Source organism: Sylvia atricapilla, chromosome 4 (genome assembly GCF_009819655.1).
Source record: "Sylvia atricapilla isolate bSylAtr1 chromosome 4, bSylAtr1.pri, whole genome shotgun sequence".
Taxonomy (NCBI): Eukaryota; Metazoa; Chordata; class Aves; order Passeriformes; family Sylviidae; genus Sylvia; species Sylvia atricapilla.
Genome location: NC_089143.1, coordinates 59,533,966 through 59,822,323, shown reverse-complemented (window position 1 = coordinate 59,822,323; position 288,358 = coordinate 59,533,966).

Below are 288,358 nucleotides of genomic sequence, written 5' to 3'. Positions count from 1 at the left end.
CTAGAGGGAAAAAAGGAGGAGGGCCAGGCTCAAGTGCTACCCACATTTATTGTTCTTATTTAGGTCAGTAAGGCAATCCCGATGCACGTTCCCTACTGCTGAAGCCGTGTAATGGCAAAATGATTTCTGTTTGACTGTTGATGGAGAACACCACAATAACTTATTTATCTGCTCTGCACACAAGTGGGAACCAAAGCGTTGCTATCTGAGGCCATAAAGGGTTCTCAGACTTGAGCAAATTTGGCACTCGGTGACGGTGCTTCAGTGGCTCTTGCTGCTCAATAGCTGCACAAATAGCCCCAGTGCAAACACGTTACCTAATCAGGTATCTGTGTACTCAGAGATAGCACAGCCTACAAATATATGCTTTGATAAAGGAGAGTTCATGGTCCAGATATTCATTCCTATAGAAATGGATTACATAAAGCTGAAAATCAGGAAATAAGCACGTGACCGTGCAGCGCGTCAGCAGATTGCCGCAAACACACGTGGCCTTGAATATACAAAGATGTGCGGACATGCATTTCTTTCTGAACAAATTTCTGTCCACGCTTTAAAAGAGGAACAGCCAAAAAAAGACAAGAAAGAGATCTTCAGGGACACACAAATGTGTTTTTATGCCACCAAAATGTTTGTAGTGATGTAGAAACACTGTGGAAATGGTGGGGCCATGTATATTCTGGAGGGAAAACCCCAAAAAATAGAAAGTATACTGCATAGGAGTGAATGGAAATTTTACTGGAGATCTGGTACTGAGAACCACAGAGCAACTTCTGCTGTTTTACAAAGCTCTGTTTATGACACTTTCTGGTAAATTAGTGGCAAGTCTGTCTTTATTAATCTTTTGCTCTCTTCAGCAGAAATTTAAACAAAAATGGAGGCCTGTATAATACTGCCTTTCCAATAAATAGACAATTATAGTATCAGAAAGGCACATTTTCAGCACCTACTTTTGAATGACAAAATAGGCATCATGAATTTCCCTCCATCCTTAGGTATCAATATTATTCACATCAGATTATTAAAGTGCTCCCTATGCATAAGCAGATTTAGAGTATTAAAAATGTGGAAGTTAAATGCAAACATAAATAAAGAGAATGGTTGCATACAAGCACTCATTTCAAAGGTGAATTTTCTTAGAAGTGGGGATCATGGGCATTTTATTGTTTTTCAAGAAACACAGAGATTGTAAGAGGAACAGAGAAGCTACTTGGATTGCATCTATTAGCACATGCAACACTGCAGCTGAAACCAGGATTTGGGCAGTTTGTTGGTTCCGGAATAACATGGCCATGATGCAGTCAGCTTTACCCAAATACTGCATGTCAGAAGATGACCACTGACAAAGTAACCTGAAAGAACTGTTTCTCCAGCACCAGCCTGTAGCTGAAGCAGTTTCAGTTCCACTGCTCCAGTTTCCTTTTCTTTAAGACACAGAAATCTGTATGGCTATTTCTTTCCCAGACTGGCATATTTGACAACATAAAGTAAGAATGAACAATATGTTTTTTTCCTTTTGCACTTTCAAAAAAATCCTTTCCCAGTTCATTGTAAGTCATATTTCTTCTCTCTTAAAGAGCAGTGAGCTGAAGGGACCAAGACAGTATACTTTTTTCCTCGTTTCTGCCTGGCTTTTCTTTGGACCCTCTAAATCCATTTAATCCTTTTCTGGGCTCAAAGGCTTCTTTGGCTTTTTTTATCTGGACTTCTGACTCCAAGACAATTTGCCTCAGGGCCCCGGGAGGAGGATTTTCCACATTGCATGACCCTTTGCAACCAGCAGCGCCGTGAATTCAGGGGAGAGATGCCAGTTCAGAGCCTCACCCCACCTGGCACAAATTTTGAGCCACCTCCCACCTGGAGCTGTCCCCAGGACCGTGGGATGGCAGGAGCTGCCAGCAGGAAAGCCAGTGAGCATCCCAGATAACGTGGCAGCTCTGGGCCCAGGGATTTGGCCGGTGCACATCCATCCTCTTGCCCTGCTGGGTGCAGGTCTCCTCTCTCCCAAGGAGAACACTGCAGAGTGGAGCAGGGACTTGCAGCAGTTCGGGGCCTTGGCCAGTCTTTCCTGGGCTGCTGACACAGGAGTTATTCCAAGGACCTGATTGGAATCATGTGTCTGGACATGCACCCGCCCTGTGGATGCAGCTCATGGCAGGGCACCATGATCCCCTTGAAAGGCTCCATGGATAAAAGGCATGGCTGATGCCCTGCCCTGCTTTTCTGCTGCTTCTGAAGTCCTTGGTGCCAGTGAAGAAAAAGTCATCTGATCCTACTGCTGGTGCTCTTCTGGCTTTTTTCTTTCAGTTTTCAGGCTACTTCTCTCTTTTGAAATGAGGGGTTAAATGTTGACTGGAAGATCAAAAGCATTTTATTTACATTTAATTTCCAAATGTTACAATTTTAGAAGTTAGTACCCTGAGGATAAATTAGCTAATTGCAGACTTTGTTGATGTAGATGCAGGCTGATATAGTCAGCCTATGTCACTAGATGAGTTGTAATGAAAAGAAAAAAATCAATGCTGAATAGGTTCTACACTTGTCTAAATATTTATTTTTCAAAAATTATTTGTAATTCTACTGGGAAATTTTTAGATATGGGAGATTAAATATACTGAAGGCTTACAAACTCTGTTAAAGCACAAATTAAGGGCTTGATCCTGAAAGTCTTGCTAGCTTCAGTGGGGATTCTTTCTGTGAATAAGTAGTCCATGAGAGCAAGCACAGAGTTTTAAAACACCGTTGGGAGGATACAGCCACCTTCTCTTTCCTTATCCTCTTACACAGAAACAATAGTACCATAACTGTACAGACAAATTATAAAACAATTCATTTTTACATACATCTGTTTTATTTTCTAAACTGCATATGTGTTTTGGCTTTGCCCAGTATGTATACATACAAATGCATAATAATGGGCCAACTGTCCATTCTATTTACATCTTTGATACTGTGCAAAATGCCTTTCAGCTGGTTGATTTTACTAGACAGCATTATTTTCAAAGAGCATTGTTGGATTCTGGCTATTGCACTATGATATTTTTGCTACGAATAATCTTTTCAGTGAACTCCACTGTTCCTGCCAAACTGGCAAGTTAAGGGTGAGCCAAACTCCAGTGCCTGGTACCAAAGGAAGGCATGGAAAATCAGGCAACCTTGCCTTATCAAACACAGTGAGCTTCACCACCCTGAGTTTTCCAGGCATTAAGCAGTGCCTGGTGTTAGGTTGGGGATGAGGGGAGCAGAGGTGCAGAGCCATGCTGCAGCTGATGGATTGCTCCTGGAAAAGATAAATTTCTTTATCCTGCTCCAGGTCTGTCCTCCCCTGTACTCAGGGAGGACAAAGATTCTCTGCAGAGTGGACTCTGGAGCTGCCCTTGGCTCCAGAGGATCTACTTACGATGTAAGTCTGTATTTTATTTGGTTTTGCATCCTGTTTCACATTTTTGATATTTCAAGGGCAGCTGGTCAAGACACCAAAAAATGTTGAATCTGCATCTTTGCAACACCACTCTGTTTAATTTTCCCCATTTGCCTTTTAATTAAAGAACTACATTGGACAGTTTGGTCCAACTGTTATGTGATAGCACCCAGTGGGGTTGCCACCAAGGCCATTTTCTGGTAAGTGGAGTATAAGTTTACAAGCAGCTACCTGAAAACATGATATAATCTATTGCAGAAGCTGCTCCTGTGTCTGAGTCCACAGGATGCTGGTGTCCTCTCTGTGAGACTCTGTCGTGAAATACCCTGTATTTACTCTTTCTAGGACATGGCAGTTTAATCAGGGTTGGGGGCAGCAAGGCTCATTTGTGGTAGAAGCTGTGGGAGTAGCAGATCCTGCATGTAGGCATGGGGGAGAGGAGAGACACACATCACCTACCTCAGATACACAGCCTTTGCAAATGCCTTCTCTTAAAAGACTGCAGTGTGACCTGTCATTCTAATTACAAGTCGATGGGAACTTCATGGTTACCTTCCCTAAGGTAGGAAGAGTCTTTACGTAACATGCAGCTTCATCCGGAATCATCCTGTGGCACTTGGATTCAAAAAGACGTCTCCTCTCTTTAGGCAAACTCCTCACTTGAAAACAATTAGAATATTTCTGGAAAGTAGAAGAGAGATGTTATTTTTGTGTGTTCACACATGACTGACCTCAGAGTTGATACAAAACAAACGTAATTAGGCCCAGACAAGTTCTGAAAGTATTATTAAGGTGCTTTTACAGCTAAGCTGAACTCAAATCAAGCTCCATACTGCCATTAAAGCTTTAATTAATTACTTTGGAAACATACCTGGACTTATTTGCCAGAGTGGAGGTACCTGCTTTTTCAAGGGCAGTGTTACAAGACTCTGGCTAATATTTTCACAGGAAGGGGGTAGGAGAGGCAGCATCCATTTATTTTCATTGGTGGAGGTGCTGCCTACCGTCAAATGACATTTCTTGCTGATAGTTACCAGATTATGTCTAGTATCTACTAGATTGGATAACATTATTAGCTTTGAATAACTAATTAAGGTTTAACATATTTCTATTTTTTTTGTGGTTTTTTTTCGTTTGTTTGTTTTTGTTTGTTTGTTTGTTTGTTTTTTAAGTTTCTATATATATTTTACTCACCTTTTTCATCTGTCAGGGTCATATGCCAAAACATGACATAAATAATTAATCATAAGTTTCTATTAATCTATTATTCATTCACTTAAGTGAGGCTATAGTGTAGCAATTTCCTTTGTTTTGTTTATGGGAGGGGACTTCACTTAGGTCTTATTGCAAATAGTCAAAAATATTTGAAGGACTCCCCATAAAAAAAAAAAAAATTCTCAGACGTGCCACTAGTTTCTTGGCTCTGCTGCTGGGGGAAGGGAGTGCATGTAATAGCCAAAGTAAGCAATTCATTTCATATCCTCTTCTAAAAGGAGTAAGATTGTGTCAGCCCTTTCTGAGGAGCCCTTTTGAAATCCTTCACAATATTACACAGATGTTGTTTCCATACTTAATTCCTGTAAGCAGCAAGGGAAGTTAAAGAATTAAGAAAAAGGTCTTAATATATTTTCCAGATTCTATACTAATTTTTTTTTTCTTTAAAAACCCTACTCCGCGGCAAATTCTTTGGTGGATATTTGAATACGCAAACAAGACGTTAAATTAAGCAAATTACATAAATGTAATTACGCAAGTTCTGGAGGGTACCTGTGGTGGGGACAAATCACCATGTCAAACAAAGGGCAGTTGTGGTTGCACATCATTTCAGTGCCCTTAACTTAAGCAGTGTTTTCTCTTAGTGTGAATGTTGATCAGAGTGGCACATGTGGTGATCCAGCCCTTTGCCTGTCTGGAAAATCCCTCAGCTCCTCCTGAAACAAAGGTAAAGTGACCTTTATTAGCAGCATGCTCTGTTTTCTTAGAGAACAGTTAAATACCTCAGCTTGTTGGCACACCCAGTAATGAATTGACTTGTCTTTTGGATGGAATTCAAAAAATGACCAATGTCTGCTGCTGTCACTTTTACGCAAACCAAGGACCGGGGCAACATGCCATCCCCAAGCCCTGGGCTTTGCCCTGGGCTTGGTATGTGAACCAGTGATTTAGTGGAAATAACTGCAGCTGCCTCTGAAGACTGAACTCAGCCCTAGTTGAAGTCACTTCTCACCGAGACTGGATTTGTACCAGGGCAGAGTTGCAGGGAAAAGAAGAAGTGATCAATCATATTTTCAGCATGAATGTTACTCGCCTGCTTCTGGCGATTCTTTCACGCTAACACAGCCCTGCTGGCAGCTGTTGAGTTGCTCTTTGTAGTTTCACCCCCATAAAAATGTTATCAAGATGGAGTTTTGGCTGCAGCCTCTCACAATGCCTCCTTCAACTTGTACCTCCTGGGATGTCTGAGAATAAAACCCCAAACAAACATTAGAAAACCAGGAAACACTCCATTAAGGTCTCCCCGCAAACCGCAGGGTTAGGGAGAGCGGCAGCAGGACGCGGCGCTGTGCAGGCTCTCATCTTCACTCACCAGGCAGGGGCAAAAGCCAGGGCTTTCAGTCTCAGGTATTTTGAGGTGGCTTCGTGTCTACAGGATCCTTCAGGAAAGCCACTGAGTGCCATGGAGCTTCTGGCTGTGCAGCTGGAGCCTTGGAGAGGCAGTGTGCTGACTCCAGCGCGGACAGGGAGTCAGCAGCAGATGCTACTTGTGAGAAATGCTCAGAAACCAGGGAGAGAAGTTAATGCACCTCTTTCTTATTCCTTTATTTGTTTGTTTTCCAATGAGGGAGGTAGGTAAGTAAGACCTAAACAGGCTGATTTGGATGTGTTTTGCATCCAGCACTAGTTATCTCCACTAAGACAAGCTAAAACCTGAGTTTGGGAGGAAAAATCCCACAATGAGGTCTGACATTTTTGTCCTTGCTTCAAGCTTTCCTGCAAATCTGGAGAAAACACCATCTAGACCTTTCATTTCTTTCTGCACTGCAGTTAAATTTGTGATAAAATGCATTGCATGGAATAATGTATATTGAATACCTCCAGGAAATGTCCCTAAAAGTGAACTCCACTGTTTAGTTACCTTGCTATTTTCCTGACACAAGGTAAAGACAAGACTGTGGTAAGCTTAACAGCTACAAAATAAGTGATGAGGTATTGTGTGCTGTGTTTCTTCTCCAGCTTACTGCCAGGGATAACAACGGGTTTTATGAGAATTTGTAGAAACACCAGCACGATGCTGCAGGAGGGAGATTTTATTTGCTGCCAACACAGCCAAACTGGGGACTGTGAGGAGACCCAGGGAATTTACTGGGAATGAGGGATCAAGGCAGCAGTCAGGAAACCTGGTGCTCAGCCTCCTACTCAGAGCAGGGCACTGTCAAGGTTCCTGCAGTTTTAGACCCCACTTCCAAAAGCCAGCCTAGCAGCCAGGACAGGACAGAAGGCAGCCACCTCCTGGTACTGTGAGAAAGGCAAAGCAGGGGAAGATAAAATTTCCATCCCGAGCCTGCAAAATGCTGTGATTCTGTGAAAATGTTTGGGTCTGCTGCCAGCAATGCTGGAAATGCTCAGACGGGCCATTCTTCAAGCAGAGGCAAATGAACGTGCAGATCAGCAACTGGAAGAGGAGCAAGTGCAAAAATGTTCTTCCTGGCAGACACATCCTCTGTATAAACACTGACCTCCCACAGGAAGAAAATAAGAATGTAGTAAGGTCTTAGATCTGTGAAAAGTGGCGTATTCTGATTCTAAGTAGTGCTTTTATTTTTGGGCTCTTCACAGATTTCTGCTATTCCACAGTCGCTTGTACCCAGATCTCTGCTGGTGGCTTTTGGGGAAAAACGTCAAAGATCTTTTTCTGTGGAGTGTGATCATGCGAGGTGCTTTGCCATCCACAAAGAAGGAGGAACAGGGCTTTGAGGCTGGTTTGTGTTTGGCTTATCTTCATCCATTCAGAAATTAATATCGTGATTTGCTGCACCGTGTAAATGGGAAAACACAAGCGCTTGCTTTCAAAATTATGGAAGAAAACATATTCCGCCTTTATACACTGAAAAGAAAACTCCTAGTGTAAGATATTGATTTCTATTTTAATGGTTTGAATCCATAGAAAAAGCATTTAAATCCATACTCGGATTACACTATCAGTTGCAGTCTAAAAAGAGAAACTTCACAAAGGATCCAGCTGTGTTATTTTAGAGTAAAAGTGCAATAAGTCACAGGAGAATCAAGTCTGATGGAATATAAGTAACTCTTTACCACCCTTCTTCACTGCATTAGCAGCACATGAGTCAAGCTAGTACTGATTATTTTGCTTCTTATATTGATCAGCCCTTCTTCCTTTAAAATTTCTTGGAAAAAAAATACTCAAAGCTTTGTTCCACTTCCAATACTGTGATGTGAGGCTGGACTGGAAAGTTTAAGCTGTGCTGCTGTCACAGATACTCACGAGTCTGACTGCAAAGCTAATGATAATTACTCTGTTTCAGAGAGGAGAACTCTATGACTCCCAAAAATTTTGGGTTTGTGCCTGTTCTTCTGTTAGATAATGCATTCCAAACCCAAGAATAATAGTGCTGCATCACCTGAGCGCGTTTCTGGTCTGTGATTCGGTGTTCTGGCTTTCTGTCTCAGCTGAGCAGCTCATGTTCTGACTGCTGCACAGGAGACAGAGTGCTGAGGGGTTGGGAAGTGTTGCACAGCTCCAGCAGTGCTCCACTGCCATGAAAGCTCACAGGTCTCACTGACTTAACGGGAGTCAGAAATAGGGTATAAGTGTGAAATACAGGAATTTGGGCCTCGGGGTACACTGAGTTTCTCAAGGCGTTGCTGTTGCAAAACTGAATAGGACATCACTTGTAAATTATCCCTTGGAAATACAGTAACCTGGAATCATGGCTGTGTGAATTGATTATTGTCTTCCTGTAAATAGCAATATCCACTGATACACAACAATGAATGAATCAAAAGAAGATTTGTTTTGCACCAAAGCTGAGCTACACGTGCACAAATACAGGATAAGTCTTCTGTTCCATGACGTGCTAATTATTTGCTTGAAAAAAAATACGAAGAAGAATTTCACACAAGTTTTGCTGTGAATTAGTAGAATTTAGAAAGGAAATATATAATTACAGATACACAGAAAATTCTATGGATATTCTGTTACATTTTTGGAAGAAACAGGCAATTTGCACATTGGAAAGGAACTAGAATAATGACCTCAGCCTAAGGAACCTGAGTGACCAGGGGTCAGGCCCTGTGACCAGAGAAGGTAGATTATCATCGTAACAGAGTGTGTGGTCCCTTCAGTGTGGTGAAACATTATTGATGAGATGTAAGGTCAGTGCAGCTGGAACACTCTTTTCTGGACAAAGCCCATGCAAGCCACTAGGAAAGAGACAATCCAATCTATTCAGCTTGCTGGTTCATAAGCAGTCTAAAACGTGTCAATCTGGGGTTTTATAAGTGTGAGGGATCTTTTTTGCCTTTCATGTGATTGCATTAATGAAAATATTTAGTCTGAAATATATATATACAGGCATATCTAACATTTCAGGAATCTTTTGGATCATCTCACATTATCTTGGCTGTTCCCAGCTGATCTGAGATTGCCAGAAATCCGTCTGGGCTTGATATGGCTTGGAAAGAAACTGACCCATTAGTAAAGTCAGCAGTTCAGACACAGATAACATTTCCCCCCTCTGTTTTATGATTTTTCTTTGACAAAGAATGAATTGAAAAACCATAAAGAATGTAAAGCTAAAAAGAATAGAGGCGAAGTAGATATTAAACTTAAGCTCCTACCTTAAAATGGTGCAGATCTTGATTAAGTTTGACAGTCTCACTTTCAGGTGATTAAAATATTTTACAGACTAGTGTGTTTGAGATGTGTATACATGCACATAGAGTTAAACCATGGCATGTGGGTAAAAAAAGCTTGTAGAAAAAATTCTATTTCTGTTAAACAAAAATTTTATGGGGGGACATGCATTTCTGCCTGCTCTGTATTCTTTTTTTTTTTTTTCCTTGTAAATACATTTATGGGTTTTATAAACCTACTAGTCTATACTAGGAGAGAAGCCAGGCTGTTTATGGTAGAATTGCCAGGCGAATGATATGTTTTAGTTCCACTGTAAATTAGCTTGATGGAGCAGTAATTGCTTGCATCAGTTAGGAACGTGGGTTTATATGTTTTATGGTATATTAAGACAGTGACTGCACTAGTGCAGTGCAATATGAAATCTTCCCTCAGATGAAGTCTGCCTGGCCTTTTCTGTGCTTGCTGTTGTCTGTAACTCCACCATCATTACCAGGGATCTCATGTCATTCAGGTCCCGTGTGAGCAAAAACTTGGCTCAAACAGCTTTCGTATGTCACATATTTCATGTGTCCATATTTCATATTTACCATTTAGCTCTGAAAGCCCTCAGAACTAGAAGCTACATGGCTTGCCAGGCGAGGAACATCAGTGCAGAAATCCCTTCAGCTGTAAGGAGCTGAGGATCGGTCTGCTCATCTCAGGATTTTTCCACTCCATCACAAAATGTAGAAGCAAATCCTTTGTGCTTCTCACGGTGGGCAGCGTGGCCTGTGTTGCCTCCCAGGTGGTGCCTTTTCCTCTGCCAGGGGCACAGCACACTGGAAACAGGTTTTCTTCTGCTCCATCTCTAAACTGTGTTATGGAGCAAAGGGAGGGGTGCTCAGAGCAGCTCCTGCAGCTGAAGAAAGGCTTGGTCACAGCCTAAGCAGGCTGCTGGGAGGCTGCCCCTGGGCCAGAGCATCCCTTTTGCTCCCTGCCTCTCTCATTACTGCACCAGGTTGTCTGCTGTCACAAGAGAAACCTGAGTGCAGCTCAGCCAGTATCTCACACCACCCCAATTCCTGATTTTCTTCCATTACATGCAAGTTCCATATCAGGAGAACATGCAACTTTGCAATTTTTGTCTCATCTGACCACTGCTAGAGCACGTGGCTGTGAAAATTCAATCTTGCAGATCATATACATCCCTCTCTAGAGTGGATGAGGACACCTTTTGGAATGAAATTCTGGTGCCAGCACCTATATTTCCAAGTGAAAAAGTCATTACCCACATATATTCTCTAATACTTGCTTAAAATTTGCTGTTTCTACAAGCGTTCTTGCCAGTAAATGCAATAGCTAGAACATGCACAGTAAGCAAGCACAAAGAGGGCATTGAAACAGTTGAAGAGAATATGTTTATAAACTGAAATGAATATTCATTGGAAACTTTTTTAACAGTGCTCACCAGTTCTATATTGGAATACTGTGTAAAGTTTACACTCCATATAAAGAGTTACACTGTTCCCTTGTGAAATCCGTCTTCTCCACTACCTCCATATTGGATATTTGCATTTTTAGAAATACCATCTGCCAAACCCCACACAGACTGCAAGTGATTTCCTGGTTATATATTTTGGATATTCTGTGGTTAGAAAACTATGGAGCCATATTACATGTCCTAGCCTCCAGAACATCTGTGAGACTGAAACCACATGAATATAAGCAAGTCAGCAGGATAAAAATGATGGAGATTTTTCAGTTATATTGTATAGGCACACTGGCAAAATTTTTTTCAGTTTTATAAATTTATCTCTGTATGTGTGTTATTTTCTTATTGTCTTTACAAATAACTTTTAAATGTTACTTTTTTGCATTGAATCAAATCAAGCTTCAAACTCTTCCCTCCCAAAAATCTGCACTATCTCTTTTCCTTCTCCATCCCTTTTGGCAGCATCCATCTAAAGAAGGCACCCAAAATTTAGTAGCTGGGCTATTAATTAAGCTAAAACTGTTTTGACTTTCACTTCCATGTTTCTTTCCTCCACTTGAAATCAAAGAGTGAAAGGCATAATGGTGACTGAAACTCAAAATTTGGCAGGCCTGGTTTACTATGGAACGTGATCAATGCAAATAAATGCATTAAATATTTTAGGCATATAGGCATGTAAATATATTATCTTTAAACAGAGCTTTAATGTGAACGGGGTAAGCAGCTGAATATTGTCTGCGGAGAGGTACTGGGATATCCACAATTCTTCTGGTCTGGTAACTAACTAACTCTGGGACTAACTTTGATGCCCACTTTTCCTCCCTGAGAAATGGAGATTTTTGAGCTAGTTTTGGTTCTGTTGTGGCATTGCCAGGTATTCACAGAGTCACAGAATGGTTTGGGTTGGAAGGGACCTTAAAGACCATCGAATTCCAATGCCCCTGCCACAGGCAAGGAGATCTTCCACTAGACAAGGTTGCCAAGATCCCCTTCCAACCTGTCCTTGAGCACTTCCAGGAATGTGGCAGTACACAACTGCCCTGGGCAATCTGTGCCAGCACCTCATCACCTTCATAGTGAAGAATTTCTTCCTAATATCGAATATAAACCTACCCTCTTTAACTTTCAAGCCACTTCTCCTTGTCCGTGCCCCTGTAGAAATTCCCTCTCCAGTTCTCTCGAAGGCCCCCTTTAGCTACTGGACAGTGCTCTCCCTGGACTTGCTCCAACCATTCCATGTTTTTCCTGTGCTGGGGGCCCAGGGCTGGGCATAGTACTCAAGGTGGGGTCTCATGACAGTGGAACAGAGAAAGGGAATCACCATCTTTGCCCTGCTGGCCATGCTGCTTTTAATTTGTTCTTCGTGAAGCCTTGTTGTCTGTCTCCAATCTCCTCAGCATTTTCCAAGTGCCTTAGCATGGTTTCCAGAAGGACCTGCTCCATGATCCTACTGGGCACTGAGGTGAGGCTGACCAGCCTGTAGCTCCCTGGATCTTCTTTATTTCCCTTTTGGAAAATGAGGGTTATCGTTTCCCCTATTCCAGCCAGCAGGAATTTCACTGGACTGACATAGCTTCTCAAACATGATGGATTGTAGCTTGGTCACTTCTTCAGTCAGTTCCCTCAGGACCTTGGGATGCTTCTCATCAGGTCTCATGAACTTGTGACCCTTCAGCTTCCTCAAATGCCCCCAAACCTCATCTTCTCCTACAGTGTGCTGGAGATTCATTTTCCCAGCGCTCTCTGGTGCATACTAAGACAAAAATGTTACAATCACAGTTTTCTCCATAGCCCAGAAAACCAGGTGTCCTGTTTCCTAGTGGAGAAGATTCACATTTTCACTGGGAAAATTTAATTCTATCAGGCTTTAGCTTTCCTAACTTGATCCCTGGCTGCTCTGATATTATCTTTGTATTCCAATCAGACTACCTGCCCCTATTTGCACCCTCTGGTAAGCTTCCTTTTCATGTTTGAGTTTGCCCAGGATCTCTTTATTCATCCAGGCAGACCTCCTGGCACTTTTACCTGACCTTCTCTTGGCTGGAAAGCATCACTCCTGATCTTAGAGGAGGTGATCCTTGAATATCAACCAGCTTTTTCGGGACCTTCTTTCGTCCAGGGCTTTGTCCCACGGTGTTGTACCAAGCAGATCCCTGACGAGGCCAAACTCTGCTCTCCTGATAGCCCTCCTTGCTGCCCTAGGGGTTTTGTACTACACTTGTCAAGTGTTTCCTGCCTTGATGTCCTCGTTTACGAGACTTGGATAAAATTTTTCTATCTTGCAAATCTGCTGGGCTCAGTCATATTTTATGCCTTGGGTGCTTTTGGGCACGTGCTTGTTATGCTGCTGTGTCAGTGGATCATGTTATTCGCTGTTTTGGAGATTACAAATTGATAAGGTGATTGAAAACCTTAAAAAGGTAAGTGCAGGTAAGGAGTCTCATCCTGCCACATAACTTAGAGCAAAATCACTTTAAAAATCCAGTGGGTATATGTCTACTTAAAAAATGAAGGAGCAATCCAGGGAGAGTAGCAGAATATCTTGGTTTGATTCTCTCATTTGCTTCTGGGAGCATTTCAGAAAATGCCATTGGGTGGCAGACCACAGAGACTTTAGAGAAGGCTGCTTTAATTCATTAAAACAAAGGATCTGCACCTACAAACATGAATATTAGTCATTCTATTAATGTGATTTGGAATTTATAGCGTTTTGGAGTGTTTGGAATTTATGGTGGTTTTACAGGAGACCTTAAGGTATAATTTTGTCATGACTAGTTTGCATGGTCATGCCTCTGACCCCAGAATTATTCTTAAAGTCACTGCAGTCTCTCTGCTTCATTAAAAATATTGCCTTATTTAGGAACCTTTTTTTAAAATTTTACTGTCACATGTCTATGTTCATGTACATGGATATATATATATATGAGAGTGAAAAAGATTCAGGGTTTTTAGCTTATAAATGTATAAATAATGGCTATATATACATTTATAGGCTATTTTTATATTATTTTTAATTTATCTGGGGGAGATGACCATTTATTATAAAAACAGTTTAACTGTAAAAAGAAAGATAACAGCCTGCATAACTGGATTTTAATTAAAATGTATTTTGTTCTTGAAAGAGGTTTCATGTAAACTGTACTTATGCATCTTTTATATTCATACATATTTGTGCATCCATAAAAATATTTCAATATCTATATCTAATTGCTTGTGGTGGGAATGCTATAACATAGAAAGTGAAGCTTAGTTTAGCTAAGAAATTAAGTACCTCTGCTATATAGAGAGGCTTCAAAACCAAAGTATTTTTATTAGTTTGTTGCCTTTATCAAAAAGAAGTGGGTGAAATATGGCCCTACTAAAGTCCATGGCAAATCTCCCACTGTCTTCAAAGGGATCTGTATTTCACCCTGTGTATTTTCTCAAAGAGAGCTGCCAATAACATCTGCCAGCTGGAGATCCAGCTAGATGTGGGTTAAGACAAAAGAAATGTGTGTCAGCATTTCATTGCATGACAAAGGGTGAAGGCTTTGGAAGTCTGCTGTGGCAGATTAGCACACAAAGTGTACTTTTTCCTTTTAAACAAAACAGGGGGAAACACTTGCCTGATATTTGTGTTTTGGTGCATCGTTGTAGGCATGACCACATAAGGCACAGCTGTCAAGTGAGGATCTCTCACCTCTGCTGCCACATTTAAGAATGTTTGTGGTCCCATTTCCCTTGAAATCTCACCCCTTCTCCCTCTGGAGATTGTGTGCATATTTTTCTGTTTTGTACTCTAATTTTCCAGGTTATGGTCCTGTTTCCTTCAGCGTGATATGTGGATCATCACTGAGGGTGGCAGTTTGTGGTCCACAACCTCTTGAAGGCCACTCCATGTACTTGGAGAAAATCAGCCTTTCCTAGGAGAAATCTCTACTGGTCCTATCAGAACTGCTGTTTCTTTACTTATCTCCAACATTTTTCATTAAGGGAAGAAAAAACCATATAACCTTAAGTTGGAGAAGCTGGCACTGCAATAAAGGTGCTCTGTCCAGAAAGGGCAACCTGTGACACCCAGGCTGGAGGTCTGGATTTGCAAGATCCCTCCTGTGTGTTTATGGACAACACTGATGCTGGCTTCTGTATATTTTCCCTCCAGTCTCATTAAAATTCTACACATGGATAAGAATAGCTTTATAATATTATTTTTCTGATTAACAGGCTGCACATGGGTAGGAAAAATTGGAAAGTGTAAAGCCTGTATTCCTATGGGCCATGAATTAAAAATGAAAACCACAGGTGGTTTGGGTTTTCTCCTTCTAAATCAAAACATGATGACTGAGGCTTAGCCAAAGCCAAAATATGGCTGCTCACGGCCATTTTTTAATAAAAGTCCCTCAGATTTGTTATACATTCCACTGAAAATCTTTATTGTTAGCATGTTAGTCACCACAAGTGTCTTGGCCAGAATGAAGTTTCTCATTTTATTGGTTTTAAACTTTTTTTTTCTTAATATTCCTAACCTTTTGCAAACACGATACTTTCTTTTTGAATAGGATATATCTCTGAGATTGCCTTCTGTATTGCATTCCAATATTCCTTTAAGAGAGAAATCTTTGTTTTGGCTTCTAATGAACATTATATTATGATAGCCTAAGAACCTTGAAGTCATGCAGCTAAAGCATTGCAATGATAAGAATTCATTCTTTTTATCTTCTCTTTGTGCTATCAAAAGATGTTTTGCTTAGTTCGTTCCATCGGACATTTAATAAGATTAATCATTTTCTGACCCTGGAAACTCAAGCACTTCAGTACATTGAAAAAATAAAGATTTACATTGTTTGTCGTGTCCAAGAAGATAGAGATCTATGCAGCAACAAATATTCAAGCTATTGCTCATCATTATGAATAGTAAACTGTAGAGGGTCAGACAAAGGCAAGTGTTGACTTATTTAATCATGTTCCAGCATAAAGAAGTAATCAAGAATTAGCTAAGTAATAATCCTGCTTAAGCTAGTTAAAAAAAAGAAAAAAATTCGCTAGGTCTTTTGGAACAATTCCCTGCAGGGAAAAAGCTTTGTGCATATTCCCCCCTCCCACTTCATGATTTCCACTTATTTATTTTATTAACACATTATTTAAAAACTCCTAGGAACAGACTTACAGAAGACACGGGGAATTTCTTTTTGAAGTTTTCTCAAAAATCGTTAAGTGTCTAAAAATTGCCCAAGAAAGCAAATGACATCCAAACCATAAATGAACGAGAAGCCTGAAAGTTGGAAACTGGCAGCATTTACAAGATGACTGCCTTTTTTAGGTTTATTCAGTAATAGAAACTGAGTAAGAAAAATATAAGCATCTTTCTTCAGAGAAGTGCCAAACATCCATCCCTCAGAGCAGCGAAGATGAGACTTGCAAGTACTTACCCCTTGATCACAAATGTGGGACTTTGACATCAGACACACAGACTTGGGGTTTTGTTGGTTATAATATTATTTACCTAAATGCTGTTAGAAGGCTGTCATTTTCCTAGATGCTAAATCCCTACAGTGCAGATTTCACCTGGAGAATCCAAAACCATTTGGATCCCTGCATCTGAATATTTCAGGCTCTCTTAAAGCTTCCCCTTCTGATCTCATGTCCCTGCTGATTACACTGTGCTTTTCCAGCCATTATAATTTACTGGTAAATTTACTGGTAAATCAACCAGTCTATGACAACCTCAAGTATACAAAATAATAATACAAAAAGACTTCTGCTTGCCATAATTTTTAAATTTTTCAACTACCTTCTCTGTCTTGGTGATCAGTGGCAGAGCTGCCAATCCAACCAATCGCCAAAAAATATTCCTGTAGCTTTGGCTTAAACTCTGAACAGAGCCAGCTCAAAAATATGAGCTGTATATCAATTTGTTCCACTGCCTGACAGCAAATTTAAAAAAAAATCAGTATCTGCTATTTTTGTAGAGCATGTAAGACCTGGTTTTTTATACATAGGTGCTGCTTTGGAGCTTCTTCTTTTTAAGACTTTTCATAGGAGAGAAGAAGTAAGGGAAAAGTTCTAATTGCTCGTGGATATACCTTCTACAGCAATGCAAAAGAGGTATTGGCCTTCTGCAAATGCTTTGCTTGCACTGAAAGCTCTGACCTCAGCCATCAGTGAGGAAGTTTCAAGAATTGTAGATAGAAAGGAAATATTTTACCTGTGGTGGAGGCAATGACAAAATATATTTTTTAATTGTTTTCAGGGTTTAAAATCAATACGTTCTGCCAAACTTGAGCCTTCAAGTCTCCTTTGCTTTTTAAAAATTAAAGGAACTTCCAGCAGGAAAAAGTAGGCTTAGAAAACTGACTTTACTTTCTAATAAATAATTTAAAAAAGCAGCTAAAATACCCTAACATTTTTTAGATTGTGTTTTAAACTGCAGTAATTTGCAAGGAAATGTGTCTGAAAAAAAGAATCGGCAGATTCATGTGGATTAATGACAAACTTCACTGTTAGACTAAGGAGTGAGATTTTCAAAATACTGAGTTGAGTTCTTTTTATTTATTTCTGGTAATTGAATGCTTAGGTATCAAAACTGACATCAACTATTCCTCTCAAGGATAAAGACAAAAGCCCTTGTTTTTAAAAATCTGTAGTTTCATGAGCTGAGACTTTAGAAACCATCAACTAATGAGAATCATTGACATCATGGGAAGTGGCAACACTGTATACTTTGATTTGAAAACATCCTGTCACTCATGAATGTAATGAAATTTTTAAGATACTTGAAAGTTCTCTAACTTTTTGTCTAGTGTCTGTTAGAGAATAAGAAAATATTTTTAGATATAGGGTTTGATTGACTGAGTGTGTTGATAGATGATGTTGTTAGAGGTTTATGTGACTATATGTAGATTGTATAATTTTGTGTTTTAACTATACTGTATATCTACTAACATATGTATTTTTATGTAGTGAGTAATACTGTAACATATGTTCATGTTTTAGTACTTTGGAGACAGTTCAAGTGAAAAGGAAATGGGATTTTATATCTCCTGGATGTTTATTTTGACCTTTCCATGTTCTCCAACAAACCTGAGAAGCTGCAGCTAGCGGGCAGTAGCAGTTGTGTGAGTGATGAACTGTCTTGTTTCCATATCTGACAATAATCAGGATTTAGTTTCCAGTGCAATGGTGTTACAGACAATTATCCTGATATCCTGTCTATGCTGATGTTGGCTGGACTTGGTTCAAACCTGGCACACACCCACTCCCACACTACCCTTGGCTGCAGAGCAGGTTCAGGGACTTGCTCCTGGGGCAGGACCAGCAGGGGCACCAATTTACCTGTCATGAATTACAGGCCAAGGAGTTTTAATGCCTCTTCTCCATCCTCAGGGTGTCAGACAAAAGACCTGGTCTCCTATTTCTCATCTGAGCTCCCAAGAACCCCAGCTCTAACAGCTTTCCATCTCTGGTATTTCAATAGAGGAAACACAGGTCAAGTGGGCTGTGACATCAGTAAACCTCTTTTCCTGGGAGTTTTTGATGGCAGTGATAAGGGCAAAGGAAGACCTTCCTCGTCAGCAAAGTCATTTGCTTACTGAAAGGCACATTAGAAGATTAAAACCATGACAATCTATGCTCTAAATAAACCCTCAGGTTTCCCTTTCCCTCAGGAACTTGCTTACTGAAAGGCACATTAGAAGATTAAAACCATGACAATCTATGCTCTAAATAAACCCTCAGGTTTCCCTTTCCCTCAGGAACTCCCACTCACCAGTGGTGAGTTCCAGTGTAGGGACATTTCTGCCTTGGAAATGAAGGAAGAATGTTCTTTCAATGCTTTCTCTGGCTGCTGCCAGCTCCCTCCCTTGACTTATGCCCAGCACCTCAAAGCTTGTAAATGTGCACAGAAATGTTTGATGCTATCAAGTAAATATCTGCAGGACAGGGGGGTGCACCAATGTTATTGTGCTTCCTTATCCTTCTCAGGCAACCCATGATATCCTCCCTCCACCACAGTCTCTTAGATTTCCTTTATAAATATAAATTTCCTTTCCATTTAGGTCTCTCCTTTTGATTTAACCCAATGCAGCGTGTGCATGTGCACACACATGTTATGAGACAATGCATGTTAAAATGGGCTAAACTGAGTTGCATGAAATATTTCTTTTTTACATATGTACATTCCATTGACTCTCTGCAGCCTTCAGTGTGCAGTTTGATTGACATTCACTTTTACAGTCAATTGAGCTGTTCTGGTTTCCACTTGCAGAGTAAACAGCTGCTATTGTTATCTAGTTAAGGTTTTGGACAAACATTCTAGCACACAAATAATTTTTAATTAATTTTTTTACTTCACATTTAACTTCTAATTAATGTCATCACATATTTTACAAGAAAGACAACGGCCTTAAAAAACAAACCCCAAACCCAATAACAATATAATGAAATACTCAGTTATTGATCTCATTGAACAAATTTCTATAAATGTTCAACTCAAACAACTGTGATTTTTACATCTCTCGTTCTGATCATTAATGACATTGCCAACACTCTCCTGATAGAAAAAGCAATTCTTTGATTTTTCTAGCATGAAGAGCAATGTCTTGGATAGCACAATGGAGAAAGGATTTATCACAAGAAAACAGAAGTCCTATTGCTCCTTCAAAGTTCGGATCAATCTGTTTCATCATTTGCTATACAGTGGAAGCTGCAATACCGATTAATCAATTACTAGTTGCACATATTCCCATCTGATATGGATATTCCTATCTGACTTGGATTGCCACAGCTGAGTCTCCTGGAATAAGATTGGCAGTTCTTGGGGGACTGTTCTCCTCCTGTGGAAATCATCCTCTCACGTGCATTAGGAGCTGCAATTTAACAAACACAGTAACATTTTTGCTTTTGGCCTAGGGTTCTCTGTATTTCTACTACATATTAAGGAAAGATTAAAGCTCTTCTTTACATCCTATAATTAAAAAAATAAGCTTGTTGTCTCATTTCACTTAGTTTCATAAGGTTTTTCTGCTTAATACCGGTGTGGTTCCTAGGAAAGAAATTACTCACAAATAGCAATGTAATTGTTTTGTATCTACAGTACCAGTGTTTTCCAGCAGGGCTGTTGCAACCTGTGTCAGGAGGAGGGGGTGACTGATGTACCTGTGCCTGAAAAGCCCTTCTGCTTCTGGATTTGCTGTAGGAAAGGTGCGCTTCAACAGCTGGTGATTATATTTTTCAGCATGGATAGGAAGAAATTGTCCCTGCAAACATTAATTATATCATTGGGAGTAGTATCCACCTTGTATCATATAGTAATATAAACCTGAATGTTCTCCTCTCGGCCTGGCCTTAGAGAAACACAGAAAGCAGATGAGAAGTTGAAAAGTATTTTCTTGTGACACAGTGGAAAAAAAAAATAAAGGGAATAGCTATCTGAAGTAATCCTTATTTCAGTTGTTCTCCCCCATTTAATGTTTGATTTACCACTTCTTACCACTATGAGCAATCCAACTCTTCTTCTTTTGTTGAAGTGCTACCTTTGTGATCTGGAAGCTGTGCAGATGGTTCTCTGCCAAAATACAGGAAATGACAAACTGGATGAGGTAAAAAAGCAAATGCAGGCTTTCTTCTGACATTATGCTCAAAATGATACAGTACTATAGGGTTCTGTCTATGACAACAAATACAGAATTAGCAGAAATCAACAGAATTTATGATATTTGTTAATTCTTTCCTTCTTCCATCCAAGTGGACTTCCTTTATAGATCTCAGTATCTAGTGTCATGAGAAAATCAATTATTTTCATTCCCTATGCCACAGTAAGGACTGCAATTCAAGTAGTATAAAACCAAGAGAAACTCCCTTGAAGAGTAATTATCTGTTAAAAAATTCTTAAATATATCAGCCTTTGAGGAGATTTGGTTTCTCAGGTGCAGGTTTTGATGCTCAGGAGCCATGATCCCTGTGTGAAGACGGGGAACCTTTTCTAACCTGCTCACAGGTTGTCCTTGACAGCTTTTTGGGAGCGCAGTTGTCCTGTCCTCACATTCACTGTGCGGAGAAAAGCTTCACAGTCTGCATTGAACAAATGTGGTGCCCCATTAGTGTTACTATTTTCCCACCCATGCATTTCTTGTTTTATCTGCTGTAGGTCATCCAAAGATAATCCTGGGCTCGTGACAGCTCTTGTCTTCACCTGTCCAGCCCCAGCCTCTTCTCTAACACACAGTCTGGACTCTGGTCTCAGTTTCCAGGGCAACCACAGAATCCTCTGTCTATCCTTCAGATTCATCATGGAGGTTCACATTGCTTCCAGCATCCCTTCAGGGAAGGACTTAAGGTCTGCTAAGTCCCCCGTGCTGCCTGGCCATTGCAGGGCATAGGGAAAGAGGAGCATTCCTCAAAGCCTTGGGAAGTGCCAGTGCTGTGCCAGAGGAGTCTCTCACTATGCCTGAGCACCAACTCACTGTGACTTTTGTCACTGAGAAAGCAGAATCACCAGTGGGATAAACACAGGTTAGAGATGGCCCCGGTGGCACCACTGCAGTGTCAGTGTTTGCTAAGCCCCATCTGGCACTGTCCTCATAAAATATTTGTAAAGAACAAGAGAAAGCACAGCTAGCCCTAAACCAGCAGTATGATATGCACTATTATAAGGCTGAACAGAAAATGCATCACTGAAGCCTTTCAGAGATTTGCAGCATTTTCAATTCCTCTAACTCCTTGTCTCCCCTAGCATGGGTGTGTTTTGCACTTGGATCGTATTGATCCTGCCTGAGGGCTGGGAAGAGCTCATGCACTCTGCCTGATAGATGATGTGACAGTAGTAGAGGAATGACCAATTTCTTTGCTCCCTACCAGAGGATAATACATATTTTCTCATGCCTTAGTGTGCAACAGATATGATCATGAAAACCTGGATTAAGAATTGGACGGCTCTGGGAGAGTAATTTTGTGGAGAAACACTGCATCATAAATGTCAAAAACACTCTTACAGGAAGATAGGTCCAAAAAAAACTAATTAAAAAGTGTGTTGTCTCTCAGGAGATGCTGAACTAGGAACTGGGATTACTTTTAAGGAATATCACCATCAGGATTTGCTCAGGTGGGTGAGTGTTGATCTGGTGATCCCTGTTTCTGTCTCCATATCCTCACTGGAATTAGTATAAGTATGTTATGGCCAAGACTAAGACCATCTGTGAGGGAGAGCCCGTCATCATGCTGTCTTGCACACTGTCCACAGTTTTAATTTAGGGGACAAAAAAAGCCCAGACTTTCTTTTTCATGAAGATATGAGTTGTTCTCAGTACCAGAGCTATAGGAGGTCTTTCATTAAGTAGAAGTAGGGAAGAGTAAAGATAAGTAAAAGTTCCTGACTTGAAGCATCAGTGATGGGAGGTCCAGTCTTGAAGGCAGCCTCCACATGTGAGATCCCCAGCTGTCTCCCCTATAGGAGTCAGCTTTGGCAGATGAGTAACCAAGAAACCAACACTCAAGGCAAGTACCAAAGATGGCAAGAAATTGTTTTGACACAGAACTGAGCGAGGACACCATTAGAAAACAGGCAACATTTGTTTTCCTCTGCAAGAGGTGACAGAAACAGCAGAGCTGTGTGGTTTCCCAGTGCTCTCCCTGAGTGACAATAACTGCAATTAACAGGCAGGACGCTGTGTGGGTGACACTGTGCTGTAGTGCTGGGGAGGAGGATGCTCTCACCTTTCAAACAATTCTTTGAAGGAATGGAGAGCAGTTAAGTGTCTCACATTGAAGGAAGCTAAGTGACAATGTGCATAACCAGGAAGTTGTTTTTGCAAAAAAGAAAAAGCAAGTTTTTACAACCAATGACCTGACATCAGGATTTTGAATGGTCTGCTTCTGTGATCAATGACCTTTCCAAGATCCCTTAGGAGAAGGACACGGTGGCAGGACTGGAGATCTCACTGCCAGAGCTGAGGGCGGGTGGAGCATCCTGGTAACATCCCAAAGGCACTGCCTGTAGGGGCTGGGAGAGGACATGGCACAGCACTTCTCCCCTGCTACTACAGCAGTCCTCCTCAAAAGCATCTGAGGTGGCTGAGACAGCTCTGCTGCCCTGGGTGATCTCAACCCACTCTTGATGGCGACATTCACAGTCAGCCTCAGATGTGAATCTGTTTCAAAAGGATTAAAGATGTTAATTGATGTAATTATCCCTTTTAACGTAGGCAGACACGGATGCAGACTCCTCTGAGCCAGAAGTATCACCATGCATGGAAGGGGCCTCTTTGCTCAGCGGCGGATTTTTGATGTTACATTCTTAAACTTTCCCTTCCCAGCAACGTGACTCTGAGCATGGTGACCACGCTCTCCAGACCACAGGGGTCAGTGGTGCAAAGGCAGCAGGAACGTGTGAGGCTGATCTCCTGGATATTATCAAGAACAAGTGGCTTATTTTGCCACTTCCTCGTGAAAACAATCAGTCCAGCAGATGTTAGGCGGAAGCTCTAGCAAGGAGGCTTAGGGAAGAAAAATCTATTTTTTGTATTGTCCTCTCTAATCTTGTGTAGCTCGAGTATGTAGGTCACCAGAAGCTGAGCTTCCATAAAAGGAACAAAGCATTAGATATAAGTATATAGTTTTAAGAAAAAAAAATACCTGTAAGTAGGTGGACCATGGGATCCTCCATCCTGTCCCAAAGCAAAGGTCAATCTATCTACAGTCTTGTAGGGATGCTGGCACACACAGAGGTTGCTTTAAGTGATAATTTCCACACTGTGGTTTGCAATTTAGTTGAATTTGTTCCTTTAGCTTTTTCAGGATGAGTACCATTTTTCTTAATAGAACACTTTTCACTTTCTCAAAATTAAAAAAAAAAAAAAAAAAGGAATCTCCCACAGATCCAGTTGGAGTCAGGTCCTTCAATTGATTTCTCCTGGAGTTCAGCTTTGGTTTGGGAGCATCCGTGACTGACTCTACAAAGATGAATTTCAAATCAAAATATTTCATGTAACATTTCATTTTATTGTCACCAAGAACTTTTCTTCTCTCAGATCTGGGATTCACCCCACTGACTTTCTGACAGACTTCCTGCTCCTGAAACATTTGAAAAAGGTTTTATTATTAACTTTTATTCTTTTAATGAGTTCTTTTAATAAGTTGCTCCTCACGAAATTGGCAGACCTTCCTGAGGTTTAACATTTACCCTGTCAGGATTTATGTGCCTCTCCTTTGTGGGATGGGATTTGTCTTTTCTGAGGCCGTTTTTACCTGTAGCAGTGGCAGACTATGAGGCCAGGTATATCTTGGCTACACCAACATCAGGTACAAACATCCTCACCAGGCAGCCACTGTTCCCTCACCCCACCTGAAATTCTTATCATCTCACGTGTCATTCAGAAAACTGAAAACCAGCCAAACACGTCTGGATTTTTTTTTTTTTTTTTTTTTTGATAATATGGTCATGATAAAGCAATGTTCCAGGTTGGGATTTTGCATGCTGAGTTTCAGTGTGGAGTGAGTTTTTATGACTGAGTTGTAAACCCCCTAAAATATGGTTTTATAATGGAAATGCTGACACAACCTTTATGCAGCCGCAGCCATAATTCTAGATGATGTAAAAGACCTTATATAGAAAGCCAAGATAAGTGGATTTCTGTTATGAAGAGTGAGGAGAAGATGAGAAGTACACCTTTTAGCTAAGTATTTTCATTCTTTGTTTTAATTTTGACCACAGAACAAATCATATATCTAGAAGGTCAGGTTTTTATAGTCATACTTCATGTTTGTATAAGACTAAATTATGTTTTTAATCTTTCTAGCTACCTAAAGTAATTCTTCCAGGAGTATCAGTGCTTCCCTAGGCAAAAATCAGACTTACGCCTGCTATTGATAAATAGACATTTTCAAAGGAATTTTATTAAAAACTGGAGGATATCGCTGGAAATACAAAGGAGTGTTTTCAAACAATACAGCACTCAGAGGAAAGTGCGTTAGAAGTAACAGACTGGATATAATTGAAACTGACCTCATAAAATCTACAATGTATTTTTGTGATTCTTCTTTTCAAGGTCATTTCAGGACAGCTGAGGATCTGGGAAGTAATGATACTCATCACCAAACAACACTCAGAGTTTATTTCAGCTATAGATCCAAAACTCTGGATATTTACTTAATGGTTATGTGCAATATCAAAATCCCTTCAGTTGGAAAATCACCATGATAACAACAGAAAATATTAGAACAGGTTACTCTTGTGATTTTCTGTACTGCATTCTTATTTCAAAGTAGATGTTTTTCTAAAAACAATGTTTCAGTTGAATATTTCAGTTTGTTTTCTTCTTTATGTGATCTTTTATTTAAATTCATAAGCATAGGAAAGGCAAGAGGGAAATTTTTAGGCTTTTTGGTAACGTGATGTGCAAGTTAAATTTCAGACTTTTGATTGCATTGTACTTCTACATTTACCATCATCTCAGTTTTGGGGGCTGTTCAAGAACACACTGAAAAAACTCTCTTTCCACTTAAAACCATTTCGTTTTAAATATATGAAATATTTTAATAGCAACCTATAAATTGATTTACTTGGTCAGATTTGTGCCTCAGTGACCTTTTCAAGACTGCATCTTTTCATTGCTATTTGAGAGCAGAACCAGCTGTGAAATATTGACCGTCCTTATCTTCCTGACACCACGGTTTCTGTCACCAGCTGGGTGGAATTCACATCCTCTGCACCACAGAGGAGTCTGGGCTGCTGATCCAGCCTCCACTGCCCAGGAGGTTTGCAGAGTGTTTTGCACTCTGCCTCCAAGGGTCTTGCTGAAATAAAGGAGGGACTTCAAACTTGAGGCAGCTGAGCATTTGCTTGCCTTGGCCTGAGCACGTCTTCCCCAAGTGCAGTGATAAAAACATAGGCAGGCTTCAGAGAGGAAGAAATGGAGGCACAGAGAGATGATGACACTGCCTACAGACTGCAGGAAATCTGCAGTGGGGCCAAGAATAGGACTGAGGTGCTCGGCTTCTGCACCTCAACCACAAGACCTTTTCTTTCTTCCTCACACTTAGTGTCACTGATGATCTCACTGCAACAGTGGCTAGCAAAAAAAAAGTGTTGCACTGTGCTAATCAGCTGCTCTCTGGTGCAGACTGGAGACCAAATACTTCTCCACAAATGTTCAGCCAACCTCTGAAAATTTAATTGAGGGCTGCGTAGGTTGACTGCAACCATGATTATTTGCTTAAAGAAAGATACATTAAAAAATGTTTAATCAGATTAGAATGAAATATTTTCTTCTTAACATGAAATTTCATTCCTTAGGTTTTGAAGCAAACGGATACAAATACAAAAGCAGGAGATTTTTCTTGGTTTCAGCAGACACTTTTGTCATGGGTTGATGCTGGCTGGACACAAGGCACCCACCAAAGCCACTCACTCCCACCCCTTTGCAGCTGGACAGAGGAGAGAAAATATAACAAAGGGCTCATGGGTTGAGATAAGGAGCAGGAGAGGTTGCTCCTCAAATGCATCAAGGGCAAAACAGGCTTAACTTAGAGATATAAATTGAATTTATTGCTAACAGAACCAGAGAAGGATAATCATCAGTAAAACAAGCCCTTAAAAACACCTTCCTCCCACTCCTACTTCTTTCCCAGCTCTACCTCCTACCCCAGTGGCACGAGGAGGCAGGGAATGAGGGTTTTGGTCAGCTCATCACCCGAGGCTTTTCTCAGTGCTCAGGGAGAGCAGTCATTCCCCTGCTGCACTGTGGAATCCCTCCCATGGGAGACAGTTCTCCGTGAAGTTCTCCAAGAGTCCATCTCACGAGGAACAGCTCCTGGAAAATGGCTGTAACCTGAGTCCCTCCCATGGGCAGACACTCCTCCCAAAACTGCTGTGCTGTGGTCACTCTTCCACGGGGTGCAGTTCTCCAAGGACAGGCAGCTCCAGCAGGGCAGGGGACCTTTCTCTCCATCCGTTCTCCCACTGGATCACAGCCTCCTCCAGGCATCCACCCACTCTGGCATGGGCACCTCCCCACGGGCTGTGGGTGATCTCTGCATCCCCCATGGAACTCCATGGGCTGTGAGTGGATCTCTGCATCCCCTGTGGATGCCCACAGGCTGTGGGTGATCTCTGCATCCCTGTGGATCCCCAGGGGCTGCAGGGGCACAGCTGCTCCACCACAGTCTCACCACAGCCTGCAGAGGAATCTCGGCTCTGGCACCTGGAGCTCCTGCCCCTCCTTCTCCACTGACCTTGGTGTCTCCATGCTGTTTCCCTCACATGTTCTTATCTCCTCCTCTTCTCTGACTGAAATTAAAGCTGCACCCCCAACTTTGTTTTGCATTCTTCTTAAATGAGTTATCACAGGGGTGTTACCACTATCTCTAACTGGCCCAGCCTTGGCCAGAGGCATGTCCATCTTCAGAGTCACCAGGGGTTGGCAGCTTCTCACAGAAGCCATCTCTTTTTGCCCTCCCACCCTGGTACCAAACACCAGGCCATGTAAACTCAATACAACTTTCAAATGTTAATTTACTGTCTGGTTTTGAGTTAATCATAAAACATTCTCCAGAGGAACAAATGTTCCTACACAGGATTGCTGCAGTTATAGCAGAGCCCAAGCCCAGGGCTGGCAGTGCTGAAGATGGACACCTGACTCTGGCCCCTGCTGAAACTGTGACACCATCAGCACTCCCTGGCTGCTCTCCTGCCTGCCAGCACTCCTGTGGAGCTGGGAGACCAGCACTGGGCCAAGCTGGAGTTCGTGAATACGACTGAAACCTGCAAGGGGCATCAGAGGTGAAATTACTTTGAAGCAGTGTAAGTTGGGGTGAAACTCAAAAGCTGATGAATTCCTTTTGGGCAGCTCTGCGTGAAATTCTGTGCTAGGTCGTGAAAACTGACTATACATTTTTATTCAGCTGAAGACAGAGAGAGCTGTCAGGTTGCTGCTCCTGAAACATCCAGGTGTGAAGGGAGAGCTGCTGTCAAAGTGTTTACAAAGAGCACCAAAAGAAGGAGTAATTATGAAAAGCAGCCAAAAATCCCTTGAGGGTCGCACCCCTCACAAAGAAAGTAAGAACCCAGGTTCATAGGAACACTGAAGCATTTGCTTATACTTTGAGACTCTGAAAAAAAAATGTACAGTTGGCTCGCACTATATATTCAGGGAAATGTTATAAAAAAAAAAAAATTACAGAAGAAGGTGAAACTGTTAAAAGCCCTGGGTTATGTGCTAATGGTGCAGGTTTTGCAGAAGACAGACTATAGATATTTCTGACAAAACTAGATTGCTTTTCCACCGAAGAACATGCACTCACTTGCTGAACCAACAGAGCAGGGAATTATAGCGGCGTGCTGGACGCAGCCCCGCGCTCTGCTCCACTGGAGCCCGCAGTGATGAACGCACTGTGAAACTGGGTAACTCTGTAACTCTGCAGTTTATGAGAGAAACTCGCCTCTCTCCATCACTCACACAGCATAAGGAGAAAGGGTTTTGCTAAAACTTCTGCCTCCTGTCTGAGTCAAACGTGGTAGTTGAGTTTATTCCGGGGTAGGTACAGACTTCACCTAATGGGACACACACACTTGCCACATCCAGCAGGGACAATGGAGGAAAGCAATATTTTCCCTTTTTCACCTTCATATGTTCTCCCATTCCATGGCAAAATACAATGAGTTGTATTGTAGGTGGTGGAATCCACTTCAGAAAGAGTTGAAATCTATTGGTACCTATCCTGAAATACAAGAAGCTCTTTTATCTTTAAATTGAATAATAACTTTTATTAGTTTTATTGATGTTTCTGTCTTGAAAAGCAATTCAGGCAATATTTTAAAAAAATGTGCAAAAGTCCTTTCTAGTTTTGCAGAAATGAGAAAAACTTCATGAGGGCCCTCCTAGAAGCAGTAGGGAAAGGTTCCGAGCTTTTGAGTTGCATTAGGGTAATGTCAGTTACTTGAGACAAAGAACTATGTATGGCCTTCATGTGGACTGCATAGCTGTGGTGCTGAAATATTCAATCATCCTTTCTGTACATAATGTGAATACTTATTAAAATAATTAAAGAATAGAGGCTTCTTTTTCAGTCCAGAAGATTTTGATTCTGACAGAATTGTGGTGAAAGTAGTACAGACCTCTTATGTTACTTAAACTGTTTCTTAGTAAGAAAACAAGAAGATTTAGGCACAAAAGGCTACAAATAATGCAGTCAGCCTCTGGACAACAGTATTTCAGCCCCTTGGTGACCATTACAGCAGTGTATTTTCTTTCTGCATTACACAAAACTGCAGGTGATGTGTATTTGTTGTTCTCTACTGGTTAAATTATCCTTAAACCCCTTAATAACATAATTCATTTTTTAAAGAAAAACAAAATAAAGGTTTTGTTCAGTGATGGGATAAAACCGGAATCTTATAGTCTTTGGTGCTCTGCAAAACACAGCCAGGATTTGGGGCAGATTCTTGGATGCTGATGAGTGTATTCCAGGGCTGCAGTAGAAGTGAAGCGTTTGGTAGCTCCCGAGAACAGACTTGATCCTGAAGTCACTATTTATGCATCACTCTTATTCCAATCTGTGGGAGTTTTGCATGAGTTAAGTGTCAGTCACTTTGACATTTAGCCCAGCTGGTTGAATGATCTACCATGACTACATGGCACATTTTAATCTGAATTTTCTTCTCCATACAGTATTCCATCTCTTGCTTTGCTACCTGTCCTCTAGCTAGTTTGTGAATGCCATAACTTAACACATCTGGATTAGAAAACAGCCTTGGAAGGAGTTTGCTGGCAAGGAACAACTGGTAGGTGGGTAACAGCTGGAGGGGAAGTCAGCTGGAAAAAGAGACAGGAATTTCAGCTTTACCTCTGAAGTACATGTGAGTGTGCCCAAGCTCTGCATGATTCAGCTCCCTGACAGTTCGAGCAAGGACCAAGACAGTGGGGTTTACCTTTGCTCAGAGAAATGTGTGGGCTCAACTGCAACACCCAGAACAAACCACTTGAGTTGCAGAAACTCTAAGCTGAAGGAAGTGTTTCCTGTGAAATGCTGCTTGACAAATCCATACAGTTTCCTTTCTGCGAGGTGAACGTAACAGCTTGCAAATCACAAGTGTATTTACTATAAAATTGGTGATTTGCCTCGTTAATTATCCTTTGTATTTTTTTTTTTCTTTTCTTTTTGGTCCCCTGGCAGAGGATCTGAGATGTGTTGCTTTATTTTGGCTCCACAGATCCTATGGTATTGCGGCTCGACGATGGGGTGAGTGTAACTCATTTGATGAAGTATCTTGAAGGAAAATCTCATAAAGCTTAGTGAAAAATGCCTCTTCAGCAAATGCTCCCTTTTGTTTGCTGAGAACTTTCTCCACCTGAATGAGAATTAGCTAAAAACCTCTCAATTTTTCCTTCCCAGAAAATAGTTTCAGGTTCTTTGCCCATGCTTATTCGTGTTGATTGATTGAAACGTCTTGCTTTCACCTTCTTGCACTGGTTTTTCCTCTTATTCTACATTTCCACGAGCATGTCTTTCTTGTCTCTGTTCTATACCTATTTTCTTTGGCTTCAGCTTATTGTAGCATTTAAGAATATGCGTATTTAAGAATATGTTTATCTTGGAGCACGCAAGCAGTCCTGTTTCTCTGTAGTGGGATTAATTATGTACTCAAGGACTTTGTTTACCCAAAATTTTGCTTTCACTATGCTGTTCTATTTAAGAATTGAAATGGTATTGTAATCTTCATCCAAGTTACATCACCATCATATTTTTTGCACTGGGTAGGTGGGAATGTTATGGGGCAAGCTTGACATGCAATCAAATACCAAGTATCAAAACTTTGCAATTTGTTTTTGGATGTAATCTACTTCTGCCAAATTTTGGGTAATATGTGCATAGTGCTTAAAAAAAAAAAAAAGAAAAAAGAAAAAAATTACTTATAGAAAAAAACCATTTCAGGTGATGCAGAGGATTATTCAGGACTCTAACATAGACACTTATTGTAATTTTCTACACCCTCTGTGTCTGACAGGTCTTTGTGGAGCTGGCAGATGTAACAAAAGACCTATAGGTGACCCATTCAATAAAACATCTTGCTGGGCAATTAAAATGGCAATAAACAGATGTTTTTAGGTATTTGCATTCCACCCCATATCTGTCTCTTAGCTCTCTAGAACATTTTTGCAATAGAAATAATGGTCAGCTGGAGGAAATATTTAGCATCTTTATTTATTAGGATCATAAAATAAAAGTAGCCACCAAAAAAATTATAAAGACAGTCAAACAACTTGACACAGAAGTAAGTATCATGTAGTTGTAAATATTTTTAAATATGCCTGCACTGTTCTTTGGGCTCAAATTCATTGTTTTGCACTCCAAATCTGGGAGTGCAAATTTTTAGTTATGGCGTTTGTAAATCACAGCTTGACCACCAGGTTTCTCTTGGAGAAGTGAGAAACACTTTGGTACCATGTGCTCAAGGGTATCTAAAAAGTGCAAATCTGACCTCCTTGGTGCGTTCATCACCTCTTATTTGCATCTGATTTAGCACGGGCTCATCAGCCCTACAACCTCCTTGCTTTGTAGGAGTTATGAATCATGTGAAGTCTGTCTTGAGACTCTAAATCAATCTACCCTTCAGCAGCCATCAGTGTGTTTTAGTGCTCAGGCTGAATATGTCTTTTGCAGAGCAGCACCGACAAATACATAAAATGGGATCAGGTGTCATGGCAAAAATCCTGGTGTGCAAGCCCTGCAAGTCAGTATAGCAAATCTAATAGAATCTTCATTTTCCCTCAAATAGAAAACATTCTGCTCTTATATTTGATTCCAGGGCCTTAACCTTGTTACTACAGTAGGGCAGCATGTAACTAGCAAGTCAGAAAGAAAAACCAATGTGGCCTTCCATCTTTGAAGCAATTTCTTAGTAAAATGAGGTACTTCAAAGAGACCACTGTGAAAACAAGACAGCTTAGTAAAAGCAAGGTTATTTGAAGATTTGCACTAGAACTCTTTGCCTCCAAGGAGCTCACCACAAGCTTAATATATCAGGATTCAGAAGGCAAAGGAGAAATCATGTTGTTTTACAGCTTGTACATACTTATACACATTCATTTACATACATATTCATACACACACACATATATACAAATATTTGTGTTCTATAAGAATGTAATTGTTTCCAGCAGGGATATACAAAGCACATGCCCTTGCTTATCAAATGATTGCCATCTAATGAGAAGCATTAGGAAGGAGACCTATATCCAGAGAGTGTAGCAGAACTCATGGCTGACCTGTTCAACAAACTTCTTGCTTTCCAGACACATTTTGGGGAGTTGTTATTACTCCCATATCAAAAAGAATGGGATATTGTGATTGAATGGGATACTGTTATTGATTAAATGAATCCACAGAGGCTACATGAAGTGAGAAATAAAAGCAACCTCTGCATTAAGGGAAATGTGTTGACTCTTTTGTGTCATCTTTCCATTTATTTTCCCAGCAGACACAGTGTACCACTGTCCATATAAAACTTGCTTGGCATATATCTTATCACCAAAAATTAAGCCACGAGAGGTTCAGTACTTGTGGTTTAAAATAGGTATTTGGTAACTGAATTGGCTAGCTAATTTCTGCTGCCTCACAAAACACCTCCTAGACTGCCTTGCTCTGTCCCATTTCATGCACCCAAGCAGGATAATGTCAGGTAGAAGTGAAAGTACTGTCCGGAGTATTTATCTGCACTGGCTGCTCAGAGGAAAGGCATGGCAATGATTTTTAAACATGGCAATTATTTTTAAACAAAGATATTCTGCAGACCACAGATTCCTGTAAATCCCCATTATAATTCACATAAGCAAAATAGAGATGGAGGGTTATACAGATGGCTAGGTACTGCAGCAACTTCCTTCAGCATATAAATGGTCTCATACAGTTTGAGAAGGCCAATTAGGAGCTGAAGTCTCAATTTAAGACACAGTTTTTCTCCACTATCCCTTAAACTTTATTAAATATAAATACTTCATTCTCATTAGTGGCTGAAAGGAGGTTTTATTTTCCAATAAAACAACACAGAAGTCATGAAATCTCAAAATTATGCAGCATTAATATCTCTAGTAGACATTGCAAAGGTGTTTTATTTTTTCCAGAACACAATCCTTGAAAGGACTCTGAGCCTTAAGTGGAGGAGTGCATTTAATACTCCAGTATTCATCCCACGTGGTGCTCAGTTCTTGTTTACAGCACCACAATCAGGGCTCTGCAACCCTCTGTGGAAGTTTGTCTGTGACTAAATTCCCCGAGTTCATACGCTTAGATGACTGGATGACCCAACAAATTAAACAACTATCCTACTCTGTGGTTCTTGCACACATCCTGTCCCACTCAGAAGGCTGTCCTGCCCCACTCAATACTAGAAAGTTAAGTTGGTAGAATTAGCAAAAGATGCATCCCTGAAATGGAGGAGCAGCTTTGGTTCCTGGTTAGATTCCTGCATTTTTTCCTGCAAAGCCCTGTTTAGATGGAGGGAGTCCAAAGATACAAATCTCTTCTCTCCCTTTCCTCCAGCCACTAGGGTTCATTTAACAAGGAGCTGCTGCACTACTCTAGAAGAGCAGCTTACTGCTGGATTACAGGCCACCTACATCCCAAAATGATGACCAGCAACTGGGGAGATCTTGGTCCAGAAGGATGTGATCGCTGGTACCTGTCAAGACTGAGATTTCAGGCAAACCCTTGTCAGTCCTGGTGATGGGCCAGGAGGATGAGGAGCATGCTGTGTTGAGGTTAGTTCCTGCCCATGGTGTGGGCTGTTTTGGTTCCTTTCATAATGAAACTCGATTTCTGGAAATTCTAACCCAAACTCCGCAGCTGCATGGGGAGAGATCTGGTCCCAGCGATGCTCCATCCAAACTAAACTACTTCAGATGAAAAACGCCCTTCTCGTTTTCAGGGAAAGACTTCCCAACACTGCCGCAGAGTTCCTCTGCCTGCGTGCACCTCTCCCAGCTGCACCCAGTCTGCTGGCTGGTACTGACCCAAGAGCAGGGGTCAGTCACCCTGCAGCCCTGCAGCCTGACTCCACAGACCACAGGGACTCCTCTCCCCTGCCCTGGCCCATTTCCTTCTTACTTGTTTCTACACAGTGCTGGATTTTTGGCTTTTGCTCCTTGCTCAGCTATACTTTTTTTTTTTTTTCATGGTAGCCTATCAATATTCCTGTCACTTTTTCCTCTTTATTTTCCCATTTTCCCAGGTGTAGCTTGACATGTTTGGTACCTGTAAGTGGGCCTCAGTCAGTCTTGATGTGTGTGCAAGCACAGCTCCACAGACATCAGAGTTAGGGATGCTGTAACAGGATAGACCTGGCACTGTGGATGCACTGCACCTCCCAAGACTTTGTTATCTCCTTTATTTGTTTCCCACACAGCTGCTGCATCTAAACCCAACTGTAAAATTGCACTTGGATCTTATAAAAATGAAAACTTCCCATGGCTCATTTCACATGACTCTCCTGCTGGAATGGCTTCAGATTCTTGCTCCTCAGGGTGGTGTCCACCACAGTCTCACTGCAAGGACTTGGGGAGGTGAGGCAGTTTGACCTGTCTGCTGTTATTTATCTGCACCCTCTCAGCTAAAAAAGACCGTCTTCCTCACACTCTCCCCACCAATTTCTCCCTTTCTCCTTCCAGTTTTAGGAATCAGCCAAAGTAGAAAGGCTTGATTGCTCCTCTGGAGAAACCGAGTATGTCTATTTTCTGGGTCTTGAGTACTGAGGAGACACCAAAGAAAATTGTAAGACTTCCACTTGCAAAATAGTGGAGAGATCTCCCTTAATTTTGAGAATATTTCAGCAATGAGTTTACCAGAGTCACACAAATCTGGGAGGTTACCAGGTGCAGGGGATCTGACTTTCTTTCTGCTGTAAACTCAACTCAGCAGCAACCAGAAGAATAAATTTCTGTGATAAGTAAATTAAAATAATACATGACACTTTACATTAGCTTGTGACATTAAAGTGTGAAACCGGGCATAAAGGAGTGGAAAACAAGAAGAAAAATCTACAGATTTTACAAGAGGTGGGGACAGAAAAGGGACAACAGGAAATTGTACAAACTTTTATCTCAACTACTAATGACTTGCTCTGGGGATTGCATTTCTCCATGGTCTCCCACTACCTTGGCTGACCCTCCCTATAAACATTTTATGAGACATGTTAAGTATTTTATGCAAAAAATGAGTTGCATTGCATTGCACTGTAGGTCAAGGTGAGGAGGACACATTGCCAGAATACTTAGTTAATCTCTTTCATCTTTCCCGTGCTGTCATTAATGCTTATCTGTTCCCACAGGTATTGCAAATCCATCCGTTTTCTCCAGTGGCGTAGTACAATAGCCAAATCCTTTGATTTCGTGTTCTAACTGTTTTTGATGCTGCTTTTCCTCATGTTCATTCTGAGATCAGATTTGCGCTTTCTTGTCTGTGATGTTTCTATCATGCTCTCATGCCTTTTTTTTTTTTTTTTTTTTTTTTTTTTTTTTTCTCTGGGAGTTCAGGAGTTTATCTTGAGTCTTTTGTTATCCCCCTTTGTGTGAGTGGTTGGATGTTGATGTGTACACAGTAACAGCTCTTGTTTTAGGTCATAGTATTCAAACACCCTATGAATTAATTAACCGAGTCTGTTTGTGGGGCTTCCATCCCAGTTGTTATCTGAAAATCTGTCTTTTGCAACCAAAACCTGTCCAGGGCTTGCCTCTCCCTTTATGCTGAAGTAGGAACCCACCAGCAGCTCCCGTGTCTTGTTCTGGTGTTGGAAGTGATCTTTCTTCATTCATAAGGAGTCCTTGACCAACTCTGTCAGCATTCTTGAGAGGGAATGTCTTGTTTGGCATAGTAAAAGATTCATAAAAAATGATTTAAAGCAAGCAAGATAGCTTAGGTCATTAGCAGAAACTTTTTGTTAGCAAAACTTTCAAATGCCTCTCACTTCAGGGTGTCCAGTTTCAGGAGGATGCCCTGCATTCTACTGCTTTTGAAAATTCCTTCTGATATTATCATTAATAAGGCTGAGAAGCAGATATTGTACACATAATTTACTTCTCCAGCTACTTCCTTGAAAGTTGAGACCAAGGATTGGGATGGCCCAGCCACAAGGAATGTTATGTGCACTCCTCAGACTACAGACAAATGTACATATTCCCAGACAATATAGACAGCTTGCCACTGCAGACATGAACAGGAGATATGTAGAGGATGGTGAAGGAAGGTGCCACTGGTGTGTGAGATTATTATACTGCTAAATTAGTGAGAAAGCCATTTGATCTTAAAATTCAAGTCTGAGCTTTAATAACTCCAGTAATTCTCGGCAAACAGAACAAATTAAGGTAAATGAAAACTAATTTCATATGAAAGAACAAATGCCTGTGAGAGGGAGCTTTTGCCCCTGCCTTGTTTGTTGACTTGCGAAGGGAATGAAGTTGAATATTTCAGCATGTTTTAGTAAAATCCATAATTTTAAAGCACAAGAGAAGTTATTTTCTATTCCTCAGGACTTTGATCCTTTAATTCACCGTAAGTAATTAAACAGCCATGTCAGCTTGAATTTCAATGTGAGCACCCAGTGAATATTTTTCCAGTCTGTACAATGGAATCCAAATTTTTTTTTTTTAATATTGCAAAACATGATTCTACCCAAATGACTCAGAAGAACGTTTCTGTATTTTTTTCCTTTTTTCCAAATGCATCTATGTGTGGCTTCTGTTTTTCCATTACTATCAGAGACACGTAGCAGAAATGGTCATTGCTGCTATTTCTGATCACAGTTTTAGGAGCTGAGGTTTAATATGTAATAAAGAAGGCAGACACAGGAATGATTTTTTTCTTTATGCTGAAATGGCTGTGAGAACTTATGTCAGAGCCCACTGCACATCAAGAGTAAATCAAAATGAGTTTTGCTGCTTCTTTAGGCTTTCACACAGAAGTTTCCTCTGAAGTAACTCAGTGCATAAATGGAGGGGACATTTCCTGGAGTGCTGGGAAAATGAGAGCTTATGGCATAAATCCTCCAAAGGACACAAAAGCAGGCAATGAGCAAGTCTACCAAACACTGCTGGATTTGTTTAATGCAGTATGTGATGGCCTGTTTGTATAAGATAGAGCAATATTTTCAGGCTACCCTGGGAGGGGGAAAAAACACCCCCTTGAAAAGTCAGCATGAACATCTGAGAAGACTGCAGTAATACTTCCATACATTCAGAAGTGTCTTGTTTTATCGTGCATGTCCCAATACATCATATTCTAGCATGCCTTGTATGAAAACCTCTTTATTGCTGTTTTCTAGTGGTGTCAGCTCAACAAGTTTGGTTTCATTCCTCTTAATGAAAATTACTTACTTTGTGTGACCTATGCTCACTTCTTATTTTAAGGTATTTTAGAAATTTAAATTTTTTTTTTCATCTCCAGTGTAATTTTTGTTACTCTTCTTTGTGTATTTTGTGTTTTTAAGAGAGGTCCTTTATGCAAATTAAGAAGAAACCTAGCTATTTTAACATGGAGGGTAGCTACATTTCATAGAGCAAAATCTTTCCAAGCAAGGAATAGTACAGCTGCTTTCAGGAGCCAGAGACCTTAGCAGTCACTTCTCTCAAGAACAGAGATTCTAGTTCATCTTTTATACCAATAGTAACTTTGATTTTCTAAAAAACTTACTGATCAAAGTAATTGATTGTTACAAGTCCCATTTACATGGATCATTATCATCATTGTGTGTAAAACCCACGTTTGTTAAGCTGCTTTTTGTGTGTGTCTAGTTCAGCCCTGGATGTGGTATTAAATCATGTGGTTGTTCACTACAGAGGGCTTCTCTGTAAATGAACACTTGAGAACTGTGCTCCAAATGTGGTAGGAAAAAAGCCATCACAGAGCCCCACAGCTGAAAGAATAATTGCAAAGGGCTGATAATTGACCCTTATGGAACAATGAGTAGATATTCATATGGATAGTCTATATTTAAAGAAAAAAGACATTTAAAGTAACTGAAACTCCACTGAGTTGTCTTATATTATGAATTCTCTCCTTGGCCAAAAACTCCTTGGTTGCCATTATAGCCACAGGTTCATGGATGATGAATCATGTCAGACAAAGGCTATTTAATCTTTGACTCCAGGGCTGTGTTCAACCTTGAACAAATCCATGACTGTCAGTTATATCCATAATTTGCTTTCTTAAATACTGATGTATTTGATGAAATTAGGCAATAACAAATGCTTCCCATTAACTACTTAGTCCTGTTCCTATTTCTGCTCGTGTGCACTTGAAATGCCTGCCTGGTGCTGAGCACTGAACAAAACAGCCTGAAATACACAGGGCAGAGCTGCATGCAGGAATTATGCTCACACAGTCTTATCCAGTATTTGGGATGTCGCTGAAAAACAGCCTCCATACAGAGACTGGGGAACAAATTTTGGAGGGACTTTGGTGTGTTCTTTTTATCAGCTTGTGTCAACTCTTTGCATACTTTCTTTGCAGTTCCTCTCAACACTTTGTCATGTCTTTTCTCTATGGTCTGTGCAAAAGTAGTTTTATGATCAAGTTCAGGTTGTTTTCTCCCTGACGTCCTTCCTCTTTCCAGTCTGAATTCTGTGTTTCACAGTGAGTCTTCTGGAAGACAGAAACAGTCTCATATGCAATCTTGTACATACGTAAATCCAGCAAGGATTGAATCCTTTGTACTTTGGATGGAAAACACACAGCAAGTCCATCAAGGACTTAGTACAGTATGCAAGTTCCCTTATGGACCCCTAAAGTGAAAATATCCTTCTGTCTTTGGTAGCTTTGACTTAAAGCTTATAGCTTTGACTTGGTAGCTCCTTTTATTTATTCAGGTAGTACAGTGAACTATTGTACTGTAGATAAGGCTGTTACAGTAGTGCAAACAGCAGTAAAAGTGCATCATTTGATGAGTCAGTTTGTTTCGAGCAACAGACCAGCCACAAAGTCGTGGAGCTCATTGTAAAATTGCAGCAGGTCAAGAAAAAAAAAAAAAAAGCAAAGTATGAAAACTAGATCAGAGGGTGATGTTTGTTACTTGTTCAATAGAATGTTTTTGGTTTTTTTTCCAGGACTGAAACCTGTCCCTTCTACAAATCCCTGGATGGCCTCTTTTCTCCACCTCACAGAAAGTATCTTGGATACACTGCAGTCTTTGCAGCCCATTTGATTTATTCCTGCCTTGAATTGTGATTTTCACGTGTTAATACTTTGCTCCAGTTCTTCTCTGTATTGCAGCATGTGGCCATTATCACTCCCCTCCCCCAGGCCCATTTCCCTTGTTATATATCTGTTTCATTTTCTTAGTTAAGTTGAATGTGAACTTGGGGTCAAGAACAGACGAGTCATGTGATGGGACTAAGGTATAACTGCATTTTCCAGTTTTTTTCCACTGCATTGTCTGAGGGTTTGGAAGCACAATCTCACAGACAGTGCAAAGAACCCTCAAAGTTCACAGTTCAGCTGTCAGTTATGAAGTAGACTGATGAAATAATGTCCTTAAGGAAGCCTGGGCTGAAAAGCTACGGGATGCAACCTCTCCTTAAGGAGTACTTGCTGACGTGTAAAGCTCCGTTTGAAAATGCACCCTGACTGCAATTCTTCCATCAAATCTAGGTTCTGGAGGGCTAGGGCCCTGCCATGAGTCCATCCTGGAACTAATGGCCACTTCCTTTTTAGTCAGTGTTCCACAGTCTTTAGAAACACACCATCATGCCCTTGATGCGTGGAGGGAAGCTGGACCTTGTACTTGTGGGGAGATGTGACAAACAGGAACAGACAAATAAAACAACAGACCTGACGTGTTACTGAAGCACTGAGTGTGGCTGCCCCGGGTGGGCTCCATGAATGCAGCACAATACTGAGGTTTTTTTGGTCTAGCCTGCTATTATGCTGCCATTTTGCCTTTAATAAATAATAATGGGTCACCTTAACGCTGAGCTTAACAAAACATATTTAAAATGCAAGAACAGTAATTAAAGGCTTGTAATGAAATAATGTAGCATTTACCTAAATGACAGCATTACTGTTGACAACCTGAACAGCAATGACATTTAAGTTTTCCTGAGACATTTCTCATTCAAATTATGTCACTAGTTCTGAGGCTCCCTTTTGTGAGTCTTCCTGCCATGTATCTCTATAGTTATTATCCCTCATTGTCAATATAGCCAGTCATTTCTTCTCCACATCAGTTTTGATTGAGTTCTTCCAGTTTTCCCACACACCTATCTGTGTATAAACCTTTGTGAGTGATTGATATGGATTCATGCTTTTATTCCAACTTATCAATTTTTGTCTTTTTTTTTTTTTTTTTTTTTTTATTTATGAAGCAACTACCAAATTTCTGTCTGTATAGCGTGCAAACGCAGCCAAACCTGGAATTAAAAAGCTGCAGTCTGAGTATGGGTTTAATACCTTGTTGTCATGTATTTTGAAAGGCAATACATTTCTGGGGCACGCTGTGGTATCCTGTCAGTCAGGTATCTCCACTGCTGAAATTCACATGACCTTGACCGGAGTAAATTCTTTGCTAAAGCAGATAGGGGAGGAGCAGCCTTCCAAAAAACCAAAAGATCGGACCATAAATTTCTTTGACAACATTGCACAATCTAGCTAAGCTTCACGGCATCTCCCAGCATGGAGGGCATTGCTGAAGAATGAGAGATGCAAGAGGCAAAAGAACTCGAAGACAAAAGCAAGTCTTTGTTCAGGCAGATGACCTGGGGGGGAAATACAGTACATGAGGTACCGTGTGACACATCAGTCATGCAAGCTATTTCTAGGAGGTTTTACTTACTGGGGAGCTGTTTTCCATTTAGAGAGGGATTCCTCTCCGGGCAGAGTGCTTGGAAAAGGCTTGGAGTCTCACTGAAGCCATATTCTGGCATGAAGGCACACGACCTCATAGAATACTCCTGCACGTGGATGAATTTTTCCTGGGCTGAACTGACAGTCTAGCTTTTATCAGATCATGCAGAGGATTTATAAAGACATTAGACTCTGCTCAGCTTTGCACCAAGAACATCAGTCAGGCCTCCATCCCAAGCTCTTCCTGTGCCAGAATTGAATGGTTTTGTCCTGCCAGGTTGTCTGCAGAGCTGACATTTCTCAGGCTCTGCTGGGCACCTGCTGGTGCAGTGCAGGAAACTCTCCAGCTGACCCATCCTGCGAGGCTCAGAGAGCTTGTGCTCGGCCAACAGGTACATTAAAGGAGCTCTGCTTTGCCAGCTGCCCTGTTCTGCTGGCCAGGTGATGGCACACTGGTGTGGAAGGGCATGCCTCAAGGCAGGATGTGCCTCTGAGCTCAGGTGTGCTTTATTGACGTGGCTGACAGCTGGGCAAGGGCATGGCAGGAGAGACTGAGCTGGGATGCTGCACCTTACCAGCAGACCATAATGCCTACCTGAGGCTGCAGTAAAGATCTATTGTGATTTTTCAGCTGGGTTAAAACCATGCCTTCCTCTTACCTCTGCTGCAAACAAACCTTCAGCTGGTCTGTAGGTTTTTAAACTCGTCCTGATAGGCAGGAGACATCCTCTGTAGAGGTGATTCCACCATCAGAGGGAGGGCCAGAACAGACCTAGACCATGAATTCCCTCACCTACGTGCTGCTGCTCTTGTTTATATTGATGCTCAGTTCTTGAGCCACAGGTCAATGAACACTTGACTTGGCCTGGTCAAACCAATTGTTATGAGTAGAATGTTGATTCAGCTATAAGCCATGGATAATCTAAGAGAAATAATATTTATGCATAACAACCTTGGCCTGTACTACTAGTTTGTACCATCCCTCCAAAGGCATTTCGAATATTTCCTTTAGGAGCTGCCTCCTCTAGATCAAATTCAAAAAGCCTTATACTAGCTGTTTAGTTCAGCATCTGTACAAACCAGGAAGAAGACATTTCTATTTCATAGGGACCTTGAAAGGTAAAGAATTGAATATGGTGATGTATAGCAACATATCATCTGTCTCCAGATTAGGGATATACAAACAAATGTAAGCATTGCTCTATGACCAGAGCTCCCCTTTCCTCTCTTCTCCTTTGGGTATGATGAGAGGGTGACAGTGGCTCATTGTTTAGAGGATGAAAACTAATGCTGGGTGTGGCTTTGTGATTTGGAATTTTAAAGCTGCCTTTGTTTTACAGTGCTCCAGTGAATAGTTCATCATTTACAGTAGTGGCAAATCTGGATTTTCTGCCTTAGCTCTATTGTTTCTCTTTAAGTTACACAGGTTCTACAGTGCTCTTCTGAGTCAACTTTAAATGGTGCATCAGCACATGAAGGTGACTTCCCATGCATCACAAAGCCCTACCTCCTGCACGGGGCTTGACCCGAATTTCTGATGAACTTGCGGGAATATCCTGGATCTGGCACAAACGATGGGCCAAATTGAATTCCTAGTGTTGCCTAATTGCCCTGAAATCTTCATTTGGAAATATAATTTGGAAATTTTGAAATCAGACCCACCATGCTGTTTGAAAGAAGCCTGTGCCTGCAAGGGCTGGCATTTTCACACAGTGTCATTTCAGCACAGGTTAGGGCAGGATTACCAGAGCTGCTGCCATCGGCCTTATTTTGCTAAACCTTATTGTCTCATAGTGCCAAGGAATACAGGACTGGAGGCTGTTGAACCTGAGCCAGGAGTGCCAGTCTGCCTTGATGGACATCTTGCACAGGAGCAGCTTCTGGTGGCATTCACCTGAGGGATGTCTCAGTTACTGTTGAGGGGGAAACAAGCAATTACGCTGTACTCTGTTGAGGGAATTATATCAGGCTTGGTTTAGCATCAGTCCTGGCCAAAGTCTGTAAGACACATTTTTTAATTTTTTTTTTTTTAATATGGTTGCACACAACTCTGGCAACACACAACTCAGAGCCTTCCAGGAAAGCAAGATGTGCTCAACTTGCCCCCAGGTCAGCACTTTGCCTATAATCTTGTGTGTCCCACTGTCCCTATCTGGAACAAGTCCTTCTTAAATGATCCTTAGATGCTTGGAGGCATCTCCTCTCCAACTTTCAACTCTCAGAAGCCTCTTGGAGAATTAATAATTTATCAGCAGCAACTTGAAGTCATGCAGCTCACCCACCTCCTCTTGGCAGGATTGTTCACACTGCGGCTGCTGCTGCAAGAAAATGTGGAAAGAGCCTGATTGTCACTCAGAAGACCTCATGGTTAGTTTAAGTGATTATGCTTGGCATGTTGTACCTATAAGAGCAACTGCTGCATGGGGAGGAAGCCTGGAGACATGAACAGCCTCCTGGGTGAGCCCAAAGCTTGTAGATGAAGCTGCTCAAAGGTTCTCCTTAAATTAAGGATGGGATTATTGGTTGGGGAACCCTCTGTGCAGGACATAAGAAGAATGAGAGATTCCACACTGATGTCACTCCGCTGGTGCAAACACACATATTTCTACCCCAATCTCCCCCATGCAGCTCCCACTTGGTGTCTGAGAGGGACTTTGAGCCCAACTGCTCAACAGCTCCCTGAAATCTGTGCTTTTTGGAGTGAGCTTGCATCCTGCTTGACCTATTCAGAGCTATCTGTGTATACTGTACTCTTAATGGTGCCTCTATTTCAGTCTGGGAAATGTCTGTCCCTTCCCTTGTTTTGGATAAATGATTGAAGTATCCCTGTGTAAAAGAATAAAAAAGCCTGCTCAAGACCAGGAGCTCTCCTTAACTGTGTGTCTAAATGATTTCATTGCCCTTGCCTCATAGAGGGAGAGAGGAGGACGTGAACATAGAGAAGCTTTGTTTGGGGCTTTGTAGGCCAGTGCTACCTGCAACTGGCAACCAAGAGGCTCCCTTCAGCCAAACAGTGCATCTCCTCTGGCTCCAGAGCAGTGACACCAGGGAGACATCAGAGCTCACCCACTGTAGGCACGCGGGTGCACAGGGATTTTCACCCGCAGCTGATGCTCTCAGGAGATGTGGGCATCGGGGTGCTCAGGGCATGAGTGGCTCAACATCTTGCTCACATCTTCTGTCCCAGTTTCAGGGATACCCAGTGCATTTCCTGTCTCTCTGCAGGAGGAGACAAGAGGCAGCAAACCACTGAATAACGTGGTGACTCAGTGTGCTGCGGATGGACTTGTCCCACACAACAATCAGCACGAGCAAGGACAGCAGCCAGCTGTGGCACAGGGACACCAAACACAGGAAAGCACTGAGGACATGCCCTAGGACATGCTCTGAGCCAGCTGTAAACATGAGCTCACCTAAGAACTCCACCACATCGCTGGAGACTGGGGCTTTTGTCAATTATTATGAAATGTCAGTGCAAGTTCACCTTCAGTGTGTATCTGGGCAGCATGCTGCAGGGGTGTTCTGATCCACCTGGAGGTTAAATGGCACTTACAAAAATGGACAAAACCTCATGGGTTGCTATGGATTCTCCCTTCCATGAGAATGTGGCCATGGGCAATGAGTGTAAGGTAGTCCCAGGATGGCTTCAAGCTCAGGTGCCTGGTTCTGCCTCTCGCTGTGCCCGCTACGTGAAAAAGACCTGCTGCCTTTTCATTTTACAGTCACTAATCTGAATTTTTTTATTGCAAGTACTAAGACTGTTTTTCAAACTCTATCAGCACTTCAATCTTTTTTTATAACTTGTCATCATTATTTTTTGCCAGGACATTTGCCATGTGACTGGAGGTTTAGGGTTTCTTTAGACAAAAGCAGGAATGCCCACAGAGCTGGAGAGAAGCTGACCTGTTTATTGACTTTCATTTTATTGTCTGCTGCTTGGTCCCAATTTAAAAAAATAAAAAGAGATCAAAGATCAATTGGAGAAACAGAGGGTTGGTTAGAAAGGACTACTTTTTTTCTGTCATCTTTGAGAGTTTGTGACAATCAGAAAAAGCAAATTTTTGAACAGTAAAAATATTGAAATAGAAATATTTCACTAGTTTGAAGATACATACACTGTTGGGAGGAATGATATTACTCAATATCAATTAAAAATTGATTTTGGTTTTAAATTTCTCTCTCTTCATTCAATCCTTTTTTTTTTTTTTTTTTTTTTTTTTTAAATAAATGCCAACCATTTTAATTTCTGCTTGGAATTCAATTAATAAGAAATAAACAAAAGAAGCCCCATGGGCACTTTTGTCTCTCTCTGGATGTCACAATTTCAATTTAAGCTAAGATCATTTCCTGTAGGCTTCATATACATAAATTTCCACAGAAGAGATTGATAGGTACACATTTCACTCTGTGCAGGGTCATTCAGGCTATCAGTAGGCTGCAGGTTTTTCAGTGTCCCTTTTGACTCCTGTCTGATGTATTTCAAGCATGTTCACATTATTTGTTGTCAAGACATGTATTCTCTTTTCGTTTTTATTAAGTTTTATTGAATTGGGACATTATTTCAATGTTTCTTCATCACTTTAATTATAAGCAAACATCTTGTCTGACTTGTTTCTCTGAAATACAACGGTTCACAAGATTTGGTAATTAATTAAAAAAAGGAACTAAGAATTAAAAAAAAACAAAAAACAAAAAACAAAAAAAAACCCAAAAAAAACCAAAAAAACACATTTAGAATTATAATCTGATTGCATCCTGTTTTAGTTCTGCCATGCCTGTGGATGAAGTATGACTTTTTGTCCTGCCCCTTCCCCACCACCAGAATAGACTGTTACGTAGCTTTTCGTATTTTCTTAGTTCTGTCTTTTGAAGAAGAGGAGGGACTTTTTATCAGCCCCCTTTTTTTTAATATTCCAAGTCAAAGCTTGCAGTCTAGGTTACTTGTACCATATGCATGCAACTGTGGTTAAAAAGAAATGGCAGATCAGATGTACAGTTCAGTTTTGCAACAAGCCTGACACTGTTCTTTGCTCATCTTCGTCCTTCCATTCTTTTTTAGTGGTATTTGTAGACACTTTGCATTCCCTGGCTTTTAAAACATAAGCTCGTTTTTAAAGTTTACCAATTAATTATATGGTTAAGCAAGACTCTATCAACTAGAAAATTATATTTCTTGCTGCAAAAATGTGAACTTACAATGGATTAATGCAATTCTGGGAATTAACGCAAGCTGAACAACACTGTGAAAAGGTTATTTTGGAAACCATATTCCAGCATATATTCTTTTCATGCATTTGGCAATTTATTTTTTTTTAATGTGTATTCCTGACTTGTCATCTCCTGCTTCAATGTTTATTAAATTTGATTACAAAAATCGTAGATCAGACCCTTAATTTTTCCTGGCTGAAAAAATATTACGATTAAACAAATAAAGGTTTAAACCTAAAATCCAGTATATGCTGTTTACAAACTGTCTAAAGCAGAATTAAAACAAAACACAACACAAAACCAAGGAAGCACCTGTCCATTTTATGAAAGTTTAAATTGCCTGTATTGCTTTAATTCCAAACTCAGAAGCAAACTTAACTTAGAACACTTTTTCTTAAGGAGTGCAAGTCAAATCCTTAATGCTAATGTAGAAGGGTTTTTTTTATATTTAATTTGACTTACATTTTGTTAGCGCTTGGCTCACTGCCTCAGGAGCCTGAGCCAAAGCTGTTATACTGTAATATCCATGAGGTTCAGTTTTCTCTTTCACCTGCAATACTGTACTCTCAGTGTAATGCTAATGTGACTCCTGCAGTATAACAAAGAGCCCATAATGACAGCAGCAGAGGGGCCTGAATGTCATTTACACCTATTTGCTACATCCAAGGTCAGCAAGAATGCACCTGCAAAACACTCACACTGCACCCAGACTGGCTGCAGGAAAACTGTCTACTGAGATGAGGCTATTTTGAATAACAGATTTTTTTTTTTCCTTTTAAGTTCCTGAAGGTCTTTGTGCAGAAGTTCATAATGAGTTATTCAAGGTAAACATGTGCATTTCTGAAGAAACAATGAAGGAGACCATTGCTTTTGAAACAATGCTAAAAATCAGGAAAAAATGCTGAGGATGTACTTAGCATATTTATAAATGCATTTCCAGAAACATTGTTACCTCATAATGTATTTCATACTCTGCCTGTTGATGGAGGATTAAACCAACCAATTACTTTGGAACTGCTGTAGCAGAAGCAGGAAGACTGATCACTGCCTTTATTGCAAAGGGTGCAGCGAGTTCTTTGAGTTGTGAAAGGAATGAAAAGCAAAGCATGGTCTTCTGATGCAGAACTTTTATTATAGCATGCTGAAAGAGATCATAAATAAGTTTCAAAAAATCAATACATTACATTCCTTTCTTTTCATTCTCTGTACAAGTCCAGAAGGACAGACCTGACCAACAGAAACAAGAAAGACACCATCAGCTTCAAACACAAGAGTTTTTGGTGCAGTTGAACAATAAAAGAATGAGTCCCCACAGCAAAGTGCAGGGCAGGGGCAGATGTTTGTACCTTCTTGTTGCAGTAATGGGATCTGTGCATAAGGTGAAGCTTGTCTGAGCCAAGGGATGTGCCCCACAGCCATGCAGACACCACAGAGAGGATCTCTCCAGGCCCCCATGCTGCTGGAGCAGCAGGCAGGCACATCTCCAGAGCTCCTGCTGGAGTTTCCCATATTGCTGCAGCCCTCCACCACCTCGCTAATCAAAGATGTCAGCTCCTCCTCTGTCACTGCTCAGGGGCTAAACTGGTGGCCTCTGGCAACCTGTGGTATCTTGTCTGGAACAGACCATGCAGCTCCCACATCCACAGCTGTGTCCATCACTGTTTTCTGGACCTGCATCGGGGTCTCGACTCACAAGTTGTTGGAAATCAGGAGAGAATCTGTACAGAGAGAGGAAATCAGGTTTAGAATCTGTACAGGTTGTGGGTGGGATAGAGTTAATTCCTGTCAGCCAGTATGGGGCTGTGTTTCAGACTTGTGCTGTAGACAGTAGTGGCTGTACACAGGTGATTTTGGTGTTGCTAAGCAGGGTTTGCAACAATAAAAACCCTTTTCTGCCTCCTGTGCCACACTGGCACATCCAGGACAGCTGACCCCACCTGATCAAAGGGACATTCCTGACCATGGGCAGTCATGCTCAGCATAGAAAATTGGGAGGAGAGGGAAGAGGGGAATGTTGGGAGTGATGGTGTTTGTCTTCCAAGTCGCTGTTGTTACCTGTGATGCAGCCCAGCTTTCCTAAGGATGGCTGCACACCTGTCTGTCCTTGGGAAGTGGTGAATGAATTCCTGGTTTTGCTTTGCTTGTGTATGTGGCTTTTGCTTTCCCTGTTAAACTGTCTTTATCTCAATCCACAAGTTTTCTCTCGTTTACTCTTCATATACTCTCCCCTATGGCACCAAGGGGAGTAAGAGTGTGCAGCTGGGGTTAAACTATGGAATTAGGGGAATTTGGTATCTCCAAGGATACAAAGACTGGAAGGGGAGCAGTTGGCCTCTCCCTGTCTGCTGGAGCTCCAGAAGAAAGGCTGGGGAGTCTAGACTAAGATTTTGAAACTTAGATCTAGCCTGAGGTAATAACTACAGCTAGGAAATAATTCATAGTTGGAAAAGTTATGACAGGAAGGTTTTACTAACAATATAAACTGCTTCTGAAAGGAGAGGTCCCATAGCAGAGGATGAAGATTTTCACTCAGCGTTTGGCTAGGCAGAGCAGAGAGTGGTATCTGGGTGTCAGCATTACCACCATCTAGTGACTCCCCAAAATACTGCACCCCTCCTATCTTCACCCTCTGTTCTCCCCACTGTCGTGGTGGGGCCAAATTATCATCGCTTCAGGAGCTCAGTGACTTGCCTGAGAGAGAAAATCCCTTTGAAATTAGAAGCGAGGTGGGTTTTAGACAGTGCTGTGCTAATATTTCAGTGCACTACATTTTGACTTTCAATAGGAACATTTAATGTCGACTTCAGAGCAAATATTCATATATTCAAGCCTTAAGGTGGTTTCAGAGTACAAGCAACACTAAATGGTAACAGATATTTCCCGAATCTTTCCGTTTCTCTGTGGACTGCACCAGAAAAATTCAGACAGAGGCAAATCTTATCTAATCTGAAGATAAAGGTTCATAAAAGGTAATCTGAAGTACATCGATTACAATAAGGTACTAATTTAAATTTGTAAAATATTCTTTTATTCCCAGTCCAAAGAAAATTCCCAATAGGCAATTTAATGTTGGTATTTTCAGGTAATTTATGAAGACTGGCAAAGATATTAACGCATTTGTATACAATTAAGAAGAGTACATTTTGGGACTACTTTCATATTTTACCTACAATAAAACCGACTACATGAAATCTCAGTGATCATGGACTAACCAATCTTTCATGTGTATCATTCAATTCATTTTCCCTCACTGGATAATGGTTTGGAACTAGCACAGATTTGAGGAAGAATTCCTATCTGGAAATACAACATTCAGAGAATTTGTTTTGATTAACATTCCGATAGAATATTTAGAAAAGAACATAGCTGATGGTGTGGCTTAAATGAAACCCTTAGTTATACTGTATTCATCAGCCGCCTCAAGTTGCTTCTCTATATGATTGTGCCTGGCAACAGTCTGTTTCAGGTGCCAGCAGTTGGCATACCCACCCCTGAATCTGAGTTTCTCTTCATTGCTGTACCTCCATTGCTCTATTTCTATAGTCATAAGATTATTATCTGGAGATTGAATAAGATTTTAGTCAAACTCAGGCATAACTTTGCTGGTGGAAGTGTAGCTGAAATGTCCTCTTTGTTGCACATCATATATTCCTAAAATTTTGGATTTGTTTGTATCGATTACTGACTGTCCTCTTGGACCCATTTATTCCCAAGACTTTATGTAAATGAGCTCACCATTTATCCATGTTTTCATCATAAAATAAGCTTATGTTTGTGATTTCTGGTTTCACTTAGATCAGGGTACAATACTGCTGCTGGATTTTTGTATAGCGGTGCCAACAAGAGCTGTAGTGTACGGCTCAGCCTGGGCTTGTGAATAATCCAAGAGTTTTAAAGAGCTTGGCCTGGTTAAATTATCCTAAAGGAAAATGGTGGCTGAAAATGTATGATCTCGGGGGAAGATGGGGATGCTGAGGGTGCTTTCCTCTGATGAGGGAAGGTGTGACACCAAGAGCCTTTGGAGAGAAAAAGCTGGCTTTGCCACAACTGAATGTCTGAGACACGGTGTCCTCTGGAAAGTGCACCGCAGACAAAGGAAATTTATAGACTCAGTGCAGACAAGCAGTAAGATTTAAGAGTGTGTAATACACAGAACAATAAACTAGAGCTGTATTTACATCCATCATCTGAAATATTTAGCACAGCCTAAATTGCATATATAAATGTATATACAATCAGGTGCTGTCATTTAGACATATTTTTGATTAAGGACTTAGATGCAGTTACAGCTCTCTCATGAATGCCTTTTCCTGGTTTTGGCATGGACCTTTTGTATGTTTTTTTAGTCTCAAAAAGTCTTGCTGGCCTATCTATCTCAGTGCAAGAGGGATGTTTCATTGGTGCTCATAGTGGAGGATTCACTTTAATCTTGTATTCCCCAGGAAACTGCTGGGTTTTATGAAATGAATCTCTGTATCCTTCCATTACATCTTCTGGCTTAATGCTGGTAGCCCTGGAAGTCAGATAGTTCCCAGTCTCAATATCTACACGATCAATTTAAGATTCAGGCATGATTTGAAAGCAGGCAGTAGTGGGACATTGTATCTGCAATTTAGAATTGTAAATATTTTATCTGCTTTAATGCATGCACACATCTTGTACATTCATGACTAATCTGCAAAATGGGGCTGGTTTTTAGGCAATGACTGTGGTAAGCTTGAATAGTTTTACCTGTTCAAATATCTCTATAGATATTAAAGCATTATGTGCAGTAAATATCAACTAGTATATATCCTGGTGCCATTTCTGTATGCTGATAACCTTTGTGATTATGATGTGCTGCTATATATTTCTGTTATTTCTATTTCATGCAGCACTGTGTGTCCACTGCACTATTCCTTCTGTTCTCTGACCCCGAGTCTTCCACATTGACTCTCAGATTTTCACATTTCCAACATGCCAGTCCGTTTTTAGACATTCATCTGTGTTTAGTATTTTCACATACTTTCACTCACTCCTCTTCATTTTCAGATTCATTTTCTGCTGGCTTTTAGAATAGTTTTTTTTTTTTTTCTTAATCTACATAAACACTCAGAAAAGCATTGTCTTCTGTTTAGACTCCGATTTTCAGTGGAATTCTATGTGTTTTAACAGTGACATATTTAAATCCATTGCACTTGAACCTTCATTTATTTTGAATGCAATGTAGTTCATTATTGACTCATAAACTTCCAAGGGACTTGTCTTCTGTGAACAGTATTTCATATAAATCAATAAAAGCACACATCTGAAATTGAAACTTTCATTATCTGCCCAAGTTTTTTGTAGGGGCACTCAAATGTTACAGTCTTACAGACTCCTTTGTTTTTGAACACTGGGGCTACCTTTGGAATGACAAGAAGGTAGAACCATAGAATGGTTTGGGTTGGAAGGAATTGTAGAGATTGTTTCATTCCAGACCTGAGCCAATGAATAACACACCGTTGTTAAAAGGCCTGCTATGGTATGCCACCAGCTATTATTTCCTCTTCAGCCAATATACACGTGCTAATGTCTTTCCTTACTTCAAAAAAGATTAACCTTTGCCTTTTTTACTTCTGAATCCAGAAATCCCTTAGACCATCACTCTTGAAACATCCAGAACCCTTTCTTTTCAGAGGGAAGTGCTATATTCCCTGAATCCTTCATTTTCAGTCCCATCTCTCCCGTGGACGATGGTGGTCTGGTGGTACTCCCAGCATCATACACGGGTGTGCTCCCTGTCAGTGTCTGTTTCGTCTGCACAGGAGTACTAAAAACCCACCCTAAGTAATTGAGGAACAGGGATAAAGCTGCTCAGAACCAGAGTTTTCTGATGGTATCTCATTTAGTTTCCTGGTGGACATGAGCAGCTCATGAAACTCAGAAGAAATGCGTACGACTAAGAGAAGGAATGTTGTAACAAAGATCTTGATGGGCAGGAAAAAGGGAGTGGAACAAGACAGGTGGGAAAATACGCTGTGAAATCGCCACAGAGGCCCAGACAACCACAGAGAGTGAACCACGTTTTTCCTTAAAAGAGAATAACAATAGTGAGCATGGCTAGTGGGGGTTGTGGTGGCAGCAGCAAATCCTTCTGGTTAGAATACAACAGCTTTTGGTCTACTTCAATAATGGATCAGGACTCTGGAGCACAAAATATTTAAATTAATGATTGTGGAACCTCCATATGCAAAAATGAATGACAACACATCATAATGTCCTCATCCCTGCCTTGGAGGCATCCAGTTGTGATTTGAAATTGAGGCGAGAGAACCTTTGAGCATGTTCCCTTTGTCAGCTTCCAAGTGTAGGTAGGTGTTTATTGTTATTCTTTGCACCTTCTTGGAAGTAATAAAATGCAGGCTTGAAATTCAGCACAACGTTGCATCTCCTAAAACCCACAAGGAGAAGAAACCTCTGAATGTTTCATTGCATTTTTTTATTTTATATTTTATAAGATGCTGCAAGGTATGAAAAAGAAATCATAAGTAAAGGTTTAAAAACGGGAGAGGAAGGTGCATCATACCTGAAATTAAAAATAAGAAAAAATGTAGTGCCATTCATTACTGGAAATAAAAAAAAAAATTGAAAATCCATTTAAATTATTAGTTGGGAAGATACAAACAGCAATTATATTTGATATATAAGGAACAAAGACAGCAATGGCATCATATTTACTGTGCAGAAATTTGAGGGAAAGAGTTGGAATTGATAGCTGGATAGAGCAAAAAGTGGTCTTGTTAAAGGACAGCTTTGAGATACGGAGATATCCCTTCCCACATTCCAAGGGGCTTTTTTGCACCTTATCTTGGCTGCATATCTAATCTCTTCACAGTTCTCTGTGTACATACATTCATTTATAAGGAGCAAAAGCAAAGAAAAAGAAGTATCTTTTCCTTCTCAGAAAACACACGAAGATTGATGAGCACAGTAATTCCTTGACTCAATGCGTCTTTCCTGAATTTCCACATAGTTTTACTTCTCTTGCCTGCCCTTGTCTGTGGAATAGAGACCCCTGAGGCCCTCAGGAGCAGCCCTGCTGGCAGTGCAGAGCTGCTGATGTGCACACCACAGCAGCTGAGGAGCCAGCAGCCCCTCTCCCTGCAGGGACTGAGTTTGGGGCAGTGGCTGCAGCAGGTAGAAGAAGCAACTCCTCTGTCTGTGCCAGACCTGCAGCAGAAAGGGGACCCAAGGTGCTGCTCCCAGCACCACAGACACCCAAAAAAAGACCACTTCTGCTGAAGCTGTTAAGTGCCAGTGACACAGCAATGCCTCTGTCAGAAAAAATCGACATCCAGAAGAGCTCTTCCAAGTTAATAACCCCGGTTATTTCTCTGCACTGAGACACATGTACCAAGGCACAGAGAAAGCTGTCCTGTGCAGCCACGCAATACCTTTCCCAGCCTCGGGCTCAGCCTGGTTTGCTCATCTCAGTACAGCTGTCTCCAGTCCAGCAGAAAATGCACTAAAAAGGGGCTTTTCACAGTGGGAACGTCTCAGACCTAACTGTCTTTAATATAAATCCATTTTTTTAACTTGTGTTTTCTTAACACTGTGGCAGACTTGGAAATCACCAGAAGAAGGAATGTTCCACAGGGGCTTTCTCACCTCTGACCTCAATGAATGGAGCTGCTCCACTTACACGGGAGTGGGACAACTTCTCAGGAGTGCTTAAGGATGCAGAAACGTTGCCAGGGATAAAGAAACAGGAATCTGTGGCATCTTGGCTGGTCTCTTGTCAGTCTGCAGGGGAAGTAAGTGCCTGTGCCAGAGGAGCAGCCATGGCAATGCCAGTGGGCTACAAATTCTCACCCCAGCTTCTCCTTGGAACCTGCTGCTGGTCTCAGGAAGCACAAGTCCAGTGTGAAAAATTATGTTTCCTGCTAAGAAACATAATTTTGAAGGCATTACCTTTTCTCAGGTGTTGTTGGTGATAGTGTGTTTGTGTTCTCTCTAGTCCCAAGAGTTGCAGGCTGAGCACAACTCTGAGTGGGAGGCTGTAATGGAGAGAAGGGGAGGGGGCTGTATCTTCCTCTGCTCTTCAGTAAACCCATTTTGGAACTAACATGAATATCGTGATTAATAATAATAGCAGCTTATGACTGTTTTGAAAAATTGCATTTGTGGAAAATTAATGTTTCCAAGTTGCTCCAAGGAGTGAAGATTTAAGAGGAGGAAAAATACGCACAGAACTGAATTTGAAACTACAACTCCAGTGCTGCCAATAATTAGGATGACTTGAGCATTTCAGTATTCTGTCCTTGTAGTACTTTACCCCCCTCTTCTGCTCTGCTAGGAAGAGTAGCGTTTTCTATCTTTGGCTAGGAAAATTTAGAAATTTATATATGATGACTATGACATACTCATTATAGGATGCCAATTGAAAAGGAACCAAATATGAAAATCTGTTGTGCATATCAGCACAACCACACCAAATTTCTTATTAGTACCAGTGTGATGAAGAACTCTTCCTAGAGGTTTTCTTTAACTAGTTTTATACAATTTGAGAATTGCAAAATTGCAGACAGAAAATATAAGGACACGGTGATGCTTTTGCAAAATGAGCCTTTACAAGAAAAGTATTTTCTCCTTTTCACTCAATAACTTTAAACAGGGGAATGATCAATACTCTGGAGCAACTAAATCCTGCCTGACAAATGATGTCTTAATGTTTGATCAAGTTCAAGACATTAACAGTATCATACAGCATAATTTCTGCTTTCTTGAAAAACAATGGAGCTCATTTAGAAATTGGAATTCCCTGGAGAACACCACAGGAGTGCAGACTATTAATTACCCTGTTCTATTGTTATCTTTTGTTCAGAACAATTGTGCTCCTGAGGTCCTGTGGAATCTCTCTCCCCTGCAAGGTGTCGGGTTTTGATTAAGCATCATTTCATACAGTTCATTAACAATGTATCTTAAAATGAGCTTTTGATTGAACATTTTTATTGGGCATTTAATATAATTTATGGTTTCTGTTGAAATTTCACATACAACATTTGCCAAGCTGGTTATTATGTATTTTTCATTAAACAGTGGTGTTTTACCTTTTCTGAAAGGTTCTATATTTTTTTTTTTTGAGCAGAAGTACTCATTATATAAAAATTGATTATGAATGCAGTATATCATGAAAATAGCCCTCCTGACCGTATTTTATTCCAGTGGAGCTATAGCACATACGTGTACAAGCAGTCCATTTGTAAGCATTGTCATTTTGGACTGCCAATCTCAAAGCTGACATTTAAGCTTAGTTTTCCTATCTAGAATGGTAGCACTTCAGTAAATCTGTCTGCTTTTATAAGAAGCTATAACCTGAAGTGAACGACTTCTTCTCATTAAGCTTCATCCAGTAACTCAGAGACATTTTAGCAAATGTAAAAGAGCAGCATGAAAGAGGATGTTTTGTCACTCACCAGCTATAAAAAGATTGCAAATACTCTTAGGAGTAGTGGCCGGGAGTTAGGCTGAACAACTTAAATGCAAATACAGGGTAAATTATCTTTTAAAAGTTTCACCAGTAAGTTCAGGCTTTGGCCTCCAGCAGTCTGGGGGACACTGAAATCTGAGGAGTCAGGACTGTGAGTGCTTAGACAAAATAACTCTTTGTAGAACAGCCCCATCAGGAACAAACTACACAGTGAGTAGCTTTTAGCTCAGCCAGATAGATGCATATTTATACCTTTTCAGGTAGAGAGGACTGTTTCAGATGGGAAGCCTGACGGAAAAATTTGGGCCTCTTTTTTTTTTTTTTTTTTAACCTGGGAATCTATTTTCATTGTCAGTTTGCAAGATGAAATAAAAAAAAAATCTTATATCACTGGAATGGCAGGTTGGGGAGGGAGTGTGCACAAACATTATAGTTAGAAACAAACCATTAGCTGGAATTCGTGTCCAGGGAAATTATTGGAATTATTTACATGCACATGTGAATACAGAGGGAAGCGCTCCAACACTGACTGACTGTTACTGTAGTGTACGAGTCTGTTGGGAGGAAATAAGTGAAGTTTATACTCAAATACTCAAAGAAAAAGCCAGCAGAAACTTTTGTTGAGATTTGAGACTGTTGAGACAAAATATTCCTAATTTCTGTCTTTTACCTGGACTCCTGGGTTTGCAGTTTTCAGTGGGATGGAAATACTAGAATATTCAGTCGTCCATTTCCTTGACCTACTAAGAATCAGAAAGCACCAGGATTTTTCAGGAAGTCTTGCTATAAATATTTAGACCTTAATTGGAAGTTCAGATCATTAGGGATTTGGATGTCTGTCCAAACCAAACCAGAAAACCTTTCTAATACATATGGGCCCCAGCCACAGCATTCAAATTCAGATTGATGTTCCTGCTGGAAGTGAGGGAGGGTTTGGACCCAAAGTGTCCTCTTGGGCTTTTCTCAACAGAGGGATCAGCTGTGATATTTGGAGCTGGACCCTTGATTTATTTCAAATGGACACTGTATTTCCCATGCTCATTTTAGGATAGGATCCCATCTATGATGCTGTGGATGCTTCCCATCAGAAATTACCATAACTAAGAGCTGGTAATTTCTAGGGCAGCCTCAGTTGTCCATTTTGTCTGTGGTTAGAGTAATAGCTGCTGCTCACTCTGGGACTGCTCACGTAGTCTTGCTCTTGAACCTGGTGACCCACACTGTGCTCTTCAATCAACCTGGCTAAATTTCAGAGAGTTCTTCAGAAAAACGACCATTTTTTCACTGACTGGCAGCATTATGCTATCTTTGAGTGAACTTCTTTTACCAGAACCTCAGGCCTAAAAGGGTCACTGTGATACTGAAACATGTTTTTTGTGATTTCCTTTTTCCACTGGTAATACTCTTAATACTACCGTAATTGACAGAAATGTGGAAATATGCATGCTTATTCTAGGTTTTTAGTGCTGTGTACTTGATAGCGCTTTACATTTCAATTTTCCTGTAATTAATAGTTCAGTCAGCTTTCCCTGTTCATTTCAGATGATTCACTGCATAAAAGAAAAAGGGACAAAATCGCTTAAAAATAGGAAAACATACCTCCTGGAAAAGTACTATATTTCAAACTGACAGTGCTCTTCCTTCCTCAGCCTTCCATTAATAGATACAATAGATACATATATTCTGTGGAACTCTTCTTTGCCTGCTTTTCCGTCTGTGATCTATCATAAATTCAACCATGTTTCCTACTCCACTCACAGCTTTGCTTACAGTGGTCTATTTGTCATTTCATCCATAAACACTTATGCCTTGCTTCCAGGGGCTGGGAATTATTTCCTTCACATGCAAATTTTTCCTCAGTGCTTACCTCGCCCGTGAGTCAACCACTGCCTTAATCTCATTTAAATAAACCTATTTACTATGCTTCTAATGGAGATGCCAAGATAAGAACATGCCATAGCTGATCAGTGGCATCATCTTCTTTTGTAACCTTAGTGTCTTCTAACCCTGCCTTCTTCCAGTGATGCTTTGCTTTGCTCTGCTGTGAAACTTCAGGATAGGGACAGCATCTTCACATGTGTTCTTCAAAGTGAACACCACAGTTTTCACCACAACAAAAACAGTAAGTAAGAGCCGATCAGTCCTTTCACCCTTAATTACTGACTAGCTCAGCAAATTTCTGTGTCTAAAAAATGGTTGTGTTTTACAAAGAAATAAATTCAGCTGGCAGGTTCCTCTGATTAGAAAGCTCATTACTGACCAACACCCTCCTGTGTCATTTGGGTGTGTCCATGTGTGTGTAAAGCCCTGAAAAATCCAAGGTAACTCAAAAAGCAAAACAAGTCAAGGGAACACTTCAACAGCAGATCACAGGGCTTGAAGAATGCAAGGCTAAAGGCAAAGTAAGTGCTGACTTTTTTCTTTAAAACAAACAACATAAATGAAACAGGTTAAACAGGAAAAAATAATTGATATGTCTTGTTTCAGTGAGGGAAAACTGAGGCGCAGAAATTAGAGGCTGGTCCAAGGTGCTGTTGAGGTCTGCTTGTGTGCCCTTGGCTGGCAGAAGCTCTCTGCCACACTCACGGGACATCCTAACCTCTGAGGCTGCCCTTGCACCTCTGCCCAGCTGCCAGCCTGGGAAGGAGCAGCTTTCCAGAGTTCCAGACGTGCTTGCCAAGCAGAGCTGGTGTTCCCTGCGGGCTGGGGGCCATGGGCAGCCCCTCAGACATCTGCATCTGCTGGGGCAGGAGCAAGTCCTGGGCATCAGCACTGCCCTGAGCTGGGCAAGCAGTGGAGCAGCAACTTCTGCTTGGCTCTCCTCCTCCTCACAGAGCCCTGTCACTCAGTCCTGGGGTGCCTTTTCAAGCCTTACAGTTTTAGTCCCAGACACAGAGTGCCCACTCGTGTCTGGGGCACCACAGGGGCTGTGGCAGAGAGCAGTATCCCTCCTGGCTACCCAGAGGTTGGGAAGAAGCAATGTTGGCTTTCAGTTTATCCAGCCTTGGAGAGTGAAGGAGGACTGAGATGCAGATTTTCCTAGTCCTAAAACTTCTTCAGTCTGAATTCTCTCTCTGGAATTACTGATGTGTTCACCCTCACCTACAGCTGAAACCCTGCTCCTGCAGCCCCTGTGCTCACAGGTGTGGAGGGCCTTCTGCACCTCTCAGAATGCAGCAGTGAAGGTACAGCGTGGGGCAAGGATGAATAAAGACCAGATCTGGATGAATAAAAACCAGATCAGTTGGAGCCTTCCTCTGCACCACCCCTCTCCTCCTTTCCTCTCCCTCTCCAGCTGAGCTGTCAGGAAGGCAAGTGTGTCTGTGTTCACCTCTTGACCACCCCCCTCTTCAGCCTCTGCTTTCCAGGACATGAAAGAAGGGCTTTGCAAAACTGCTTGGCATAAAGAGATGAAGAGGCAGTGAGAAGCAGTCAAACACTTTGTGTATATTAATATATATTTGCTTTCGTGCTTGCCTAACTGGTGTGTGTAGTACGTGCTTTTGTCATGCCTCTAAGGCAAAGAACAAAGGGATGGGGCTGACAGAATTTTTCTGTGTTCTTCCCAGGATAAAGTTTGTTTTTTCCAGTTTGACCTTCAACTCTCCGAAGACCTGAGTTTAACTGCTTTGATTTACTTCCATAATAAAGTGATCGATTAATGTTAAAGGCAGGCTTTATGAGGCCTGTCCTCAAATGGTCTCGGAGCCTGCCATAGCGAGGATGTTATACTGCCATGCTCTGGGAAAGGTCACATGAAGGGAATCAAAGACAAGATAAATGATGGTTTACACATCAGAAAAGCTCTCCGTAGCACAGACAGGGAATGTGGAACATAATGTCTCTCTGGGCTCGGTGCAGATGGTATATAGTAAATATAGTCTGAACTGCCTCCCCAGGATTTATTATTGTTCCCTTGTAGTTGTTTTGGGGCTGTGCTTTTAGACAAAGCTGTGCTCTGGAGGTGTGTAGCACGTGGGCAGCCCTGGCTAAAACTGAGCAAATTAAGACGTCTGATCAACTGATCTTAACGTGCTGGTTTTGAGGAGATGGCTTTCAGAAGTCAAGGGCTTGATTTCTTATGATTTTCTGTCCTTGGCTAAAATTCATAGTTCATTTCATTTTTCCTAGCTAGACTACGCTGCAGGCATTTTTCCTTAAAAGGAACAGGCAAAATGAGAAAACAAAATAAAGATCAATCCAAAACTCAAGTCTCTGGATGTCCTAAAGCAGAATTTATAGGGAATCACATGGAACAGCAGACTGTTCTGTTTTCCCTTTGTATTTTTATGAGAAATTGTTTATTCTTGTTCCATTTGTGCCTCCACTGGATCAATTTCCTTTGACAGGCAGGGATATTCCTTATTTGAGGAATGCAAAGGGCAAAACTTTGTTGAAGAACAGATGTAAAGAGGAACCTACACTTTATCTTTGGTCTTAAACATGAATAAGACTAGTCAGGTAATTGTATAGCAATCCAGCTTCTGAGGGAAAGCACATTTTTTTGACCAAACCTCAGGCCACACACTCACACGTGCAAAAACTCTCTGAGTGGGAAGCGTTGTCAGGTGTTGGATGAAATTTCAGAACTGGCCTGTGTCAGCTCTCTTAGTCTGTAGAAACAAAATAGTGAATTTAATGCCAGTTTATGCCTCATATTTAAATCAGTGAAATTTATAGAGATTTCCTGTCCAGTTTCAGGACCCTGGGTGATATTACCCACCAAAGCAGGCCATGAACAGCTGATGCACATAACTCAGGACTGAATGGTGTTATGAAAATTGCTCTTCAAGGACACAATGACTGCTTCTGGTGCTCAAGGATGGGACACTGAGGCACCAAGATGCTGCAGAGGACATGCCCTCAGTGCCCTCAGCCTAGAAGCATATAGTGCCACCTTTGGAAAGTAATTCCCCAAATGACCACTTAGGGCTGCTGCGGTTGTCCAAGGCTGTGATAAATCTTGTCATGGTAGGAGGAAACCAGCTGAGTAAGAAGCTGGTTATTAAGGGCTTATAACTAATAAGACTTTTCATGTGGTTCAGTAATGTGGTAAGACCAGGTCTGTCCAAAGCATTTGTATTTCCAGTTGTGTGGTATCTTTGGGAGGGGAGAAATGAAAGGGAGAGATCTAAGGGGAAGGGTTTATCTCAAAATACATGGAGCGAAACAGTCTATGCAAAAGCACAGATCAAGGCAGGCTGCTCTAAAAAAATATTTGGCAAAAAGCATATAATGGGTTTTTCAGATTTCTAATGTTTCCTTTTTTCTTAGAGGACAATCAGAGTTTAAGGTAAAAAAATGAGCTCTTTTAGCAGAATTGCAATCACTTATAAATAGGAAAACTATTTTAAAAAGCCAGGATTGTGGACGGAACTGATGAAAAACATCCCATCACCTAATAAATCCATCTTTTACCAGTACAGGGCCAGTGCACATATTCTACAAGCGCTTCCATGCAGACAAGCTTTAAAGCTGACTTTAAATTTTCTTCTGAAACCTAAGCTTTTTCCTCTGCTGCCATCCCAGACTTTCAGAGTTTCAACAGCTTAATATTCTGCTTGGCCCACGGGGAGAGAGGAGCGTATTGAGGATGCAGATACAAAGCACATTTCTCCCTGCATTCCGTGTAACCTGACTAGACACTCCAGTTGGCAGACACCAGATGGTTGATTGGAGTCTCTAGTCAGTCTCTGCGATTGCTGAAGCCTTGAGGACAAAACAGCACCGGGGAGATGGATTTGATATGATCATGAATCACTTCTGGGAGACCACGGCAGATAACTTAAGATAGGAGTCATGCAGGTCACCTTCTCCAAGCTCCTTCTGGTACCAAGTGCAAGCAGAGACAGGGGAAGATTGATCCTGGAGAGGGAACGATGATGGATGTCGTTAGCAGGGCACTAAAGGTGTGTTTGGGATTTACTGAATATCTTCCCACAGTGTTTTGAGAGCACTGACAAGCAGAAGGGGGTGGGCTTTTCAGAGTCAAAAAAGGCAAATCTTGTTGAGGTGAAAAAGAAGGAAAATGAATAGTTCTGCTTCATCTAAACGATACTGCAAGTGCTTCTAACAAAGTATCAGATGGGTATTCAAGAATACAGAATGAGCAATATGAAAATGTCCCCATTAAAACTAGGTGGTTATTATTAAAAAAATCTTAAGCAGCTATTCAGATTATAAAATGAATTTCCTGCAGCTGTACTCACATCACTTTTTTCCCACTTTTCAGAAATTCCTTCGTAACTGATTTATTTTTCTACACTCTGAAGTTTCCATGAAGAGGTGCAAGCGTCAGGCTTGCATGTTGTAGAGCCTTGTGCATTTCTTCCCAGAAGCATGCTATATATGAGAGAAAATCTGTAAAAACAGAAGGAAAAGGTTTCTAAAACGCTCAGCTAGAACTTAAAGCAGATCTCAGGGGATATTATGCAACATAGAAAAGACTCTGCACCTTTTGTGTCCAGTACTTGCATCCAATTTTTTGGTCATTTGAATAAAAGGAAAATTATGTTTATATTACAAACACTGCCAGGAAATCTATAGTAAAAAACTTTGCTTCACGTGCCTCAGACTTGGAGACTTGGTTTTTAAATATCAAAGAATTGTTGGGTTTTTTAAAGAAACTACTGGTTCGACCCAAAACTGCTGTGTTTTATTTAAAAGAATCCATCACAGAAACACCTTTTTCAAATTAAATTTTCTTGAAGAGCTGAAGAAATTTTCAAAAATTTCCATGGTCCATTGGAAGAGCAGCAAGAAAGCAGGTTGTACCAGGAGTTTAGAGGTTGGAACCCCTAAAGCATGACCTTTGCTATAAACAAAAGAATAACATACAACCTTTCCATTACTAGTCAGGACTTCTATATTTCGAAAGTTTCATCACCCGTTGTGAAAATACTGCACCATAAAAATATACTAGAGATAAGATAAAATAGAAGATAAAAATATAAAATAAGAAAAAATATAAGATAAAATAGATTCACACTCCACGGAAATGATTTCCATGCTTTTGAATAAGCTTTGCCCACCGTGGCCAGTTTTCCAAATACTGGGAAATGGTGTCTGGACCATCTGGGAGAACCACCTAAAACTCCTTCTTAGCACCCCTAAAAATCATTTTCAAGCCAAGCTGATTGTGAGCGAGGCACAGCCAGTTCTGCCTTCAGAGGCTACAAGCCATGCATTTTTTGTGTCAGAAAGATCTCCCAAGACAAGATTGGGTTGATGTTTTGTGGAACAACATCGTCACTTCCTGGCATTAAGTTGTTAAATGTAGTACCACTTATTTCCCATTCACAGAGTTTGACTGATTCTGTTTAGAAGTCTGTGAAGGAAAGCTCCTCTCAAACCTTCCGACCCTTGTGATGCTTGTTGGGACTGTTGAGGGGGTGAAGCAAGAAAGGGAATATTCTGACAATGAGAAAATCTTCCTTAAGCCACTCGCGATTTATTGGTCTGGTTGACTCAAGCAGAGCCATGACTCACTCTCCAAAAATTGTTTGAATTTGTTTACTTTCCCTCACACAGTGCTGAGTGGTTGGACCCATCCTTAAGTTTCAATCATCTCTTGTTTTACTTTTGCTAGTGGTAGTTTAGTGACTGCAGAATAGAGAGGAAAGGATTTCTTTAATTACTTTTCTGTACCTTGGATTCTGTCCATGTAGAGTTGAGCATGTTTCATGTAAAGTGTGCAAATATATGTCTTTTTGCAGCTACTCTTTGACATTTTCAAAGATAGTTCCCTTCTTCCCATATCTATCTTGACAGTCAATCAAGCACAGAAGAGCAAGGAGAAAAAGAGGATTAGAGAATGAAGAAACGAAGACAGAAAGAGAACCCAAGAAAAAAGAAATGCAAAGGAAAAAAAAAAAGAAGGGTGAAACAGGAAAACTTTTAGAGATAAATTCCTAATCAATAATTAGTAAAAAAAAAAAAAAAAAAAAAAAAAAAAAAAAAGGTGCTTTTCTCATCATCATCTATCTCCAGATCTCTTCTTTCATTGCTGTCTCTCTGACATGCAGATTTTCCTTGGTTTTGGCCCGTGGGCTACACTTGCCTTTACCACAATACATTTTAATTTGTGGAAGGAGTTCAATGTGCACAGTCACTCCACAAAACGTGGCTGCAATGAGCCGCAAGGTGACAATTCATAGGAAGCACCCTTCAGGAATTCTCTGCTGATCTTTCCCTCCACTCCCCCATGGAGACTTTGCCATGGTTACTTGCTGCTTGCAGGTGTCACCAGGCTCCCTTGCTTTTCAGTCTCACTGAAGTCAGGGAGATCTGAATCCAAGAGCAGAAGTTGGCCTTTACGATTCACTTCCATGTAGCATATGTTACTATACTGTATACCAAGAAATGTAACTGAGAAGAGCCGTGGTATTTACAGTATGCTAAAATTTAACTGTTGCTGTAGCCTTCTGAAGCCTGCGGGCCACATTCCAAAGGCTTTACCCATGTGTTGCCTCATCTCCTGGGAGGTAAGAGGACTCCAGCTGATTGAGGGACAAATGACCAAGATAAAGAAGGATTCGGGCTCTGGCTCCGTGCCCATTAGTACAGTGGTGACTAATCCCCTCTGTGAGTGGGGCAGGAGAGGCAGAGTGAGGGACAACCATCTAAATTTTTTTAAGAGACATTCAGCAAGTGGCTGAATGAGCTTTCTTTCTGACACAGAGGGATGGAGCTGAAGGTGTTATGGTGGGTACGGGAGGCTGGCACTAAAAAAGATACTGCCCATAAAATCTGTAATACAGGGAACAACCTATGGCACACTTGTTGAATTTTAAAGAACTGTGGTATGCCGTTGAGTCAAGTATCTCCATCATTCCTCAGCCTGATTATTCCTCCTTTTATGAGACCAGTGGTCCCAAAAGAGTGAGGTAATCCTCGTCCTACAGAAGAGGTGTGAAAGTCTGTTCACAGTGTGGTTGAGTGTTTGGGTCTGTTTCCAGGTGGGTGATAGTGCCCACAGCACCGTGTCCAGACATCCCTCTGCCTGCAATGCAATTTTGCAGCAGCAGGATTAGAGCAGATAGCTGGCATGATGGCAGCAAGGATATTGTTAGGAGTAACTTGGCAATGCTCATAGGTGTTCTGACACTGGTTCTTTGCTCAAGGGCAAGGATAGCAGAGGGGATTCTGGATACAAACCAATGAGAGAAATAATGTCAGAAGGGTCCAGAAGATGAAAGCAATGACAGTAAATAAGTCTGAAATTATTTTAGGTTTACATACTTTAAGTCCTCAGTGACTGAAAACACAGCCAAGAATTGCTTCAGCAATATTCCTTCATAAATCTGCATAATAATCTCTCAGAGGGGCTTTGGTGAAATTACAAGTATTCATTTACTAAATTGGGTTCAGTGTCTGTATCATACGCTGCATGAATATTCAGTGCCATGAATTCATCCAAATTATATTGAAGTTAGTGTGTCCACAAAGTCTCTCTCAAATGATAACCCAGACAGTAAGCATGGGCAGAAAGGACTTTCCTTGGAATAAACAAAGCCCAACTTCCACTATAATCCAGTAAAGAAATATTTAGCAGCTATGTTCATGAGAATGGCAGAAATACATGCCTGTAATTTTTTTTCATGTGAAATTTCTGATCTTTACAGCTCTAAATTCAACAACAAATGTTTTCATGCAGCAATTGTTTGATGAAAGGGAACACAAACAAAATGTAAAGGATTTATGAGAGGTTTATCAAATAATACAATAAGAACTGCCAGCCCGATGGAAGAAAATTGTTGGATTGGAATGCTAATAAAAACACTGAATATAAAATGCAGTAACCTTCATAGAAAAAAAGTGACTGGTTTTAGAGGACTGAGAAAACTTTCCAGAGAGTCAAAAACTGGACTGTGAGATGCAGTAAGTAGTACATCTGGATAATTTTCCAGTGTTTTGTAACGTAATGAATTAAACACATTAAAAAAAAAAAACCCCATACTTTTTAAATAAAATCTGGGGTAGTCAGTGTCTGCATCTGTGCAATAGACTGAATAGAGGTTATCAATATTCTGAACATTTGTCCATGATCATCATGTTCCCTCTTGGTCTGGTTAACCCAAGCCAGCAGTTCTTTCTCCCCAGTGCTGCTGGTTTGAACATAGGATATTGCAGCAATTCCACACGAAAAAAAAAAAAAAAAAAAAAAAAAAGTCACTTGCAACTCCAAGATTTCAGAAGCTGTCTGTGGCAAATTGAGAGAGACCCAAGAAGTCACTCATGCTACTTAGGAGAAGGTGGTGCACTTCAAAGGCAAATGTTCAGTGGGTGGTTTCTGTGGACCAAATGGCAGCAAGTGAAATGCAGAGCAGAATGATAACTAGGGAAACTGCTCCAGAGGGTGCTTTTGTGACTTCTTATGTCAAACAGCATAGAAGTTACAGCTTATTTCCACAGAAGGCATCATCACTATGTGAGGTGTTATTTTTTTCAGTGGTCGCTGCAGAAAGTGACAGGATGAGGGGGGATTGTTTGTCTTTGTTCATTTCTCTGCTAATTCTTTTTCCTGCTTTAGCTAATTCCCCCATCTCACATGAGATTTTTTTGTCCTAATTTGTGTTTTTTACCCAGTACCTAAAGAGAGTTAAATTCCATGCTTAGTTTACAATCCTCCAGCACTTCTAGGAATTGTGCTTATGTTCTTCTGGACAGGGTGACAAAGCTGGGGTTGTTCAGCCTGGAGAGGAGAAGGCTCTGGAGAGACCTAAGGGCAGCTTCCAGCACCTAAAGGGGGCTGCAAGAGCTGGAGAGGGCCCTTTTACAAGGGCATGGAGTGACAGGGAGAAGGGTAATGGCTTCACACTGAAAAAGGACAAGTTTAGATCAGATATAAGGACGTAATTTTTTACTGTGAGGATGGTGAGAATATTGGAATAGGTTGCTCAGGGAGGTTGTGAAATGCCCCATCCCTGGAGGTGTTCAAGGTCAGGCTGGATGGGGCTTTGAGCAGCCTGGCCTAGTGAAAAGTGTGCCTGCCCATGGCAGGGGGGGTGGAACAAGATGGTTTTTAAGGTCCCTTCCAACCCAAGCCATTCTACTGCTCTATGATTCCTTGTAAGGTAAATGATGTGGTTTATACTCAGACTGTGCCTCTTGACATTTCTACTGGTTATTCTTAGCTCTCATTCATAGTATGATCTGTTTCCTCCATTTGGTCCAATAATGAGGCCAAATGGAGAGGTGTTTAGAGGCATTTTGCACTTCATAATTGGAGGGCATTTAATCTTTATATCTCTTGTTCTGTGGGTGAATGAAGAATTTCAGATGCCAGTGCTGCATCTTTTCTGGCAATAAAATAATTTAAATAAAATCAAGGTATATATATAATGTGTTCACTCCTGTATATTTCCTTATCTTCTTTTATCCCAGCAAAATGGAGAAATGCCACAACAAGGACTGAAAGATTCAAGTTGATAGGAACCCGAGGAAATTGGGATAAACTAAAAAGAAAAATACACAGGATAGCACTAAGGTCGTGTATGGTCATGGGCAAATTCGTGAAGGAAGGAAATTAATTTCTGAGGGCCTGAGGGACAGTTTCAGGAATGAGTGGCAAGAGGATCTGGGAAGCAGGATCAGCCTGAGGTTGTGATTTTGTGAGGTTGTGATTTACTACTCATTATTGGTGATAGCAGGGCACAGAGCTTGGTGCATTTGCTCTTCTGCAGTTCCTAGGTGAAATGGCAAACTCTGAACTTCAAATCTGCTACATAAAAATGGAGTTCATTACCTGGAGACTTTCTCAAACTCCTGCTGGATTACACAAAAAAAACCAACAAAAAAGCAAAAAAACCATTCCCTGCCAAACAAATAATAATAATAATTTTGCATGCAATCAGTAAGACAATGAGCTGACAGGCAGTCTGATTTTTTCCTGTACTTAAGAGCAGTCACTGCCTCCTAGGGAGAATGAAATTGAGCGACTACCACCAAAGTTTCAGAGATTAAGCAGTCACAAGAAAGAAATGTTCCTTAGGAAATAAAATGTGAATGGACGATTTTGAGAAAAATCATCCCTTCAGTTTTGATCTCTAAGTGATGTCAGTGTCACTGTGCTCACCTGCCATCACAGAAGGCTGAGAGAGTCCTTCATATTCGAGTTATTTATGAAGCTGCTGAACAGCTGTTTCCAGGAGCTGTTTCAAAGAGGGACAAATCTATGAGTCCAGAGCCTCCTCACCAGATCCTGGATCACCTAGGTTTGCTTTGACCCCTCTCTCTCTCTCTTCTCCTTCTTCTTTTTTTTTTTTTTTTTTTTTTTTTTTTCTCCTGTGGTAAGGATAGGCAGCTACTTTAAAAAGTTTCAAATGAAACTCATGATCATTGTGGTTTTCCTCCAAACTTGTAAGATTTTAGGGTTTTGGATTCTTTTTGGATTCATTCACCTGAACAACCTCCAACTAAGGCCAGATCACTTTCTCTGTGTCAGGTTAACAATCAGAAAATGTTGGTCAACCACCTCCATTTGCACTGGTTGTTCTCCATTTATGTATAAATTCATGGCTTTTTTTTGTCAAAGGCAGCTTATTCCATGTAATAACAAGGTATAAAAGAGACAGAAAGCATAATAATTATTTGGAGTCTACTCTGTGACACTACTCTGTTGCTTAGTGAGGGCATTGATTATGCTCAAGAGAAGTTTGAGGAACAGCTTTCTTTAGTCTCAAATTTGCGACAGTTCCCCTTTGAGTTGGCAGTACATTAATGGAAATGGAAACTTGCCTCATTCTAAATGTCAGAATAATAGAGCACCAAAAACAATTCAGTCATGTCTTTCAAACCACGCACATATGGTTCAGCACCAAATGTCACTATTCTTCCCCACTTCCTCTCCATTTGTCACTATCTCTGTTGATTATCATTGTTTGGGTTAGAACTTTCCTGAAGGCTCAGTGCAAAACTCACCTTGACAGCAGCAGATTCCCAGCATATTCTATACTTGGTGTATGCCCAATATAGTCTTCCCAAATGCAATGGACTCCTCTTTGATAAGATGCTGGTTTATGGCTTAAAAGGGTGACTTAGGCTGGCCTTGTTCCACCTGCTGTGATGCTGCTTGTATGCTGGTTGTCACCCAGATTTTCCATGCACATATTTCCTGCCCCAAAGCATTTTATCCTTGTGGCAGATGTAAAGCAGCAGCTATGACAGGCAAAAGGTGTGGGGAAAAAAAAAAAAAAGGTGGACCAAGCAGAGTTACAGACACAGCATGGTCTTAAGGGATTGGTAAATCTTCAAAAAAATATCAAATATTCCAGAGTTGCAAAATGTCCCAAATATGCAGCCTGTGACCACATGATTGCATGTTATTTTCGCTTTTTCTTCCCAGAGGATGTTGGCCTCATTCAATGAGCAGAATGGGCGACATTCACTTAATGATTTTTCTGTGTCAGAGTGCTATAACTTGTAAAAATAAATGCCTCAATGAGGTTGTTTTTTTAGTTGGGGGAAAGAATTTGCATTTTTTGTCTTCTGGCCTCTTTTTGAGCAACAAATTAAGTACATTCAACTGGAAACACGTATCTGGCTTTGGAAATTTCTAAATGATTGATGCTGAGGAAATAGAATTGTTCAGTAGTAATTGCCATTCTTCTCCCCAAAATGTCAACCACTATGGCTTTACTGTGGGATGGGAGATACCACTGTAGATTATTTCGTTAATTCTTGCATTTCCTTAGTTACTTGTACTTCCCTGTTGCAGGACAAGCATTCAGAAATGACTGCTAATATTAATAGCTATGGTCAAATGTCATAAACTTGATCAACGTGCACTACAAGCCTAAGCTCAAAATTGGTCTTTTTTGAGTATCAAACCCTTTGCTCTGAACTTGTATTGGGACATTTCGTTTTTGTTTTCACTTTCACTCAGCTCTTCTCCTCTTGGTCCAAAGCATGTCCTGATGAATGTGTTCTATTTTAAAAATGCATGAGAACTTGATTTCCAAAAAAACCATTTAAAATTACTTCTTTTGGGCATTCTTCACTTTAGCAAGCTGAAGTATTTTAATTTTTTTTTTTTACTAAAAATTAACAGAACTGTAAAAAAAATTGAGAACATAGAATTTAGGTTTTGGTAGATAATCAGTCTCTTGCAACTGAAAACCCTCTTTTTACATCAAAGTCTTTTACATAACTTTCAGACATCCAGAGAACCCATGTATTCCTTTAGAAATAAGAAAACCTGTAGCAGAAATAAAAATAAAGTTGAAATGCATGTTAGGTTTCCTAAAATTCACTTGGAAGTCTGTTTTGTTACAGTGAGAATGACTGTCAAATTACAGCACATACGTCAGAAAGCTTTTAAACGAAACATCTTCCACTTCTCCAGGAAATAAATATCAGTTGTATTTCAGAAATTATTTAGCAAAGATGTTTGTGGCCAGTGTATATCAGCACTTATTGCTGTGTAAATTAAAATAACTAACCAATTAATGCAGAAGTAATTTTATTACCAAATGGATAGAGGAGGTATGAAAAGCCCTAATTAAAAGCCTTGTCTGCTCTGCTTTACACTAATGATTCTCTAAGAACCAATGTTATTTGTGAATTAGCTTAATCACAAAGGAATTAAAGAGAACAAAATTATTTGTATGAAACTAGTACTCTAAATTCATGGAGGCTAGACAGAAAAAGTGCCTGAAGTCCTTTCTATATCTGATCAACGGGCTTATCTAATCCATTTTACTGTGGATAGCTGGCCTGACATGACTTCAAATTAGTTTAATAGGGATTAAAATGGCATGAAGTGTATAAATCTATGAATTTGCAAGTACAAATATGTTTGGGAATTCATTTATCTTTAGGGGCAGCGGGAGTGGAGAATGTTCAAAGTAAAATCTGGACATATTTGTAAACACAGATAATTTCATGGGAAATTTGGAAAACAACAGAAAAAGCGATTCAGGCAGCAAAAAAATCCTGACAACTTTACTAAGTTCCTTTGCACAAAATCAATTACTAAAGTCGAACAAGGAATCCTCCAAGATCTGGTACTGTGAGAATTGATGTGGAAGTTCTTAGGTAAACCTACAAGTCCTCTTGATTGCTGCCCAAATAAAGCAGACCTCTGGCATTCAGCTTTCTGAGCTGGCATGATCAGCACATAATGTCTTTGGAGCTATTGCTGCCAAGAAAGGGATCAGAGACAGCCAAATTATGATATCACACCAATAAAACCTCATCGTAGTGACATACATAAAACACTCTGTAAATTGCTTTTTGTAACTTTTAATTTATTAAGAGCTTTTGAACTATGTTTTCATTCTGTGACATGTTTTCATTTACCTCTCATATCCTTCATTAATTTATTTCCTGTTTGAGAAATAATACCAAATTTTTGGCAGTTTGAATCTGCTGAAAAAATATATCATATCCTACATGATGTAGCTTGCCAGGGAATCAGGAGCGTGTGGTACTTGGAAATGCTAGGGTGAATTACAGTGAAATATTTGACTACTCAATTTGCCTAGAATCACATTTCAGTCATGAGAGCTGCCTGTCATGTTGCTGTCTGCTCATCCTCAAGACCAAATTCAGAGAAGCTTCCGATATCCCAGCTGATATCTGGGGACTTGGAGAATTTGGAGGCTCTGTATCCAAGCCCTGGACAGTGGTGCGTGGAACTATTTGTGGAGTGGCCTCCTGTTTTAAATAAAACAGTCCAGGCACACTTTTCCCTGATAGTTCTGGGAATGTTGGGGACGTAACATTGGCAGACCCAGCTCAAGGGTTCAAACCCTGGCATCCTGCTCCCCTCCCAGCCACTGCCTTTCTCTGCCATAAGTTCATAAAGGTGACTCAGCCATTCTGGGAATGGGACCAAAGGCATAAATGGACAGACTAAAGGATTAAAATAACTCAATACCACATCATGTAGTGCTGACTGCTCAGGTATCCAGCCATAAATCCATTCAAGGAGCATTTATGCCTCTCCGACAGCCTGCTCGGCACATTTTTCCAGCTACGCCTGCAGGAGCAACTGTTCAGCCATGAGATGTAAAGTTTCTGAAGAAAGCCTGAAACTCTCTCCCAAAAGCTCTTCTTCACTCTCAAAACATCCTTGCCGAAACTGTGACTGGCTTTATGGTCCACTAGCTAAAAGGCAACTGTTTCAAAGCCTTAGGTCTGTAACTTTGAAGAGAAAAGCAGTTAGATCTCATTACAGGTGGAGTTTGCAACTATTGAAAATATATAGCACACATGGAACCCTACAGATATTAGACCCTTTCACTTTGCTAATGCCAATCTCTTTGTGTTGCCTGTGATCTAAGTCAGACGATTTCTTTGACTATTTTCAAGAAACTGGAATAACAAAGAAATGCGGTTAAAAAGTAAGGAAATCTGGCACAAAGCTGAAGTTTCCTTTTCTTTCCAGTCTGCTGTATAGGACACCAGTCAAGAAGGGAGTTACAATACCTTTGAAGATGACCTTTCAAGGCCGGGCCATTCAGGTGATATTAATATTTTTTGCCAGCTCCTGAGTTAAAGCCCACGGGAGGGGAAGGCAGCGTTTGAATAGAGGGACACGGAATCCAAAGCAGCTTTTGGAATGGGTTGATGGGAAGGGCTTAATCACACTTGGGAAAAATTTCCCACAGTTCATGTGTCAGACAGAGAGGAAAGATCTTATGAAAGCAACAGGGGCCAAAGGTTTTGTGATGAAAACTGGGGCAGAGAAGAAAAAGCTTATTTTTGTTTCCTTCTGAGATATGACTGGATTTTGACATGAAAAAATATCGGCTTCCTGCAGTGTAGGAAGCTCATACTGTGAGATCAAAGAATAGTGAGTGTCTAGCTGGTAGCTCACGTAGGTTTTAAAAGCTGGGTATTTGGAATTAAGAAAGTCAAACCCTAGGGCAAACAAGAAATGAATGAACACTGAACACTCAGTGTTACTCTTCCTAAGAAAGAAAGCTGGAGACTGATTTTCCTACCTTCAAGGGCGACCTTGGAGCACCCCGGGGCTTGCACTTTTGCCATGGTGGGATCCATCCTGGGATGTGCTGAATGCTAGCTGAAACCCAGCTGTGGTAGGAGTCACTAGAGGGTACTGTAATACATGGTTTTATCTCTTGTTCATGAGTGACATTCATTCTTCCTGTCAAAACTGAGGTGTGCTGTTTAATTTGGTGGGGAGAGGATGATTTAGGTAGATATAATTTTATTATTTAATCTGTCTTCCACTGTCTGGTTGGACTCATTTGCCTGGGTATCAGTCTGTCTGTCTTCTATTCACCAACGCCATCACTGGAGAACCAGTGCAGTCATGGGAAATGAAACTGGAAGAAAACATACATTTTCCCTAACACTAATTTCACCTCTAAATACAAACCAGCTTGCAGCACACTGTAAGCTGCTCCCAAAAAGCACAGTTGCTCTCATGCAGGTTAGCAATGCTGTATTGTGAGTTCAGAGACATTATGATTTGTAGTGCAGCTGCATACTCAAAAATCAACCCTACAGGATTTGGGGTACTTCTGTGGAAACAGCTTGAAGCATTTGATGCTGAGAACTTTGCCGTGCTGGGGTGCAGAGCGAACATCCTTCACAGTGCCGTGTGGAGTCATTCAGAGCTGAGGCTGAGCCTTGAGGGGATTCTCACCTCATGGCCTGCTCATCCCTCAGTCCCTGTGGCCACTGGCAGGTGTTCTGGGAAAGGGTGTGAAGGAAAGGTAACTCACTCCTCCTCCCTGTCCTCTTATTTCAGACTTCCAGTAAAGAGGAGATTTACAGACATCCCCTGGGAGACTTTTATTGCTAGTGGTTAGTTGTACCGCATGAATACACTTTTCTGACTGCCTTTCATATATCTATAGATCTTTATATGTGTATTTCACCACCTTTACATTTGCATTTTGTGAATTAATTATAATTGTCGTCAGAATGAATTATAAAATGTAGTAATATTTCTGTCTAGGAGGTTGGATATTTTCTTTCAGATAATTTGGATAACAAATTAATATTTTTGCTCAGTCTAGAACATTATTAACTCAGTCTAGATCATTTGAAGTGTTGTAAGATCCAGCAGATATGCCATAGTTATAGCTATTACATACAAGATCCTGGAAGCCTGAAGCTCTTGTTCTCCCATTCTTTCATTTTCCTGTATGCTCTTCGAAATTTGATCTCATCTAGATATTCATTTTTCATCTCATGCTTTGCTATTTTGGCTCCCTTTTTGGCTGGAAAATTGTTATCAAAACTATTTTTGTTTTCTGCAGATATTGTAATTTTTTACTTGTTCTCTGACTTCTTGCTAGTCACAACAGGGTTGCTTTGATTATTCATTATTTGTGCTTTGCTACTGATCACTGAAGCCATAATGGTTTCTAATCTTGATAGGACAAGTAAAACACATACCTAAGTTTCATATGTCTGAGTTTACATTATTTAAATACATTTCCAGTATCATGCTTTATGTTCACGAAAACTTCCAAGATACTCATATCTTTCAAAATATTTCCAAATACTCTGTAAAATTGCTCATATGCTCTTGTAGTCACAAGATTAGGCTCTGCGTTTTTCTTGTTGAGAATTACTTCTAATCTCTGTTGTCAGCTTCTATTTAACTTGAAACACTTGAAAACATTTCAGCATTCAACTCACTTCAGTGAATTAAACATAAACAATATTAATTGCAACGAGCAACAAACTATTACTAAGCACAAATAATAGTGAAAGAAAAATGATGTGTGATACACTAAAACAATTGAAAGTAAATTTTCAGAGCAGTTCCTAGAAATGGCTGTCTGTTCTCTGGACTCTTCTAAGCACTTGGTCCCAGTGGAAGGGGAGATTTTACTTTCAGTCCACAGAGAGGATCCAGTTTTATTACACAGAACTGGAGTGAGAGAAGGCAGAAGTCTTTTCATATGTGAGTAGGAAACAGGGGACCCTGAAAGGTGTAGCTCTGCTTTGAGAAAGCACTAGCCACGATGGCAAGCTCTCCCCCAGTTTTGCTGCATTCAGAGCTCCTTCTGATGACCTTGGCTAACAAAAAGGGTTTTACTGATCTTAAAACTTACTAACCCTGATGAGAAATACAGACCAAGAAGCTGAGCTTAGGAGGCCAATTCCTCCTAGGACAATCTGCCTCTCCAGCAGCTTGGTACCAGCAACCATGTACAGGAAAGAGTAAACCCATTTTGGCTTTCATATTTTAAATTCAGTTTGCCAGGCTGACAGTTGAAAGCAAATTTTCTTTTTTCCTTTTTTCGTTTAACATGTCAAATGAGCAGATTTTCTATATTTCTATAGCTCCTCAGATTATGTACATGTACAAACTATATGAACCCCTCACTGTTCCCCAGTGCAACCCTCTTTTACTGCTCCATTTAGAAGCTTGCTCTGCTTCAGGGTAAAATGTAGATGCTGAAAAGTGTCGTGAGTGAGTCAACACTTTGGGCACAAGAGAGCTTCCAAATAAACCCTTGTGAAAAGCAGAAACAGAAGAATTACTCATCTCCTTTTCTTCTTGCTGCCAAACTTGTTTCTCCTTGAAGATCACACTACTTATTTCCCCCCCCCCCTCATTTGCAACCCTATTAGAAAAAAGCATGGAAGTAAGCTGCCATGTAAGGACAGATACATTGTGTGAGGGAAAATGTTTGCTGCACTGTTTATATATCTGTCTATCTATGGCTGTGTGTAAACAATAACAACACACTGAGCTAAGCTAATTGTCTCCTCGTGGAGGGATTTTGTGATAGCCTGGAACTGGAAGACTTAAGGCTCTCAATGCTTACAGTATAGACACTTCATTGTTCTTGCTCAACAAAGTGGCTCATTGCTACTTCATATGACTCCTTCTCCTTGTAGTTTAAGACATCTGGTCTTTGCCCTGAATTGTATTAAAAGGCCATGGATCACCTCTGAGCTTTGCTGTGGAGCCTCCACCAGTGCCAAGGCAGAGTCACCACCCTGAGTCATAGTCACTCTTTCTTCCTTGCTCCTGGGGAGCAGAGGGCTCACTGTGGGAATGCTGTACTCACACACAAAGACTGAAAAAAAAGGTGATGTATTCTTTAAAACTGGGTAAGATTTGAAATTGAGATGCTTTGCTGCCCTTTTCCCTTAGAAGCCAGGAGATGAGGGGGTGGGATTGTACTCAGAACCATCCTTCCAAATCTTAGACTTCCATATGGCTAATGGTGCTGCTCACTGTGGCATTGGCTACAGCCCTAGCTCCAAGAGGTTTCTTTGGATCATCTGCTACCAAACTGTTTTCTGTGGCACTGCCTTTCTCTTCTTGGTCGTTTATTCTTCATTATTGCTGGACTATTAATATTTAGATCCTTATATTTGTTACCTGAAAACTCTGAGGAGTTTGGCCAAGAGTTTAACAGGCTTTGTGTCCCTCACTATTAGCAGTGTGCCTGGGGATTTTGTGAGCAGATTGGCCATGTATGTCTTCAGGAGGCAAGCCACAAGGAAGCATGACTAACTTACATGTCAGCTGCTTCTTCTCCTTGTAAGGCTTTTTTTCTCCCTAACAAATGAGCACGATTTCTTGTAGAAGAAGCAGATAGGCAGGATATTTAAATGGCACGGAAAAATGCGAATGATGATGATATAATTTGAAAGTATACGGGGATGATCAGTTTTGACCACCAGATTGCTGTCAAGCAAATTGCCTCTCATGGGCAGTAAAAATAGCTAATGTTATCAGCATTTTGGACTGAAGAAACTAGAGTTATCATTTGTAATATGAAACAAAATCCCTGCAGAGTTAAGTAAACAAGTCTTTTAGAAAGTAAAAACCACAGTAAGAACAGCAGATATCCGATCCATTTGCTGAATCTAACAGGAGGAGCATACTTTTTACAGGTACTTACTTAGATGCATTCCACTGTACATGTGAAATTTCTTATTCTTTCTTCAGGCAATTTAAATTATTGAAATGGTTGCTTTTTAAGCTGGATATAATTGAGCTGAATATAATTGATATAGGACATGAAGTTATTCCCAGTCAGGCTTGGATTTCTAAATTGTCCCACAGTTAAGGCAGCCAGAGCAGACTCATCTTAGAGTCATTAAAGAGAAAAAGGTCATTTTTGGGGCACACACATCTGGTCTACTTTAGGTAGCTGCTTTAGGACAAGATGAGCAGTGCCCCAGACTCTTGTACATATTGCAGAGATGCCATTTGACTGAGAGGGAGACAAGGGTAACTAGTTTGTCTATAGCTATGCAGATGAGTCCCTCTTCTTTTTACTCTAAATAGCATAATTAGTTGATGCTTGTTAGATGCTTTCAACCTGAAAATGCTGTGTATGGGCTTGTTCTACTCCTCCCCTATGAAGATGCATGCAAAATATGTATGGATTTAACAATGATTTGTTTTGAGGGAACAATTAAGAAAAAACATATGGGGTGTCCAATGCTCTGGAAGAAGCTGAGTTAAAGAAGTTTTAGAAAATCTTGTATATGCAATCTCCATATATGCATCGTCAACAGCTTATTACAGTTCTTCCATACCACGAGATCTAGGCTCTCTGCCAGAGCACTCTTTGGGCATGTTTAGTATGCAGCACCTGGAAGTACTTCCAAGATCACAGATCAAGTCATGTATCCCTACGCCGCCCTCCTTTTGCAGGATCAGGTTTGGAGATGCACACTACTCCCTTCCTCAGTTCTCTGTTTATTGGGGGAGGAAAATCAGCCACAGGAGATGTGGGGAAACTGTGACAGGTTGGCTGGGCAAGGACTGGGACCCAGGTAATTTGGGCTGGTGCACGTATCAAGCAGTTTAGACATAAATGCTGTGTGGCAAATGGTATTTAAGCAGTGTAGCACATCTCGGTGCAGCAGGTCAGCTTCTGCTTTTGTAGTGCTGATCTTGTAGTGCTAAGTTTAAATAATAGAACTGAATTCAAACTGCCTCCCATTTTTCTAGCAATGACTTATGGGGAGATTTCTTCCTGAAGTTGTTCAGGTGTCCCTTCCTTTGCTGCTTGTGGTGCAAGCATGTGACATCATGATACAGGGCATTAAATGCAATTTCAATTGTCACATTTTTTCTGTGTACTCTTGAGACTGCATTTCACAGGTTCTGCTTTTTTCTTTCATTTTGTGACTGATAAAGGGATGGGAAATGTTCACTTATTCTCCCCTATTCAAGGCACAGTAGCAGTAAGAAGCAAGAGTCACTAGAAGCAACAGCAGGAGGAGAGAGAGCTCCCCTGGGATCAGAGTGGATGTGAACGAAGGCGTGGGAAGCCTTTCCAGTTTCTTTAAATGAAACTGTCCTAGTCTTTGAGGCAATAAACTACCTTACGTTTCCCTTAATCACTTGTATGTGAAATAAAAGTATTTGGAGGGAACTGTGGCAACAGTTCTCAGCTGGCAAGGGTCATCTAGTATTTAGAGAGACTCTCACTGGAGATTTTAGGGTGAGCAAAAATGCTTCCGGGAGACTCATGCTGTGATGTGATGGAATCCAGACTCACTTTGTCATCCTGCACTGAGATGTAGGATTCAAATCCACGTCTTAGTTCATCGGCATGCCTTCATCTTCCACCCTTTCTTCACAGTCTTTCTGTGTTAATTGCAGTTCTGGGGCCAATGCCTAAAACTATCTACAAAGGTTTTGTTGTTGTTGTTATTCACTGAGGTCTGGCACGCCTAAAAAATTATAGCAAAAATAAGATATTTTTTACTACGGTCCAGCCCTGCAACTAAGATGATACTGCATGCAGAACTGCATGTTGATTTCAGAAGCTGTAGGAGACAGATAGCAAAATATTGTGTGCAGAAACAATTTTCCCAACTGTTCCCAAAGCCTGAGCAGGCCCATTGCACAAGAAGCAGAAGGCATCACATTACTTTCAAATTACATGGCAACTTATCACAAAATGTTATGCACCAAATAACATAACTCTGCATACCACTATTATTAATCCATGTGCTACTAAAAATAATTATGTGTATATTCCATTCATAGCAGAACATGCAAGTAACGAACTACACTGCCAGAATTCCTGAATAAAAAAGGTATTTCTTCTGTGTGCTCTCACTCACAGGTAGCCACTATGTAGCCTTATTCTATCATTGCAGAATATCTCCCCCATGTATTACTTATGCTGTCGTATAATAATCCTCTGCCTCATGCTTGCTTAGTGCTTTGTTTAGTGCTAGGGTTTTTTCCTTGGTGGATATTCCTAGAACTGGAAAATCAACATTTAAATGACGCCACACGCTTAACAGAGTTTTGTTTTGCTCTCACACTACAGTCTGGTCTAATGGCAGATAAGGAAGTTTAGGGGCCCTGCTTAGGATCACAGGAGGTATGAAAATAATTCAGCCATACCCAGTGCCTACGTGCTCTTACCTCACTTGAGCTGCCTCTGGGACTTCTTTTTCCAGGGACAGGCAGGAATGGGGTGCTTGGCAGTGCTGCCCATGGATGCCAGACTGCAGCAGCTGAACTCACAGCACCTGAGGAGGGCACTTGCATGTAGCGGCTCTACATAAGAAAAATAAGAGCTAGAGTACTGCCTGCCACCTCAACCCCCCAGGAGCTGCCCTTGAAGGAATGAGGAAAATGCACCTGCACACCTGGAGGCAGGGACAGACTTTTTGCTTTGAAGGACTTCAAGGCACAGTGGAATCTGCACCTGAGGCTGAACTAGAGGGACCAAAAATTGTCAGGACAAATCAACAGGATGCAAGCCAGAGCCAGAAGAAATTTAGGCAGTGCTCTCTAAAGCAGCTCAGGATGGTCTTATCAGTTATATTGCAGGATCTCAGATTTCTAGGCTATCACTTCTCTAGTCACATTTCTCATTGCTTATCAGGGATATTGGCTGCAATATCTAGATCCCAACCTGGAGATGTTCTGCATGTTCCAAAATACCATTTTCTTGCAGTGATATCTCCAGTGATTACCAAATTTTATGGATGCCAATGGAATCACCACGCCATTGCAACTGATTTAAAGATAAGCGGCAGATACATGTAAGTCACGTAAGTTTTATTATTAATGACATTATACTTTTTGCCTTGAGAGCAAAAAAGCCACCAAAAAACCCCAAGAATGTAAATTAAATCACCTTTTCTCCTTGTAGGTTTTCCATGGAGGCATACATAGTTCCTCACTTTCAGTCGTCCCTTCTCCCACATGACAGTCCTCAGATGAAGCTCTGTCTGAGGTGAGAGTCTGGTGAGGTGGAGCACAGTGAGCCCAGGGACCACCCTGAGGGGAAATCTGTTGGAATGGGTTGGGAAATCAGTGGCTTATCCCAGACAGGCATTGCTGGCTGCTTAGTGGAGAACTGCAACTGCTTCTCTACTGAAACCAGTTGCAATAATCTGCAATGGCATTTTGTTTGTAATCAAAGTCTTGCAGGGTGTGGTTCTTTTGGGCTCTGTCCTCCCTTTTCCTTACTTTTTCTGGGCTACTCTTTCTTTTGGGTGCTTGAATAAATTTAAAAACCTCTTACTGGCATGGTTTGATTTGACAACTCTTCTAGAATATACATTCAGACACTATTATGTAATTTCAGCTATACTCACAGTGATGTTTCCAGCACAAAATCAAGGGTTTTTTTGTGAACACTGATGTCCACATAAATTAGGCAATTGGACAACCATGATATGCTGGTCCCCCATCACTCTGTTATATTCACAGAAATACCTTCATTTGGTGATTTATATCTGTGCATGCTCTTCTTGCTAATTTCTGTTGATATATACAATTTTTGCAACTATGAAGTGAAGCAATCACAAATATGACCCTTTTAATGCCATGCTGGTTGTTTGGGGGTTTTTTAACCACATGAAATTGTATAGATGGAGATGTGCTGTTCAAAGTAATGAAAAAAAAATCTTCTACATAATGTGTTCATGCTTCTCCTTTATTAAATGCTGACTTTACTTAAATGAACTCTTTACCTAAGAAAAAAAAATTGATTTTGTGAATCAGATATTGTCAATAAAAATCATTATTACCAGTGAGATCAGATGTTAATTAAGATTGAATTTACAGCTACAGCTTCAAGGCCATTAGTTGTCAACTAATGGACAATCAGAAGAGCAGGATTTAACAATACAGTAATTCAAAAATCAGATATTAATCTGAAAATTGTGTTATTGTGACTTTTGTAATGATTATTTAATATTCCTACTGAGATATAGGATGTAGCAAGGAAATTATTTTGATTAGATTGGTCAATTCATTGCTAATAATATGAAAAAATTGGAACCACAGCTAATATCCTGAAGTGACGGTTAAGTACACCCACAAAATTTTATAGAAAATAAATAAAAACATATGAAAACATATAAAAATGTGTGTTTCCTTACTGAAGTGGTTTTATGCATGTGTCTGTCAAAGTCAGACTTGAAAAGAGTATAAGGCAGGCAGTCAGGACCTTGGCATGTTTCTGAGACTTGATTGTTGTTTTCAGGATGTAATCTGAAATAAAGGGGCTTCACTTCCAACAAGGTCTGTAAAATAGCAGCAGCTGACAGCTAAATACTGGCCTTCAGAGTTTTTCTGGAAGACTTTCTTCTATGTATTACCCATCTATTAGAATTGTCCTGTAAATGGGGTTACATATATAAGATAATAAAAAACAGAAGGGAATTTACACTGCCTTTCAGGATAGATACAACATAGTCTGCTGAATGATTTAGACTATTTTCGGTTTGTCAAGGTTTTACATGTTTCTGTTTCTGCATCTCCCTTTTCAGAAATGCTCCTGTCTATCCCAGCTGCTGACCAGGTAAACCCAAACACAGGGCTGCCAAACACAGAGTTGTGGTTACGACTTATCCTGCTAGACTTCATTAGTCTTCCATATTTTTCTAAGAAAATTTCTACTTATGTTTTGATTTACTGCAGAAAGATCATACAATCAAATAGGTGAGAAATGGCCTTTAAGATCATCAAGTCAGAGCATTAATGAATAGTCCAGATGAATAGTTTAAGCCTATAAATACTTCATCATGTTTTCATAAAAGAAATCAACTTTTATTTTGTTTACTTGTTTTCCTTCAGGTACTCCTGTCTCACTTCAGTACAGACATCAGGATGGACTTTGTGTATTACACATGAGACAGGTGGGCTACTTATATTAAGGAGCCCTTGGCAAATATCTTTGGATATTGCTTAGTTTGCTTGCAGTAGAGCTGAAGTCACAGAAACTATCCAAAAGGAAAGTCTTTCAAGCATCAGAGGTCATGGTTTGATTTCTGACCAAACTGATCAGTTGTCCTCCTCACCAAGGAAAACTTGCAAAAGGATTAGGACTCCATAGATAAGAGGAAATAAATCTATGAAAAATGCCACCAAAACTTGTTTAATTTTGTTATTAAGTAGCCAATAAATTAGTTTTATGTAGAATCCAAAGAGGCTCTGGCAAAGTCCAAGAAATTAAAAAAAAATAAAGTAGAAAAAGGGTTCATCTGTAAAAGTTTGTAATTTATTCCAACGCACTGCTTTAAATGTCTTCCCTTTAAAAATCGTTGAGGTTTGATTTCTGTTTAGGCAGCTGGAGTTTGGTTGGATATTACAGGCTTCATGATCCTGATCATTTTCTATTCCAAGCTGTTTCATACTGGGTTTCTTTCCCTGTCTGCCCAGCTTAAGGAGCAGTTGTTAAAGGGCTTGTCAGTGCATTTCTACATTGCCTGATACATCCTCCTGTTGATATGCTCGGGCTGACCTTTGGAAGCCTTCAATCACAGCAGAAGCTGCAACAAGGAAACTACATTAATAAAAATAGCACTCTTATGCTAATTGGTTCCAGACAGCACAACAGCTCCTACTGCAAATGAGGAGCAAGGAGTGCACTGGCAAAGAGGAGCTTTGGAGCAGGAAACGAGAGCAGCTAAGTTAATCCAGGAAGCACAAGGCAATCAGAATTCTGTGATTCTTTTTCTGCCTTCCAAATCTCCCACCACTCTCACACAATTGCACAACTGTCCTTTGAGTTCTACGTGGAATGGTTTTGCCTCCCACAAAGCCAAGACCTCCACAATGTCACCTTGTTGTCCCAAGGCCTTGACAAACTCACAATGGCAGCTGGGGAATCCTTCCTGATGAGCTCAGGTTTGGAGACCCCCATGCCCCTCACACTTGCTGTATGTATTCCTCAGTTTTCATCCTCCAGGAAGAGCCAGGAACCACCAACCCAGTGGCAAGAGAGCAAATGGAAGCATTCCCAGCGTCTTGCTTTTGTGCTGGGAATTTTTTGCTGCGGAGGGTATTGATGATATTGTGGGAAGAGATTAGAGAAGGGCTGAGGTGCAGTAAATCTGTCCCACTCCCTGTTGATCATATTTATGGTGCAGAACGAGTCTTGCAACTCTGTCAAGGGCAAGCAAGACTTGCCTAGGGGAAGCCACGTTGTTGACAGAGCAGCCAGAAAGTAATTCCAGTGCAAGGAGACACCTTGTGCAGCTGCCTGTTTTTGCAAGCCTGAGGCCAGCCTCTATGGCTCTGGAAAGTGTGACTGGCTAGCTGACCAAGTGCTGTGATGGTGACAATTCAGATGGTTTTTAGCACAATCTACATCATCTGGTTTCGCATCTGATGCTGTGTTTGTAATGGAGGAACATCCCAGGAAATTAATTAAATGGAAGAAGAGTTTTCCAGAGTACTGTAAATATAGGTTGGAAGGTTCAATACTTAATGCAGGTGCTCCAATTTTTCCTGGGATTTTAGTATTAAGCTGTTGAATAGAGGCAGAGAATGGACCATTTTGTCCAGGAAAACCACTTATTTAAATGATATTAACAGTCACAATGTGCTGGGTACTCTGTGTTTTTGTAAAGCTTATATATATAAAACTCTTCATATACAAAATATCTACAAGTATATAAAGTTTCTTACAAACCTAATAGCATTTCACATAGTTGGAATATTCAAGAAAAATATCTGGAAACTCATAAGTTCAGAGAAACTTATAAACTCATTAAAAATATTTGGGTTTAATTATTGTTTCCATTTTTTGTATTATCATAAGCAAGGTCCAGATTCAGCCAGATTTTTCTGCAATGTGACATCTATGGTATTTAATTTGTTTATATTTTCTTCCATTTTGTGTTCCTGTACCTTGCTTTTGAGTTTGAAATTATAACTTCATTCCTAAGGGAAGGTGACAACCATTTTGTTCTCCTAGAGAACACCTCTTACACCAATGGGTGAAAGCATAAGATCCCACTCCAAAAAAGTTTTTTGTTGTCTATTTTACAGGTACAATAGGTCAGCTTTTAAACCACTCTTACATTTGTTTTTCTGCAACTTTATTTTCAGGTAAAAATTTATCTGCTACACTTTAGAATAGGACAGAGTGATATTCAAAAAATATCAACGCATTTGGCCTCCATATTTTGCTAAAGGAGAAGACATCTTTTATGTTCAAAAATCCAAATTCAATTTCAATCTTTACATCTGTGACTGAACCTATTCTTCATTTGGCTTCATTAGGAATTATGCTTTTAGAAATACCATACACATTTATGGAAGTAGAAGGATAGGCTCTATGTTTTGGATTGGAACTGAAACACTAAATCAAGCCTGAAGGTTTTCTGATTAATATTTGCCCCTTGAACCTTCATAACTCCGATCTGAGATGCTATCTTGTCACTGCTCTCCAGATCCCTGTTCCTGCTCTCCAGATCCCTGCTCCTGCTCTGTTTAGGGCATGGTTAATGAAGCTTCAGAGGACAGGTTGAATATGAAAGAGAAGGCTCAAGCTAATGCTTTCCTTGTGATAAAAGCAGGAGCGGCCTGAAGCAGCACAACTCACTCAGTGCTGCTCTCTGCTTGGTCTTCTTGGCTTGCTCTTGTTGGCCTCATCTGAGGAGCATGACTGTGGTACAGTAATTGCAGCTGCCTCTGGTGATGAAGAAGAGCCTTCAGAGAATGCCTTCCAAACTACAGAAACATGGGGTCAGCTTTTAAAGACATTTAAACATGCCAAGATGCGGACAGGCAGAAATGAGATTTTAAAAATTCATAGGTACCTCATTTAGATATTTAGAAGCTTTTGAAAAGCCCACTTTATGATTTCTCTGCCCAAATGCACCTCAAGAAGTCAGGTCTTTGGGGCAGGACAGACTACTCTTTGCAAAACATTGGTTTCTCAAATGCTAATTTTTTCCTTTCATTTGTAAGTCATCCAGAAACACGACCCTTTCTAACAACAGCAAGAAAGAAATAAAATTATTTAAAATAGGTTGGCGAGCTGTTTTGTGGACATTTCTGAGCTATGCATTGCCATTTGTCAGCTGTTTGCAGTAAACATTTAGTTGACTCTTTGATGTAGGGTTTGTGTTTGGCTTTCTAAATCACAAGTTCTGCATTATTTTCCCAGAATAGATGATGTAACTTTATAAATTACTTCTGTTTCTTTCCATAATAAATTTTCAGCATATAATACATATTGTTTGGTTTGTTTAAAAGAACTTCAGTGAGGGGGCTTAAATTAGCTGTTTGGGATCAGTTGTGCAGAGAGCACTTTAGTTGTTCAAACACTACTAAAACCTCATTAGCAAAGGCACAGGCACAAAGTGATTTTAAAGCTTTTCCTCCTTTTTTTTTTTTTTTTTTTTTTCCTAAATGCTTTGCATTTTCTTGTTTATGACTGCCTTTATGGGTCCTGTACCAACATTAACTAATTAATGTCCAGAGACTGCTGAGAAACCAGCAAGCCTGTTGTTCATCCTTGGGTTTTACAGTGGGAAACAGCTGGGCGAAGAGACACAGAGGTCCCACACCCAGGGAGCTGCAGGGACAGGCAGAGCCTGCAGTAAATAATGCCATACCTGCCCGGGTCAGGCTGCTGTGCTGCTGGGTGGTGCAGCAGGTGATGCTGGGAGGTCTCTGGCAGTGCACAGTCATGTAGAAATGTTCTGCTGGGAGTCTTTAAATTTTCATCTCAGCACGTTAACTTCCCACACTTCTGGAAACCGGTCAGGAGACAGTGATTCTCATTCTTAAAAACTAAAGATGTTTCATTATTTTAAAAATAGTATTGTAACACATCAGAAAGCATAACCTCTTTTTACACGGCACGTAGAGAGGATAAATCATCGGATGCCTTAATTTGTAAGTACCCATTATATTCCAGCTTCATTGCCAGTATCTATTTACACATTTCCCACAAAGAAATTAAAATAGAAGAACATATTGTTCCCCAGACTTGTTGATTGACTTACTGATTTATGAGCTTGGTTTCTGAGACTCAACCAGAGCCTTTCCCATTGAACCACACTAAAAGTCATGAAAATAATGGAACAGAAATACCACATGGCAAAGTCATGCATGCTTTCTGTTTAACCAACATTGGGCTGACCTTGAAATATTTGATTCTCCAAACCTTGAAATCTCCATCAAACCACACAGGAAATATTTGCTCCACACCAACCAAGACACGGAAGAAAACTGGTGTTAAAAGAAGCCATCCATTTAGTTTTCTTTCAGCACTAGCAATTAAATCACCTTAAGCATCGTAAAGCATGGACAAAATGTATGCTGACATTGAGTGTTTTGAATTTAAATGTCATGGTAAAGCAATCTTCAGGTCCTACTCTTCTTTCAAACCTGTTGGAGGAAATGTACAGCTGAGTCCCTATGCAATCCATCCTGTTTCCTTTGTCTACAGCAAACAAACACCACTCCAGGCTGTCTCTGTCTTTTTTTTCTTTTTTTCTTTTTTTTTTTTTTTTTTTTTTTTATAATGTACTTAGCATTGTGTACTTTTACTATATAGGTTTTCCTGCAGGTAATGCCTGTTTATTTTTAGCATAGCTAATGGTGTGCTTGCTTACAACATAACAGCCCTGCCTTCTGAATAAGGGGAATGACTCACATTCATTAAAATGAATCTTGATACATTTGGCTACTCATACAAAACAGAGGTGCATAATGTGGGGGAATTAGAGGACACAGAATTCATTAATCCATGAGGTGGCAGTGATGCCAAGCAGAGACAGGCATAAATTTCTCATATGTGTCTTGGTGACAAAGTGATTGTTTTTGGGAAAAAGCAAAAGAGCCTGGAATTATGTACATTTAGCTCTTGGAGAGGAATGTTCCACAGGTTGAAAAGAAAAATAAATTGTTAAAATCAAACTGATAGAATCTTTTAAGGAGAACATTCATGTGAGCATCTTAGTATTTTTCATTTCAGTTTGAATTTTGGTAGTCTTTCAGACTGTTTTGATTTAGTAATTTCTTTCTTTTGGACCGATTTTGCCTGGCCAAAAAGAAAAAAAAAAGTACTGGTGCACAGACTGAGAACAAAATCCATTATGTGAGTAGCAGCAAGAGGTGACATCAGCTTTATGCTACATGGTGATTCTGATTGTGTGTGGGCTGCCTGCAAGTCAGTCCCTTCTGTTTAAAATAATGGTGTGGCCAATACAAATAGCTGCTGCTGTTGATACTTGGGAAAAGCAGAGGAAGGCACAGAGAGAGTGAGTTCTCCATGCAACTTTTATCTAAGAAAAACACAGCTCCCAACACAGCTTTTCTTTTAGGACCAGCCACCCACTGACTTCAAGAGGAGCTTGCAGTGTGCAAGGGAGATGAAAGTGGTCCAGGCATTTTGAAACTGGGATCCTTTCCATGGTGCCAGTCCTTCAAGGCTGTGTTAGTGTGGGAGAGGGTCATCCCCACACACTGGTGGTTGTGTGACATCTACTGAAACAGAATGTTTGCCTCAGTTAACTTTCATGCCAAACACATGGTATTTTATAAAGACAAGTCGCCTGTGTAGCCCTCTCACGTCCTCCAGTAGCTACGACAATATGTTCAGTGTTGATATGTTTTAATATAGACAAAATAATACATAATCACTAATATTTTGCATGTAAGTAACACTTTCTATGCAGTGTCTGTTAGGCATATTACTGACTTGAATTGACTGGGGTTTCCAAGTCTTTTCTGAGGCAAGTAATTGAAAGCTGACATTTACAAAGTTAGGCACCTAAATCTATACCTAAGGCTCAGGAAGAGAATTTCCTTACTTCTGAGTTCCTACAGTTTCAAATACCTACAGGATTATGCAAGTCATACAGCAAGTCACTGGCACAGAAGGAAAAGGTAGGAGGGAAAAAGCCCCTGGGTTCAGACCCAAGTCATTCACATGCATATCCATGAAGCAATTACCATGGATTAAAATAATTATAACTTAAGGTTCGACAGCTCGCAGATTTTGGTGGTTTGCTTTTGGACTTCACTGCTGCTATCTCAGACCTGCTACAAGGGTCACAAACACTAAGTCCTAAAGCATTCAAGTAGTTTGTGTGAAGAAATTTCCCAGCCTGAGATTTTGAGATGCAGTAAAAAACTTTAGGATTCTTCCTTTGAACTTTGTGTCCAATTGCATCTGCAGACTCAGGCTTGATGGGGTGGCAATGCAGTAAGATTGCATCCATTGTGGATAAAACCCAGCTCTATTCTTCTGTACTTCCCTTCACCACAGAATAGTGCAAAGCTGCAGACAAACAGGCTGAGTCTGGGCTCTGCAGCAGCGCGGTGACACCAGCAGCAAGCTCTGAGATGTGGAGGTCACTTCTGCTGTGGTTGAGGCTGAAACCAACTCTTGCAACTCTCCTGTTGCTGCCCAGAATTCACTTCTGGAGCTTCCATTTTACTCTGCTCCAAATGTCAGGGTGCTTCTGTCCTGACAAATACATAGGCAGTGACCTGTAACTCAGCGCCTTCCAAGTCTCCTTTATCCTGAAGGATAATTGTTTTTATTATTTTAAATTATGTAATGATGCCAAGACACTGCAGTAATGGATATCCTAAAACACACACACTATAATAATGATTCCCCTTTTATTATGTCTCTCTAGGATGCTTAAACTAATAATCTTTGGAAAGCTTTCCCTGCACCAGATGTGGCTAGCGAATGGTTTTATTGTTATTCCCCACACTACCAGCAGCTAATCCATGAAGCCAGGAAAGACTGTCCAGAGAAGCAGCAAATCAGCATTGATCACTGAGGGACTAATTTCCAGCAGGGTGGATAAATCCCTGCTATCTCTCCTAATGTTCTTCCTGGCCCAAGGCACCCTGACAAAACACTGACCTTCTTCCCACCCACTGTGAAAGGAAGTCAGGCTCACAGTGAGATGATTCAAGGGAATAGTCTCATCCATTGCACCCAGACTGCTTAATTTTATTGAGAAGCCCAGCACCAGCTCCCACTGCCAAATCTGTCTTGCTGAGATATACATGAGCAGAAGTTGAGTCTGGTTGCGTGTCAAGGACAACAGCAAATCTGTTTCAACCAAAATGGTGAAATATCAGGAGCTGGCTGGGAGTGGAGTCAGGTCCATCCTTCCCTTCCTGATGCACTCACACCAAGATCAGGGCCCTTCCTTTTGGTGCTAGCCTCTGTGGCAGACATGATGCCTATGCCAAAACATTATCTTGATAAAGAGGAGCCACACAGACCAAGTTTCCCCCAAAACATAAGCAGGTGATAGTTGCAACTTGAGAAAACATTTCCTCTGTTTTCCAGATCCACCCACAGGGGCTGAGCTGCTGCTGGGTGCCCTGCTCGTGGGTGAGGGTGGCTGCTTTGGAGATGGCTTTCCTTGGCACTGCTGCCACAAGGCTGGAGAACAGTGCATCCCACACCCCACCCAGGCTCTTCAAATGCTCTTCAGCTGGGCTAATTGGGCTAATGCTCAGGGAGACAATGAGATGGATCCATGTTATCCCCAGGAGCCCACTTCTGCTTCTCACCCCAGTGTTGCTATGTGTGATAGGGTTATGTGCTAACTAGGGATTTCCAGGAAATGACATGCTAGAAGCCCTTAATCTTTACATGTGAAATCAAGAACAAGGTTTCTGTGATGGGACAAAATCCTTTTTAAAAAAGTGTTAAAGCAAGAACATCCTGCAGTGTAACTTCATTTTTGTGAATCTGTGTTAGACCTTTCCTTTTTCTTTTCAGATTTGGCTCTGTTTCTTTAGAAATTTTGAGAGTCTAAGGCTTTTTTTTTTTTTTTTTTTTTTTTTTTTCCAAGAGCAGCATGCAAGAATCAGTGCCTAACCCATGGATAATTTTGAAAAATAAAATATGGATGAATTTTCTGACCTTTATGAGTATATTGGAAAGCAGAAAAGTCCCCTTAACAATGTGGTTTGCCTAAAAGACTGATATTTTAGTGAAACTGAAAGAGAGCTGTGCAGTGATATATGTAACAGCACGGGTAGTCATGCTGGCAAGAATGATATTGTAAGGTCACCAGTTCTCAAGCTATGAGGCCTGCACAGAAGACTCTACCATTCCTAACTCTCTTATCAAAGCCTCTACATAAAAGAATAGAAATTCATGGTATGATATGATATATGGATTAAAAAAACTCACATGGATGGAGACATTTGAATTAAACTGCAACCTTTACATGGCCATCATTTGAATCTTTCTCATTGAGAAAATGCCATTTCCGTTGTGATAGTCTGGAAATTCCTACCCTAACCATGAAAGCGCTGAAAAAAACCACACAAGCAAGAAACACAAGGGGGCCAGAACCTTTTTCAAATTGCTCTGGCATATGTTAAGAAATATGCTTAGTCTTTCAATGTTGAAGTTGGAGGCTGTCAAGAAAAATCTCAGAACCTGCCTCCTGGAAGTTAACAGCTGCAAGCTAAGGCAGGCAGGCACAGAGGAGCCTTTGTGAGGGGAATGTTTGGCTCGGACACACCACAGGCTCTCAGGCCAGTTACTCCCATTACGCCTAAAATCGTGGATGAGTTTTCCTCCTCCCACAGGCACACTGACATTGCTAAAAATAAGAGCTTAGCCCCGTTGCTGATGCTAATTTTTCCCTGCCTAGTCGCTCTGGACCAGTAGGTCTGTTTCGCAGTTAACAGTTGTTGCTCTTTCAGACCCAGAAGTAGTAAGGGATAATTGGGCAAATGTGTTAAACTGGCCCTATGATGACTGGTCTATTATGACTCCATGCTTCTGTTTACCCTGGGATGCTCTTAGCTCCAGAGGGCTCTGCTGACGGCCCGACATCCCAGTGACGGATTTTGCCTACCCCAGACAGCAAGGCAGTGTGCTGCTTTTATTTTCAGCTAACCTCCTTAAAACAATAGCTCATCCATTGTTCGGGGGGACGGCAGCTCATGTACAAACAGGGTGGCATGACAGTGAGAGGCCAAAGGGACAGCCTGCTCTCTGGAAGTTCATTGGGGGTGGTAAACACAAGAGAGGGAGAGAAGCTATTTAAGCTCCAGAACAATGTTGGCACAAGAACAAATGGGTCTGAATTGGCCATGAATAAATGTAAGCTGGAAATTAGAAGAATATTTCTAACCCTCAGCTCAGTGAGGCTTGGGAACAGCCTTCTCATTGGGGGCAAGAAGCCTAATTGGGTTTAAGATGGAACTTGATAAATTTATGAAAAGGATTATATGTTGTGGTTGCCTAAGACAGCAGGGGATTGGACACAATGACGCAGGATGCCTTTTCCAAGCCAATGTTCCTCACAGCAAAAGCAACAATTACTCTTTCATATGTGTGTTTTTCAGGGCCTTCTTTTCCACTCTAGGGCTGCACTTCTATTCATAACCACGTTGAAGGAATTTAAGTTCAAAAGTCAACCTGGCAGCTTTCTCCTGCCAGACCATGGTGCTGGCCTGTGACCATGCCGAAACCCAACCTGGGAATGAAACCCAGCCTTGATTTTCTTTGGAAATTATATTATTTGCTGCAACTGAAAAATTACAGAGCCTTAATTCTTACAGAGCTCTTACTGCTGAAGAGACTGCCACACAATTTTGGAACAGTTTCCTGTTTCTCAGTAAGAAAAGCCTGAAACTGGAATAATAAGTAAATTCCTGATCAGGGAGAAGGCACACTGGCAAAACTGTTTGGGGCAGTGTAAACTGTTTATCACACACTTTAGACCTGAGGGATGTGATAAATATAGTTGTTCGGGCTCAGAATTTAAAATTGTTGCATAGCAATGTGAAAGACTTCTGTAACCAACTGAAATTTAATAGAAGTATTTAAATTAGGATTTCTGTATAGCAAATGTAAGAAAAGCTCATCATAATGTTTTTGCTGCAGGAAACAGTGGTGATATCATTCCAATATATATTTTGTTTGAGGAAAGGCAGCTATTACATTGTTTTCATGCTGAATTATTGGCTAAACATAGCAGAGACTTTTCGTTAATCCTATCAGCCTTCCTCCAAATTACAGCTATGTAAAATACAGCCAAAGTCACAGACACCTGAAAGTCAGGGATTGAGCAACAGTGCATGCCTATAAACCCTTGAGCTGTTGGGTTGAGCTTCAGTTCACTAAGAAGGAAGATGATGAATCCTTACAGGAATTTCTAATTACACGTTTGTTATTACCCAAACAAGCTACTTAGAATTCCAAAAGGGTCACTGCAGCCTCTGTAGGCTAGAGCTGTTCCTCTGCACTCTCATAGCATTCAGCAAGCACAGTTGGCTGCAGATGCATTTCTCACAGCACAATAGCCTGCCTGCCTCAGTGTCCTGCTCTGGGTAAGAACAGGGAAACACTTTTTAAAATAGCAGAGGTGTCTCTCTTTCTGGGGGCTTCCTCTGCGGGTAATTCAGTACAGTAAATCCATGTCACGTATCATGCTTCAGGAACAACTTCAGATATTTGAGATGGTTGCATGGAGCAGTTACTCACCATCCTCTGACTGAGCTCTGCTGGATGTCAGTGCTTAGCTGCTATTTGTGTGTGATCTGTTTTGGAAAGTTTATAAAAGCTTTGTGAAAAACTTGGAAGGTGGTTGGTCCTACTTCTCTGTCTGCCAGTTGTGCCTTTCATAAATTAGTGAAAATGGTATTTACCACCTTTGTGAAGTATTTTGAGGTGCAGCAAATGAAAAGTAGCAAATGAAATAGATTGTGATTAGCTGTTACTTTATGTGATAAATACAACTGGTTATTTTGGAGCTGCATTAAGTTGAATTTGGAGTTCTATAAAACTTTATTAAATGAAGAAGGAGGGTAATCATTTTACAAACACTGTCTTCTACAAGTATATGCTCACTCTTTACACAGATGAATTCCAGATCCTTGTCCAAAAGAGCTCTATTGTGCTTTATCACACAGAACCTGGTGTTCAAAATGCTGAAGGAAAAATATCTACAAAATACTAAGGGCCAAGAAAGTAAAGCTATTTCTTGGATTATGGCAATTCTGTATGGACCAATTCCAAAGGAAGTGTCTCAAAAATTAATGGACTGCACCAGATCTCTGAGCCGTTTCTGTCTGGAAGACCACTTAAAAGCAGCAGTGATGGTAGCCAGAGAGAAAACATTCAAATGTAACAAGTTGGTTTGTGCATTTGAGAATCATTCATGGAAGAATCATCTTATTAGGAATCCAGGCTTGAATATAAGTTGCCATATATATAACATTGCAGTATGCAGAGTAGCTGTGCATGACTAATTTTGATACCAGAGTGCAAGTATTCTCTTAGGATGAATTTTTGAAAGAAACAACTTTTAAAGTCCTGGGCATTAGCAAAACTTTTCTGATGGCTCGGTGGTGCTGTGTCTGATTTCCTTGCTGCAAGATGAGTACCCAGATCTGTGCATTAGAAATCAATTTTTCTATGAACTTAGCTACTGTGACTGTATTTATATTTGGTTGGGTTTCTGATTGCAAACTGCCCACAGTTATGATGTCTATTGACAGATGAGATACTCCCAGGCCATGAAAGTGTCAGAAATATGATGTGAGTAACATCACTGGTTTCAGTTTCTGGCTGGCACTAGTGCCTTCATCAGCTTTTGCACTGCTAAAAAAGCACACTGGTGGAGATGGGATATGGGATTTACCATGGTAGATTCATTAAGAGATGTTTCACAATCAGGATGGACACTCTGGCAGGGCCACAATATTACCCTCATTACTTAGAAGAAGATGAGGTTTGATCCTGCTTTTAGTGGAGTCAGAGGTGAAATGCCATCAGGCAGCCAAAATATAGTTCTGAAAAACAGTTCAGAATATAGAACTGAACAACAGTTCACACTGTGAACTGTGCCATGCCAGAGTGGGATCTGACCACTACCGTAAAATCACCCAGCTATTAAAAAAACCCAAACCCTAGAGACAGTATTTAACTCTCTGACCTCCAGCTGCAATAAATGGCAGAGCCAGGAGGAGGAAGTGCACATATTTTTTGCTGGTACAATTTCCTTGAATTTGAGGCCACTGTCGGTTTTCCACAGTTACCCACAAAATTTCCAAAAATTTCCACAATTTTTCATTTGTGGCTGGAGTTTTAAAAGCAGAATGTGCAGCATTGAGAAACAAGCAAAGGGACATGTGCAAAGTCATCTGCCTTTCTAGCTGGCTGTTGACTTTGTAAAGAAATCTCTTATGTACATTTAAAGCAAATGAATTTCTCTACAGTTCAGGATTGTATTCTCATAGAAGGAAAACATGAAATCAGTGTGATATACAGAACTATTTTGACAGGCTCTACCAGCTTTTGGAATTCATGTGGTATTAGCATGCAGTCATCAGCCAGAGGCTTTTGACCTTCAGTGACTTTTAGTGCCACCTATAACCCAGAAAGTATTAAACTGGTCTAATAAGGTGAATTTGTTATAATTCTAACAGCTCTTTTATTAGTTTTTATTATTTTTATTCAACATTCTGTATTTATTAGTGAGGACATTGCCTGGTGACAGATCTCAGCTGCAGATTTCTTGAGGTGATACTGTTGCTTGTTTTCAAAACAGCAATTGAACAGACAAGAGAACAAATGCTTTCTCTGTATTTGAACTGTGTTACCCCCGCAAATTTCGCAGTAGCATCATTTCTATCTGTGTGTCTGTTAAGCAGAAGCAACATACTTTTTAATACAGCTTAACAGTTGTCACTTGGCTGATAATTTGCATTCTTAATGTTTCGACTTGCAGTCATCATCATTGAGCTGGCCCTCCACAATCTTAGGGCACTGATGTGATTTGAAGTATTTAACCTCTTGGATCACGGGAACTGAAGCTCTGAATTTAAAACAGGAAAAAGAAGCCTTGTTAAGATTAAGCAGGATGGGGGGTGTGGGTGGTGCGTGCTGCTGAAGTATTTGTATTAAGTGCTAGTTTCTTTCCATTAAAGAGGCACACTGGGAATGGCTTTCTCAGCTGGAAGTATTGTTATGTGTACGTGGCACACATCCCCAGGGAGAGATGCTATGTATTATTTACTTCTAGTTTTACAGTTAGACTTGCCCAATATAGATTGTGAAGCTGCTTCCAGCCTCACAGCCACAGAACAGCTGACCAGAGCAGGGTTGCTCCAGAGCAGGACCCCATCTTGTGCTGGCTCATCACTGCCTCTAACTGCATGGTCTGCTGTGTATTTCACAGACCCGAGATAAACACAGTGCTTCCTTCCCAAAATGCATCCCAGTTTCAGAGTATTGTTATGTTCAGAAATCATTTTTATGACTCTTCCATTTAAGGTAAGATATTGTGGTTGAGATAAGCACACAGGATACATGTGCCTACCAAGTAAAGTATCTTTGAGATGAAATACTCCTCACTAGCAGTAGATGAAAAGTTATGTGGCTTTGTTTTATTTTAAAAACATCGTGGATAGAAAAGACATTGGAGCCACATCTTAACAGTGCCCCACAAATCACTTTAACCTTGGCAGAGCGGTGTCAGCTGGCATTAGGCTTTATCACAGTGATAACACAGTGTGGAGGAAGTCACCTCACCTGTCCCTGCAGTGCCTGTTATATAAGAGGCTGTTTGCCCTCCACAGGAATTTGGGATTTTTCCCTTGTGAAGAGTGACCGGTCCAGGTGATGCTGGGGTGGCCGGGCTGAGGGTCACAGAACCATAGAGTGGGTTGGGTTGGGTTGGAAGGGACATTAAAGATTATCTAGTTCCAACCCCCTGCCAGGGGCAGGGACAGCTTCCACTAGGAGTCGTGCATGGATGTACATCAACCCCCAAACTGGGTATTACAGGAGTGTGAGGGGAATGGATGCAGGGCTCTCCCCCTTTGCTGGGGAGGACAATTATAGTAACTAGAAAAACTACTGAATAATCCTTGTGTCACTAGTGGGATCTCTTCCACAAATGGTTGAAGGTCACCCTCAGAAGCCCAGAGAGCAGCAGTCTGCACATGTTCCCAAGGGAGATGTTTCCCTTTGATGAAGCTTCCTGCTCACCAGCAGTGTTTTCCCTGGGAGGCAGTTTCTCCAGATTCCCCGCCTAGCCCCTGGCTCTTGGCAGGGATGGAAGTGGTGACTTCAGTTTTTTGAAGCTGAATGTTACTAATTATTCCCCAAGTGAAGTGCAGCTACAGGTACCATCCATCTTATCTACGTGACTACTCTACCAGACCCAGAAGGCGTGGAGAAAAGTTTCAATAACCTACTTCAAAAATGGCACTAAAGAGTATTTATTAATTCTCAAATCCCACAGTTCAGCTCAAGTTATGGTTTTAAGCTTTCAAAAAAATGGAGAAACTCCTGATTCACCTACATGCCAGGCCCCCTAGATGTGATGCCCACAGTTTTTCTGGACTGCTACTGTTTTCACTTCAGAGTATTTTCACTTCAGACTGGTTTTATTTCAGACTGATTTTACCTTGGGAAATCTCTGAAGAGTCTTTCCCATCAGAGATTCCAGCAAAAGCCCAGAAGGGCAGCATTTTCCTTTCCTCAGCTAAAAGTCTTGGCTACCCAGTGTGTGATTTCATGTGTTCTAGTCCTGCAACCTCTACTGTGTTTTGCTTAACCATTGAAGCAGGGAATTAGAGAATCATAGAATGGTTTGAGTTGCAGGAGAACTTAAAAATCATCTTCTTCCAACCCCCAGCCATGTGCAGGAACACCTTCCACTAGACCAGGTTGCTCAAAGCCCCATCAAGCCTGGCCTTGAACTCTGCCAGGGATGGGGCATCCGCAGCTTCTCTGGGCAACCTGTTCTCATGACAAACTATGGCTAAAGGGCTTCTTTTAATATTGCATTATTTATATGAGTTCATTAGCCCAAACCAAAACTTGTATTATCCCAGTATGGAAAAGAAATAAAAACAGCACACACTGTACTGGTAGGATGAAAAATCTGCTTTCTCTTAAACTAACAGCATCAGACAGGCCACTGACTACCCACAGTGCTGGTACTGTTAGTCAGAACAGATGTTGTCAGGATTTAAGGTGTTGGACTCATGGTCTCAACAATTCTGGTCGTGTCCTGTTCCTGCTGAAGGAAAGCTACCTCTGTGATTAGTTACACTCACATAATGAGCTGTCTACTTGCTAGTCCCAGTCCTCCTTTGCATCTCTGAGGGCTTGTTTTGACTCTTAATGTTCCATAAATTATTTTACCTGTAAGATCATCAAGGAGCACAAGAGACAACGGGAAATGTCCTGGATAAGGTGACATGATTTCTTTCTCCCCAGACTGAGTTTTAACAGTGCTGCATGGTCACAGGTTTTATTTAAAATTTGTTGTGAGTGTCCGTACTGTCAACAGAGAGAGAGAAAATTATTATTTGTGAACCTGGATATTTTAATATAAAGGAAGGCAATAAAATAGCTGACAAGATGGTAAAAGCCTATCGGTCTATTTGATGGATCACCAAGGACTTGCTGAAACACCAGTTGACAGTCATTATATAAAATCTAAAATCATCAAATAAGTGAAGAACAAGTTGAGAATCTATAACACCGAAATCAGCAGAAAAGACCCATTAACTTAAATGGAAGGAAAATCTGGCCATTAAACAGCAACTTGCTGCAATCATAATATAAAACCTAATCATGAAATCACAAGGCCCCTTGCATTTTATTGCTCCTGTATTTCTGTCTCGTTCACTGACCCACAAATGTGACAACGAAATCATTTCTATTCCTAAAGCAGTCCTTGTCAATAAAGGAGTTGGTGTAAGTTTTCAAACTGGGCCCAATGACATAATTATGAATGAAAACATTTTTATTCTTCTTTACCCCTCTCACCCCTTGCCCCCACTACAATCCATGTCTGTGTCTCCATCAGCATGGGATTAGTCTGGAACTGTTGCAAATGCAACATGCTTACTGAAGGGACAGAAGTCTAAGATTGGAGGAGGAATACCTCTACCTGCCTCCTACTGCAGAATAAATTAAAAAATTACTCTTAGTGACAAAGATAGATCAACTGGTATTGCTTTATCTTGTCTAAAGTGACTTCCTACATTATTTTTAGGAGTAGTAGCTCTTAGGGGCCTCTGCAAGCTTCCTAGAGTGAACGATGGTTAAGGTACCATTTGACTCCATTTTTTGGGTTTGTAGTAGAGCAGAGATGGGTTTCTCACAAGGGAGGTGAATCACTAGGGCTAAAACAGGTGCTTTATACAGCTTTAGAAAGGAGACTTTGGAGACTGCCCTCAGTGTCTGGGCTCAGGAAAAGGTGACAAGGACAGCCCAGGATGAGGAGGATGAGATGAGGGTGGCCTGAGAACACTCAGATAAATGTCCCCAGAGGCTGGTAGGGTGGTGAATGATTGTTCCTCCTGGACTGGAGAGCAATTCCATGGTTCTCACTGGGACCAGGCAACTCTGCTTGCAGCAGCCCGTGAGAGCTTTACTTGCAGGTTGCTCATCCCTCATCCTTCAGGGTGGACACAACACAAGTTTAACTCAGAGCTTTGCAGCCCTTCTCCTTTCAAACTCCTCATGAAATTAAGTATGCAGGTCCGGGGCTAAGCTCAAGTTTCTCAGAGGCTTGGTCAGAAACAAATGCCTAGTTGGCATTGTTTTGGAAAACGCTCCTTGCACAGAGGCGAGAAAATGCTCTTTCTGCAATTTTGTGAAAAGTGACAATAATTAAAATACAAATAAAATGCTCTTGAGTTGGAAAGGAGGACGAACAGAGACATGTGTATGTATTACGCTGCTAAGTGACCCCCAAGAGTTGTGTCTTTTTCCAGACCCAAATACAGGGGAAACTTGTGCAACCTAAATGTTGCTTAGTGAAGACTTGAAGTTTGCTGGAGCAAATAGACCTGTAACAAAGTGTGTAGATTTCAGTCCTTGGCCTGCTAAAGAGAAAAGGCATCACTCTCTATGATGCCTTCTCTGAAGAAGAGAGGAGGCACACCACAGGAACATTTATGATGTTGCAAAAATATACTGAAATACACATTTCCATTTTTACTACAGTCTGAAGACGGGAGGATTAGGTCTTTTTAGTTTATTAGTTTATGCGTTATCTGAAAGTTACCAAAAGAGAAAAAAGCAATATAAAGTGAATGTATTCCTGTGCCATTTTTCTTGATGCTATTTCTAACACTTGTAACAGTTCCACCAAGTTACTCAGAGTAGCTGCCTCTTGTCTAATAGCACAAAAAGTATTATAATTTTAGATTTATGATTTCTGATCTTTTCAAATTTCATAATCACTTCATCAGTAGAAACCCACAGTTTATACCCCAGATATAGGGATACCCTTCCCGCCCAAAATGGCATGATTATCAATTTATGACAGGAACAGAAGGTCTTGTGTATGTAAATTCCACTGCTCTTGCTATTTTTCCTTTTGAGAACATGCCATTGTCTTGTGTCAGGCAGGATTCTCTTCCATCCCTTTGAGTCTTCAGCTAAGCAACTGTCTGATATGCAAAGCAAATTATATTTGTAGCCTACTCCCTTTCAGCTGGAAAGGAAGTAGATGGTTCACTGTACACATGTGAATGTCTGTATTTCTGTGACTTCTGAACATGCCAATGGAATTTAAATGTAATCCCAGTAAGAAAAGTTGATTTTTGGTCTTTCAGATCTGAGAAGGTTGTATAGCATATTTTATTACCCTGAAGCAGTTCATTTTGCACAATGTTGAAAGCTGCTGCTGCAAGACAAAACTAGATAAAAATAACTATTAAAAGGTTTCAAAGTTAGAAGAAAAGTACCTATTCCTACCACCTTGCAGGTTAAAGAATTTCCTGACAACAAAGTCTGTTCAAGAGTGCTACAAATAGTAAAGGGCAGGAATATCTCAGTTATTTTCTTATTAATTCTGGTTTTTATAGTGAGGTAGAAAGACAGATACACACAAGCACACATTTGTGCACTTATTTTGTTGAAGTTGTAGTGCTGTAAAACCTATGGAGGGAGGATAGATCAGTCTTAAGGTAATTATGCCATTACATTCACACACGGAGCACGAATGTGCTTTTATTCAGAGTAACTGCATGCTGAGAGTTGTGGTACTTCAGCTATTCTGGTCTTGTTAAATCTGTTGGGTAGGCAAGTCATCTTGTCAACCATACTTTGCGCTTTACTCAGGTAGACAGTTCTGTTACAGGGTTTTATTTGCCACAGCTATGCCTTGTGGGGGAGTTCTTCTCATGCAAAAATTGTTAATGAAAATGCACAAAGTGGCATTTTATAACCATATTTAATATCCTCTGCCCACACGCACAAGAGACTGTCCAAAAAAGAACAAAAAAAGAATGCGGTCACTTAGATTACCTAGATAAATTGAAACAAAATATATATTAATGAATCTTATATGCATGAAGCTTACAAATTGAGTAGATCCATAGCAGAAAGTGTCCTACCCCAACTCCTTTTCAAAAAGTGTTCCTGTTATGCTACCCAGACATTCTGCAAAGCAGTCTGGAAGAGCTGGCCCTTTGTCTACGTCCAGCATGAGTGTTTATGAAGTCATTTTAGAGAAGTCAGGAGAGCATCTATTTAAGAAAATCCTCTCAAAAATAAGTTAATAGTAAGAAAAGCCTTTAAAATTTTTCCTCATGTTCCAGTTTAACTTGTTGGATCTTGGGAATACGAAGAGGTTGGAAAATTCATGCACTTAGCTCTGCACTTCCATCCCACATATGTCAATTGTCAACATGGATTTTCCATCGATTACCAGAAATTGACCATCTGCAACTCATTTTGTCAGTGTTTTCTGATCTTCAGATGTTCCCATTTTCCTTCATTGATTTTTGTCATTTCACCTTATCTTCTACTTGTACAGTCAGTGAGATAATCATTCACATACATGATCTGTTATCCTTGCAGTCATATTAAATCAGTATGCTCTTTTATTCATGCTCAACCATACTGGATCAGTCACTCAGTCACCTCACATCACAATCAGGTGGGCAGCCAGGCATGTTTACCTCCAGACTCTACTCACAGTTGTGTTTCCTACCTGTTCACTTGCACTCAGTCATTACCTCTAAGCCCTGGACAGCAGCATTGGCTCAGGAGAACACTTATTCAAAGAATTGCTTCACCAAACTCTCTTTTACACTTATATTCCTCAGGCATTCCTTTGCATATACATATGCAATTAATAGTATCCAAATGAGAACTCTTGGTTTCTTTCTTTATTCCTCATGGCTAGACACGACAGCCAAGCTTTGTCTGCGTGTATAACAAAGCTGATTTCATCATCTGACATAATTTCAAAAAACCTGACACTTTCTGAACCACTGAAGCCCATTTGTCATTCCATCAAGTTGCCACTTCTTTCTCTCCTTTTCTCTGTAAATTTCTAAGTAATCATACATGGGCGTATAGGAGCTGAGTATGATTATTCACCCAGTAAAAGCAGCACAGAGAGAGCAGTGCACATGTAGTTTTGTGAAGTATGTAGAGATTCAGGGCAGATGATTGTTACCTATTTCTGTTCCTTGTGCAAACAAGGCCCGTGTTTTATGAGTGATCCCGTGGAGAATATTTCAAAACAGGAATTAATTCATTAGTTCACTGTTATGCTACAGCAACAGCAGCTATACTAGAATCCCAGCAGCAATTCTCTTTGCAAAGCTCTGCCACAACGTATTCTCAATAGTGCTAATGAGAGCACATTCCTTTTTTACACAGAAGTTCTGTCTGATATTGCAAATCAACTGGAAATATAAAACTTTGATTATGGATAACATACATAGCAACATATTAATGGGAGCAGCTGCTGATACAAGGCAACTGATGGAGTAAGAGAGCCACTGCCATTTTTCTCTGCCTTGTACTTTGCTCATATATCTTGTCCAAGTAAATGCTGTGATCACATCCATTTGCCATCTCTTGGCAACCATCATTTCTCTTCTACATCCACGAGTGATATTCTGTGACTTAATTTTGTCCACTGCATGCCCTGGCTTTGAGCTAGCTGTCCTACTTAGTTGCAATTACATCCCCATGTATCACTGATGAATGATTTCCTAGATGGATGTTTGTTATAAATCCATTCATTGATCTTCCTGACTTGCCCTGAAATATTTAGCACCTTATATATTTCTCTGTGCTAAAAAAAAAAAAGAAAAAAAAATTCTGTAGAGACCTTTTATTTCTGCTCTATACATCATCGTAAGCAGGATGCATTTTTTAAATACTTGAAGAGACAGATGAGCTGATTCTTCAGAAAGTTGCAAAAGTTATGAGACACTGCAACCCAGCTTTGTTCTCTAATCTCTCTTCTCTCAGGATTTGTGCTCTGAACACCTGAACTGTATTTTTGCCTGGGTTTGCTGGAATTTCTTTCTCTACAGAAAGCAGCATTTCCAATGAGATGTTATCTACATTCTCCAGGTTTGCTTTGCCCTCAGACTTTAATTTCCTTGAAGCAATTCCCTTACCACGAACACAAGCCTCCCATACTTATCTCCTTGGATATAAATGTAGAGGGAGCTGTAAATGTCAAGTGTTCAACCACTGTCATGTTTATGGACCACTTACGGAAAGCTTCTTTCAGGCAGGCTGCCGCCATTGCAGGTGGCTTTAATAGCTCTCACAAGCTCATGTTTCCACTTCAACTCACTTGGATGTTCCTGCCTTCCCTTGCTGTCATTACTGGGACAATTCATGCTTAATACAATGTCAGGAACTTTCTAACCCCAAACCAAGGTACTTTAGCTGTGGAGTTATGAGCACAAGACCAGGGGATCAGATCCAACACACAGGCAGAGAGGCTGCATTTAAACTCTCTGTTATTGGCCAGGGTGGGTAAAATTGACCCTGGCCTCCTCGTTACATAGAGGAAGCAAATTGGAAGAGCTTTTTTCATATTCTGCCACCACTTGCAGTGGTAATATGAGGTGTGGAAAGCTTTTGTGCAGGCAATTCCCTGAGAGGAGCTGGAAGGGGAAGGCCAAATGAAGGGTCTTGCACACAGCCCTTCTCACCAGTACACACACTGTGAGGGTTGGCATGGTGGCAGTAAATCTAAAACTGGGATACTGGCAGTGCTTGAACATCAAGGTCGGTTCTGAACTACACCTGCAATTTCCATTCCCTAAATTCAATCCTACTGCAAAGAGATTATGGGCTTGTGACCGACAGCTGATTTCAAGGACATCACCAAATCTTTTATCAGTTAATTTAAAAGGTTTTGTTCAAGTTGGGACTATGATTGATGTAGTTGAATTCAGCATTTTTTCCACCTTTTTGCAACGAAACTTCCTATTTTTTTCAAAGTTCTTCCACTGAAGAAATGTTTGCAAAAAAAGATGTCCCTTTAGTGTGACCTAACATTTCACATGTGACATAAAGTCAGGATGGCTCACAGGCCAGAGGAGTGACTAACACCTGGTTCAATAGCTAAATAGTGTTCTTCTTAAGTATCACTGATATTCTTCTGCACTTGGAGGAAGAGAAACTCAAGACTGTCACTGTTCATCTCCTCCTCTTTCTTCTCCTATTTATTTTGCTGAAGACAAATTCCTTCTGTACCCTAATTAAGAAAATGGTAGCTCTCTGCATTTTACAATAGTTTGGGTTCAATGGCAAAAAAGAAATCTTTCCTATGTTACGCTGAAATATGGACTGTTATGCCCTGGATAGCAAAAACAGTGGTAGAAGTCAAAATTAATATACTTCATAATCAACATAATAGGGACATATTCACATCAGTAAGACAATTTTGATGATGATGAAAATGATGAATGATCAATGGAAAGTTTTTTCCCAGAATCAGGGGTTGGATATCAAGGATAGAATTTAAACTACCTTGTTCTTGCAGTTGTGGGTGAAGAACAAATTTTTTTATCCCATGCATTGTTGTTTTCTTCATTGTCCTGGGTTCTGTTCTGCTTGGAGCCAAGACCTGCTCATTGCTCTGTAAAATTCTAAGCATGTTCCTAGGTCTTGTAATAAATAATAAAAAACAGTTCTAAACCCAGAGAAATAGAATTGCTTTCAAATGAGGATTCTTATACTTTGTGCAGCATCAACTTTCATGTATTTCTCCAAGTATTCCTTGTGAATTTAGTTGATTCTGATAATTTTATTGTAGAAAAGGGGAACACTATTCATCTATCTACTGGGCAAGTGCAAGCTAACCTAATAACTGCAGTCTTTCTCCTATACACATAACTTTTTACAGCATCATTCAGTTTACATGCAATTGCTGTTCTTCTATCTTGAGATAAATTAAGACTGAATAATTGCAGTACAAGGCAAAAATCAATTAAATGGAAATTAAAGTTATTTGTTTGAAAAGCTCAAGTCATATTTTATATCACAGGTCTCTTAGGTGACGGGTCAAATGGGTTAATCAGCAACCAGCTTTATCTGCAATCCTGACTCAAATCTGCCTGTAGCAAGAGAGATGGAAGGAGAGTCCTGCCTGTCTACTTATGGTCAGTAGCAAAATGTGGGGGTTTGCAAAAGTTATTGGCATTTCCCTCCACTTTTCTACTAAAATGTCTTACTGTGCTTTGATAACGTCGATTTTTAACAGTGGAGAGCCAAGTTGTGTGCCCCTGAACTCAGCAGCTTTCCAACTAATTCAGAACTGAAAAGTCTCAGGCGCTGTGTTGCACCTTCTTCTGGGGTCCAGATCTTTCATTTAAACCCCAAATTTTCCGTGTAGCCCTAGCCCATCAGCCAAACTATGTCACTGTTTCTAAATCTCTCCTCTTCCCCCTTCCCCAGATTGTCTTTTGGTTGTTCTTTTTCTGCAGTTCCTCATCATTTCCTGCAATCATCAAAATTATAAAGCAGTCATTGCAGCGGCAGAAGCAAAGTTCCACATCTTTAATTGCAAAATATGATAATCATATATCCATGAGACCTGTGTTGATAGAGTAATGAGAATTTTGCAAACTCAGAGGTTTGGCTTAAAAAGTGATCCTAACTAATCAAGAACTCATTAGGGAGAAGTGAAAAGTGATATTTTCCTAAGGAAAAAAAATGAAAACAAAAGACAAAAATATTCTTTTTATAAAAACCAAATTAACAAGCTCAACTAAACCTGTTCACAGAAAATTTAAAAGATTATGACAGAATAGCGTGCATACATTTCATCTTCTCATTTATAACTGCCTTTTTTAAAAAAATAACCCCTAGTAGACCAGCCAACAGTAAATTCTGTCCACCAGAAGCAACCTCCAGCCACTGAAATAGAAATTTCAAAGTAGCAAAGTGTTGCCTAGATGATGTACAATGACTTTCCATGTGATTTTTGGGAAGATGTGGTGGTGGTGTTATGTCTGTAGGTTTGATTGTGTTAAATTGCTCACTGGGTATTATTCACTGACTGGGTATATATTGTTGTTGAAATGAAATTTGCAGCTCCAGACCTAATTACCAATGCCAATATAACTTTTTATAGTCAGGTAATTTTCTCCAAAGAAATAAAATATAACATTGTTTGCTGTACTATTTTAGTATGAGGGTGACTTCAGCAAGGTAGGATGGTTGATTCAAAACACAGATAAATGTTTAGGATACCCAAAAGGCTGGATCAGGTTCCAGAGAGATCTCTTGGATAAGCAAGTCCAGCTGACTTAGGCTCCCATGCTCTCTAAAATACCTGCTCCATCTCAAAACTGGACTGGCTGCCTGTCCTTTCTGCAGCTAGTGGAGTGGTGCTCCAGAATCTGACACAGGAATGCTGCTTCAGTGGTTGGAAAACTCATACTGGTTTTGGTTGCATTTCTTTCGAGCCTTTTGTCCTAAATTGTGTTCATCCAGCTTCACTTCAACAAAGAAAATTATTCCTACTATGAGTAATGTTTATTACTGATCCTAACTGCCCATTCTAGCTGAGCAGCACACATTTCTTTTTAAGTTTCTTGTTCTTAATTTCGCTTATCACTGGGGCTATGGAGATGTGGTTTAAGAAAAAGGTGAAGAGAAAGAGCTAAGTTCTGTTTTATAATTTCAAAGAAAATGGAATGATGCTCAACTTCTCCTTCCCCTGTAGCCCCAACAGTAGTTGCTTTTTCTACACATATCCCTTTAATCATTTAACTTGTTTTTTCAGTGCCAAGAATAGGTTTAAAATATGAAACCTACATCTGTCCTCAGGGTTTTCAGTCATTGTTTTCTATGAAAGGGAGGAATAGTTATGTGTAATGCAAATAGGTAACTATTTGTAAGATTCACACATGAGATGATAAAATAATTTGGTTAGTTGTTTAAATATTGATAGCTAGGCTGTTCTGGGGTTACTTGTTTCCAAACTTCTTAGTTTTGCTCCCCCTTCCTTTGTTAAATATGAATCCTTTTCCCTTACTCTTCTTTCTTCCTCCTACTTTTCAATTCCCTTTGCTTTGCTGCCTTTATTTTTCCACAAGACAATGCCTGAGCTCTCATTTATATGTTCCCTTCTCTTAAAATAAAGTATGTTGCCATTTACTTTTGTTTCTTAGCTGGACAGCAGGAGAAAAACCACATGGAGTGGTGAAAAGGAAGAGCAACAACATCCTCTGTGAGTGTTGCTAGCAAGGCAACTGCACTCAACTCAATTTTAGATTGGCTCAAGAACGCAAAAACCTCAAAGCACCAAATTCCTTGTTTTTTTCTATCTTTCAGCTGCCTATATATTTTTTCTTCCTCCTTGTTCTCCAATACCCAAACAAATAACTATGTCAACTGCTTTTTTTAAAGGGTTTTCACTGAGCTGCTATTTAACAATAGGGCATTTCATTGCTTATCATTTGATCAGTTTCCTACACGGTACCTTACATCTTTAAGTACCGAGTAAAATTAACAAACTCCTCAGATAATATAATTACTTGTGGTCTCTTAGATTGTCACGCATTAAATTAATTGAGAATACATAATTGCTGTCATTAATACCTCCTGTCTCCTTAATGAAGCAAAAGGTAAAGGCACAAGCTTATCCATCATGTCTCCACAGAAGTGTCAGGACTTGGTAGATGGATTGGCTCTCAGCTCCAGGGATGCACCCTCAAACCCATCAGGTCTCACTGGTTTTGCTGTGCTAACAAAGAAAAGATCTTAATCCCTCTGGAGTGGTCCCCACGTGTGTGCTGTGTTGCTAAAGATGGTGCAACTAACAGCCATGTAGGGTGTTCAGAGGATGTCAAACAGGGAGATTTTCTGCCTGTAATCCCAATAAGTAAAGCAGAGCAGAATTAAACATGTGCTGCCTCTCCTTAGAGGCACTTTCTGTGCACCAGATCATAGAGAAAAGTACAATGAGGCCTTTTTACATGAATACTCAATAAAATAATAGACTTACAGAGGTAAGTTATTTTGAGGACACTAACAGGCGAAATGATATAATGAACCCGCTTAAAGGAACACCTGAAAAATAAGTTCTGCATTGCAAACTGACATGAATTTCACATTGCAGCAGGGAACTTCAATGAATATTAGTCTTGTGCAACATGCTTATGTGTGTAAAATGGGTTTCTACTGTACTTTGGCTTTAAAAACATTATTCACTGTTTTCTAGTACAAAGCCCCAGCAGGCATGCACTTGGCTAGCTAGTGAAGAACTCTGCCCCAGTTTTCCATAATGCATTCATGAAGGGATTTGTAACAACCAGTGGTTACTGCAGCAGAAAGACTAAAATGTTGTACTGTGGCACTTTTGAAACAAACACAAAAAGTTCAAACACAACAGCTCTTGCAGGCTAATGATGTGCTATAAACAGTGGCATATTGCTACCAATGTATAATCCATACTCAAAGCAGCCATTCATAAAGACTTATATTTTCCTTTCTGTATGCTCTGCTCTTCAGGTTAAAACTATGGATTTCAGAAGCCTCTGTTGGCGACTCAGCCCCACTGTGGTGAATACCTGCACCCTGCAGGGCTCCATTCACCCAGTGCCTTGGGGAGAGTGCCCAGCACATTCCATTGCAGCTCCATACATCTCTCAGCTCTCTTCCGTGCAGATCAGCTGCTGTCTGAGCATCTGTGATGAGAGCAGGACGGTCAAAGGGCTCATCAGCACATCAACAAAATGTAAAGCCTGGGGCTGCCGCAAACAAGCCCAGAGAGTGAGCAGCAAACTGCAGTCAACACAGACTCAGGGCTGGGCTGGAGTGCTGCAACTGCTAAGAAGAGTAATTAGGTCATTAAAGACAAACTGGGCTTAGTTTAAAGTGAAGAACAGCACCTCCTCATATTAAAAAACAAAACAAAACAAACCAACAAAAAAAACCCCACCAGACTTAGCTTATCAGAATTGGTGTCATCCCCAACCTTCCTTTTTTTCTCCCTCACTTTAACCCTACTGAGAGTTTGCTTCTCTTTCTCTTCTGTCCAATTGGTTTCCAGCAGTTCAGAAACCTCTACTCCTTAGTTTCATGCTCTGCCTTTATTTTTTGCTTTTTTTTCTACCGTTCCAAAGCTCTCACTGTTAGATAAAAAGTGGCTTCAAGATGTATGAAGAAGAGTGTGGAAAAAAAGTTACAAAAGAACTTTGTCATAAGAAGTCATTCGACATTTATATGGGAAGGTATATGCAGCCACAGAGAAATAGATGCCATTTATAGGCATCCCTGTCTTCATGCAGCTTAGACCTCCCTTTGAACCTGACATCATCAAAAATAGAGCTTAGAAATCTGCTAAGATGCTACAGCACTCATTACGAGGAGAACATGTCTTATGAGTGACAGCATTGACAAGCTGTGTGGATGCAACTCAGACAGCTGGTAAAATGAAAAATGGGATGGCATGGCTGCTCTTCTGGCACTTCTGCCCTTGTCCCCCAGAAAAAGAGCAAGGACAACCTCCAGCTCAGGAGGATTCTGGACAAACCTTGGTCTGAGGGAGCTTCGCTCCTGAAAGGGGAACCAACATTCATCATTGTCCCACTGCTGTGGGATACATACACTGTGTTGTAATGAAGAATTTTGTCATGACAAGCCATGCAGTTTTATAGGTTTCGCCCTGAAAGAAGCAAATCCAGATGTTTTTGCATTTGCAAGATAGAACTTAGTCTCTAATGACTGTATCTGTATTTGATTTCTACCCTTGCAAACACTGGAAAACAGCTTTCCTCTGCGCTGTTTGCTGGAATTGACCCCTTCTACCTTCTGAAAAAGTTCAACAATCAGATGAAGAGTTAAAAATCGGAAATTGGTAAAAGAACCAAAAACTTCCAGGTGTGTGTGTATGCATTAATACTTCCATTAGTGCAGCCAGTCTTTCTGGAACCTGAATTATGTGTGTATTACTGAAGAAAGGAGGCTTGAATTAGAGGGAAAGTGCCTGTGAGGAAAGCATTTTGCTCTTGAATCTGTGAGAGGAGAATTTTCCCTTTGGGAATGAAACAAAGCATGTGTTGCAGGTCGCATGTGGCAGCTATAGCAGAAATCAAGCTTCTTAATGTAGAAGTCTTGGGAACTCATGCTTTCCTCCTGAGCCAGTCTCAAATGAACACTTTCATGCCCTGCAATTTGCACACAAAAGATAGTTCTAAGTGCACTGTGTGTGTTTGACTCTACCACCTCTCAATTGTTTCTGCACAAGAGGTTTGTACAGGAATTTCTCTGTACAGAAATTATTTTTGTGGCAGGATTAGAATATGACAGTCATGTTTTGGGATAACATTATGTACAACATGCTCAACACTGAGCCATATAAATTATGGAGCAGAAATAGAAATATCAGGGACAAAAGCAGAGTTTGGGGAACTGGGGGAGAGATTCAACCCAGAAATTTTAGCTGGGCCTTTTAAAATTTAAATTATATCAATAAATCAAAAAAATAGCAAAAATTAACTAGTTAACTAGGAAAAGCATTGTCATTCTTTTTCTCTGCAGGCCAAGGAAGTTACTAGTTTGATTTACAGTCAGATCTCAAGTAGAGCTGGATGATTCCCTGGGTCCAAGGGCATTCACCATCACATACAACAAGGGACACAGGGCCCAGGAAATGTGGAGTCCCAATAGTGTGCACACCCTGTGGGGACTTCAAGATGTAGCATTGAAGGTATTTAAGAGTCACCTTGCATAAATACCCAGGCTGCCTCTCTGACCTGAGCCCCTGAGGCTTGTGGGTTTTTTTCCCTTTTGATAATAAATTAACTTTGATGTGATAACAGTGCAGGGTGAAGTCCATCTCCAAGGCTTAGAGAAGAGTGATAAAACAGAAGAAAAGGCTTCTGGAAAAAGACAGCTTGCAGGAGTCTGATTACATTTTCCAAATTTTTTTGCAACTTGTTTAATTATGCATTTCTGTTCCTCCCATGCTGGAACTGAACTCTGCTGACTGAAACTCAAAATTTCTCCTCCCAAATGGTGAAATGAACCCACACACACTGAAGCTTAACAAAACCAGCAAAACCCTGCAACTGGATTTTCTTTCCCTAAAATGACTCCTTACCTTTTATTACTCCTACACAAATTGCTGTGATATTGTAAATATGATAAACCCCTCAATGTGAGCTGAATAAATTGATTAGGAGAAAAATAGTCATGTGGGCTGGTCTGCATTGGCTTATTAAGGATTCAATACTTAATTGCTTGCACATTGGGATGAAAAAGAAGGAAGAAATAAATACAGAGAGAAATACATGTTTGTTTGTGGAATGGTTGATGGGCTGATGGCCAGTGCAGGCTGAAAAGGACTGCAGGAGTTTTGGATACAGTGAGAACCTATTACTGCTGGTTGGCATGGAGCAAATTTCAAAGGAAGACATCCACAGACTGCAGTGCCTGGAACAATATAACTATGGTTCAAGGGTTTCTCTTTTATGGCCTGATTACAAATGCAATATATTTAACTGTGCCCTGTACTTGCACAGCTCCTGTAAGCAATGATCTCAAAGAACTTTGCTGAGCGTTATTAGGCGAAGACACGTATTTCACCTGGGAGCAGAGCTTGGAGATGCACCTTCCAGCTCCCCAGCCCTTCCTGTCTGCTTTGTCAGGTGCACCTCTGCTGACTGAATTGTGAAGAGCAGAGTTTGTAGGCCAAGCCAATTGATAGTAAAACATTTGTTTGTGTGGGGTTAGGGGGCAGGAGCACGTGCATTTGAGTGGTAGTCTGAAAGGCAGAATAATTCAAGCAAGAATAAAGAATCAAGTCAGCACAAAAAGTGAGCTGGGGGTGGAAAAGGAGCAGAATGGGTTCATATCAGCAAAGGAAGTAAGGAGGGATGCGATATTGCTGGGAAGAGTGTTGCACATCAAGGTGGGTTTCATAACAATTTTTTTTCCACAGTAGCTGAGAAGAAAACCCAATCCACCTTAACAATAAACTTAGTTGGACTTTCTTTCTTATAAATAAGGGCTTGGGCATAACTCTAGTCCTCACCACCCAAAGCAAAGCAAAAATCTACAGCTTTGGGGAGAAAAAGGAAAGTCTTTAAATCCTCTTCCTACTATTCATTTCCAGCAACTTTTTCAGCAACGAGCAAAAGAGTATGCCCAGTGTGCAGAGAGAAAACGATTAATTAGCTCCCACCAGATCTGCAGTTCTCTGGCCATGCAAAGCCTTCTGTTGAAAAGAAGTGCCCAGTCATTCTCCTTTCCCAAGTGAGTGGAAACTGGAACAGCTCAACACTGTCCAGATTTTAGACAAAAATGAATAAAGCAGAAGTGAGCTGGACTCCTAACAAATGAAGAGGGAATTTAAAAGTAGCACAGTAGTAGTTGAAAAACTGAATTATATTTGAAAAACTAAGTGGCCAGTATCCATCAGATAAAGTAAAATCCTGGACCTGTGGATGACTTAGGTTTTATGCAGGAGTAGCAATTGCTCTTGCCTCAGAGCAGCTGAAGAAGCTGTGAAAAACTGTCTAACTGGTTGCTCTGAGGAGACAGGCCACAGGTCAGGGAGCTGTTCAGGTCACTGAAAGTCAAGCAAAAATAAACAGCCTTTTTCTTAAATGGGTGTTCCAGGACTCTTGGTTGTATGATTTCTCCAGCAAACTCTACCAGTGGAGCAAAGCAGGGTTTAAGTAGCAAAAATATGTCCACAAAACAGTTAAAAATAAGAAATAAATACCAGGATAAAGGTACCACTGAAAACTTGGATGAGCATAAACTTACAAGGTGTAGACAGATGCTGTTGTTAATTTTTGAAACTATAAATGGAATGGTAGAAAAGAGGCCTGATTCATGGCACAGAGACCTTAGGAAATGACTGAATAACATGTCTCAAGGGCTTTGGACAAAAAAGTAAAGCCCACTTTTACTTTTGGCCAGTGGAGCTGCAGGCAGCAGGAACACACACATACATCTGCCTGGAGCCAGGTGTGGCCCTGCAGGAGCCTTTCCCCAAGATCTCCCAGGAAAAGGCATTTTCTGCAGCAAGGAGAGGAGAGCCACTCCACAGAGATGGACAGTGATGCTCAGTTCATGAATGCTCACAACAGGCTTGGAGATCCTTCATAAAAGAAGCAATGCAATACATACGTGAAATGTTATTACCACTCCTGTTATGCAGATTTATTAAATTTAATGAGGACATTGAGGGATTCCATTAATCCCAACCACAATGCCAGTGTCTTGACATTTTCTTGATAAAGCCATTGAAAATATAACAGCTCTGAGTGCCTGGAGTTTTTACACAGTAGGATTATTAAGTGCACTCTACACACACCAGCATTTACTCATTTACACCTGAATTCTATTCCAGGTCCTACTTTATCTGCTCTGCCTCTTCCACAGTGCAAGAACATGATCCTGTGGAAAGTCCACCAACATATATTTCCCATAATACTTTGAATAAGTGAACATTCATTCTTGTTAAATTGGAGTGGAGCTTCCACAGAATTACATATTACAACTAGAGGAATATCCAGGGCGCAGCTTGACTAATATCATTATCACAATGAATAGTATAAGAATTAATGTGATTTGCTGCTAAATGTAATAAAGAAGCATTTAAATTTTACTTTTGGAAGGCATCTTCCTTATTTTCCTTCGCAAAGTTTTTCCAGCTTGCAGGTAGAAGTGAAAGTCAGCTGAGGAAGGCTTTTAAGAAGTAGAGATATTGGATTTTCACTTCTTCTTAGGCCTTGCTTTTTTATTTTTTCTTTTTTTTTTTTTTTAAGTCTTGCTATGAAGGTGTAAGACATCCATGTCTTACATCAATAATTATCTCTATAATTTGTAATAAATTTTGCAATTAGGTTTGCGTCAGTTTACAGTGAATTTGAAGAAAACCTCAGATAAACTTGGAAGTAGTGCAAATACTGACTTCTTTCCCGCTTATTAAAAAGTCATAAAAAATAGAAAAATAAGGTAAAATGAAATGCAGTCCTGAAGTTATAAATAAAAAATAACGATAAAAAAAGTTTCTTAGTAACCAAATGGCAGAAGTACCTTCCAGTAAAATACCCAATTACTTGTAATATTTATTGCTGAACAGTTCTGTTCCAGGTATACTTTTTCAAACTAAGTACATGAGACCCATAAAAATTTAGGAGAAAGTAAAACAAATGAAAAGAAGTTTTTAAAAAACTAGTTGTTAGAAATGCCTTGTAATGGACAAACAGCTTCCTGTAATGTCATTAAACTAGCGAAATCTTAGGAATTTAAAGAAAAATAGGGTACACAGCTTCAGTGCACAAAGATATTGGCACTGAGATACTTAGTGTTCTTTCTAGATAGACACAAGCAATGAAAGAAATGCAAAGGACAGAGTGAAGATTGTGCAATTATTGAAACTAGGAATTGCGAATACAAATGCAGACTATTCAAAATGCCCCAAAGTTGATCATGGTCTTAAAATACAGAACCTGAAAATTTAACATGCAAAAATCTGAGATTCCACTTTTTTTTCTGAGGTGACCTCAATAGTTATGTGCTTTTACTCAGTCCAGAGAAAGTTTTACACGAGAAAACAGTTTTCCTGTTATCAAGGTGACTATCAAATAGAGGAATTTTATGCACCTATTGTCAACAAGTCAGGATACTTTTCTTTATCATTTTGTGCTTTATATATCTTGCCAGAGAAAAATTAGCAAAGTTTTTTTGAAGCACCTGTGTGTTCTAAGAGCCAACATGATAAAAAAATCCTAACAGTGCCTTCTTGACACCTGTCCTCTCACTGCACACATCAGGAGTGGGGTAAGTAGGGACTGAGGTGCTGTTGGGTGTGGTGATAATCAGAGAAATTGAGAACAGTTAAATAAATTAAAGTGGAACTCAGGAAACATAAACTGGTTTATTCAGCAAGTTTTCCAGTGCTGAAGGTATACATGCTTCAAAATTTTAGGCTGCACTTGGACAAAAAACTGCAAAACAAAATGTAATAGGCAATCCTCTCTTTGCAGGGAAAAAGGAGGAAGATCTGATGTATTTTGCTGATCCCCAGCTTCTCTGATAGCATGATCACTTGCAGTAAGTTTTGGGAGGAGGGCAGAGACTGCCATGTACTTATCTCACAGAATGTCTTCAACTCAGTGAGCTTTAGATAAAGCTTTTGAATACTGGGGACATGGGTGGTTAATCAGTACACAGTGTTAAGGTGCTCGCATTATCCAGCACAGAAAAAACAGAGTAATTCTCCTGTGTCTCTGTTTTTACACATGAAATCATATGATTATACAGACCTAAACTTCTCCAAGACAATGAAGATTGCTGTCCCTATTTGTTTCTGCTGGACATCAATGTTTAATCTAAACACAGGGGTTACAAAACCTTAGCAGAGGGGCCAGTGGGGATCCCTGCCAATGGGCTGGCTCCTCTATGGAAGCCTGGCAGCCCCTGGAGCAGCCTGTTCCATTCTCAAACATGTTGAGGCTCCTGGTGGGGCTACTTTGCTGCCCAATCCAGAAGGAAAAAGGATCTCTATTTAATGCACCAAAGCTTGAGCAGTCTGTCTGTGTCATGATTTTATGAGCACTTTTATTAAAAACTTAGAATTAGGTAGTTTGGTGATGTGAAATGTTTCCTGCACAGCAACAGACTGTGCAACAATTGAGTTTTCTTTCAGCTTTTACTTTTATAAAGATGGATTCTGAGACAAAAATGGGGTTCTTATTAAGGGAAAGAAAAGGCCTTTCTTAGTGTTTTCAGAAAAAGCGTGTCCTTTGGTAGAGACATTCTCATGTATTTATGCAGCAAATGGTGTATTAATGGGTGTTCATGTACATTTTCCTGAAAGATGGGGTGTATTGCTCAGAAAAATGAACAACTGAAAACACGGCAAAGAGGTACCTAGAAACAAAAGCCTAAAGCTGAGAATATAAGTTACCTTCCTGAGGCAGGATTGTTAGCTGGGAAACAACTGTACAGTTCCAATGTAAAAAATATGATCTACTGCCACCTCCCTCTTGTGGACTGCTATTTATAGTGACAATCGGACAGCAGATCACTGCTTAGCAGTTTGATGTCATCATTTAAATTCCAAGTGAGAGAGATAGCCTTTTGAGTGTGAATAAATACAAATGCTGATTCCCATCTACCAGCATGTAGACATTCATTATCTCCCACCTTGACCAGCTCACGCGTGCCAGGATCGCTGCCACAAGCAGGAATTACTAAGGCGCAGCAGGCTCCGAAAGACCTAAAAAGTTTGCTAGTTACCATGAGAAATATTGCCCCCAGGAAATGCATGATTCAAAACCAGTTTGTACATGGTGAATGCCTACCCATAACCATGCATAATTCAAGTAATTCATGAACCATAGGAGCCTCACTTGGTACTCCTGAGACAACCAACAAATGTCATGGTATGAATAATAGAAGAACACATATATTTGTATAGCACATTGAATTATCTACTGTAACTCCTCAGCTCATTCCAGCTACTGGCAATTATCTCTGTGTTAGCAGGCACTGAATAAGCAGAATATTTACCCAGTGAGTTTTAAAATTCTGAAGCTGCCTGTCCTGAGTGGCCTCTGTTGCTTTGCCCTGCATGGGGAGCTTGTTAAATGCTGTCTAATGCTAAGTGTTCATGTTGCAGTTTGCAGCTCAGAGCCCAATGCTCAGCTCCTTTTCCAGTGGGCTATTTTAACTTTGCAACTTGTGGGTGTAAATAAAATTCACCTGACATTGTTAGGACACAGTCACCGTAATTTAATTCCATAACTAACTAAGCTGGTGGGGCAGACTGCATGATTTGTCAGGTTGTCCACATGGAGTAGCTTCACATCTTGTTTCCTTTCTCATCACAATGTTGATCTAAAATGGTAGCTTTATCAAAATTGGAAAACCTTTTTAGCCAATCTATCCTTTTCCTATGGTGAACCATTTGATGCTTTGAAACATGATTAGTCGAACAGGTACTTGCCAGAAAAATCAACAAAGGATCTTAAGCATTTGGAGATACTTGCATTTTTGCTGCTTAAAAGACACAAAAGCTTGTCACTTGGCCAGATATTTCCAAGCACATCTGGACTCTTCTCCATAAATGCCAGGTGGAGTTGACAAGATACAGAAGTGCTTTGTTCTTGTTGTCTTTGTGTTTTTTAAACTAATCAATAAATGTATATGAAGAACCTGCCTGGGAATGCAAGTTAACCATATTCCCTGGGCATTTTTCAGCCTTCCAAAAATAATCCCAAGTTAAAAAAGGAAAGTTGATCTAAAGCAGCCCAGCAGCACTTGATGTATTCAAAATACAGAAAAGTTGCAGTAAGTCAGTTTTGGGCACAAAAACTGCTCAGAGCGGAGAGTTGCCCCAATGCTGCAACTATATTTGAATGCAGTTGATTATGCTTATTTAAGTGGAATACTTACAATTCATCTCCATTAAAATATTTCTTACCTATTTCAGATAATTTAAATAATTTGACTAAACCATTTAATTCCTATTCCTATGCACAAGATTATTTACTCCATTTCATGCTGTCTGAAAGTTTAATAATGTATTTTGCTACACAAGCTATAAATGAAAACATTTTCCCATATCAGATGCTGGACAGGTCTGCATAGAGCCTGACTTGATACGTGTTCCATGACAAACCACAGTCAACTCCTTATTGTTTAAGGTTTTCAGAATGTTGCTTTTAGTTCACATTAGTTCCAACTAGATCATTCTTGTCCTGCTTTCTTAATGATGTTGTCAGATGCTGTCAAGTTACACTGGCTATATGAGGCAACTTGATGATTCTCAAAGTGAAAATGAAGTTCATTATGGTATTCTGGAAGAATTTTTTGTTACTGTTCCTCTTGACCCTGAAAACTTTCCTAGAAGATTTTTCTTCTGCTTAGATATGGGAAGGCCTGGCTAAGTCTGTTGCTTTCACATTTGCCATGTAAATGGCAGTAAGTCTACTTTTCAGCAAGGTTTTCTTTGCATTTTACCCATAGGAAAGATAGATACATAAAACCAAAATTCCAATGATGGCACATTTAGCAAGTTATCCTTTTGCTGAGGTTTGGGATACACAGCTTTCCTTTTGAGCTGCAGTTAGTTAGGACTTCATCTCAATTTTTTCCTCTCCTGGTCTAGCCCTAATTTTTTAGTTATAAATCTGGTATTATAAATGTACAAATTTGTTATTATAAATCTCTGGGCAGAAAAGCCAGGTGGTTTAGGTTGGCTGTGCAGTTCCTGGCACATAGGTTGGCAATGTTGGCTGAGGTGTGTAAGTGCTATTGAAGTGATGAATGGATAATAATCCACAATATTCTATATTTTCCTAATGTTTTGCTCGGTCCTGTTAAGCAAATAATTTACTATGGTATCCACAGATTTTCTTAAGATTTTCTTTAAGTAATCAGACTTTCTCATCTGGAAGATTTCCTTTATATTTAATGAGCACAAAAGATGTTCCTGTGGGGCAAGCAGCTTACAGGGTTGTGGCCAGGTGAAATTCTGACAGTAGGTACTTGTTTGTTAGTCAAGACTTGTTTTTTGTAAAATCATTTCCCTTAGGATTCATTTCTACTACCCACCAGTTTCCTTTCTCATTATCTAATATTTCATTTCCACATCTGTTACTTAATTTTAAGGAGGGGAGAAAAAGCATTTTAAGGGACCTATGTACATAAAGAATTCAAATAATTTTCGAATGGATAATTTAATTTTTCTTAGAAAAGGAGTAACTAAAGAAAATTAACTAACACTGTGCAGTTTATTTCACATGATAGTGCTTTTAAATGATAGTTGTGGATTTGCATCTTTTTCTGCTTTATTTTGGATAAGCTAATTAACTTTAAAAATAGTCTCCATAAGATGCAAAACATGGGAGAAAAGATGGTGGAAGCCAAAAGGTTGACTACAGCAAGAGTGGTGTTGAATTAAATTAAACTCCAGCACAGAACAAACTCTGAGTAGTGCAGGAGGACAGTCTAATTTAAAAGGGTGTGCCTTGCTGTGCAGTCTCTTTAAGTGTGATCTGCTTTTGGCCTAATTTTCTGTGACAGTGTATTTAATAACAGTGGTCCCTTACTGAGAATCCTTCTGCCTGGTCTGTCACTGTAGAAATTTTGGCTCTGTAATAGGCACATCTTTGTCAATCCAACACTTAAATTTCCTTAAGGGAATTAAGAACTCCTAACAGTTAGTCATACAGCTCCAGGTGAAGAAATTCTTCACTGTTATAACAGCACCCCAAACCCAAGATATTCTGCATTTGTTGGTCTTCTACCTTTTAGCTACGTATTAAAAAATTAGAAACTTATTAAAAAAAAGAAGGTCGCTTTGTAAGACTCATTATTTAAAATCCTAGGAAGGACTCTCAAGGGCAGATCAGGACTTCCACAACAATACGGATTAATGTGATGTTTTTGTGTGTGTGTGCTAAAAATAGATGGGCACCGCTGTTTGACAAGCATTTTGTGGGGAATATACATTTTTCATTTATGAACATTCATCATTAAGTGGCTTTATTTTTAAAATGTTACTTAATGGAGCTGCATGGAGTCAAGAGCCAACACGTAGATGTACTTCAGAACTAGCTGGTTACCAAAGCAGCAGTCCTATTTAAATGTGTACATGCCTTCTGTGACCTGGCATATTAGAGGTTCTGAATTTAATTTAGTTTAAATGTGCAATTTTCTTTTTTTTCCCCTCCACTGCAATTATGCAGCATATGAATATATGGAGCAAGCCTATGAGCACACTGTGTCTGAAGAGCTCAGCACACATGCTGAAGGATCATTCTTCTCTCTCCTCGCCATTATACAAATAATTGTAGGATTAAAAATCAAAAGAATCTGTAATAACATCTAAGGCTCTTGCATCTTGGTCTTTCAGACTTCAGCTAGACACAGCAGTGTAAAAGTGGTGCTGGAATTCAGTCAAACAGCTTATCTCAAGGAGTTTTGCCTGCTGGATCCAATGCAGCACTTTATGTATCAGTAGCATTTCACCATCTTTGCCACTGGAGACGTGACAAAAGCAGCTCCCAGCTGGCAGCAGGCGTGCAAGGTATCCTGCCTGCTGCTGTTTGAGCATCCCTGGTAACAGCAGTGCTGAGACAAGGAGAGGCTGCAGTCTTGGGACAACCTCCATCTGCAAAAGTCCTCCAGGGCAATGGGGGATCTCATCAATCAAAGCTGAGACATATATGTGGCTTCATTTCTCTATTTTCACTTTTCATTCCCTGCTCACAGGAAAGGAGGCCATAACAAACCATGTCTTGGCTTAGACTAGAGAAAAAAATTCCAGCACAATCCCATTTTGTCTAAGAGGATTTCAGTTCTGCTGCTCTGAAGACTTATGTTTTTGTTTAGAGCAAAATTACGGAGCAATGTGGACATCCTCAATTTACCTTTACCTGTCCTCTATCACAGGACACTGTAATAGAAGGTGACATGGAGACAAAGAACCAAATTGGCAGCAATCCCATGAGCAAAGGTGACAAGTAGAAAGCACAGGACAGAGGGAGATCTCCTTTTGGGGAGGTTCATTATGCTGCTACATCTCAAATAATAGTAATTGGGAGGGGTTGATGTTGTACACAGTGAATTATTTCATATTCTGAAACCACTCACTAAATTAAGCCAGACACATAAAAGCTATATGTATCTTTTTATGAAGCATGCATCTTGTCCAAATTATCTCTTTATTACTCTTGCTAAGGAGTATATGTATGCAGCTTGGTGAAGAGCACGGACATAGCCAACAAGAATGGAAAAAAGAAATTATTCAGGGAGATACTTGGTCATTTTCTTTGTTCTTCATGTGTATGTCTCAAGACATGGGATGCATTTAGCATTTCCTGAATCACATCTGTCCCAGGGTAAAATAATCAAGGTGAGTTCAAAGGTGCATGCATCCACCTTCAGCACCACTATTTACTGGTGGGTTTTACTCGATCTTTTAAATATCTTTTCCAAAATGGAATGCAATCACTTCTGGCTGGAAAAGAAAAACCTGATCACTCTGAGCTGTCACCAATCATTTCTCAGCTGGGAAGAGTATTTCTGTTATCTCTCCCACAGTGAGTGCTGACTATATAATGACAGTCATAGCATGCATTAAATTTATTTTGTGGTACATTTCTATGACTGGAATAATGGCACTTGTCTCCCTTGTCCACTTTGCCCCTATGTCCTAATATTAATGAAACCATGTCTTTATGCACTCTTTTCTCAAGCTCTGATTGTCTGCCCCAGACACCAGTACTCTCTGCTGTGTTTAAAGGCAACAATAAAACTCACAGGGGTAAATTGATGTGAAAAGGCACCAAAGTCGAATGGAGCCATTTCTAATTTTATATTGCTGTCATCCTATGGTGCATTCCCATGCAAAAGAGGGAAGGCTGAGACTGATGAGAATAGTAAATTGTTTTTTGACAACTGGCTTATATCTATAGGTTTCACACACGCCCCTTCCTCAGCTTTTTGAAAGTGTGGTTACTGAATTCAGCACAAGGAAATATAGGAAGCCAAGGCAATGGTTTCCTGAAGCAGAATGAGAAAGAAAGAAGCTGCACACAGACACAGCCAATGGAAAGCCCAACACGAATTTTCAGCTCCCATATTTTTAAGTGTTCTCTTCTTGTTTAGGGGTGCTTTATTAGTCAATTGCTTCTCCTCATTAACTTATAGCTTGGCACTCATTGCTCTGTAAACTGTCCTAACAGCCCCCATGAGCACTGCTCTACTGAAGGGTCTGGTTGTGTTTCCATTATAAACCTAGTTTCAGAGATATTTATAACTCAGCTATTTGAATTTTCATCAAGCTTTGGGGAACTTGGCTCACAGGTCAAAGAGTGAAACAATTTTCAGCTTATGAATTTGAAAAGAAAAAATTTTAGCCAAGAGCAGTTTCCAACACAGAAAATTTCATCATGATTTAGAAGCTTCCAGGATAAGAAAATTTATATTATCTCATGCAGGAATTATATAATGTGAATTACATATGTTACATTTTTGAGTACAAATTCAGATTAATAAACCACATTGTATTAATTGCTTCAGATGTTTTAATTTCAGCATCAAAACATGCTGCTTTTGCAAATTATCTAAAAGGTAAAACCATGGATAGTATAATTCCATTTTCAGTTTTTGAAAATTCATGAAAGATTTTGCATTTAAAACTATTTCATAAAATATAGAACAAGAAAAATATAGATGGCAAATAACTAAAAAAGCAAAAAAAAAATCCTGTGAGGTTATCAATTTGATTAGTTCATATATTCTAATGGTAGCCTAATGTGTTTGTACAGAAAAAAGTTATGACATTTTCTTTTTTTTTCCCTTCCATCTGTCTTGAATGTATTCAGTATCACATACAAACTATCTTGTTAACAAGGAAATGAAAGCTGCTTAACTCTCTTAAATTTTGGGCTGGCTGATAGTTACCTTCATAGTTGGAGTGCTTTACTAGTGCAGATATATTTACATAAATATATTTCTAACATGCATTCAAAGATTTGCTTGAATATTCAGTAATATTTGTCTTCTGGCAAATATTATTCTAACTTATATTTATGGTAATTTCCTCAGTTATTTCACTTTAGAATCTAATAAACAAAATTTCTATTCTAGATTACTTCATTGAGATCCTTCTCTTTATTAGTGTTTTCTATTGCACATCTGCTGGATGCATGTATTTCATTTCTGTCACTAATAGTCTCAGCTCTGCTCTAAACCACAGTTTCCAGCCCAAGTCAAATTTCACTTGATAATTCTGGTCTCTCTCTCTCTGGCTCTACTCTGGCTCCAAGATGCATTGCCTCTTCTTTTTTTCTATGAAAATTTGCAGTTCAGCACTGGTTGGTATTAAATACACTATTATCCATATTGGCCAGTTTTCAATAATCACATTATAAGTATATAAATAAATATTCTTTATTTTTTCTGAATAATTACGTCTGTTCAACCTGTCTAAAACAGTTGGTCTCACTGAGGAATAATGACTGGAAAGCTGCTTTATCTCTTTTATCCACAGCATTCCTGTTCAGGTTTCTGTGTGCCTAAGCTTGTGGGTAATGGCTGACATGGTGAATGTCTGGTTTATATACAATATCAAAATTGTGCCAAAAAAATTGTATTCATTTCAGATGAATGGGGTTTTTTAAATTTCTGTAAGTCACTTTTAAATATCTGCAAACAAACATATAATCAAGGTCATGAGTTTGCCAATCACATATTGAGTACTTGTGTATTCAAATTTTAACATATGCAATGGCATTTACAGAATCAGGGTCGAAGATAAGAAAACCAGATACCATAATTGCCTTTGCTAAAATCTCAAATTTTCAGTACTTTAAAGTAAAAAAACAAACAAACAAAAAAAAAACAACAACAAAAAAACCCAAAACCTTTCTTTTTCTTTTGAAATGTAAAAAAAAAGGTAAATAGCTCAGCAAAGCTCCTGCAAAACCAAATTTTTGAGGATCTTCACTACTAAAACCTCAAACTAAACTTTTTTTAAAAATGGAGTGTCTGCTTGTGTTAGGGCCAAAACAGTTGTATGATCCCCAGCTGGACTTCCATCATTCCTGCATGGGGATATAATACTCTCTTGCAGCTGCAAAAGTCAAAACATGCTCTTACCAACTCAACTCAGCCAACCTTATCAAGACAAATCTTTGCATAGTCATCACAAGGTTTGATTTATGGCTGCAGTGCTCAGAGACCTTTAAAGGAAAACCTCTTTATAAGGGAGAGCATGCAAGGAGTATTACAGTTCCTTAGATGCTTTTATTTTGGTTTTGAACATCTAGGTTTATTTCTCCCCGTGAAATTCCATTTCATTTTTGCAAATGAAGATGTGGGAAGGACTTTATCTTAAATATGTTTGAGGTAAGTACTCAATTAAAATGGTATACAGCATCTTCCTAGGTTAGATCAGTGACGAAAAGGCCTCATTCTTTATACTCTACATCCAGTCCTTCTGCAACTTTCATTTCCAATGAGGATTGAAACTCTTTTTTCATGCCTCTTCCTGCAGAATTACGATTGAGCTTCAAAAGGACTGCAGAATTTGCTTCCTCAGAAAGCCCTAAAACAATGACATTGAATTTTGCAGGATTTCTCAGATTTTCTCTTCAACAGTACCTTCTTAATAATTTCCCCAGCTGTATAAAAACATTGGTGAGATAAGAGAGCCAATGATTTATTATTTTAAAGCTTGCTTTTCATGTTTTGGTTTTTTTTTTTTTTTTTCCATGACCCTTCTTCAGGAATATGCTGTCTTTCACTCTACGATAAATAAAACTTTAGTCAATAAGATCTGTGCCTAATGAATGACTGCATTGTGTTATATTTTGACACCATAGTAAAATTTGTCTCCAAGGAGATCAAACAAGACAAGAGGGAAGAAATGCCTAATGTATGTATTTGAAGTTGCTGTGAAAAATAGGGAATGTAAATAGTCATGGAAGAATACTGTATTGTATCTTCACTAAATGGCAAGGGTCTTTGAGCTGCAGACCACCCAGGAGCAAGTAACACATACCATGTTCTGTGCTTTATGTATTCCATCAAGTCTTTAGCATGAGGATGTATTTACCAGACAAAAACTTAGCCACAGGAAAGGCTGTTCGTATATTAATTTTCTATCTTATGCATGTATGTCGGAATAATTACTCATGTTTAAATACTGTAAACTAGAAAAGAAATGTTCAGTTGCAGTTATCTACAACCTAATAGCTAGTAAAATAAGCAACAGCTAGATATCTTGAATAAACATTTAATTATAGTTTAGTATCTGGACCTTTTCAATATCAGATTAGGTTAAAACAAAATCAAATTCAAGTAAGATAGTGTTTTAAAATTTATGGGATCAAAGATAAGCAATATTTTTCTTCAAAGGTTCAATAACCTGTTGATTTTGTTCAATGATGTTTGTTGTTACATTTACAATAATATACAACTCCTGGAGAGAGAATGCATTTAAAAACCAAGTCACTGAGATGTAAAATGAAGTTTTCAAAGTAGCTGAGGGAAAAAAATAGCATATCTCAGAATCTGTGAGTTAACCTTGCAGACTCTTCTTTCACACCATGGGCTACAGAAAGAAGAGTCAAGCCCTGGAGAAGGTTGTGCTCTAACAAGGTGACACAAATGCTGCATTGTGAACCAAACTCATCAAGAACTCGAACCTACTGAAAACCCCATATGTTTGGCATTCTTTCCCAAATTAATTGAAAACAGAATTGCAGAGAAATGAGGTTCTGTTAACTGGTAAACAGAGGGGAGAACATGCTGACCCTCACCCACAGGCCCTTTCCATGACTGAGGCACATATGGATAAACAGAAAGTCAGTGCTGCTGCATTTAAACTGTGTAACTCCTTCCCAGTTTGAAACACCAACTTCTCAGAAACAAGTGCCTTCCTTTTGCAGATGTGCCACTCAGAAGCTCTCCTCCTTCCTACAGGCCCGTGGTGCCAGAGAGCTGATGCTCTTAGGGAGAGTGCTGGTGTGAGTTTCTGCAGCCACTTCAGTCTCATTGCAGGCTCCCATTTCCCTGTGCACAGCCCATAGAACTGCCTACTGGAGGTCTGTATGCATTCAGACACAAGGCAGCTACAAAGAGACACAAACCATGAGCATTGTTTGTATTTTCTGTAATATTTGCATGAACTTGCCAAACCAGCCATGTCCTATTCCCATTCATTGAATCATTTGCTCCTTCTCTGTACTTGCATTGTGTTTACTTGGGATTGCTCGCCAGTTTATTCCTGTTTTTCTTTCTCTTTTTTTTTTTTTTGATTTTTTTTTTTTTATTCCTGTTTTGGATCTTTTCAAAGTTTTTCCCACTGTTATGCCCAGTGTTTCAAAGCACCTTGTCGAAAGGCTTATGAGTTGTTGAGAGAAAGACTGAAGGGAGCTTTCCCTGATTATGATGGTACCTGAGACACACTCTCTGCTGAGTATGCCTTAGCTCCCTGGATCTGCCAGCATGATTTCTCCTTGGAATCTCCTGGGTGTTACACTCCACAGCATCCAGAGAAAAACCCTGTGTAAAAATGCCCAAGTGCTACATAGATCTTAACAGTGTCCAGATTTCCAGCAGGTCTCCTGGTGATTTGGTGTTTTGGTTCACCAAAGTTGATTTCTGATTGTAGAGATTCCTTCCTTTATTCATTCCTGCAGTGAGGATGCTGCACAGATAATCCTGCCCCACATTTCCTCTGTTGGGAGAGTCATCTTGCTTTGCTTGTATTTTGTTCTGTGTTGCAAATAAATCTCATTTATATGCTATGCACCACATACAGCTGAAGTGTGCATTAGTCCAAGCAAGATAATAAAAACTGCAATCCTTCAGTGTCCTTGCTCTCTTCATTTTTCAGTACACTTTCAACAAACCTCACCTGCCTCTGTCTTCAACATCCAGTTTATGCTTGTTTTCTCTTTGCACATTTTGACTGTCTCTTCTGAAAAGATCATACTAAGGAATACTCAAAAGTGTAAGACATGTCCTGTCTGAATAATGAGGGACATTTTTTGCTTTTTTGTGGATAAAAATTTTAAAAAAAGTACTACAAAAGTTGAGATTGTTTCTATTCCCTGGAGTTAGTGTATTGCTCAAACATTTTCAAGCCAGTTTTCTTACCCTTTTTTACACAAATGTTAATCCCCAGGGCTAGAAAAAAGTCTCATTTTCATGCATACATATGCAAGCTAATGTAAAAATCAGTTACAAATTAATATAGTTTTTTTGTTATAAATGCAATGTTCAGCTAGGCCAGAACTTTTAAGTCACGAATTTCAGATATGTATGTGAAACTGTTTCTAGTAGTTCCAAGAAGACACTTCAGAAATATGCTCATATGTTGAGACGGGTTTAAAACATCCCTTTCTTTGGTGGTAGGTACAGTCTCTGATTCAGATGAGCTCTGAGACTCCAGGTTGATATTAATTCTTCAGTACAAATTAAATAAATTCTCTTAAAGGTCTTGATGATCTGAGTTGGGAGGGAAGACTGGATCTAAATCTCAAAGGACACATGGACAAGGACTTACCCAATAAACCAGCAATGGAGAAAACCTAAAAGAAACTGCTGATTTATACCTTTCAGCTCAGCAGTGGTACTAGACCTGGATGAAGAGTATTCTGTGTTCCCTGTTCCATAGGAAGGTAACCATGGAAACTTTACTTCTGGGTACCAGAAAACTCAGTCATCGGCTCTTTGGTACCACAGGGGTCCAGTTAATTCCTTATCTTACATATCCATGGTCCTCTAAGATGCTGCTTTCTGCACCAGTTGTCACATTCCATCCCTCCAAAGCACTGAGCAGAGTCTCAGCCATTACTGGACATCACGAGGGTCACTTTTGTCCTTCCCTGCCCTGCCTCAGCGGTGCATCACGTAGCAGTGAAGGCTACTCTACTGCTCACAAAAACTCCTGTGAGCCAAAGGAGCAGATGAGAAAGAGCAGGCAGAGATGGGTCCTTGCTCTCCCCTTTCTACTTTAGGTACAGACTGTAAATCAGTAGCAGAAGATTGCTCTAGAAGAAGAACTGGTTCTAATTTTGTACCATGGTGGTCTTTTTCCATGGTGAGTCAAGAAGGCATTTCCCCACCATCTGGTTGTACAGAGTCTTAGGAATTAGGCTTCAGACAGATCCTAGAAAACTATCAAGGCTGTTTCTCCCTTTTCCCTGCCAACTGCCTTCTTTAGCCCTTGCTTCTATGACTCCTGGAAAGGTGAGAGTATTCCAGAGTATTCAGCTTGGTCAAATGTTTTACTTGTGCTTCCAGGTAGAGTCGTTCCCAATATCCTCTACCCTTTTATCCTAGCTTTTCTTTAGTGTGAAGTTAACTGGCTTTCTCCTTGCCTGTCCTCTGATACGTACTTCCGATGTCACCTCTATTTTATGAACTTTTCAGGGCATTTTAATTCTCTATACTTCTCTTTGCTTGTATCCAGATTCAACAGTAAAAAGTAAATAATAAAAATAAATTATAAATAATGAGAGGTAGTTTTAAAATGGAAAGCTCTGTGGTCTCAAATTTCTCCCAATTTGGGACTATGTGGCTCTGGGGTTTTGGCAAGTGTCCATATCTAATAATAATAATGCTGAATGGCACAATTACTTTTAAAAATGAGGCTTAAGAAAAATATTTTTAAGCCAGTAGCTGCTTTTTTCACTAAAAATTCCCAGTATCACAGAGAAGATGGATTATCATGAGAAGAAGTAATCCTATCAGACTGTCTGCTAATTCTATTAAAATTATGCAAGTGACAAGTACTCTCTTAAGCACTGAATAACCCTTTCAGAAGTGCCCCTATCAGTCAGAGAATGTTGATTTTCACACAGCAGTAGAGAATACATTACTTTATACGTAGGTATATGGCTATTTCTCAGAGAACACAAAAGTTTTTCCTTTACTTTAAGCATGCCATTGTCTACTGAATTATTTAAACTTAGTGGCTGGGTGGGGTTTTTTCACTCCCATGGTCAGTAGATGTATCCTGTACTGGCAAAAAGCATAGCACTGCTTATAGTGTAGATAGGAAAAGCTGAAGAATATTCTGCAATTAATACTTATAACAGGGGCTTTTCTTGTGATTGTGTGATTTTATTTAATTTTAACCTTTTGAATGCTGTTTAATACATAGTGCTTTAATTAACTTGATAAAATTCTATCATAGTCCTATGATCATGAGGAATAGAAAAATAGCCATACCTGAAAGCAAAAGCCTTCAAACACTGACCTTGCCTCCTTTGTCATTGCGTTGCCATTTCAATAATGTAAAGTCATTAAAATGGGTGCAAAGTCTTACAATCCCCAAAACAATTAGAGTTTCACATCTGGTCTAACTCCCACTGCTGCCGGTGGAAGTGCAGAGAGCCCTCAGACCACAGTGGACTGAAAGCCTGTTATGATCTAGATGTGAGTGCGACCTTGAGAGGTGGTATTTGGAGAATATGCAATTCAATAAGTACTTCTGATCAAAAGTCATAGTGTGCCGAGCTTGCATAATTTCAAAATAATTGGAAAAGGTGATTTATCTCCTGCCAACTTTTAAAGGAACTTTCTAAAAGCATGCAGCATGTCTCAAAGTGTTAAACTGTGTCCTAAGGCTGTTACATTTTACACATTTGCATGACTTCTTAAATCAGTCCTAAAGCTGTTGCTTCCAGTTATTTTTAATGTAGTCCGCCGAACAGATACTGTTCCATTTTTATCATTTTCTTTGGTATCTACACAATGACGAGAATTGTATTTTTGACCTTTAATCTAAAGAGCATTCAGACAAGACTGAGGAAGTGCACATTTGGAAATATTGCCTTCAGAGAGAGGGGAGAGGGGAAAAAAAGAAGAAATATGTGTGTGTGAAGAGAAGAAAAAGAGGGACTGAGAAAGAGAGCAAACAATAAAGCACCTCTTTCAGTCTTGGTCTCCAGAATCCACATTCAAAGAATACAAGTGTGCAAGTGGTCTCAAGCAAACATGAAAAAACAGCGACTTCTTACAAAAGAATCTATAAAAAGAATTTGAAAATGTTGTTAACCCCCAGCACAAGGAAATGGATATTTCTAGTCTAAGCTCTCAATTCAATACAGTAAATATGTCTTTCGTGGAGCCTGAGGATTTTGAGTTAGTTTTTGCCACAGCAATCCTTCCTGCACCAGCACCTCTGCACTCTCTCTATTTTCATGCATTTCGGGCTTGAAGTGGGAGTGGAAGTAGAAGTTTGGAAAGTCTCCTGAACGAGCTTTGCTCCCATCCTTTCACCTTTGCCTCATTTATTTGGCTCCAGCTGCACACATCTGTTTCACCAGCTCTTTCTCTGGTGCCTTCTTCAACAGAGCCCCCCTTTCTGAAATTTCCTTCCCAACCTAATCTAGTCTGCCTCCACCCCTTAAAGTCTCTTCTCAAAATACTTGCCTCATAAAACCTATAATCCCCAGTGCTTCCATTGTGTCCATCAAAGAAACAGATAAAAACTACCCCCCTACAGACCTATTAAGGCATGAAAATGAGCTGAGTGTGAGTGCTCAGTCACTCTTCCTTTTTTAAGCTTTATTCCCTCCCTGTTTTACTTGTTCTGTCTGTCTAGACTGATTGTTAATTGTCCTTCTGCAGTTTTATACCTAGGCTGTGAGTTTCCCAGAGCAGAGCCTTCCTTTTAATAGATGGAGTCCATAAGAGATAATACCTCCCCTTGGCACAGACAGAATTTGTATTCAAATATTCTCTGACCAATTACTCAATATCAAAAATTATTGAAAAAGCTCACAAAGGGCTATCACCACAAAATTACTACCACAATTTATGTAGCTGAGAAATGCAGATAAGCATCTGGGTTTTCAGATGCTTTTTGAGACAAAGAACTGTATTCATCAGATGCTTGGAGACGCAGAGCAACCATAAACCCAACTTTTTCTGGCCAAGGAAACAGTTTTACAGATGTTTTCTATTGTCAGAGTGACTCAAACCATATGGGTGAATCCAGTCCCAAACCTTCTGAGATCCACCAATCACTTGCTTTCACCTAGACAGCTGCAGATTTAATCAGCTGCACTCTGACTTCTGAAAATTTAAAACCACTCTTTAGGTCTAGCAAGGCTCAGCCTGAACCATCTCTTTTTTTTTTCCTCTCCCCTCTTTCAGGATAACATTTAGCTCTGTAAGTCAGGCACAGGGCTGATACACAGAGGCTGCCCTGTTTACACACTCAAAGTTTCAATAAGGCAGCAGAGAGGGAAAAGCCTTCTCCTGACCATTTGCAGATGGTCAGGTAAAAAGTTCATTCTTTGTTAGACCAGGATTTGGTTCCCAACGTATTCAGAATGAAAGCTGGAGTCAGACCAAGGTCATTGCACTGGGATTTTGTTTGAAGGTGGATTTTACTTTATGATTTTGAAGAGCTTTGTGCCTGCTACGCTTGAGGCAGTTGGATTTCTCTGTGGTTTTGTGTTGCACTTTGAAAATAAATGTGCCCGTTGTTCATTATTAAGAGCAAAATTGAGGAAGATCATTTTCATGGTCCTGGAATGAAGCATAAGAGGGTTGTTGCTAATAAATATTTTTTCTGTTCTATGTTAAAAAGATGCAGGATCACTACTCTAACTCATTTCCAAAAAGTGAGCTTTAAATAAGAGTAGATTATGTCATAAGTCCCCCAGGCCGTCTTGGGGGACAAAAAAATAGATTTTTGTTTACAAAATGTTTTTTTCTGGTCATATATCAAAACAGGTAGATCTGAGACCAGAGCTAAACAAAGTCTACTAGCAAAGATGGGTCTCCTTGCAAAATGCCATAAGATTTACAAAAGGATATAAAAAAGAATAATTTTCTTAGCCATGTAATTAATTCTATTTTCCACTGGAATTTGTCTTCCTGCAATAATGTGATGCACAAAGTATTCAAAGCAAATCACAATTTTTTAAACTGATGAAGACTTTGGGCTAAGTGCTAAATGGATTATTGTTCTGAAGGTTTCAAATTTAAGTGTGAAGCAGTAGAGAGCTGTTAGCTGCGTGGTCCATGTTGATCTCTTTAGAAAAATCTCCCCGTTTGGTTGAAGTTCAGCAATTTGTACTTGTAATTCCAAGGCCTGGTGGGCCTGGTCACTACCCCAAGGAAAGTGTGCAGCCACAGCTAATGCTCATCCCACCATCTGCAGGCCTGAGCAAGAGAGGCAAATAAAATGTTTTTCTGTGCTTTGCACCAGGAAAGATCGACATTCACACAAGGAGTCTGATTCAAAACAATCATTTTAGGCTACATGTTTTGGTACCTTTCTCCTTGCTCTTTGCTCAGTCCTCTTTTAAAAACTATCTCAGCCTGCTCCTCACAGGTAAAATGTAAATAATTATAAAATCCAAAATGCAATTAAAATGTGGCTCTTGACCAGGTTAGGCTGCCACATACTCGGGAGAGACAAGGGGAAGTCAGACAAAGTGAAGCTATCACAGCTCCGGTTTAGTGTTGATCTTTGGCCAAACATTTTGCAGGCAAATTCTGACACCGCCCTGAAGGCCAAGTTTCTTATATAACCGAGTAATTTGTCTGCCCAGCCCGAGGGCTGTCGCTCTGTCACCTCTATCTTTAGAAAGTGATGAATTTATTCAGCAATTCAAGACACCAGTTTCAGGAGGAGACCGTGGGCCAGCTGACCAGCCAGGCCACACCAGCCCCGGCTCGGAGCTCTGCAGATCCGGCTTCCAGAGGAATCCTTTGCAAGCCGAAGGAAATGGAAAAATGGGAGCAGCAAACATCTTGTGCAACCAATCTGTTGGTTCGTATTCCACAAAGTGGAAAAAAAGAAAATCGCTGTTCTATTAAAATAGAGCACGCAGAAAAAAAGAAAAAAAATAAAAATTCAAGGTCTCATATTCCCATGAAAACTGTGTTTTAATTAGCCTTGTATAGAGTACTGTGTCGTCATCCATTCCACTGTGTTCCGTTTCCATACCTCTAGAAACCCCCGATGATCAGGTTCATTTTATTTAGAATAAAATCCTTAAGACAAATTCTTTGTTTTCTTTTGGCTTGCAATGATGTCATTAACCACCCTTGGCTAGATAAGTCTGTTTCCCTGCACAGGGAGAAGATGAAGATTCTGATTATCTAAGACTGCCCAGAGAGGAACCCCTGGACCAAGTGCTGCAATTTCTGATGTGCCAAAAGCCCTTTCGTTCCCCATCTTCAGTGGAAATTCTTGCAATATGTTCCCAAGCACTTCTGCAAAATTTATCTTGCTATTTCAAGACTGGATAGGGAGAGCAGAAATTTAAATTCTTAACCAAAACAATTTTGAAGTTCTACCTATTTGCCTTACTTTTTCATTATATTTTTTCAAGTTCTCCTATTTTTTTCCATTCTTTTTTCCACTGCTTTCCTACTGTCCAGAGGGCAAATATACAGCTCATATAAGTCTTACATCTCTTTGAAAAGGCAATGACTTTATTTCCTCTCCTGCTTTCAAATCCTAGTTACAATAACATCAATGGTGCTGTGAACTTTCCTCAAGTTTCACCGTTTTGAGATTAGTAGCAGGGCTCTTCTTTTTATTTGGCCACCTTTTTGCCTAATTATCCCTAGCTTGGAGCAGAAATAGAACTGGTGGTAAAGTAGCTTTTTCAGTGTGTGTGAAAAAAAATCTTTTCAAAATTTCACTTTAATCAAAATTGAACCAGACCTAAAATATTTCACGATTTCGTATGAAATAGAAATTCTGAGAATTCTTTTTTCCCAAGCCTAAGACACATGATACTTCCCAGATTAAATATCTTCCCCGGAGCCTACATTAACTCAAAAATAAAAAGCCATTTGCCTCATTTTTGTTGATGCAAAGAAAGTCAGTTATGTTGAACAGCTGCCTGAAACTCCAAGGTTTGTGGCCTACTTTATAGCCAAGGCTTCCTGGGCTTTTCTGCTCCCTGTGCCAAGCAGGAAAGAGCTAGCTCATGCTGAGCTGATGACCTTGGGCTCCTAAGGTCTCTAGTTTAGGAGCAGGCTGCCCCAAAATTCAAAATACCAAACTAAATTCTGGTCTGCAGTTGGCAAATGTTTTGTGACAGAAATCTTTCAGGCTGAACACAGACACGTTTTTTATTGGAAAATGTTATTCATAACGCTAACTGAGAACAGCATGGGGTTGTCCTACTCCAGGGGAAATTCTGGGAGTTCAGAAGAAATCCCTGTAAATAGGTTACAGAGAAGAGCAAATACTTTCTTCTGTATCTGTGCCAGTGAAACTGTCAGGATCACGCCCAGGGCACATACTGAAAGAGAGACTGTCTGTGGAATGATGATAAGAGCCTATTTTCTGGCATCTATCATATGTCATGATCAGACCTATAAAAACGACGCACAGAACACATGGCAAGTTTCCACAGTTGCTGGAGCCAGGCACTGCTGTTACATATCTCATTTCCTCCCTGTCCTTTCCATCCATGGTAGGACTCAGTCACGGCTGTGGCAGCATCCTCTGCAGAATTTTCACCAGGAAAGGTGAAGTTTTCCATTTTGGGGATTACCCACACAGCAGCCAGGCTTGACAGACTCCCATATCTTTAAACACCTAGGAAATGCAAAGATTTGCTTTTGCTAATGCATAGCACAGTTATAAATCAGTTTTAGGATTCATTATTCTTTTTCTCTTCTGACTGTGGTTCTCTGTTAGATCTGGCCTGAACGTGATGAGGAAGTGGTCAAAAACAAAATAGTCACAGAAGTGTGACCCTTGGAAAGCAGTAAGTCAGTTTTTCAAGGGATACCTTATTTTGTTTTGCAAATGCAGTTTGTACTTACAGTTTTGGACTGCATTTGAACAAAGTGAAAAAAGAATCAATTTTCCCCTGCATCTGTTTCAGAGGCTCCAGGCTCAGTACCTGGTCCTTCTGCAGGTACAGACTTTTCACCATTGATTTCAGAGTTAAAAAAGGAGTGATGTGCCTCAGTCTATAGCTGCCATACTTCTCTCTCACTGCTGTCTATCCCTGAATAGAAAAAGTAAATACTAAAATAGAAGGAACCTTGTCCCTCCCACATGAGCTGCTGTATTATACTTTGAAGCCAATGCAAATCCTGTTAGTTGTTTCAAAGTCCAGCTAGTGCACACTAGAGCATGAAAAAATTTATAAGCAGCCAAGGCAGCAACCACATTGAACTTTACTTTCACTTAATGGCGATGAATAGATTTCCTAAGAAAAAATATTTCGTTGGAAGAATTATGTTCTTAATATTAATTTTTATAAAGTTCTGGTTTGTATATTCATTTTTAATTATGTCCAGTAGTACTATTCTGCTTTATTCTGCTCTATTTTATCTTACTCTGCCCATGAGGTTTGTAGAGAAAGAGATCAAGAGGATCTTAACCTTGTTAGATCATGGACTTGTTAGAAGAGATCCAAAGGCTGATCATGGCCATGAAGATGATCAGAGGGCTGAAGCACCTCTCCTACAGGCTGAGAGAGCTGGGGCTGTTCAGCCTGAAGAAAAGAAGGCTCCCTCACGGACATCTTATTGTGGCTTTCCAGCACCTTAAGGGGGCTTAAAGAAAGGGTGATCCTTGTGGGCCCCTTCCCACTGAGCATCCTCTGTGATTCTGTGACTCTGTGATTCCTACCCCACTTGTGGGGGTGCAGGTCAGTGCTCTGTATGTGCTGTGGACCCAACTCTGTTTACACAGCTCCAACAGTCACGGCATGCTGGGGAAAAATCCCATGGGAATGGAGACTCACATTTCCCTGAATAGGAGAATATTCAGGAGAGTGATGTTTGGGACAACAGAGAGGAAGGATTAACGTGGGAAAGAAAAGACAGCAGCTACAAGGTGTTGGGGCCAGGGGAAAGGACTGAGAAAGACTAAGAGAAGAAGAGCCTATGTAAACCAGACCACATCTCACAGAACATACAATGAGCTCATAACTGTGTTAACATTCAGAATTATCATTGCTACTTATGTTCATTGCTATATTAATAATGATTATCATAATCATTTTGATGGTGAGATTATTGACATGGTGCTAATAGCTATGCTAATAAGTCCATTAATAAGGCAAATGCTCTAATGTCCTGAGCTATGACATTTTCATATTGCTCATCCTTGTGGGTCCCTTCCAAATCAAAGTCCAGGAAATCACCAGTAGGCTACTGTTTTGTCTCTGCTTGCCTCCAGGGCCAGTGTCAGTCCCTCACAGAGGGTAACCCAGTGTGGTGAACCCAGGAAACACAACTCTGTTAAACTCATTTGTATCACACCTTGAAATTTCAGGCTGGGGAACTCTTAATTTCAAACTCTCCAGATACTAAGGATCCAGCTTTTGAAAAAAAAAAGCTGCTGAGAGATATTTAGGCTTGCAAAATGCATGAAGAAGTGCCTAAATGGGCAGAACTGTGGGCCTTGCTGCCTATCTTAGACGCTTGAAAGAAACTTGCATGTAAGGTGATGGTGAGCATTCTCCTAGAGGAAGGCTGCTCAGCAGGAAGCTCCCTGTGGCAGCACCATATCATGAATTCCACAGTCCATGCAGGACTTACACCAAGAGTAGGAGGTGAAGACAGACACAATTACAAATATGCGTTTCAGAATGCACTCTCCTGCATTTTTTTACTAAGATAGCCTTGAGTCTGTTAACAATTCAGTAGAAAAAAAATAGTCTTAAATATTCAGTAACATTTTCGTTTTAAAGATAGAGCACCAGCAAAGAAATTCAAATTTCCTCCAAATTCTCTAAGATTCACTAAAGAGGGAAACTAGAGCAGCAGAGGGGTGGATCCTGCAAGATCTCTGTAACCATTACATCTGGGTGCATGATTTTCACAGTGACACAGAGGAAGAGGGAAAAATGAGGAGGGAAAAATATGCATCTTGATTTCATCCCAAAATGGAGCTGACAGAGCATTGGGGGACCCCTCCTTCAGTTGCAGCTAGAGGTAGCAAAAACTTTCCTTTTCTATAATGTAGAGACTGGGTGTGGGTTAAAAGGAAAAGGAAGGAGGATAACAGAAGGGCTCACAGAGGGACACTCCAGAATGTCTTAAAAGATGCAGAAAAATGAAGAGTTCATTTTTTTGCTCATCATGTTAACGTTATTTTAACCTCACTCTTTCATAATGACCCCTCTGGAAGGGTGACACATGCATTCTTACCATCTTCTTTTAGTTAACTTACAACATTCGTGCTGAGTTGTTGTTGGCTTTTACACTTGTGAAGGAAAAAGAAGGAGTAGGATGTTACGGGAAAATATATTTCTGAAGCATTATTTGTTAAAATGTCTACAAAGAATTTCACGGCCTTCACAAGTAGATGAAAGCGGGACAACTCACAGTTTGACCTTCCAACCTTTCCTGGGATCTCAGTAGGTGATTCTGCAAAACCTGGAGCTGTCTCTGGCTGAAGCTGAATTGTTGTTGATTTGCAGTGTAATTTGGCTTCTTGCTGCCCCTCATGAAAATGCTGGGTTGCACCTAGTCTCAGTGAGTTCATCAAGGATCTTTTGTGCCAGGACAGCCCTTGTGAAGCCCATCACCTCTGGATCTTGCAAGAAAAGAAATTAAAAAAAAAAAAAAAAGTAATTCATTTAAAAATCAAGCCAAAACAAACAAAAACAAACAAACAAACAAAATCCCAACCCTAACCAAACAAAAAACTCACCACATACAAAAAAAAAGCCCCCAAGCCCCCAAAAACCAGTCAGGAATGAGAATAGGCAATGAAGCTGGAGTTTCTGCAGCAGTCTGAGTGGAGAAGATGGTGACAACATATTGGCAGATTTGTGAGATGTGAGCTGAAAAAGAAACAGAACCCTTCCCACCCACTCCAATCCCATAACCAAGCAGAAAACACAAGCGGGTTAGTGCTCATTCCTGAACAGCTGAAGACATTGTCAGACATATTCTGCACTCCCACGTGAGTGGAGACATAAAACTGGGTGGTATTAACAGAGCAATTTTCATACCTACACCCACACTTCAAGGAACTGTGTTTTGATGATCTTGGCAGGCCCTTGATGCTTGCAGGGCTTTGACAGAGCAGAGCTGGGTCTACTTTCATGACTATCCCTGGGAGTCTAGACACCTAGGGATGTCTTAGATCCAGATTATTTTTAAAAAGAAATGAATTCTAAAGAAAGGCATACTTCTGATCCAGCAGGTCTGTAGAGGAAACCTGGTCTGGTATGTTCCCATATCGATGAGAACAGAAAAAAGCAGAGGGAAAATATCTACACTGATGAGATACAAAGCCTTGAAGACTTGCCATGAAACTAGGTTTAAATATCAGTAAATAGAGCTATTTCTCAAAAAGTTGGAAATTGAGGATAACACTTGAGTCTTCCAGGCTTCATTATTAACCTTTCATTTTCTAGAAATTCAGATAATATCTCTGGAGATATTTTATCAGTGTGGAATGTACAAAGTTTTTCCTCACGTAAACATGAGTTGACAATATAATTACTATAGCCAGAAATTTAGACTTGGGAAACCTGTTCAGCTAAAACCAGAGACAGTTATAACAGGGGATGAAATAATAATAAAATTTTGTGTGGATTTTTTTCAGCCACTAAGTGCAAAGAGAAAATTGAGAAAACTCCAGGCGCAAGCTCAGCATCCCCTTGTTCCGTTTTAAGAGGAGGGTATTAAATAGACATCACAAGTGCCCGAGCAGAATCCATATGTAGATCAATAGTCTTACTGCTCCACTAACACTGGATTTGATGAGTGTGAAGTGTGGCTAATGGACAAATTTCATAGCTATAAAATCTCCACTTCTCTTGTCTGTATGTGCATCCATTAATTACAGGCAATTGATATGCCAATTAACCTCTTAGAATTCAGTGATAGTCAGCATTCTTTGAAATTTACATCATTCCTGAGTATTTCTTTTGCAGAAGAAAGAAAAAGCCTTGAAACTGTAGTATCACAATGCTGATCTGGCTTTAAGGTTTAGGCCAAGGTCTGGTGTTTTATGTTGTCCCTTACCAAGGCCCAGGAAGGAAGGGACAGCTCACAGAGAGCAGGGTGAACACCCAGCTCCTTTCATGTTTATTGCTGCTGGAGGTGAAGTAAGAGGGTCAAGTGCGTGTTTCAGTCAGTCCAGTTGATTCTCTATGGATTACATTCCAGGGAATAAAAACACATGCAGTATGGCTGGCAATCCCTATTTGAAACTTAGTGGGGTTTGAGGTGGAAAAGAAAAAAACACAAATGGTTACAGAGTCTGGTGTTTGAGCCCAGGGATGGCTGGAGGTTCTGGTTTGTGTTCCACAGGCACTGACTCCTAACCAGCCCTACCATGACTTTTAGAACATCAGAAGGTCCTCTGAGTGGAACTGGGTACGTTTATTGAACGTATTTCTTGCCTGCCTCTCTTTCACCTGTACAGCAATCCAGTGCCCTTTGTCAGCCTTGTGTGGAAGGTGCAAAGTTCACGCTCAGATCCCATGCTTTCCTTGACGATTTTCCACAGTATCACATAATTCTACCCAGAGCTGCTCACAACAGATTTAAAGTGTGTCCCTAGTTTGGAGAACTTCCAGTCTGAGTCAGAGAGAGACAGACCATGAAGGCAGAGAAGGAATACCAGAGCAAGGCAGGAAGCACAGGGGAGGGCTGATGAAAAGGGCTCTTAGCTGGAGGTGGCAAAGGAGCAGGTAATCAGATACTGCATCCTTGGATCACAGAATGTGCCAGGTGGCCACAAACCCTGAGGGTTTGGCTTGGCCACTGCAGAGATAAGGCCAGCTGCAAAGTTTGGATCCTGATCAAATGTTTGCAATCCAAACACCCTGCAAGTTGGGGCTATTTGGCATGGGCCCACGTCTAGTTTATATTAATGTTTATTGCCCGTTGGACATTTGGAAACTCTCTTTCATAATTCACACCTCAGCAATGCATGTTTGGCCACCCTGATGGCAGGCTACAAATCTGACTCCTCAATCCAGCAGCACTGCTCTCAGCTGTGTGGAGCTGCCTTGCATGTGGCTTACATATTACATCTGACAGGGGCTGAATGACAGCTCTGTGGCTCACTGTTAGAAGCTCAGCCAGAAAATCAGAAAGGCATTTCTCCTGCTGGGGCTTTCATCTTTCACATCCACTCAACACTTTGGGTGAGCAGACCAGTGTCCTCTTTGCCTGCCTCCCTCTCCAGAAATTTCACGTGGCAGGATTGTCACCTACAGTTGTTTCATTGGCTCCTTGGTCGCACGACTTAGAGGTTTAAGTAGGCTCTAAACTGACCCCTCTGCTCTTAAATATTGCAAATTTCACCTTAGTGGTACTTAAAGATTAGCATAAATTCACCATCAGTCTCATCCTGGTGAAAGAGCAAGACCAAGAATAAGATGGAACAATCTGGACTCCCTCTCCTTGGAGCAGGAAGAGAAACAAATCATCATAATGAATAAACTTAGGCCTTGTACTTCAAAAGTTAAATAGTTCAGCCCAAGATCCTCCTGTCTCATTTCAATATTTCAAGTATATTTTATTAACTAGTCTTCTACGTTTAAGTCTGCTCTGTCTTTTCAAGCTAGGGGGAAAAAAAAAAAAAGCAGCAAAAGATGTATTTCAGAGTCTATTTCTGGGAGCATGTTGGATACTTAACAAGTTCATCTTTCGTGAGCAGCCAATTCATGTATCAACCCATAATGATTGCTTGGGTTCAGACTGCAGCACACATTTGCAGCCTCTGTTAGATCCCTTTCCTTGATGCAGGAAAGCTGAAGTAAATGTTATCTTCATAACACTTTCTTCCTCTTTTTTGCCTGTAGTCTGTTTTGAGCATTTCCCGGTTTTCCCTCCCCTATTTATATCTGTCTTGTGAGCACTGATGGGCGCCCTCACAGACAACAAAAAGCAAAGCAGGCAGTAATGCTGAAGTACTCTCTTTTCTCTAGTGCTTCTAAAGCATCCCTGGAGATCACTTGCCGGCTAAAAAACAAGGGTTAGTAGCCTGGGGAGTGCAAGACACTTCCCTTAGCAGCTCCTCTGTATTACATAATGGGGCTAACACTTGGCCTGCTCTGGTCTCCAAGTCCAGCCCGCAGTCCTACATGCTGTGTGAGGCACCCGCCATCCAGACTGCTACCCAGACACTATTAACCTTTCTTTTAAACAACAAAAACTCACCAAACCCCAACCAAGCCCAATCCAGAAGAACCGATGTCACAGTAACAAAGTGTTTTCTAGTTATAAATGCCAACACTTTTTTAGTTATAAAAGGCAATTGCATCTCAGCTTCCAGAGCACAGCATCTAAATAACCTTGTGATTGCCCTGTTGACTTCTGCTGTCAGGAAAAAACATTTCCCCTGATTGGGGCACTGCTCAGTTGATAGAGTCTGTTGATTTTTTTTTTTCTTTTTTCCTTTTTTAACAAAAGAGAATCATCAGGGGCTTGATTTTCATCTTTGTTGGCCCCTGCATGGCTGCCCACCCTGAGCAGAGCTGGCACAAAGCCTCTCGGATCAGGCTGCTGGGAGTGCTCATGGTGTGCACCCAGTCATCAGCACAAAAACAACTATGCAAGGTTAAAAACAATTTTCCACTCACGGAAGAAAACCAGTGGGTAAAAGGAACAACTAAACCTTCATGACCAATCCCAGCTGAACATTCCTGAGAAAAATATTTGCTATCCCTTTTTTTTTTTAATATATAATCCTGAAGCCACAATCCCAAAGCAGCCCAGCCTTTTTTTTTATGGTGGCCACCACCTCCTCAGCCCTCTCTCTGAATGGTCTTGCCCAGTACAGCTGAGGGAAATGTCACTCTGAGATATTTTCCTACTTTTATTTCTCCAGCTCTTGCCTGACCATGGGGCAGAAGAGGCTCTGACATTGTTTAGGGTTGTCTTAAAATGCTCAAGGATGGGACTTATGTATCTAGCTGGGGGGAGAGACAAAAGTACTCAATTCATAATAGACCTTAAAAGGCAAAATACATAGTATTAATACATATTAAAGAAAATCTGTGTCAAGGATCTTGAAAACTAGAGTTGATTTACTATAACAATGCCAAAACATTTAAAAGGATGCTTTCAGCAATATTGACAAGAAATTTACATTTTCGTATTTATTTAATCAAAACAATTCTTTATAATCTTGTGTAATATAGTGTCCTTAGTGCCTTCTTCTATAAGTTGCTAAGAAGTAAGTAGTTATAATTTTCCTGATCCTGTTGCAATGTACATCCCCTTAATTTTCCACATAAAAGACATCTCACTGCATGGGAGGATTGGGTCCTGCAGTAAAGCAGGCTCTATGGGTACTCATTAAAACCAATTAATAATAAATTGGATTGTTGCTTTATCATCAGGCGAACCTCGTAATCTCAAAGCCTCTTGATCTGTATGGGACCTCATAATCTCTCTCAGCATATATGAATTAATGGTGCATATTTCCTAACCAGTGTTTTAGCAGATTTTTTTCTCAACTTGGGATTTTTTTTAAACTGTGTTTATTATTATTGTAACTATATATATTGGTATTGTGAGATTTTACATTTCTTTGCTTGCTTTATCTTTCTAGATCGATAATATGCTTACATATAAGGGTCTAAACCTGTCTTCAGTGACATCAGTGGCAGAGTTTACTCTGATATTGATAAGGGACCACCGTGTGCAAGGAGAAAAATAACCCTGATCAGCAGGAGCCACAGAGGAGGAAAATTTTCTCACCAATAAAAAATTAGAGAGCAAGAAAGAAGAAAGAAAATGAAATAAAAAGTCCTGCATGGCTGACTCTGCTTATGAGTCAGCTATGCTACTCTCACATATAAAAGCTCAGTGAGATTTTTAAGTTCAAGAAAACCTGTAGATGTCTGCATGAACACTCCAGCCCTCAGAAGACAGACAAGCTGCAAATAATATCTATTTCAGATTAAGAATGCCCCTTCTTTGTCCTCGCTGATAATCTTTATATCCATTGTACATTCACAAGCAAGTAGCTTAGGTTCCTTAGTCCTCTAGCACATCAGATATTAACCTTCAGCGAGGCTGGTTTAATTCATCATTTTCTCTCCTGATCATAACTTCCAGTGTAAAAAGCCTGTCTTCATGTTTTTCCATAGAAAAAAATGAGACAGTCGAAGTATTACTAATAACTGCTTTTTTCCCAAGACAGTCTGCATTGTAAATAGTACAGATTTTATGGCTGTAGCAGCTAAAAATGAGTGAATGAGCCTATGTCTCCTACAAAATGTTCTTGTGGAAACACAAATTCTCAACTTTTTTGAGTTTTGGGGGAGAATTGATGATGCTCTTTTCTCTCAATTTACAATCTAACCAGGACTGTAAGAACGGCCAAAGAGAAGGGCAAGCACATCATTCCAGCTATTTTGGATGCAGTCAATCATTACCACTCTTTTACACAGATTTCCTTTCCAATGTTCCTTTTTTTCATATTACTGGATGATTTTTCCCTTGAAATGAATAGTGCCTGCCCATGTTTTATGATATGAGGTGACTTTGATGTAAGGTTCCTGATTTTGGTGTTAAGAGGTCCACCACCTTGCTCTAGTGTTTTGTGTTCCTGTTTTTTTAATTTTGACGGGTTTTTGTTTGGTTTTTTTCTGTGTTTGTTTGTTTGTTTTGTTTTTGGTTTTGGTTTTGTTTGTTTTGGCTTTTGGTTTTTGGTTTTTTGGTTTGTTTGATTTTTGTTTTCTTTTTTTTTGTAAAGTGAAAAGCATTTTCTTAATGAATGTGTTTGCAGTGGGTGAAATATTTTCATCTGAAACTTCTCCACTCTCTGCACATGGCTGAGGCATGTCTATTCATGACTACAACCTAACACAATATTTTAAGTGATCTATTTTTCACAAGGACAGTAGAGGAGAGTTCTTGAATCTTCTGAGCATCTCATATTGGCACCTTTTTAGTGAAGTGATGCCATCATGGCCATATTTCAGGACTCATTTGAAAGGGACCCATTTTCTGCTCAGGAGATTATAAAGCACTCACATAGAAAGGAAAGAGATGCAGCAGCTCTTAAAACATTGGCAATAATGAGCAGGTGATGGGAACATGAGAAAACAGGTCCTAGGTGGACATCTCTGTGTGACTGTGCACATCCTGGTGACATCCTGCCAAGCCTAAGCCACCATGGCTCCTCAGGAAGCCCAGAAAGGTACACAGAGGTTTTGTTCTCAGCCTCTCTGGGTGAGAGGACCTTCTCATCGGTTATAACTCAGCCTTACACCCCCAAACCCTCTCTTCTGTGCATTTTGTCAGAACAGCTCCTGGTCAGTGAGCTCATTACATCACCCAAACAGCGGGAGCCAGGAAGGATGCACACACGTAAATCAGAGAAACTGAACGAAAGCCCTAAGTTTGCAAAAGATTTGGCATTGATCACAGACTGCGTGGGTGGACAGTATCTCTCTTTATACACCAGGAACATGGAGTAATGATTAAGCTTCTGTTTTCTCCACTTGCTTATGCTGGCTTGTTGGTACTGAACATGTGCTAAAATACTACAGTGATTTTCATGTTGTCATGTCATGGCACAGAGAGCAGGTAACCTGAAATCACCCACTCAGAGAGCACAACCAGCTGAGCTAAAGGAGAAGGATTTCTCTTTCTTCCTTTAGCAGAAATATTGGAAATAGCCCAGAATATTGAAGACATAGTTGATACTATGAAAACAACTGAGTCTTTCTTCTGCACAGGCCATCCAGAAAAGGCTTTTATTTTAAAATGTTTCTTCAAAGAGAGCTGGGATAGAGAAGGAAGCTTGACTCTACTAACTCCCTTGAACTTTGGGGTGAGCCACAGATCTAAACCACCTCCCCAGATTATGGGCTACAGAGCCAAGAGGCGTCTATTTTCTAACATCCACTCCTCTGGACTGTGGCTAAAATCCCACAAAACCCATCCTATGTTTTCAGCACAGCAGAAATCAAGGAGCAAGGGTGATAAGCTTCAGAACGCCAAGAAGGGGTTTACAAATGACCTTCCTGGCATATTCTAAATTTTCGGATAATCTGTCTACTGCTAGAATTTAGAGTATTCCTAAAACTGGCCAGAACCATCTGACACTGGGCCCCAGCTATGCCTCAGATACATCCATACACAGCTGGAATGTTTGGTCACAGAAGGACTCACCTGCCTGTGTAATTTTCATTCAGTGTTATTCCAGGATGCCATGAGAGCTGAATATTTAACTAATGGGTTGAGCTAAAATATTCAGAGCTCTTGATTGTGCTACTTTCAGCCATTTCCCCTCTCTTCATCTGGGGGAACTCTTGCATCTCCCTAATGGATAGGACATGACTGTGCTGTGGTATGAGCTGATTCTCTTAATTCCTCAGCTGGACTCCACTCTCTGTTCTTGAGTCCTGCACACCAAACATAAGCAGCTTTGCATCCAATTCTCCTTACAGGTGCAGTTTGGTTGGTAGTGTTGTAGTTGTGCCCATTTTTTGAAGTGTTTGAAGTACAGCTCTTGCTGCAGGTAAAGTGATTGTGAGGAGAATAAGGCCATTTTTTCTTGTTTAAATTGCCTCATCATACCTGTTTACAGGTAGATAAAAGCATTCTTTAAAATGTCAACATTTGAGTCCAAGGAACATTTTGAGGGGACTCCAATCTGAAAACCAATAGCTAGCTGTGCACAGAAGGAATTAATCCTGCTTTCTTTGGAACTTTGTCTTACAAGTGGTTGGCTCTGGCATGCATGAAACACAAATGCAGCTGAAGCAAGCCCTGGGTTTGGGGCATTTACAGGGGCCCTTTTCCCATGTGGCTGTTTTAGTGCCTGATGATGTGGGATACCACTCAGCAGCTTTTCCCACAGTAAGGGCATTTGCAGCATCTGTATCCTCTACCCATTTGTCTATTTTCATGGCATTTATTAATTATCTGGGGGAGCTTTAACCCTCTGTCACATTTGGTTGAAATCTGCCACTGGGCTCAAAGAAAAAAAAAAAAAAAAAAAAGAGATGAGAGACAGACATCCAGGCAAACCCCAGGCTCCTCTATCCTTTGTCCCCTAAAAAAAAGCCTGAAAAACAACAGCAATGCCGCCAACAACAGCAAAACCATGCAGTGACAAAAGTCACATGCTTTGAAAAGCAATCCTCATGATTCTTGAGGAAAACCCAGAGGAAAATTGTTGGTGCTGAAATACCAGGCACAAGGGGCCAGGGCACCTAGTCTGGGAAGTGCAGGGGAGGACACTTGCTTAGGGAAGTTTATTGAGAGCAGCTCCATGGGACTGGTCAGCCCTCAGCTTTGAAAGGTGAGCAATTTCAGCAGCCTTCCCTCTCCTCTACCCCTCTCCAGGCTCATACCAGCTGTAAGTCTGGGCTTTCCCTGTCTCCAAACGCAGGGCCCTGCCACTCACTGAACTCTACCAGGGCATCCTGCTCTCCCCAAGGGTGTGCAAAGGGCCAAAGGGAGGAGTCTTGTGCAGGACCAGGCTTTCCCTCATCAGCCCCCTTCCAGCCATGCTTCATCCTCAGCACTTCCAGTGCCCTGCAGGAGAAGACACTGGGATGGACATTCGCAGAGTTTGTGGGGAAGTACCACATGTACAGGTTGGGAAATCTATAGGTCACCTAATTTTCCCAGATGTTCCATATCTGCTGAGAATGCCCTCCGTCTTCTCAGGTTAGTTTCTGAACAGAAGAATTCCTTTTTATGTATCAATTCTTTATAAATTTCCACCAGTGGCTTCTCGGCTAAGACAAGGCTGAAAGTTATTGATTCGTTTGCGCAGGGGATTGAGACCAGGTGACCCCCAAAGATGTCTTCCAAAATCAGCCATTCCATGGTTCAGTGAAAATGCTTCTTAGCTACTTTAATCTGCCTGACATGAGAGTTATTAGACTAACACATATTTTTTCTTTTAGGTTTTATAAAAATTGTTCTGTATGTATTTTCTCTTTCCTTTTGTGCCTTTCACCCATGCAGTGCAACTGTTGTCTGCAGCTTTCCTGTCGCAGGAAGTGAGATCCTTGTATTAGCACAAAGAAAAACAAACCACCTCCCACCAGCTACAGTAGAAGTGTAAATTACCATGTGGATAGTTGGGAACTCAACATTTATGCCAATTAAAATATTAATGAAGAATTCTATCTGATTTTTCTGCATTAAAAAGGAGGAAAATCTGGAATACATAATTACTGTATAATATGAAATTTTGAAATATCTCTGTTATGTGTTTGGTGCTCTAAATCACATACCTTTGAATACTGGTTTGTGTTTTACCCCTTGATCTTTCTGAGAGGCAGAACAAAAGCATAGGAAAGAGAAAGTGTGAGGCAGTCCAGCTTCCCTGAAGTGATGGATTGAGTGGGTGGTAGCTTTTTGTCAAGGAAGTTCATCTGGTAAATTCTCAGCTGACTCCATGTCAAAGGGAATAACTGAATTTCAGCTCCATGTTAGCCAGGCAGATCAGCATTTCAGAGATAACTGGACTGCAGTAATATTTCATAGCACCCATACTTTCCTACATGGGAGAATTATTCCAAAGAGCTCACCTGCCTGCAAATGCACTAGCTGGGCTGGAAGGGAAACAGGAAGGAAATAATGACAAAGGATTTTATAGGCTGGTTTTGTTTCTACGGCTTTTTGTTTATAAACTGCAATCAAGACAAGGAAAAATAATTTCACTGTTTCTGCACATTTACTCATTTCCAGCCTGGGCTGATAACAGCAGGTATGCAAACTTTCCTTCTTCAGCTGGCAATTTGCTCTCTGATCAATAGCAAGTGTTGAGGTGTTATTGATGTGCCCTGAATGGTGCCTCCCAGCTCTGCCAGGACTCTGCAGAATGAGGCAGATTAACTGCCACATTAACTGTCATGTGCCAGAGTTTTTCTGGTTGCAGAAAGACTTCTTTTCTTCTTATATTCATATTTTCAACTCTCAACACAGACTACTGCATCCTACACAGGCGTGTCTCCTCCTCTCTCTGAGTACTATGGAGAAAAGGAGGCAACTGCCAGGTTTGTGTAGGGGTGGTTCAGACCTCTGGCTGTAAGGACAGCCACAGAATGCTTTGGGGCTAGATGGTGACCTTGAAATAATTCTTCACTGAAGTTAGGCAAAAGTTCAAAGCAAATTACTTAGACTTGCAAAATCCAAACCAGAAACCCAATTGCAGTGACGTGGATTACATAGATGTAGATGACAGAAATAAAAGCAAGCTGCACTTAATCTGTTTGCACTAAGGATAAACTTTAAAGACTGCTCTTTACTCCCTCCTATCCAGCTGACAGGCTACAGATGTTTACCTAGCCCCTTTGCTAAGGAAATACATCCTCTTGCATACCCATGTCTTGAGCTGCAGCCTCAGAGTCCGTTCTGTCTTGGCACCACAGGCTGGCTTGGATTTTGGGTTCCTGCCTTGGACTCCCAGCCTCTTCCACAGACTGCACACTGAATCTCATGTCAACATGGAAAATCACAGTTATGCTCAGTACAAACATTGAGAATCAGTGCAGGCAGCATATTTCTGTTTCTTCACTAAAACTGAAGGCATGGATTTTACAGTGACACTGGATCTGGGGTGATGAAATCCTACTCCTCCCTGTAAGTGAAACCATGATAATGATGTACTAAAAACCCCAGCTTTGGTTTCTTAGGAATGTCTTTAGTTAGATGGCACTAATGTTTGCAAACAAACTAAAGTGTGTGCAAAAAATCCTGTACAAGGAAAGACTCTGCTGCTAAGAAATGTGGATGTTTGGCCACAAAATTCACAGGAACAATTTGAGAAGTAAGTTTAAAATTTATCCATGATTAAGTGAAGCCTGCCTTTGGAATATGGCAAGAATTAAAATCAAATCGGTGGGAATAAAAAAAAAAAAAAAAAAAAAGGAAAGAAAAAAGTAAAACAACAATTTAGAAAATCATTATATACAAAGCAGTAACTAAGACAGCAATAGTTGCAGTGGCAGAATTATCAGCAAATTGAAAGGCAATCTGTAAATTATATTTATGTCATAAACAACTTCAGTTATACGACCTTGAAAAAGCAAGGCTTGATCTGCAGCTCACCGTTTAAAGACCAGTTTATTAACCTCACTGGAGACCATCTTACACCAACTCAGGGTTTGCTCCTGGAAGGGATGCAAAAAAAAAAGAGTTAATATAGCAAAATGTGGCTTTCAGCATGGAACAGGTGATTGATTCTTGTCCTTTGGTGTAGGGAACCGAAATACTCTAATAAGGAACGGGAAAAAAGGGAAGAAATAGGTGGCTTGATTTGGAGAAAAAGCTGCACTTAAGGGCTTTTTCCATAAATGTATCATGTTCTTACAATGAAATTGAAAAATGTATTTTACATTAAAATCAAATGGACTAATTATTTAAAAATACTGAAGGAACAGAGGATGCCATTTTGCCTGTCTGCTCCTTTTGTGTGTTAATCATGTGAAAAAATGACTGCTTCTTGTAAAATTTTGAAGCCTTGAGCTCAAACAGAGCAATTGGGGAAAAAGCTATTTTGTAAATGAAAACCATACCAAAGATGGAGATTTTGCATAATTGCTTTCAGGAACTTTTACTTATTAAAAAACTGGAATTTTAGGCTAACATTGTTAGACATAAATAAGTTTCCATTTTTTTCCTAGTAGATACAAACCCAACCTTTAATACAACTTGTCTGAGGTTTTATCTTATCTGTGGGCTGCTGGTACAAGTTCCCTCACTGAAGACCTTATGTGTGTGAGCAATTCCTACTTGCAGACATATTTTCATTGACTTCAAGTGAAAAAGTGGGTCTTAGCCTATGCTGAAGGGATCCCTTTTAGGAATATGTTCCCAAGTGATGGTTCATCACACTGAAAATACCCACATTGATTTATTTTATCCAACAACATGAGGAGACTTTGGGTGGTATTACTGAAATATTTGTTTATTTTTAATGTTTCTCATGCACATCTACATTCTTTAGGAGTCCACATTTTCTAAACATGGGACAAATTAACTCAAACATAACAAACAGCTCAAAAAAACTGGCATAAGAAGCCTGCAGGTCTACACCAAAATCTTTTCCCCAGCTGTTTCCTCTGGGATACAAAGAAGAAAACCAAATACACAAACAAAACCCTCAAATAAACCAAACAAAAACCCATCAACAAACCAGACCCACCAATAAGCCTCGCTGGCTGCTGCATGCAGTGCTTAAAAGAGGTGCTGCCACACATATATACACAAGAACTCAATAAAATCCCTCCGCTGGGAAAGCACAGAGCAGCTGGAAACCCTTTCTGTGTGCCCAGATTAGCCGCAAAACTGTGTAGCAGAGAGCGAAGTTGGCAACAGGATTCTAGTCCCAAAGACTATTTTACTCCCACATAACTTTCTTTCATTAACAGAGATCATTCATTTCAGTGTTCTAAATAGAGAAATATATATTCTTTTTCCAATGGCAAGACCCAGCATTTAATTGCACAGTGACATTCTGGTCTGCACACCTTCAGTGTCATGGTATTTTTGTGACTGATTTCAAAGGGGGTCAATGTCAACTGAAAAGAGAATAACCTTCTCCTCTCCCTCCTTGCTCTCTACTCCATCCCCTCCTCTCTCTCAACTCACAATCCCCCTGGACACCTTAACCACAGTTCCATACAGTTTGGCTGCAGTTAAAGGTCAATGAGCAGTGATGAATGAGGGAGCTGCAGTAGCTCTAATTCCTGTCACAGTCATTCGGGTAAAATGGTCATCTGGTGAAGCTGCTGAAATGGAGGCATGTGTTTAAGTGGTCAATTCACTTAGTCCTTTAACCATTAATAAAACTTTTGGGCTAATAGATCAAATGGTAGTGGCATGAAACGACAACATGATCTGAATCCCAGACAGATACATGAGCAGACATTTGGAAGAGACAATTGCATGAAATACAGAAAAATTAATATTATATGATTAGACTAATTATTGAATTTAGCTGTATCTAGAATCCATCTTTTCTTTGTCTGCATCCTTCATTGCTTTTGTTTACAGCATGGATTGATTGTACAGCTGATGTTGGGAGACTGAGGAGAGGAGCACCTAGAGTATATTGTCCCCAACCTGTTATTTCACAGATGCTGGATCTAAATTAAATCTTTGCTTTTTTTCCTGGATTGTTGTCACAATACTTTTTAGGATGACTCAAAAAGGGGCTTACTATCACTCTCCTTTTTTTGAGACCATTAAAAGGGCATTTTTCAGCCCCCAAAAGGCAGACACTGGAAGGCAGGGAGGGAACGAGAAGATTCTTCAGCTTTTACTCTCGCAGTCTCACAGCAGGACTTGGAAAAATATATCTTATGTGTATGCTTTTTCTTGCCTTACCTTTTTTCTTCACTTCTTTCTCTGAGTAACCATTAGTAACCACTAAATCTCCAGGATACTGACCCCAAGTGTGCAATAAAGGCAAAATCTTGACTAAATATGACTCACTTGGTGGGATGGCAGCCAAGAAAAGAATTTAGCAGTAGTCCCACTTATCACACCTTGTGTATTGGAGGCCTTTTTTTCCATCAATACACAAAGATGACATTTAGATAAATAGAGATAAATAATTCTGATTTTGAAGATAAGTTTTTCAGGTTTTCAAACTCAGAATTAAAAGCAGAGGAGGACAAGCCGAGTCTCATTAGCGAAATAGGAAAATGTAAGATAATGTGATTTGGCTCTTTTTGTTTAACATTTATTAAAACTATATTATTTTAGTAGACTAAAGGTCTAGCAGGGATTTTGCTTTCAGCTTGCATATTTTTCCTGTTCTTATCTTTTCTTCATATATGTATTTGCATGTATTTTCTACTTTTACCAAAGGTAGAAAATATGTGCAAATACATATATGAACATGTTCCATATACAACTGAAAAGATACTCAGTCTAAATATGCACCAGGGTAACATCATGAATTCACTAGTGCCATTTGAACTAAATTGTTACTTTTGTCTGAAGGTATTTCCATATGTAAATTTCTGTAGCATCAATCTACATTATTCCAGTTAATAAGCTAAAAAAGAAAAGTTACTCAACCATAAACAATGGAGATGTTCTATGATTCTAGAATTATGTGACATTCAGTACCCAAACGCAATAAATTACTTATTTATCTTTGAATGAATGGAGTTCATTTTTAGGGGTTTTTTTGTTTTGTTTTTTTGGGTTTTTTTGTTGGTTTTTTTTTGTTTTGTTTTTTTGTTTTTTTGTTTTGTTTTGTTTTTTTTATATTGTGCTTTATTCTTTACTGTATTCTTTGCTCTTAACATGATGTACCTCCACAGACACAACTTATATACATAAATTTATGTAGAAACATAGTGGTATATGTTAGTAGAACCTGATGGAGGAAAAAAATAAACTTGTGTTTGTGACTACCAAGAGGTTAATGATAAAGGAGGAAGATGAATTAGGGAAATAGCAATTGAAATATTGGCTGATGTAAAGAAGGGCAGCATATTTGTAGTTATTTGGTTTGTAATGAAACAGCCATTGTTAATTTTGCATCAGAAATAACATCTGTTTTGTATATATTTTTCCTTCTGAATTAAGTGAGACAAGTTGAAAGATTATACATGAAACTCTATAGGTCACTTCATATGTAGATATATATATATATATATATATATGTATTTTATTCTGTATATAAAGGAGTTATCATTCCACTCCAACAGATGGCAAGAGTGAGTAACTAAGACTAAGATCTGACTCCATTCATTTCAAGACTGACTGAAAAGCAGGGTCCTAAACACTCTTATTCAGCTGTTCTCCAATGCTGTGAATGCCCATACTGGAGTTCTCATTTAAATGTGCCCAGAGTACCTCAGACAGCTCCTGTGAGCATCCTGCTCTTGCCAGCATACCTCTCTCTGATCCATGCCCCAAGGTTTCACTCTTTCATGTGTGTAGACAGTTCCTCAGGCTGTCGGTGTTGGGGGGCACCCTCTGTAGCCCTCTGGGGTTCAGGGTCCTGACTCCAATCAATGAAAAAAGCTGGATGTATAAAACAGAGCACCCCTCCTCTCTGTGTATTCTTTGAACCTGATGCTGTGCTCCGTTTAGAAGCTTCATATGAAACCAGTTTGATGGAATACCCACAGAAACCATTAATTGTCCATTTGGCTCATTGGGCAATTAATGGCTTCTGTGAGGGTATAGCAAGATGAACAAAGTGAACTGTATTTGTTCAAGAAGTTCCCAATCTAGCAAGGAAAGATTGAGTAAATGGCCCCAAAAGGGCAAGTCCAATAAGGCGGAAAGGTGTTCTGAAAAGAAGGTAACTACTGATCTTAAATTACTCACCGTCAATATTTACAGGATAATGTATGCTTGGCAACGTGTGGCACACCCCAAAAAGCTCACAGGGAGCATTTTCATAGTCAATGAGGTATACAACTATTCCCATGTGATTAAATACCCTATCCTAGCATCCAGTCGTGCTACTTAATTATTATGTCCAAATCTTTGCCTTTTAGAGTCACGTATGACCTGTGTTTTATGGAGAGAAAATTGGTAGCAGTATACAAGGACTGATTTTATTCACACTTCTTCCACCCTTTTTTTTCCCCAGTAGAAAAATTAGGTGGGACTTCACAGGGAAAACTAAAGAAATGTGATTATTATCAAACAAGTGAAGAAAAGACTTAAAAACCCCCTGGTTTTTCAAGTGTGAGCAATTTGACAGCTACCTCTTCCCTGTTATAATGATGGGGCTTCAGCTCCTTCATGGTGTAGCTACAATCAGTTTATTGCTACCTGAGAGAGGCTGTGTCAGACAGGTGCAACACAAGTCATTTGTATTTTACTCACCAAAACACCTTCACGCCGATCTGAGAACAGAGCAGGAACCAGTAGCCACTGGCTACATACAGAATACATATTTTATAAACTTCCAGGTAACATATAGCCCAACGACCTCAGCATGCCTCATGCATGTGGTAGCTAAATTAAGGCCCGGAAGGTTTTGATGGCATTTCTTATTTATTTATTTATTTAATTCTTCTTTTTTTTAAATTATTTCGTGGCTATGTTGATGTAACTGAAAGCTATTCTTTGCTCACATGTGCTCTTTCCAGCCTTTTGTTAAAATCCTTTATGCCATCCAGAGCATTATATCAGGTGTGCTTTGTTGAACAGCACCTTCCAGATAACATTTTTGTAAAAGGAAATTGAATTTATCGGTTCTGTTATATTCAACGTAATTTTTACAAAATATCCACTCAGCTGGCTGCTTCGTTCACACCCACCACTGCCAGCAAGGAAGAAATGTTGGAGAAACAAGCCAAAGAACTTCAGTAATTTTAAACAACTTCAAAAAGTTCAGAGCCTGCTGCAGACCAATTCAACACCCAGATGCAACTTGGACTTCAATCCTAATTAATAGAAGAAATGGATGTATTCAAGAGATACAACGCCTCTGAACAATTCCTATCACAAATGACAACAGCTACCAAATTTTACAAATTGCCTAGTTTAACACTGCCATCAGATGAAAGCTGAAAAAAGGTAAAACTTCTTGAAGAATGGCATTTCAGCTGAGTGAAGATCTCTGCTAATGATTTCTCTTGCAATTTCTTTCATAGTCAAAAAGAACTTTTATCTTTCTCAAAAGAGTGGAAAACCAAAACTTATAACTGAAAAAATAAAGCTGGTCTTCTACTTTCCAGGTGTTGATAAAGACATGAAACTTCCAATGTATTTTCACTGGAGCATTTCATTTGGAAAAAAAAAAAAACTAATACAAAAAGCAGACTTCTTCCACTTAGCTTTACTGTCCAGCTCAGCGAGAGAAATTTTAGTCACTGCTCTGATTTAGTTGCAAGGGACATCTGGTTTCTAAAACCCCAACTCTAGCTGCAGCAGAATACTGATTGGAGAACTGTGGAAGAATAGAAACTGTTTATCATATGAGCTCAAGCTCCTTGTGCTGTTCAGTCACCACTCTGCAGCAAGGATCTTGGAAAAGAGAGCTTCATTCCCACTCTGCCCTGTGCTCTAGACACTGCCCAGGCAGGGCAGAGCACAGATCTCTGAACAGTCTGGTGCCACAGAGGTATTCCCTAGAGCTCCCTGTCAATGACAAGTGAGAAGGGTTCCTGTAACATGGGATTCCAGGAGTGCTCAAGCCTGTCTGCTACCCTAACTTAACAACAATGTCCAGTTTGTGATGCCGCTGACACCTGAGCTTCTTTGTCTCCTCTGGTACATGAAAACTAACATCAAGAAGCAGCAGGTCATTTGTTGTGACAGAGCCATATTGTACCACAAGCATCCCTCTTCTGTGGAGGTCTCCAAGTGCAGCAGGATACTGCACACAGCACCTCTACAGAAAAATGCTTCTCTGGATGTGCAAATAGCTCTCTTCATCAGTTTATCTTCTATTTTGAGACTTTTCTTGAAGCTCTTTTATTATAGTTTCTGGGAACAGTGGATTGTTTGTCAGTGTTGAAATTGAAATAATAGCTGTCATATTTACTTTCAGGTTGACAGTCTTGGTATTCATTGCTCCTCTGTGGAGTTCAGCTGAGCTAGAGGCATTAATTGTCTTCCTTTGCCTGTGCTGGCCACACTCTGAGAATCCCCACAATCAATTAAAGACATGGTACAACGCTTCACCTTTTTTGATTTTTGATTTTTTTTACACCATCTTTTTACCTATTGGTTGTCCATGTTCTCATTTTGATCCAAGACAGAGCTCTGCACACCTTTTTACCAGGAGAGGTTGGGGTTCTGGTGACTTCTTCACATACTAAACCAATCCCATGTCAAAGAATTGTGGAGTTCACTCTGGAGACTGTGCCAAGTGACCTCCTTCCTCACTAGCATGCATTAACCAGCATTTTATAAGAGTTTTGTTCAGCTTCACTCTGATTTCCAGTAGTTTCTCCTAATTTACTTCCCAGCTCACATTAGGGCCCATTCTGCTGTAAAACAGTCCTCAAAATTGCAAGAGTCTGCTTACTCTGAGCCAATCCTACACATATGTTTTCATTTTTTACATGGAATTCAGGGTTCCTCACATTTCTGCACTACTACTTCACAGTCAGCCTCTGTTCTGCTTAACAGGAAATTATTGACTGCAACAAGCTTTGGAGAAACAGCTGCTGTCAGGAGGAAAGCTACCTTCAGAATTTCTTCATTCTTACTGGCACTGCCTCCTTACAAATGCAAGGAAAAGTGCCTCCCAAATTTACTTCTGTTGCCTTCCATGTTTCTGGAGAGTTTTGGCTCTGAGAAAGATCCTGAAGACCCCCATTCTCCTTAGGCTGTTTTTGGTTTTGGTACCACGTGGTGCTCAGCAACCACTTGGAGACAAGGTGCTCCACACACCTCTGTTCCCTTCACTGTCTCTGTTCCAGCTGCCTCTGGTTCATAGCAGGAGGCCTCTACAGATATGATTCCTTCCACATTTAGTAGATCGCTGTGGCAATTCTCTGCTCTTGCCGTGTGATATAACATAATATAGCTCTTGCCCCACAGCTGTCACTTCAAACCTTGTTAGCTCTTGGGCTTGTTTTTGCAAGAATATGCAAGAAACTTAAAATTTTACAAGGCAGTTTGCCATACCATCTTACTTCTTTGCAAACAAGGTCGTAAGAACTTTACTGGAAAATACAATTAAAGATGTTGGAGTAGCTGAAATAAATCCAAGTTATTCAAATGGGTATTTGCAATCTACTTTCTTGAAACACATTTTTGCAGCACATGTTAGCACACAGCTCTTATGTTGCTCTGGGAAAAGCAGAAGAAAATACAGGGATATTTTTGACTGCAAAGATAAAAGCGAAATCCCAATGGAATTTGAATCACATATCCTTCAGGAACTGTAAGAGCAAATAGAAGGAAGCATCCTTAGCTGGTCCAACTGGCAAAACTACATTGAATTTTAATAGTTTTTCTCAGAAACTAGTGACCAAAGCCAGAGAAAACTATCCAGTCTTTAAAAAGTCAATGCAGTAACTACCATGAGATGAAAGCAGTGACTCCACAAATCTTCCTACAGTGATAAAGACAGACTTCAAGCAGTTTTATATCCCCTGCCAGCAGCTGAGTTGCAGGTTACATTGCATGAACCACCTGATGTGTTTACTGGCAACTTGAACTTTAAGTTTTTAAAAACTGATGAGGAATTTGTCTGGTTATCAGTGAAGACCATGACTGCTCTAAAATTCACTTGTGGATTCTCACATCAGAACATTACTAGGCAGGACTCAAAAAGATAGCTACAGATACTCCAGAGAAGGTTTTTTGGGACTAATCAGAATAGGGGACTCTGTGCATGTAAGTTTAGCTATCAACTGCCTTTGGGAATCTTTATATCACACTAAGTTGGATGGTATAAATATAGTCTATGCTTCATAATTGCCTTAAAGGGTTTCTACTTTTATTTTTGAATATCCTCTTGCAATATATCTTAATTTCCATTGTTCATAACCTAATTCATTAGAGCTGCTTTATGTTTTTGTTTTATACATTGAGCCTAATGTTCCTGTACAATGAAATTCTCATGTTAAACACAGCCTTCGCATTTCATGTGTTACCCACTGAAAAGGCAAAAAGAAAAGGGACTAAAAGGGGCTAGATTGACTTGAAGGGGAAAGTGACAAACCGCGCATTGAAAATAAAGATTGCAATTACCTTACCTGACCTGGAAGGTAGCCATTATCAATTTTATACTCAGCAGCTGTAAAAATCCGGAGTATCGTTCTATCATGTAATCCCACCTCATCCTGAGCTGGGCTTAGAGCTCCTGGTTCTGTCCTGAAGGTAGCAAAAGAAACACTTCAGCATCAGTATGTGACTACTCAGACTGATTGATTAGAGAAACTGCTGGAAAACACGTTATCCAAGTGGTCAGACCAGAAAGTAATCTTTGTACTCAAGAGCAATGATGGGTGGCAAAAGGGAAAGGTGGGGTTATGTTTGCCAGGAGACACCCCAGGCTGGTGGTAGCAACAGGCACAATCTCAACAACCTGTAATATTTGAATATCCTTCTCTTAGCAAGATGTGAATTGTCAAGTTTCCTCTGTGAGTTTAGATTTGGTTTCCACGGGGTATAGGAGGTTGTGAAGCCCCTCTATAACCTATGCAGATTTGCCTCTGCAGTGGGCAAGGCACCCCAATTTCTAAGGGTTAACACCTTTGCAAAACTGAGACTATTTCTTGCTAAGCTGTTTCTTCAAATGGGCACAAGCTTAGTTAGCTGAAGCATTTTTATAATAGCTAACAATACAAAAGAGCTGAATGTTCTCCCCTGCCTTGAATTAAGGTCTGGCTCTTTTTGCAGGCAAGTCAATAGCAAAAATCCTAATGCACTTTAGTGAGAAAAGATGGGAACCTCCCCTTGGCAATTAAGAATCAAATCCTTTTCACTCCTGATTTGCATTCTCTCCATTCTTAAAAGATCTTGGCCTCCAAAGAGAAAAGACATTATTTCCTGATTACTCGAAATAGAGAAAATTCCCATTTTAAAAGCTCTATTGACTCACTAGTGTTAACAAACACACACAGAAAAAAATGAACTTGAGTGGAATATGCAGCATGAATTCAGAGGACTCCTGCCTACCAGAAAGACTTAGCAGTTCAGTGCTACCTTCCTTCACAACACTGTTACTTTTAAGGTATAGCAATGAGGGACAACACCAAGATTAAATGGAGCCACAGAAATTGTGGTAGGATATTGTTTCAAGGTCTTCTTTCCTACAGGTTTTCAGTGTAATTTCTTTTGGATGAAAGTTAGTGAATTTGGTATGCAGTTTATAAGTAGTTATGAAATAACGAGGAAAGCCAACATCCTGTCTCACTATTAAATCATATGGAAACTTTTGTTAATTAATAAAGCTGTCGTTCATGTTTTGATATCAGCTAGACTTAAACAGGTTGAGAGAAATTCTGAATGTAAATCAAATCGAAATTCCATGACAAATACCTTCATTTTTCATGAAATAGAGATTAAAAAAAAAACACTGGGCAACAAGTATCTGTCTATCTATTTAAAAATGTCGCATAGAGTAAAAAAATGCATCCATTTATCCCCCTGCAAGAGGCTTATAAAGAATGATGGTTTTATAACCAAAAACACATCGTCCTAAACAAAAATGGGTCAGCTACACAGCTGCAAATTGGAGAGCTCCAGCAGAGATCTCAGAATTTCTCCTGATAATGTTAGAGCCAGCTCAAAGGAGTGTCTACCAAAGAGTTATGAGATGAGCATGTTGAGGGATGGAAAATATAGAGTAATTACAAGTAATTTCCATGTACTGAGGCCCAGGGTCGTTTGTGTGTCAGTCCTCAATACCACAGCAAATGGGTTTAGGCTATCATAAATGCTGATGCATTTAGAGCACTTGGATTTCTGTTCACAAGGTGCTTGGGTGAAATACTACACTTATATAAAAGATCATCTTAAATGGGTTCACCTCAAGTACCTATTTTTGTAGGGTTACTGTAAATCATTAGGCTTGTACAGATAACCATTTGCAAGTGATGCAAATGGAAAATAAAGACAGGCATTTATAGAGAAGACTTGCATCAAAAGGGCTGAGAATAAACATTGCATCAGACATCTTAAATGTCTTCTGGAAAGATCATGCAGAACAATAGATTAATTACTTAAAATTAGCTTAATTAATTATTAGCCAGTAGGCTTCATGAAGGCTCATAACTTTCAACAGAATATAAATCATAAGTAAACTAGATGTAGGGTCTGCATTATGCTGAGAAATAAAACCAGACTTCATTTAGGAGCAGACAAAATTGAAAAGAATTTGTTCTGTAATACCACTTATTTCTTCAGGGACAACAACAGAGTTGAAGCTACACAAAAAATGAGGCCCAGTGACAATGTGGCAGTGATCTATGGCCGAAATACTTGCTGGATCTCCTTCAAAGTCTATGGCTTCTGCTTCGTTGTTCACCTTCAAAAACAGAGACATGGAGACTTAAGCACAAAGAAAAGAAACTAAATCTCAGGTAACAAACTTCAGAGAACTTCTGGCTGAGGCTGAAGTGTGGCTGTTGGGGCACTCAGCTTGTAGTGAAGCTGTCAGTATGTCACAGATCCCCAGCAGGGCTGAGTTTTGACACAAGCTGCAGTTGTGAGGATGTAACCTGCATGGCTGGTTAAGATACAGACCCTCAGGAAGCTTTCTCAGGCTCCACGTCTCAGATCTCCCTCAGCCATGCAGGGCTAGTCTGACATTGATATCTAAGGCAATTTGGGAAAAACTGTTGAACGGATTAAAATTCATTCCTTCTAAGACCTGTAAATTCAGCTCAAGATTCTCTTGAGAAATAGCCATATATAATGAGGACCAATTCAGGGAAAAAACACTTAAAAAACACATTCCTTCCTCTACACAAACAGTTTGACCAACACGCTAAAAAGAAGAAAAAAGAAAAAAAAATTACTCTGCACAAACCACTTATATCCATCTTTTTAGCATCAATCTGCCATTCCTGAGCAAGGCCACAGACCTAGATCCTCAGCCTCACTGCAGGGTAAGGATTGCATCAAACTCCTCTTGCTGATGCTAGCATGAGATGTGCTCCCTTTTACTTCTCAGAGGCTTTGTCTGTGCTTCAAAGGTTCTCCAGCATACATATGGGTATGGGTGCATGTTTTTTTCCACTCAGATGTGAACTCCAGCTTCCTATGCCTCTCTTTGGACAGATGTGAAACAGCTCCAAAACAGGAGTCATGTTGCTGTGGTTAGTGCAGAGACCAAGCTTTTTGTATCTCTGGATCACATTTATTCCCAAGCCGACTGCAGCTATGTCCTTTCTTCTTCAGAGAAGGCTCACATCATGCCACTTGCAGGACAAACAGTGAAAAAAAAATAAAATCATGATTTCCTACAAAAAGCAATGTCGGCTTTCTTTTCTTTTCCAGCTATTTCTCTCCAGCATGAAAAGAAACTGTCTTTATTCAGTGAGAAATCTCACCACTGCCAACTGATAAGCAAAGAAAGCCTTGCAGATGCAGGTTATCCTGGTGGGTGTTTAAGTTTGCCTCCTGGCAGCATTCCAGCTAACAAGGTTGGCTTCAGGGTATGTGCCCCAGGGATGGCTGTAGGCGAGCAAGATCAGCACTGTTCCAACAGGCTTCCTGCTTTGTAGGACCCAGGGCTACGTGTCCTGTCGTGCAAGCCCACGCTTCAGACTGCTCTCAGTTTAGAAAATGCTGCAAATCCGCCCTGACACCCCCCTTGTTGATGATGGTAAGTGCTCTCCTATGAGGTAAGCCCACTGACAGGCATCCACTTGGTCTGCTCAAGCAGACTCTAAAAGGCAAAGCAAATTTGTGTTGTTCTGCATGTCCCACCTTAAAGAGAACGAATTGAATAAATAATAAATAGCAACAGGGGTTAGAGCACAGCTGCTCTGACTTTCCAGGTCTTGTCAGCTGCCTCTTCCTACACTGCCAGCTGACCCACTTGGTTGCAGTGCAGGTACTGTGGACATGTTTTATGAATGATGTTTTGTTTGCTTCTCTGTCATCCACTCTGGTCAGACTACAGCTAACTGGACACAAGGTCTTCCGATTACATCCCCAGGAAATAATGGTCAGGGCAGTTCAAACAAAAGTTTTCCAGAGTTACCTCTTGTAACTTGCCTTTAGGTAGCTGTTTGTCTGTCCACCTACTGCCCACCCCCCCTACGTCCCTCCTTCCTGTGCACACTTTCCCATGACAAACATTTGTGAGGGATCTGCACTAATACTTAGCATCAAACACCATTTTTCTATTGAACGTACTCCACAAAAAAAATATAACAAAGGGAAATGTGTCTACACTTGCATGCAAAATAGAGCTATTGTTGGGGGGAATTGTGTTTGCTTGCATACAAAACAGAGCCATTACAGGGTGGGGGTCGTGTTTTCCTTTTATATAGCAGAAGAAAATGCTTTTCCATCAGCTTCAAAATGCTTTGCAAGAATTATTTCCCACTGAACTTTAACCTGTATAATCCCTCTTGTCAAGTGTTTACTGTTTGCCAAAGGGAGAGTGGAGTGCAAACGCAGAAGCCTCTCCCACCTGAGAAGCAGAAAAGGATAGCACAGCCCACTTCACCTCAAACTCCCTAAAGACTTCCACAGACCCACTTGCCAGGAATTACTTTCATACTCCACAAAAAGTCTTTGTAAATTTTGGATTCCATTCCGGTGAAAGGAATGGGAAGGAAAAGATAAATTCTGCTGTGTGGGAAAATTATTTTCTAGTCAGCTCAAACACAGGCCAATAAAATTGCATCTCTTAGGAACTAGGTCTCCCATTTTCTGGTTTTGCTTGGTGGTAGTTGTTCATCTAGACAGGTTTGAGAATGGAAGAATTGTAACCACTTATTTCATATTTTTTCTCTCTCCCTGAATACTTTAATTTTCCCAGTGATTGTTACTGTCTGCAACATACAGGAATTAGGAGAAAGATCTTCCATGACTAAACTAAACTTGCCTTTTAGGTTTATCTGGGCATGTTTCTTCAAAATGATTATTTTCTGTCTCTAACTGACTTGACAGGAATATGTATGTTTCCAGAAGTGGCGAAATTTCTTGTCTCAGGCTATAAAATCCTGGTCACAGAAACCTCAGGGGGGTTGTCCTAAACATAAAAATGAATAGCCCAAGCTTCAGTTATAATTAACTCCTAACTTCAGTTATTATTAACTCCAGCTGCTGATCAAAGAACATAAATATATGTATTTTTATATTAATTTCATTTTGCTGCTTGAGATATATGTATAAAGGGAATTTCTGTAAATGTCTTTGCATTGCTTTACTTCCATAGTAGGGCAAATAACAGATTTGCTTATAAGGCTAACTTAAAACCTAAATATAAAGGAGTGGATATTATGTCAAGCTTGCCATCTGCAAAGTTACAGCAAAATATTTTTAGTGTAATAATGAGGGCAGACTGAAGATTCTGGTCTAATCCATTTAGTCTCCAGTCAAATTCAGAGAATCCAAACCGGTCATAAGCATCTTTGTGATCCCCTGATCTTTGCTCATTACTCAGCAGGCTGGACCCAAATTTCAACTTGAAAGACATCTGAGACTGTTTCTGTGTGACTTTGACTGCCAGAAGACCATTCTGGCACCACAGGAGAGTGCACAGTAGAACAGCAAGTCAGCTACTCCCACTTTTCTGTAGGTACACAAAAGAACTCCTGAGAGAAATGGTTTAAGGCAGCTTCAAGCTTATTTTGACTCTTAAAGACCTACTGATTCAGTTGTCCTGACTGTAATTCCTGCTCTGGATATTCATGCTGGCTGTTGTCCTTTTTTTTTTTTTGTCTGTGCATGGCTTTTTCCAAGGCACCAGCAGCGCTGAGCAGTATTTCCAGACAGCCTTTGATCTTATATTCTCAGTAACCTGGAAGCATCTTGACAAGGAATAGCCTTATCTCAATCTGTCAGACAATCACTGAACCTGTGTCAGCGTGGAGCCAATATGCAGCAGTCCCTCTATGCCCTGCAAATGCCACCAGCTGCCATAAGTCATCCTTATTCTCTCTGCAGTGAATGGGATATAGCTGGAACATTTCACTGCTCGCTGAAAGAAGATGATGATGTCCAAAAATGGACTCTTAACTTGATCCCTGCTCTCCAAATGCAGGTGGTTGCCTTGTGTGCTGCAGCCAAAGTGGTCATCTACTGGGGAGTGGAAGGAGGTCCCTTCTTTTCCTGTCAAGTTTGAAAGGATGGGTCTGAAAAAACCCTAGAAGGAGTTACCAGCTGTCAGTAAATAAATCTGTGGGCCCAGTTTTCCTGTTGAGCTTTGCCAGCAGCCCTGGAAGGAGCACAAGAAGTGGAGGCTGAGAAGCACAGGCTGGTTGCAGCCCCACAGCCCTGAGGCTGGAGGTGTGGGATGGGAGAACCATAGAATCATTTGGGTTAAGATGACTCCTTCAGGTCATCAAGTCAAACTGTTAACCCAGCACTGCCAAGGCCACAACAGAACCATGGCCCCAGGTGCCACAGATGTCTTTTAAGCACCTCTGGGCCTTGTGACTCCAGCACCTTCCTGAGCAGTCTGTGCCAGTGCTTGACAATCCTTTCAATGAAGACATCTTTCCTGATATCCAGACTATACCTCCCCCACAATAACTCTAGGTCATTTCCTCTCATCCAATCATTTGGAGCCTGGGAGAGGAGACTGACCCAGACATGGCTACACCCTCCTTTCAGGCAGCTGTAGAGAGTGATAAGGTCTACCCTGAGCCTCCTTTTCTCCAAACTGAGCACCCCCAGGTCCCTCAGCCACCCCTCATCAGACTAGTGCTCCACACCCTTCACCAGCTCCCTTACCCTTTTCTGGATGCACTCCAGCACCTTGATGTCTTTCTTGGAGACAAGAAATTCCCTGTGAGAGAAGCAGGGCCGGGCTGAACAAGTGCATGGCCAGGGCTACTCCTTCCCCTTGCTCAGCCTGGGCGTTCACTCAGACATCTCCTTTAATCCACTAACCATCCATGCATAAAAAGCTCTTATCCAAGGTTAATTTGGTCCTTTCAGACTAAGTTAGTTGGTTTGTGCGCAGCTACAGGCAAGATTTCTCCTCAGACTGTGAACATTCCTTCTGCTGAGAGGATTTAGGCTAAATCCTGCAAGGGCTGACAGACCTCCAATATTTTTACACAGTCTCCTTAAGTGCCCCAAAAGTGACTTGACTTTTCCCAGTGTGGGAGGACTCATGGCCTGGTTTGATGCAGGTAGGGGACTCACAGGTGACCTCAGCACTGGCAGTGGCTGGATGTACTAACACCAGAGTCACCCCAGGGTGACACTCCTGTGCAGACTGTTGTAACACTCTCCTCCAGCTCCTGAATGCAAACATAGCTGGGTTTGAAAAACTTCAGACCTTGGTCAAAGCTTGGGGACTGTCACCCTGTGCCAAACTTGCTTTGGAAAGAAATACAGCTCCACTGCAAGTGTCCCAGTGGCTGTAAAACCAAGATGGGACATGCACCACCCTGATGCCAAGGATCCAAGAGTGTGGTATATACTCTGTGGTGTTTTGGGATACCTTTCCTGGTAGAGGCAGTGTCTTTGATTGCCAAATGAGCAGCTGATCTCCCGGATCTTGTTAATTTTTGATGCACATCCAGCCCTTTCTTTTTGCAGAAGTGCCTTGATCCATTACTAGCTATTGGAATAGCCCTCAGCCTTAGCTCTGAGGTTTTCCTTCTGAACATGGATTTGCACTTATAGGTGTTACATTTCAGCTCTTCTTTGGTCTGTAGCTGTTTCTGGCCCCCTTTCCCTCCCAGGTTCCTTGTGAGCAGAGGGCACAGAGCATTTAGCTGTTCACACCAAGAGGCCTAGTGACCCTCATCCACATGGATTTTCTAAATATTTCTAGTAATTTCTGGCATCTGTGTTTAAGTTTAGACTACTTGTGTGTTAAATTCCTTGCATAACTTGGAGCAAACACAGAGCTGATGTTTTCAGGATCCCCTTTGGAAAGTTTAGGGAAACATGAGGAATGCTCCAAAAGGGGGAGTAATCTCAGGCTCCTTAGTTGTTAAAGCCTCTACCACAGCCAGGAAATCCTTTAGACCAGAGCCAAAATTTTTCCTCCATATCTGCTACCATATAATAATATAAATAATGTATTGAAAAAGCAAAACCAAAATCTTGGCTGGAAATGGTTAAAAGAGTTTTGATGTGCAGAACAGTGTGGGACAGGCCTGAGAAGTACCTGGAAGGGAGGGACTCACAGGCTGCATAAGCTACAGCAGCACTTGATAGTTTTTTTGTCTGAGCATCCCATTATAGAAGAAGCATTGAACCCAAGTCTTGAGACATTTCGCCCCAGATTGCTGACACTAGATCCTGTCTTTCACTTCCCACCGGTGGAAAAAGTGGCCAAAATTTTTTTGAGTTCTTGAGGCCCCCTGATTGATTTTTAGCAGCATTAGATTAATTTCTTGATTCATTTTTAGCAGCACTGCCAGGAGGTCACCCTGGGCCACCCCTAGATAAAGGTGTGAGGAAACGTCTGCCACTGGGTAGAGTCATGGCCATAGCACTGTAGGGAAATAACTGGACTGAGATCCAGCTACTAAAGTGACCCAAATACCATGACAAGCTGCCTGTCAGATCAAAGCAGTTTTCCATCTTCAGATATGCTGAAATGCCACAGAAAACAGATTGGCCACAAACAGTGAAGACCCAGCATTCCAGGGACTGTCACCCTGCCACCACAAACACTTGCACAGAAGGGATGCAGAAGGCCACCCCTCAAATCAGTATTTTCGACTCTGTAGTATTTTAGAGGCTGCAGAAGGCAAACTACAGGTCAAGCTACAGAGAGGCCTTTCCCTTCATTTTTGAGGTCAGCAATGATTGTGTGGTCAGAACCTGTACATTTAAATTTGCCTTTTAAATACTCTTTTGCTCATCCAGCCAGAAGTTTCTCATTCTGACATCATAAGGCACTGCTGCAGGGCACATTTTCCTGTCACAGTGAGAAGATTAGAGATGAAAGAGGGCTGTAAAGAGTAAGAATTTGATGCAAAGAGGATGAATTTGCTCTGTAACTTGAGTGATTAGGAGAGATATCTAGAAGTAAGACACAGGGGTTAGGATTTTTCTTGGACCAGGAGCAAATGAGGTAAAAAATGTGGAACAGAGACAGTGACAAATCAAGACACACATGTTCACTAAATGCAAACAGGCATCCTCCCACCTTTTCAACTTCTCATTCATCTGACACAGAGAGAGCCTTGAGTGTCACAGCTTTAAGCTCTGTTTACTCTGCCCACCCCTTCTGCACAAATGCCTGAAACACAGCTAAAGAATAATGAGACTGAGCCCTAACCTTTCAGACAGGGATGAAACCTCGTATTCCATAGCCTTGCCTTCGTGCCCTTTGACTATGCACGAGGGAATGCCTCTCCCTGTTTACCCTTCTGCTGCCATGTGAGTAGCCCTGCCGGGCTAATCACATATTTATTCAACTAAACCTTCCTTGGTAGAAAACACATTGCACTTTATTGTTATTCTGAAGACACTTGCATAAACATTGTGTCATTTCTATAATTACACACCTAAGTAATTAGGCTGCCTGATTGAGCAGATTGTTTACTGTTATTCTTTTTAAAATCTTTTTATTTCAGTAGTTTTTCTTTTTAGCAACATGATAATATGTGCTTTCACTCTAATACTGTACAGGATGCATGCTAGGAGGAGCAGATTGTTGACTGTTGTTTTAATAAATATTTTTATTGAGCTAATTTGTGTTAAAGTGGTCTCTTCTACTAGCAGGGAGAAAAAGGGTTTCTGGGATGATTAGCCAACATCAACAGACTAATAGCCATCATTTGTAGCAGTACCTTCAAACAATTACAACTGGAAACACATGTTGTTTCGCAAAAAAGCACGTATTATGAAATGTAAAAAATGCATCATGTTTAAGGTATTCTGCCTACAGTACATGTTACTGAAGTGAAAGGGCACATCTGTGTTTTACTTATTCAGATGACTATTTTATTCACTGGATGATGGCAATTTATTCATTGATTTCTGGATGCCAGATTGCCAAGAAGGTATCAAATATCTGGTTGATGTTAAAGAACAGTTGGACTATTTATTTGAATCTGGTTTCTTGTAGCTGTTTGAAAATCATAACTGAATATCAAGTAAATGATAAAGAAAATAAGCCATCATATATCATTGAATCCACTGTGATCCCTCAGAGAGAGCAACGTGCACAGATTTACTCACAGGATATTTCCTACACACCCTGTTAAAACTCTCTTGGCCTGTGTGGATACAGAAGTTAAGGTCTGGATCACAAAGTGAAGATGCTTCAGGGGGTGGTCATAATTCACATTTCTGCCTTGCAGTGCCAAAGGTAGCTTGCCAGCACCTAACAAGGAAATAATAGACATGGTGGAGCCTTTATTTTATCTTTATTTTCCACCTTTTCTTGCAGTCCGGGAGAGGGGAGGTCTCGTGGTTTCCTTCCCAAGCTAAGAGCAGGAAGGTGAATTCTTCTCAACAGACAAGGTGCAAAACACACGTGATAGTTGCCAGAGCACCAGTATTTCATCCCAGTTTCACTAACAAACGTGTGGGCTGGAAGGTGGGGAAGGATCAAGGCTGGCACTTCAACCAGTTTTCTCCTCATGGTGTGCTTGGCCTCCATGACTGATTGTCATCTCCCTGTCCAGAGACCATATCCAAACACCTCACCTTGCAACCTGAGAAGCTGTATTCCAATTGCAATTTTCACCTCTGAGGGATAACAAATGCAAAGGAAACAGAACTGCCCAGAAGCACGAGAAGATGCTGTGTTTCTGTGCAAAGTATTCCTTCTGTTGTGGTGGAAAACATCAATGTTTGCTCAAGTTATTTTACTCCTGTCCATCTTAGGAAAAGACAATGTAAAATTACAACTTTTACACACCAAAATAATTCTTGATGGAAGTTTCAAAGGTAGAGGAAATGTTTCTTCTGAGGCAACATGCAACATTTTATTTACTTTTGCCTGATCAGCTCCATAGAAAATACTGTTCATGTTTAGACATACAAAGCCAAAATGGAAAATTACTCTTTTATTTTTCCTGGCCTGTGTGTTAAGGCAATCTCAAAGCCATAGTGGATTGTTTCAATTAAGAAGAAAGAAGACTGGTATCAATCAGATAATGTGGAAAACGCAGTGCCTTCACCACACTCTTCCTTCTGCAAAATCAAAGCAGCCCATTTGCCACCAATGAGTTTCCAAATATACTCACAGCTGAAAAAACACAGAGAAAAACAAGGAGATGCAGGGAATTGCATCGATTTGCTCCCATGTGTGCCAGCATGCCACACTGCAGAGAGGAGCCCCAGAGACAGTGGTGGCACTGAAGGGCAGCAGTAGAGAGGGAACCTGCAGCACCAGAGAAGGCAGCCTCTGCCTGCACCACTGCTTTAGAGCAAGAGTTGCCAGCCTCAGCCGAAATAAATGTTGTTCTCTCTCTCTCTCTCTCCCCGTGTGTGTGCATGTGATTTAGCTCCTGGCTGATCAGACCACAGCAGGCTTTGCCTTGAGTTGTGGCTTTCTCCACTACCACTCATCAGGGGGTTTAGTTGCCCTGTACAAAAGGTTGCTCGTTTAAACACATCTTGGATGACTCCTAGGCATGTTTACTAGAAGCCATTGCCATCTTCGAGGCTAAGAGGAGGCAGAAACACGAACTCCTCCACCTCACCATGGAGGGGTTGTAAGAAGTCATAGCTACAATTAAGCAATCAGTGCTGTGCCACTATCAGTGGTCTTTGTTCATTTCCCCAGGGATGGAGCAGTGGTTATTAAAAACATTTACTGGAGGGGAATCTTCAAGGTGACCTATCCAAGCCCCTGTGGCTCCAGCTCAGGTCAGCCACACCTGTGCCAAGGCAAGACTTGAAAATCCCCAAGGACTTCACAGTCTCTCCCTGGATGCCATGCTCCAGTGCTGGACACTCCTCCCAGCAAGGAGTTCAACTCTTACCAATTTCTTTCCAATATTTGATGAGACAAGGTATGAAAGCTATTCCTGTCACAGTAGAGATTACATCTTGCAGGCACTGCACACTTTTGGTGGAACCAAAAAAGCAAGGAAGCCAGGGCAGAGACACCTCAGGGATGTGCCAGCATCCTCTCCCTGGTGTGACTGCTGGCATGGCCAGCCCACACAGGAACAGCAATAAGATGCCTTGCAGCTGCATGGTTGTGATCTTGTGAGTCTATTTGAGAGAGAGAGAGAAGAAAAAAAAAATTGGCATCATAGAAGGAAGACTGTGGTAAAAGCCATAATTTGGCTGGGATTAAAGAAACCACTGGAAGTTCCTTAGTTTTAAATTTTGCACAGATGTCAACTATACTTGTTCCTACTGTCTTTAATTTAACGTCTGGAATATTGTGGTAATGTAATTCAGATGACACATGACTGGGAACCAGCCAGACCAACAGATTTGTGAAATTTTCTTTTTATGTTTAGATTTAATAAAAAAAAGATCTCTCATGTGTGGCTTTTCTACACAGCAGTGAAAGAAAAATGCTTTAGAAAGCTATGAAAAGTATCTGCTAAGTGCACTTAAACATGTCTGCAGACAGACCAGAAGGCAGGGGCACATCATGGCATTGCTGTTTTCCCAGCTCAGCACACCATGGCTCTTCCCCTGCCCACCAAGGAGAGGGGGAAGAATATACCAGCACATTCTTCATTTCCTTCTGTCCCTCAACCCATTTTTTCACCAGGCACTGAGGTGAAGAAACATATGGGCACCTACCCTGAATTACTCCAGCTATTTCTAAAGTGATCACCCTTGCAGAATGCTGAGTGTTTTGCTCCATATCATGCATTCCAAAGCAGTTTGGTGTGATACAAATGCCCTGAATATGGTGTTTGGGAGTGGTTTTGTGAATAAAACACTTAGGGAAATAAATAAGGAGGACAAATAATCATGATCAGATTTTTTGGCCAGGAGATGTGGATGAGCTAAAATCAGGGTAGTGCTTATCTAACTTAGATGGTGGTGCTTAGACCTGTCTGTCAAGTTTCCATAGCAAATGAGAGCTGGTGTCATCTTAACCCTATAGAGGTCTAAGGATTTAGCTCACTTTACCTATCAATACAGAGAAAACAGATTCAGAGACTGCTTTTTAACAAATAAAGGTACCTAGCAAGGGCCAATTATTTTCTAGTTCACTGCTACTGAAAAAATGCTAAATAGCTTGTTTTTAAAAAAATCCTTGGAGTTACCCTACTGAGTTCCTTTTAGGCTTTCATCTTCATGATGTATTACAAAACATATTTGGAGAACATTAGGCTTTTGGAAAAATAATGCTAGTTTGAAGAATCACTCAATAAATTACTTCAAAATGCCAGGCTGTTCTCACTGTGCATGCAAGTGACTCGAATTTTGGGGGATCTGTTTGCATTCTTGCATGATGCAACCGCAATAATATGAATTTCTCCTCAGAAAGCATCTTTGAGCCCTGCTCATATGCAGAAATAGGCTATGAGTCCTCATCTTCAGCTTTCTCAGTTAGCTCCTCTTCCATTTGCTTTAAATGAGAATTTACTGGCCTACTTGTTGTCCAATCATCCTCTCTGATTTAAAAATACACCGTAAATTATATGGTTCAAAATTTGGCCAAGAAGAAAACCATGGCAATCGTCATGTATCTTTCTGCTGACGGCTTTCAAGAAAATGTAACACACACAATGGCCTCAGCACCTTTGAGACTGAAATTGTTATTTCAAGAAATTTACCCCTTCACTGTGTAACTGTAAGTCTACAAGTGCCTACATTTTTTCACTGGAAATGTTGACTCGGCTTTAATCTTAAAACATACGGATGTCATTCTCTTTTTGCTCAGAGGCACTGATGCAACTGAAGAAAGACATTAAGTTTCTGGAGAGAGGCCAAGCTGAATAGCATCAGCATAGAGTATACAGTGCTTCCATTGACATCAGATCTGGAAGCAGATCAGATGTGAATGGGAGACCCACAGTGAGTCAGGTTTGCATGTAAACCTCCAGTGAGGCTGGATGAGCTCCAGCAGCAAATGTGATGTCAATGAAAGAACTGTGCTGTATCCACTTCCAGATACTCCTGCCTGCAAAATCAGATTGGTTTTAGTTCATGGATTAAAGTTCAGCCAAACTGTGGGGATAATTTTTTTTTTGGATCCATCAAAATTTCATTAAAGGATTTTTAAGATATTATGCCAACCAATTAAAGCTCAGAAATCCATGGTTAAAGAGGCCACTTAAAGAGGCTTCAGTTAAAAATAAGAAGCACACAAAACAAAAGAGATATTTTGAACTGCAATACCAGTTTTACCTTTCTCCACTTGACAAATATTTATTTTCAGCAGAAGTTTCTTGTTATTATTTTTATATCCTATTGGCAATTGCAGGTGTTTTTATCCCTTGGTTTCTGATTGATGGATTTATTAGTTCCTGAAATCCAGGGAGATTTTTGTCTTGGGATTAGAACAATTTTGACTGAACAAAATGTAATTCCTTCCTGAACAGCTTTCAATTATAAATATGTAGGCTATCAAGTATTCCCCTGATTTTTAAAATACATTTTCTTTTATTGTTCTCTGACATGTATATTTTATGTTCACATCAGTGCTCTTCTCCTGATCTCTGAATTCTTGCACCAGTTTCTGAAAAAGAATAAAGCAGATGGGGAAGCCAGGAGGAAGAAAAAGTAGCCCAATTCCCAATAATAAAGCACCACCTTCCCTTTGTTTTGCAGTAAGCAACATGCAAATCATGTCCTGTTCTGCAAACTCAAAGTAAAGTACATAAATGCCACCATTTCTTTCTTTCTACTGGAAAGTTACTGCTCTTCCTTTTTATAACCTTGCAGTCTCAGAACTTTTGACTTACTTACTGATTTCTTTCTATTTCTGCTGAACAGGAGGAAAGAAATACGAATCCATTCTCATTTCAGTGAGGGGTTTTAAAGGTGCTTCTTACCCACTCAGGAATAATTCCTGCTCTTCAGCCCCTTCCTAACACACCATGCTGAAGTCTGGCTGGGTACAAATGTCACACTGCAGAGCACTGTCAGCTTGATATTTTCTTTCTTGCATGTGCTTTACTGCGTGCCAGTTACATAACATCAAGGCATTGCAAAAATCTATTGCATTTCATGACACCAAGTCAAGCCCAGAATAAATTTTGTTGCCTTTGCAAGAACCCAGTACAATTTGAGCGTAGTTAATTTGGGTTATATCTGCAGCCAGTACGTTAGATGTGAGCAGAAGGTATAAACTCAATTGCTTGTGCCCTAGATCAGCAGTAAGTGGGTGAATTCTACATTGGAGGATTTCTCTCTACCAACAATTATTTATGCCACTGTAACAAAAGTTTTAGGCTTACAGATAATCATAAGATCAAGCTCCTCATTGTGGATATAAGACATTCAAGGCTGCAAAGTCAGAGATGTGGTTCTTTTCATCAAGACCACAAAGACAAGGTGTTACTTTGTCCCCTCTTCTGAATTTTCAGGTATTCTGTAGGTATCCCCTTCTGTATGTTTGTCTTGACCCCAGCCCTGGGGCTGCCCAGGGGCTTTGCTGTTTGATGTCTATGTTGTTGCATGGTGGCAGCCTCAAAAGAATACAATTACAGGATTTTATGAATAACTTTGGTTTTCCTCTTTCTGTGGTATGCAAAGGCTTCCAATAACAGAGATGAATTCTGCCCTCAGGAGTAGACATTCCATACCACATTCATTCAGTCACTCCTTTGTTCATCCTATGATAGAATTGACACCCACATATTTAAAATGTGCTGAACCTTAGGCCATCATCCTGGTTTTAGAGCCATGCTCATAACCCAGTACCTGAACTCTGCTGAGATCTCTGGGGAAACATCCACTTCAGACTCTCCTTTTGGGAAGCAGCATGGCTCTCTGCTCCTTTCAGTTCGTGAATTTACTGGGTTCTTCATTCCCATCCACCTCCTCTCTCTTCTCCAACTGTCATGCATGAGCTCAAGATACTACTCCTGGATGCCAGTTGGATGAAGCCTTCTCTTCCCTTCCTTGCAAGGGAACGTGATAAGCTCTTGTTACGTGACTTGCTGGGAAGGTTTTAATGGTGCTTGAATTTCCAGGCTCTCAGCAAATACCACACCTTTTCTTCAGTACATTTGTGAAATTCAGCTTACTAGTTTTAGAATGCAGCATAGACAGAGTCTGACACTAGAGTCTTTGTATGTATGAACTCTCTAGGTAAATGCCAGCTTGACTCATCCCATAATTAAAACTTGTCAGAAGGAGATCCCAGTCTGTGTATTTGAGCAGTGTTATTGTTCAAGGGACAAGCATAAGCCATTCGTCTCAATTTGATTGAGATGGCAAAGAAATGAGTGAGAAAGACGAGCAACAGATGCACTTTTGTTTTCTTTGTGCAGTGGATAAACAAAATAGAAACTGAATCCCTGAGTTGTTATTTTTGTATGCATATGAAGAAAAGATATCAGACTCGAGTGAAGGTTTTATCTAACCAGCACATTTCATGCATTAACCCACTCCTTTTATGCATTGCAGGTAAATGATGTGTCTCTTCAGTCACGCAGGAGCACTGTATCCAAGGAAAATGGTTACAGCTCTGTGGAATCAGAGAATCAATCAAGAATGACTTGGGTTGGAAGGGAACTTGATTATTAGTTCCAAATCCCCAACTTCCCTCTTCCCTGTGCAGGAGTCATCATTCAAATCCAAATATAGGAATAACCACCTGCTACTGATGTCCACATTAATGCCAGGGAGGGAGTTATTATTAATAAAATCCTAGGATGGTTCTACAGCTCCAAAAAACTATTCTATACCCACAGGAATGTCTGTGTGTGCATGACTCAATACAAAACTGTGCCTTTTTTCTATCAGTTTCCCCATGCCCACCCTGGAATACCCTGTGTGGCAAAGAAGTGACGCCTTTCTGTGAATTAGAAGTCAGGATACAGTGTACACTCCCCATGCAGGCTGATGAGTTGTGTAATAACCTTCTTCTGACTGTGTCAACTTTAGGGTGAGTGTAATCTGGATTACTGGTCCTTTGATGCACAGTTACTCCCTTGTGGTTTTAATCCCAGAAAGTAAAGGTTTATGTGGGGATTTTTTTTTAACCCGGTAAAGGAGTATGTGGTCTTTTTTTCTGGGTTCCTCTGAAGTAAAATATATCACAATCTATCTTTCTCATATATATAAAATCCTGGCTGTCCAATTCAAATGCTCTGTCTCATTTTCCCTGTCTCTCCAGTGCCTTGTCTACATCCCATTTTTTGGGGAGGGGGGCAGCACTTACCGGACTCCTTTTTTGAGGTTTGCACCTAAGCTCAAAAGCCAAACAAAATATAAAGAAATATCTGAATTGTATTATCATTTTTTCTTCAGGATTCTTGACCTATTGACCTCCCCAATCTTAAGGATCAATCACCACAATAATTAACTCCTACTCCATAACTCAGTAGTGACCCTGATTGTATACAAGCTACTCCTTCTCACCATTCTGGCAAGCACACAAAACCACTTTGATATTACTTGCATAAATTCTCACATTTGTGGATGCTTATGGGATCACAGGCTGAGAGTTGGGAGGCATAGGTCCTGAATTCACCTCTCACTGCAAAGAACTTGGTCTGTGAGAAGCAAAAACTGCTTCTTAAATATGCTTTTTATATATTCCCGATACAATGCTGTGTAAAAGCATGTCCTAGTATTACCAACTGCTGCAGCCTAAGAAGTCAGAAAGCAGTTGCAAAAAAAGGTTGAAATGCCAGTCTGCATGTAATTGATATGTCTTCAAACAAGTGTGTTTGTCATTAAATGAATATGTTTTTACCAGTGCAAGAGTATTACCAGAATAATTGATGATACTGGTAAGATCGTGTCCTTTTTCATACACAAGTGGAGCACAGAGTGACCAGTTGGTTGTTTCTGAATGAAGGTTTGTGAACACTCACAGAAATGGTTAGACAGTAACACCAGTTGTTGATTCTGTTGACTTTTCCAGAAAAAAAAAAAAAAAAAAAAAAAAAAGGAGGAGGAAAAAAGATGGATCCAGGCATCAGTCCCTACAAACACAGTTTAAACAATGTGATTTCACAGTTGCTTAAAAGTCACAGAGCAGCTGCGTTGAAATTGTAAAATCTGCAGTTTTATTATGCCAATGACTTTCTATTGGCCTCAGCCATAAAACAACATACTCTTCACTGAAGTTCTGTGCTAAACAAAAAACACATCCAGACTGACTAAAAACCAAATTCAGACAAGCAAAAAACAATTTGGCCTTCATTTCTCTGGGCCCAATTGGTCCAATAATAAACAATTTTATTTTTCTTCCTCACTGATACTCCTACTGATAATTGCCTTATTTCCAATGGAGAACATAAAGTGTTGAAAAGCGATTATTGCTGGGAGGAATTAACCAAGACTACCTTGTCCTCCTGCAGGAGTAAATGGCATCCTGAATTTTTTCTAACTTTCACTACTACTATTTTTGAACGGATTTTAAATTCACAAAAGAGGATCTGCTGAGGAGGTTTCTCTCCATCCAGCAGAGAAGACAAGCAAGTCCTAATCGTTCACTACTGCTTGGGAATTCAGGTGATGGCTTTCAAACTAATTCTTGCTTCTAGAGTAATAACTATTTTTAGCCTGCATCCTCTGTGCCCATGTCTGGAGCTAGAGGGTACATTAAGGTCTAGTGTACTGTTTACTTTAGGCAGAATAAAAATAGGTTCTAAATATAGCACTAACTTGAATGCAAAATAGATGTTCTGGGTAATACCTCAGGCAGTGAAACTACTACGACACTGTACTGCTTGTAATGTCAGGGAAATGGAGAAAACAACCTTTTTCATTATTTCCATGACGACAGGTAATGTTTGATTCCCATACTTCAAAACAACGAGGATATAGGTAGGAATATTGCTCTTTGTTCAGTTAAAGCTGATGATCTAAATCTGATTTCTTTGTGCTTTTTAACCTCGGTTTTCTTACATCACATGTGGGTTTTTTCCTCCTTTGTACTCTCTGACAGCAGTGACTTGTCAAATATTTGAAGGACTGCATGCAGGGATAGATGGGGCTACAAAGCCTTCTTGAGGAGTCTGTAAACATTATAGTATGACTCGCATCAAATTATACTTGTATGGGATTGAGTCTGTTAATTTTGTATTTGTAATGGTATTTACCAGCCATATGACAGGATAAAAGAACATGGTACACTGTGGCTACGATCAGAGTATCAAATATTGAATCAGCAGGAAGCCCCAAAAGACATTCTGATTATCCATTTACATTTCTTAGATTTAATTCAGCCTGGTGTTATGCATACCCTTAGATTTAGAAAACAGTGAATATTAATCTTCTGAAAGTATAAATAAAATTGATCTCTGTGGACATTATCTGATGACTCATCTATTGGACTATGTAGAAATTCAGTTACTATCAAATAAAATTTATTTTTGGAACAGCTACAGCTAATGCAGTCATCATGCTGACAATGTGTATCATTTAACCTTAGGGCTTTACATTAATTTTACATTTGAACTAAAACCAGAGACCACGATCATTTAATGGACTGCCTAGGTACACAAGCCTTGAGCTGAATCTAGATTTCTGAGCACTCAGAAGGACCCCGAATTGCTACTGTTCAGCTTCCAGGGTTAGCAGCCTATTGAATGGGAAGGGGCCTTTCATACATATCAGAGATAAGATTTCAGATTGCTTGCAGACTCAGTGTGAGCCTCTTAAACTGTTTCTGCTTCTATATTTGGATGACAATAGCAAGTGGATTACCTCATTGAAGTCAGCCAGAATTTTAAGCCTTCTGTCTACATCCCACCTTGACCTTACACTTCAGAACTGGCATGAAGAGACTGGGAGCATCACAAAGATCTCTGCTCTGAGACCCTTCTCACAGACAGGCTACTCTCCACCAAGCACCACAAACCCTTACTGTGAAAAAAAACTGGCAGCTAACAAAATGTATTTTTCTTTTTAATTACCTGATGCAAGGTGTCACATCAGTTCACAGACAGCCCACACCTCCGAGAGATGCTGTTCCAGGTATGTGAAAACATGACCATGGATACATGAATTCTCTGAAAATTAATGACTAATATTACTCTTCCAAAGCCAGAGTTTCCAATACCAAAGAAGGCAGGTGGGAAGAAATGCTGGTAGGGTGCACCACCATGTGTCTCCATTTGATCTCTGTACAGATGGATAAGGAAGTGATCACAAGGAGCACAGGATGATTCCTGGAAAGCTGTGATAAATCACACACAAAATGATTCAGAGCACTCTGGTGCTTGAAATTGATACTTCACTGAGTTGCCTTCTGGATTCTTCATTAGCTATACAGGCAACCAAGGTTCTAATTTAAGTACTCAGGCTCTCATGTATAATATTTATCTTGGGCATGCAAATTCTCTTGGGCAAAAATACTGAACTCAGGTTACACAGACCTCAATAAAAGGCATAAGGTTTACTGTAATTTTTTTTTTTTTTTTTTTTTTAATATGTAAAGCTTCCAAAACATTCCGGATGTTAAAAAAAAAAAAAAAAAAAAAAAAAAAAAAAAAAAAAAAAAAACCAACCCTGACCATGGCACAATATTAAAATATTAATTTGAGGAAAAAATAATATTTTTTGGATACACTGGGTGTTCTGAAATTTTAAAATCTATACCAGAAATTCTGTATGAACAAGATACAGACACATCTGAGCCTAATCCTGCTTCATTTTCCTTTTTTCCTTCCCAAAATGTGACATTTCACATAATTAAGCTATCTTTGGGGTTTTTTTGTTTTCAATAATCAAAGCAAAAAGCCACCCTACAGGAATGGACTGCAAAGCAGGCTGTTATCTAATGCAGTGAAACACAATGCATGATTTGTGTTTTCTTTAGCTGATTTAAATCAGAGCTGCATTGCAAATTCCTCCTTGTCAGAGAGAATGTAAAGCCTGGGCAGCTCTAGAGTTCTAGCAAACCTGAACGTTGACCTTGCACATCTTTTCTTTCACTTTTTGAATGCTCGTGAACTTAATTTGAGTGCAAATGTTTCAAAGATCAGTCTGAAACAGTGTTTTTGAACTCAGCTGGGTCATAGGAACTTTCTCAGCACTCCATTCTAATTTGCAGTTTCACTATAATAAAAGCCCCAAATATATTGCTACTGTCTAGACATTTTATCTGAAACAAGTGTCCTTTGTAGTCTCAGAGGACTTTTCTATTTTATTTCCAGTAAATCAAAGTCTGTGAAGAGCTTTGGTTCTTATTAAGACATACCCTTCACAGTCCAGCGACTGCCAACAGAGACAAGTCATTGACAGTTCATTTACATATAAGTGATGACTTCCATCAGGTACCTGGCTCAAAAATACAATGGGCATTTAGAGCATATCCAATATTTCTTGTTCTTTGATGAGCATCGAGTGCCAATTTATACACAGAAACTGACTATTGGAAGGTGAAGTCTTCCCTTCACTGACCTTACACTGCCTTTTGCAGATCTGGAGTGACATATTTTCATTCCACTAAACACCATTTAATTCCTCCAAACAGGTGTGTAAAGCAAGCTGGTACCAATAAATATCAGAACAACTGTAAATTTCACAGAAAACATGCCGTGGCTGCATTAATTGGCAGCACAAGTCACCAGATTTACCATAAAGAGGGCAGTAAGGTTTGGATTTGGGGGAAATGGGAGGAGATGACCCCTAGCACCTGGACCAGGCAAGGCAGAGGTGTGGGGGCTGCTGTTCCCTAGGCACAGCTGGACAGACAGCTGTGGGCTGCAGCTGGCTGGGGATAATGCAGGACAAGGTTCAGTCCCTGATATGACATTATTTAAAAGGTCAAGAGTGCAGCAGCAGATTTTTTAGAAAATAATAGAAATACAATAATAGAGAATGTTAGTTTATAGTAAAAATAGGAAACAATGAATATTAGAAAACATAATAACTAAAATAATTAAAAAGACAGGAAAAGGCATCTCCTTTTAGTAGCCAAACAGAGCCAGATTATGTGTCCCAGAGCAGCACCTATTCACAAGATTGAATTTTGCATTTCTTTTAAAAAGCATGGAGGGAAACAGAAAAGAATCATTCCAACTACCTTACTCTTTTTACTGAGAGGAAACAGGCAGAATCCATGAAGCAGCAGCAGCAGGAGTGGCATCAGTACTTCAAACCTTTCCCAAATTTCCCTCTGTACCCAAGTCATCCTCAAAACTGAAGCATTGGTTGTTCATATGCAACCTGCTTGTGCCTTCAAACTAACCAGCAGGAGGGTGGTTAACTGGTAACCTCTGGAGTAATTTTTCATCTCAGAAACGATAATCAATTGATTTCCTTCTGCCAGATGCTTAAGCATCTTGTTTTGGCAGGATGAACATGAACAGCAGGGGATGGACAGTTGGAAACTCCTAAAGGGCATCTGCTGGCAGAGGATAGACAGACACTCATCCCTCAGCAGCACATCTCTTTTAGAGAGTTCCCACTGCCTCTCACCTCCAGGAGGGCTGGATGCTGAACCAGCTGCTGGTGTGCCTGTGTGGCAATAGGGGGAAAACAACCCAACTCTGTGAAAACAATATCCTTTTAACAATTTTCTCGCATCAGTCATCAGCTGTGCATGCGGGAAGGAACAAACTCGTGTTGCCTGCAGTGCTCAGTACTTGCCTCCATGCTGCACAACAGACAGGACAGTTTCAGAGACAGAGGTAGAACCGAACCCATCGAGAAAAATTAGAGGTGCCATTTACTCTTTTGGCCAACAGATTCTGAAATATTTTCTGCATTTTCACAGAAGGATGACTGTCAGAACAAAGATTTGTCCCTTACTTGCCTTGATGGAAAAAAGACCTAAATAAAGAGACTCGCATAAGAGACTTAAATGTTACTATAGGAATTGTACATTTTCCTTATCAATTCACTGTAAGAGTTTTGATCTTTGACCCCAGTATGTACATTGCACACTGGTTCACCCTATCATATGCAAACTGATACATATGGGGGTTTCTTAAGTGCTCTATATATTTTGTAACCTGCTTGATTTTCACTTTTGTTTTTATGTCCTCATTAAGGCCTTCAGCATGAAGGAGTCCTGTGGCCTGCTGAATCTCAAATATAGTATTTTTTCCCTGCAAAGGAATGTCTCTACACTGGAACTGATTTCTAAAGACTCCACCAGTTACTTTGCACACAGTGGCACCAGAAATCCTGATAGAAAAGCTGATTTTCTTCTCTCACTGATGAAGTTGTTAATGCAGCTGACACATGAAAATCAGCTTTCTTTGACTTTCAACTGGAAAATGCTGCGGTACAGAAACAATAAATAACATTAATTAGTTAGAAGAAAATCATAATTTAATTATAATAGAAGCTTGATAACAAAAGTAAATAAATTTTCAAAGCCAAAACCTCAAATTCTATGTTATTTAGACAAGGATGGTAAATTGCTTTTCCCAGCTGAGATTATTTAGAAAAATCAGGATGACTTTTCAGGCTGTTTTCAATAAGATGAAGCTCACATTCTTAATAAAGAGATTATTAGCTGAAGTGACAACTTGACTTCTTTTATAGAACTGTGCTGTATTTGCAAGCAAAGCTCATTTCCATTGCCCAACTAAGACGTGAAATTTTCAAGTTATTCCTAGTTTCAATTACTGGGTTCTTCCAGGTCAGTAAGTGTTCAGGCCATGTAGGACTCTTTTCCAAGTGATCAAAGAGGAGGTTTTGCTGGTTTGGATTGCTCTTAATTATTTTTAAAACTTTTCTTTTTCACTTTATAAACACCCTAACACATCCTTAATTTGGCCATGCTGTAACAATCAGTTTATTCAGTTTTAGCATTTGCTAACACAGTTGCTCTGTAATGTTCCTGACTGTTTTTAGAAAAAGAAAATTGGAGTCAGACATGTAAAATGCAATCCTTACAAAGAGAAAGAGGGAACATTTTAACATTTTATGAAGCAAAATAATGAAAAAGGAAGTGATTTACCATGTGGTCATGTAACTCCAGGAGTCTCCCTATTTCATTTAATCTTGCCTGATGTTTGGTCTTACTTTAGTCTGTAGTAAAGGAAGGGGAGAGCTTGCGTAGGAAATTTTTCTCCTTGACCAAATCCTTGACCAAGTCAAGGAAGAAAAATGACAAGGGGAAAGACTTATTAGTACCCAATGAGAGAGAATAAAAATGGGACCAAAAATACACCACTGTACATCAGCCAGTCATCTACAGAATGATGACAGAGAAGATTCTAAGTGCTAACCTTTTATTTTCTACAAACTGAATACCCTCTCCTTTATGTTCCCTGGAGAAACATTCCTAAAACACAAGTGAAAAGGGAATTTTAGGGAGCCAGGTACAATTACATTAGGCCCATGAGGTCATGCTTCACATTCTTCCTCAAGAGTAACAAAAAAGTCCATATTTTTACAATTAAAAGGCAGATTCAAGAAGGAGGAAGAAATACTGCTTTCTGCTTTGCATTCATAAAGCAGCCCCTGATAAACTGAGCCTGTTGCACAGAAGTGCCTCACACAGTAAATACTCACTTGAAAATAGGACCAATACCATCCAGAGCTATGTTCTTGGTATGTATTTTGGCTCACTTTAAAGTAAAATAAAATAACATATATTTAGCTTTAAAATGGCACATATTTGGCACAGTTCTGATGAATAGGAGTGTACCATGTGGATATTACTTTCTACAGAAAATAGACTATTCAAAAGGAATAACGAGAGCAGGATGCTTTCTAATATGTTCCAAAAGTAAAGAAAACAAACACACACACAGAGGCAAACAAACAAACAAACAAAGGACTTAGTTCTGCAAATACTTTCACATGTGAGAAAACAACATTTTGCTGCCTCCACGACAGTGGTTATTTTTGCAGGAAACAGGACCAATTCCCTTCTAACAGGACTAGCATTATCGCCATCAGACTAACAGGTAGTCAAATGACTTCCACGGACATAAAGGAACCTAAATAAGGGGGGTGAGTTTTGTTTTGGGTTTTTGTTTGTTTGGAGTGGGTTTTTTTATTTTGTTTTTGTTTGTTTTGTTGTGTTGTTTGTTTTTGGGGGGGCTTCTTTGGTTTGGTTTTGGGTTTTTTTTAACTACCTGTCACTACTACGGCAGAGGATTCAAATGATGCAGGCAGGCACATGCACACTCCTATTTCACACTTTTACCCAGTACCACCCCCCTGGAGCAGACTGGGCCACAAATCCCATGATTGCCGAGGGTGAGCTGTCAGGGAGAGTTTGGCAGGAGGTTTTGTGGCACAGGTTAAGGACTAGGCAGGAGATGTGGGGCTGACTAAGAAGTTTTCCTTCCTGCATCACTCCTGCGACACCGTTCTGGCGAGTGTGTTCCTCCTGCTGCGTCTCAATGTCAAACATGTTCCCTATGAACCCTCCCAAAAGATTATTTGCACCTTTAACATTCTGGCTGAGCAGCACAGCTCTCTGTGCTGGTCTCCAACTGGAAAATACAATTGGAATCGCCGGAGAATAATTATAAAGAGTATAGAAAGAAACAATTGCCAAGAACATTTATATTATGATTTCAAAGTCTAACCAAGCCTCTCCTCTATCAGTAGTGAAAACAAGGAGACAGGAGGAGAATAACAACAGAAGGGATAAGAAGGAGAAGCAGCTGGAAGAAATAAGCAGGAAGCCCCAGAATGGAAAGTCTCTTGGCAGGATCTGTGGAAAATAGACCCATATCCATAGAGTTGAATTGTATAAAATAATCCATTACCAAATAAAGACTTAAATAATACACACATTTAAACTTTTGTATTACCTATTCTGCCCAAGTAAAAAAAAAAAAAAAAAAAAAAAGGGACCTTTGATAGTTTGAAGAACAGCCCAAAATAAGAAGTGTCAAGTGAAAATGATTTCTTCCTCTGCAGGATACACTTAGTCTCTTCAGGTTTTGTGCATGGAGACTCTCCCATCAAAACTCCCCTTGCTGGATACTATCCTGGTGACTTCTCAAAGTCTCCTCAGCACTGGGGTGTGTCAGAAGTGGGACTGGATAGTAGGAAGCCACAGGAAGCAACAGCAGAAACATTTCATTAAAAAAGCCAAAACTCACAAGAACGAACATGTTGTTAAATCAACAAAAGAACTGGCCACTCAAAATATTCCCAATTACTACTCAAGGTAATTATAGGACAAATAAAGAAAAAGCTGCCATCAGTCAGCTCTCCAAGACAAATCCATCCTACTTGAAAACTGACTTGCAGTGTACAAGCACACTGCTCAGCAGAGGCAGCCACTCAACAATGGTGACACATTTTGATGGGATCTTGATGCCAAATATTTTTCATTTAGGCAAAAAAAGTAGGAAAGTCTAAAACAGATCATTATTTGGTTTTGAAGTGGCCATTTCTGTGATCTTTTTTTGCTTTTGCTAAATGCCTTGAACACACTTCATGGCTGTGGTGGGGCAAGATAACACTGCTTTGGTCACCTGAGTCAGCCTTCTTATCTTGAAAGTTAGGATAATAATGTTTTGAAAAAGTCACTTAGCTACAAAATTTTAAAAAAATGTAATTTGTGTTAAAAGTGCAGAAGCAAATGCACATATTGCATTTGTCAGCATCAGAGGTACAGCAGCCCAACTCACCCTGATGGATGTTACCTTAAACTGAATAAAGACATAATTGCATGACTTTGTCACACAGTCAGCTGCAAACCTAACCAAAACTTATAGCCACAGAGAAATGACAAAGAAATACAGATTATTTTTAAAGGAAAGCATTTTTAGGTATAAACAGGAATAAAGGTATTGAGGTTTCAAATAGCCAGGCACTAAAAACTGCTGAGATTGAATGTAAAATCAAGTATTACCTGGAACGCTGGAAGGTAAATCAAACTGGATCAGTTGGAATCTTTTTGTGAAAAAGAAGCTACAGGCTGAGATCTTTAGTGATTCTTGAGATTCCTGGCTAACTCTTTTGTTAACATGAATGAACCATATTTGCTGCTTTTCATTTTTAAGGCATTATGTACAATACAGATACATAAGTCACCTTGTCTGTTTAGGAGAATGCTGTTGCATCTGTTTACTTCCCTTAGACATTAAAAGGAAAGCTGTTCTCATTAAAAAGGACAATGAAGGCATTTTTTAATCACTGGTATTCCTGTAAACTACTTAAGATCACAACTACTTGTTTTTAATAAATAATAATTTCTAGTTTGTTTGGGGTTTTGGGTTTTTTTTTTTCTTTTTTTAGTTCTTTCCTTTTTCACTTCTGCTCTTTGCAGAAGCAATGAAGATATGAGAACAGCCTCAGTCCTGTGCTGGCTCAAGGAGGTAGCAAGGTTGTAATGTAAGTTTCTGTTGCAGAAATTCATTAAAAGCAAAGATGACAGCTTGACTTTCAGATCACAGGCAGAGTTACAGGGCTGGCATGTGAAGAAAAAAGAATAATATTCTTACTGGATATGAAATTCTCTGAGATAATAAATATGGAAAAGTGTACTGACATTTTTGGTCAGTCTCTATAACTAATAACCAGATACTTTGCTGTTTCACAACCTTGGCTGCAATTTACAGCTGTACATAGGCAGATTCCCCAAGTCACCACAGTGGCAACACAAATAAACAATGAGATATACAGAGGGATGTGAGCAGTGTGGAGAAAGCAAAGAATTCTAGTACAAAAGCAGAGGTGGGGGAACAATAGAAATCTTCGACCTTTTGTTTGTTTTTGTTAGATAAATTTGGGGTTGAGAAGCATGAGGGCCAGGGAAAGGCTGCCAGCCCTTGGGGACACAGCCTCACCTTGACTTCAGAGCAGCACCAATGACCAAAAGCTCAGGAATATTGTCTGCCTCCACAAGACAAACATTCCAGTACCTTCAGTGTGTCATTTAAAGTTGGTAAATTCAATAGAACAGCACTTGGAGAAAGACAATCGAGTCTCTGAAAGCTCCTGGGAGACAAAGACAATAATTTTAGAGGAAATTGATAGTTAATACTATAAACCACTTTCAGATTCACGAAGTTTGAATACGTGCATTGTTAAATGTATGTGGCCCTAACAATGTATGTTAGTCATTGAGATCTTCCTAAAATATGTCATGGGATATAGAACTCCCTTAAAATCCAGGCATTTGAGTACCAACTCTCTCACTTCACAATTCCCCCAAAGAGTTCTGTAATTACCAGGTATATAATATTGCTCTGTGACCTAACAGCTTGGAAAAGCTGATGTCTAAAATAATACATTATGATTTTAAATCCAGAAGCCCAAAATCTGAAAGAATGCAGTTTTAAAGCGAGTCAAAGTGAAACAAAACAAAACAAAACAAAAAACCAACCAACCAAATAAACAAACCAAAAAAACCCAACAAAACAAAACAAAAAAATACCAAAAAAAATTAACAATAAAAGCCAAACAATACTGAAATATTAGCTAAGTTGCAAACTTGAAAACAATCTACTCTGTTTTCTTTATATATAATATGAAGCCACATCATATCTCTGTTAGCACTTCCCAGACTGAGCTACACTATATGTATGCTGATATGGGATTATGCTCTGTGCATTATGACTGGTTACATATTTCTCAAAACTTAATCCACTCTGAAAATTATTAAGCAGTAAAACTAAAATTCTATTAACCTTAATGGGATTTACACAAGGGAATTCACACTTAATATGGATGCAACACTGGCACTTAAAACTGTTGCTAGGAAAAAGAAGGGACAGGCTTAGTATAGTTAAAGCAATGCCATCACATTTTCTATTTATGTAGTCCTTCACAAGGGTGATCCTCTGTGTATTAAGGAGTGAGAAGAAAGAGCCACTGCCTGGTTGGTGTTTAAACTCCTCAGATGCCAAGTGAGATAACTGCATTTGCCAATAAAGGGTGATCTTACTGCTGTGGGGCTAATAAACATTGCTGGGAGGATGAGAAGGCATTATCTTTGGTTTTCTTATGGGTCCTGAAAGTGCTATTGCTCACATTTTCCATGGTATAATTCTGTACCATCACACCGCTGTTCAAATATGTTCCCTGTATTACAATATACGTGGAATGGAATGGATACAAATTCACATCCCCCTCTACCAGCCATTCCTCAAAACCGAACTAAAGCAAAGCTCCTCAGATTTTTGTCAAGACAATACTGATCATTCCAGTTTCCAGGGTAAAATTAATTGTGGAGCAGCCTCTAAGTCATCTAGTGGGATACAATTTACTTGATTTTGAAAGGTTGAATGCTATTTGAGTATGTTATCCTGAATTCAGATTTCCAAGAAGAAATTTATCAGACCAAAAGCTAGCTCACTGAAGAGATGAGATTTCAATGGGAAAGAAGAGGAGAATCCTGAGTTTTGTTCAAAGGGGATCACTTCATGATGGGTGCACCAGAATGAGGGCTGCAAAGAGAAACATAGGGTCCCTGGAACTTCATGCCTTACCTATGCAAAGGTGGAATGGCATTTGGAAAGAATCACTGCAGAATCAGGAGAATATTTTGGCTCCTGCAGGTACAAGTGTAAGGCTCCCTCAGCTTTCAAGCTGCCCTGGCAGCCTTATATGCCAGTCTCGATCAAAATATTTGTAATATGGAGGGCTAATCTTCTGCAGAACAAAGTCAAATAAAAGACCCTGAGCCAATCATGAAGGAATTAGAAAAAGAGAATCTCATGTAAATTAATAAAAACATCTCAGATTTCTCACAGTTCCTAATTTGGATTCCCTGATATAAAAATAACAGCCTGAAAGAAAACTACTGAAATAATGCTCTAGTACAAATAAATTGGTACTTTCAGAATCAATCACATTGTAAATGCTCTTGGGTATACTGACATTTACATGCAGTCTGAAATGATGAAAAAGAATCTCTTTCTTTCCTATGCTACTTTTCTTTCATTAGGAATTAAGTATTCACAAAATAAAGCCTTTCCTATGCTCTTAGCATCTTTTCCCTTCCTTGACAATGCAACCCCTGATACGCTAGCACTAACATAAAGCTTTCTAATATAGATTTTCAGCTGGAAATCTGTTTTGTTATTCTGTTCGTGTCGTTCTGCCCAGAAGGGTTTGGAAAACAACCATTTTAAAGACAGTAAAGTTGAGTTCCCCTCTTCACATCATGATTTGCTGTGTCAACATTCTTCATTAGCTAAGATAAACTATGCAAAAATCTGAAAATGAAATTAGATGGTGCAGAGATGAATTTAATGTTAACTATCTTCTGAACACAGAGATAATTTGATTTTGGTTTTACAGTAAGCTGTCTCATACATAGAATAAGAGCCAGGCTGTGAATCTGAGCCTGGATCTTTTCTCTCCATGTGGGCAGAGGGTTCATTTGCAAGAGCATTTGCATTTGAGGATTTTGGACTTCTGTAGTTTGGATTGCATTCCCCTTTTCATCACATAATTGCAATAATAGAAGCATAACAGAAAAGGCTTCGTCTTTCCTTACGCATGCCAGGAATCTTAAAAAGGTGATTGAGTCTGGTCATAGCAACTGGTCTGGAAGAAGAGGAAGTACAAGAGGAAAGTCCTGAGCCCCGAGGCAATCTTTCAATAAAATGTCTGAAACCGGACAGTCAGGTACCCAAATCTTCATTTAAAATCCTCTCAATGCAGCATGAAATAGAAGAGATTCTTTCCATAAGCCCACCAAATTTAGTAGAACCCTTCCCTGATCTCCAATAACACGTCTGTGGGGTGGCACCACTGAGTTGGTGCTCTCACAAAGAAGTGCTCAGGCTCCTTTAAGTTTCTTTGATACTGAGATTAATACCTCACCCAACGGTGGATGTGAACAACAAGTAGTTACCCACAGTGGCTGAACTACTCAGCCAGGGCTTAGAAGTAGTGTCTACACACCAGCCTGGTTTGGAAAAGCAGATTAGCCATCCCATAGAGCTTTCTCCTAAACCTTCTCACATGCAGGGTGGAAAAACTGAATGCTGCTGAATATTTATGCCATGGCCCCTTGTGGTGCATTGAACTTCATTCTAAGATCATTGAAACCAATACTGCATTGCTCATCTCGTATTTCCATTTTTTTGTAGTGATATCAAGGATTATTTTACATTCAAATGCTCTCTGTCTTGAATTAATGAGGATAAGAAGCATGCAGTACATTGCTACATATTTTCAGTAGGCCTTATGTTGTTTTTACCCTGTGAATGTTCTTGAAGGGAAATATACCACAGGAAAAGACATATATGAAAGGAAAAAGTAGTTGTACTGAGTTCTCTCTCCCTTCTTACTCATATATCTGTCTCTATTCTTTCAGCAAAATATCCACATGGCTCACAGGCCACATGAGAAAGGGTAGAGAGAAAAACTGAGCAAGAAAGAAATAAATTGAAAAGGTTTGTTTCCCTTAAAATACTGTGCATCAAGTGGCCGACAGTCACCATAATTCTTTCCTAACATTCTATCATTCTATTCCTAATATTCTAAAATTCTTCATTGTCTCCAGTCATATTCAGTGAGGAAACAGCCACTGCATCTGTACCTCCTTGCTCATTTATCATGCTACAAGGTGCTCCAGTAACCAACTTCCCCAAATGCCCAGATCAGGCATTGGTCTGGTTAAACACATGTCCAGTCATCATTCCCTGATGCTAAAACCCATGTCCAAGGAAATGGAAGTGCAACCAGGTTTAGGCACCTGGATGCAGAAATTCAGTTATCTGGACAAGCATAGATAGGAAATTTGAAGGCTGGCTGTCCAAGATCATTTAATTTTTGCTTTATTTACTGGCTCACCAGTCATGTTTATATATATATAAATATGTATGTGTGAGTGTAAAATCTGTGCATCCAAACATATGTATGTACATATGTATATAGGATTTTTTCTCCAGTTTGTACCTGTATTACCGTTAAATACACAGTTAAATTGCTGTAAGTTTCACTGTATTATTTAAAATACTAATGAAAAATCTCCATACATTTCATTGCAGTTCTTGTTAAATAAATTAATGAAATTAATTTTACATAACATCGCAATTAATTTTAGTTGAATGGTCAACCTTAATGTAATTAATATTTAACATATTTCTGCAATCTGTCCAAGACTGTTTTCTAAAGAACAATATTATTCCTACTGCTACATTTGAAGCAAGAATTCCTTTAACTCTGAGAAACTGAGAAAGTTAGGAGTTCACAACAGAATATTAGATCATGTCCTCATACAACACTCCTGAAACATTCAAACATACCCACACATCTGGGAAGCTGTTGCTATAAAAACTCTTTCATCCAAGTAATCCTTACTCAGCCTTTAGTCAAATTCCAAACATTCAACAAAGCTCATCATTTCCTGAAAAGTCAACATTTTCTTTCAGAGGAAGTGGCCGGGGAGTCAGGTGATGAAATAGAAATGTTGAAATAAAAATGCTAAATCAAGAATTTCAGAGATAATGCATACAACTCATTTTTCCAAGATGTATTTCTCAATAACTTTCTATATCTGGGAACTAAAAGTTCCTGATCAATTGACAGGCCATACATAGTTAGCAATAAACACATCTTTTTTCCTGTAAGAATTTATCATTTTACCTTGGTAACTCAACACTTACTTTTTCTGTCAGAATCAGCTGATCCATATGAATAACCATAGATAAAACTATTTTATGTTTCTCGGGCTCCTAAATCTTTTTATTCTCTGTATTGTCAGCTCTCACAAATACAAAAATTTACTTAGAATACCTCTGCTCTGAGAAGGTGAGAAGATTAAGCATCATGGTCTATAGATTTGTGACATCAGATAGCCACTGTCAGAAAAAGGGAAACTTTCCTGCAAACTGCAGAGACATGTGGTAATTACTTCTATCGTTCCCAATCTTTCCAGAGCAAGCCAAGTAATGGCGGCATGGTGCAAAGCATCCAGGGGTTTTTTCAGTGATAGTATTTACTAGCTGATGGAAAATTGTCTACAGAATTGCCATGATGTTTATAAGCCTTGCATGGTTGTAATGCAATCAAAGAAAAATATGTTAGACTGGGGTTCCTTGTCAAATCTCTCCTCTCGATGCACTTTGTTTATGTGAGCTGACCAAAAATACCGTTCCAATTATGATCCGTATTGAGCCCTTTAAATAGGGTTGTTAAAATAATTTCCATGCAAAATCTAGAGAAATTTATGCTCTTTCCCTATTAACAAGGAAATCGGAAGGTAATGCTATTTAAGGAAAGGGAACGATAACTGAAATGCAAACTCAGATCCCTGCTTCCATGAGTGCAATTATTTTTACCCTCTTTAGTCCCCAATAATATTTGCTGTATCCTGGCCATGTTCTCCACAGCTATAAAAGTAGACTGAGACAAGAAACTGAGGTTTTCCACTCCTCATTATTAAGGAAGGCTCCTGAAACTTTTAGTCCCCTGGCCAAAGATGCAGCAGGGAGACCACTTCTTTCAAGACCGTCAAAATATTTGGTAGCCTTTTCCAAATTTCTCGTCAGATCACAGAATCATGGAGTGTATGAGGCTGGAAAGGGCCCCTGCAGCTCATCTTGTTCAAACTTTGTTACAGTCCTGGACACCTTCAGCAGATTGTCCAGGACCAGAATTTTGGATATCTTTGAAGGTGCAGGCTCAAAAGCCTCTCGGGGAAGGAGGTGACACGGCTCAGACACCCTCAGAGTAAAGAAATGGTATGTGGATTTCCCAGAACAGATCAAGATAGGGTTCCCCAAAATGAAGCTTTGCAGACATTATCTTGCTTACATGCAAATGCTTGAGTGATTCTGCTTAAGCCCTGTTTTGTTGACTATCAGAATAATTTAGGTTGGAAAAGACCTCTACGACCACCATCTGAGGTAATGGAAGTCCATCCATTAACTCAGCACTTCCAAAATCACCCCTTCACCGTGTCCCCAGGTGCCACACCTACATGCTCTTTTGACACTTCCACATCTGGCAACTCCTGGTCATCCTGGTCCAATACTGTTCAACCCTTTCAGTGAAGAAATCTTTCCTAACATCCAGGGCAAATCTCCCCTGGTACATTGTGAGAATCTTGATGCCATTTCCTCTTGTCCTGTTGCTTATTGCCTGGGAGAAGAGACTGACCCTCACCTGGTTACAGCCTCCTGTCATCCAGTTGTAGAGAAGTCACTTTTGAGCCTCTTTTTCTCCAGGATAAACACCCTCAGCTACCTCAGCTGGTCTCCATCAGACCTGTGCTCCAGACTCTTCCCCAGCTCCGTTGCTCTTCTCTGGACACCCTCCAGGACTTTAATGTCCTTCTTGTCATGAGGATGCCCAAAGTGAGCACAGGATTCAAGGTGTAGCCCCACAGTTCTGCATTCCATCACTCACAGCACCCCACACCCTTGCAGAAGATCCAATCAGCACAGCCCAGCCTTGTCTTTTAGCTGCTGCAATCCTTTTCCTGCACAGGCCCTGAGTCTCAAGTCCCAAAGCCTATGGAAAGGTCTTTGCCAAGCAACTTCCAAGCCTCTCCCAAAAGATCTGCCTTGCTGCCACATTTCAGAGCTCTACCCTGTTCACAGTAGTCACTGAGTCTTTGCAATAAAATCTCCTAATGCCCATATGTGGCAAGCATTTGCTGTTTACACAGCCATTAGCCAATCTTTCCAGAAGATTTCTTTCTTGCATGCTATTTTCTAATTCGGGTTACAAGAGCAAAAAACAGAGGCCTGTAGTAATATGTTTTAACAGGCAAAAACTCAAACATGAAGTCACAGCCATATTTTTTTTTCAGATGTGCTTTTCAACATAGTCTAAGGGCAACAGAAAAAAAAAAAGCAATATTTTTTTTCTGCTTTCATGGTAAGATTTAGTTTAGAAGATCATTTCTTCAGGCTGATATCAACATCGCAAGCAAGATTTAATCAAGAATTACATTGCTTAATACTGTTTTGCAGAGCTCTGATGGATTGATTCAACCTTTCCTGAGTCATGTGACAAGTGACTAGAATAAAGCATAAAGAGTCTCCTTATCTGGTCTCTCCATGCTCCATGGTTTCACACCAGCCTTAGCAAAACTGCTTTTTAAGATCAGTCTAAAAAAGAAAAAGGTCAGAGCCTATCACAAACTACTGTATCAAAGAAATATGCAAATCTTTCCTTGTTCCATATTCTCCCTAGCCTCCCACTACAATTATTAAATTACAGGGTATTAATAGAAACTAAATTAAGCGCTCTGAAAAGATGAATTCCAAAGATGCAAAATTCAAATGCCAAATAGAGAGCATGCAATTAGGTTCTTAAATAATTCTTATCACAGCTCATGCTAATATTAGCACTTCCAAAAAACAATAGAAAACTGCAACATTCCCAGAGACACCCTGTTGGAACAGCATAGTGGGGCATAGCAAAAGATTCTTGGTGAATTTCTGTATTTTGGTGCTATGCAAAAATAACATTTATCTCCCATTGCAAGAAAACAAAAAATTATTTCACACTTCTAAAAGAATTCATAATATTAATGTGGTGATACTTAGGAAAAAAGTTGTGGGGTTTTTTATCTGAACCAATGCAAAAGTGAGGCTTTTCTGCCTAGATTTTTCAGAGAGCACAAATAAGCACAAACTTTTACCTAATTGGGCTCTTCAAGTAAGTATTCAGCAATGAGCATCTGTCTTTCCTCATTGCTTTTTAAAACCTTTATGTCTCTCCAGGTCCCACAGCCTTACAGATTTTAATGGTCTTAATGAAGAAAAAGAGCATTGTTATTCAATTTGTCTCAAGCAGATCTCCATTCAGAATGACAGTGTCGCCATTCACAATGCTATTGTTAGAGTTGTGTCATTCTTTCTATTTTAAATCTTGTTTTTTTCAGGGAGTTTTAAGTTACCAGAGGTTTTTGTTCCATGAATTCAGGCTCAGCAAATAAAGCTGGTCAGTGGGTTGGTCAGTCAGTCAGTCAATCTATTATCTACACACATAATCTGAATTCCTGCAGTACACAATGCCAAAAGGCAGGACCATCCACCTGGTGAGTTTCTCAGAATTTCACTTTATACAGCTTAAAATCACTGTTCTCCTAAAAACTAGCTTTGGCAAATGATTTGCCTTCCATACAGTCAAATTAATTTTGAATTTCTGATGGCAAAAACCATCTTTGAATTCAGTGATTCAAACCAGGAATTTACCATAACCTGGAGTTAGATGCCATCTCAGCATCATGTGAAATATTCACTTTAGGGAACAATTTGCAACAACACAAGCCAAGAGCCATCATGGAACAGGAAATGGAAGTTGGATATTATCTGAGTATGATCAGTGATGCAGCTCTCAGAGAATGAATTATTATGGAAGAAAATATTGCTTTCTATATGCTGGATCAACTTTTGTGAAGAATTGGAAGGTGAGAGGAACAGATGGTCCTTGTTCATACCAGGGGAGGCTGAAGGGAAATAGAAGGATTGAGAAAGATAGAGTGGAAAAAACTAACCAGAAAAAAACGGAACTCCTTTCATTTTTCTCTGCTCCCTCACTTCTCTCAGAAAATCTGAGTAATGCAAGTCTGGAACAACTAGTGTGACTGCAGAAGTCACCAAAAGACTACCACAGCCTGGAGAAAAAAGCTTTCAGCCCATGAGAACTGCACTAATGGAACCACACTGCAGCCACCCGAAATGCTCAATAATGGGCTTCTGAAAGAAAAATACTACTTATGAATTTAGGCTTAGATTCTTGCCCTAGAGCTGGTATCAGAGATTAGATATGCACTTTTGTATCCTCCTTTATAGGTGCCTAGAATGGAGATTTAAATAATCTCTTCTTCCCTGAAAGCTATTTTTAGTATCAGATCACCAGAATATCAAGATAAAGTTTCCGTGCATGCAGATCGAACACTTACGTAGATCTATTGCTATATCCGTCTGACTTGATTTTCTAATCAGAAACTTTTTTAAACATGCTTTCTTGCTCTGAAAGGTGATCACTTTTTTTGCAGAAGAGAAAGTTTTCCCTTTACTAGCTGGCAGTGCAGTCAGAATATGGTTAGAGCTGACTAGATGTATTATCACCTGTCAGCTATTTAGAGCTCCTATTAAGTTAGAAGATAGACCCGCACTGAGTCGGGGAAAACTACATCTGCTTCCAGACATCAAACTGACATTTCCTGGAAAGAAAACACCCCACCTGTTCACTGTAGTCTTTGGAGCTGCCAGTAGGGCAGGCAGACATTATTTTCAGGTTAACCAAGTGAAAACAGATTAAGGAGCATTAAAACTTTGCCGCTCCATTATTAAGTCCATGCATTGCTTGGGACTGGGAGCATTTTTATTAAATATGGCACCTGCTGGGAACTGTTCAGGACAACAAACCAGATAGAGGAATTAGACCAGTAACAATCACTCTGGGGGAGGAGAAATGACCTGGCACAAATAGGTTCCTATTTTCCCCAGTACTCTGACTACAAACAGTCTTATTGGTGCTTAGCACTGTGTTTTAATGTGGCCAGTGTTTTACTGATTTTTAAGTCTATTAATCCACGGGCCTGGTTTTATGGGATGCAGCAACAAAAATAACTGCATGTATGCAGCTTCTTACTTGTCTCTGGATAATCTGTTGTATTCTCTAGCTATTGGGATGTCATCAGAATCTCAAAGAGTCTGTTCACCAAAATAATTGGTTCAAATTTCTTAATTTGAATTAGATGTCTTGAAATGTCTTCACTGCTGATAAAGGGAGGCGTTTGCTAAGCAACAGTTCCAGCATTTCTCTTTGTGACTGAAATCCTGAGAGCAGTTATAAATACTAGAAATGCCTGAGCCACAGAAGATACTCAGCAGACTGATTTGTTATATTAAAGAATTCTATTGGCAGCAAAAGAAATGGATGAGAGCAATGTTTTGCCTGTAGTACCCAAAGCAAATGCAAGCAGGCTTTTTTAGAAGGATTAAAAAGCATGAATTCTACATTGATTTCAAAAGCAGACAAATATGTTGCATATTTTAAAATAATTTCATTTTTAAGCATTATAGAAAAGCAACATAAACATATTTGTGAAAATTAGCACACCAACTAGTTAGAACAGGGGAAAACGAATATAAATAGGTGTGTGGTAATTAAAAGCAAATATGTTTCAAGAGCCAAGAGAGAATTTGTAGTTTCATAAAATGTCCTTTTAGGGTTTTAGAAATCAACCATGCCAACGGATTCCACATTGTAAGTACTGCAAGCATGAATCACATATTTGAAAGAAGCAAATTTCTTGACTGCATACATGACACTATATTTGTGTTAGGTTAATTGAATAAGTGGTTTTTCGAACAAAAAATATAGCTTCACCCCAACACCCTCCCCACCTCCCCATGCAAACTAGCCTTGTTTTCTTAACCTCATTTTCTTAAAATTATCAGGAAGATGCTAAGCTATCTCCAGATACCTATCTTGGAAGGGTAGGTGGTAATTGTGGTGTTAAAAACCATTCTGAGCACCTTGAAAGACTGTCTTGCTTACAGCTTCATCATTCTGAGCATCATGTTATTTAACTGTAATATTGCAATTTCGGTTTTTAATGGATCTGGTTTCAGGGTTACACTTGTAACCCATTCCCAGCAGTATTTTGAAACACAGCTGAAATACAGCTCTTCTTGCTGTGGAATTTCAAAGCTTTTAAGTCATTAAAATTGCATGTCTTTGTATGTTTGCTATAGATGCAGTAATTTCTTTGAGACAATTATGGTCCTCTGAAGTCAAGGCTTTGTTGCAACCACTGGAGTCTAACTGGAATGCCTTTTGGAATTTGCTCAGAATTTTCTTCCTCTACCTACCATGATCTGAGAAAAATGTTAGCAAATCAGTTGATTTAATGATAGCAAATCTACGCCACAAAAGTAACCACAAAAGACAAATTTTGAATTTTCCCTTCATATGTGATGTTTTAGTATAGCGACTAAAGGATAATATAGTGGTTTTAGTCTACCAGTTCATAAAGAACTACACGCATTTTATTATTCTATATGAATTATGAAACCTTTATTCAAGGGAGCTCTCCAATGGTAGGCAGGAACTATAATGAACTCCTCATATTTTGTTAGTATTTCTACTATCCATTGAACTGACCAGTATCATAATTAATAACCATAGTTAATAAATGGGACAGCTTCATTATCTTTTCTGTTGGGAGAAGTAAAAGCAGAACTTCTTAGATTAAACTAACTTTCCATTATTCTGGTTAATGTGTGAGCAAAAATTATTTTCAGCCCTTTCTTTCATAGCAAAGATTTCTCCCTGTAACTGTAGGGTTGTAAATTACTTTCAGAACCTTTGCAGAGTAGGACAAATATTTCTTATTCTGCCATTAACTCATCACAATGTTTCTCAGAACCTTAAATCTTAAGTTCAGAGGCAGAATTCCAGCAAGATTCAAACTGCAGTCCTTGAGAGTATCCTTGTAACATTCTTGCAGACCTTTAAGATACTTGGGTTTCATAAACTCTCTAACAAAGTTGACTCCAGATTTCAATTAGGATTCATGCCCTTAGCCCACAGGATTAATAAGTAACTTCATTTAAATATATAATTATATTTTCTAAAAAATTTCTTCTTTTATACTATTTGATTATCATTGCTTAGAAAGGCTTATATCTTGATTCATTATAAGCAAATCATAATTCAGTAATAAACAGCAATTAAGAAAAGAACATACAAATAATATTGGCTGTTATCTTTGATATTTTTAAGATTGGTCTTAATTTACAGGGAAATAATGACACTTCAGTTTAGTAGAACTTTTAAAAAGTGACAGCTTGATTAAAATTTTTCTCCTTTATTTTGAAGGGTTTGAAATTTGTGTTTCAAATACATTGAAGGAAATTCTTAAACAAAAAAAGTATCACTGAAGACTGCTGACATCTTTCACTCAAAGGCTGCTGAAAGAAGGGTGCTGACTACGTCAGTCAAAAATAAAAATACTTTAAAAATCGGCAGCTGCACTCTCCTTAAAGAATTTGTTGCAATAAAATAAATAATAATTACATATGTACTATGTTTGTTTATTATATAAAATGAAAGTACATAAATATGCAATTCTCAGTATTAAAGTGCTTTGGGAAGTTTGATCTTAGCAGATGCATTATGCTGTGTTTGTTATCAAAAAAAATCGAACTGAATTGCTACACAAATACCAGTCCTCACATTTTGCAATGTATTATGCTAAGAAGCGCTAGTCAAGTCTAATAGATGTAGAATACATTAGTAATGATCCTAAATCTACATTTCTAGAATTCTAGATAGTCCTAGAACACTTCAACATGGTTCAGCCTTGAGGCTGTGAATACATGCCTGGACTAATTTTAATATTTAGTGGCACTTTTCCATAATTACACCCTGGCATGCCTCTACTTCTTTTGAGTAAAATTCCAGGTGGACAGTCCTGAGCAACAAAAATCCTGTTTGAAAGTCAACACAAAGTCTTCGTGTTCCATTAGTTGTGTTTCAGTGGGCTCTGCTAATCAAACCAGGAAACAGGAATATAATTTAAGGCAAGGTTTAATTGAGTGGTCACAAACATGCACACAGCCCTGATTTCAAACTCTGGTTTTGCAATGTGAGGGATGAAATTTTAGAAAAATACTGGCACTCCAGGAACCTCTTACACACAGAGTTAGACAAGTGTTGACTTTACTCAAATTAATGGGTGTATTTTGTCGCTAGTTTCTTACCAACCTGAGTGCCACATTCCCAGAATCGTATAAAAATGGGACTAGAAGAGATGGGACATTTCCCTTAAGCCTTCTTCTAAAGAAATTTCTGGCACTTCTGGCCACTTTATGCGGGGAAAAAAAATAAAATTAAAGAAAGTCTTCCTTACTGAGCAGCCAAGCTGTCATTTCCAATATTTCTAAAGGATTTCTAGGCTGAATTTCACTTTAGAATCTTTTGATATCCAGCACAGCTCAGGAAGTTAAGGAGTGCTCTGATGTGAAATGCCACTGTAAGAGAGCCACTGTTGTCACCTGTAGTGAGGCACTGAGATGCCCCTGCATTAACTGCGCCTTCTACAAATATTTATGTTGATGTGCAGCTTTTATGTCCTGCTGCATATGCTGAATCCGTTTTGAAAACAAAGACTTTGCAGTGGAGAGCTTGAGCTTTCATTTTGTGGGTCCAGAGGCTGTGCTCCAGCGTGATTTTTAGGGACAGCTTCACAATCCTCCACACTACAGAAAGCTATACAGAAGAAGAGACAGCCTTACAAAAAAACACAAAGGAAAAAACATAAACACACATAGATGTTGCTGGCCTGGCCCACTGGGCACATATTGTTGGTCACAGCATGGATCTGACACCGTGGGGCGTGTTTACAGCATGGGGTGCAGAGAGCTGCACACATAAACAATCGTGAGAACAGTGTATTTTTTCTTATGTCAAATGCATTGACAGTTCAGCCTGTTGGGATATAAATGGGGGGACCGGATTGTTGTGGAAATTCTACTGGGGTTTTTTGTGCTTTTTAAGCGTTGAATTTTCTTTTTGAGTGATCAAAAGTGTCTTTGAGTCACAACAGTCAAAGATGGCAAAGACCACATATTGCTCTAATTCTGGTCTTCGGGACATCTTGTAGAGATTAATGCTTGAAAGATATTATTAGAACTTTTTATTCCTTTATCCCAAACTGACACCATATGAAACGCTTGCCATGATAGCTCTACAATATCTTTTTTATTATTATTATTTTTGAAGCTATTCCATGTAAATTAAACTGGTAAAATCACATCAAAGCTAAAAGAAAGAACTAATGTGCACTACAAACAGACTTTTAAACACCTGTCATATCCTCTGTTTCTTGGGTAGAGGAATAATCATTCCACCTCTTGAAGTGTCAGTGCTTCAGCCTTTAACTTTACATTGCTTCATCTCTGCTTCTTTCTTTCCTCATGGAATTTTTAACCCCCCATTTACAAAGCTTCTTCTCACAGGGAAGACGAAACAACACCACAATTCCTGTAACTGCTGGGACCTTCTTGTCACAGACTAAGCCAGCAACCAAAGGAAAGGTTGATGGAACTGTCTATCCTGAATACCTCCAGGAAACATCCCTGGAGAGTCTCTAAACACCCATGAGAGAGAGAGCCTCTGGTACTAAACAGTGGGTTTATAAATCAGTTTCTCAGTGAAATATTTCTCTTCAAAAACGTTTTACAACCTTGCTTCTCCATTTGAATTTACCATACTCAGCCCATTGTTGTACTATCAATACTTGTAATTTCAAGGTATATGTATATTTAGAGGTAGCAAAATAATATTAAACTTTTTTTGGCACTGCTTCCTTGTACATTGGAAAAAAAGTCTTATTTTACAGCAAAAAACCCAAACCAAGTCAAAACAAACCCAAAACTCTGCATGGAACTCTGTTCCATAGAGGAAAAAGTCTTCTGTAATTGATAAAGTAAAAAATTGTGTCATTCCTTTAACTATCAAGATGAAATATTGTACCACAGATCTAATGAAGAACAGTCGACTCTATGTCATCGTTGATAGTGTTATATTGCTTAGTATTTGCTTCAAATTGCTCACCTGGCAAAATAAAAGTATTGATCAATCACCCGTGCCATTATTTAAATAAGGAAACCATGCCTTCTTCTTTCACCCAAAGGCATTTCAGAAAAGTGAATTTGAAATACTGCCCCATTTTCAAATATTGAAACTGGCATACATGGAAAGTTGAAATGCTTGCAGAACTCATCACAGTGACAAAATTCAATGTGAATTAAACCTTGATGTCCTGGCTCTCTAATCAGTAAAGCAATCTGAACATAAGAGCTGGCAAATAAATTAAGTGGGAAGATACATTTCCATACAGTCATTTTTGCCGAGGGGAAATGTGTCTTATCTTTCATTTCCAGTTAAAAAATACACTGAAGATTACTCACCCTTAAAAGAGATGTTAGCAGAGTATTTACTGGTAATGTAGGAGTGATAATAGTTGATACCAGTGCAGGAGTGTTATGAAAACATTCCTTGTATATCAATGATATGAAAAAACTATTGTATTTCAAAAAGCTTAAAAGATTAATTCCAACACATTTAAACACATGTACAATTCTTAGATTAGAAAAAAATCCATAATTTACATGTGTGCAGTCAATATACGTCTATGGGAACTCTTGCTTGTGAATTAAATACAAGCTGAAGGAATATTTACCTTGATTTAGATCTGTACCAAATAGTAAAAGCCCTGCCTACGGATGACTTGGTAAGGGGATGTTCACTGCTTCAGGGGTTACCCACTGAAAAGCTGAAGGCATCTCAGAAGCCACAAAAACAGACACAGTAAGAAAAGAAAAAAAAAAAAAAAAAAAAGAAAAAAAAAAAAAAAAAGGATGTATGAATCTTGTGGTGTTTATGAGTATTAGTGGTGGAACATACAATAAATTTCCAGAGCTAAAATGCTTATTGGAAGAGGAGACTGAGCTACAGAAAGTCCTCCTTCAATAGACTCATATCTTTTCAAGGCAACTACTGCATCTCTCTTGTCAACCAGCTTAATATCTGCTGTAACTCAGGAAGATGCAAGAGCCTGGTCACTGAGCAAAAAAGCTCGACAGCCTCCAGAGGCAGATCTCAGCATATGCATCGTAATCACACTTGGAGATCTCTTCTTGCCTCCTCTGCTATTTTTGTCAATGTTACAGTCAAAATCTGTCAGGCCAATATGCTATCAAAGATCCAAATAAGCGTTTTGAATGAAAAGTCAGTATCTAGAATACTGACCATCATGAGGTGAGCAGTTAAATGCTTGAAGTCTTGGCAGACTTCAATAATCTCACACAAATGGCACCTGTCTATGAGTGTTATGCACCACCCTTGTTGCATTAAAATCAATGAATACTTCCAGCAGACAGTGAAAGTAGCCACAAAGAAAGTATAATTCAACATGGCATAGCATCAGTTCAAGCATAGTTAAAGACAATCCTAACAGCACATCAAAAACAGGGAAAAACTTTTGGTTGTTTGCCTTAGAAGTATCTTTTATGCCTGCAGGTAAAAAAAAAAAAATCTTTGGCATTTCATTTCCAATCAGAGGTTCACAGATGTTAGATTCATGAATTATTACTTATGTAAAAATAGTCACAAAAAATTAACTCAAAATTTTAAACTTATTTTTAAATATGTTTAAAACATATCTGACAACTTAAATTTCGAGTGAGATAGGAAGTTATTTTTGAATAATAATTTCCTCAGCACAGCAGCTGTCATAAGGATGCTTATGACAAAAAAGTGATGGGAGAAAGAGTCTGTCTTGTTAACATATCTAAGATGAGCATGACTCTCTTAATTTCAATCCATGTCTCTTTTCATCTGAATGCAGCACAAGAACATTAAATGTCTGGGAAAGGGATGGCTCCCACTGTCCCTGCCATTTATTACTTCTTTCCACTATCTTCTGACTTATATACACATTAAAAAAAAAAAAAAAAAAAAAAAAAAAAAAAAGCTTGTAGAGTTAGATGTTTCTGTTTCAGTGTCCTAAAAGTCCACATTTTTGGGCTACCTATAGAGAGTGATGGTTTTGGGCCAATATCCTAGAAATAAGTTTGGAGCATAAATGAACGGCAGAAAAGCCCCATGAAGATGTAGGAGTAACCAACGAAGACTTCATCTCGAATTTCTAAAAACATGCAGCTTAGCTGCTATTAAATGACAAAGTGAGGAGAAGGGTATAAGGAGGGTAAATCAAAAACTATCTCCCATACAGATTTCATCTGACCACTAACTTCTTGTAAGGAAAAATATTCTGACACTAAGGACTAAAACCTGCTACACGCTTCATAGTTTTATGGAGGCTTTTAATATTTTTTTGCTTTTATTTTCCCCTCCCATCTGCTCACACAATCCCTGACTGCATTCATTATCTACTTCTCAGTGGAATCATTCCCTGAGACAAGAGGAAGTGTATCAGCTTGGACTTTGCAGCAGCTCATTCTGCAGGGGCATCCTCCTCTCCTCTACCCATCCCACCTCCTCTCTTCAGCACAAAGTGTGGAGTCTTTCTGCCCATCCAGATGTAAATGTAGAGTTACTTTGCATAGAATCCTGACAGAAAAGTGCCATAAAAACTTCTCGGCCACTGAATCGGAACCTTCAAAGAGATGACAACAGAACATGCTCTGCCTAACATCAACACACAGAGAAAAACTGTTACAGGTTGAGTGTGACACTCAATTAGTAGGGTTTGAATTAGTAGGGTTTGTGTTGGAAGCTACTGAGAACTAAGTATTTTATCTCATCCTACGAAAAGCCAATAGGTAAACTAACTCAGTTTTGGAGAGAACAGTTCTTCTGCAGCAAGGGTGGGGATGGCAAATTTGCTTGTGCATCTGTATGCACCACACACAGGTTCCTGTAGATGGTGAGGTGACAACCTCATGCCTTTCGTTGCATGAACATGCTTCTGAGGGGTTGAAAACTTCACCCAGTATCTTGGATCTATCTTTTTCCATCCATGAGTGGGTGCACCCACAGTAGCAGCACTTTAATTAAGTTCTTCAGTTTTGCAGCAAAAAAAGGAAATAATGTGAAAGCCATTTCAAATACTTGATGTGTTTTGATGCTTCTTATAGCAGCAGTTGAAGCTGAAAAATAGGGGGGGAAATGTATAATGACCAACATCTTTCCTCTGATATACATATAAATGCAATTGACTTTCACAGTAATAACCTGTACAGATAGATTTACTTTTGTTACATAAGTGAAACACATCAGGTGGAACTGGGAGCTTCAGCAAGTTAAAAGGTTGAGATGTGTGTAGGGTTATAAGTTGCAGTACTGCTGGACATGATTAAAAAACAGTACAAAGGTGTCTAGAATGGAGAGATTTAATTGATTACTGTTCTAATACTGCAGCTAGTTCAATATGCAGATGGCACTCACTAAATAATACAATTCAATCTTTTCTGAGTAGAGGCCAGTGATAAGCATGACTAAAATTTTCAACAGCATTCAGAACTTAACGGGAGATAAATGTTTAATTATTCTTCAGACCCTTTGAAAATCTCATTCTTGATACTTACTGCTTGTTGTTCTCAAACTGATACACATCTGAAGCCAGACCATTACATTATTTGGTTAAATAAAATATTTGTTAACAGAATCTTATTTAAAAAGAAAAAAATCCCACAAACCAGAACAAAACAAAACACACACACAAAAAAACCCAAAACAACAACAAGAAAAGAACAACACACCACCCAGAAAAGATTAGAAGGAAATAAAACTTCTAGTAAAGAACCCTTATCGTCACACTTTATACACTGATCTTCAATGGCTGCTAACCATGGCTTATTTCTCAAAATGGGACCAAAAAAGGAATCCATAAAGCAGCTTGCCACTGTAAGTGTGTCTCACACATCTACTTCTGCACTTGGGATGCCTGAGACCTCATGGGACTGAGGAGCTGTGGCTGTCTCGTACGGAGGTCTCACTTCCCTGGAAACTACAGCCTTGCTCCTGACCACAGGAACGGCTCAGGCAATGTAAATTTCTAGATATGATCTTTTTTTGCAGCAGCAACAAGAATAACCTTTCTAGTGTCAGAGGTGAGAAGGGAGGCAGTTTTCCCGTCTGATTAACATCCAACTGTAATATAGAGCCAAGACAGTGATAATTGTGTTCAAACACCTGAAGCACCCTTTGGAAAAGGAGAATGAAGCCAGTTCCTTATAGCACTGCACTGCTGGTGGTACAGGTCTTTAACTGGGCATATCTGAACCTACATCTGGAGGAAAATGGATCTATATTACTCAAGAAATAAATTTCAAAGCCAATTCAACGCTGAGCTTCCAATGTTTTGTTGCTACAGTTCAATAAAACCACTTCTCGTTACAGTCATTTCTGTATAAAATAAAGTGAATGTCACACTTTTTTGTCATATCATTTTTATTTAACAGGGTTTTTTTCTTTATCCATTAGTTAAAAAAGTTATAACAAGGCAAATCATTTATCAAAATGAAAAATGCTTTACTCCTTGAGCAAGGAAAGGGAGTCTAAATAGAATGTCCCTGCTCTAAAATTAATGGAACCATCTTACATTTAATATTTTCTCTTAAGTAGTTATGTAAGCACTCCAAGATCATTAATGAAGAAATACAGAATCACAATTTACAGCTGAAGGGCAAAACTGCTAAAAAAGAATTTCAAAACCTTGTCATCAAGTGATATAGTCTAGGCAAATGAATGTAAGGATCATTGATCTCCAATATCATAATTAAATGTACATAACTCATGACAAGGAGAAAGGACAACAAAGTTCATTGAAACTTGACTTCAAGATGAAGATGCAGAACTAATCAAACAGATGTACTAGGGGAGGGTCAGGTTTACAAACAAGAAGCACTTTCATTTTGACAAAAAGAATTTTTAAAATATTTTTTTCATAACTATTACAATTTTCACTAAGAGTAATGGCTAGTAGTTATTAATAATAAAGACAATTCATATGTGTGCGACATCCCCAAAGGTACCCTTCATGAGTTCTGGTGAACTGGTGAAGGTGGTTCTGCTGAGCTGGTGGTGTGATATTTTACATTTCTGTCCCTGCGTTTCAATTGTCCTTTGTAAATCCAGCTCCTTCTTTGCCATCTAGACACTAACAAACAGATCCCTAGCTTTTTTCTTAAATAATCCATCAGAAGAGATTTACTCAGACTTTATTAAGTAATGCAATAACTGATTTTTAATGTACAAAATGTTTATTGCAACAAAAGAAAATTCACAGAGATCAGAGTGAATACATCCCAGAGTGCTAATGGAATTTGCAAAAATAGTGTTGGACTCACTGGCTATTATTCTTCAGAACCAGTGGAGAAAAGCCAAGCTCCCAGAGCTGGAAAACTACAAACTCTATTACCTATTTTGAAGAGAAAAATCACAAAAACCAGGCAACCTACTAGAAGGATTACAGAGGAGAGACTTCAAATTTGAGTTGCCAAGTCAGCCAGCAAAGCAATCAGTTTGCAACCTGCTAGAAAGGCATGTTGAAACATGATGATAAACAACATAAATAAGAATGGGAAAAGACAAAACATGCCGATGATATAAATATTATTGAACACGGGTCTCCTGTTCTGTACTATTGTTATCATTCAACAGTTTAAGACCCTTTCACACGTAGCAGCAAGTACAATAATCAGTTTTACGGAATTTCAGGAGCAACAGTCTTCCAGTCTAATTCTTCATTTCTCCCCACCACTTCCACAGGAAACCTATATTTTGTCAGGGTCCCCTTACACCCTTGAAATATTTTCATTAAACCCCCTAGCATTTGTCCAGGTTAAATTGCACGCTGAGAACACAAAAAGACTCACAACCTATAACAGAAGATGGATCATAGATCCATCACACTCAGATGTGGGATGTGGAATATGGAATATTCCCATGTAGGGATTAGGTCATCAACAATAACAAAAAAACAGTTTAAGAATCACTTGTGAGGTTTTGGTTTTTCATGTTTTAGGAAGGTCATGTCACTAACAGTTTCAAAAAGCTTCTTCTGTTAAAAATCCAGCAATAAAAATAGATTCCTCTTTCATCCAACAGAACATGGGAACTAGATACCAGAAAACACAGAGGTACTTAGAACAGCCAGATTTATCAGGAAACACGCACAAAAAAATCTTCCTTCTTCAATTTAGTCATAAAGTACTTGGATAATTAATGAGTTAGTCTCTTCCAGAACATACCGCAAAGTTTCAGAAAATAAATATTTTTCCATTTTAGTAAATATATATGTATATTTAAAAAGACAAAAGTTAAACTCCCTTAATTTTTAAATCCCCTTTTTTATGTGAACATACATGGAATTTTGTCATCTATCAGACAAGCTATTTCAGTTCTACTTCTTCAGTACTGATAGCCCATTTTCAGGCATAGCATATATTCCTGTATTTGTCACACTGAAGTTCTGCATGTAGGTATTCAGTCTGGACTGGGGACTGTGATCCTAACTCTTGCCAGGATCATATACATGGTAGAAAAGCTCATATGGGGATTACCTTTCTCAGACTGATGGAAGGAAAAAAGTTTTCTTCTTCTTAAAAGCAAGTTAGGCAGATAATTCCAGGCATGAGCAATATCACAAACCAGAAAGAACACAGAAACCTCTTCAGGTCATTAAAAAGTACAAATTTAACCAAGGAGAATTATGCTGGTGCTAACTCAACATCTTTCACCCCATTCCACAAGCACTGAGTGAGTGCTCTCTTTGCAAGAACTAGAGAATTTACTCTGCAATTCTATAAAATATAAGTGTTTTCTACTACTGGAATCAGGTCTATATCATCTGACTATAAAAGTCACAGAAGAATGTTTTATTCACATTACTTCTTACTGCTATTTTGAAATATTTTATTTACTATAATTTTTTTGAAGATTACTTCTTTTGAAGACTTTCCTTCCTTCTGTTAGCCATCCTGTGTTCAATAAGAATATCTAAAGAAGTGCAGAGATATGTGTGCTTAATAATTACTATTATAAAATAATAACAATAAATGTTTAATATAATAAAAAAACAGTCATTTAGAACGATTAGAGTTGGTGAGAAAGACCAAAAACACCAAGTACAAAACCCACAAGAATGCATACTTGATTTGTTTACCATTAGTGCTGCATCTGGTTTGAAAACTATACAGTCTTGTATTGAAAAAAAATTGTCCTTTATTGCTTTTTTTTTTTTTTAGTTTTACAATTATTCTCATTCTAGATTTTATTTTTTCTCAAAATGTTATACTCTTGCTATTAGAAAGCCCAGGTTTTCTTCTGAATGTTTTTTGAACTCTGATTCCAACCACATACCAGGTATTCTCCTTTTTCCCCAACACTTGCACTTATTCTATGTGCTGTTTGCTTCAGAGGTAGGAAGGCAACCCACATCTGGAACCTCACACCACATGCCACTTTGCATTTAATTTGTAGATAGGAGGAAAAATATCGAATCAGAGAAATATATAAAAAAGAAATGTAAACAGGGAAGTAAGACTGATCCAAGCTAATTAAAAAAATACGCAAGAAAAACAAATGCAGGTTAGGCTGAAATCTCAAAAGTTACATTTCTTAAAGGCATATCTTGGAATTTTATTTTGCCCCTCTCTGTTTCTTGTCCCTCAGTTTTTCAAGTAAAAATGTAAATAATCTCTAGAACCAAACAGATTCTTCAGCTAATTTTAAATTACTTTTAAATGTTCATCTATGGGGCAAAACCAGGATTTTGTTTCAAAGATTTTTCTTCAAAATAGAGCAGCAGAGAAGAACTCTTAGCCCTTCCTCATCCACTGGGCAAAGAAGCAGGTAAAATAACACTAAAATGACCCTGAATCCTACATATTGGTGCCTTCTCTCAGTATTTAGAAATACATTCAGAGGATGAAGGACTCAAAAAAAAAAAATCCTGGCAGCATTGGAACAGAGATTTAAGGAAATCCACAGAATTTTCCAACTTCAGATCAGAACTCCATCTATGAAGAGATGGCAAGAGCATAGGTAAGAGAGAAAATGCAGGGAACACAAATTTCACATAAAAATGGTAGACATTTTTTCCTTACAAAAATTACTCTTTAAGTCTTGAACCATGATTAAAGTTTGGATTACATGTGCAGTGCAATGTGCAACTGAAGTACATTTCATACAATGAGATAGTTGGAACAGGTATACAATACTCCTCTAAATGGATTGTGCTCCTGAAACTCTGGTGGAATAAACTTTACATTTATTTTCATCAACATGGCAGACTTGTCTCATTAACAAGATTCATATTTGTTTTCCAGAAGATTTCAATTGTAAGTATTTGGTAGCCAAGTCTGAAGAAAGAAAAAGTGTATTAATCACTCCCCTAATATAGACATATGAGAGCCTGGGGTGCAATAAAGCTTGTATTCCCTCTGGTTTAGGAAAACTCTATTAATAACAGGTGGCAGAGCTGTAAGTTAGATGTATGTATTTTTCCCAAACAACCGTCAACCAAAACTTTGTAGAATCCTCCATGCAGAACTGTGTTTTCATGTTGATGATCAGGTTCCAAGTCAAGCACTGCTCAGGCATCAGAACTCCTTTTGCATGTGCATTTATGGTACAGTCCTTAATTTCACAGTCCTGCCTCCCTCACTGCGCACAGCTCCTGGTTTTCACCTCATGAGCAGTTATTCAGGATATTTTTTTCTCCTTTACCAGTGTTATCCTAGGGCTTGACTATCATACAGTGCTCATGCTTTGAGCAGAAGACAGAACTAGCAATCTCCTACTTCTTCATGGGACTCATCATGAGGGTATAAGATGTTCAGAGACATTAAAAAATTTACCTCTGTGACAGCCTCTGGGAGGAATAGGTTTTATTATTGCCATTTTACTGCTTAGGAGTTAAGGCACCAAGGATCAGATTTTTTCACAGTTAAATAAGTACTCAAAAATGCATGAAGGAGCCTAATAGTTTTCCCAAAAGTGCTAAAACACTTCATTTAAAGCACAAGGATGCTTTTGTAGTTTCTTCCATGAGACCATGCCCATCACTAGCCATGCAAACAAGTATATTTTAAAATCTGACCAAAAAAAAATAAAAAGGATGAGGGCATCAATATATTGTGGGTTCCAGCTCTCTGACACCTTGGATCTGATCTTCAGTGTGTTTGGAATTCTGCTAATATTTTGTATGCTTGAAACACAAGCTCCAAGCTGCAGCAGAAATCTGAATATCTGAATAGTTGTAGCTCTGAATCCTCAGCATTTCTGCATATCAGTCAACATGATCCCAAGTCAGGCATCCAAAAATACTGAAGACCTCTGCAAACACTTTTACATAAATGAACTCTCAGCAAAAAGAAACTCTGTGGAGCTGCTGTGGGCAATTTTTGAATACTCTAACTGAGTACCCATTCTCTCCCTGCAATTCTCATCATCATTTGCTGCATACCTTCCAGCTTCTGCAGTAAAATGGAGGAGTCCTGGCTGCAATCTCTTTCACTTCAAACTCTGGATCTCTTGTACTGGATGGGGCAGCGATTTCTCACAAAGACACACGTGATTGTGCAACTGAAGACCATTAGTCTATGTATATGCACAGCAGCCAATTTGCATTCGTAGTGCAGCTGATGTGCAAAATACAGATCACTTGCCTTTGCAACTCCAACAGGGCTCTTTTAATGCTTTGAAGACTTGTTGTTGGAGGGGATTTTGTGGCATTTCAAATATTAGAAATAATGTACAAACAAAAGTGCCCCCATGATTTCGTGCACTGTCAGTCTGGAGGCTTTGGCAGGCAGAGAGCCATTTGCTGCCCCACATATATGTAAGTGCCCTTGATCATAATTTCCATAGTAAGAAGGCAGAATTCAGGGTCTTCCCTTTCTGGTAGATGTGCTCAAACCCAGCTTCACGATTCCACAGTCCTCAGAAGAAAACTGTCACTTCAAGGCACTTCACTTCCTCTATAAACACCAGGTAAATTCTGTTCTGTAGTTAAACAGATAGCCTTTTCTTAAGAAAAATTTTCAATTTTTTACTACTTTATTTTCCCTGACATATATGAGCTATCCTGAAATAAAGTGGTATTTGTCCTAGTGATATCAAGTCAATAGATGTAGCTCTGCACATGGAATCCAACCCAAAAGACCTGCAGCAGTTACTTAATTTATTTTTGTCTCCTCTTGTATAAATGAGCTGAAATATTCCATCATATAAACTCTTATATTACACTAGAGATGTACTGGCTTTTTACAATTGCATAAGTGGTAATTATGAAGTGCTATTTCCACTAGCTGTTGCAATTATTGCATCAAACCAAAATTTATCATATAATAAGACCTCAAAATTTGAAGGACACATGAGGACATTTTTGTTCCTGCAAAAGTAATTGCTTATCACATCAATTGCGCTGACATAGATGTACAGAAGAAATAATAAATGAGGAGTCAAAATTGAAAGCAGTAGAGGCTCCTGAATGCTGTAATAAATTTGCAGTGCAATGGAAGGATACTTCACTTGTTGGCTAACACAGAAATAGAGAGTAATCATAAGCATATCTCCATCAACACTGAAATATGTGTAAGGACAATAAAACTATATATATATTCTTTTGTTCAACATCTTTGATGAAGAACTATCATTTAGAAATAATACATAATAGCTCTATAATGTATAATATATAATTATGTAAATAATTAGTATAATCTTGAGATGAGGGCTATTAGTGGCAGTGGATACTTTGAACCTTGCACATTTAGTCAAAAAGACCAATGACATCCAATCAAAGTTCTTTAAAATGAATTGCAACAAACAATGGCAGCACAGCTGCTATTAGAATTATAATTGAGTTTAGGAGGGAAACAGCAGCTGAATGCAAGGCAGATAATTAAGGAGCAAGCTTTTGTTAACACTATCAGTAGGGTCATGATTCTGCAGATTGTGAACTTATTATGGCTGAACAAACTGGTCTCTTTTTACAACAGAGGTATATTTCAGCTTTTTTAAGCCAATAAAACGTGTTCTGGCTACTAGAAAACTGATGACTTATTTATTTAAAGCTATCCATTTAGAGAATGATAAGCATTTACAGAATCTAAGATTGCCATGGAAACATTATTCTTAAACATCAAGGATTATGGGAACAATTGGTTATACAATCAGATGGGTGAATAGCAAGCCTCTGAGTATGACAAAGACTGTAGCTACAGAATTACATCAAGTAATTTCTTTCTTTCAGGATAATATACATTTTATACTAACCCAGTTCTGAAAGAGAAGCAGTTTACCTTCCATGGCTAAACAGTGAAAAGAAAACCTTTATGGTAAGCAGAAAAAAAAAATACACTGGGTTCTCTTGGGTTCCTAACATCTAACTCAAGTGTTACAGAACTACCAAAACCAAGACAGGGAGTTAGAAAAGTGATCTAGAACTTGTGTTTCCTATTTTATGCTGACTAATGTTGGAACAAATGTAAAAAAGACAGACAAAAATCACGAAAGAATCCACAGTCACTCTGAGCTTGCAGCTTGGAACCACAGTCCGGTAAAGCAAGATGTTTGACCACTTATAACCACGAGTCAGGGTTCAAGAAATGGAAAGAATGACATTAAAATCCCAGCAACAACATTACATGCTGCAAGCAATACTGTTGTTATAATATAATTTTTTCATAATGACCCATACTCTTTAAGCAAACTGAAGGGTCTGAAGGTTTACCAAAGATGCTTTCATCACCACTGCACTCGTAACCCTTGTGACTCGTGTAACAGACTCAAGATCTTTGGTTTAAGACAATCCTGCTGACAACCAGAGGTCATTTCACCAGCAAATCTACATTTGTTAGGCACAGATGAGTAATCCTACCTCGGAATTTCATTGACCTCCGTGTGCAAATAAAGCAAGCAGAATGTGCCTGACTGGCAGCCAGCCATTACCATGCTGTGTGCAATAAAAACACTAATATGTCAAAGGGATTTTAAAAATAGGCCTTGGTATTCCAACCTGCTGAAAATTCTATTTTTGACCCTGCAACCTCCTGAAATAATGTAACAAAACTTTTAAAAAATATTTCAGCATTGCTACACACTTGCACTGTAGTTAAGTCATTCACAGGTTTTGTGTTCCTGGTTCTGAACTTCCTGAGGTCTTATTTCACCTGACTGTGGAGAGGGTAAGTAAAGCCTTGTGCAGATTTGAAACTATTTTTATCTGTCTTTAGGAAATCCATTCCCAGCGTCAACATGGAAGAGCTTATTTTGGTCATCATTACAATGGAATTCAAATGTGTTTCAGTAAGATGTGAGAATGGGGACATTTCTGCCCATTTCCTTTTAGGGGAATCTGGAAGAGAGCAGGTACCAGCCAGGAATACAAACACACCCTTCTGCTCATATGCACAGCTGCTGTGAGGTCCACTTACAGATTAGTCTCAGATGTCAGGAGAAATCTGAAGCACCTTTCAGATTTTATAAGAATTACTGTTGATAATTTACTAAATCTTTACTCTCTTCCCATTTGCAGTGGGAAGATAGGCATGGATGATTATCTAGAAATGTAAGAGACAGGGCCAAATCAAGGCGAAACAAATTTGCATGTTTTCTAAAGCGTGCTATAATGGTAACCAGTCAAGCCAACTCCTCTCTAGAGTAAGGTCTGAGTATATCCTGACTTTTACTCTATTTTCAAAGGAAATTTCAAAGGAGTATTTACTATTAGCCCGTACTCCCTAAATGTTCATAGCAGGTTTGGTATCCTGCAGAACGAAGACCCCTGACTTAAAGTGGCCAACAAAAAGTTTGAAGATTACTACAGATAAAGACCATCTTCCTTAAAGGGTTCTAAAATGCAAATGAACTTGGAGTCCTGGAATTTCCTGTCATAGGTAAATTCTGGAATATCCTTGAAATGGATATTTTGACAGATTTTTCTTTTAAAAACTGCTATATATTACAGAAGAAAAGGCTCCTGAATTTGAAATTTTAGGAATTCCCTATCTAGGAAGTATAAGGAATTATGAAAATAATGAATGGGCTAACATTTATATTCTGAACAGTTCAGAGAGTCAGTGTGATTGAGATGTGAATGAGGTAATGGCATATAAAATATGAAGTTAAGGTTTTTCTAAAGGCCATTAATAAATATATTTTTAGCACCTTCTTACTGGAAAATCTGGGAGTTTTCCTCAACATGATCAGATTTCATTAAGGCTACAGCAGTGGGGCCTGTCCCTGTAAAGCAAGGCCTGTTTTCCTAATCAGCCCCTGTAATAATCATTTCACGGTTTGCCACTTCAAGGACTTGGAGCCCAACAGAAAATCAACATTATCTCCTTTTGGTAAGATTTTTTTTCCTGCTAATTTAAAATTAAAGACTGTTGCTATGATTGTATATGTTGTTATGATCACCAGGGAAGACAGTGATGCAGAGCAGAGAACAATCTGGAGCTGCACCATTTTCCAACTTCATTAGACATCACTCTACTGCAAGGCTGGTATATTTGAACATTTAAACTCACAAAGAAGTATAAAGTCAACAAATAAAGTCAACTTGTGAACATATTTAGAATTTCTTTTCTCTCCAGCTGCATATGGTTTTCACAGTTCTTAATTAATAATAATAATAATAATAATAATAATAATAATAATAATAATAGTGATTTCAAATACTTTGCACAAGTTTCACTGTTGAGGTGCCTACCAGAAGCAATAAACTGCTCAAACCAAACCTTCCTCATTCCCATCAGGATTTCCTGGTATCTTCTCCAAAATTCTCCCACTGACATAACTTCTACTTTTTATATGATAGCCTGATTTAAAGTGCAAATGTTTCCTGTTTACACTGAGTACAGTTATGATAATGGAAATTCAGCACTTCAATAAGAAAGTGAGTTTCAAAAGAATTAACAGGAGCACTTTTTCCCCTATGCGGAAGAGAAAAATAATCAGCCTTTCTAAGTAAATAAGCTTGTAAAACTTAATCTGATTTTAGTAGAAGCAGGTACAGTAGCTAATGAAGGCAAAAATGTCTGGAAAGAGAATCATCATATTGGTAGGTTCTACCTAACAGCTCAGTGCCTTCCTCAGCTGGTCTGATGTCCCATCGAAGGGTAGGTGAATGTCACTTTTTCCCCTAATTCTTCAATCAAGAATGGTGGTTAAGATGTCCCATTCTTGAAGGCTCTTTAATTCAACAGAAAAGAGTTAGAGAAGTGAAAAATCCTGGAGATTTAGTTCTCTGCCTGTCTTTTGTTTGCTACCTCCTTGAGTGGGCATGACTGAAAGGTCTGTCCTATTGTGATAATTTGGATCTGGAGGATACCATGTTCTTTCTTGCACAGCTGCAATGGATGTCTACTGACACCCCAACAGCAGCATTTCACCTGAACAGATATCAATGAGAAAAAATTTGGTTTTCATGATTTTATTTACCATGAATATATGATTTCTAATAATGCAGGAGGAATAAAACCCTGATATCCTTTCCTGTTGGGGAAATAAAAATAGATTTTCAGGTAAGTAGCAAAATACCTGACACATGATTAAACATGGAAACCTTCCTCATGCAATGTGACAGGATGATTTCTCAGCTGAAATCAGTTTACCCCTCCCTTTATTCCTGAACAGCAGTTAACACTGTTGAACTGAACAACAAGTCATATCTGCAATTTTATTCTTATTGATGAAAGCTTTCTCTCCATAGTGATGTAATTGCTACTCCACAGAGTGGTTAGGAGCAAAGAGTGGATTTGTAATGTCCCTGACCATTGTACCACGCTGCCACTGAGCCCCCAATGGATGCAGAGGGCTGGAAAGCACATTCCAAGGAGAGCAACTTCTGTGTGGGAGGCTTGTGGAACACAGCTCTGACTGCAGTGATGAGATGTAGCACAGTGCAGCAATATTTGTCACTTATAGATCACTTTATTATTTTAAAACACCTTATAAATATTGATCAAGCAGCCTCTTTAGTATCCCATGAGGTGGGATGACACCCACTGTTAGCAATATTGTGTTGGGTTGTGCGATCTGTAAGTCCACATATAATGCATGATTTGATAAGATTTACTAAAGACTTTGAATTGTATTCAGACTTTCATTCTGCCTTCAGCTGTATGAAACTGAAGCCCAGAAACTCAAATATATTTAGGTATGCAACTTCCATTGATAGCAGTGCACGTGAGGCAGATAACCTTTGAGAATCTGAAGTCAAATACTTTCAAGACATGCATTAGAGGACAGGACAAGAATTTTGTTTCCCCTTTTCTCTCTCTCAGTATTTTTTCCCAATGGGAAAATTATGTGGCAGCTTTCAAAATTATTTTTCATTTATTTATTTTATTTCTGCTGTGCTTCACATGTTTGATATTGAGGCAAGGTTAATGACATGCAGCTTGCATTTGGAATTGAAAATGGAGATGTTTAAGGTTGTTCCTAGATCCTGTGGGTATATGGTAGATATTGCCAGAATATACAAGAGATTAAATGATGCTTATCAAAAATCAATGTATACTAATTTTTTCCTATCTGTGCAAATTTGCTGGGTTCACAACACAGTGGAGGTAATGTCTGCATTCCATACATACTAGCTACCCAAATTCAAGGTCAAATCCTAAATTACTTCTTGAGGCAAAACTCTCAGGTAGTTGATTAATGTTCTGGCTGTGGTAGCACGTTAGGTTTCACCTTCTGCAATGATTATATATGAGGCGTCACTGAAGGCTTGTATGGAATCAAGGATGCTTGATTGATTCTTTTAATGCCTTTGTTTCCATTTAAAAATACTTCTGAGAACTGTAGCTGTAATTAAAGGCAGGACAATGGTTCCCTCTCTCCATAGAGAAGCATAAAAGGAATAGCATCAATGAAAAGACACTTCAAATGTGTTTGTCACATTTTGTGGGAGATTTGCAAACTTATTGTGTACTGAAAAGGGATATGAGAGAAAAAAACCTTTTAACGCAGTTAAACACCTGGTTTGGCCACAGGGAAACCAGAGTCAGAATCTGTTTCTATTGATGATTTCTTGTGCAACTATTGGTAAATCCCTATTTTTCCCATGTCTCCATGTTCCAGTAGAAAAACAGGCAGAAGCCCTCATCTTTCTTCAAGAAAGTACTACTGAATCCAACAGTGATTGTGAGGTACTCACAAACTACGAGTGTGTAGGGGAGGCCAAATAAGGTTTTCCTTGACATTTTTTCCCCTCTCATGACTGAGAGCCAGGCTACATCACACAGGAAATTTATGTATGTCCAGAGGCTCTCCGAGGGCTTGATTTACACTGTGAGTGTGGCTGAGCACAGTACATATCTCAGATATGAAGCATATTGACCAAGGAAGAAGCCATTGCAATTGTGAAAAAATTAACTGCTCTGTTGGAGGGCTCCATAAACTCATTTGTTATTGCTGCTGGTCCACAGAGCCCCAACTGTCCAGCACAATTTCCTTCTGCCTGTACAGTCTGCTGGGAGCTCAAGAGCTCTTCTACTGAACAATTAATCTTTTTGGGGTTGGGGTTTTCTGAGTTTTTAGGGGTTTTCTGAATATATAATAGTGCACTTAAAGCAACGTGTTGGGCACTGTTATGCATTTATTTGCTGTGGTGGGTTAATCTCATCTGGGGAGGTATAGAAACCCAATCATGAGTGCTACAGTATATAAGCTAATTGCCAGGATAAAACCAAATGAATAATTACTTAACTTCAGAATGAGACCTGGGGGAATTTTTCTTTAATAAAGGTTTAATTCACCAGTGATAATGAATGCAATCTCACATACTACTGAACAACACCATTAGCATAATGGCTAAGATACAAAAACTATAATTAGAACAAAACAGAAATGTTAATTACAGCCACGAAGGTACCCAAGAAAAAGGGAGTTATCCTTTACCTGTCAAATGGGTTCCTGGCTGTGTAGCTTTAGCAATCCCTGCGAATGGGTCATCAATTCTGCTCGAGTGACTGACAGGCAGAAATTAAAAACTGAGGCTTGCTTTTGCCTTTTGATTCCAGAGGGGACTGTGATTCACACAGGAGACTTCAACAGTTAGGAGTGCAGGTGAGGGCAGTAGAGACTGCACCTCTAATCATAAAGCTTAAAAATTAAGCTCCTATGTATCCGAATCCCACCCTTCCATCCCTTTTCGCACAGAGGCAGCCCCATTGTGTCAGCTCAGGAATATGAGATCTCCTCCAAGTTTATTTGCTACCCCCAGGCGTACTTGCTGTGCACAGCACCGTGTTGCTGGATGAGGAAATGTGGGAGCCTCTTGGCTAGGAGCTGCTGGGAAGTTTACTGATAACAAGCAGCTTCATTTCCGGCACTAACAACAATAACCAAAGCTCTTTGTAAGTAAAAATTTTCACAAACTCTTATATCTGGCTTAAATGAAACCTGGGAGATGTCCTCATGGAAGAGCACTCCTTTGTGCTGTTTCTGGTGTGAATTTTCTCTAATCTCATGCTACTTAAATACTAAATTTGCAGGCTCAAGAACTCCAAAGTTATAAAATATGAGAATGAACATTGCATTTTCCCCTCTTACAAGGCTCAGTGAATAAAATGGACACTGAGTGAATGAGGAGTTATTCAGTTTTTCTTTTTATCTTCATCATTCTGCGTTTGATTCCAGACCTTATTTAGCACACATCACCAAAACACTGCACTGAATACAAAATTACCAATTTCTCCATAGGCTTTTTTGTGGTTTTCTCAGCTTTTTTTTTTTTTTTTTTGGTGGTGCTCTCAGCTCTCACTATAATTAATATATCCTTCCAACACCTTTAAGAAATCATATAATTGAAGCGCAGAGAGATGAAGGCCACTTTGCTAAATATTCAGTAATTTAGGTGCCTGCTTTGATAATTCATACAGTAATACAAACATTTAAAATACATCCCCTATTCAGTTGTACTTTCCAGATGAGCTAATAGCATGTCCATAAACAGGAAATATCTGTAAAAAAATCAGTGAAAACTCTGGTTGAAGAAATCTGCAGATGATTTCATTAGGAGCATTATGATGAAGGCAGGAGAGGCACTCGGCCCCTCACAGTGGCATTTGGCCACCTGAACCATGAGAAAACCTCTCACTCAGCCTGAACAGTTCTGCCTCTTGCATGCTACAATCGCTGCAACAAAGGAAAGGAGCAAACAAAAATGGTGGGAAGAAAAAAATAATAAAAATAATAAAACCATGAGAAATCAGATAATTTTTTTTTGTTATTGTGTTTTCTAAGTTCCTTGCAAATTGGAGAACCTGGAGGTAGATGCTGATGGGAAAAGCTCTTCTACTGTTCACCTAGCACCATTTCAATTAAAGCTAATGGAGGCTGACTTCAGTATTTATAGCTGAACTCGATTTCAGTCCAGGCAGGGAATAAACCTGCCTTGTGGTGGATACAGCCAGTGGCTGACAGAGGCTGAGAGTAGCTACAAACAGGGCACTTTCACTGATGTCCAGGAGAGAGGTAAGTAAAAGTGCTCACTGTTCTGGAACAGGAAAGTGATCAAAGCCCTGATGCTAAAGCATTGGCTAAACCACCTCAGAGGGAGGAGGCTCAAGGTCCATCTGTTTGAATAGATCTCTCACCACCTGGCTGTACAGGATATGATACCTTTCCTGTTTGAGCTGGACAACCTCAGCAAAATGTATTCAAGTTTCATTAGATGAACCTGTGGAAAAAAACAAAATCCAGCACCATGATATGATTTTTAATGCAGTAAACAGGATGCTTGTGTGAGTGGTTGAGGGGCAAGAATCCTGGGCTATGTTTCTGTTCATGTACTTTATGCAGTGACTATTTAGCATGAAATTCATAATAACAATGGTTACAGCATGGATAAGACACCAAATGCCTCTTCTTTCTAGTCTCTATCTTGAAATTCCATGTTCCAGGCAAAAGAAAAATGCAAAAAACCAAAAAGCAGCCAATCAACCAACCTAAACCAAAACCAAACAACAACACACACACCAAAAAATCCCCCCAAAACACACAACCAAAACAAAGTATTTAAACTTGATAAAAAGAAATTAAGTTCCATGAAGGCAGTCAAGGAGGGGAAGAGCCTCCCTGGGAAGGTTGTGGCACTCCCATCCCTGCAGGTTTTCAGGATCAGAATTAAAGGCAGACCAACTGAATGTGACCTCACAGTTCAGCCTTTATTCAGCAGGAGGTGGGACCAGAGGCATCCTGGGGTTCTTTCCAACCTGAATTATTCTCCCTCACAAGAAAAGTGCTTTCACAGGAAAGGTGGTGGGTGGTGTACCTCATGAGAGTCTGTGGAAAAATTAAGAGCTGAAGCCATGCCTTAATGAAGACGTCAGAATTACCTGCAGCAGAGTAGGAATGCTCACCAGACAGAGCCCTTCACTCTTATCCATCTGTCTCCTTGTTTCACAATATCTAGAAAAGCTATTTTCAGGCAATCTCCATGCACAACTTTCATAATGGGTTTTTATTTTTTGGTTTTATCTCAGTAATTCTGTTTTTGAAGACCTCTTAGCTTTATTAGACAATGAGAATATTTCTGTCTAAGCTGATTTTTACATTTCAGAAAATACTAGTTCTAAATTTTGGACAGAAATTACCTATTAGCCTAAACTGCCCACTCCATCAGAATCCTGTGCAACTTTAACAGATTTTGATTCACTCTGTTCAAATTATGATGCACGAAGCTAAACAATCTTCTCATATGAATTTGTCTTTCATGCAAAGTAAGGTTTTCTGGAAAAAAAATGCTGTAAAACTAACAAAAAAGAACAAAGGAACAGCTGTAAGTCAAGAGTTCTTATGCCAACACACTGTTCAGCTGGGTTCCACATTCATTTCCATCCCCCACATCATGCTGATTACGAACTTAGATGCAGTTCTAATGTTTTCATTTAATTCATTTTTTTCCATATTTTAAATTCATTGTATTTAGCGAGCATTCAGTTTGAAACATGCAATATCAAAAGAAACCCCCACAGGTGCAGGGAATTTGAATAATCAGGTCCACATGATCCCTGAACCTCAATCCACTGAAGTCTCCCTGGGACCATTTTAAATGTGCAAAGGAAACAAATGTCCAAATTACTCGAAGCAATCGAGAGGTAAGAGATTAAATAAGGTAGATGATTAAAATATTGATACTTTTATTACAGTAAGGCCTTCAGTCCCCCCCAGAGATACTGGCTTTATTGTGCCAGGCATTGTACAGGTACACAGGATGGTGCTCTGCCCAGGGGGATTTACAGTCCAAACCCTGATTTCATCAACATCCATCTTGTAACATCAGGACAGGATTAATCAAAATTGAGTGATGGAAACAAACAAAAATATGAAACAGCTATTCAGGTTGCCCAGTAAGACTATGGCAGAGCTGGGCACAATTCCCAAGGCTCTACAGTTCTGTTTTTGTGCTCTGCTTCCCAGACCTGACCATAAACTAATCCATTTGTGTGTTATTCTGCCATCCAGGGCAGCTCAGTGCTGGCTGGCTGCAACACATTTTCCAGCTTTGTAGGTGCTTCAGTTTTCCTCAGACTATTGCCATGTGTCACAATTTCTCATGTTGCTGGATTCTCTGCGATGCCTCTTAATTTTAGGATGTTTTTTTACTTTCCCCTTTTTTTATTGTGCAAAAGTTCTCAAATTCACTGTTTGACCTACCATTAACTAGCAGAGTCCTCTAAGGCATTACTATATCCCAAAGACAAGGAACAAATAGAGAGATATGCAGAATGAACAATGTAGTGCACAATCTCAATAAATTCATCTTCCGTGCTCATACTGCACAATCCATTTGATGTATTGCTGAAATAAAGCCAATGACTGAATATAGCCCAAAGAGCTGAAGGACAGCTTTCTCCTAAAAACTGGCATAGTCTGGAAAAAAAATGTAATCAAAATGAGGCATAAAGGAAAACTTGTGATGTACTTGAAGCCTTCAATTCTGTGCTTTGGCATGTTGTAGGACATACATGCTGATGCAGTGTTGAAGATACAGCAGAGGGAAATTCTGCATTCCTACATTACACACCTGACTGACACCTGGGAAGGGGACTGTTCAAGCAGTTTCTCTTGACAGCTCCATCAATGGGCCTGAAAGTGCTCAGTTTCATATCTTTCAGGTATGTACAGTGAAATCTGATTATTTTGTGTAACAGCAATTTTTATGTTATCCATTTACCTTCTAACTGAAAATTCAATGTACTGAGATGGGTGCAAAAGAGAAAGACTCTGCTACGTTATAACAAATAAGATCTTGATTGCTCCAAGGAATGAAGTTTTCTAGAGCAAGGACTGTTCTATTGAGGTGAAGAAATTTTATGCAACCCAATCCTTTGCTATCAGCTCAATGCTTGACAAGTGAAAATACCAAGTAGGGGTTTATTCAAACCAAATTTGAACCAGACGTCATCTGCATAATGCACACTTCCTTCTCTGCATCCATATCAGAGGCAAAAAAAAGCAGAGATGCAGAAAAATACCTGCTGATACACCATGTTCCTTATTTATCAGGAGAGTTTCTTTAGATATGGCTAAACTGCTACTTTTTATTTTGGTGTACTGTTGCTATATATCCAATGACTGAATACAGCTCACACCCAGTTTGCCTGTAATGCAACTAATAACTCTCTCTTTTTTGCTGGGTAAGTAAGAACCCAAACAACTAATTTCCTTACCCACTACCTGGAAGCCAGGATATATCTATTGGTTCCTAACTGTGTCAGGCTGTTGCCATTTTTATTTACTCAATATTCCAAAATACTCCATTACACAGTATATTTTGTTACAACTTCTTAGACTTTTACAGCACTTTTTGTCTGGGGATTCAGGAGGGAGAGTTAGGTTGGCAAGGATGTTGGGATCTGAATTATTTCATAAAAGCAAGAATAGAAAACCATGATTCCTCTCTTATCTGTATATTTATTTTATTATACAAGACTTTCTCCTTGACTCCATACTAGGCTCTTTCAAAAATCTGCCATGTTCCAAGACATGGGTTTAAAAGCCTAAATTTAGGCTCTTGAATCTGAAATGTGTTTGCCTGAAGGGTGCCAAAGCTCAAATTCACCCTTCATATCAGGGAGTGCAGTTTCTCTGGCTTCACTTTTGCCATCAATGAATAAGTTTATTCAGTCTCGAGAATGTACTTTACCACCTGTCAACACCATTTTTTGGTTGTGATGTTTTTATAATGAAGCTTTACCACCTTCCACTAATTTCCAAGTGATCCCAACCTCCCCCTAGAACAAGCAAAATCTTTACAATTAGCTGGTGTTGGTTTGTTCCTTTTCAGCAATGTATCTTGCATCTACACTGATTGCTGGGCTTTGGAAAGAGACTGAACATGTATTTATTGACTAATCAAAAATACAGTAAAAGTAGAAAGACACAGCAATATTTAAAATCTAGCTGATTACCCTTTGGTGGCAGATGACTAACAGCTTACCTCAGCAAAGCAAAAATTGCTGCCAAAGGTTTCTTCATAGAAATAATCCTTATTTATTATCCAAGTTCACAGCTGTATACACTGCAGGCAGTAACTAAAAACACTTAAAAAGCACGATGCTAAAAAAACAAACCCCAAGCTTACGTGACCATGATGCTTATTAAAAGTCCAATTCTTCCTCATTAAAACCAACAGGAGGGGCCCTGCCAATGATTTTAGTGGTAAAGGAAGTCATCTCAGGGAATATATTCAAAGTCATAAAGCTGCATTCTGCTCATTAGCAGTAAATGTGTGATTCTCTCTGGCATGAACATGGAAAGTGCTAAACAACTCCACGAGTTCTCAGGTTACTCAATGATCTCCTTTTTGAAATAACAGGACAACAATAAAAGCAATTTTCTGCCCCCCATGTACACATGCAGCCCCAGCTGTCCGAACCCTAGTATGTCTTTCAGAAAAAAGTGATTATACACAGCTGCTGAAATAGTTCTTTTGGGGCTCAGTCAGCAAACTTTACATAGAACATTATTTTTATAAGACTTACTAAAATCTTAACTATTATTACTAATTGCTATTCAGTTTGGTAAAATGTATGAAATAAGACTAGATGAAAAGAGTAACATTTACTAAGCAATTCAATTACTTTACATTGTTTTTTGGAGGGAAGAATACAAGGAAATAATCTACCATTTCTGTCCTGCTATGCATTCTGTCTTCTCCTCACATAGCTTTATTTGTCCTTCCTGAGCCACACTCTGCAACATTTTCATACAGTTAGCAGGAGCCAAATATGAAACTGGGCATGGCTAGGTGACAAAATAGCAGCCACTGATTTGAAACAGACTGAAACGAGGTGGAATCAGACAGATTCTTTTCTTCTTGTATCACAACTGCAGGAAATAAAGGCCTTTAGACAAAAAGATCTCATCCCACTTTTCCTGATAAATGGTTGGCGAAGGATGCTGCTGTGGCAGCTGTGTGGTTCAGCAATCAGACCTCAGCATTGCTCCAAAGTGTGAAAGGTGGGAACAGTAATTAATAGTGTCCCCTGCACCCTGCACAGAGCCTGGGGCCCTGTCAGGAATGGAAAGAGGATTGTGACATTGAAGATCCACCTGCCAGAGCCAGCAAGACAGAGAAGAACAAAAAGCTCAGGAGCCTGGAGGAGCAAACAAGCCTCTAAACTATGACAGGAGCTAAAAAACAGAAAACTTAGCAGATTGAGTAGGAAAAAAAATTAGAGTAAGGAAAATATGTGGGACATCTTTGTCAGTACTTTGAGGTTAAAGCTGGTGAAAGCCTAAGAGCTCCTGTGCCATAAGGTCTCCCAAAAAGAGAGCCATCTGAGGGTGTAGCTGATGACTCAGTCTGCTCAGAGAGCCCACAGAGACCTTTGAATGAATTAGTAGGCTGACATACATCATGCAGCATTACTAGCCCAGCTTCCAGAAACATTATGAGATTCGTGTTTAGTCTGGACTAATTATCCATGTCTCCAAGCAAGGCTAATTAGTTCAGGTTCCACATGTGTGCTGACATGGTGGTATTGTCCTGGTTGAAGAGCTAATCCTACAGTGCCACAAACTAAATTCCATCACACAACAAGAGCAGCCCCTAAAGTAACAAACGCAAGACATTTAAAATTTTATGACTCCAAATTACTACTCTAACCCATTCTGAAAAACCCAGCAATTGGTGCTAGTTATGAATGAGAGGTGTCCTGTCCTTATTCACACCACACCAACCCAGCTGTCCATCAGGGAATTTATATATAACCATTGCTGGGATCAGGTCCCTAGCCAGAAACCTTCTGCCGCCTTGGGAAAGAACTTACTGGGATTCCTGAGGCACTGCAAAATCAAAACAATCAGGAGTCTTTCAATCCAGTTCTCTTTCCTACAAATTTTCTACTTCAGGTCTTCTTTTACCACATTTTTTTCTATTTTCTTCAATATGTTTATAATGGTCAAAACGTCATTCAGTCCCACAACTCAGTATGCTGCAGTAGCAGCTGGAAAATGCTGTCCAGATGTTTAAGGCCAGTTTTCAGACCTTGTGTTCATACCTCTGGTGAACCACAAACTTCCTTACTTCTTTGCCCAGGAAGCCACGGATGAACCCTAACAAGGGGGCAGTTGCCTATACAACAGCAGTATACTTGGAAAATGTGGATATGCCAGGGATTTTCACCCATTCCAATTCATCCGCTAGTTATTGCAGTTGCATTCTTGTTTTTGTATACCTAGGCTATAAAGGGTAGTGATCTCTGGTGTATAAGTAATTCTTCATCTAGAATGTATGATTCATTTTTGTGTTCAGTTTTGCTGTGCCTCAATCACAGAACCACAGGATGGTCTGGGTTGGAAGGGACTTTTAAGATCATACCATATCCTGGCATGGGCAGGGACACCTCCCACTACGCCAGGTTGCTCAGAGCCCCATCCGGCCTGGCTTTGAACACTTCCAGGAATGGGACATCCACAACACTGGACAACCTGTGCCAGTGTCTCACCACCCGCCCAGCAAATAATTTCTTCCGAATATCCAAGCTAAACCTAATCTCTCCCAGTTTAAAACCATTCCTCCTTGTCCTGTCACTTCTTGCCCTTGCAAATAGACTCCCATCTTTCTCATAGGCTCTCTTCAGGTAGTGGGAGGATGATATGCAAGAGTCAGCTCAGGTAAAGAATACTTTTTTATGTTGCAGGATGCATATAGTAAAAAGAACCACAAATTCCTGAAGGGGAAAACACCTCTATTAATTGTTGAAATAATTGACACTGATTTTTTTCCAGTAGAATTCTGGAGTACAAAGCATCTACATTGCAACTGTGTTGCTCAGCAAGCATTTCAAATATATATGTTTTCTTTAAAGGTAAGTATAAACAAAAGGACTCTGTGAGAGTAAATTCATATTTGCCTATTCTCTCATTATAAATTATGTGATCTTTCCAAATAGAAGCACTAGAATAATTAAACTAATTTTCCAAAATTATTCTAGTATATTCAATTACAGATTTTAATTATTTTGGAGAAATAATTCACAGTGTTAATGAAAGAGACAGTAGTTAGAATCATGGCAGAGTATGGGTTTCATGTCTCTGCATTCCATAAGCCTTATTAGAAATGTAAATCAAATATTTGATGAATACTAAGAGTCTATTGGGACATTAAAATGAATATTACCATTGTGACTCTGAGAATCAGGTTGAAGTATAACAGAAGTCAGTTAAGGTAAGTGGATTTCGATGCCAAAGGGAACATTAGCTGTTTTATAGAGGCCTCTAGAGTATCGTGGGGTATTAAATGTGAAAAAATAGATGTTTAAATAACACTCAGGTTGTGACACGAACCAACAAAAGACACCAGAATTTCAGAATTTCAGCTATTACTTCACGTATATTGACCTCATCTCCCATGTAAAATTAACTGAGGATGGCAGGATGATGGGGAACATATAGATGGCATAGGGGAGTTGACTCCGAGTGTCCCCGTTCAATATTCCCTAATCACCCACTATCAGTTAATAAGAACTTTGACACGGTTTCTGGAGACAGGAAGGTCTAATGCTGGCACTGGCATACATCTTAAAATATGACTTTGCATTCAGTGTGCAGTAAAACCATTCAAACCTCACCACAAAGGGCATTTTGGTAGCCTCAAAGATTGAACAGCTTTCAGCAATTAAGCCACTTCTACATATTTATAGTTAATTTAGTCTATAGTATTTTGAAAACTGTGCAAGCTGAAATGTATTCTTTCTAGGATATATCAAATTTTGGAGAAGAGGTAAATGGGAAACAGAGAGGAGCTGCCTCTCCTGAGCCAAGAGGCAAAGGCTCAGTCACGGAAACAACTATTACACATTTTATTCCATCTCAGTCTATCCACAAAACACTGTGTTCCACTATTTTTGTGAACTTTTGAGCAGTTATCTACCTCAGCTTTATGTTCATTTGAAGGGAAGGAAGAGTTACAGCAGCTAGGAAAAAAAGTATAAAAATTCTGTGTGCTTGCTCTACCACATCCGAAGTGAGATACCCAAACAAACATCACTGGTATTGGGGTGAAGAGAGAACTCTGTGCCTTCAAATTTGTGTAGGCTATGGTGAAATCTGAAGAGAAACTGTAAATAAATGCATGTTTGTATTTGACAGAACGAAGGTTATGAAGAGTGATCCCCCAAACTTAGAGAAATTTCTACACTTGAAACAGTCAGAAGATAATTCTATGCCAAATTTTTCACTATTTGGATGAAATTTCCTGCTGGTGATAGTGCTTGGGAAGTTTTAATTATATGTGGGCTGAACTTGAAAGAAAAAAATAATTTCATATTGTTCCAAATTGAACCTTTGTACATCTTGTACCACAAAATCTATTTACTTACTTACTACTCATATTCAGACAATTTTGGGTAGTTATGTCCATTTTCTACATTTTAGCCTTTCCCTGTCATTTCTATAATTATATCTGTGGCAAATACATTTCATGTTCTATTACGTTAAGTTATCACTGAAAATATATTTAGAAACAGAAAATGTAGATGCAGATTTCCTTTGCTTGATGTATTGCTCAAAATGCTCCATATTCAAGGGAAAGGGAGAACCAGGGTAATAGGTCTGGGTTTTTTGTTTTTTCTTTATTCCCCCGTTGCTTTTACAGAAGTTCACAAAAGGCAGTGCTCAAACCATCAATAAAACAGAATACTGCCAAAATAATTTATCATTTTATATTTCCAGTTTTCTCTTTGACCTGGAAATATGGATTAAAATGATTAAACTGCTTAAGATACAAGAATTTTCCAGGGACTTTGCTGCAATTTTTTCTACAGAATCTAATGAAGTGGAGCATAAGTGAATCTATGTAATGCAGGTAGTCTCCTTTTTTGTTTGTTTGTTTTTCCAGGATACAGATATTAATAAAACATTTGCTTTCAAATTATTGGGGTTTTACCTAGACCCTTTCTGTTCCATTCAAATAGCCTTCCACCACTGGAAATACGAAATCTCAAAAGCAGACTTAGTAATTGGATTCATCCTGTTAGCATAAAACTTTCAACTTCATTTTTACAGAGGTTCAATCATGAACTGTTTCAAAACATGGATATAAGTAACTTAAGTCATTATTTAATTACTTTCACACAAAAATTTAACTCAGTGTGACAGCATTATGCCAACACTTTTATGAAAGTTGCTGTCATGTTTCTAATCCTATGACTAAAGCAATTATTTGGAGGATGAGCTAAATTCGTATCAGTTTTTCTGTTGAAGTCACTGGCCTCTGGTTTAAACACTACAAGCAAGGCCCTGTCTGTATATTTAGAAGACAACAACATTTCAAAGGAACTATCTATTTGGGACTTAATCATTTATTCTGGAATGTTTTCTAACAAAAGAGCTACAGCCATTATTGCATGTGCTTGGATAAGAAGCCAGGCTATCTAGGATACAGGAAATAGTATTTTCTCTTTCACTTAACAAGAAGTATTTATTGACATACAAATGCAGAAACCCACCTTTTTCCACAGCTTTTTAAGTGGCAAAAATATGTTAACGGCAGTTTCTTCCCTACAGTGTTGGTGACTTTTCTTTAAGAGAATGTAGACTATTAATGAGTATTCTACAGTATTCAGTCATCTATCACACAGAGATTTATTAGATGCTGTCTTGAGCTACAGCAGAGAGACATCTTGGGTCTTATCCTCCACATCTGTTCTAGAGACTTAGTTTCAAGAAATTGGATGGTTATCACAAAGGCTTCCAATGCTTGGGGAGAAGTTTCAAAAAGATTCAAAAGAAATGACCACAGGTACACAACTTTCAGCACAACCTAAAGGAATTAGAGTAATAATCCATGACCCAGAGGTGAAAACTCCAGCAATGATGGTCATGATGAGAGATGTCCCTCTCCTGCTGGGTGACAGAGAAAATCAGCAATAATACACTAAACCTCAGTTTCAGATAGAATAGCAGAACTGACACCACTGTAATCCAAGCAAAATGAATAATAGAAAACGTAGATGTTACTCACCCTCAAGACTGACAGCCAAGTCTGCTTTCTTTAGGAGAACACAAACACTGATGGCCAAATCCCTCAGTGGTAGAAGGGTGGGTAATTCTCTAGGGAAATTGCAAAGACAATATTTCATTTTTATTTTGATCAAGCAGGTATAACAGTTGATAACAAGACAAGTATTCAGTCCTCTTGCTGAATAGGATGGAAAATATAATTTAGAGGAAGATAATATAATTATTCACTAGATCAAGTAATACTACTTCATATAGAGTTACTACAACAGAATGCAAAAACATCATAATCCAAAAGGAACAAAAAAGCTCTTGATAATTCTTGATACACAGAATGCTTAAATGATAGAATTCATGTAACTATAGGGCACACTAATTAGATTTTTTGTTTCTGTATCATTATTAAATCAGGTGTGGAAGAGGCAGAATCTTAACCTATAAAATATTCTTCTGGACACAAGCTTGAAGGAAATGGTTTAAATGAAAATCAATTGTTGATATCCTAAATGGTTGATTTGATGATTTTGCAAATAAATTTGATAAAGAAGTTAGGATTTTGTTTTAAGTTCGAAGGGTGGATTAGTAGCTTTATAGAGGGCTGTTGTACAAAAAAAATAAACATACTATGTAAATCAAATTATTGATTTCTTTTATGCCATATACTTCAGAGAACTTTAAATGCAGTAATGGATGAAATGAATGTATGACAGGACATTTGAAATAAAAAAAATACTAATACTTAAATAACTTAGGTAGCAACATAAAGCAAAGACTCCCTTTGCTGAAGTAAGGAGAAAAGTAAACAAAGATGACAAGATGACAGCATATAACAATCCTGTTATTTTAAATATAAAGTTGTATAGACAAATTCTACAGTTAAAAACATTTCACTACCATTATTAGTTTTTCCATTTTACAGCATGAAAGGGATTTTTTGCCTCTTCTTTCAACTGAAAAAGAAAATCTATGTAATAGCATAATCAGCAAAGTAATTTTAAAGGAGCGAAGACCCTGTGCTCCTGCTTTTGTAACCATGAAAAAATTTTGAATGTTTTATTACTGATAGAGAGTAATTTGCCTAAGATGCATCAGATAATCAAAACCTAATGGGGAAAAAACCCCAAAACAATGTTAAGATTTTAGGATTCTATTCAAGAATTTAGGTAAATTCTCTGGCAAATATTTTGCTTCAGAAAAAGCAAGTTGGTTGAAAAACCCTTTTGTCAAATCAATCTTTTGCATACATTCCCTATTGCAAGAAAGAATTCAAGGATCTTTATTTGTGAGTTCAAAAAAAGTTTTATTCTGGTTCAACAGGCAAAATGAAATTGAGAAGCTGTGTGTTAGATAAGTTTCTGGTGGAAGAGACTAAGCATGAGTGTGTATGCAAAAACACATGTAAAAGACATTAAAAAAATCAGCTGCCCCTTAGAAAGCACCTACTTGTTCATTATGGGCATAAGAACCAGTTTGAAGTCAATTTTAAATAATTTAACCTAAATTTATAGCACCAATTCAGTACACAAACAGAAACAAATAACTGTTTTTTATTTCTCCATTTAAGAAATGAGATTAATATATACTTGTCTACAACATAGTAGAAGAAATATCACTGGGCTTTCAAAGCATGGCTAAAAATTGCTGAAAGAGAGATGACACTGTAATAATCCATAGAGCAATACATAAACTGGATATTAGAATGATCCTCTCTTCATAGTTATCAAGAAGGATGTTTAAACTCTTTACATTTATTGCCTTGTCAAGACATCTTTGAGTATGGGAACTTGTGATTATTCACATTTCCTACTGCTAACAAGGGATTTCTTTCACCAGATTTTTTTTTAATTTCAACATATATTACGGAAATTTTCAACTTTTATAGTCTATATGTACTAGAAATACATATCCATATACCTGTGTAGAGGCATTGTACTGTGCATATACTGAAATATAAAGTATAAGTATGAAAATACATATTTTAATAGGCGTGGTAGTTTAATCCATTTGTATGGGCCATCTCTTTGCAGCCAGCAAGTTCTTCAAACTTTTGAAACTTAATATATATCTTTCTGACCAAAAATACTGTAATGATAAATCTTTTCATGGACTATTGAAGAATAAACCTTCTTGAAACACATAAATGATATATTTTTAGCAAGAAATTGTAACCATTTAATTTCTCTGCCACATGCTGCTCTTGTACTCTGGAATTTGTGAATCTCTTAACAGCTACCAAGCCTTTAGGCTCATATTTTCTGCTGACTCATTTTTTCTTAAAAAGGATCAAAATATCCTACTTAAAGGGTGGATAAATTCTTTCCTGTCAAAACTGAGGTGAAATATAAAGTGAGGTCTCTGTCCTAAGTCTGGTTCTTTTCAACATTTTCATTAATGACTGCAAAGATAATGGAATGGAGAAGTCACTTTGCAGAGCTTGTAGGTGACACCATGCTGGAAGCACTTACAAGCGCTTTACAGGAGAGCAATCAAACTCAAAATTGTCCAGATAAAATGGGAAAATGGCCCAAACTCAATAAGAGGAAATCCAATTCGAAGACAAGTGCAAAGTAGTAAACTTGGAAACAAAAAATCAAATGCTCAAAAACAGGGAAAACTGTCTAGGCAGTAGGAAAGATTTGTGCTATAGAGAACAACCATCAGAAAAGCAGTCAACAACACAACTGCAAAAAGAGCAAGTGTCATCCTGAGGTGTTTTAACTGATATACTGCTATTCAAGTATGTGATGAACTTGTTCTATCAGCTCTGATGAGCCCCGAAGAGCAGTTCCTCCAATTAAGGAACTAAAGTCAAAATATACGTGGAAACAAGTTTTAAAAGCTAGTGCCATTAAGACACAAGGGGAATGCAAATGCAAAATACACAAAGCAGCATTATAGTTATTTGTTAACCATTTCAGCATGGCACATATGCTAATTTACTTATTCCTTTAAAAAGCTGTTAAGATGTGTGCATTATCATATCAAGGAAATTAATTGCACTTTCTATTGCATGAAATATATTAGCAAACTGAGACATTAATGCTTATATAAAAATACAATTTCCCTGTAGTGACATCAATGAAAGCACAAACTGTCAGGTGGAAAAGGATGTGGCATGGTAAATTAGAGAATCATAGACTGGTGGAATGGTTTGGGTTTGAAGTGACCTTTAAAGGTCATCTAATCCAGCACCCTTGCAATGAGCAGGGACGTCTTCAACTGGATCAAGTCATGCAGTGTCCTATCCAACCTGATCTTGGATGTTTCCAGGTATCCACCACCTCTCTGGGCAACCTATTCCAGTCTTTCACCACCTTCACTGTAAAAAGAGCTTCTTCCTTGTATTTAATATGAATTAACCCTCTTATTAGTTTAAAACCATTACTCCTTGTCCTGTCACAATAGGCCCGGTACAAAGTTTGTCCCTGTCTTTCTTGTAGACTTCCTTCAAGTGCTGAAAAGTTGCAATGAAAAATCTTCTTCTGGGCATGGGAAAGGCCAAATGGCTAAAGGACAAGACAGGAAATTGGATCAAGCCACCTACTTCAGGGACCCTAAATGGTGTAATTGGAAAGAGGAGGAAAAGAAACTGTCCTAAGCTTCAGTAAGGGGGTTACACCCCATAGATTTGAGATAATCCCTTGTAATGAAAAATGCTGGTCCAAAGGAGGTCCTTTCTCCCTGATATTGAGTCAGATGGTCCCAAAAGCAAACTGCTCTGTTTCCACTACTGGCCATAAGCTGATGGATAAGTACTAGAAGCTTGCTGTGCTTCCCACTCACAGCCTGCCACTGGATTCTCTGTGGCAGGAATCATCCTTCTTGTATTTGGGGGCAGAGAGACACAGCTGGTATAGAAAACTAGTCAAATGTAAGGATATGTACCCCATGTATAGGTGTGGAGAAGATTCATCCTTTAAATTTAAACATTCCTCATCTTTCTTTAGAGCAGACTTGACACTGCACCATTATTTGTACAATCTGTAAGTGCAAGGATAGTGCTCAGGAACCCTAGGCACAGAACAAGACCCTCAGTGCCAGATTCTAACACAGTTGGAACAAAAAGCCAGTCCAAGATTTTATAGGTTATGTATGGCAGGAAGAGACAGCACAAGTGAATGAAAAAAAAAAAAAAAAGACAGCATCAGCCTGGATGGCAGGCTGCAGTGTCAGCACACAGCTAGTTCAACTGTTGTCAACTATTCTATAGACATTTTAGCAAAAGAATTCTAAGGATGAAGTTTAATTCTCAGGTGGTTGTCCTTACGTGGATTTTTCTAAGTGTGATACAAAATATGAACAGACCTGAAAAACCTGTCTTCATCAACTAAGTAGGATATTTGTTTTGTTTAGTTCTCAACTTATTATCAAAACATCTTCATAAAACCAAATGATAGTTTAGAATATTATTAATAAGGCCACAATGATGCTTTGGAATATTATTACTGTCAGAAAAAAATAACATTTTAACCATGGTTAAAGCAGGGTTGGTGGCTGGACTAGGATACTCTGGCCTGTGTGGGTAACCCCAATTGCATTTTATGTTTCTATTTGCCACCCCCCAGGAGGAGTATAGTGATCATAAATGAAGGGCAAAATACTCGAGCAAATTAAGTTCTTAAGCCTGGATTCTATCTTGCTTTAAAAAGGAAACAACAAAAAGAGAAACACAGGCTTTTCTTTGTATGTATGTGGAAGGTTAGAACAAACATTGATTAGATAGCTTTTGCATCCAGCAGGGATCCTTGCATGCTTGTTGACAAACATTCCAGATGTTGTGGGAGTTCTTTAACCTTTTAAACCCAGATTAATCTGTAATTCTTTTGGGAGAGGATCAGCAGTCAAGGAGAAGGGTATGGTCTGTGTATTTTATTTCCTTTTTCTGCAGTTGACAGTGAATGACCCACAGTCTTAAAGACCTGAAGGAATCATTAGATAGATTTGCATTTAGCCTTGATCCAGAAACCATTATGAAGGAAATGCAAAGCTTTACAATAGCTCTATTAAGACATTTTATTAATGCATCTATTCATTATCACTAGCTCTCTTGCAGAGTTCTTACGCAGTGGAATTTAAATTTCTTGATGTTATATTTGGCTTAAATGGTCATAAGGATAACCTTCATCTCCCTCAGGGCTCATTACTGCATAGGTGTGGAGAACATTATTAAACAACAGTACAATGGAAGAAACTCCTGAGTATTGTGTTCTGCCAGATGCATGAGAGCTATTACACCTTTGTTCCTACTACAGTATGCACAGCTTTCTGCTGCTTGTCCTTTAAGATTTTGTTAAATGAAAAATAAACAGTTTTAGGAGGCAATTTTCCGCCAGTGATGCAGGAAGCGTATTTTTCTTCAGAATGTGCAGGGTACTCAACACAGAGGGGTCCTGCTCTATAAATAAGGCTTTCCTGGCATGACTGCAGCAGAAATTGCTGTTAGGTGTTGTTTATTTAACAATTTATGCATAGTTACACATGTAAACCACAGTAGAGGAAGAACTGAGAGGGAAAAAAGCTGCAGGGTGCATTGGTGAGGGCTGCAGTCAGCCAGTGCCATTTCTGAGCTGAACCTCCAAAACCATGAGAGCTTTCCAAAAGTCCCAGCAACAGGCACCAGTTACCATGGAATTGCCAGTGGGACTGAAAACTGATGAAGGTTCAGCATGAGCCAAGCCCTGAACCACAGGTTGTGACAAGGGACTGCTCTAACAGCCTCTGTCAGCTTCATGCAAAGAACCAAATCCCGGGGACCTCGTGCATCTCTCCTGCCTGTCTGCAGCTTGAGAGGGAACTGGCATTGACTCTAATGAGGATACATTGCTTTGAGATGTCTCTTAGAGATCATTGTTTTGCACTCTCATTTGTTGTTTCAGTTCAAGCCAGACCAACCTGCAACCTAAAAGCTCCCATAAAAACCTTGCCTCCCACTAATATGCGAGTAAATTAAAATAAATGAAAAACCTGGGCACTTCTGTGCGTAAATAAAGAGATGGTTTACTGCCTCCCTGCAAATGCAGAAAAACCTACAATGAGGCAAGGCCAATATAAATTGAGATGGCTTAAAGGCAATGATTCAAATTCTATGCAATATTGCATATTCTTAGCCTAAACACAAGGTTTTTTGTGTAAATATAGGGCTAGTTATCAAGATCACAAACACAAAGATGAAAAAATATGGATTTTAGTAGAGGCAACTCCGAAGGGCCAATTGGAGAGAAAATCCTCACTGTGTTTACATGTTATTTGAAAACAATCCAATTATTAGGATTCTGCAACTGTGAACAGTTTGCCTTCACAACATATAAACAGCTACAACTATTTCCCCAATCCAATCCCAACCATCATTAATAGCAGCAATTTCAGTGGCTGCAGAATACAGTAAATACCAAGATATTATGGCTGGACTCTTCAGCAAATATAGAAGCAAAATAACTAGCACTCCCAATACCTAACCTCCAGGCATGCATGTTTCCTCTGAACTCAGTGTAAAGTTTTACCTGAATAGAACATGCAGCACTTTGAATCAACCACAGAAAAAAAAAATGGTATGTTTAAACATAGGCTACAATTGTGCTTTCCAAAAAAACGTTTAAATAAATATTTTTTGTGACAATTAGCTACTATGTCAATGGATGCTTCAAAGAATTTGGCCAAAATTGATTGGTTCATTACCTCTATTTTCCTGTTATATTCAAAGAAAGTACAGCAGCCCTGCATTGAGGCTTTCTCCTGACTGCATAGTGCATGGCATTCTGCTTTTCAACAGCAGAATGGTGTAGCAGCACAAATTGGCTTGAAATATTATCAAATAGTACCATTTCTTACTTGTGTAAGAAATCTCAAAATCACTGCACTACGACCTTAATTTTAATTGGCTTTTTCACGAAGCCAGCAGCTAAACCTTGCCACTGATGAAAATTCATTCAATTATTTCTGGGCAGTTCCTAACTCCTCAGCCAGCAATGTGTTACGTAATGGTACAGTCACTGATTTTCCCTTACACTGTGGGGAACAGAATATGTATAGGACATCTAAAGAATCATCAGTGCCTACATTCATCTGACCTAAAGGAAGTTCCATTGGTTTTCCAGAAGCTGAAAAGCAGATTTCATAAGGAAGTCACAGATCTGTTCGTCTGTATAAGCCTCCTTTCAGGACTCCTGAGTCCACTCCAAGTATCATTCTCCTTCCTCTTCAGTTCCTGACAGTGCCATTATTATAGCCTGACTTGGGCAGATTATTGAACCAGCTCTGCTTGTACAAACACAGAGACTCAAAACAGTGTATTGAGTACAACATCTTTTTTTTTTTTTAATCCCACCTATTTTTTCTCATGCACATTTCACAGTATTTTCTAACATATAGTCTTCTTTCTTATTTTGACAGCAACATCTTTGTTATTTAATTATGAACATCAGCATTTTGCTACAAATATTATGGGTTTATTCTAGTAATTTTACTACCTTCAGTGTCTAACCTTTACAAAAAACAAGCAGATCCTCTTTTAGTTCTGAAGGACACTGATATAATTAAAACTCACAAAAGAATATGTAAAATTAAAAAATTTCAAGCTTTTCCTGTTTAAATTATTATTAGCCAAAGACAGCATTCATTCATGACTGAAAATGGAGAATCAGCAGGACACTGAACATCTGGGCATTACTTTTTCACTATTGTCTACCTTCAATTAAAAAACAAAAGCAAACCAAAAAAAAAAAAAAAAAAAAAAAAAAAAAAAAAAAAAAAAAAAAAAAAAAGCAGCAAAACCAGTAAGACTAAAACCAGATTGGAAAATTTTTAAGAGGTCTTAATTTTCTTTTGACCTGTGCTCAGACTAAATAACCACATGCTCCCCTTTCTTGTTTTAATCTTCCATTGATCAGTCCATGGCTATGCAGGATGCAATGTTAACCTGGAAAAGTTCAGTAACTATCAGCAGATCTCTCCAGCATTCTGCCTAGACACATAAACCTCTCCTCTCTTATTTTTCCACTCCTGAATAGGCAGATTGATGCTATGGAATGTGTTTGCATCAGAATATGGTTACATCAAATCAGTATTCAGGGAATCCAAACATCCAACCAGTTGCAGTGTCTCTCCCAAGCAATTTAGCAAGGTTTCACTCTGCTCATAACTTGCCTTCAGAAATAATGACATTTGTATTATAAAATTAGGAAGAGAGGCACTTTGCAGATAAGTGGAATTTATTCAAAATGCTTCCATGTTAAAAACCACTTTATGGGTGCCCTTTAGACTCACGCACATCTCCATGTTTTAGCAATTATTCATCATTTACATGTTCACAATTTTGAAGAGTTTTAAAATCAAAATGCATTAGAAGCCTACACTGCCTCAAATGGCCGAACAAGTCTTGATAGCACTTCACACTCAAGAGACTCCAAATAAATTAAATAATGACTAGGGAAGCATGAACCTTTCCTGGTGTGCCTGTGAACACAGTGAAAAGTAGCAATAGTCTCCCAAATCTAGGATATAAGACAAAAATCTGTCTCACAGTCACAAAATCTCCTGTTACCATAGTGATGGGGACTGGGTAAACGACTAAAAATACCTGGTCTTATTCACACTGTCTTAGGAATGTGACCTAAATGACACGTGATGGATTATTTTCCTTGAGAAATTGATGGCATTTACGAGGAGCCAACACTGGGAAGAAAGTCCCATGTATGGTCAGACACTCAAAGAGACCACCTTCTCAAAGAGGCAGCTTGGAAAGAAAGCTCTCTGGAATAAAGCGTGCAAAAGATTATGTTCAAGAGAAACCACATGTAGGTCATTTACAAGTCAAAAGCATCAATTACATGTGGGTTTCTCTCACTAAAAAAAAGTTGGAATTTAAAAGGATTCTTCAGAGCTGCTAATACATAAAATTAACCATAACCTCCAAAGAAGAACACTATCCACCAGAATCCCTCAGCTGTGACTGTCAAAGTTAGGACAACTCATGTTTTTCCTGGCTTTGGTTCTCAACACCAACATATGTCACTACAACCCAAAAGGGGGCTAATAAAGTGTGCTACAGGACAAGCTGCCACAACCTGTTTTATTTACAAACAGTCAGCTAAGAACATTTTCATTTCTGAATGTTTCTAAAAGTTCCCTGCACTCAGCAGTTTAGGGGTGTGGAAGGCAAACACCAGAAACATCCCAGGGTGTACAAAGGGGTTAATGTTTGCCTGGAGACATCTGCAAGTGCAGGTGTGCCACAAGACCTCTGCAGCCTCTTAAGGATATTTTAAGATAGTATGGGATTGTATTCCAGCATTCTTAGATACTGGGGAATTCTGAAACTACATACTTTATTTCAAGTATAACAATAAAATGTTCAATTTTGGAAAAGATCATCAACATCAGGTAAGGTTTGTCCTGACTATACTTCTAAGAATATTAGTTTCTTATTCATGCAAGGAAAAAAAAACCAACCAACCAACCAACCAAACAAACAAACAAAACAAAACAAAAAAACAACCAAGCAAAAAAGCCCAAAACCTGCAGCACCTGCAGGTGAAATTTTGTACCTTTGTAAAGCATTTACAAGAAACCACTTACTTGAACAGGCCAGCTGGAGGACATCCTGAATTCTGCTAGGAAGTATTAAGTATCCATAGTATCTCAAAGCTTCAGACAGATCATTTCTGTCCATCTTTTTTTGTCAAATTCTCCCTAGGAAAAACATGATTTCACAAATCAAAAAAGAAAAGCTTTTGTCAGATATATCTTTACAATAAGGTGTTAGGTACTGAAGGGTTTTTTTGAGAAATGTTTTTTTCAGAAATATTTTCTCATATTTTAGAAATACTTCTTCAAAACCAAGTTAGCATGCTTGAAATGTTTTGTATGAAAACATTGGCCTGTGCAGAGGTTACATGATGGGGTATTTTGCTCCTGACTTATTCTTGCAATGAAAGGAAAGCCATGCACCATTCCTGCTGATGAAAAGAAGAACAGCTGTGCTGAAACACATCTCTTTCCCATATTATAATCTCTCAATATGAAAAGGTGATGGTCAGCAGAACGTAGAAAGAGGCTGAGGTAACTCAGACATTATAGTGGTTAATGCTCTTTTTTTTTCTTGGCAGATACACTGAACCTAAATCAGTATATGAAACCTCTCACCCTAGGGTAAAGGCAATAGGAAAATTCTGAGTGGAAGAAATTTCCCCCAATATTACTGTAATGGAAATGCCCATAGATGCCTCGCCACAACTACTAAAAAAACCAAACAAACAGGAACTCACAGCAGTAGGCTAACTGTCAATCATTTTCTTGAGAAATTTAATATATTAAATAATATAGCTCAAGGAGTCAAGGAAGACTAACTCAGAGATAGGTGTTGTACGATTTATTTTGTACTACTCAGGAAAAGAAAAGTACAAAATGAAAATTAAAAATACTTCACAGTCTCCTATACCTTCATGTCCACAAAACATCTCAGGTATTCTACTTCTAACTCACAGATGTTTGCAGATTTGGTGAGATTCTGCAGATCTCTGTCTCTGAGAGGAGAGGTTATGAGTCTAGCTGGTGTACTAATGATTAACAAAACCATCAGACTTCCTGTAAGGGTTAACACCACTAGATCATATTATATCCCACATTGTGCATGGGCATCTATAACATGTTTCTTTTTGTTTCAAAGCAGAGAAAATTAATGTCATTTTAACATTTCAGAAAAACAGCATCTCTGTCTTCTAAGGCAGAGTTTGTACTCTAATATTTGAAGAACACAAAGAAAAGACAGAAAAGGAAAAAAACAAAGAAACAAACAAACACCAAAAACCAACCAACCAAACAAAAAAAAGGCAATACATTAGGCTGCAACATCTTATTTAATGGGTGGTACATTTCTATTTCTCTGAAATGTCTTTTTGAAGAAGATTAAAAAATTCAGTCCATTTCTTACTCTTAGGTGAGAAAAAGTGATTCCCTAAGTCCAGCTCGCAGTATTGTGTTTCAATGGATAGTTGATTCCTATTCTCTTTCTCTCACTTTTTTCCCATGAGGGAAGTTATTTTGTAGTGTACACTCGACTGATCTTGCTCATATTCTGTGATGAGATGGCCACCTCTTATTCTGGAAGAGGAGTTTGAGGGACAATGGAAGATATAAAAAGGAAGTTTAGATTTAACTTTGCAGTCTAAACTTTTCCATTTTCCTTAGTATCATCATATAATCCTTGAAGTGATAAGGACCGCGCAAAGAAAAGTATTCAGCAGAGTGCGGACGGGAGTGAGCAGAGCACTTGGAGCTAAAGAACAGCCTGGTTTGGTAACAGTCAACCTTTTCCCTTCTTTTAACACTTCTCTGCTTGTTGTGGGAGTTCTTAGAGTTCTTAGAGAGTGAAGACATGATTTATATTTGGATTGTTTGAGGGTGAGCAGTTCCAGGCTGGGCCCTTTGGCCTGTGGGGCCTGTAGGCCTCTGGGGCCCGTGAGGCCTGCAGGCCTCAATGGTGCAGCAGAAATTCACATTTCACATTAAGGTGTCCTGAGGAATAATAGCTTTCTAAATATAGAATTGTAGCTCTGACACTTTAGCCAGGTTAAGACTAAGATAAATAAGGCTAGTTTGCATTCTTTGTATGCCCTGTAATTGCAAACTATGTTGTGAGTCTATAGAAGCTGCTGTCCAGAAACAATAAATGAGAATAACATGGTAGCCACATTGGTTTAGACATGCCATTTGCTCTGTCCAGCCTCCTTTTAATCACAGTCTCTGCTACATCTGCTTATGCATCAGCAGAAGCAGCCCGTGTCTCTACTTATATATATGTGTTTCTATTCTATTGAATACATGGGGTTATTTTAGCAATTGATATGCAAAAGAAAGTGACAGAAGAAGAGTGCAATGAACATTCTGTTAGTTACAGGCTGTTTCTCTACCTGAAAAGCTGCAAACCCCACCATTAATAGTACAATATTCAGGCACACCATAACTCTCTGGAGGCAGAGGGATCAAGTGTCACATGTGGCATTCTCCTCTAAAAACTGATACAGAGCCTTCTGGAGATGAAGGGATACGAATGGGCACCAGCGCTGTACTCATTCTCACTGAATTCTCCCTAACCTTGAATGTGCAGAACAACCATGACAGTCAGACTGGCTGAGCATGGGGTTTTTAACACCAAAACAACAGTAATCAAGAATTCTGACAATACTAAAATGTAAGCTCTGAATGAATTAAACAACCAAAATAAAACCTTAACCTTTCCTGTCTTGAATCTGCTGTGTTCAAACCATCTTCTGATGTATTTTTGAGTAACAAACAAGAGCTTTAAGTACTTCTCCATTGCCAGGGTGCTTTCTACTATCTCAAGAAGCTGCAAAGACTTCCAAGTGAGTTATATTTTTCTTGTGAGTTTGAAGGTCAAGGTGTTTGTCACTAGAAGTTTAAGGACAGCAGATTAATTTTTTCAGTTTGGTGGACTATGGATAAAAAATTCTAGAAGGCAAATTGTGCACCTAAAATAATTACAGAATCATGCAGAATCCTCTTATTTACATGAATAGCTTGAAAAGATTGAAAAGGAAGTCTTGGTCATTTACCATCTACAATTACAGAATTAGCATCCAAATCTTCTTGCCAAGTGTTCTGCTGCAGCTGGGTAGATCAGTACAATGCCCATGGCTTTGTAAACTATAAGGATTAAGTTATTTTCAAAATTGTTAACATTTTTAATTCTTATTCAACTATACAGTTTTGGTTTTGTTTGGGTTTTTTGTTTTTTTTAGAAAATATGAAAAGTCGTATTTTTGTGTGCAAATACACTGCAATTTGAGTAAGACTAAAGAAATATTTTACCTGCCAGCTCTTACAATTGACCTAGTGATACAAGCTATAGCTGAAAACATTGAAAGCTTTAAGTGTCTCTTCCATGTGAATGCTGACTTTCATGGATTTTATTAATGTGTATTCATTAAACTTGCCAGGAGATTTCACACGTACACTCAAAAAAAAAAAAAAAAAAAAAAAAAAAAAAAAAAGGAAGATTTTAGGAGACAAGAGAAATGTATTGAAACCAATCCTTTTCATAAGAACACAGCAGGAAATGCTGTATTGGAGATTTTCCTGTCAAAACAAGATAACAGAAATACCAGAAAAGTGAGGATATTCAATATCCTGACATATACGTGTATTTGCTAGAGTAAAATTACTAAAAGTAATTTTAAAACTCTGAAAGTTCTCAATTTTATCTTGATATAGAATGAGTAGAAAGGAGCTCTTTGAAATTTCATCTCTGCAGACCTCCTATGTGATTACCTGACTATGCCCCAGCTGAGGAAACAACCACAATATATATGATAAATAACAAAAAATGTTAGATTTTGCATTTCAAGCAGTGTACCTGGAAGAAATGTAAACCAAACCATAGCTGAGGATTTTCCATCAACAACATTTAGGTTTTCTTTTTGTCCTGAAGATACAATTCTGAATAGAAATAGTCATTTTATACTAAAGGTCATGAGTAGCTGTGTGCATAAAGTCAGTTGTAATTTTTACTTAACACAACCAGATTGTGCCAAGGCTACACCAATCTGCTTGAAATAGCTTTGAATTAAAAGGAAAATGGGGATTTATGCCTGGTCTTCATTCAGCAAGGTGCTAGTAGGACAAAATTCTTGAGAAATGGGGATCAGGGTATTTCTCAAAATATTGTCTCTTGGTTGGTTTGTTTGTTTGTTTTTGATGCTATAATATACTAAGTTCTTTTGAAAAGAAAATTACCTACATGATTAATTTCATCTGAAAGTGATCATTTTCTGGCATTCTATAGTACTTTCGCCATTTAACCAAAAGCCTGCAGGATTTCTCATCTGACCATCTTCTTGAAATTAAAAAATACTATTTGCACACTTATTCATCACTCCCCTCTATGCCACAAAGATGAATTGGTTCCATCAATCTTGATCTCTCTACTGGCTAAAAACCTTCCAGGTATTCCATATAAGCTGACTATGTGGTACCACAGTTGCCCATTCACTCATAATCTGACAGACCCTCTAACCTTTCTCACTGGACAAGGAGCTGAACTCTCCACCAGCTTCATTCATCTCCATATCTGCAGAGACCGTGCATTCACCATTTTCCCCAGAGAGTCCATCAGAGAAGAACATTTCAATTTGTCTGTAGGGTTTTGAGGAGATTGCAGTTTCCTAGGTTGCACAGGGAACACCCTGAGTGGATACCCATCACCACAGCTCTGTCTAGACAAGTCTAGTGAGGTCCAGGTGATGCATATCTGCTCTAAGACAGCAGGATGTGCCAAGAGTGGCCATATTCATGGGCTACAACTCTGGACTGATCAAACCCACTCTCTTCAAAGACCAAAAAACAGCATGGACAAGAAGGGACCTGACTGATTATCTGCATGGATATATAGAGTACACACAGCATTTCTACAGATTATTTTTTGGCAAATTTTGAGAAAAATTTATCCAAGGCAATTTTCTGTGTTGGGAAAGCAGGGCTCATTGTGCTGTCTTGAAAGAAGAAAAGTTTGAAATGTTGTCATAACATTACTTTTAGATTTATTTCAGACTCTACTTAAAGTTTGACTCTCCAAACAAAATCCTCAAATCAATATGTAAGTTGAGGAAGAGATAAATTACTTGAGGAAGGGAGGGTACTTGGACAGAAGGAGAGAAAGCCTTCTGAAAATCAGCACATTTAATTATTTCTTTTATTTAATGAAAATGTGTTTCAAAACAGTTCTGATTAAGTTACCATTACATTTTTTGTAGATCCATGAAAAAAAAAATTACATGAAAGATATGGACAAGTGGCTGTTTGAAAGATCAAGTGTACAATCAAACCCTCACTTAGGTACAGCAGCTGTCTGCACTACAGATGTCTTTGTAAAATCAAATTCATGCTGCAGATCTGATGGGAATGCATTGAATGGCTCTTCCTACTGAATTATACATGGGGCAATTTTTTTTTTTTATAATATCACAATTTAATTTCATGCAATTTACATATTCTGATTAATAGTGCAGTGCAAAGATATATTTAATATGCTCTGGCACTGCTGTATAAATAAGATGTGATATCAGTATTTTGTGCTTTCTTTAAGATTTATTAATTTTAAGGTTGTATTCAAGTTACATTACTCATTCTATTAAATGCCACAAAAAATGTATTCTAAACTACCTTTTGCCTAGTGTAATTTCTTTCAGTTACACTATCTCTAATGATAACTTTTACAGGAGAATGTGTTGTTTTAATGAAAGATCCTAAATGCAAGGAAAAAAAAAAGTGCTTTTTATTTAATAAGTGTTTAGAATATACTCAAGCAGAACAAATAACAAGCATGATGTTTGAAAAGGAATTTTTACCAATTTATCTGCATTGATGTATATTCCATCACTTACAAATTTCAGTTCAGATAATGCTACTAATTAGTTTTGGCTGATATTGGAGTATTTTGTATGCCCCATTTATAAAAGCTGTTTGCCCATCTGTTAATAGGTTGGAAATGATTAAAGGACACTTATTTTGGCTGTTGCAAAGGCCAAATCATTTTAAAGCTGCAAATATGTGACAAAATCAGCTAAAGGTTTGCCAAGTTCAGGACCTGATTTTCTTAAAGCATTGTGGTGTCTGCTTCCTTTTCCTCCTGCCTAAAGCAACTCTGAGTTTTCAGTATATAAAAACAAAAATTCATTCTACTGTGGCAGGCTACACTCTCTATTTGTTCAAACTGAGTTTTAATGAACTTTGAATGTTTTTCAGATCTTTAGCATTTCTGTTGTTTGCTGTATTTGAAGCATTGCTTCTGAACCTAATTAAAATGGGGCTTACAAGAGTACTCAGTATCACTGTATTTTAATACCTTGGCCTACTCTTCCTGTCTATTGTTTAATCAGTGTGCACAAAAGAACGGGAAAACGGGAGGAAAAAGAAGAAGAAATAGGATAAATAGTTTGGTTGATGAGGACAGTCATGGACAGTGACCTAGGAGCCAACAGAAAATCAAAACCTCTGATGATACAAGATTTACATGTGTCATTATTGAAAGATAACTATAAACTTGAGTTCCATCCGGGGAAGAGTATCTCAGTCATAAGCTTAACTTTGATGAAGATATGAATTAGCCTTGTACTCAGAGCTGGACTAACTCCCACATACCATTTACATCCTATGGCCTAACTGAAGGCAAAGCTCACATTCAAATTATGTTCTTTTTTCCACATATATTTAACTTAATGCTTTGCAGTATGAGGACAGAACCTGAGCTGACCCTTACTCCCAATGAAAAGTAGCAATGGAGTTGTGAAAAGAGCATTCACACAGATATTCTACCCCTGTTTTTTTCTGCCAACTCCTGAATACTTTTTTCTTGACTGGGTTTGAACTATAATACCAAAGGGAAAAGACCAATAACTAACTCTAGACTTACTCTCTTCATCTGCAAATTTAATTTCATAAATGAGCAACATAAAGTGCTACCGACATCCATTAAAGAAATACCACCTGCTTCGAAGTGCTTTAATGGAAAATCTGTCTAGCACTTTCTTTAATGATTATATGTCTTAAAAATTCAACAAATGAAAGGATTATCACTGAAATCATATTAATCTGCAAAGGATTAACAGCCTACTGTTGAAAGACTTCATGAACTGCAATAGGAGAGGATCTGAAATAAAAATGCAAAGAGCTTTTCACATAAATAGTGCAGAAAGACTGTTAGAGGTTGAAGCAGCAAAAGTGAAAATGGACTGAAGTGAAGAAAGGGGATGTGAATCAAATACATCAGCAGTGAAAATAAAAGAAAATCACAAAAAACATTCTGTAAGCTGTAACATCCTTAACACCTGTATATGCATTTTCTTTCACAAGTTTCTGGGATTGGCTGCACTCTCATTATCATTTGTAATTTTGGACAAATTTAGATACATTATTTGAAATGTCTTGTTTAAAGAACGAAAATTTTATTGAGCATTCTAAACTTAATGAAACACTGAGAATGAAGCCTTGGCTTCCTATGGATACAGTTCTTTTGAGGGCCAGAAAGACGTCCTACAGTCTGCAAAATACTTTATCTTCAACAATACACAGTTTAGCTTCTAGAATTTCAGCACACAAAAAGAATGTTTTATTTTTTTATTTGTCTTCCCTGCCTGTAGGACATTAATGGAATCGTGGCCAGGCATTTCTCATTATTTAATGGCCAACAGAGTTCATTTCATCAAACCTCATTCAGTAGTCATCCATATTCATGAAGGCACTTAAGGATGTGTTTGATTTTAGCTTTAGTAGGACTTAAGGATATGTTTAAAGTTAGGCACATACTTAAAATGCTATGCTGAATTTGGATGGAAGTAATCTTATGCTTACCTGAGCTAAAGTTAAAATTAAGCATATGCTTAAGTATTTTGTTGAATACAGATGGAGTGCTGAGCTGCATCCCAGTGATTACTCATAAGTGTCAGTATGTTCTCAATCCAGAAATTATCACTTTACAAATAAAATCTGAAGATATGCATATACATAATCAATGTATGGCTGAGTAGAATTTTGATGACCAGCTAATTACAATTCATGCAGACATAAATTAATAAGGGGATGAAACGCTGCTTGAACTCAAACATACATCCCAAATTATTCACTTGAGATGCACACAGAAGATAAAAATAGGACAGTAAAACAAAATGGAGGCATAAGGACAAGCCATGATGACAAGAACAACAACAGCTTTTGCTTCCAGTTGAAAACACCAATCTAAACCTCCATGGGACCAGTTTATTTGGCCTCAAGGCCTGATACTAAAACTTACCTGGTTTCCCGAAGCTGCAGTGACGTTAAGGGGAGGTTAATCTGCACATCAAACAAACAAGCAAAAGGCAGAATCATGATTCTGAGGTTTTGTAATTTAATGGCTCTGAGAATCTCAGAGTTCTACTTGCAAATAGTCCAAATGTATGACTGTGACCAGCTTATGCTAATTACTCTGTCAGTTTTCAACAGTAATTACCAAAAGAAAAACATTGAAAATAAGTTTGGAAACAACTACTTCAGTTTCATCTGTACTTCACATTCCTCCTGTCTGACTTAGCATTTGATGCAGAGCTTTACTTTTAGTTGGCTTGGAAGGCTACTGTAGTCTGCAAAGTCAGAAAAAATACCTTGTGAATTAGACATATAAAATCTCAGACAGCTCATGACTGCCATATATTTCAAGAATTCTACATGTATTTTAAAATGTTCCAATCTTAGACAGGACTAAAAAAGTTTCAGAGAAATAAATCTACTTAATCAGTAACCACAAATGCTAAGGATGAATACAGCAATACTTTGCTTTAAACTTCAATGTACAGGTTCAAAAAAGGAAGATATTGCTTTCCCCTTTTCATCTCCTCCATGACTGGTCTCTGTCCCGTTCCTCAATAATTCTAACAGGTTTTATATTTAATGAATTACGAAAATGCAAACACTACAAACATTTGCTATAATTTTTTCCTAGATCAGGGTGTTTAGCTATTTTGGATCCAGCTATCTCTTGAGAAAGATACAACATCTATTAAAAAAACAAAAGTGAGAAAAAATACCCCAACAGAATAACCCAGTATATAATTGAAGCATATCCTTGCCCCTTTAATTCCTGCATTCCCAAAACACAGCACTAAACAAAGCATCTTAAAAAATGGATATCCTGATCCATTGCCTCTGTTGCCATCAATGGATAGTAAAAATGAGATCAGTTATTTTAATACATTTTCCTACCTGATTAGTCCCATCTTATCTAGTCTGTTTTATGACAGAAACTGTCCCACACCTCTGGCAATTCCATACACTACGTTCTAGATTTCTTTTATTTTTAGGACAGCATGACTGGCACATATTATTTTGTCACTAACTTGTGGCTGTAGGACAGCCACACCACCTAGAGAGACATAGACGTGGTGATGTTCTCTGTTCAGACCTAAATTCTTTTCCTTTCCCTACCCAACCTCCTACTGTATTTTCTACTTTTTGGGGTTAGCAGTTTCATATGATTAAACAGTGATTTAAAACTCCTGGCTGTGTGAAAATGCCAAATTCAGGGCTCATTCAGGTGTGCATATATAGACCAGTTCTCTCCATCAAACATGTTTATTACTTTTCCAATTATCAGCGTGTTTTGATAAATACATATTGTTTTAAAAAGTCAGATGTGGTACATGTTAGACTAATGTAGGCAACTACATTACAACTACAACTAAACCATTCTTTCAGGTATTCCATTTAGCAAGCTTACCCACTGAGTCTGAATTCTAGAGGCTGATTATAATTTTTTTAATCAAAGAATGCAGGTTTTAAAGGCTGCAAGTCAGTGCCCTGACATGTATTGCAGGTTTCCAGCAGGGAGGTATGAGTTACTCAACTGTTCAGCATTTTTCTCATGAAGCCAAGCACGCAATTCAAGCAACTGCTATTGCAAATAGAAGACCTGGCTCTCCACAACCTTGTATATTTTAGGATTATTAGGCACCACTGTTATATGGTGGCAGAGCTAAAATACATGCAGATGCTCAGGAATACCCCTATTTAGTACCTCATTTTATGGGTTTATAATTCTTGGGTCATTTATTTAATAAGTTCTGTGCCACCACTGAGTAGTCCTGTCTAATTTAATTGGGTTTTATATTAGCTGGCTATGTAGTGGGTTTTGTTTCTGGTTGTGAGTTAGGGAATGGAGTCCTGATGTTGCTCCTCCCAGAATCAAAGGAGATAAAGACTATCACTTTACCAACTCTGTTCATCTACTTGGAAACCCTCTCAGCCGTGTAAGGTACATGCTGGAAGATTATCCACATTTTAGTTCATATGGTCTAAAGCCAAGACATTGCCTAGTAAAGTCGCCCTCCATAATTTAATATGAAGATGAAATTATGCTTCTTGTGTAATTGAGATGTGACTAGTTATTTAATGAAGTGTGGATGTTAACACTAGCTGTCTGAGGAAAATACATGAGAAAAGAGTGGACCTAGAGGTGCAGTAGGCATATGATCTGCATAAAAACCTCAAGAGCCATTCTCCAAAAATTACTTTCTGGGCAAAGATCCAGCACTACAGTAAGTGGCTTTTGTAAGTCTGGGCTTAAATGTATGAATTCAGGAAAGGATAGACACATGAAGTAACAGAGAGAGTTACTGAGTTTTTCAGCAATTCACATGAACTTTCCCAAATGCTATAAAGACATTTTTTTGAGGCAGTCTCATGTCCTCCAACTGTGCATATCAGTGTGATTCTGATTATGAGCTGATAATAGGAACTACAATTCTTCTATGCAAGTGATCAGCATGGGCCAGATCTCTGAAGATCTCTCATATTCATGACTCAGGTTTCAAACACATAAAAATGTGGTTCATTTCAAAAATGATCATTTTAAGATGACAAATCACTGCTCAGCAGATTGCCACACATAAAACTTAATACAGCTGAGTTAAAAATAATTTTCATCTTACTTTCTTAAGTATTCTTTCTTTATTTAAATAATGTACGCTGTACCTTGCTTTCCTGAAGTTGACCACATAACTTGAAGTATGTCCCTGTTTAAAAATAAGGAAAATCATATCTTCAACACCTGAGAACTGGGAGTTAAGAAATACATGCAAAGGTTCTTTACAATTTGCACTGCCAGGCAATTTGATACTGTGCTGTAACAAAGGAGTCAAATGGCTTTATCTTCTCAGAATCTTCCATGGTAAACACTGCAGTGAAGCATGTGTTTAACCCAGAATGCGCTGTTCCCACTTTACACGAGGATGAGCCACTTGCCAATTGAGTTCAATCTCCTGCCTCCCACTTGCAAAAGGAATTTAATTGGCTCTAACAGCAATCTGCAGTCTGATAAGGTTGCTGAGAGAGATTAAAAAAAAAAATATCTAGCTGAAGACCTCACAGAGAATATTTCTTCCACAGTCCTCTGTTTGTGCTGGTCCACCACCACCGTGGTGGGAAGTGATTCTTCCAACAGGCATTCCTCCCTCTGGATTTCCAATTTTTACCCATGGCCATCCAAAACTTCACAATTCCTTCCCTTTACTTCCCAAACCATCTTTCAAGTCTCCAGAATGTGGTCCAATGGATTGAGTATGCTTTCATGTGAGGCTACCTCCCCGCTTCCAATTCCCAGCTTAATTATGCCGGAGACAAGAGTGGCCTACAATAAAGACCTTGCTTCCACTTCACAAGCCACCTGTTATCTTCCTCGCCAACCTGCCAACTCCTCTGCTGTTTCCCAGTCCTGCTGCTCGCCAGCCCACTGTGCCATCTGCACAGCAGGAATTCAGAGATAAACTTACCAAGTGTTAGAAGTCTCAGCTTTGTCTCCGAGCCGGCACTGCTTTGTGAGCAGAATAATTATTCTGGAATGAAAGTAAGTTTCATTTAAGTATGATGTCTGCATGGAAAACTACTCCAGAACCAGGGAGACTAAAACTAATTTATTCTATTCTACCTCTGCTAGTTTGCTTCCTCTTTTGTACAGGGCCCAAGACTACCTTAAATTTTCCTACTCATACAAGTTATATATGGATATAATAATTACAATAATCTACAGAAAGAATAGAAAATTACTCAAAGTAGAATTTAAAAATTCACAGCAATTTCAAAGAGTAATATTTGAAACATTTCTGAAACTGGGGAGAAGCTAAAATGCAGGAATCTGATTACTCAGAAGACTATTAAGACTTCTTTTCCAAAGGTTATTAAAAACAAAACAAAACAAACAAACAAAAAACAACAACAGAAAAGCTACTAAGCAGAGATCACCACAGAAATTGGACTGAGTCTTATATGAAAAACTGGAAGAGATTACTAGTTTTCAACCCTGGAAAAAAGTTCCACTCATCTATTATGGTTAGTGGCATACTTTAGATCAGAGAGTGGATACTTTAGATCAGAGAGTGAGGTAAATGTTAACCTTAAGAATGATCACAAAGTGCATTAAAGAGAATGGCCTAGACCATCTACAAAGTATTTCTCCCAAGCCTACAAGGTAGCACAGAAAAAAATCACCTGCAATTCCATGCTGGAATATTGAAACTGTCATCATTCCTCAATAGGAAGAATAGAAGTTGATCATCATACTGTGAATCAGAGATGATAGAGGGGATAAAATGTTTCATATTTTGTTCACTTTATTGTGGTATCCTGTCTAAACTGGTGAATTTGAACTACACAAGCTCTTTGCATGATAAACAACAGAACTCTTTATCAGCCTTGAATCATGATGCAGAAATTCACAGCTAGGTTTGGAAGAGCTTTTGATTTAAATAATGATCGCCTGTTTTATGTCAAGTGCAAAATCCTACCGAACTGCAAATCACAAGCAAACAATACTATCTCATCTCTTAAAACACCACAGATATATTCTATCTCATCCCACAGAAAATAAATCAATAATTCAAAATAATGGCACTCTGGAACACCTTGTCTATAATGTATTCCTCCTCATGTGTTTTTTGGGGAAAGATTTCATGAAGCGCATTTTAAAGTTCAATGAACCATTCCCATATTTTTGTTTCTGCTAATTTTACAGGAGATACATGAAAATCATCCTGAAACACAAATACTCCTTGTGTGCAGATGTAAGCAAAACTACAAGCATCTTCTGAACCCACTCATATTTTAATCCAAATTCACAAGCTGCATTATCTCTGTTGCCTTTTCTCATTTAGTAAAATGTAATCAGACATGGAAATATTCTGTAAGGTGATTTTCTTTCACATGAAACATTCAGTAACAAAGATGTCTTTGTGCACGACATACTTTCCTCTTCCCCAATTCTTGTCTGCATTTTAATCCAGGTTACCTTTTCTTCTTCATAGTTCAGACTTTGTAGCTGGTTTTAATGACATAAAAATGCCATGATGCAAGCACAAAAGTTTGCGTGGTAACTTACCTACCAGGAGCACGGGTATTGTAAATAGCTGAGTTGGAGCTGAAAAAAATTAAAAGAATGTGCAACTGGGTTCAGTTGTGAAAACAATGTAACTGCTTTGGCAACACAGGCCAAATCCTCATTGAGGAGGTATTTAACTACACAAATAAAGAGCACTGTCATCTCTCTGGATAATGTGTCTTTTACAGACTTGCTCATAATTTCCCATGGAATTTCAGGATTTTGGAATTCAGATTTGGTTTGCTGCAGAACAAAATCAAGAGATTCTACATGGTGGCAAAGGCCACCTCTTGTGGATCCAGAAACAGACATGGACTAAAATGCCTTGAATGGATAAGCAAATAGATTTCAACCCCACTTTTTCAACACCCTACAGAAGACCCTCTTGCATGCTAGGTTTCCTCGGGGGTGTTTGAATTTCTGTTTTTCTCCTCTAGCCCCCACAGCAGATACTACCCTAGCCCTGAGCTATGTCTGCTCATGACACTTTGGTCCTTCCATGGAAGTAGCATTGCATGCTTGTCTTATCCTTCACATTAAGCAAAATTAAAAAGCAAGAAACTGTTTATTGAAGGAAAGGTTAAGCTCAGGCATTTTGATGCCAAATTAGAAATAACACACTACAAAAAAATTAAATAATGAAGTTTTAGCTTAGACTTAATGTAAGGTATCTCTCTAGAGAAGGGGTAACCTGATTTGTCATGGCTTCCCAGAACTTCCACTCTGTCAAAGCTAGAAAAAGTTAACCATTTACTTTTTGAGAACAAAAATAATTTTAAATAGAATATAAATTCCCAGTTTTTTCTTGCAAACCCATCAGTCTTCACAAGAGTTTTCAAACAAGCTAAAATATGTTTACCACTATTTTATTAAACAATGGTATTTATATGGCTCCAAGATCAAACAGAAAACTTTCAGTAGGCAAATTACCTGCACCAGGTGCTTGCTACTTTAAATTGCTCTTAACACTTAATCTTATCTCAAAATAATACAGTTTCTAAACCTTGTGTAGACAATGCCTAAAGATTTGCTAAATTTTTTTATTTCCTTCCAAAAATAAAAATTTGCCTCATTTCGGGTATATGAATTCGAAAATTTCTAATCTCTGACCTGTTCATTATTTTTCACAAAATATTTGCTAAAACTGCTATAAAGGTATGAAAATACATCATTTATCCGAATTACTTAGCATTCTTTATTTGAACTCTTCTGATTCTCTCCTCCATCCCAGCACGGGATGCGCAGCACAGTGCTATCCCCACTGCTGGCTGGGGATAAACCATGACACTGAGCCATAGGTACCTGTTTAAATGTCCGTCTTTAGTAGTATAGCCAGTACTCTCTTTTTAAAGCTTTATCCAGGTAAATTTTGGCAAGGTCTTGGACTGTAAAGAGCCCACCATGCTGCTTCCACGTGCTTTTGGAATGTTGTGACCAGGACTGCACAATATTTCTGATGAGTCTGCATTGGGTATTTATGAAAAAGCTTCATTTATTCTCTCTGCATTTGCTATATTATACTTTTTCTTTTCTGCTCTCAAGCCTTAAATTTAATAGCACATGAGAACTCAGCCTTCTACCCAAGCTCAACAAAGTTTCTGTCAAGTATTCACTAATGTTAAAAGATGAAAAACAACAGGGGAAAGTGAGCATGTAAAGAATTCTGTGATAAAATGCTTAAGGTCCAGGACATGCTTATCAATTTTCCTACTGTCAGATCCCTTCTGCAACCTTTGACAGTGTAGGATTTTGTTTCATTGACTGCTAGATTCAACATTTTTCTCTGATGTAACATAATCATAATTCCTGCAGGGAATTGGTAAGAGTCTTATGGCTGGTACCGGGACAGATGAGTTCCCTAACTACTAAGTTACTTAGGGCAGAATGACTTCCCAGAATATACTGAAAAAAACCAAACTAACAAACAAACATAGGACACTACCAAAAAATTCTGCTCTATATTTCACAGAGAGTCACACCATACCATCAGGAATCATGGAGATATACAGTCTTAAGCTTCTATGTGTGAGAAAAAACAGGATTTAAAGATATTTCTGTCTATTGCATTTTTTTATTTGTTTGGTTAAGCACATTTCTGTTTAGTGGGGAGGCTTGTACAACTTGTAACTCTATCTGTGAATGCCTAACTCAGGGAATCCACTGAAAAATTCAGTTATTTGAGTCACTCCTAAAAACCCGAAACATTTCGGGAGTACTTCAGAATGTTGGTTATTGCCTGTATTGGCATTAATCCCTCCTCTAAGATGAGAAATTGTGTTTGAAAAATATCTGAGACACTTAGGTATGAAAGATAAAAGAGTATTCTACTGATTACAAGTAAATATCTTAATGCACAGACATTCAGAATTCTAAATATATTGGGCTCTCTGCTCCAACTGCATATTCCCACAGCCTGGCAATAAGCTTTTGGACTATGCACAACACTACTTAACTTGGAGCATGAGAACTTGATAAATATCAGCAATATCAAAAATAGATTTGTGGGGAAAAGAAATATGTTTATAAAGCTTCGAAATTCCAGGTGCCAGTGAATCAGAATCAAATTTTAAAATAAGCAGATTATTTTTTTTATACATTTCCAAGTTTTCTGACTCTTACTGGACTTTATCAGTCCCAAATTAACTTTCCTTCTGAACTGCCATTGTGTTCCATTTTTATGTCAGGCTTTTTCATCTAGCTCTTTCACATAAAGAAGATTTCTGCAGGGTCAGCCAGGTGCGCTGTTAAACTATTTACAGGCAAAGGCTGTTGCAGAAATCCCACAGAAGATACATCTATGTTTTCTGAAAAATCAGTGAGAAAAGCCAGCATTTAAACCAAGCTTATCACAAAAGCCTCTTTAGCAGTTATCATTGAACTCCAAAATTGAGTGCATTGAGGGTAAAGAAAGAAGCTGATGAAGATTCACAGCTAGCTAATGGCTTTTTAAAATAGAACATTAATTTTAATCTATAGTATTTACAAGCAACTATTAGCTAGAATATAGAATTAGTGGTTCATAGTTTATTTGTATTTTTACTAACTTTGTGTTAGGTAATTAATTCAAAGCATTTGAATTTTATCTATAGAGTCAGTCTATGGGTGCTTTGAAGCAGTGAACAAGAAAAATAGTAGCCAGGATCTAGAAATATAAAGCAATCATAGAACAAGATTGAAGTTTGCATCCACTTTGATGTCTTTTATGTTGACAGGATATTTTAAGTAAGATTATATTTCATCCAAGGATCAAAATAGGAAAATCAACTCCATGTCTAGATTGCAACTTTCATTACATTTATTTTAAATATAGCCATATAATAATAAATAAGTATTTTCTGAATGTCTCCAGTGGCTGAAGTCTTAACAGAATTAGGATGGTTTTGTTTTGTTTGGTGGGAATTTCTAAAGTATGAAAAAATTAGGTGTTTGTCAAATGGAATTTTCAACAACCTATAAACCTTAACTTCCACATGAATAAATACAACAATTGAAACCTCATGGGTTTTCCTAAAACACCCATAGTTTTGGCATGCCAAATTATTACTAAAGTCTGAGTTTTTATTTTCAGTTTATGGTCTATTTTGTGAACGCTTTAGTCACCATTTCTGATGTGTAGAATGCAAACTTTCAAACTTTCTGGAGCAGGAACTGCCTATACTCACATGTAGGTACAGCAGCTACCTATGCAAAAATTACTGTTTCTGTTCCCAAACTCTTTTATCTCGCAGCTTCACTCTGTTACTTCTAATCCAGCTTTCACCCTATGCTAGCTCCTCTGGACTGATGCAATTTTACTTTAGGTTGCCTATATAAACTAGATTTAACTAACACACCATGACAGTGCTCATTTTCATTTTTTCTAGCAGATATGTACTTGGGCTACCTGAGGGCTTAAGAGTTTTCAAATGCAAGAATTCTGGTTTTGTTATCTAAATAGCATAGAAATTCTCAGTCTATTTCGCTTCTTTCTTCTAGTTTGTGAAATTTGTGCTTTCACTTCATTTTCATTGACTTACATGTTGCTGCAGACAAAGGATTTGAAACACTGAAACTTGTTTTCTTTACTCAGACCTCTTTTTCTCAGCAAAAGGAGGTCTGTTGCTCTTCCTAATAGTGCAGCTACTGCTGGTAGCACACTTCCAGTGCCAAGCAGCAGCCAGTGTAAGGTGCAATGATTCATGGTATACAAATAGCTATTGAATCCGCAGTAATTGTACTTTTGGTGTCAGGTTCAACAGCAACAACAAAACCAATCCCTGCTATCCCACAGAAATGGAACTGGTCACTGCCAGACACGGAGTATTGTCTAGAATTCAGTTGTTGTATATCACAGACACATTTTTAAGCCTCGTATTTGAAATGAAAAATGGATTCTTCAGTATCTTTCATTAAAGTGTTGTGAAAAACACTTCTATATTTTAAACAAAGATATGTATTTAGCAAATAGTTTCATATCATTGGAAAAACATGCATTTTGTTTACTAGAAATGTACCAGAAGCTGTGAATAGAGAAGAATAAGGCTTCTGAAAGTGCACCCACAAATGTTTGCTTTTCAGGGTTGATATTACAAGTAATTAGCTTGACATTTAATGAATGACATTTCTAAGAACTGCTAAAGCTGACTTAAGAGGCGAACAGAACAACTTTATTTTTTGTTTAGAGAAGGTACTAGCCTTGTTGCACATTTCATATAAAGTGATTTTGCCAGCTAATGATGAAAACATCTACATTCATGAAATACTTGAAATAAAAATGCTCTCTGTTAACTGAGTTTCTAGTGAGATGCTGTCTGCTTAGTAAAAGGTCCGATAAGAGTTCCTGTGGTAAAGATGAGTGGGTTATTCTAACTAGAGTTAGAATAAACTGACCCTCAATAAAAGTTGTGGGGTTTTTCCAAGCAAGTTTAAAATCATAAACAATTCAGACAGCATTTCCCATTTTTGTAAAAAAAGGAAAAGGGAAAAAAAAAAGGTAATCTGTTGAAATTGTATGTTCTTAAGCTTTTCCTAGGTTTTGGAACTTAATTTTATATTGGCAAGAAACTGTTTGGAAGGATCAAGAGTGCATGTGTTAGCCTTGTTACCCAACCCAGAGGATATGTTTGTTTACTTGCAACACATTTCAAGGGCACTTAGAAAACCACAGTAATTCAAGAAATACATCTGAAATTTGGTCTCATTTCCTGCTTATATTAAGAATGAAATTAAGTGTTTATGCCATGATAGTCTCATCAGCTTTATTTTTGTGCATTAGAAATCTGGAAATCTCTTCCAAGTGCCTGTAATATCAGAGTCTCATTCACCCAGTTCAGCTGCTGGGTTAGCACACCCACACCTCACCAGGGAAGAGAATGGAGTCTTCAACCCGAACAGCAGAAATCTGGTTATAAATAGAGCTCCCATTTAGCATCTTTTTCTTTTTTTTTTTTTTTGTTTTTTTCAATTTCTGATTTTTTTTTTCACTGCTTAAACATGGATAAGGCAGAACTACAAAGTTTTCCTGCTTTAAAAAGAAATGTGAGCAAAGCCACTGACTCTTTTCCTAATGCCGTCAATGCCATCAGTGATGACATGGTCTAGTGAACTTAGTGGCCCTGTCTGGAGGCAGTGTTAGAATGTACCCAAAAGTTTGGTTTAGACTTGGAGTATGAAAGAAAAATTTGTGAAATGCTAGAATGAGTGAAAACAGTATCAAATGTCTTATCTTCTATATTCTTAAGATTTTTGAGATACAAAAGGGCACATGTTCCTTTTGCTCTTTCATTCCTTCTTTTACTAATTCCTTCTGTAATCTAAAAGAAAAGAACAGTAAGCTCCATAAATTAAAGGGAAAAGATTTTTTTTTTTTTCAAAACTAAGAGTGATACCTTTCAAGAATTTTTTTTCTGAAAAATAGAAGAGCTTTGTAAAATCAGCAGCTCATAGTTTGAGGCAGTCTTGAACAAGTAGAAACATAAACTGAGAAATAAATACAGGCTTTTCCATTGCAATGTACAACTCCTGCTTACAAATAATTAATATATGCCACTACAAGGGCTCACCTCTACCAAAAGAGTATTTGTTTCACAAAAAAATGCAGGTTATATTGCCCACACCTGAATACCTTGGTGGTCTCCTGCTGTTGTTGCACTGGCACAGGGACATTGAGAGAGTATAGCCCTGAAATTTCCAGTTCAGAAAAGACACTTCAGAAGTGTCTTCACTGACACTCCTTAACATCTCTCCTACTGCATCTCCTGTTGGCCCTTGCTGCTCTCTACATCTGGTCGCATAGTTGATATTCTTCCTTCAACTCTTTGTGTAGCAGATCCCCTCTTAGCTCATTTCCAGCTCATGATCCAGCTCATTTCCAGTCTCCCAGCAAGACCCTGTTTCACGGCCTTTCTTTATTTCAGTCATATAAACCTGTCCATTAAAGAACTCACTTTCTGCCCACAAGGCACTTCCATGGGCCTATTTTATTGTAGTGAAAATGCAAACAACAGGGAAAAAATCTTGTACACACATGAATGAATTATGCTCAGAAAAAGCCCTTTGAACTGCAGTTTCTCTCCCTTCTTCCCCAGCCCTTGTCACCATGGGTTATTTTTCAAATGTGCTTTCACAGCAGTTCTTCATTGAAGTGAATGGTACCACTTTTGGACCTTGGCATTTGTGCAGTAATTACTATTGTTCAGCCCTTGTGTTTAATAGGCAAGTGAGGGGACTTCTAAAAATATAGCAGCCCTCATAAAGATTGCTTAAAAATCCCGTCAGAAATACTAAGCTGTGGTCCCAAGCAAACCGTTTTGCATTCAGCAAAGTTTTCTGTTCACCTGTAAAGCAGAAAGACAAGATGAAGAAGAAGCAATACTGGGCCAGAAGAAATGGAGGGAAGGAAGACTGTAGTTCAAACAATTAAGACCTTAGCTGAGAGTGAAAGTCTGTTTTCTCACTGCTGCAAACTGTTCGCTTTTCAATTGTTTCAAAATCAAGATAACTAATTTGCTCTAAACAGCTTTTGATTTTATCAACAAAGCATCAAAGGGCCTGAGCAATACATAGTGTGAATATCTTTCCTAAAGGTCAGATTGTTTTCCTGTCCTAGAAAACAGAATCTCCTCATCTTTTTTTTTTTTTTTTATAATTCCAACTTTATTTAAAAATGCACCATTTACTTACAGTGTTACAGCTCTTTCTTCTCTTTTCCTTCCTGTAAATCTTGTTTCCAGCTAACTCTGTCCTTTATGAAACAAAACAGCTTACATGTTTTCCCTTTAAAAAGCCCCATCAGTTCTCTAACTTTGTGTTCCTAAATAAGCATGGAATTTGGGGGTTTTTTTTCTGATAGATATATAAGCATGAACCATGATTAATAGAGAAAGAAAAATAAACAGTTCCAGAGTTTCCTGTAGTACAATGGAAGTGAGCCATCATAAAACATAGACCCCACAAATTGTGGTAAATGGTTTGAAATTACACTTGTAATAGTGTTAATTACCAATAGCCCAACTATTTTAGGAGAACATAATTGAAAACCAGTTATGCTGGAATCTAAAAAGGGTGACATCTCTTCATCTGACACTATTTTTCTTCTTTCTGATGGAAAAAAATTGTCATTTCTCTTACACAGTAAGGAAAATAATAGGTAAATGTACCTGAAGCAGACAGGAGTAATTTGATTGTTTCCTAAAAACCCATTTATATTGAGGATCCAAATTGAATCCCAGCCTTGATTTTCCCCATTCTGCCCAGGTGTGACTGACTACAGGTCAGATAAAATGGTGATGGAAAAGGGAATTAGAGCAAGACTTATGATTCTGCTGGAGCTGAGCAACTTGCCAATGTCCCTTTAGAGAAGAAGAAAGGGTGCAGATGTTTTTATACCCAGTGAGCTCATGAGAGAGTGTGATTCTGCGATCCCTACATTTAGTAATGAGCCTGAGCGACATGCAAAGACCTCCAGCTTTTGGCAGTCCTTCAGCTCTGAAGATCAGATTTTCAAAACCATTCAGCTGTCCCAGATAAAGCAGTACCATCCAACACTTGGCCTTTCAGCTTCTGGCCTCCATTGCACCAAGCCTTCATTCAGAAAACAGATTTCCTATTAACATCATCTGTTAAGCCAGGGGAGGAAAACTGACTTTCATTGTACAAGCTAATTTTCATCAAGGCATTAAGAAGTGCTAATACTAATGTCATGTGGGACCTATCTGTAGAAAATATAGGTTTGGCATGTGTTGCTAGATGGATGGCTTCTGGGATTTTTTTTTTTTTTCTTTCCAGCACCAGATCTGTCATGGCCTAACTATGAAAATGTATATACTAACACTGACTTGGACAAACTAAATCAGACCTTGTTGGGCAGAATGAGCCATTCTGGAGACAGCAATACTCTCTTATTGAGTCAGGCCAACAACAGATGAGTGGTCTTGCAAGTGTTTCCAGCATAGTGTTATTTTTCCAAAGTATAAATCAGCTGTCTAATTTGCAGCACTTCACTCAACACTGAGATTTTTTTCAACCATGCTTTTACATGAATGGGCAACATGAGTGTTGTTACCAGCTCTTCCCATCAAAATTGGTCACTGATTTTCCTTTACAATACCCTGTTTTCAGCTGCTTTGAGAAACTGCAACTATTGAACCTGACATTTTCTCTGCCGAGGAAATGCATCCTTAGAAAAACAAACCCAACTGAGAAAATTTTAAAAATCAAAACCTCAAAACCAGACTACTAGACAAAAACTGAATTCATTCTTCTGCTAGAAAATCATTATTCTTATGACAGAAATAGAGGTGGGCAGGCAACAAAACAAAAAAGCTGAACTAAGTTCAAACCAGTGCCTGATTGTGACTCATCTCGGTTCATGAATAAGGATGAACCAAGTCAATGAAAGGTTTCTGGCATTATGTCCTTATCATCAAATATGTTTGATTTCTCACATATTTGTCATCAGCTCCTTTGGCTTGGCTTGTTTTTTGGCTGATAGAAATAAGTTAGACCCTTGAACTAAGTCACATCTTGAACTATCTCACTCACAGAAACAGAAGCATTCTGCATTCTATCACCTTTTTATGAGGAATAATTCATAGGAGAAAATAAAGAGTAAGAAACAGCCTCAAAGTTTTGTTAAAAAGATTTTGCTGAGAAGAGAAGGAATGAAAAATGGTCTCCAGATCAACCTGCAGGATCTTTAGGCCCTTGCAGGCCACAGTGGTGTGCATGAACTAAAGAATCAGGGCTTTTCCACAGTTTACTCTACTTTAAAGCCATCTAATCCATCTGTATCCTCTTATTCATATGCACTTTATTTGAAAAATGGTTAGAATGTGGGAAAAGAAGCATTTTACTGTGCTTGCCTCTCTCTCTCCTTAGCCTCAAGAGGGCCACATAAGAAGCTGAGTTAATAAACTCAGAGCATCAGTGAGAGTGGTTCTTCTCCTTTTGAATATTTTTAAAACGGCAGGTTACTTTTTATTTGTCATTAACAAATCAAGAAATCATGTCCATTCTCAACAATGTGTCTGTACCAACTTTGCTGCATCTGTAAGCAAAATGGCTCAGTAGATCTTAGGAATTCATATTTATTTTTACTTATGTCTAGTGACAAACACATAAATACTGCTATTAACATAAAATAATTGGTATTTGTCCACAGCCTTAGAGCTTTTGCTTCATGTTTTTAATTGAATGAACTATTTAGCTTTTTTTTACAGTATATCAAGTCTCTACTACAAGAGGAATCACAATATTCATAATTTAATATGCAGCTCAAACTCAAAGGAATACAACCAAATCTGTGAAACCATTCACAGAACTAGTTTTCTTCTCAGAAAATACGGGAAAAGCTCTGATTGTCTTACTTTACAATTCAGCTAAACTAATGTAATTTCCTAGAAACATTTTAGAATTAATCCTGACATTTTTAATCAAAGAATTGTTTAGTGGTTTGGGATTTTTTTACTGAAGGCTTAGGCATTCAGCTAGTTTGACAGTTGCTTGAATATGTTTTGAGGAATTTTGGCACTAATCATCGAATAAATTATTAGAAAATATATCTTTCTTGCACAGTCCCAGACATTTTCACCCCTGTTTATCAGTTCCTAGCTCTTAATGATAAAATCCCCTTATCTTAAGGAAAGAATCCCTTTTTCCTCAAAAAGAGAGATAATGTGGCATTTTTTGTTCTTTTAGTATATTAAATATATATATATATTTACACTTGCACAAACTCCGAAGTTTTAAAGGTATTACATAGATTTGAAAAGAACTTCTTTAAAATCAGCACTGTGAGGACATAATTTTTAGTCCTTTTTATGAAGATATGCAACAAACATCATCTCACAGCTCGGCTTCAATTTCTTCTGCCTATAATACAAACATACAGGCAGTTCCAATAAGGATCAGCCGTTTTGACCCAAACGGGAGAGTATCAGAAACTAAAAGCAACTACGTCCTTTGAAAAGGACAGCTGCAACTTTTTTGGGTTGGGTTTTTTCTGTTGTTGTTGTTGTTTTGGTTTGAAGTTTGGTTTTTGGTGGGTTTTTTTGGTGAGTTTTTGTTGGTTTGCTTGGGGGGTTTTGTTTTGTGTTTGGTTTTGGGTTTCGGTTGGTTTTTTGTTTTTGTTTTTGTTTTTGTTTTTTTTGCAAGACTGTGTCACATTTTTGCTGTTCCGCTGAACGGCACCACAGCTCTCGGTGACTCCGCAGAGGTTTCTCCTCCTCATCGCACACAGCACAAGTGGCAGGAGCAGGATTCGCAGCCTTGTTGGCCAGCAGATCTGGACCAGATAGCTAGAATAATCCTGTGCGAATAGGCTGTAACAGATTGCTTCCTCCTGTAAAGAATGAGGGAGCAAAGCGCAGACCGTAACCGCGAGCGAGCTCCCCACCTGCTCAGAGCTGGGGGTGGACAACCGCGGCCTCCGCTGAAGCAGCTTAAGGCAAGATGCCGTGCTGCAATTTCATCCTGAAGAACAATCAAGAGCAGGTTTTCAGAGCCTGTCTTTGCCTTTTTAAACAATACTTGCAAAAACACAGTGTGGGTATAGACCAAACATTCCCGTTCATTGAGACAGAAGTATCCTATTGATAGCAGCTTAAAACAGTTCCTTTTTTGTCGGCTCGAGTGAGAATTTAGGTTTTGAAATGAGTAAAAGACCTAAACAGAAGGCATTGCGAGACAGAACGGATGTTAGCTCATTCTCATTACCAGATCACTTCAGAATCCACTGGCTATTCACAGCCTTGCATTTTCTTACGCCAAGATTATGGAGTGCAGGGAAAAGAGAAGATCAGAGCAGACAGATCATTTTGCTGCAAGCAACAGCCTATCTGGGGACTTTTAAGTGCAGTAGATTAAGAAAATGTTTAGTGGCTATCATGATTCAGTTAAGGCTAGTTAAGATCTAGTGAAAGCCCCAAGAAGCATTTATGGCAAACACAATTTTATTATCATTTTGTTTATCAGTGAAAGCTTGGGTCAGATAAGTGTCTTATTTTCACACGAGTCAGATCTTTTTATCTGTTTCTCAATGCCCTTTGACTGAAACAGATGGATCTGAGTAAGTTCCTCAGATTTCAAAAGCATTACATCTCAAAGTTTGCATCAGGAGCTTTTACCGTAGATCTTTTTTTGGGCACAATATTTTTACTCAATTCCTGTGGGGGCAGAGGAGCTCAGGCTCTTAGCTGTCCCTTACACTACAGCACCTCAGGCCAGTGAAGAGCTAATACAAGCTACATTTAGGATTCAAGCAGTAAATGCAAGGGGAGCCTCAACTGAGTATTATAAGATCCATTCTGCAAAATGGAGCTGTCAAACAAAGAAGGCCGGAGCAGGATTAGTCCAACTGCTCAGCTGCAGGAGCAGGCTGGGACAGCAGGCAGGACAGGGATCTGTATCCAAGAGACAGGATCAAGGGCTGGAGCAGACAGAAGCAGGTGCTGGGTCTCAGGGTCACAGAGCAGAACCATACCCAAGCTCCTAAGGGGAAACCTGGCTGATGGGAAAACCATCAGCTAAGCTTTCAACCCAGTACCCAAATCCTGAGGGACAGACTGTGGCCGGGGGATCCGACTGCTGCTCAGAGTCCCCAAGTTTGCCAGGTCCATTTTGGGAGGGGATTTGGTTTGTGCTAGAAATGGTGCTGTCAGTCAGACCTTTGTACATGCTCATGCATACAAAGAAACAAGTGTAAAAACTCACAGGGGAACAGATACCTTGCACTCTGGGTTTGAAAGGCACAGCATAAAGGTTTCAAGTAAGCTAGTGTAGCCTGCTCAGCAGGAGGGCATTAGGAGATAAATATGGAGTGTTGCCCCTGAGATGCATGGATTTACAAAAAAACCCCTCTGAAATTAAAAAACATATACATATAAATGTTTCTAGCATCAGTGTTGGAAACCTTATGAAGTTTTGCAGAACATTACGAAGAATACAGTCAACATAAGGAATTTTATAAAAATATCTCTCCCACCAAAAACTGAAGATAAGTTTTCTAATACTAACTCTAGGTTAATCATGTTCTATCTATTCTGTAGAATTTATTTCTCTTTACCTTTGTGTGTGATCTGAAACCCGGGAATACCATATGGTCTAGAAGAAGCACACAGTAAGATCTGCTTTATAAAAATAAAAACAAAGGAACAATTTATTCTTATCTATATCTACAAACTTACATTGAAAGTTGAAGTTGAAGTAAGTTTACTGTGTAAAATATCAATTCAAATTATGTTTTTAAACACTTAGAAGTCAAAAGTAACCATTTAAATAAATACTAGCTCCTGGGTTTGTGACCTTCTAATGTTAAAGTCCATAATTTCTAAATTAGCTGTTCCTATTAATGTGCCTAAAGTCATTTAAATGTAAAAATTGGTTCGTCAGAATGGAAAATAAACTGGTGGCTTCCTTCTGGTTGTTCACAGACTGACTTCTGTCATTGTGACTGCAGTCAGCTGCTACTCCTATTGGCATTGTGGGTGTGGAAGTCCAAGAATGAAAGTAAACAAGTATTTTCTATGGTAGTACTGCAAAACACAAATCTGCCCATAGTGATAAAGAACACTGGGCAAGTGGCATTGCCTGTAGAGATGCTGTAGCTGTCGTGTGAATCATGGGTGACAGCTAGACCGGGAGAATCACTTTTGTGAAGCTTCATTCTCTCTTGGATGGGTAAGATCAGGCTGGCCTGGCTTTTGCTTCTTCACAGCCATGCCAATCTGCCTCCTCATCTGTTCACTTGCTGCTCTGCAGACTAATTCTGCCAGTTCCAGATGTTTCATTAATCTTACCATTAAAACAATGTGGCTTATACCCATGGTGTTGGGTAATTTCCAGAAATAAAAAAAAAAGCATTTTTGATTTGAAAAATCAATTCCTGAGAGCTATTCACTGTTCACGAGTACCAGTCCGATATTAGCTGAATTTTAATTCAGTCCTGGATGGAGGAGAAGGGAATACAGGTGACCTCAACCCTGATAAGGAACAGCTGTGTTAATTAACCAGTACAGCCCCAGCCCTGACGAGTCACAGCTGTGTCCAATAAAGATGGGGGAGATAAAAGAGGGGCCTGGCTGCTGAGGGGAGCACCGTCATGGAGGGGGAACTTTGAGGGGCATGAAGCAGGGGCCCATGAAGAAGGCGCCTGTGAAGTGAGAATCACTCTTGTGAGGTCAGTGTGGGTGTATCCTAGCTGGTGTGCAGTCAGAGCCTGTTGTTGGAACCTGCAGTCACAGTCCAGCTGGGCAAAAGCCTGTGTTTAGACTCTGCAAACTGGTACCTGCAGTCAGAGTTCAGCAGGAAATAACCAGCAGTCAGAGGCTGCAAGGGAAACGTACAGTAGGGGCTTGCTGCAGGCAGGGTCAGTGAATGGTTAGAGTTAAGATGATAAAGCTGTAAAGAGGAATCAGTCAGGACCTTTTTTATGCTGCATTTGACAAGAAGTCTGTGCCTTGGCTCGTTTTCACTGTCTAATAAGAGGGCTGCTGCAACAGTGGAGGTTGTGCTTTGAGGGTCCCTACTTTATGCCTCATAATAACATCTAGCATGTTTTAACCTAGCTGCTTGATAATTGTTAATCTTGCCTAAAGCTGGACGGTTAGCACATGCTCATCCCAGGAAATGAGTTTGTTTCCATGGACAGCTTCTAGAACTGTTGTGAAGTAGCTAAGAGCCACAGGAGCCTCCATGGGATAAGCCCAGCTTAGTTTCATTTCTGGCTTGGAAAAAAGAATACAGAAAGCTGTTGTAGTCAACGGTAGCACAATGTGCTTTTAAAACTGCAGCACTTTTTTTCCCTCACACCTATTGTGCAGCTATGGTCACAAGGATTCAGATATTATCAAAAGATACTTGGAAAGTCACAGACAGGAAAGCACTCTCACAACCCATGTATGTAATTAAGCTCGGGTTTTTTAGTGTGATATCTTATTATGAATATTTCTTTTCCCTTGTTTTACTAATTTAATGGCCAACACTGTGTTTATAAAGACCTGGGATATAATATGTATAGGAAATTAACAGAGGTTTATCAGAATTCATCAGTGATAGATGTATTTAACCTCTTGCTTTCCTCTATACCTTGTGACATCCACTGAGGAGAGTTGTCCTCCAGAAGCATGGTACAAAATTCTGTTTGTTACTGAGATATGTTACACTTCAAAAAAAAAAAAAAAAAAAAAAGGCACCAAAACTAAAAATCCAGATTATCATCTGAAGCCTGAGTTTAAGTCTCGCATATTCTTTGGTAATGGACTGTGGAAGTGGTCAGGAGGCTGACCTTAAGTTGTTGATGAATCCAAAATGAGAGGGAAATGTTTCATGAGACTTGCTGGCTTAAAAAGATTACACTGAAAGCAGCACAAGATGAATTCACAAGTGTGGCTTATAGCTTATTTTTCCTTGGGAGTGTCACCAGTGGAACCTTGCATGAAGTCACAAGGATTTTGGAAGACTAGATGAGCTTTGCTGAAATTCTTGAAGAACCTTAAGAGCCTGATATAAGAGAAAATTCCAATGAGATCATAGCAGACACAGGGATTTCAAACTAAGAGTTTTCCTCTTTTTTAGACTATCTGGCAAGAGGAAGCTCTGTGTTACAGCTAAAATGTTTTCTCTGAGTAACTATTTCATTGTACTCATGCAAGGCAAATGAAATTACCCTGCTAAACAGATAAAATAAGTCTCTAAAACCACAGGCTTAGACTGCTATATTCTCCTACTGATATTTTAATATCAAAATGAAATTGAAAATATTCCACTAAGAATGTTCCTTCGAGTGCTAGGATTCAGATGATAAAAGGAAGTTTTTGCCAATAATTTTGAAACATTATAAAAAGGTGTTTAAAATTATTTGAAAGGACTTTTGATAAATCTTTCAAATTATCAAAAGCATAAAGGGTCAACTTTTCAGCTGCTGTAGTTTATCACCACCTTGCTTAGGTCAAGGCAATCGAAGATCTTCCTTTTTTTTTTTTTTGAGATATGGTGGGTTATTGCATAATTGATAGTTTTAAAAGGGTACTGTTTCTGGGTGTGGTTTTGGGTTTTTTTTAGTTTTCTTTTCAGTAGTATTTTACAGCACTTCAGTCATGTTTTAGTGTAGGGCCTGATCAGAGAATTGATATAAGTGTGACCACCAAAATCAATAATGAAATAAACCCCAGGACTTTAGAGTAATAAGTATATTCATATGGAAAGGAAGGTTTCAGTTCATGTGTAAGAATGTAAGCCTCTCAAATGTGTCATTGCCAAGATAAGTCACCCTGTGTTTTTCAGTGAAATCTTGGGAATAAGCAGTAGTGAACTCCATAAAAATAAATGTTAATGACTGATCCAGAAGAACACCTATTTCTAGGTTTTGCAGAACATTATGATTTCTGAAAAAGTTTACAGTAAATATAACATATTGCCTGTAAAAGGCAGTCAACTTCTTATTTGGTTTTGAAAGGAAGGAGACTTAATAGTCCATCCTAGCTCTAACTTGAAAGATAGGAAGCTCTCCTCAAGAGTAAATCACAGACAACTGTTTATTCCCTCTATGAAAAAAAGCCAGTGATACAACAGATGTAAAATACTTCAATTCTATAAAGGTACACTCCACATAGGTCTGGTATATATTTACCAGCCCAGAGACAGTTAGAGCACTCTTAATTACCAAATTTGCTTTAGAAAAGTTCTCATTAAGAATATATACATTCAGCAATTGTTTCAGAATTACCAAAGGTAGCAAAAACATTTAGTAGCCTTCAAATATGTACATCTAAGTACCATTTCTTTCCCATGGCTCCTGTTAGAAGCTTTTCTTAAACAATAAAGTTATTCTCTCTATTTTTACTTCCCCAAATGAACATATTCCGACTTTAGCCATCTTGTGCTGTGTTGATGAGTTTAGAAGCTTTATATTTATTTTAATATCCACATAATCATACCACAGCTACAGTATGGGTGTTCATTCCTGTAAGCCTCATCATGCCAGTTCAGCATATTGCCAGAGGTAAAAAATACTGGGAAGAAAACAAATGAAGCATTTTAATTTTAGTAAAATGGTGTGTGGAATACAGGTGTGACCTGTAATTTGAAAGTAGAGCTTATATGGCTCTTTTGCATTCAAAACGTCTTTGTGTTTATTTAGCAGAGGTAAATGTTTGTTTAGTTTCAGTGTCATCAGTAAATTCACACATTCCACAAGGGAAGTTAGGCAGGCTGCATATTTTGGTCTCTATTTCTGATGCTTCCTTAGGTTTTCAAGGTCCTGTATATTGAGTAGTTACCCTAAACTCATTCTCCTACAAGTTGTACAATTTTCAGTCTCTTTGTTCTTCTGATTAGTAATATGTCATTAGCTCCTCAATCAACAGAGAGCTCTCCTTGGAGACTTTGAATTTCAAAAGTGGAAATCAAGCAGAAAACTGTTGTTGTTGGCATAAACCTTTCAAGATTTCTGTATGTATCATCAGGTACATGGAAAAGCTTTACAGGACATCCAGAACTTCCCCAGGATAAACTGCAGTTAACTACAGTTCTGAATATCAGGTACACATCTGTTATTAGACTGAATATTAGCATTAATTCCGTGGCTTTTCCAGCTGATACTGTCTAAGTACAAGCAAGAGTGGTTGCAGGTTTCCACTGCTAGATTCCTTTCCAGCCATCTGAAGAAGTGTTTAAAGTAACTACTGGTCCCTGAGATCTGTTCTCTCCTAACCTCACTGTATGTCTTCAAGCCAATCTTTTCTTCATCTCTATTGCTTCTCTCCCTCTGTGTCTCTTCTCCCCTCAGCCAGCCATCATATTAGATAGCGAGCTGAAATATTAATAATAATGATAATCTCTGTGAGAACATGCAGAGGTGCTCACACCCAGAAGTGTCATTGTCTCTAAAGGAAGGTAGAGAATAAAAGGAAGGATTTGGTCATGACTTGTGGGGAAAAAAATATTAAGTAGCATATCAGTCACCTCTGAATGCACACAGGTTCTAAACAAATATGTACAATTCTGATAAAAGCAGGTCTGTTTCTGCAGCATTGCCGCAGTTCTGCTCAATTAAATATTCAATAATTGCATTCTCTTGCTTCTTGCAAAGTGCAGGGACCCTGCTCTCTGAAAGTACAACCACTTAGCAGCCAGAGACATTGGCCAAGGCCAACGCTAAGGCAGAGCATGAAGTCATAAACATGCACAGATGTTACTATTTGAAAACATTAAAGAGCTACTGAAGTTCCTGAGCACATCCCAAGTTGTGTTGATTTCAGCAGTAATGAGTCATAAGGGAAGAAGACGCTACTAAAATTACATGCCTGGGACACTTTTCTTTGCCACTTACATTTAGGAAAAAAACAACAGTGCCTTTAGAAAATCTTAATGGGGAGGAGAGCACTCTGGAAATGAATAAATCTGCTTGCTTGTATTTATGCAGTAAAACAAATACAATCCTAATGCATTACACATTTCTGATGATTTCATGGAAAGCTCAGGAGATCTACTTTCACAAGTATCTAAAAAGGTTAGTGCTGAAGGTTATGGGAAGTTATGAAACTGATTATTTTAGGGAAAAAATTACTTAATGGAAATTTTATAAACATAGCAAAGAAAAGGAGACTACTCACCTATTCTGTGCCAGTGCACCAGTGATGAATAATTGCATTGAGTCTACTGAAATATTCAGTTAGGTGAGTGAACACCCTCAGGAGGTCTTTTTTTTTTTTTTTTCCAGAAGTCCCTGAACCTTTTCTGAGTTCACTTTAGTAGCAGCTCAAGCTTACTCCATCATGTAGAAACAGGGATTTCATGATGAGCATGAAAATTTGCCACAGAGTGCTGGTACAGTTATGCTCATGTTAACCTGTCTGTAGTTACCTCACCCTTCTATTACAGAAGAAAGGTCCCTCAGATTAAGAAAATATTAAAAGAGATGCAACCTAAGAACTCTGTTCACCTTGGCAAGTATAATTCAAGGTTTCAGAAAGCTGCCTTTAGAGGAGAAAGCTTAATCTCTGAGAGAATCCTGGCCCATTATCTACTAAAGAACTGTAATTTTAACTGAGGCAGAGTAGAGCTAATATTGTGCATTTTTCATTTTTTCCAGTGCAAGCATAAAGACACACAGAAAAAGAGATAATTCAAGCTACCACTATGTTTCTAACTCAAGGAATAGGATACCAAAACTGGAAGAAAGTAAAAGTTCACGAAAATAGAAAAATCCAGATTTTTTTCCCCCCTTTACTGTTGCCATTCAGCAATTCTTTTCTTCCCTTTTTCTCTGTTGTTTAGGAATTATCTTTGTAGAGACAACTTTGCCTTGGATGCTTTGTCTCTAGAAACGCTCTCATCTTGTCTTATTCCTAGAGAGAACTACTCAAACCACACAATAAGTTGGCTGGTATCACTCAGCATCTCCTTGTTGGGCCCAAACTCAGCTAATGGAATGAACCAGTGCAAGTTCCATATTACCTTTTACAAAAGGATCACTTATTATATTTAACTATGCTTCAAGGTATCAGTCTCTTGTACCCACTACTATTTGCTGAGGTTTGGATCTAGATAGTTTAGTTAAAGATATTATTTCATTTTATATATTGATGGGTACCTATGGAGTAGTTGGTATGATTCAGTGGGTTTGAAATGAGGTGCAGGCCTCTAAAGAATAAGAGGAAAAAATGCGGCTTTTTTTAGTGTTTCTGATTCATAAATGAATCTACATTATAGCTTATAGACCTTGGAGATTATGATGTAGCTCATGAGCTGCATAAATCTGGACATGTACCAATTTCAAGCCACGTGAGAATGTGACCTCATGACAAAAAAGGCAGCAGTGGGCAAAGAGTAAAGCACTGAATTTCCTCGTGTTTAAAAACTTACATGTGAAAGAAAAAGCCTTTTACCTCTTGTCCCACAGCTGTCTGTGGAGATAGGTACATGCAAGCCTTGCAAATCTTGACAGATTTCTCAGGAAATATAGGGCTGAATGTCACAGAAAGTGGTCTTTAGGTAACTTGTAGAACTGTTTTTCTAACCAAGGCTCTTGCTGGAAAACTCCTACAGGTTATCTTTCCCAAACCTTCGGGTGTCACAAGGGTTGGTGTTGTTTTCCAAAACAGGAGCCCTCACAACTGCACTAAGGTACAGAAGGTTGCTGGGAAGAAATGGGTCTGTTGCATTCCTGTTGAAAAAGTGAATCTATTTGTTATTAAAGGGCTTATAGCTCATACTTATTTCTGTTGCACTGAATTATCTCCAAGCTCTTGATATTAAGATAATAGTCAAACAGCTGTCTCAGAAATGTCACAAGTCCATTATGCAAAGGAATGTCATCCCCTGAGTTGTTATTCCTTTTATTTCTGTTTAAGAGAAATCATTGATTTATTTTGTGATGGAAAACATTAGCTTGTTCTTACAGAAAAAAACATGAAAAATAAAAATTAATAAATTGAGCTGCAGTTTTCAGATCTTGACGATCCTTCTGGCTACCAAATTTGTATTTATAGGGTTAGTGCCCAAATATGGAAGTTTTTACCAAAAACCCATCCATCTTTGACCCAGAACTCTGAGATGAGACTTTTCACCTTTTTAGCAGTTGGTCACTTAACATTTTAACTATTTTATGCAAATAGTCTTCTGTTTAAATAACAGCCATTTCCATTACTCTAATAAGACTAATTCAATTTTCTAAGGACAGTCTAATCATACAGCTGCCCCATTATGCCATGGATGAGTGTCATCAAATACTTGCAATTATATTTAAAATCTGTTACTGCTATTTAGCATTCCATCACACCTGCAGCACTCTATCAGTGGCTCACGGATATGAAAAACAGAGATCCTTGTATTTTCTAGAGAGCATATGGAGTACATGCCTGTTCTAACAAGGATGACTGTACTGGTGCATTTTGTAATGTTCATAAGGGCAAAATTACCAGGGCTTTAATGAAGAAAAGTTGAATTGACAATAATTTTGCAGGCATTATCTAAAGGTAGTTCAGCAGAGGTGAATTACTGTAGTATTTGCACAGTATTTTAGAGAGTCCTTCATCCATCTAAACACTGAGCCTTGTTTCGCTGCAGGCTGTTATATCACAAAAGAGGGGTGCATTTACAAAGCCTCAATTACTCTTAAGTAGGAGAAAATATCCTAAAGATGTTTTACAACTAAGCTCATCTGAGACCTCCCTCAAGAGATTTTCCCTTAACTGGAATCTGTTAAAAGCTTCTTGAAACTTGTGACTTCCTCTCCCACCAACACTCCATTCAAGGTGCAATAAGAGATTTTCTTTCTTCTGTGGACTTCATCCCTTTGAAAAGGCCACATTCTTTCCTCTAGCCCTTCTTTGGGGCTCAGCTGAAAAGCTTCTCCATGGTCAGAAGCAACGTTGTCTTCTGCTTAGTAAAATATAGGTGCCAGGTGATATTTACACTACAGGAGCTTTGTTGGCTTATTGATGCCAAATCAATAGCATTACGTCAATCAGGAGAATCATGTGAGTTTTCAATAACTTCAATACAAATTGCCATAACACTGTATTTTGAAAGAGGCAGCTAGAAGTTATTTGGCTGTATGTGCTGAACACAGCAAGTAATAGTATTTTAAATATTTAAGTACTTTGATGCAGTTTGTTCTTCATTCATGAAGAGAATCTTTTCTGTAAGTGTGATCTCCATATCAGACAGTTCACTCACCAAACTTGTGTAAAGGTTCAGTCCCAAATTTAAAGCACCTACAATCAGACAGGCAACATGATACAGAAGGGAAAAGGAAGAAAATGCAGCCATCCTCAACTGCCTTTTCCCTGAACATTACAAAGTAATTATTTAACTGACACCAGCTCGAGGAGGCATGTATAAGAGGGAGGAGCTTCCTACAGAGCTTGTCTAAGGAAGGATATGATCTTGTCAGGCATAAAAGATGCACAAAAGTAGCACTCATCACATTTTTTTCATTAGAGAGGCTTAGAAATCACCAGTGATTTAGCTGAGGTAATAGGACATAAAAAAAGTAGAGCTTTGGAAGAAAGTCAGAGGTAATGAATAGAAACAATTTAATTGAGCAAGGAGGAAAGAGACAATCAAAGGACTGAAAGGATATGATAGTCTGTATAGATGATCTGGAGAGATGCACAGGTCAGTAAAGCTGGAGACAGGAATGCTGCTCAAATGGGTGATGAGAACCAAGACGGGTCAGAAATAAGTCACCAAGAACAAAATGGTCATGGATTTAGTATAGGGGGGACAGATAGAAAACCTGTGGGACTCTCAGTATGAAAAGGAACAAACTGAAAGAGATGCTGTAGATTAAACAGAGGGGTGGGCAGAAAATCAGAAGAAATTTTGTCAAACTCTGCAAGGGATAGTATTTTGAAAGGAAAGAAAGGATTGAAAGTGGCAGTGGCATAAAGGAGAGGAAAGGGTGGAAGGCATCCTGAGCAATCCTAAGATTTGCCTGGTTGAGAGGAGTTACAGGAAAATTTTGAGACTGAAAGGTGATTAGAAGTCACTCAAGAGGTAGCTGCAGAAATTAATTAAATACTTCTGTTAGCAGAGCCAATGAATTTAGATTTCTAAAAAGACAAAGCAGTACAATTTACTGAAGGGAGCTCTGCCTGCAGGTTGAGGTATTGTGTAAGTAATTATGTGGCCCATAACATTTATAAATTATTTAATCTGATTGAACCACTCTTTTTATGTTTCTATGGAAAACAACATGTATTTAATTTTTGATCATCTACCTGCAAAAAAAATTACCTGCGAATGTGTCACTTCCCTTTGTAAATGCCTGCCACATCACACATCTCTGCATAATTTATGTTTGCTCACACAACTTAGTTTTGTTGATTACAAATAAATAATCATCATCAAGATTGTGCCTGCATGACAGAATTAATGGGCATTACGATAAAGAATGATTTATCTCTTCTCCTTATAGCTGTTTATACATTTGAACAATTTTGTGAGCACAAACTCTGTAAGGGAATGTTACAGATGAGTAAATAACTTCTTCCCTTCCCATCATTGGCAGGCAGGTAAGTCTCATTGAGTCCAGCAGAAAACAGACCTAGGCAAACCCAAATATTTTTTAAGACCCTGCCAGTCAAAGAAATGAAAAATTATGTAACTCAGTTTACAAAATGGAGAGTCACAATGGTGTAAAAAAAGTTGTGCAGGCTGCTAAATCAAATTTGCACTTGATGCTGACCTTCCTCAGCCCAGACCTGACTTTCCCATTCCCACTGCACAGCTCAGTCCAGTTTCCTGTCTCATCATCATCACCACCATCCTCAGAGCTGGTTTCACTCCCCAGGCCTGCATTCCCCAGGTGGGCACTGGCACAAAGCACAGAGCTCTGGGCAGTGCGAGGGACAAGGGTCAGCAGCAGCTCTGTCTCGGGTCAGCTCACTCTGTTTTGGAACCGCTTCAATGCGAGGAGACAGAGGTGCCACCACCCCCATAACCAGAACACCGGACACCATTTTCTAATTTCATTACTCACAGTCCAGCAGGGACATAATAATGCACTAATCTTCTGCAAGCTTAGAATAAACTGCTGCTTTAAAATTTAAATAACATTCTTTCAGCTTATATCCTACTATTAGAAAAAAAGAATTGTGAAATGTGGTTTTCTTATCTTCCCCGAAAGTTTAATTGATTTTATGGAAATGCAGGATTGTACCTTGAGCACTCTGGCTGCAAGCTTGAGAGAAGAAAAGTGGTTAATATATTGTACTTACATGACTGTAAAGCATTTGGCTTATTTCCACATTCTGAGCTACAAGGTTCTTGCTGTTTTCTCAGAGGGAGGAGTATTAAACACATATTAATAAAACATGAATTTTGTTAAACACAATGGGTTAAAATAGTATTTAAATAATTGCTATCTGCTTTTAAATTATAATTTTAATTTTTTAATTGTAAATCTTAAAAATTATAGCTTTCTTATACTCTATAGTGGTTAAAAATACATTCTCCATCCCTCTTCAGCTATATAGGACTCTATAGGAGTGCCTCTTTAATTAACCAGCATTTTGAACACATACTAGCCAGCATCTTAAACCTTAATCTAACCTTCAATGATCTGGAAGAAAATACAGACTGATTACTGGTAAAACTGGAAGAGCATGCTAAAATTGGTGGAGTGGCAAGTAATAAGGCAAAAAAAGGTTGTTCTTTAGAACAACCTGTCTCAACTGGCTAGGTGGCTTCATTTGAACAAGATAAATTATAGTAAGGACAAATGTGAAGGCATAAATCTAGGCACAGGGAATGCAGGTCAGATTTATAGGATGGAATACTGAAAAAAATTGATTCTGAAACTGTAGGGTTGGGGGGAGTGGGGTAACTTTCTGTGAACTCCCAGTGCAATGCTGTGGCTTAATGAACTAATTTGATCCTTGGCAAAGGAAAGGGATGTCAAAAAGAAGTAGATTATTTTCATTATTTCCAAATTCAAAAACTTGTGTCATCAGTGTTGGAACACTGTGTTTAGTCTGGGGTTTGAATTTTTAAAGACCGATAAAGAAAGTAAAATATTCAACAGTCAGCTAAAGTTTATTTTGCCACCTGAAAAATCTGCCTTAAAGCCAGATAAGATCAATATACTTATTTTAATCAAGGGAATGCTAAAAAATACTTTGTTCATGCTGAAAGAAGCTCAGAGTAAACCAGCAGAATGTATGGAAGGAGATAATATAAAAGTCTTAGCTTAGTTTAGAGGAACTTGTTCATGTTATGTATACAGAATTCATACAGATAGATGGCAACTTAAACTCATAAATAGTTTGGTTCTGTACCTGTGGAAGTGGATCGCTCTTGCTTCCAGTGAATATCAATATGAAGGACATCATTGCTCTTAGAATGAAAGATTTCCAAGAAATCAGGAAAACAGCCAGGGCTGGAGTTAGGGAGAAGACGTTGCCTTATCACCAACCATGTTCAGACCAGGCAGGAAAGGCAAAAGTTTGATTGCCACCTGAAAACAATATGAAGAATATATTTTCTTTTGCCACTCCTTCATAAAGGAGAGACAAAGGCATGTGGAGCAGCACGTCAAAGTAGGATTAAGATAAAATCAGATCTGAATAGAGGATGAAACTACATATGGAGACATTAAACAGGGGGATAAGAGGTTGGAGGTATGGGGTTTGAGTCTGTTGGATTTTTTAAACCACAACACAGAAAATAATGATGTGAATAATAGAGAAAGGATGATTCCTTTAGAACCACTTTATCAAATATAACCAATATCAATTCTCAACAAAAATTGAATTGCTTGTTTGCTTGCAAAACAGCAACACTTACTGTATTATTTTTAGTAAAAAATACTAAAAAACAACCCTCTATAAACCTCATGTGACTATCATCAACTTCTTATTTCTTTACTTACAAGAAAAGAGAAAATTTTCTCTAATATCAGAAGTTTTATGCAACAAATCACAGTCTGTGTGAGCCCACAGGAGAAGATTTCAAATAGTAACTCTTTTCTATCACAGCAAAATCCAAAATGTAGAATTAAAATGAAGTGCACGTGTTTACATTGAAGGTACCTGTTGCAAGATAGAACCCATGTGTGAGATTTTCCATAATCTGCAGTGTTTAAATCAAGATTTGATTTTTGTCTAGAAAATAAATTTGAAAATAAAGTCATCATGCAAGGTGACCCAGCTTTCTTGAAAATATATATTATAACAGGAATGGGGGAAGAAAGACCCAGAAGGGTAAAAGGGACATCAAAAATTAAAAAGAACATCTATATGCTTTCTTATTTCTTCAGACTGCATCTAATAATTCCAAGGACACTCATAATTAACCAAGGATAGAGCATTTCCTTTCAAAATACTGTACACAGAGTGACTAATCACCTAGAAATACTTTTAATTTTGTTAGAGTTTCAGCATCAGCTTCATTTTTAAAGGTTTAAGTATTGTTTATTATTAGCCTGAAGTATTCTGTGTGATGTCTCCAAATAAATTATTTTTGTATCTTTAAAACATTTTCTGTTACAGAGAACAGTATGAAATATTAATCTGTAGTAATTTACTTTAGATTATGCTGATTTTATTTTGTCAGATACATGGTAATATTTATAGCAATAAATAATAACAATGTAGATAATTTCTGCAGGGAAAGAAAATATATACAAAGAAGAAACCTATAATTATGTAAAATATAAAATGCAATATTTTCTGTGACAGCAGGTTCCATGATAAATAGCTGGTAGGAAGCAAATTGAAGGGAAGCAAAGGAGCAAAGATATAAATTATCAAATTATTTAGATGTATGGCACAACCATTTTCTTCCTGAATATGGACTTAACCATATTTGAAAATAAGGCTTTGGTCGACATCAATGACCCTGAAATTAAGGCTTCATAGATTATTTTTATCTATAATCATCTCAGAATTACAGCACATGTGAAAATTTTTAAAAATGTGAATGCATAAAGAAAGTTCCATTTCAAACTTCACATTGTGGCAATTCCAGCCAAAAACCAGCCCTGCTGAATTCTGCAGAGCCTTTACCACTCCCTTTCCCAAGGCTGTTCAAAAATATAACCTGTTCACTTATCCTCCTATCTGAACAAAGAAAGAAACTGCATTTTCTTAAGACATCAACTTTTACCTCTTCTGTGGTGATTTATAGGATTGCAGTTTCCCTTTTATTCTGTCAAGCAGACATCTGTATTCTCATTGCAGCTGACCTCTGAATGCACCGTGGGAAGCAGAAAAGTTTGATACCATCACTGCAGGGTAACCTCTCATTACAGAGGCAATGGCTGCTTGAGCAGCAGGAGACTTTGTGAGAAACTTCTTAATTCCAATCATTGAAAAGATGACTTCTTCATCAAAATGGTCCTGGAGTCCCTGATCTGACTCCTGAAAATGAAAATATTAAAGGAGCAGTGTTTAGTCAAAGGAGGGTTTTGTTAGGGCAGCTGCAGTAAGCAGGGTCTTATTTTACTGGGATGTCTCCAAGAAATGAACCTGCAATTCTTTGCAAATTGACCACACTGTGCTTACCTCCAAACTATTATTTTAACCCAGGTTAGACTTACTCTATCTGTGCTCCCTAGTGTATTCCTACCAGTTTTTAAATAGCAAGGAATAACCTTGGAGTGGTGTCATTAAAGTTATTGCTTCTCACAATATGTTTGGAAGTTAGCTGGTGGGAAGGTGCAAAACAATGAAATTCTACATTGAAAGCTGCACTTTCAGAAAGCTTTGCTTATCTGGTATATTTAAACAACTAATATTTTAAATTAAGAGGTGTCAGGTTTCTCTTAACAGTTCTTCCAAGAAAATTGTTCCCAGGCCTTTGGTTTGTTTGAGGGTGAGGTGGTTTGTTTGGTTTTTGTTTTTAATGGAGAAGCAGAGGCAAGAGCACCCTGTGGCCATTGCAGGAAAGTACAGCAATGACATCACAGCAGTGCTGCTTTCTGCAAAGTTGCAGATCAATCCCAAAATGGTATTAGCTCTAGAAGTCACTAGGGAAATAAAAATATCAGCTTGACTTATAACTGCAAATGTTAAAGGCTAAGGAAAAAAAAGAGGAAACTGTAGGGTCAGCTGCAAATATCTGAAGCTGCTGGAGAGAGAAAAGCATCGTGTCAGTCTAAAGATAAACGTATCTATGAAAAAGAAAATACAGGATAAAAACAGTACTGCAGGAAAACATCTCAACAGAATAGGTACCACACCACAGACACATCTGAGATGGAATGATGTTAGCAACAAGACACATAACTAGGAAATGTCCAGCATGAGAAAAATACAATATGAAATATAATAGATATGGCTGACAAATGGAGGGAAAAGGAGAGGCAAAGGTACGCTGAAGGAAAAAAAAAATCTATGAAAGATTTTAGTAGCAGCTGTGAGCGTCTGAAGTTTAACCTTTCAAAACAGAACTTCTGTAGCTTTTCTAAGGGATGGTAAAAGTCACTACTGACAGATGTGTACAGTTGTTCCTATTTGACATTGATGTTTGTTATCTATGCCATAGGGATATGCAGAGAAGTTCTTCAAAAAGAAACACCTAATTCAAGATGTAGCACATAAAACCTGAATTTAAATTCTTCTGAGACAACATTCACACTCACTTCTAACAGTGGGTCTTTCAATATTCTGAGGTGCAGAATAATCTTCCTTTCAAAACCCCAATACTGAGACACTACATTTTTGCACCATTTTGGAAGTCAATGCTTCTGTTTATCTAAATATTCTAACAAATTAAAGCTCTAAGAAGTGTGAATTTGGGATTTACAGATCAGTTCAACAAATATTTAAAGCAATATTGCTTCCACAGCTCTGAAACAGTGCCAAAATCTAGGATAGCATATCATACTAATAGAGGAAATCCCCCACAATGAGTCATTTAGCTACTTCTGATCTCTAAGCTGAAGACTTACTAAGCATGCTGCTGGAGGAAGTAGGAATTGCTAATCATAAACTGCCAGGGACAAGAAGACATCTTAAATCTAATTCTCAAACAATGTGTTAGGGAGTCTATCTGGTTCTGGCCAATCAGATGCCCTTAGCAGACATTCTAAAGAAAGACCATTTGTGTTACCCTACCATAAAACGTGGGAAATTGTGTTTACTTTTGTTATCAATTCTCTGGGAATCAAAATGTCTCTATGAAGCCGCAATAGCTGTAGTTCCATTCTGGATAAATCTGCATTGTTTGCTCAGCAGGTCCTCTAGTGCAAAACTATCTAAAGACATAGTTCTGAGGGATTGTCTCAAGAATCACAAACTTCTGTCTTCTAAAAATGTAGCTCAATTCTTCATTTTCCCCCACACCTTGTAACAAAAAACAAACAAACACACAAAACCCCACAAATAAACAAAAAAACCCACCCAAAACCTCCTTAATGACTACTAAGGCATCAGCATTAGTATCACTCTTTACTGGGAGAGTGGGATACTGAAAGACACAAAGTTCTCCAATTAGTTCTGGGAAGCAAAGAGAGAAACAATTAAAAATGGTTTCCTGCTCGTCTGTTACAGCTTTCATTGTGGTGAACCTTTAATTTAGAAATGAGAAACAGTTTAACTTATGAATAGCTTCCAATTCAACATCTCAAAGCTAAATGCCATTTGAATTTGAAGACCTAAGAATTAATTAAAATATGATAAGATTTCTTTCCTCAGAATCTCTTTGCAGGTTCTGTGCTATACCTGAGGGCTGGCCCCACTCACTGATAGTCCAGCTGACTATGTCTAAAGGAATTTTTGTGGTCTAAAATATGACCAAAACACTACTTTGACAGAAAAAAGAAAAACCATGAAAAATCACAAGCACTCTATTAGTCATGTCCCCTGATCTTCTGTACAACCTTACAAAACAGGGACATGGCCTCTTACACCCTTATCTTATCTAGCTCTGATGCCTTATGTAAAAAACTGCACATCTCTTTGCAAGGCAGCAGAGCGTTCTTCAGTTTGAGATCTCCAAATAAACAAAACAGTATCTCTACACTGCTACTCCATTTTACCAGTCCTTGTAAGTCTTCTCCATTTATTCCACATTTCACTTACTAAACCACCAAGGTATGCACCTCACTCTGCTGGTGTCATACAGGAGCTTAGTTTGCCATAAATTTTCTCTTTGCAAAACATCAAAATGCATGAAATACGCAAAGTACCTAGAGCACCTGACTTCACTAAAAATGCAAGTTTTGCTTCCAAAAAGGTTATGCACCTTCAGGCTGAGACACAGCTGGACATAGCCATGCTTGTAAAGAGATAGAATGCAGGGACAGGCCCCAGTCCAAGGAGATGCTTGCATTTAGGACAGAAAAGCCATTGATTTGAGACATTACGGAGATCCTTGCTGCGCCTTTTTTTTTTTTTTTTTTTTAAATTTAGATCATCAATCAGCAACTCTGTTACTTTCAGAGCACCATTCTTCTCCACAAGATAGGGAAATGTTTTGTTAAATTACTGCATTAGAGCTTCAGCTTTCTTCGCCATTCTTTACCTAAGTAGCTGGATATTGTGTGAGAGTCTACAAGGCACTTTGAGGGGCTTTCTTAACATAAAAAAGTTAAGTTAACAAAGCCTGTAGAGATTGTGTGACCTTGCTTCAGCAGCTGCATTATTTGATTCACTGGCGTTGAATCAAAAATTGCCAGATCCAACTGAATGCTCACAGGCACAGTGAGCTAAAGTTTGTACCTGCAAGTTTAAAACCAAGCAAGCACTTCTTCAGCTGATTTTTATTATTTTGTTTTTGGCAGGAAATATCACATGTAAAGGGATATGAGGCAGGGATTTTAACATCCAGAAGGGTCAGCAGTGGAACCTTGGTGAACAGGGGATTGCACTGCATCTTCAAAGCACTGAACTAAATTTTCAAACTAAAACCAGACATCTACACCCCTAAAAAGTGAAAGGGTTACCTAAAGCTTCAGCTTTTAAATCACCAGTCGGTAACAGAGTATATATATGCAGGGCACTTCAAAATGTTAGCATTTTTATGGCAATTAAACACTGAAAAGCATTAACAGATCATGTTAACTTGGTTTTCCATCTTGTTTCTTCAACTTCAGCAAGAAATGCTCACTGTTGCTTATGATATCTTCAGAGCACATTACTGAAATCAGAACCACCCAGAATAAGTCCTGGGAGATTCAAGTTAGAAGTCAAGCAGAGCTTCCTATCAGTAGATTTCTTTTTAAAAGCTACTTGGATTAATAAAAGAACAATTACTTTCACTCTCAATCTTCTTCCAAATTGTTGTAATCTTAGATAAATAGAGTGTAATGAGATCACCTTATGCTAAATTGATTTTTCTATTCTGCAGAGCAAAGTGCTTTTCAGTTCAGAATTCAGCGATACACGCAGTGAAGTTATCATGATCAAAATACTCCTTTCACTATGGGAAATGTGAGACAGGCACAGTATATTGCTTTGCTGTGAAATTCTAATATAAATGTGGGTCACTTCTATATTCAGATTTCTAAAATGAATGTTTCGTTCCTTGCAATAAATTAAGGGGTTTTTTTTTCACCCTTTCCACTGCAGGATTTTTCAAAACCAGATACATTGCTTTTAGAAATCACATATATCCTCATGAGACAGATAAAGTCATCTTATGTTGAATGGAAGTCAGGACCTACCAAACCTAATACATCTTTTGAATCAAATATATGATCTACTAAATCTTAATGGTATTATGTATATTGAAATCTAAACTGATGAATCACTGGATAAATTAGCTAGCAAATGCATGACAATATAGTATTTATTAAAATGGATCAGGGATTTTTTTTCAGCTCTTACAACCTCATATATCAACTCTTGAAGAATTCTTTAAAAATGCAGAGATTGTAGAGAAAGGCAAGAGACACAGGTAAAAAATAGACCAGAAATGGGCAATCTGTGTGTGATGATACTGTGTGCTGCTGTTTTGCTGGTAGGGTGGCATCATTAGGGCTTTCAAAGAAATGCAGCATCACTATTAGTCAGAAATGGGCATTTATCTGGGATTTTACAATAACAGGTTAAAAAAAAGGCAAAAAACTCCCCAAAAATGGCTTAATATTTTGGGAGAAAATAACCTAGACCTTAATGAAAGGCTCAATAAAGTAGATATATTCACTCAAGAAAGTAAGAATAAGATGCATAACGCACGTATTTTTAATTTCAATCTCTGTAAATGTTTTTTAGACATGGTTTTCAACAAGGTAATGACCATTACTAAAAATTACACCAGAAACCCTTACAGTGAACTCCAACTAAAACTGCGTATTTCAAAAACTCTGTTGTGACTCTACTTCCAGAATATCTGCCCTAAAAGTTCCAGAAAAGATCTGAGAACCCAGGTTCACTTAACCTCTTCTGTTTTCCTGGGAAAAATGAAATCCATGAATACACTGGAATGTTAGTGTCCTTAACATCACTCCATTTGCAGCATTGTAAGGATTCAAGTATTATCTGAATTATCTGTCAGAATAAATGGCCCAGAATTGATTCCAATTTGCACATCTGTTACAGTTTTCTTTTTTTTACTTTTGATGAAGAAGACAGATCACAGAGTCACAGAATGGGTCAGGTTGGAGGGGACCATGGTGGGTCATCTGGTCCAACCTCCCTGCTCAAGCAGAGTCATCCCAGAGCACATAGCACAGGATTGTGTCCAGATTGTTCTTGAATATGTTCAGCAGGGGAGACTCCAAACCCTCTCTGGTCAATCTTTTCCAGTGCATGGTCACTGCCCTGATTAAAGTTCTTCCTCACATTCAGGTGGAACTTCCTGTGCAACAGTTTCTGCCCATTGCCTCTTCTGCTACTGCTTTTCACCACTGAGAAGAGCCTGGGAACCCCCTCTGACATCTCCCTGCAGGCACTGACATTGATGAGGGCCTCTCATTTATCTCCACTCGAGGCTGAACAGGCACAGCTCCCTCAGCCTTTCTTCATAAAAGAGATTCTTTAGACTTTTAATCATCTTTCTTGTCACCTGCTGGACCCCATCCAGGATGTCCCTGTCTCTCCTGTCCTGAGGAGCCCAGGACAGGACACAGCACTCCAGATGTGCCTCACCAGGGCTCAGTGGAGGGGCAGGATCACCTCCCTCAGCCTGCTGGCAATGTTTCTCCTTATGTTCCCCAGGATACCCTTGGCATTTTTGGGCACAAGGGCTCACTGCTGGCTCATGGACAGCCTGTTGTCCACCAGCACCCTCAGGTCCTTCTCCCAGAGCTGCTTCCCAGCATGTCCATGCCCAGCCTGTGCTGGTGCATAGGGTTGTTCCTCTTCAGGTGAAGGACTCTGAATTTGGACTTCTGACAGTTCTTCTCCATGCATCTGTCCAATCTATCAAGATCCTTCTGATCACCAAATCAAATCATTAATCAAGTCCCACCGTGTTCACCACTAAACCAAATCCCCAAGTGCTGTAGAAGTAATGCAAGACAAAAGCAAGAGGGTGGGCTTGAGAGCAACGTCACACCAAAATTTTTGTAAATGAGATAATAAAAAAGTAATATGCCATGAGACAATATTCAAAGCTGTAGAGGTTTCAATTTACCAACAGATTTAACTGCCTTTATGCAAATTTCTATTTGGGAAGATCTGCCAGATGTATCTATGACTTAAGAAATTTTTTTTAACTCATTTGAATCTTGTGGTTATAATAGCCATATATTAATATACATGTTTGTATATATATATATAAACACATATGTATTTATACATATATTTATGTACACATTTATATATAAAATACAGGTATGTATTACAATATATGGAATATATCTATTCCTCCCTGCTTAGAATTAATTTACTTGTGCCTTTCTCACTCAAAATCTGTAACAACTTGCTTACACATTTACTTAATTTAATGCTCCAATGACACTTCTGAGTTTTGCAAAATGTTATTCCTTTTAAACTTTTTTTGTTTTATGGCTTCTACTCTCTTATTCTATAATATATTAATAATATTCACTGCTTTGGCTTAGTCTGTTTCTGGTTTTTAATGTGGCAGGTATTTGAAATGCATTCTGATTTCTGATAACCAGGGAAATATTTATATTAGCTTTTTAAAGATTTTGGACCATTACCTCAAAAAACGCAATGTACAATGTGTTTCACGACTTCAGTATAATTTTGGGATGTATCTATCTATCATCCTGAAGAGCTTGTAGTTTTTATGGTCATCCATGGCTAGAGCTTTTTAACAATTTTGGGGCATCCATGTAATATTTTCCAAATCCAGCAATGAGTATTTTAGCTCAATTCTATTTGCTTCCAATTGATATTAGTCTTCTTTGTGCCCTTTAAAATTAGGATACTGGATACTTCTGAAAATTTTATTTCATGATCATTCTTGTTTCTACCACCTAACAATTAAGGCAATTAGGTTTGTTTTTTTCTTTCCTACTGTATCATTAACATGCATTTGACGTACTCAGCTGATTGTTGGATATTGGACTGCTTTACATTTCTGGATTAACACCATATCATCAAAAGCAGAATGTTGCTAATGAAAGCTAACTGCAAGACTTGAGGTAGAGAGAGCTGATAACACAGGTCCTGGTCACTGCATGGTAAAATTCAAAATGCCCCATGAACAGTGCAGCCACAAACTTGTGAGAGTGTCAGGACAGTGGTCCACGTGTTATGAAATTTTTACTTTCTTTTATACTACGTTACAGGCTTGGGGTTTTTCAGATCAGGCTGTAAAAACATTTGCATAATAAACAGCAACCATAGCTCAAGATCGATCTTATACTCATCATAATTTATGTTGTTAGATTACCTTTGTCATAGGTCCTCCGAGGAGCACCTTTCCAGTGCTCTATTTCTTTAAAAATCCTGTAATGCAGATAAAGTAAAACATATGCAGTAATGATTTAGCTGAGATGCTACACTCTGTCTACAATAGAGTCCTTCTCTGACCTTGCCAAGTTTACAGACTGTGCCAATAACAGAGCTGGGATTTGAAAACTGACTGATTAAAATTTTGCTCACTAGGATAAAACAGTTGAAATGAATCATCTAATTTTCCAGCATGTCCTCAGGTTGCTGCAGGCACAATAAATTACATTCGTATAATAGCAAACAACTATAAAAATTAGAGTTAATACATTTAATATATATTGTTACACTGTGTCCTCTTTTAAAAACTCTCCATTTCCTTAAATTTTGATGTTCACAAATAATGAAATAGCTGACAGGTGAAATTTCAGAACCATCAGACTGATCCAAAATACATAGAAACTCCACTGAAGTCTTTCTCCTGACTCAGTAGACCCCAGAAAAATTCATAACTGCACATCTCTGATTAACATCAAATGCTATGCCTGGTATCTCCACAAAGAACAGACTAGCAGAGACGCTGAATGCTCTGTGTATAACCTTGCACTCCTGTGAAATGAGCAGAATATAAATAGAAAACAGCAAAAAACAGTTGCAATGGAAAATAATCAGCAGAGGTAGTAAAGGATCTAATGGCTGCCAATGCCTTCTACACCACGGCAAAAATGCCATATATCATATGGCAGCCTTTCAAAGGGGTTCTAAAGGACTGGGGTTCCCCTAAGGAGACAAATCTTCGGATTTTCTCTCTAGTGGAGAGATGTAGGCTCCTCTTCCAGAGGGAGATTAAGAGCATCCTCTTCCTGTTTCCTTCTTACGTAATTAGCAGCGTGTTTTAGGTAAAGACTTTTAAAATTTAAATTAAATTCTTTCACATTACTAAAAATATTGTCTTTGATTCTGTCTATTTGTACTGCATCCATTACCATAGTTCCCAAAAGTTGCAGAGCAAAATACAGTGGCTGCTCTATAAAGACATCAAAAAACCCCACAGTATCTCCTCACACTTGTCTTCTTTTTCTGTTCATTTGGTGCCGTGAGTAACTCCCACAATTACTGAAAGGTACAGGAGTTAAATTTTGCACTCTGTGCATTAATTGGATTTGAAAGCACTTGAGCACATATATATGTCAGAATGCCAGCTATCAGGCAAATTGGGGAAACGCCAAACCTAAAAGAAAACTGTAAAAATGAGATCATTGCAGCAGTTCTCAGCATGCTCAAAATTTATAATAGGCTTTTGAACTGGATTTGAAAGCATATGGACCCCCTTAAAAGGAGCATCATAAATTTTTAACTCCTGAAAGGCAACCTGCACTCTTCTACCATTCTGCTGCACTGGGAACCTGGTGCCTACAAGGTAAGGCAGGATTCTGTACCATGAAATACTGATATTAGATTTTTTTATTTTTATTGCAAATTGCAATACCATATCAAGAATTCAATACATTCCCAAAATAATGCAAAAGTGTTAGCAAGTTAAAACTGTCCTGCTGCTGGGCTACAGCTGAAAAGATTTTATTTTTCACGCTACAAATATTTGCCTTCAATTTTAAAAAATCATAGCCATTGTTATCAACAGACAAACAACAAGGTAATCCTAAGCAGCCATTTTTCTCAGTAGTAATAAGGTACTAACAGATTACCTTTAAAAAATGCATTTAAAAAAATCAAAAAACAACTCTCCTTCATTGATTTTCCTACATATAACCTTTGATGTTTTATAAATGACTGAACAAGTGACAAATGAAAGAGGCTTCTCCAAAATATAATCAAAGGTAGACCATAATCTCCCTGAAAGAAAACTCTAATATTCATGTAAGTTAATAAATGTGTAGACCAATGATTGGGTGCTACTACATTTTACAGAATATTTCTTTATTCTTTGTAGCCCTGAATAAGAGGTTTACTCTAACAGTAATATAATATCCTACAACTAAAGAAAAAATAAGCAACTAAAAAAGGAATTCAATCCATGTGATCCATTTTTTTTTTCTAAACTATAAGAAAAATATATTAATCAAAGCTCAGATTTTAGTATTGAACATGTTGAACAATTACGTGGAAAAAGATGTTTCCTTTTCACATAGGGTTCATTCACTTAAAGTTTACTTATTCAGGAAATCACTTAAGCACATGCTTGACTTTAAACACATGCTTTGGTCCCAGTGAAGCAAATGGGATTTAATCACATTCCAAATAATGACGGATACAAAGCCAAAAGATATTAACACGAATGGTTTTTGGATTCGGGCTCGGCATTTTACAAGCCTTAAATATACACATACAGACATGTACATACACATATACATACACCCACACACCGACACATACACAGAAAGATCTGTCTCCAAACTAAGCCAAAACATGCAAAACCAGAATTCAAAAGATGATTTTCTAAGATAGCAGAGTTAAACTGAAAACAGAGATCTTTAAATACAGGCTACTTTATCTTACTGCCTCCTTAAATCACAAGTATATTTACTCTAAAGTCTGAGCATCTCCTAGCTGGAGTCTTCCTTCCATGCTCTCATGATCCAGGTTTTGATCTCACAGAAAATAAATGGTTTGGCTCTAACAAAAAATCCAGTTTACATAGCTTATTTTTTAATCATGCTTTGATTCCAGGAGCAAGAATCAATTCCTCTCCTAAAGAGATGAGTCTCCTGATAAGAGATTCATGTTGGCAAAAGCACAGACTTTACATCACAGATTACTTCATGGGCTTTTTAAAATGAGATACAGAATTAAAAATAAGCCATCCAATCTTTATAATTAGATTACTATAATAATTGATTATTCAATCACTTATTGGATTAATCATTAATCATTATTTTGCTGATAAATCAAATGGAGATTTCTTTTTGCTTTATGTCCCAAATGAAAAAAAGAAGCACTTTCAGAAGGAATTGCTAAAGTAGGGGTTGGGCAAAGCTTCATTGGGAATATGGTGCACATGAAGATCATTTCTTTGGAGCACACTCAACAGGCAGCTAAGCTCTCTAAAAGCCTGATAACAACTGAATTATAAGATTTTTCCCCTAAAACACAGCACTTGGAGAAATCTTTCCAGCAGTAAGGCTATATGTTTGAGGAGGCTTTTCCTGTGGACTGAAGATAATGACCTGATTATCACTTGATGAAGATCTACAGATGTGTGGAGAGAGACAGACAAACAGAAAAGTCAAGCAAGAGAAATACTTGCCATCTGACTATCAGATCATCTTTGCTATTTGGAAATCAGAATGAAACGCAGAAAATAAACTGCTATCTCTTTCATTCCTGTTGTGCTTGAGGAAACAGTTTACTACTTCTTTAGCTAACAAGGAAAGTGGCATCTAAGAGATACTGCTTAATAACACAGATGTCTCAAAAAAAAAAAAAAACAAAAAAAAACCCAAAAAAACCCGGACAAACAAACCAACCCCTCTTCAAACCAAACACTTTCTAATTGTTAAAAAAAACCTCACAGCTAAATAGAAGAAACTGCTTTAACAAAATACTTATAAAAATAACTGGAGAAAGTTCTATGCCTTGATATTATGTAACACATTGGTCTAATGGTTTCCTGCACAACCAAATCAGGATATAAATCTCCACAGCCATGAGGAGCCCACTTCAGCCAAAGCCAGCCGTGGTGGGATATGAAAGCTCCATGTTGGGGAACACCTAGTCTACACAGTTTTGTGGTGTTACTCAGCACGTGTAAAATGACTGCCACCATGCCAGGACTACATACAAGAGATTTTTCTTCTTACCTGTGGCAGAAGACCTCTATGTCCAAGAAACAGGATGTTCAGGATTCTGTCTAAAATCCTTTTCTACTTTGTTATTTTTAAGAGAGAGCAGCAGGGTGCCAGTTGTGTTCTAACAGCCTGAGAATGAAATGCATCAAAAGGAATGCAATAAAGTCTGTCTGATTTCCTTCCCATGTTTTCACAGAATCAAAAGATGAACTTGTGCCACTAATCTCCCTCTATCTGGAGCACAGATGAAAAGCTGATCCTGGAATCTATACTAATTTCTGTAAGCTCTGCAACAGGATGACTTACATTTCCAACATCATACAAACTGAAGTGAATCATTCCTCTTATTTGCAAAGCTGCTAACTTCCAAGGGTGGCTTAGAAAAGATGTAAGGAAAACATAGCTGAAAGGCATCCAAAGCACATTCTTCACATGCATGAAAAAGATACCAAGATGTCCAAGTCGGTAAATTCATTTAACATATAAACAACAATAATTTCCAATCTTGGATTCAGAAGTTGTGAAATTCTCAGTGCTGGAAAACAGCTATGCTTCTCTAAGCACTGAGGTGAAGATGGTTCCTAGGATTATGAGAGACTTTTTTACTTGCTTTTAAGATGTTTGATAACTCCTAATACACAAGAGTTAAAAAACTTAAAATTGTAATGGGTGTGCTGTTAAGATCAGCATTATAAATCCTTCTTCTGGCAGAGACAAAGGGTTGGACTGGAGAAAGGTGCAAGAATGAAGATGAAAAACAACATTTCAGATTCAAATTAAAAATCCATCTACATAGCTATATGAGCACCCATAACAATGACTAGAACTGTGGGATCCATAACAAAATGGTGTTGGAATTTAATTAATGTTTGGATGACTGATTTTTCCATTTCTATTTGATATTGCACCTGATTTTCTGTTTGATTTGATAACAATTTTGCTTTTTTCTTCATGTTACCATAACCTAAAGAACAGTAGGTTTTTTAAATAATTTTCTTGGATATGTTCATAGGATTCAATAACACTAGCCATTATCCCAACATTTAATTTTATTGATAACATTTTTATTAGCTTAAGCACTTCTACAGTAGCATAATCTGTCCTTTTTTTTTTTCCCATACAAACATGTGATCTTTAGACAACCCAGAATTTTACCATTTGAATTTTCCATTTGCCACTTGTATCTCAAGTATTACTTACATGGATCAGCAGAGAAGCTGGACACACTGCCCACAGCCAGCTTAGATACCCAAACTGACAAGCTAAAGGAAGGTTTCCGCCTGGAGAAGAAGTTATCACTTGTCTCTTTCCCAATGAGAAAAATTTATTTACTCTTCCCAAGCATAGCATTTTACAACTGCAAACCATACTATTCTCCTTTATTTCAGATTGCTTTTTATCCCAGATTACTTTATGGTGGA